Raw genomic sequence first — 243,793 nt, 5'->3', positions numbered from 1 at the left:
TCTCTGCTGTTGCTTGTGCCATTCTTTCTGTTTTTTTACCCCTTTCATCTATTTGGTGAACTCTTATGCATCCTTTAGGATAACATAGTTCAGGATAACATAGTCCTAGGCTTAAATTTTACTGGACATGCACAAGGGAGTCTTTTCTTTTCTTTTCTTTTCTTTTCTCTTCTCTTCTCTTTTCTTTTCTTTTCTTTTCTTCTCTCTCTTCCCTTTTTCTTTCTTTCTTTCTTTCTTTCTTTCTTTCTTTCTTTCTTTCTTTCTTTCTTTCAGAGTCTTTTCTTTTCTTTTCTTTTCTCTTCTCTTCTCTTTTCTTTTCTTTTCTTCTCTCTCTTCCTTCTTTCTTTCTTTCTTTCTTTCTTTCTTTCTTTCTTTCTTTCTTTCTTTCTTTCTTTCTTTCTTTCTATCTCTCTTCTCTATGTCTTTCTTTCTCCATTGCATTTGGACATCCTACCATAACATTATCTATTCTATTAATTACTTATATACACTAGATTGAGACTATTTTTTTCAGTTTTCTATCACCAGAAACCATGAAGTACTTTGGCTTCAGAAAATGTTTATACAAAATACATTAAGTAAGACAGAAGACTGAGCTTAAACTTTGTATCTTTTTTTTAAAAAATAAAGTCATCCTCACTCCTCCATTTCCAGCACCCATCCTATGTACGTGCAGTTTACAATCTCTGTGCCATTCTGGGTCATCTTTTCCACTACAGGAAGCATGTGGAGGGAGCTTTCATTTCTTGGCCTCCTTTGCAAGGATACCAAGAGATGATGCATCAGTGTTTCCTGATCCACACAGACAAATGACTTACCTGACAGCTTCCACAAGCCTACAAGAGCCTTTGCCTGCCTGATTAAACATGGGATTGAAGGGTTACAGGAATCAATTTTGACTTAGTTGAAGCACACATGCTCAAGTTTTGAGAACTTTATATGTAACATTTTAAAAGCTAAAAAAAGTCTTGGCTTAGGACCAGTTCTTCTGTGAAAATCAACGATTGCCCTTGTTTCAGACACTTTTTATAAATCTTACAAATCTTAAGAGAGATATAAATAGCCTACTTTGCTCTGGTTGCGTCTTAGTTAATATTACCGATTGTTTTAAAATGTAAAATACAGGGGCGCCTGGGTGGCTCAGTCAGCTAAGCGTCCGACTTCAGCTCAGGTCACGATCTTACAGTTCGTGGGTTCAAGCCCCGCGTCGGGCTCTGTGCTGACAGCTCAGAGCCTGGAGCCTATTTCAGATTCTGTGTCTCCCTCTCTCTCTGACCCTCCCCCGTTCATGCTCTATCTCTCTCTGTCTCAAAAATAAATAAACGTTAAAAAAAATAAATAAAATGTAAAATACAAAACAATGCAATAGTAAGAATGTAATATACTACTTTATTAACTCAAAAAAAAAAGAACAATCTACATTTATGCAGAAAGGTTTATTGTGATGTCATTTTTACTACATGTGGTTGCATACCCATCTTTTTTTCTAAGCTGAAAATGGCAATTCTTCAGGTTTCTTTGGGAATCCAAAATCTCTTTAGAGGCAAACTAGGCATCACATCTAACATCAGTAAAAGCCTTTGATCTCTGGCATTATTATAAAGTTATTGCTCTTTAGGGTGAGATTCCTAAGGTTATCCACTGTGGCTAGGTCATTCTATTCAGCTGCATAAGCAGTTCCTTTGATGGATGACTGGTTTTCTACAACACTAGCATTATCTCAGCAGGAGAAGGTAGTGTTTGATGTTTTGTAATTTGTATTACATGTCCATGGAACATCTCCGGACATTACCTCAGGAGGAGGGGTTAAGAGAAGGAGGAGCAGTGGCTGAAGATATTTAATGACAGAATGAATGGAAATTCAAAGATTGCTGTGCAGTCAGCCTTAAACACCAGACTGCACCCCCCATCTTTCTTTCGCATTAATTAAAAAAAATCTTCTAACAAAATTCTCATAAATATAGGTAATTTTATTTAATTTTAGTCACAAATCAACATCTTCAAAATGACGAGGATTTTGACAGCTTGCAAAGTGGTGAAGACCCTGAAGACAAGTTTTGGCTTTACCAATGCGCCTGCGCACCATCAATGGAAATTTTCAAGAGCTGGCATCAGACTCCTTTCTGTCAAGGTAACAGTCTCCTACTTCTTATTTCTGATAAAATCGTAGGGGGTATAGTTTAGCATGAGGCAAAGGTGTCACTTAGGAAGCAAATACAGATTTGTGTGCCATTCTGAAGTGCTAATTTATTAGTATTGGCTTTAGTGTTGAACCTACTGGTTTAGTAAATGTTCCTTTTCAACTGCTCTGAGTAAAATTACGGCAACTTGCACCCAGCGTAAAGAAAGGTCACAATCCCTGTGAATATGTAACATGTAAGCGTTCTGCTTAGAAAGCAATTATTTTTAAATGCTATCAGGGCTCTGCTGTGCCCAGACACTACCACACACAATTTGGTTCAAGAGTGAGGTTGCTTATATGTTCATGAACCACATCATAGTAGGTAATGTGGTAAGCTCTTCTTCATTGGCCCACTATAAAGTTTTCTCTTCTGAAATGTCATTTTTTAGGGAAAAAAATTGGAAGGATGATATCTACATAATTCTGATATTTGTTAATCACAATGTAGACATTGCCTTTTTTTCCTTTTCCTGCTTAGTCCTTCTTTTAGAAGTCCAAATTTATTGTTTTTATTTTGCAGATTAAGGCATTGAAACAATTAGCAGCTGATAATTTTCTCTCTATGAATGTATCTATAACTGAGGAGCAGGTCCAGGAAGAGAACCTTAAGTGTTCTTCCCCACCCCCACCATTGGATCATGAAATTCCAGCAGGAACTTCTGTTCCTTCCTATAATTTTATGAAGGCATTTATTACCAGAGAAGTCTGAAATTACTCTATGGGAACTTTGCCAATGAAAATCATTTTTAGTGAATATAAAGTTTAAGTGATCACAGTAGCCTTAAATAGATTGCTTTTTGAGTAGTAAGAGCTATAAAAAGTGAGGTAGAAAACAAAACAATACAAAACAACCTCTATCTGTTGAGGTAAAAATAGGCTCTAATAGTTTTGAGTGTTTTCTGCTACTACTTTGCACACTCACTGGGTTGCCTAAAAATCCTTCAAAAGCTTCCACAGCTTCTACTGCTTAGATTACTCCAGTCAGGTTTGAATAGGATTTTAGCCCTGAGTGACATCTGTAGGGCCAGGAGGTGCCTGTAGATACTTGTAGCCTCTGGTGACAGGGTGGGGAAAGAAAGGAGTAAAAGGAAAGGGAGAAGGAGACAGAGACAGAGGTGAGGAGTGAGGAGGGGGAGGGAGAGAGAAAGAAAGGAGAAAGTGAGAGGGAGGGAAGGAGAGAGAGAGACAGAGACAGAGAGAGAGACAGAGAGAACACAAGATCTCAGGAGAAAGTACCAGAAACTACCATTTTAAATTAAGAAACCCAGAAACAACCATTTTCTTAGACTTGGCTTAATTGCAACAAGAGAGCCAAAAAGGAGATATGTTCTAAACCATCATCAAAGATGCAGTCACTAGATAAAAACTCTGAGAGCAAATATTGGTTTTAGCTCAGTGTTAGTAATATCTCAAGGGTACTCATATATCACTGCAGAGAGAACAGATAGTAATGAAAATAATACCATTTACAGTTAGATGTGTCTTCTAAGACTACAAAGTTGTGTCGCTTAGAATATCTTTTTCTTCTTACAAAAACAGGTAGGCAAGGATAGGCGTATCTCCGTCAGACACAAGAAACAGAGAAATTGAACGACTACTTAAAATAGCATAGATATGATTGAGATTAGAAGCCAGTTCTGCGTGATCTTAATAAGTGCTCTATATGCCCACAACTACAGCCACAACAAAATGATTTAATTATGTGGATAGACTACAGTGAAAGTAGTTCTTCTAGCTCACGGTGGCAGATCTGTTTTAAAGGTCTGCCAAAGTTCACAACTAAGAATGACAAATTTGTGGCAGGAATAAGCCATCATTTCATGATGTGAAAGTCATTACTCACACTCAATCATTACTGGCCAGAGTTTTGGAGGAAAGCCAGGCATGAGAAATAGAAGTTCTTGAACTTCACGATAGTAAATTAAAATTCTGTACAGCAGTCCAAGGGGGCTTGTGTTTTATTCACTTATTTTGAAACACTCCTCTACCTATCTTTCTTCCTGCCTTCACTTTTAAAACTCTGCTCTCTTAAAAAGTTATATCCAGGGGTGCTTGGATGGCTTAGTCAGTTGAGCGTCCAACTGACTAAGGTTATTAGTTTCACAGTTCTAAGTTCGAGCCCCCCATCGGGCTCTGTGCTGACAGCATGGAGCCTGCTTAGAATCCTTGCTCTCCCTCTCTGTCTGCCCCTCCCCCTCTCATGCTCTTTCTGTCTCTTTCTCTCAAAAATAAATAAGTGTTAAAAAAACGTTGTATCCAACTTTACTCTTTTTTAGATGGACATCATATTTAAAATTTTCTTCGAACATTTATTCATTTTTGAAAGGCAGAGAGAGAGCGTGAATGGGGGAGGGGCAGACAGAGAGGGAGACACAGAAACAGAAGCAGGCTCCAGGCTCCAAGCTGTCAGCACAGAGCCCAACGGGGGGCTCAAACTCACGGACAGCAAGATCATGACCCGAGCTGAAGTGGGCCACTTAACCGACTGAGCCACCCAGGCGCCCCAAATGGACATCATATTTTAAAGATAGCAAAACTAGGGGCGCCTGGTTAAGCGGCGCTCTTTGCTCAGGTCATTATCTCACGGTTCGTGGGTTTGAGCCCCGCTTGGGGCTCTGTGCTGAAAGCTCAGAGCCTGAAGCCTGCTTCAGATTCTGTGTCTCCCTCTCTCTCTGCCCCTCCTCCATTCATGCTCTGTCTCTCTCTCTCTCTCTCTTTCAAAGGTGAATAAATGTTAAAAAAAAAAAAAGATAGCAAAATTTACTAAGATGTAGTTACATAAGGGTCAGTAAAGGGCAGTGAGAATAGTTACTAAAGGTTAGTGGCAATATAGCTAGTTATAGCTAGTAAATGGATTGTAGAGGACACCCTGTGGTCAGATCTATAAACATTGCCCTATAAATTGGTTGCCTTCTCAATGTCTGAGGAGGTCACTTTTCTTCTCCCGTTGGTGACAGAGTGGGTTTGACGACAGCAGTGACGCACTTGTACTTTTATGTGGTCCTTCCTTGCATATTTGTTTTGTGGCCAATATTTACAAAGTGTACCTTGCCAATAGACATAGCTGTATTTCACTTACAGGGAAGAGGAAAGAATTTCAAGGTGCTGTACATTCAAAGGAATTAGATATCAAGGATATACAATATAGAATTGAAAATGTTCAGTGCTCCTTATTTACATTCAGCCTGTTGTAGTTGTGTTATGGAAAACACACTGGATGGGGAATACAAAGGTCTGGATTCTAGCCCCTCTTGTCCATTTATCAATATTCTGAACTTGGTTAATTCACTTATCCTCTTTGAACCCAAATTTTGTTATCTGTAGTGTAGAAACACTTCTTGACTTACTCAAAAGATCATGGGACCATCACACATGATCAGTGATTAAAAATCTATAAAATACTGTAAAAGCAAACCGTGGATGCTTAAAAAAAATTCTGTCCTCTATATTTTAGTAGAAAGATTTAGACAGATTAGAGTTGCTTCATGTTTTTCATGGACTACAAATTATTGCAATGACAAGATGTCTGATGAAAATACTCAAATATTTATAATGATGATTTTTTCACCTTTGCCTTAATATTAAATATATCCCTATGAAGATATTGCTTATAGCAAATTAGACCAAGAACTATGAAGCAAATAATCTTTTTTCACTATTTTGAATCCAATTCCAAAAGTCAGGATGTACATTCTAATATCCTATTTAAAGCCTCTATCCTGGGAATATATATATGAAGAATAATAAGTGGAAATAAATGGATGGTAAGTGGATAGTCTCTGATTTCAAGAAACTTCTAAATTAAAGAATTCTGAATTCACAAGTCTTGGAATGTTACCAAGACTAAATAGTTTTATTTTTACTTGCAAATGAATTTGGAAATCAAATGTATTTAATTGAAAAGGTTAAGTTCCCTATGAATAGAAAAGTGTTTAATAGGTATCGCTTCTAACATTAATCCACTTGTTTTTAAAAATGGTGACCTGTGTTACAATTAAGCCAGGAACCTAACAGTCCAAGTGTCCTTCTCTCTGGTACTTCAGATACAATTGAGCCGTAGGAGTCATTATTCCCTTTCAATGGTTTTCATTTTGTAAGATTTTATATTCTGATTCCAACATAAAACTACCTATTTAGCTCAATCTTGAGGAGCTATTGTCATTTGATTAGAAATTGGCAACTACAAAAAGTCCCACAATTAGAATAATTTAGCTATATTGTAGTAGCTTTAAAGACATTCCCAGGAAGTCGGGTTCGTAATTATATTGGAACCTCTTTGTACATATTAGAGATGGGGGTAGGGATAGGGTTATCATACACTGTCAAGAATAACTATTGTATTAGACTTTTACTACATACAGATATGTGTTAGGGCTGGATTTCATCCCTGATGATGCAAATTTTTGAAATAATAGAGTTTCTTTTTGTAAATTTTTTTTACTTAAAAAATTCTTTTTTTAATGTTTGTTTTTGAGAGAGAGACAGACCGTGAATGGGAGAGGAGCAGAGAGAATGGGAGACACAGAATCTGAAGCAGGCTCCAGGCTCTGTGCTGAGGCTCTGAGCTGTCAGCACAGAGCCCGACGCAGGGCTCGAACCCACAAACCGTGAGATTAGGACCTGAGCCTACGTCGGATGCTTAACCTACTGAGCCACACAGGTTCCCCAAAATAATAGAGTATGTTTCAATCCCAGATGAATAGTTGAAGAATTAGTCTGGGTGATAAACAACTTTATATATTTTAAGTGGACAATATTTCTTTAATTAGGAGATAACTTCCCTTTTAAACATTTTTGTTTATGTACTCTATTTTTTATATCCCCCTCCCTTCTAAAGTATAGATTCATTTGTTGGTCATCAATAGTGCCTTGTCATTTTGAGCTTCTTGCCATAAAACTGTCGAAAAAGCTGTACCAAACCGGGCTTAGATGAGGATAAGGCAAGTGAGACACCAAAGGTGCCCCATGGAAGGAGGCCATCACTAGCAGGGCCATGGTGTGCCTCCTTCCATGCTACCCGATAGGCACCTCATTTCCTTTATCTGCATCCCAACCCTGGGTAGGAAGCTAAGAAATCTGGTGGGGGAAATGTCTGTAGAAATAGCACTAGTCTTGGCTTCCTGCTTCCTTTTCTGGCTGATGGAGACTTGAGTTTCCACCTGACCATGCTTAACAGAATTAGTTGTGGTGTAGAAGTGAATGTAGGTTCTGTTATTGTGGAAATAGAGAACATTCCTTTGCCCTCCCATCTTCATTAAACCTTCTTCACATTTCTGACTTGTACCAAAGGCTGGGGGTTTAGTAGGGAGTTTTCAATATCTCTTAAGCAATGGTCATGCCAGACCCCACTTCAAGGCTTCAGGAGTTTACTACGTAAGACTGAATGTCCTTGATGTGACTAGTATTTTCTAGGGTATTTATAGTGACCAAGAATTGGAAGAAAGCTACAAAAGCCAGCATCAAACTCGGTTTTGGACTCCTCAAAACTCCTGGTTTACACTTGATTTTTTTCATTTGGTCTAAATGAATTCAACTCATAAAAATATTTTTAAGGCCTCTCTGTTCTTTTTCTTTTTTTGTGAACTTACTAAATGCAACGTATCAATCTTTTATAGTTCACAGGGAGATTATTGGCTAACGTAAAGTTCTAACTTCAATCAATTGGGTGGATGTATCACTAAGACTTTTACTGAATAAGTTTTATCTATGATTTAGAACTAAATGTAAAAGCATATTAATGTATTACATAAAGTAAAAATTAGCTTACAATATTGGGAACCCCTTCTGGATTCAGAACAATTTTACCACATAAAAGATGCTCATTAAGGTGCTTGTTAATAAACCTACATTTTATGAACATATTTTGTAATGGAATTTTTCTAAATGCTATATTTTTATTTAAAATGAGAAACATAACTAGAATAAAAATTACTTTTGAATCTGACTCATTTGTTTACAAATGTCTAGAACAGAGAAGTGTTCAAGTAAATTAACCTTGTGATTCCCCCCCGCCACCAACATTAGCTTATGTTTAACCAAAGGCAGATAACCTAATATTAACTTAGGATGTTGTAATTGATTGATTACCACTGTTACAGTACTTTTAATTGTTGAAGTGGTAGGCATAACTGCAGAGAAGTCTCATTAACTATTCCACACATAGAAATTGTGCCTTCATTCTGAATTTTAAGTATCTACATTTTGATAGTACAATTCTAAGAATGAAAAATAAGATTTAAATTACCAATAAAGAACACTTTAAGATTTTGACTCTTACCATATTATCTATGCAATAATACATTGAAATAAATTCTAGTTTTAAACTTCTTCCTTTCCCAAGCTTGGTTCAGGTGTATTTTATTTCTTGAGAGGATGAGTATCGATGTAAAATAATCAGGTGAGCCAGAAATCAAATGTGTTATATGGCTCTAGGCTTTGGTAAAAATGGAAATAAACACATGGGGCTCCTACTTTTTTTGATACACAAATAATTTCATAGACAAATGATTTAAAGCAATACAGTCAGATTCCCAGAGTAAATCATTTTCATTTCTATTACTAGCTTAAGGGGATTATTGCAGCTATAATGTTATATATTCAAATTTTTTATGGGAGTTGTTGCTAAATTAGCTTGAGGCTTTGTGTCCAGAATATTTTACTGGTAAGTTCTCACACCCAGGAGAAGAAACAATGTAATTATTCCCATTTCAAGGATGTGTAAGTGCTGGAGTTAACACAAGGACACATGGATGCCTGTTTTGTACATCAAGTGAAATATACCTATAGCAAATCTGGTTAGAATTTTAATTAGGCCCAAACACCATATGGATTTTTTTTTAATTTGGCATTTTGTTTATTCTACTTATATACTTGAAGCCATAGTTAGTTGTTTAACCTGGCTTTGGAATACTCTAAATCATATCTCCTGCTGTAATGTTATGGCTTACTCAAGAGCCCATTTATATATGCACTTTGTCTTGACATAAAATGAAATATATATATTTTTCTCTCCTTTGTTCTCCTTTTTTTGGTTGCATTTTGAGAGCAGATTGTTTAAGTGAAGAATTAGTAAGGATTTTTGCTTTATATAGCCATTAATAATTCTACAAATATTTCTGCAAATAGGGCAATGCCATTTATAGTTGACATATTTCTTCCACTTCAACCAAAGTATTGTCATGTATTATAACAAAACATGCTATTTTTCAGTTTTCAATTTGTTTTTCTCATATAGTCTTGTAAGCTTCACGTATGCAGAAATCTAATGTGATAGGTGTTTACCATTAGCAATTTTAGACTTCAAGAAACGTCTCATTTTGACTGGTTTCCACTGTCTCAAACTAATAGATCCAAAGAAAAATGCCTCAAAGTAAAAGACCAATATCTTCAAAATTAGCCCAGAATGATGTTAGGATGTGGAATGATTAAGGAACAATGACTGGATGACTTTTAATAACATGATACTGAATACAAAGGAAAAGCCTACAACAGCGACGAACACTGGACTCTTTTAAAACTTTTATAGGTTAAATTATAAATTATGCCTGAATTTTGACTGTTACTTCCTATGCCTCAGCCCTCTAAATCAGTTGAGCATAGCACCAGGGACACATTTTCAAACCTTTTTGAAGGAGAATTTAGCTGTGTGACTCGAATTAACAGTTGTTGCATTGTTCTTATCTTGGAAAATGCTTTGAATCATCAACCCTTTTAAACCACATTTCAAACGAAGAGTATTAGGGTATAAAATTTTGGTCATCTTACCAGGAAATCAAAATAGACTCCTAAATGTAGATTTACAATGAATTTTGATTTTAAGGAAAAAATCAAAAGCCCTAAAGAGATGAAATGTTCAGAGGAACTGTCACATGTGCTTACAGAATCACAGTTTTGAGATCATTAAAAAAACAAAAACCAAACATCTTATGATATGATAAAGCAACAATATCAGCCTCCTTGGAAGAAAAACCAACAAACAGAGAATTTGTTGCAATTTCTACTTCTATGCAAGCTCCCTCACAAAAATGTATTTTCATCAGAAATTACCTACAATTTGTGAAAGAATCCTCAGGTTTTATAAATATTAGAAAGCATGACACCCAGAGTTTGTGCAGTTTATTAAAAGTTCCATTTAAAAAATAATATAAGAGTAAGTATCATGTAGAAATTTATGTAATTCAGGGGCACCTGCGTGGCTCAGTCAGTTAAGCGTCCAGCTTTTGATTTTGGCTTAGGTCATGATCTCACTGTTTCATGGAACTGAGCCCTGTGTAGGACTTTGTGCTGAGAGTGTGGAGCCTGCTTGGGATTCTCTCTCTCCCTCTTTCTCTGCCCCTCCCCTACTCTCACTGGCTTTCTCTCTTTCTCTCAAAATCAATAAATCAACTTAAAACAAGAGAGATTTATGTAATTTAGAGAAAAATACAATTGTAAAATAAAAGATTAAAAATGGGGTAATTACATATACACAGGAAAATTCCATTTTAGCATATTGAGATGTGTGGGAAAGTCTACACTCTTATGGATGTTCCTCCTATACATTTGCAGACAAAAGTAATATTTAGTATTAACTGGATTTGGGGACTACTAATTTCAGTCTTTATCCTTCAAAATCATATAAAGTCACAAAGACACATAATTTTGACCACTTATTTTATAATCTATCTGGCACCAGACCACAATATTTGTATGCTCCACACTAAAACAAATCAAACTATGAGTATGAACTAGTTGTAATGCATATTTCTTGCTATCCACATTGGCTACAAACCCTTTGGTGAGGTGGGGCTTATTTGTGTGTTTTGTAAACATAATTACATGGATAGGAGAAAAATATAACTTTGAAGAGGTGGAGATAATGTTATTAATTGCAGACACAATTGGTTCAAGGTTAATCAAGAGATCTTTAGAAGGTTGAGGGAAGTGTATGTGTACATGTATGTGTGTATGAATTTTATTTTAGGCAGCTGCATGTTGAACTTGCACTTAGTGGCACCCCAAAAGTGAATGTCCAGCCCTGGACATTGAGCAACTTAGGGGTACCATTAGCCTTGGCCTAAGAAACTTGACTGAACTTTAAGTGTCTTTCAAGTGTCAAATTCACTTGAAATCTAGGCTAATTCTTACATTTTAGGGATACATGCAGAAAGGAAACCATTCAGGTGTCTTGCAATGTTTCATATTTATCTAGTAGTTTCCGGGTTAGAACCCAGAAAAAGTAAATCTTTATTTCTTGAGACTCCCCAAAGCCTTTGAATTCTTATCTAGACTCATTTGGCTTAAGTGTCTGTAATGAGTTAGGTTCTCCAGAAGAAGACACTGAAATGTTATTTAGGGAGCCAGATATTTATTAGGAGAAAGAGTTGAGCAGAGAAGTAAACTGTGATACAGGTTTGACAGAGCCTAGGTCAACCTGACAGAAAGCGCTTGCCCATCAGAGTTTCCTGTGTTGGGCCTTGGCCTTCAAATCCCCGCCTGGCTCAGTGACCAGTGTGGGCACGGGGCTCTCCATGCAAGGCATGTTGCAAGGAAGCTCTCTGCAGTTCAGGGAGACCCTGAAGGATCTCACAGCTGATGATTGTCCACTGACCTCACTCCTTGCAGCAGGGCAGCATGTCCTTCGTGAAGGGGGACTAAGGGATGCATCTCCATGTTTACAGCATGTATAGTCCTAACAGTCTTGAGAACTTGAGGACTCAAGGGCCTGGAATTCAGTGTAAAACGTTCTCAAAGTATTCTGGTTCTCCTGCGATTACAGGATATAGCTGATGTCTTGACATTTCACTTTGACAGTTTACAGATTTACAGATTTTCAGACTTAATTCTTAGTTGACTTGGGTGTGTTGTGGTTCATCCAAGGCAGTTTTGAAACAAAGCTCTCAAAAATAAATTCAAGTGAGTTCATAATTGAATTGTGTCTTTTCCCCATTTAAAAAAATTGGAAAGAAGAAGTAGAAGTAAGCTTAGAAAAAGAAAAAGGGGTAATACATAACTCAGTTTAAGCTGAAATTTTCTACTTGGCTTTAAGCAGAGGGATATGATAAAATGGTAGAAGGCTGTGGATTATAAAACACACTGATTACGTTCAGAAACCGCTGCTTTTTCGGGGCGCCTGGGTGGCGCAGTCGGTTAAGCGTCCGACTTCAGCCAGGTCACGATCTCGCAGTCCGTGAGTTCGAGCCCCGCGTCAGGCTCTGGGCTGATGGCTCGGAGCCTGGAGCCTGTTTCCGATTCTGTGTCTCCCTCTCTCTCTGCCCCTCCCCCGTTCATGCTCTGTCTCTCTCTGTCCCAAAAATAAATAAAAAACGTTGAAAAAAAAAATTAAAAAAAAAAAAAAGAAACCGCTGCTTTTTCATTTACTAGTGGAATGATCTTGACCCCTCCAAGCCTCAGTTAGCTCTTCTATAAAATGGAGATCTTAACATTACCTACCTCATTGTTTTTTGTTTTTGTTTTTGTTTTTTTTTTTTGTGAGGATTAGATGAGAAAATACATTGATAACTTTAGAAACAGTGCCAAACACATCATGTTAACTATTATTAATGAGGCCTTCGGGAGGGGGTCAAGGTGGAGTTCTCAGTGATGTCAATGTGCTCCCAAATCCTATTTTTCCAACTTAGCTTCATAATTCTATTTGAAATAAGATGTCTTTCTCAGAACAGTAGACATTTATCATTCAAGTCTATATATGCAATTTTTTGGTGAAATTGCATATAGACTTTAATAAGCATAAATAACTATATATGCCATCAGTTTATGCCTTAACAGGGTTTCATTAAAGTAAGGCCAAAAGATAGAAACAGGATCATGACAGGTTGACCTACTTCTATACGGCATGCTTGAGGCATGTTAATGCTTTATTTTTTCAAATATAAGGATTATTCCAGAATTATAATAGAAAGAAAACAAAATGGGAGGTACTTTAACACATGGACTCAAAGTAGAGAAAAATTGAAGTATATGTGTCATCTTTAGTTATTATTCTCAAAATTAGTTAACATTGTTATTGAGCGCCAAGTATGTACTAGCACTAAATGTAACGTCTGCAACAATATCAATAAAAATATGGCAGCCTTAGTATTTTTCAGAGGTGGATAAAAACAGACTGATTATTAGTTGTAAACTATTTGGGGATTTGGTATAGGAATGCAATATTTTGAAACTGCATTAGTGAATTAAATGAATTTGCTAATGACATATAGTAAAATTTGACAAGAATTTTAAGTGACAAGTAAAGGGAAAAAGAATAATTGGACTGTGTATGCTGCATGTACTTTAGTCCTTGTCCCCAGTAGTGGAGGAGTAGATTTATTTCAACATAAGATTGATATTAATAATAGAAGCAACCCATTAGGAAGCCCAAAGAGTGAAGATTAGAAAGCATCTTCTAGAATCTTCTGAAGACATTAGCTGTATGACACACCTAGTTGGTATTGAAACCTAAGGATGCTTATGAGGCAAGTGTTGCTCTTGAGTCCCAACTCATTCTTTATTTTCATCTTCCACCCTTTAGCACGAACTATCCCTATGGGGACATCCGTCTTTATTCCAAGTAAAAAAAGAAAAAAAAAAGCAGACAAGACACAGTAGCCTGTGGGCCTCAAAGAATTGTTTTGAAAACTCATGATACCAGCATAAGAACAACATCCTAACATCACACAATGGCCATATTTCTGTGCATTCCCCAAGTATGTAGAGACTACCTTATTGTGTGAACAATGGTGAGCTATTTCTGTGAGGATACAAAATTGAATTAGGCATCGGGTTTTTCCATCCAAGAAGTCATGATCTGGCAGGGTGGAAGAGTAACTTAAGCAATTAAAGCAAAAGGTAACATCCAAACAGTACACATGCATGCAGTGAGAGCACAGGTAAATCAGTGGTTAATTCTGACTTGGATCTTTGAGGGCATATCATGAGCAAGACTAGGAGGATAAGCAGGGTGTAAGCAGACAGGGAGGAAGACATTTGTGCATAAAAGTCTAGAGAGTTGGGGAGTCTAAGGGATTACATATAGAGAACGGGCCAGGTGAGGGGACTCTGAATGTTTATTGCGGAGTTTGAAGATTAGTGCTATGTAATAGATGTTTACGAAAGATAGCCTTAAGGGCACTGCATGAGACAGGTAGAAGCAGGCAGAGTTTGGAAGCAGGGGGAACAATTGGGAGGTAATAGAAAATGATGACAAGGATTTTCTCTTGGGTGGTGACAAAATATGATGTAATGTGGAATTAACTATAGAGGCAAATAGATGGCTACCTCTGAGCTATTAATAGTCATTTTGAATTATCAGATACTATGTGATGTGGTGGAAGTATTTTATTTTATTTTATTATTTTTTGTAGTTAGAGTGCCAAATATGAGATCCATCCTCTTAACAGATTTTTTTTTAATGTTTATTTATTTATTTTGAGAGAGAGAGAGTGCTAACAGGGAAGGGGCAGACAAAGAGGGAGAGACAGAGAATCCTAAGGAGGCTCCTCACTGTCAGGGCAGAACCCGACGTGGGGCTAGATCTCACAACCCTGAGAACATGACCTGAGCCAAGATCAAGAGTTGGACACTTAACTGACTGAGCCACCCAGGTGCCCCTTAACAAATTTTTAACTGTACAATACAGTTTTAGGGATAATGTACAGCAGATCATTAGAACTTATTCATCTTAAACATTTAAGACTTTGTTCAACATTTGTCTGTTGAATAGTAACTCCCATTTCCCCCTTCCCCCAGCCCCTGAAAAGGGACTTTCTGATTCTTTGGGTTTGATTATTTCAAATATCTTGTATAGGTGGAATTATACAGTATTTGTCTTTCTGTGACTGGTTTATTTCACTTAACATACTCTCCTCCAGGTCTATCCATGTTGCCATCTATGACAGGATTTCCTTCCTTTTTTTAAAGATGAGTAATATTTCATTGTATGTATATGCTGCATTTTCTTTATCTACTCATCTGTTGATGTATACTTAGGTTTCTTCCATATCTTGGCTACTGTGGATAGTGCTGCAATGAACATGAGGTGCTAATATCTCTTTGAGATCCTGATTTCAATTCTTTGGGTAAATATTCTGAGGTAGGATTGCTGGATTTTATAGTAGCCCAGTTTGAACTTTTTGGAAAAATTTCCATACTATTTTCCATAGTGGCTGCATCATTCTGCATTCTAATTAATGGCAGAATTATTTTTCATTGCAGTAGTAATTATTTAAGTAAGTTTATTATCTAGCCTGTAAGACCAGATGTGATTTGAAAGTTGTTACTCCCAAGGGATGTTAGAAAAAGATGCCAAAGAGAGAGACACTGAAACGCCAGCATCTTACTATTAGACTTAATATCTTTGGATCTGAAAGACATGTAAAACGAACCATTACCAGAAAAATTTTGAATTAGAAATCTACATTTTATAAAGGAGATCAACAAAAATAAGACACATGAAATAACAATTCACAATGTGAATTAAAGCAAAAATATATCAAGTATAAAATGAAAAAAAAATAGATGTTTATTATTTTCAGTATTAAAGTTTATAATTTTCAGTATTAAAGGAAACAATAGGAAGATGGGTGTAGAAGGGAGTGTATGCTTACATTTTTTTCTGTTTTACTGAATTCATTATTTAATCATTTACTGGTTAACTGCTAAAGAGTTAGTAGATTATCTGACTAAAGTAATTTTACTGAAGTGTGAATAAAGCTTAATTATGATTTAATAGCTTTATAAAGAGGAATTGCTATACCCATTTACATCTCTAGTTGGTAGAATATGGAAGAGAAAAATACTATGAAGGCAGGTGTTCTTTATTCCCTTAACTAGTCTCCCAGGAAATAAATCACATGGAATTAAAGACAGCTGTACATTGCCCATTGCTTCTTACCTTTGTGAGCAGTGCCTAAGAGGAATAGTTAAAATATGACTGGAGCAAAGCAGGAGTGCGATTTGCAAGCCAATTATGTTACAGAGAAACAAAAATACAACTAGGTAGCATCTTTGCCAGGTGATAGCTTTTCATTCATTCATTAATTCATTCATTCATTCAACTGATCAGTATTTGCTAGGTATTTACTACTGGTAAGGTTTTAGGGGTGATAATGATATCTTCTCTCAACCTCTATATTTAGAATCAATACAGAAATAAGACACAGTATTCAAACAGGTAGCAATCTGAATATCAGCTTTATTACTGTTAAAGCTGTTTAGAAAACAGGGCCTAGGGGCGCCTGGGTGGCGCAGTCGGTTAAGCGTCCGACTTCAGCCAGGTCACGATCTCGCGGTCCGTGAGTTCGAGCCCCGCGTCAGGCTCTGGGCTGATGGCTCGGAGCCTGGAGCCTGTTTCCGATTCTGTGTCTCCCTCTCTCTCTGCCCCTCCCCCGTTCATGCTCTGTCTCTCTCTGTCCCAAAAATAAATAAAAAATGTTGGAAAAAAAAAATAAAATAAAATAAAAAAAATAAAAAAAAGAAAACAGGGCCTAGATCTGTAACCAGACTTCTCAGACCTCCTAGTCCCTGAGTCAAACATATTCACTTACAACTGCAGCTCTCCCACCTTGATGTACAACTGAGAACAGGCTTTTTTGAAAAGAAACTTAAGAAGGGCTGAGCAAGTCTTGCTCAATTCCATTTCGCAAAATCATCAATCATTCCTTCTAATTCTCCCTTGTAGACTCAGGGTTAAATGACCTTTCCAAAGTCTCTGAAAGTTAACTTCATGGGCCATGGTACGAATTCAGAGAGGTATAAAATGGTTTCTCCAATCATCCACTATGTGCCAGGCATTGTATTATATGCTGGTGATGCTATGTTGGACAGATAAAGCAGGCTCTCTATCCTTGATGTTGTCTGGTATTGCCTATAATCTTATTGGGGAAATTAGTCATATACTTGGATATGGGACAGTAAATTATAAGTGCCAATTTTTGTTTAGTCTTAATTTGGGAAGGCACAGGTTTTCCATTGCTTGTTTGGTTAATGCACAAAGATGATCAAGCTTGGGTTTCTAACAAGTGGTGGAATTTGGGTAAATAGGAAAAAGAGAGTGCACAGATAAGGGTGAGAAATTGGGCATACCTGAATCACGATGGCTCTTCAAGGCTTGGTTTTCTGACAGTCTCCAAAGGCATCTGTGGAACCGACCTTTAACACACAACAATTATTCACATTTACAAAACCCCAAACCCAAATTAAGTGAACAAAAAGCAAAAACAAAACAAACAAATAAATAAAAACAGTGAAATCCATATTTTACCAGGAAGGGTATAGGGAGGGAAAGAGAAAGCCAAATGGTGAAAGGTGGGAGAGATGGTCAAAATTTCTCTCTCCAACCCAACCTCATTTATATTTATATTACCTCTCCTTCCCTTACACTGAGCACAATTTTAAACAGTCCCTAATGGCTGTGCATGGACTGGAATGGATGGGGCCAGGGTAGAGGAAGTGATTGACCATAGTCTATGAATTTTTTTTCCCTAAAGTCTGTCCTCTCTATACTTAAAATAATTCCTCTCCTGGTTGAATGGAAAATTATACTCTACTCTTATCCTGAAATGCCTATATGTATTCATATATTTATAATGGATAGTTATTTTGTCTTTCAAAATCTGTGATCTAAGCATTTGCCAAACCCAATGTGACTGACCTTATTGAAATGAGAGTCCCAGATAGATGCTTCTTATTCTGCTGTCCCTTGTTCTAAGGTTTCTCTCCTTGTTACCTTTAGTAGGCTAAAGGACTATACCTTTAGTTGGGTTGATAAATGACATTGAGTGGAGAAAAAGGATTGATTTACATTCGATTAACCAAAGCAGTTTAAATATCTCTTAACTGTTAAGCTGAAGACTGGTACAGATAAAACCCAAAACTTTGTTATATTTCAGAAATTTATTGTGAATTTGGTTGAGTCAACATAAGTAAAAGTTTGTAACAACAACATTTAACTAGTCATTTGACTTTGAGGTACTTAAATCTAAAATTAGATAGTAAACTAAAAGTTAAGTTTTTTTGCTGGCTATGATCTTGAGATTTGAAGAATATTATTGTAATTTCATATGCATTTAATTAGTGATGAAGAATTACAGTATAATGAAAATGAGTACTCAATTAACATTAAGCCACCAAGTGGATCCTTTCACACATGGAATTTAATTTTCATGAAGGTTTTACTAGAAAAGTTATTGGAATATTAGTTAAAGACCAAGAGGGGAAAAAGGAAAATGAAGAACTGTAAAGTCATGCGAAAAGAATTGAGAATTGTTCACCCCAGGTCAACAACAACAACAAGAAAAAAGAAAAACATGGAAAAATCCAAAGTAGCCATCTGCAATTAATGCTCATATAAGTATTCACATTTGGAAGGATAATCGTTGTTTCCCATGTCTGGTGAGAGCAAACCAAACTAAAATCCTTCACAATTCCACCAAACAGGGTCAGATTCAACTCGCTTTAGAATTTATTGCTTGCTTGTATTGCTCTACAATGATTAACAAAGAGGCAAGAGCAAGTTAGACTTCAATTTCTAATTGAGCAAGGTGGATAATAATACATGTTTATTCAACTAATTTTGGTGATCAAGGAGTAAATAGTTTTCAGTGTTCAAAATAACTTTTGATCCCTTTGAGTTCACCTTAGACCTTTTGCTTGAATTTGCTTCAGCAAATTCATATTTTAATATCTGAGAATAATATGAGAAACATAAAATAATTTTTCTTCAAGATTCACTTGTACAAATTATCCTAAAGTTAAATAGAATAAAACAGTATTTTCTTCCCATACCACCAATATTGTAGAATATACTAGGTAAGGAGAGTTTTCTCATTCTGTGTCTATATTTACAAAGTGAAATAGGGAATGAAACAGTTTGTTAAGTAGTTCAAGCGCTTTCAGCCTCTTTCATGTGAAATGCCTAGTAAATTGATACAAATGATCTTTTGTTTTGAATTATCATGATATTTGTCTTAGCACAACATGGGTTTGTACACTTATATACCACATACTCAGCATGCTTATCCTGGCATAACTAGCCACTGACTTTTCCCTTCCTCACCCTCTTTTCCCTCAACGCCACTCACATCTCTTTCCCAACACCATATCTCCACATTATTTTTTTGTTGTTTCAAGTTTTTATTTAAATTCTATTTAGTTAGCATATAGAATATCTCCACATTATGAGACTATAGGTGTTATAGAAAAGCATTCTTAGTTAAGCATATTGAAAAGGCTACTCAAAACAAGTGCTTGCTTGTTTTTAAATTCATACCTTGAACAAACTAAAAACTGAATAATAATGATGATAATGGTAATGACTTCCAATATTTTATTATGTTATTTTCTTCAGATTTATGCTCAGTGAGTCTTTATTCATGCAACAAAAATTAAACAGTTGTCTACTCTGTGCCAGGCACTGATGTTGGCTTTAGATCAACTACTAAATGATGTTGGCTACTTCTTTCCAGTGAACGAAGCTGACCTAATACTCTGTCCACATGAAGTTTGTTTTCTAGTGGGATGAAGTAGATAATAAATAAGATGCTGGATAATATGTTAGGAGGTAATGACTGCTATAAAGGAAGGAAAGACTAAACAGAGCACTGGGGCTATACTGTAATTTTAAATAGAACGGTAAAGGTAGGTCTCGCCAAGAGCATGGATGACGTTTGAACAGACTTGAAGGAGTCCTTAAATTTTGGACTTTAAATTCAAACTTTGACATGAATTTCTTTCATAAAATTTTAACTTTTTTAATGCTTATTTATTTATTTTGAGAGAGAAAGTGAGCAAGAGACAGAGAGAGAGTGGAGGAAGGGTAGAGAGAGAAAGGGAAGAAAGAATCTCAAGCAGGCTCCATGCCATCAGTGCAGGACCCAAAGTAGGGCTGGATCTCATGAACTGAGCCGAAATGAACTGAGATCATGACCTGAGCCAAAATCAACTCAGATGCTTGGGGCACGTGGGTGGCTCAGTCGGTTAAGCGTCTGACTTTGGCTCAGGTTCGTGAGTTGGAGCCCTGCATCAGGCTCTGTGCTGACAGCTCAGAGCCTAGAGCCTGCTTTGGATTCTGTGTCTCCCTCTCTCTCTCTGCCCCTCACCTGCTTGTGCTCTGTTTCTCTGTCTCTCTCTCAAAAATAAATAAACATTCAAAATAAAAAAATAGTCGTATGCTTAACTGTCTGAACCACCCAGGCACCTCTGTAAAATTTTAATTTTTATTACTTAAAGCATAGATGGAAAAGGAAGGGTGAATTCTTGTATTAAAGAGACATTTTCTGAAGGAAAGGATATTTTATGTATCTTTGTATCTCTAGGTGCTTCAATGCTATTCTTTTTGAGGTTTCTTCTTTGTAGAAAGAAGTGCATTCATGCACATATCTAGTCCTTTTGTTAGAGGGGATGCCTGGGGACATTTGTCCATGTATTTCCAGAGACTAGGATAGGACTTGGCACATGGTAGGAGCTCGATGACGTTTTGAACGGAATGTCTAAATGGTATTATTGGCATATACATTTTTATTAAACACACAGAGACCATGTTGTGATAGAGGTCATTTGCTCAGTAGAATTCATATTTATTTATACTTGGTTACTATTACTGACATTCTATGAGTGTATAGGCTTCTCTTCAATAAGGTTTCCTTTGTACTTTTAGCATTCAAAGTATTAAAGTGCTCTGGCAGTAAGCACTTAAATTATCACTTAATGTTACCATCTGATTTCTAGGCTACGGACATCTTTCTACTAGGACTGAGGCTACTAAAATATCTTATAATGGTAACAAGGTGATTTCTTTTGGACTCATTGGAATGAAATAGCATTTGGGGAACTATTAGCTAGAAGAGGGGATTCCAAATAATAGCTCTTTGTTCAGAGTTCCTCTATCAATTCATAGATAAGTCAGTTGGCACTCATCATTTTAAACTCATCAGAGGCCCATGTAGTTAAGTGGAATATAAAGGGTACTATAGGCAATAACAGAAGCCTTGTAACAATGTAATGTGTAGTGACAAAGAGGATTGGAAGATCTATAAAAGCTGCCAAAAAGAACAAAAAATATAATTAAAGGATCAAAAAGACATATTGAACAGAATCTCAGGGACTATTTCGGGCAACAGTAAATGTCTCCTCAAATATATCTTTAAAAGACTGAAAGCAAAGTAGGAAACCAGTCCCATGGAGAGAGAAAGAAAAATACCAAATAGGTTTGTAGGAACAGGCTAGCAGGAGTTGGATTTGCTTATGTTAATTTTTACCTTTCTTTAAAATAATTAGATGGTGCCTAACCTAGAGATCAGAAAATTTAAAACTCTTAGATGAGAAGAGAAAAGAAAGAAAAATGAAAACAGAGATGATATTTTAGGCAGGTGGGGCTTAGAGTAGGATAGATAAACTGGTGTATAGAAAACAGTGGAAATTTGTAGTTGGCTCTCATTTTGCCAACTAAGTTTATTATAAGTTCTATCAAAGTTATATATCGTTTAGGAAAATGTTTGCTTCCCTCCTTCCATTTTGTGAAAGCACGTAGGTTACACGTGACTTCCTGAAGAACAAAAAACATTTTTAGTAGAAGACTTTTTTTTTTTGACAGTGATTTTTCATTACTTGGACCAAAGAGTTTCGCCTAGTGAAATATGTCAGAGATATGTGGGAAATTTTCCCATTAAAAATACCCCTACTGAGAACTATCACCATAGACATTTGATTAGCTTGTAATAATTTTAGCACTCTTACTTCCTAAAATCCTCCACCTGGGTCTTGAGTTGTAAACAAACAATAGTTGACAAATTGAAATGAAATGCGAGATAAGAGAATCATGCTGTTAGAAAAAGTGACATGCAAAGCTGACTTCCTGTGTATAGAAGCAGAATCCAGAACTTGTATGGAAGTCCTGTCATCACTCATATTACATTAATTACTCATTGTGGTTTCCTTTGTACTCAGTAATTCCAAAAGCTTTTTTAGTTTAGTTGCTGAGAAGATAAACGATAACTATTCAAAGGTAAAGTGTCAAGCTTGAGATCTCGAACACTGGTTCCAAGACTATACATAAAACAAAAACTTATCTCAAAGGTAATTTTTATGCCAAGTAAAGGACAAAATTCTTTTGGCTAACTTTGCCTATGGACACACACACACACACACACACATACACACACACACACACACACACACACACACACTCATAGTCAGAAACACATATAAGATATGCAGACAGCATTTTGTCCACATTTCTCAGAAATATGTGTTTTAAATCCATGCATAGTACCTCCAATTAAAAACAAGAACTTTCTGGTTGAGAGAAATACCTTAAATATGTCTATTTTATTTTATTTTATTTTATTGAGAGAGGAAAAGAGAGGGAGAGCAGGGGAGGAGTAGAGGAGAGAAAGAATCTTTTTTTTAAAGAAAATTCTTTTTTTAAAAATATTGTTAAAGTTAATATATTTATTTATTTATTTTGAAAGAGAGGGAGGGAGGGAGGGGGAAGAGAGAGAGAGAGAGAGAGAGAGAGAGAGAGAGAAAGAAAGAGAGAGAGAGAATCCCAAGCAGGCTCCATACTGTCAGCACAGAGCCCCATGCGGGACCTGATCCCAGGGTCTGTGAGATCATGACCCGAGCTGAAATTAAGATTTAGCTGCTTAACTGACTGAGCCACCAAGGTGCCCCAAACATATCAATTGTAATAGGAAATACTAAAATATTTTGCTTGCAGATATTTTGTGTGTATGCATACCCACACATAAATAATATTTAGGCACAGGGTATATTGGTTTAAAGATGATCAAACACTACTTTATACAAAGAGCATCATTCCAATGGCCAGAGATTTGTGGACTTTGTACCTAAAAGACACATTGTATTTCTACAGAGAAGATTTCTATAGAAAAATAATCAGGGTTTTCCATTTTAGCACTTGAATAACTGAGTGCCTGTTGCAAAGTTAGAGGAATGTAGTAACAGAGGTCTGGAAATCACTTACTGAGTTTCAGCTATATACCAGGTTGGTGTGTGTGTGTGTGGGGGGGGGGTGGGTGTGGATGGCAGGGTGCAAAAGGGTTAGACACTATGAGTCCAGTCCTAAAAATGTAAGAGAAATCAAGTAGAGAATTCATGTTTCTCTTTAATGGCCGCACTTAATCTTTGCAGAAGGACCTGCACACTGATCTCCCTTACTTCATCAATTTCAACTCATGGCTGAATTTGTTTCATATCTCTACCCATTTGCCCTAACCCCTGAATATTTTGAAGGAAATTATTTTATCCTTAAGTATTTCAGTGTATATCTTAAGAAAAACACTCTTAAATATAAGCATAATGCCATCTTCAATCTTAAAAATTTATGCTAAAAATTAATCAAATTTCCTCAATTCTTGCAGAGATGTTTTTCCTCATCTTATTTTTTAAAACCGTGTTTCACTTATTTTGTCCTGTAGTTTCTTACAGAGTCTATATTTTGAATTGCAAAGTACAGTTTAACACATTTCTCTCTTCCCTGAATTTTATGGAAATTGAGATTTGACCTAAATTGTTTCAACAATAGAATTTAGGGTATTTTTGAAGAGTGGCCAATGTCTGCTTCTTAGATAAGTTTCCTCATTGTCTGTCTTCTTAGCCAAGAATTTACAGATGCTAGTTCAAAGATTAGCATGGTGAAGTTATCAAATGCAGAATTCCTTGGACTCTAAAAAGAGAACCAGACATGGATATCATTAACTCTACTAAAAATATAATGTGATCTATTTTTAGATGTTTCATAGTGCTTGCTTCTGTGTCAGTATTAATAGAGTGATAAGGTTTCAGCTTCTTTATGACCATAAAGCTACTGTGGAGGGGCAGGCCTTGGGAGCATGAAATCAAATACAAGAGTTCTCTGGAACACAATTTGATGGATAATCTTCAAGATTCCTTCTAGCTCTAAACCTCAGAGTGATGATGAGCTGTCTGGTACAATACGCAATGTTTTTGCAAACTCATGAACTTCCCTTAAAGCTATACTTGAGCATAGCTATGAAATATTAAGGGGGCAAAAGATAGACACATAGCATTTCAGCTCAACTGAAATATTTTTGGATTGTCAGTAACTCTACAAGTAGATTCGGAATATACAATGTATCAACATGCTGCAGTTCCTCTTTCAAGCAAAACAAAATAAAACACCTTCCAGTGACAAGAGCCACAGGTTTGAAGAAAAGTGACAAGGAACAGGAGCGCAACTCCAAATATAGGCAGTACGGTTTCATCAAATGTACTGTACATTTATTTAATACATTTGCGTATTGTATCTTTGGCTATTTTTCAACTAGTTGTGCCTCGTGTTTTGTATTCTGCTAAGATTCGTGAATCTGTTCCTTTAGGCACAGACAGCACACATCGTCCTGGAAGATGGAACAAAGATGAAAGGCTACTCCTTTGGCCATCCATCCTCTGTTGCTGGTGAAGTGGTTTTTAATACTGGCCTAGCAGGGTGAGTAATGCTCGTGTGCCAAGGTTTTATTCTTCCTTTATGCAGAGGAATAACGAGATGATCTTACTCATGGTGGTAGGTTGAAATCATCACATTGTGCTAAGATTGCATATTGTCCTGACATCACACTGCGCCTGTATGTTGTCTAGTCTAGCCATCCCGGAAAGAAGGCAGAGACACAAACTCCTCCCTGCTGCTGTAAATGAAAGAGAACATGGACACTGATATTACCCTGGAAATAAGGAATACAAGTAATTCTAGAAAACTAGGGTCTGAGGAGACAGGTTCTGTTAGATTACTAAGTGGCTTCTGCAAGGAAAGGTATGGAGCAAGGAAAAGGATGGGTATCTCATTCTAGTGTCATTCCTTCAGTGAAGTTAAGAGTCAGATTTGCACATCTAATATGAACTACTGTAAGGAGCTGAGACAGTTCTTAGATATTCTATGTAAATTCACACTGTAATAAGAAAGGCGAAATAACAGGTACATTTATTTTCTTGAAGCAATCAAAAGGAGAGCAGGTTCATAGATCTGACATTTTCAAAATTATTAACTGAAACCCAACTTAGTATTTAAGATCTGCTAATAGATATACAGCAACAAAGATAAGAGCTGCTACAGAAATCACGTAGCTGTTCTTATCTAGCCAACAAATATTTGTTCCTCTGGGAACCAGGAGGCTGAAGTTCTGGTCTAAACTTCAATGACAACTGGTTATACAATATTGAGAAAATCCCTTAACCTTTCTGAATCATAGTTTCCACATACAAAAATGAGGGGGCTGGATTAGATAGTAATTTATAGTTGGGATTAAAAAAAACCATATGAGTTCTTTGAAAAATATGACCAGAGGGTTTCAAGAGGTTTCCATTAGAGACTCGGTGGACTAAACTTCTATAGCATAGAATATTTAATACATTCTTTGGGAAAGTTCAGTTAACCTTATAAAGACACGGACACATTGAGTTAATGGATATTGAGATTATCCACTGGCCAAACTTCCATTATACTATTAACATATATTCTTCTCTAAACTCTTGGCTCTCCGTTTGAAATAAAGAATATTAGATGGGTTTTAAAATAGTTCCACTGGTGAGAACATTAAATTACAGTGTATGAAAGCTGTTTGTAAAGTTTTGCTTCACCAGGCAATTATTTAAGCTTTTCGACAGCACTAATTACTAGCTGTGTTAATATACCTGCCAACAGACAACTGTTTAATATAGATCAGAATGATGGAGGGCGCTAGAGTTTTCTTCTCTGTGATAGATTATGGGTAATAAATCTTGTCACATCACAAAAGTCAAACAGGACCTGATGGATTAATTTGCTTCTAATGCTGCAGTTCTCTAGGACAAGCTGTATTTATTCATTTACTGGAGAGAGTATTGTAAGCATATGTTTAAAGGGAATGGCCAGTTCTTTTATGGAAAGAAAGAAGAAAGGGAAGTAAAATTAAATTAATTAAAGATGTTTCTGATGTAAGAAAAAGCATTCATTAGTAGATTAGTCCACGGACCCTATTTTCCATTGAGAACTGTTGTTTTCATTCATTGTGTGGCTCACTCAGTAAGGTGGTTGGTAATTAAAGGTGTTATTTTGTTTTTCATCTTCAAGAAATGCATTTTTATTGTGTGTAAGCCTTGGTTAAAAAATTGGCAGTTCCTGACAGGTGAAAGGCATCTGAGAAATTAGCTGATGGAGGTGTGGATAAGTATGAGAGCACCTAGTCACCTAAGGGTTTGCTGAGCTGAGAGACTAAGTGTTCTATTGACAAAAGTAGTTCTGGGAGGAGCTTGTCTGGATGGGGTTGAAGAATTTATGTTGACTACTTCCTGTGTTGAACTGTATTGGTTTCAAGGTTGTTGATTCTGTCCCCCTTAGCACTTACATTCATTTTCACTAATAATCTACAAGAAAGATTTGGTTTAACTCATTCTACAGAAAGTGAAAATGCGAGAAGGGGGCCACACTTGCAATAGATTCCAGTGCATGGAATAGTTATAGATAACACCTGGTATTTACTGGAATAATGTTCCTTACTACTAAGAATAAGAGTGATATATATGCATATATATATATGTATATATATATAATAAAAATGAGAGTATTGTGTTTTTATTTATTATTTTGAGAGAGAGACAGAGAGCAGGGGAGGGGCAGAGAGAGAGAGGGAGACACAGAGTCCAAAGCAGGCTCCAGGCTCTGAGCTGTCGGCACAGAGCCCGACGTGGGGCCCGAACCCACAAACCGTGAGATCACGGCCTGAGCTGAAGTCAGACGCTTAACCGACTGAGCCACCCAGGCGCCCCTAGAATTTATGTGTTTTTAATTTTAAAATAAAGACCTAATGCATTCCTCCCTAATTCCACATCAGTACTTTAAATTAGTTGTTTGGAGTCTTTTGATTTAGAAGTCAGAAGTGCTTGAGGTCAATTTTTGTGGGGTTGATTTTCTTTTCTAAGTTGATAGTAACTCCAAGTTGATATACCTTTTTCTATATCAACTAAGTTGATATACCTTTTTCTAAAGCTATGTTAAAAATCAATTTCATTGAGTAATTCTTTCATAGAATACATGTATCCTTATTTTTCCCTTTCTCCGGACTTTAAAATAAAAACCTACTACATTTATGTTATTAATTTTGGTATAGATATTAATTCATTCATTTTAAATGTTCAGTGAATTTTAATAAACATATATACCCATGCAGCCACCATTGATGTAATAAGGATTCTCTTCAGTTTCCTAAATGATATTTTTTTAAAAACTTAAAAATGTTTGACAGTTAATATTTTGGTGATATTGGCCCTAACAGTAAATATTAGTTTGGACTCAGGTCTGGTAGACAAGTGGAAACTTCAGGATATCTACAAACTTTAAATAGAACAATATTTAAAAAATGAAGACTCTATGGGGCGTCTGGGTGGCTCAGTCGATTAAACGTCTGACTCTTGGTTTCGACTCAAGTCATGATCTCACCATTTGTGAGTTCGAGCCCTACGTGGGGCTCTGCATTGACAGTGTGGAACCTGCTTGGGTTTCTCTCTCTCTCTCTGCCCCTTCTCTGCTTGTGTGCATGCAATCTCTCTCTCTCTCTCTCTCTCTCTCTCTCTCTCTCTCTCTCTCTCAAATAAATAAACTTAAAAAAAATATTTAAAAAAACAATGAAGACCCTGTGAAGGAAATTGTAAGGAATTAAAAATTTTAAGAAATTGAGGGAATGAAAATTACATGAGAATATGCCTTAGTACTTAAGAGTCCATTTGTTTTAAAAGCAGAATCAGACCCACAAGTACAGAGAACAAACTACGGTTGCCAGAAAGAGGGGTGGGGGAAGGGCAAAATGGGTAAAGGAGAGTGGAAAGTACAGTTGCAGTTATAGAATAAATAAGTCACAGGAATAAAGGGTACCACATAGGGAATATGGTCAGTGATACCGTAATAGCTTGTGTCATGACAGATGGTAGCTACACTTGTGAGCAGAGCATAACACATAGAGACGCTGAATTACTATGTTGTAGGCCTAAAATTAACGCAACACTGTGTGTCAACTATACTCAAATGGAAATTAAAAAAAAAAAAGAATCAGTTTGTCTTTTCATATCAGTCATATCATGGGATACATTTTCATCTTCTAGATTTTCTAAAATCTAGAAGCAGGTTTACAGGATTTTAATCTCATGTTCTGTCATTTTCAAGGGTTCAATAGTTAAGGGCATGTATGTATGTTGTAGTTTTGTAGTTACGTGCATTTTTTTGTTGGTAATTTTTTGACGTGTTTACTCAGGTACCCAGAAGCCCTTACTGACCCTGCCTACAAGGGACAGATTCTCACCATGGCCAATCCCATTATTGGGAATGGTGGAGCCCCTGACACTACTGCCCTGGATGAACTGGGACTCAGCAAATATTTGGAGTCTGATGGAATTAAGGTAGTGCCAGTGACAACTATTTAAAAAGTTTCAATCTGGGGTGTCTGCCTGGCTCGGTCGCTAGAGCATGCAACTCTTGATCTCAGGGTCGTGAGTTTGAGCCCCATGTTGGATGTGGAGTCTACTCTAAAAAAAACAAGAAGTCTTGGGGCGCCTGAGTGGCTCAATAGGTTGAGCATCTGACTTCAGCTCAGGTCATGATCTCACAGTTTGTGAGTTCAAGCCCCACGTCAGGCTCTGTGCTGACAGCTTGGAGTCGAGCCTGTTTCAGATTCCGTGTTTCCCTCTCTCTTTGTTCCTCCCCTGCTCACTCTCACTCTGTCTCTCTCAAAAATAAATAAACATAAGGGGCGCCTGGGTGGCTCAGTCTGTTAAGCGTCCGACTTCGGCTCAGGTCGTGATCTCATGGTCTGTGAGTTTGAGCCCCGCGTTGGGCTCTGTGCTGACATCTTAGAGCCTGGAGCCTGCTTCAGATTCTGTGTCTCCCTCTCTCTCTGTCCCTCCCCCACTCATGCTCTGTCTCTCTCTGTCTCAGAAATAAATAAACATTAAAAAAAATATGTAAAATAAGTAAATAAACATAAAAAAAGAAGAAGTTTCAACTGAAGGGGGGATAGTTGATTTATTTTTAAGAATCTAGGGTGGGCAAAGTTTCTCTCTAATACTGTAGTACAAACCATTAAATTCATGTTCTCAACCTTATTCCTATGTATATGAGAATAATTTTTAACATAACATTATTTTGAATTTCATTTTTCATGACACTTTGCATTTGTTCTTAATGCCTTGGATGAAACTTGGCTTAATTTGGAAAGATGTTGTTATGAGTCTAAATGACAACTATGCTGCAAGAAATGGTGATGAATTACCCTTTAAAAGATCCTTGGTAATCAACTCTGTATCAACTATTTGCCTTTTAATCTTATCTTATTTAGAGGATGAATAAAAGATAACTTGTATGCCATTCTAAAAGTAAACACATTAAGATTTCCTAATCAAAATAAATTTGGATAATATTAGGAATGTGGACCATATAAACAATTAAAAAATGTATACTCCAAATTAATCACTCTATGTTTTCATTCTTTTTTTTTTTTTTTGCCACTCTATTTTTGAATGACTTGGACTGATCATTTAGATTAATTCTATTTCTCACAATTTTCCCCATATTTCTCAGCCTCCTTTAAATGTAGCCAAAAATTATTTATTCTTCATGTACATTAAACAAATGATTATTAACTAGATTATTGATAAATTCCATGGAGAAAAGGTACCAGGGTGCTGAGAAGTCGGGGACAGGAGTTAGCAACTGGGCTAAGACTTTTCCTCAACATGGTGATTAAGGCAACAGTGATGTATTTTAAGAGAAAAATGTTGATCCTGTTCCTTTTCCCTCAAGTCCCAAGGATTTTAAGCCTTGTATCAATGGATATAATAAACCTTTTAAAAAAAATGCAAACTGTTATGACAAGTCACAAGAATTGTGTAATATTTCGTGGTCACGCCTTTCAAACAACTCTGTTTCTAGGTTGCAGGTTTGCTGGTTCTGAACTATAGCAATGACTACCACCACTGGCTGGCTAACAAGAGTCTTGGGCAGTGGCTACAAGAAGAAAAGGTGAGAAATACGCAGGCTGCACTGTCTGGACTAATTCTCTCTCTCTCTCTCTCTCTCTCTCTCTCTCTCTCTCTCTCTCTCTCTCTCTCGGACCAATTCTCTTCTAAACCCTGAGGGCCACATATTTTTAGTGTAATCCACTAGGTGGCACATGCTTGGTAGCACTTCTCTTTGAGGAAAGAGGCTAGAGAAAATTTTAGAATTTTCTATATTCTTGAGCCACTTAATTTTCCCATCCCCTTTTACCCAGGACCACGGTATGTATTTCTGTAATGGCTTTTAGTACCAGCCTTACCATCAACTAGCTGTGTGATTTTGTGCAGGTCGTGTAACCATACCACACTTTCTGAATCTTTAACTCTTATGAAAGCATAAACAGATTGCTGTTGTTTCTTTTAGCTTAAACGTTGTGACTCTATGATGCATAATTAGATATAATCTTATTTGAAGTAGTACGTGAAAAGGGTTAAAAACGTTATCTTATACTTTCCTTAGTTTAAGTACTATTTTGTAATAAAGTAACAGGATTCTCCTGGTTTGAATGTCAGATGTACTTAAAGTTAAGGGACCTGCTGTATTTGGCTTCATCTCCAGTGTTGCTGGATTTGCTTTTTGTTGGATTGGTGCGGGGCCCGTAACTGGCAGAATATGATTCCGAGAAAGCTCTGCCACGCCAATGAGCATCTGTGTATTGGGGTTAAATGTTGCTCCTTTCTGAGAAATCAAGAAATCTTAATTTTGGCTTCCTGGGTCTCATTCTTTCTAGATTTTGAAAGGGAGAAAAAGGCATTTATGTCATCCCCTGAATTACTACTATTTTATTCTCAACCATTATCTGAATTTACTTCCCTTACCCAGACAACTAATTTTTGTAATGGTCATTGAGGAGACCCTCGCTCTAGTGTTTCCTTTGTGTCATTAGGGAACTGATATGACAGCTGCTCTGCGTAAGAACTAACAGTTTGAGCAAGAACTTAATTCATGACTTGTTAGTTTGTTTTTAAAACGTGCTTGGAATAGGGGCGCCTGGGTGACTCAGCTGGTTAAGCCTCCGACCCTTAATTTTGGCTCAGGTCAAGATCTCACAGTTGGTGAGATCTTGCCCTTTGTGGGGCTATGTGCTGACAGCGTAGGGCATGCTTGGGATTCTCTCTTTCCCTTTCTCTCTGCCCCTCTTTCAAAGTAAATAAATATACATTAAAAATTAAAAAAAATGCACTTTGAATAGAGTAGAAGAGCATCTAAGAGAGTAATCAGTTCACCTCCTTCTATGTATGTACAGGTGAGGAAAAACATGTTGCTCAAACATCACTGAAATAAATGGTGGAAGAAAAGAAATTAGAACTTATTTTTCGGATTCCTAACTCATCGCCCTTTTATTTTACCATATCTGTCTCTATCCAAACTACTCAAAGAAAAGAAAACAAATGGTGGTATTGCCTGATTTCCTAATAGGATGGGCAAACTTATTACATCCTGATTACTTAGCAAGCACCTTCAGAAAAATGTGTTGAGTGTGTAGTAGGTAGTAGGAACATTTGGCTCAAAACATGGATTTGCATGTATTTACATATGATTGCTTCTGCAGTTCACAAATCCATTATTTATCTATATAAATACATGTAATAATATAAATATATAACATTGCCTCTTTAACATCTTGTGTTAAAAGAAACAAAACTATAGCAGAAGATAGATGTTCAGAATTTCTCATTTTTTATTCTGTGGAAGGTCCTGGGTATTCAGAGTCCTGTTCCCAACTGGAACAGCAATTTACCGTGTTCTGACAACACAGTCACCCTGGGTCAGAGTAAAGAAGGAGTAGGGAAATTATTTACTGCTCAAGAAGATAGATGATGCTAAGTTTGTAACTTGAAAACAATATGCTGGATCTTATTTCCTCCAATTTCACTGTCACTACAAATTTTCTTTCTTATAGGTCCCTGCAATTTATGGAGTGGATACAAGAATGCTGACTAAAATAATTCGGGATAAGGTATGATCATCATCTTTAGCCAACCCTATGTTTCTTTATATGTGTACATATAATTCTTTATATATGTGTATGTATATTTATATATACATATATAATTTATATATATAAATTAAAAATATATATACTATACTCTCTATATATAAACTTAAATATTATATTTTTTCTCAGTGCTCAGGGAATCCAACAGTATGAAAGAGCAAATCTGGCCAATTGCTGTCATTTGGTCCTCTGTCATCTTGTTTTACTATTTCTAATGTAATTTTTCAGACTTAATACTTGATTGGGATGTTTGTTGCTGAATGGATTTGAGATTAATTCACTTGGCAGCAGGATATTGAGTGCCTACTGGGTGTTCACTATCCCAGTGAGTCAAGGCCTTTATAAGTCAGCTCATGTGACAGTGAGACCAGTGGAGGAGGTAACCAGGTGCATAATTTTGCCTCAGGTGAATGCTGGCATGCTGAAAAATGTAAACTAGAAAGTGTGCAATACTTTTGCTGTTATTTGTTCGGTTTCCTTGGAGTGGTTATCTGTGAAATTAGTGAGTTCTATTTCATAAGTGGGTACAATGAGCCCTGCATACGTTACCTCAATTATATACTCTTTCTTAAGACTATTCAAAAGACCAAGGTGATAAAAGGTAAGTTTAACTTCTAGTTGGCACATCTCATAGCTGAAACATCTGACCCCTCCTTTGACAATATCTCATCACCATCTGCTTGCTTTTTCTTGTTGTGAGAGGAGGACACTATTTTTTTTTTCATACACAAAATCTTCACATCCCAAAACACAAAGACACTTTACCTCACTACTATGAATTAAATTCCCCAAATGCCACTGAAATTTTTTCATTAAATTATATTACATAAAAAAGAAAAAATAATAAATGATATATTTGCAAAGTGAAATGGATTCTTCAAGCAAATCCGTTGCAGACTCCCTGTTAGAAACTATATTGACATAGGATCTCTGTACACAGAAAGAACAGCTTTCTGAAAACAGCTCTTTGTAAATAAGGCACACCACATACCCATGACTAGAAGGAGGACAGTGAGAGTTTACAATATCCTGTCCCTCACCTCTGCTTTTACTTCCTCCTTCATAATTTTCCTGAGAATAGATGTTAATGAGATTGTACATCCCAAGTTGATTCTTGTGTTTTCTTAGCCCAGTGGTATTGTGGGAGCAGTAAACAGCGGTAAGGCTACTTGAATGGGAAGGGAATAAAATTGGGAAATTCAATTTGGGCTGCGGAATCAGCGGGTGAATAAAAATATAGTCAAGCCTAATGATTTGGAAAAATGCTTTACAAGACTGTATTGTACTCTTCATGTGATATGTTGGCTTAAGATGAACCCTCTTTTATCACAGGTGGTTACGTTCTCAAAATTCGGCTGAATAGTGGCACCTGGGTGGCTCAGTCAGTTAAGTGTCTGACTCTCGACTCTTGATTTTTGGCTCAGATCATGATCTCTTAGTTCCTGAGCAGGAGACCCATGGGATTCTCTGTCTCCCTCTCTCTGCCCCTCCTCCACGCACACACTCCTCTCTCAAAAATAAATAAACATTAAAAAAATAGGCTGAATGGATTAGCACAGGTAAAATAGTAGTATTGCCTCTTATATTTGACTATGTTGGTTATATTTGACTATGTTGGTTCATATTAAAAATGTATATTTTGTGACTTTCTGTTCTGTTAATCTTAGGTTGAAAGGTAAGATTGTATTTCATTCAGCATGCTTTAAAAAAAGAGGGAATGAGAACTGAAAACCACATTTCAAAATTAGGGATCCATAAACATGGTCAAGGAATTCTGTGATTTGGATGATAAGAGTAAATAGAGACCATCATGAAATGTAATAATCCAGCGTGGAAGTGAAAAGTGGTTTATAGTTCTTTTTCCCAGAGTGTGAGGTAGCACTCTGGTCTAATAATCACATCAAAATAACCATCATGTTTGAATGATGTGCTGGTACATTCTACCCTCACTCATTCCCAAGTGACTACTTCTTCCCTTAAGGAATATATTTCAAAAGGAAACAAAAGCTTCTTTCTCTTTCCTTCAATGCAGTAATTTCCTTGGAGAAAGGCAAATCAATTTTGCCTATTTTGACTCCCTCCCACCCCTAATAAAGTCTTGATTACTAAATGTAATATGCCATTTTTCTAAATAGAAAAAAACTAGACTTACTAATAAGTAAATCTCAAGACATTGCTAATAATAAGAAAACATTTGCCATCTTCAGCTAGCAAGGCTAATTTGTGAAAACTTCAGAGAGGTCTAAACATTCTTTAAAGTTCAGGTCCTTAAGGACACCTGGACATTTACATATCTAAAGCAGTGAATATTTTCAATGCTTCTTCTCAAAATTGATGACTTACTTGGCATTTCATCTTTCTTTTTAAAATTTTTTTAATGTTTATTTATTTTTGAGACAGAGGGAGACAGAGCGCAAGTGGGGGAGGGGCAGAGAGAGCAGGAGACACAGAATTGGAAGCAGGCTCCAGGCTCTGAGCTGTCAGCACAGAGCCCGATGCGGGCCGAACCCATGAACCATGAGATCATGACCTGAGCTGAAGTCGGACGCCCAACCGACTGAGCCACCCAGGCACCCCTCTTTCTTTCTTTCTTTCTTTCTTTCTTTCTTTCTTTCTTTCTTTCTTTCTTTCTTTCTTTCTTTCTTTCTTTCTTTCTTTCTTTCTTTCAAGTTATCTCTATGCCCAATGTGGGGCTCAAACTCATAACCCTGAGATCGAGTCACATGCTTTACTGACTGAACCAGCCAGGTGCCCGCATTTCACATCTTTTTGTAAATGAATTTTACTATCATAATGTAATTAATTCTCATTCTTTTCAATTTTCTACAATTTTTAGATTTCTTATTTTCTTCTCAATAGATTGTTTTGTCCATGTCTCCCATGAACGATCTTTAGGTCATATGCACTAAGGGAATAGGTAGCCTAAATAGTTTAATTGGCACCGTCTGGAGCTTGGAGGCCTGAATTCTGATGCCTTTTGATCTTGCTTACTCCAGGTCACAATCTCAGCCCTAAAAAAATGAATTGTACTTCCCATAGCATTTCTCAAAATGTACCATGCATCTTTCCAGGTTGAGAAGATGAGGATCTTCTTTCTGCTGATGGTTTTGAGTAGTTATAAAGACATTTAGATCTTGGAGCTGCTGTGTAGGTCCCTGTGAATGGATCCTGTTAGCACCTTAACTGTCTAATTTTTTGATTTGACAGGGTACCATGCTCGGGAAGATTGAATTTGAAGGTCAGTCTGTGGATTTCGTGGATCCAAATAAGCAGAATTTGATCGCTGAGGTTTCAACCAAGGTGAGAGATTTCCCTTCACATTTTGTAGTTTTATTTCTTGTAATATCAAAATCTTCACTGAGGCGGAGGTCATCTTCCTGAAGTACCAGAGTTGAGGGAAAAAAGGATCTCATAGCATCTGAAATATACAAATCATTCCGTTTAAAGTTAGTAACTTTTTGGGGCGCCTGGGTGGCTCAATTGGTTAAGCGTCCGACTTCAGCTCAGGTCACAATCTCACGGTCCGTGAGTTCGAGCCCCGTGTCGAGCTCTAGGCTGATGGCTCAGAGCCTGGAGCCTGCTTCCGATTCTGTGTCTCCCTCTCTCTCTGCCCCTCCCCCATTCATGCTCTGTCTCTCTCTGTCTCAAAAATAAATAAACGTTAAAACAAAAATTTAAAGTTAGTAACTTTTACTTGCATTGATCTAGCATCAATCAGAATGGCTATGGAGAATAACATTTCATGAAGAATTCCAGCTGTGAGAACTTTGGTCCACCAAGGTTCTTTTTTTCTTTTTTTTCTTTTTTTTAATGTTTATTTAGTTTTGAGAGAGAGAGAGAGAGAGAGAGAGAGAGAGAGAGAGAGAACGAGTGGGGGAGGTGTAGAGAGAGAGAAAGACACAAAATCCAAAGCAGGCTCCAGACTCTGAGCTGTCAGCACTGAGCCCGACTCACTGCTCAAACTCATGAACCATGAGATCATGACCTGAGCCAAAGCTGGACACTTAACCGACTGAGCCACCCAGGTGCCCCCACCAGGGCCTTTTCTTAAGAAAATGTTATTAAAGGACTGAAAATTGCCTGATTAATAGCATGTCAGCCTCAGAGAAAACACATGTTGATATTATCTGGTATTCCTGTTCCTATTTCTATTCACATGGAAATGGGAGACAAGGATTATAGGTCCTAGACAATCAGTACTGAGCCTTGATGTTGGGCTCAGGCATGCATTCACAGGATGCTGAAGCATAAGAAAGATGAGTTGTTAAAGACAGTGAATTTTAAATTATATGTAATTGTTTATATATTTGAAATTTGATCATGCCATATGCAGTAATCTCTTGTTTTTAATTCCAAAATTTGTCCATTCAAATGGCATGGAACTATTTTTCTGTATTTTTTTCTAGACATTTCCCTGTGAAGTGATTTGGTCTGAGACACAGCATGAAAAAGTGTTATTTTTCCTTTTAGAATTGAGAGCTACCTTGGGGATCTAGTGTAGGATTTTCTACATGTGAGAAATGTTGACCTAAAGAAATTCACCTTAAAAAAATTCTGTGGTAATGAGGTTAAAAACACTGCATAACATATTCCTCTCTTCAAGAGTCATAATACAAATTCATATATTCATGTGTCTGTGAATTCTTGCTTAAAACTGCTATCATTCTGTATGAAGAGCATATAATGTATTTATGTAGAGACTAGAAAAAAGGAGCCTACCTGTATTTTTATATACATCATATGAAGAGAGAGATTGCAATGGTGAAAACTGTCCCTGTTTCTTGATGCTTGGTGCAATTAAATAATTTCATTGTAACTGTGATAAAATGCATATTTGTATCAGACTATATTCTATGAGTTTTATTTGGATATGGTTGATAACTTAATTCATTGTCTTGTAATTGCAATTTGATGTAGCTACAACTAGATGGTAATATTGCTTTATTTTGTACCAGAAGCCTAAGGTTAAAAATAAGTATATACTTTTTCAAATTATGTGATGAGAGAGATTATCTGTAGCATTTATAGATCAGCTCAGCAATAATTTCTGCAGATCATGGAAAGAATGGGGTATTTTTTCTTTAGGATAGTTAGCTAAAGAAAAAAATGTGGCAAACTTTAGATATATTTTTTCAAGTACAATCTAAGGATTGTCATTTCCCATTCTATAGAGTGTGCGGAGAGTGGAGAGTAGAGAGTAGATATTTCAGTTAAAGTAAAATACTCTTTCAAATATCCAGGTTGCAACTTTTATCTAAAACTTTTTGGAAACATTGAAATCATCCTAAATTCAGAATATACTAGCTAATTCTCAAAGCTGAAATCCGTGTGGGCACCCAGTCCTCTAGGCTTTCTGTTTCTATTATTTCTCCTTTTATGACTTTGGGGAACTGATTCTTGGGTAAATGCCTGTGAAAATGGGTCTGACTCCAAGCAGTGCTTAAGATGTAGGTAATGATTATCATATGCTTGGGGATCCTTTTATGAAGCCTATCATTTCAATGCGGATAAATGCATAGTAACCTAAAGAGACCAGTGGTCTACACTAGCTTAGCAATCATCCGATTCTCATCCTGATTTTATCCATTAGCCCCACTGCATAAGCCTAATGCACAACAGCTCTACCCCATCCAGCCTTTATTACAAGTTGAAGATCAAGTGGTATTTAAAGCATGATGTATCTATTACCACATCTGCCTAGTGCTGAATCAGGCGGTAATACTTGAAAATTCCATTGCCACTGGTTGTTAATGAGGCAAATCATGGGAGAGATTATTGTTAACTATGGAAGCAACCAATTTCTCAGGGACCATTGTTATTACTGTAATCTACATTTTATGTAAAACAGCAAAGTACCCTTTGCTTCATAAGAAAAGGTACAGTCTGTGGCACTTGCTGTGCCTTTCTTCTACATTGATTGTTAACTGCCAGTCACTCCCTAGTAGTCAGCAATCACCCTGTTACCAATGTAAGTGCTAAGCATCTTCAGGTGTTATGATATGTTGTGTTTATGATATTGGTGTGCTGCTCACAGCTAGACCTTCCCTCTCACTCTCTGCTTTTTCGAATGGCAGGATGTCAAGGTGTATGGCAAAGGAAACCCCACAAAAGTGGTAGCTATAGACTGTGGCATCAAAAACAATGTAATTCGCCTTCTAGTAAAGGTAAGTAATTTGTTGCATCTCGAGGGTGAGGATTTGTAATATTGATCTTTTTAGTGTGAAACTGATTTCCCTTTTCTGTTTCAGAGAAAGCTAATGTGTTCTCTCAGAATGTCAGGGGATCCATTCTCTTTTTGCTCTCTTTGATCTACAAAATAAAATTTATTCCTGTTAAAATTAGAGATGTGGAGTGTGTTTTTAAAAAATCTTTAAAGGCCACAAACAGAAGAGTGATGACTTCTTATCACTCATTGACTGACATTCTGAGACATGCCATGCTTATTTTCTTTGAGTTTAGAGATGACCAAAAATTGAGAGTCAGTTGGAGAACTCCTCCATTGGAGTACAATTATTATGTGACAAATGTTTTCAGGGATCATGCCCTGATAGAGTACAAACTTTCACATTGCTTCATATAAACTCTTAGGCAACCAATTAAAATTAAATGTTAAAAATTCTGCAGGAGAATGTAACCATTATAATGTTTCCTTAAATAGTGTTTTGTTGGGATTTCTCCTTATCCCACTTCTCCATCTCTCTCCCTACCTATGTCTTTCTGTTTCTGTTCCTCTCTCTCTCTCTCATATGCGCACATACACAGATATTTCCATAATACCAAAATAGTTGTGAGTGCAGAGGAATTCTTCAATTCACCTTCTCTTCATTCAAGAGTATCAGCCAAATGATCTAAATCATGATTTTAAATTCTGGCCCATTTTATTAATAAAAACTTGCATGGACTCTTCAGTAGCAGATGCTGTCGATGGCCTATTTGTATCTCTTTCTCATTTCACCATTATAGGGCATTTAGCCCATCCTCCAGTTGCAGAGGCCTGCACTTCATTGCTTGAGGGCTCTCTTTAGTTGGTTGGAGCCTATTGACTGGCAGGAAATACTGTAGAATTAATGATCCCTGGAGCACCCCCTACCTAAAGTCAAGAGAAGTTCAGTGTGTAAATATCTCAACTCTTGCCCCATGACTGAACTATCTTGAGAGTGGATTGTCTACACACTCAGAGTTCCTCAGTGGGCTGAAGCTCTAGGTGTTTACAGAACTTGATAATGCATAATTTATTGGCGTGTGTCACAGTGTCACTTCTTAGAAACCCATCCAAATAAACTCCTTTTTCTCAAATTCTTGTCTCAGGAAATGTTTCTAGGGAAACCATCAAAGATGTCTTCCTACCCACTTCTATATACAAAAGTTCTAATTATTCAATGACAATACATATACTACAGATAATATGAGAAAACGCTAGGAAAGAAGGCTGCTAAAAAATTTGGTCAGGTAAAAAAAGCAAAATTGAAAAAGATGAGAGGTAGACTAGCATAATTTTGCAGAAAATGGATTTCTCTCTCTCTTTTTAAATAACTCTCTACCACAGCTTGTGAAAATAACCTATATTCCTGGGTGCCCAGTCAGGAATTTTTTAAGGCTCTGAAACCTCCTGAAATATGGGAAAGTACATCATTTTTTTCAGGATCAAACTTTAAACATGTTTTTTCTTCACTTTCTGTTGACCACTGGCTCCATCTATATTATACAAAATACAGTGAGCCACCAAAGAATTTTTCACTCAGCATTATTCGTTTGAATCATGTACTCTTTTTCCCCATTAGGGAGTGGTTAATCAAGAGAAGGTCTAGGCAAAATTCTACTTTGGCAAAGAAAAATGTTATTAAATTGATTATTTTTGCATTTCTTTTCTAGCGAGGAGCAGAAGTGCATTTAGTTCCCTGGAATCATGATTTCACCAACATGGAGTATGATGGGCTTTTAATTGCTGGAGGACCCGGGAACCCAGCTCTTGCACAACCACTAATTCAGAATGTCAAAAAGGTACAGGTGCTCCTGGGGGTAGTGTGTATCTGTGTGTGAGGTGGAGGGACTCTGCTATGTAACTGTCACAAAGGCTGTAATATATTTCAGGTATTCCCATATTCTTTTCCACTCCTGTCTATGGCCTCTGAGGCAGTGTCAGCAGACACGGTATGGGAGGAAACAAGGAGGAGAGAGTACCAGAGGCAAAAGGAACCTTTCTTTAGGCAAAGTAACTGGGACTGTGTCCTCGATTCAAGAGAGCAGGAGTCCAACCTCCCAATGTGTCTCTCTGTACAGTCGTAAAATGACAATTCACGTTTCTCACCATGACGTTGGTACCTACAACACCTTCAGGTTTCTAAAGAAACATTAAATTTTGTTTAGTTTATTAAGTACACTTTATTGAATTCTAATGCTACAAATTTGTCAGTCATGTTCTTTTTTTTTTAAATTTTTTTAACGTTTTATTTATTTTTGAGACAGAGAGAGACAGAGCATGAACGGGGGAGGGGCAGAGAGAGAGAGGGAGACACAGAATCGGAAGCAGGCTCCAGGCTCTGAGCCATCAGCCCAGAGCCCGACTCGGGGCTCGAACTCACGGACCGCGAGATTGTGACCTGAGCCGAAGTCGGACGCTTTACCGACTGAGCCACCCAGGCACCCCTCATGTTCTTATTTATAACTTTTTTTTAAGTTTATTTATTTATTTTGAGAGGGTACACACACATGAGAGGGAGATGGGCAGAGAGAGAGAGGGAGAGAGAATATCCCAAGCAGGTTCTGCACTGTCAGCACAGGGACTCCATCTCACTACCGTGAGCTCATGATCTGAGCCAAAATCAAGGGTCGGATGCCCGTCCGACTGAGCCACCTCGGTGCCCCTTTAGCCTTAACTGTTTATTCAATTACTATTTTCTTGTTAATTAAGAAAAAAAAGGATGCTTCATTTTTATTCCTTCAGAGGCAGCATTTGGGGGGGCGGTGTGGAGACTGTACTCTAGTTCGTAAACATTCTCCCTGTATTAGGTTTTGGAGAGTGATCGTAAGGAGCCATTGTTTGGAATCAGTACAGGAAATTTAATAACAGGATTGGCTGCTGGTGCTAAAACCTACAAGATGTCCATGGCCAACAGGTGAGATAGTTATGCTTCTGTTTACAGGTCAAACTGGATCTGCAATGCTGTCAATAACTAAACGCAAAAGACTACAGGCCATTTTCTTTAGAAAAAACAGCTAACTGTACTATTACATGGTTCACAGTTGTCTGACTACCCGATACCACTTTTATTACATTTTTGAAAGGCAGCCTTCTCTAACAATAACGTTGCTGTAGTTTAAAGTTATTTTCCTTCCCTTGGCATAAGTTGAGGTTGTAATATCAAATGACATTATCAAATGATAGACTATCAAATGATATTCTAAGGGAAACTGTTCTGGTTTCTAACATTGTAGGACTCTAGTGTGACTTAAGAACTGGGAAGTCTTCAGGTCCTCTTGGTTTTACTTCTGACCCCACATGATGCCAATTTATTTAATATGGAGCTTTCCCCCACGGCCCCCCCTCTGCATGAAGTGTAATTCAGAATAATTCAGGACAGAGTCATCTCTTTATTATTTCCCCCACACTCTCTGGCTTTAAAATTACCTAGCTCCCTTAAAATAAATCACTTATATTTGTCTGTTAAGCTAGTGAGCAATTCTTAACTTTTGTTATGAGTGCAGTTCTCCCTTTTCTAAAATTGTACAAGTTTAATAGACCTGCTATTTAACACACAGCAAAGCTTCCTGAATTGATTTTTGTTGCTAAAATTATTGGGATTAACAATCTGTGACTTTTCTCACAGAGTAATTTTCACTAAGCAATTGAAACTTTCACATTTTAATAGGCTTTACTTGTTCACTGTTTTACAACAAATGTATTTATATTCTTCTCTTCACTTTTCCTTTTCCTTATTCTTTCTCCCCTTTTCCCTCCAGAGGGCAGAATCAGCCTGTTTTGAATATCACAAACAGACAGGCTTTCATTACTGCTCAGAATCATGGCTATGCCCTGGACAACACCCTTCCTGCTGGCTGGAAACCACTTTTTGTGAATGTCAACGATCAAACCAATGAGGTAGGGCCCTCAATAAACCTGTTCAGTTGGCAATGAGTAATGCTGGGCTTTTAATACTCTGTTATACACATACCTTGTTTATGTGGGCTTTTTTTGATGTGTGTGTGTGTGTATAAGAACTCCTCTTATAGGTTATTTCCCATGGCCCTCTGCTTTTTAAAAAGTCATTTCTGTCTTATTCTCTCATCAGTTGACTCATTAAGATCCACTCTTTGAGTGGTTAATCAGTGACTGTCTTTCACATTGATTGCTAATGGGCATTTGGTAGAGATCTGTTTGGACCTAGTCCATATGGGTCTCTGGGACTCACTTAGCTCTGATGTAGCCTTTGAGAAGACCCTTGGAGAAGTAATTTAGGAGTTGGAAATAAGAAGATTTGAGTTTATTCTGAGACCCTGGGGAGGAGGGCCCAAAGGCTATAGACCAAATCAGTTGTTTTTATTGAGGGGACCACATTTGGTTGAGTCTTTGTTGGCCTGTTTTTTTTTTTTTTTTTTTTTTTAAATTTTTTTTTTCAACGTTTTTATTTATTTTTGGGACAGAGAGAGACAGAGCATGAACGGGGGAGGGGCAGAGAGAGAGGGAGACACAGAATCGGAAACAGGCTCCAGGCTCCGAGCCATCAGCCCAGAGCCCGACGCGGGGCTCGAACTCACGGACCGCGAGATCGTGACCTGGCTGAAGTCGGACGCTTAACCGACTGCGCCACCCAGGCGCCCCTATTGGCCTGTTTTTATTATGGCTGTTAGCTGCTAGAATGTCTTTAAGCCTTTAACTTAGTGTTTTTATTTGGACTTTATTGTCCGCTAAGTAGTACACAGTCCTGGTTAACATTCATTGTTACAGAAGGAATTTCTTCCTATTTCTTATTCCTTTAGGGGATTATGCATGAAAGCAAACCCTTCTTTGGTGTGCAATTCCACCCAGAGGTCAGCCCAGGCCCAACAGACACTGAGGTATGTCAGAAAATAAGACCTATTGTACACTTAGTCTTTTTTAAAATCAGAAATGTATTACTGTGAAAACTTGGGAAACAAAAATAGTCAGCCCAGATGATCTTGGGTAAGAATATTTTCAAGAAGAATACTTTGATAACACACACATTGTATTAAAATTTCCCCATGAATATCATGGAGGAAATCTATCTTCTTTAAAATTTAAAGTGGGAAAACCCTTACGAAACCTGATGTGATGCTATTTTTACTTAAATCGTTATCATTCTAATATATTTAGTTCTGAAATTTACAATGGTTGTACTATGCAAATGAATTCCCTCTTGCTCTCTTGTTCTCATAACTGAAATGAAATTTTAATCCCCCATCTGTGACTTCACAAAAATCCCTATGGCAACTGGTTGTATAGCCAGGAAGGGAGAATAAACAGCAGCGGGAGAAGGAAGAAGGGCAGGGGTATGAGGGAGGGGAGAGGGCGTGCATGCACATATATGTGAGTCAGATGGCTTAAGAAGAGAACCACAAGGAATGCTTAGAAGAATTTTGTTTTTAATTTAAATATTTTTATTTTTGTGTGTGACTTTTTGGTTCAGTGTTCAAAGTCATCTTTCCAAACACAAGCTTCTGGTGACACTCACAAAAGTCTGGAAAGTCTGGTGTGACTTCCTCCCCCACACTCTAAGGCCTCCACTAGTCGTGCTGACAGTTCTTCCCTGTTGGCAGATATTCTCAGAAAAGGCACCTAGGCAAAATGAGGAGAATCAGAATTTTCCCTCTGTAAAGTCTGCTTTCTCACCCGTGAATTGCCTTTTCAGATATTTATGCTTTTTATTTTTTAATATTATCAGGAAATAATGATTTAAGAACAATTAGTTTAATGTTTATTTATTTTTGAGAGAGAGAGAGAGTGCAAGCAGGGGAGGGTCAGAGAGAGAGGGAGACACAGAATCCGAAGCAGGCTCCAGGCTCTGGGCTGTCAGTACAGAGCCCGACACAGGGCTCGAACTCACAAACTGTGAGATCATGACCTGAGCTGAAGTTGGACGCTTAACCCACTGAACCACCCAGGCATCCCAGGAAATAATGATTCTTAATAGCCCAAATCAGTATACCATTACCTACCCATGATGAAAAGCATAAGGAAAATTTGGTGACATACACTATTGCCTAATGCATGGTGAATACTGTTTTCTTTTTATTTAAAATTTAAATATTTTGCCTATATTAGTACATCAGATTAGGAACATTGAAATTAAGGCATGCAACATCCAGTAGTACTTAATCCTTTTTCTTTGTGCTGCCGAAGCTACAAAGTGAATATTTTTGTTGAAATTTGTCATGTCTAGTGAAACAATGGAAGTAGACTCACTGGTAAAGCTAAGAATAAACTTTAGAGATATTTTTAGAGTGGATAGAAATTTTCAAAATCCAGTTATTTTGAACTTTAGGACGTATATGCAATATAGCTTTAATTTCTTTTGTATAACTAGGGTTTTATTTAGAAGAAAACATTTAGAAGAAAATAACCCCTAATTAAGGGGATGAAAACTTGACATTCTCAGAAGGCATTATCTGAAATGTTTACTGGCTGCTGAAAACTTTCTTCTGATAGGATTTGAAGTGAACAGTTAGAAATGTTTATTTGATCTAATTCTTATAATAGTAAATATTTAGTTTGCCAATTTTGGCAGAAAAACAAAAACCAAATAGTGCGTATGAATACTTACCCTTAAAAAAAAAAGTATGTTACTTATCTGAAGTTCAAATTTAACTGGCCATACTATGTTTTATCTAGTAACCTGATGAGTTTTGCAGCTTCTAACTTGTTGGTTCTATTTTTTTCTAGTACCTGTTTGATTCTTTTTTCTCACTGATAAAAAAAGGGAAAGGTACCACAATCACATCGGTTCTGCCAAAGCCAGCACTGGTTGCCTCTCGAGTGGAGGTCAGTATATGCGGGCTTCTTTTTGGTTTATGTATTTTTTATTTTCTCTATCATATGATAATTTTTTTAAGTGAATGATGTTAACCATTTTAATGTCTATAAGAGATGATTAGTGGTATGGTAATTACTCATTTTAGCATCTAATTATTTTGCCTGTTCTTGATGGAATTTTCCTGTTTTGATATAAAATCTTTTACAGTTTACTTCTAGAAAATTTGTAATACAATAATTTAATAAAGAATAGGCTTTTAGTTTCAAATTTGACACATTTTTTATTACTTAATAAACTATAGTCTTATGTACGCTTGAGATACAGTTCAGATTACAGAATCATTATTGATGATAGAACATTTTTTGTTTCAATGAGAAGAGTTATTATTCAATAGAATAATACTATTTTACCTCTAAAAAGCAAATGGATAAGGATTACTATAGCACAAGACTTGAATCCTTATTTATTTAAATACATATGTTAATATGTTAAGGTTTCTACCCGTTTCCTTCATAGTTAAACCACACATATACCCACATCATTATTATATAAAATTTAGAAGAATGTATATGTATTTTCAAGTATATATATATATATACGTATTGACTCTTTTTATAAATAAAAATAATTGAATTATATGTTTTCATAAAATGATAATTTGAGTTGGATGCTCTGTTTTAAGGATTTCCATGGCAGCCTCTTTGCCTGAGATAGAAAGATTGGAGGTAATTTACCCACTCAATGTGGAATAAAATGGTGGGTTCTTAGTAGCCAAAGAAAGCAATGTACTTACAGTATAGTGTTTTTCTCAGAATATCAACTCATGTTCTTCAGACGTGTATCTTTTTGTTAATGGTGAGGAAAAAGACACCAAAAAGTTTGGGATTCCACAGTATCTTCACATGTAGCAGGCATCCAATAAATATTTGTTGAGGGAAACCAATTTTCCCAAGTCCTTGTCTTTTGCAGTGAGCAGGAGTATCTTTCTTCTCTGAAGGGTTTGGCACTTGTGGCTCAAAACTAAGCAGTATCATTATTTCCTTGGAGTCACATAACAGTGTGTAGAAGTTCAGTATGTTGCCAAGATAGGAGCTTTATCTTATTGCATTATCTTTAAATATTTCTGGCACTGAACTGTAAAGGCAAAAATGTGAATATGCAGGTGTATCCATGTCCCCTTGCCTTCTATGTTTTCATTTGTCCATTAGGGAAAGCCCAGGTCTCCTTTGTCCAGAAGGAAACCAAGGAATATTGAATGGAATACATTTAAATTTTAGGGAGATTCTTATCATATATATATATATATATATATATATATATATATATGTGTGTGTGTGTGTATTTAAATATATACATATATATTTAAATATATATTTATGTAATTATTTTTAGGTATTTATATATCTTTGAATAAAATGTAGACCTCACAATTTTTCACTTAAATGAAAAAAGCTTCATGAACTTTGGAAATTGCTTTGAAATTAGAAATGTTTAAATTTTTAGTCTTTTTCCTCACATATTACATATTTTTCAAAATATTGTACTTTAAATCACCGTGTAAACTTAGACAATATAGTTTGAGTTCTCCACTCTTGAAAATGCCTATTTCCCCCATCTTGCTAATCAAAGCAATGTCATTTTCTTACTGCTTACAGGTCTCCAAAGTCCTTATCCTAGGATCAGGAGGTCTATCCATTGGTCAGGCAGGTGAATTTGACTACTCAGGATCACAAGCCGTAAAAGCCATGAAGGTGAGAGATCTTTGTAAGAATTAATATACTCCTTTAATGGGTCCAATTAGTATTTTATAATTTAGATTTATGACACTACCTCCTTTCAAAGTCACTATAATTGATATCCTTAACTATTCCTTACACATCTTACATTAAAGAAACTTTGATCACAGGCAAAAATTTTAACTTTCTTAAACTTTTTCATGCCTGCAAATCAAGAACTTCGGCATGATCTCCAAAATTATCTATGTTACCACCTACTTATACCGAAAACATAAAAAGCCACATTTACAGATGTTGCTCATTGTTTTTGAGGCAGTGAGCTTTTAAAATATACTTGTGGGGCGCCTGGGTGGCGCAGTCGGTTAAGCGTCCGACTTCAGCCAGGTCACGATCTCGCGGTCCGTGAGTTCGAGCCCCGCGTCAGGCTCTGGGCTGATGGCTCGGAGCCTGGAGCCTGCTTCCGGTTCTGTGTCTCCCTCTCTCTCTGCCCCTCCCCCATTCATGTTCTGTCTCTCTCTGTCCCAAAAATAAATAAAAAACGTTGAAAAAAAATTAAAAAAAAAAATAAAATAAATAAATAAATAAAATAAAATATACTTGTGTTTTGTGTGAAAGAGGGAATTTGGGCTCTAAGATATTTTGAATGCTCTACAGGATGCTTCAGGCATCTATGGTTGAAATGGCAAGATCCAGTTGAGAGAGCAAAGGCATCAGTGCCTTTTGTCCAAGCTATAGAAGTCGCTAGGGGACCCAATTTCCCCATCTGTGACTTGGGCTGGATGACTGACCAGAATGATTTGGCAGATGTTTACATGAAAAAGAGGATTTGATGCTCACGTTGGGAAGAAGACCCTTCCTGTTTCTTCAAAGTCTTTCAAGATCTCCCCAACTCTTTGTCATAGCAAAATAAACCTTTAGAAAAAATTCACTGTACATGTATTTCTATTAAGGAGCTAATCTGGTATCTCTTTGGTGTCCTCATTTCCTTGGATATCCCTATTTTGGTGCTAATCAGCCATCCAGTGGCCATGTGAGCTCTTCTGTGACTTTGCCTCTGGCTTTGCAGTATAAATCCGTTCACCAGAGACCTGGTTAGGAGAAAGCAACGCATTGAAGGTGGCAGGAAACTAGGGCAACAAACACAGAAAAATAATTGGCCAGAATTTTTCTTTTTGTTTTATTCAATATTCTGTAGATGAAGATTTTCACCTGACAGATGTCTGTTGAAAAAAACAGAATGCAGTCCCCAATTACCTTACTCTTCTTCCCATTTGTTTTTATTTTTTAATATTCTTCTCCATACATGCATAGGTGTATACACTCACATGCACATGTGTTTTTTGTGCACATTTTCAAGGACTACTTTATTGTAGTACGATTCAATTTCTCTTCGTATAATTAGAGGATGTCCAATGGTTTAGATTGGTTAGAAAACAATGTAAGTACATTCAGGGCTTGTAAATACATTTAATTAGCATACTTTTAAATCCTATTTGGTAGTTTTATAAAGGACTAGTATTTTCATAGCTTGTATTTTTTTACATGCTTTACATCCATTAGGTGAAGTTATACATTTCAACTGAAGAATAGGCATTATTAGATAAAGTATTGTGATTAATTAAGAAGTTAGTAGAAATGAATTCATGAACTAAATATTTTGAAATAATCAGATGGTGCATATATTATAACCAGAACTATATTAGAAAAAAGTTAGAAAATTTATTAAAATAGTTTGAAATTATGTCTAAGTTTTAAAAATGTATAAACACTCATCACAGTCATTTATGGAACTTTACCTATGTAATTTGATTTACAAAAGTAGCTATATTCCTTGTATAGGAAAAGAGCTATATTCCTTGTACAGGAAAATACTTAAGTCTGTCGGTGCTTTTCTTCAATAGTTAGACCTTCTGTAAGTTCTATTGATGACATGTTCTCAGTTTAGACTTAATTATTTAAGTTCCAACCCATATTTTAAATGCATTTGCTTATCTGTATGTATCTGTTCAAAAAAATTAATCATACTTTTTTAAAATCACTCTCTTCACCTCTTGAGAGATGACTCATATTGAGGAAAGGGCATAGAACTTGAATCATAAGGCTTGGATTAGAGCCCTAATTTTGCCATTTATCAGGTCTTTAGCAAGTCATTTAACCTTATTGAATGTCAATTTTTTCATCTGTGAGGTAGAAATTTCTCTTGTAGTCTGGGTATAAAAATCAAATAAATTAATAAAAAAGTAGATTATAAGTTTTAAGGCACCATTTGAATTTAAAGTAATATGAAATATATTTAATATTTTATTCAGATTCTCCCCCAAGGACATGTAGGGCTTTCAAGGATGATTTTTATACTTTCATCTGAATATTTTGTTGATGTTTTAGGAGTGTTCAAAATTGACATGGTAATAGGTAAAATAATAAGAGCCATATGGCCATATTTTATAATAATTATTTTGCTAAGTGTCACACTCATCCTGGTTTATAATGCTATTATCCTTCATAGCTTACATGAAGAATTATTTCTGAGGTATCTGCAGATGTGAGGCATAAGATAGGGCTATGAATACCTTTACACACACACACACACACACACACACACACACAGAAATTTTTATTGTATTTTATTTTTTGCCATTTGGTCATTTTCTATTAATATAACATGTATACACAGTGTATAATGCTTTTTGTTGAAGCACTAAGGCAGGCATTAAAATATAAAAAGATGGAATTCAGCAGAAGGTTCCCGATGCTTCCAGCAAGAGCACATCATCCTACATTTTAAAAGTACATTCCGTGTTGGTCTCTGACAAACATTGCAAAGGGAGGCTTCTTTGATGTTGCCTGTGGTTCTGTTTTATAGTTCACTAATTTCAAAGTTTTTAAGATATTTTCTTTAGTGTTTTAAGGTCAATTGAGCTATAAAGTTCAGCAGTATTTGTAGACCTCTAGTTAAATTCTATAGACGTTATCTTAAGTTTTGCCTAATGCCTCTAGTGGCAAGGAATTCAGGGTGAACCACATAGGCAGCCAGTTCTTTTTGGATAATTTTGTTTTCAAGCAATTTTTTCCTTCCTTTCACCAAACATTAGTCTTTCTTTTTCTTCCTAGTTCTATTACTGATCTCTGCAGCCCACAGAATGACCTATAAGTTTTGTCTCCCAATACAAACCGTTTGTTTGAGTATGGTCATTCTCTTCTTTAGACTATATGTTCAGATTCTGTGTCCTTTTGTTTTTTCAGGAAGAAAATGTCAAAACTGTCTTGATGAACCCAAACATTGCATCGGTGCAGACCAACGAGGTGGGCTTAAAGCAAGCAGATACTGTCTACTTTCTCCCCATCACCCCTCAGTTTGTCACAGAGGTCATCAAGGCGGAGCGGCCAGATGGGTTAATTCTAGGCATGGGTGGCCAGACAGCTCTGAACTGTGGTGAGTTCTTTTTGGCTTAACTGCAGAGTTTCAGCCCAGGTACTTCTGTGTAATATTTTTTGTTTGAATCCATCTAACAATTATGCTCTGTGTGTTCATAAAAGCCTTTATTTCTTTAATGTGTGAGGAAGCCATTAGCAAACAGCCACCTGAAAATGTCATGTGATAAATATTACTGGTTTATTTCACAGAACAGCTAAGGTACAAAAAGAAACCTTTTACTTGAATGCTCTGGGGCAGCGAAGTGAGGTCTCCCTCCTCCATTTCAGGAATTTGCTTTTCTGTGTTACCAGCGAAACATTGAGAACTACCATGAATAAAAAATGAGAATTAACATTGATTAAATGCTTTGTGCACTTATGTGTTGGCCCTGTAGCATTTGGCTTTCACATGTATTTTCATGATAACACAGTTTAGTCTCTCTGCAATCCCTTCATGCATCTGCTGAGTCCAATACTCTGTCCTTTTTACAGTGCTTCAAATCTTTGGAACTAGATAATGAATGAGAATCTCATTAGCTAGTTGGCGTAAGCAGTTGGTGATGTAATTTATAAGTCAAATATAAAAATCTTAGCTTAAGTTAAGTGGCACGCAAATGGAAACACTATTTTGATTATTTTTAGCCCATATAGAGATCCACACCACTGGGATTATTTAAATAAGAGAATCTCAATATAGGAATGGATCATAGAAAGAATGGAAATATACTAAAATCTAGAAGTTCACTGTATCCTATGATTTTGATTAATAAGAATAATAGAAATCATGTGGAGAAGGTGGTAATATAAGTAATAATACCACCAGCAAAATATTTTGCTAGAATGTCTTCAGAATTTTTCTTTCATTTTTTTTTTTTTTTTTTTTTTTTTTTTTACCTTAAGTACAATTTTATTGTAGACTCTGATGGCTTTGGAGTTCATTTTAAGGTTAAAAAAAAAAGTTGTATTCAGGTATCTGTTAAGAGAGACATAAGAGTTTGAGATTCTAAAAATTGATTATATTTGGTTCTTCCATAGGAGTGGAACTATTCAAGAGAGGTGTACTCAAGGAGTATGGCGTGAAAGTCCTGGGGACCTCGGTTGAATCCATTATGGCCACAGAAGACAGGCAGCTGTTCTCGGACAAACTAAATGAAATTAATGAAAAGATTGCTCCAAGCTTTGCGGTGGAATCGGTAAGGAATCTTTGCTCTGGAGAAACAGGGCCATTATTTGTCTTACATTTATAGGGAGAGTTATTTGTCATGCCTGAAAATAATAGCTAAATTATTATATATGCATATAATTTCTTCCAGAAATGTGTTAGTGTCTCAGAGACTTTGTGTATTAATTACAGCCTTCCATGCTACAGTATTTGGGAGAGGTATTCATATTTTATGAAAAGGGAAGCAAAAGCCCAGAGATGAAGTGGTTTATCAGTGGTTGAAGTGCCACTGAATATCAGATCTCCTGAATTAAATACAACAAAGAACCATGTAAACTTACAATGCCAAAGTGATTTTTACTTTCTTTTCTGGGACCAGTCACACATCTTGTAGATGGGAATGACCTGCAAATGGGAAATGATTGGATTGAAATTTTCTTGTTAGAATGGAATAAACATTTAAAAATGAAATTATCTAGAAAAAAGCCATTGGATCTAATCAATAAGATTCATGACTGAAAAACTTGTAGATTAGGTGTTTGGAGAGGATAGATTGTTTTGTGTTTTTGTTAATCACTTTCTATCATAGCCTGTGCCTATTGATAGGCTATTATGAGGCACCAACATAAATTTGGCTTGATATATATATCTGTTTTTTGTCCCTGACTTTATTCCTGATTTCAGGCATATACATTCAATAAAGTGGGGGTTCTGGAGGCAGTTTTTGATGCAACTTCCCTATTGCAAAAATAGGCAAATCTTGAGGGAAAAGGGCAACTATTGCCAGGACGATGAAAATGGGCTGTGTGGTTTTAAGAAAAGAATGCTCACAAGTACATACAATGTTTCAGAGCTGTCAGTCAGGAATAGTCCCGGGATAACTCTGCTGAACATTTGGAAAGCTCCTGCCATACATTTATTCTTTCATTGCCAGATTTAATTATGTCCTTGCTTCCTCAGGATGCGAAACAGGCATATGGGAAAGGTGTAATTACACTCCCATTGGTAGTGTAATAATATTCCATGACAGAAAAATATAGCCACCATATGTTGTATTCTGTAAGTTAAAAAAAAAAATCTACGCTTCTGGGACTATTCTCTGACTGAACTTGAAAAATGAAAACTCTTTCTATATAGTATTCCTAATGGCCTATTGCAGGAATACCAAGTTAGTTTCAGCAGTAGAAATCCTTGCATCATGAAGAGATGAAGGCTTTTAAACTGAATTTAAAAATTCAATATGGCTCCCATTCTCAAATTAACGATGATTTCAGCTTCAGCCATTGTTTTATTTTTTATATGGCAAAATAAAATTTACAACAGAAAGATGAAAGAAAAACTTTCAGTGAGTGTGAAAAAAAAAATCCTAGAATTTTACTTAAAATTTGTAAAACAACACTTGTTCTTCAGAATGAAATGAAGCAATAATACAACATTTCTATAATGATTCTTCCCAAATGAACTGATTTATCTCAATTGCTAGACTCTGTTGGTGTGGTCTTTTCTGCTAGTGTGGTCAGCTTTTCAAACTTTGAGTTTTTCTCATTGACAGATTGAGGATGCCCTGAAAGCAGCAGACACCATCGGCTATCCAGTGATGATCCGTTCTGCCTATGCTCTGGGTGGGTTAGGCTCAGGCATCTGTCCTAATAAGGAGACATTACTGGACCTCAGCACAAAGGTATGTGTTTTCACAGACCAAATTCTTATCAATCAAGAAAACTGATTTGATAAACCCTTTCAGTTAGAGAAAATTATGTAGATGAGAAATGACCTTTTCTCTATTAAAACCACCGTCATGTTTTCTGTAAGTGTTATCCAACAGACCGTACCTTTGTAAGGGAAATGAAGTGCAGTTATTGACATTGGAGCACAGCATTAGCCAAATTTCTTGGTGAGCTCTTGACGTTCTTGCTAGAACTGTTTTCTTTCCTGCTTATGTATGCTTCTTTTTATTAGATAAGGAGTTTTTTGTTGGTTGTGTGTACTCTCTTCTCACCGAATAGAACGATGCCTGGTGATATGGGGTCTCAATAATTTCTTGCTGAATGAATGAGTGCGGGTGCAGTCAAGAGACCCATGTAACTTACATGATGGTCATGGAAGTGAATCTGACAGAATTATAAGAGCTATTTCGGGGAATGCTGAGTAAATACCAAGCACAGCTTGTATCTATCATTACTTACTTTTTAGAGAGAAACAAAATGCGGCCGTGAGTTGTTGACATAGGATTTTGAGAACAGATAAATAAAATTAAATATATTTAGATAACTATAATGACAAACTTACATGTCAACAAGTTGGATTTAGTGTTTCTAAAGTTGCCAAAAGAAATAAAAGAGGACAATATATCAATATCGGTATTTCTTGTTTCCATTCTAGACTTATGAATCATATATTTAAAGAAAAGACAGGTTTATAGAAGTTTTTTTTTCTAGAATATTAGATGTTTCCAATATATTTAGTATTAGTAATCTCATTATTACTCCCAGTAGTGACAATGTGTACTTATTCTTTATTAAGAATATATATTTTACAGTATAAAAAAAATTCTGAACACTGAATTGTTTAAAAACATTTACAATGAAAGCAATTTGTGGATGGGATAAATTTTAATGATTTACAATTCCTCTAAAATAATCAGTAGGGCATTGAGTGTTTTTGTTGTTGTTGTTGTTGAAAAGCTAGCTTTTCCCTTGAACATAGTTACTTGTATCATTATTTCCTAAGCTACCCCTTATTCTCTTGATACTATGTTTACCACCTTCAGAAGCTGCAGTAACTCACCTAGGTCTTAGTCTTTTGCATAAAATCTGAGACTTCTCATTTGATCTCAGTTGTCCTTGTGTCCAAACATCTAGCCTAGTCTATTAGAATGCAAAAAGCTTTCCGAAATTCATACCCTTTGTTTCACAGATTTCCTCTTTTAGCATGCAATCCTAATGACAAATTAATCATTATTAAATTGTTAATGCTGGTTCCAGAGTTTCCTAACCACTTTGAAAACCTCATCATAGGCAGCTGTGGGGACAAATGTGTTACATTTTCCATTGCACATGGTGAATCCTATAGTGTTGACTGAGGTTAAACAAATAGTGTTGAGACGCATTAAAGAAAAACTAACTTTGAGTTATTATTTCATTATACTGCCTGCTAGTAATTTGAAAAAATTCACAGTACTTTCTCTGGTTACTTTCTCTTCCTTTCTCACTGCTATTACAAATCAAAAACATTATGAGACAAAGGGACATTTCTGTCTTGGATTTTCAGCCACCAAATGTCCTAAGGTCAAAGACTTCCTCTTTCATATTTTGGGTTCAGTATTCTACCCACCAGTGCATACTCAGTAAATATGAAATGATAATTATACTAATTCATATCTGTTTAATCAGGCATACATGATATATGACTCAGGGTATTTAAGCACTTAGGCGGTGATTAACCATAATAATAGTTGCATATGATTCTTCTAATTCCCAAGTTTCGTATGCCATCCTGACTAACTGTTTACAACCATCATTATCTCCTTTCTTCTCCTCATCAACGTCAACTGACTTTTATTGTGTATGTCACTGTACAAAGCACTCTCAGCTATTTTAGAGAAAACCAGTCTTTAGACTTATTTTTCCATATTTATTCGCACTTATCACATTTTCTGGTTTCACAGAAGCCTTGCTGCTGAAATAATTCCATTTCCCTCTGCCTGATTGCTCAATTATTTTCTCTTTTTCCTAAATTAGTTTGATTTAATGTCATATCAGCACTTTGAATGGCAAGCCTCAATAATGTAAATCAAGCGTATTCACTGCAGGATGCTATTCCTAGTACCTCACTGATTTTCTGACACATTGTGCCTTCTGGAGCACTGAGGAGGATGGAGACTAGGCTTCAGACCATGATGCTGACCGGGATTCAGGCCAGGGCACTGTGCCAAATATCCATGTTTAAACTAGAACCTTTCCTTACTCTTTGATACCTTGTGTCACCAACTTCCAGGCCTTTGCTATGACCAACCAGATTCTGGTGGAGAGGTCAGTGACAGGTTGGAAAGAAATAGAATATGAAGTGGTCCGAGACGCCGATGACAATTGTGTCACTGTCTGTAACATGGAAAATGTTGATGCCATGGGTGTTCATACAGGTAGGCAAAGAATCTTCAAGAATAATAGTAATGCCTGCGTTCACGCTTCTGATGACCCACAGCCACCTTTATTGAGTTCTTTTCATTAAACTACTATTCTTAGCTGACTGACTAGTGATAATATTCTACACAAAATAGTATTTCACAATGTTGAAAATAATCTCACGTTGATCTCATGTTTGATCTTCACAAAAACACTGTGAAATAAGTCAGGTATTATCCTGATTTCATTTGAGGAAGAAGTCAAATATAAACAATGTAGTGATGGTAAACTATGTAAGACTTGGTGTTGAGAAGTAAGAAATGAGGTTAAGACAGCTTAAATCAGATGAGGGTATTAGTTACCAAGTGAATGAGAAAATAGCCACAAGTAATAGGTGAAATAGTTGTTTTTTTTTTTTTAGGAAGAGAAACTAGTTAGACAAGAGGACAAAAATGATGACTTAGGTTTCAGAAATGTTAGCTATGAGGCATGGGTGGAATTCTCAAGAAGAGGGTTGATAATGTGGAGCTGGAAGTCAAGAAAGGGGAATAGAAATAAAAAAGCTGATATAAAATCATTGGCAGGAATTGATGTGAAGGAAATAATTGAAGCTGGAAGCATAGACTAAGTATTCAAGGACATAGGCATAGAAAGAAAGACAATAGGTTCAAGGACTGAACTTAGGAACTGTTTAGATTTACAGTGCAGGAGTAAGAGGAAGGGTTAGTGTTTAAGAAAAAGAAGGGAGTGATAGAAAGAAAACAAGTAAGTCAATACAAGAAAATATTTTATAAAAGAGCTTTGGTTTTGGTTATATCAAATGCTATGAAAGGTCAAGAATTAGGATTTTAATGTGGGGTTTTGAATATTCAAGAAAACAGTTTTAATGCAAAGTTGGTTATGGGACTCATATTGATAAGAATTATATGGCAATAAGAGAGACGATGACTTGGGAAACTTTAAAGAAGTTTAGTCATGTAAAAAATGAGAGAGATGTTCTTGTGATTAATAATATAGGGGGACAGGCTTCTTGAGCCAGTAGAAGCCTGAGAATGTTTGTGGGCAGAAGGATTGGAGACTAAAGATTAAGAGATCGAAGATGCAAGGGCTATGACTAGAGAGGAGTAAGACAATGGGAAGGGATGAGATGTGGAAAACATGAATGAGTCAGTCTGGATGAAGAGGAGATGATGTTTGTAGAAGGGAGAACTTGAGAGAGAGAGAGAGATTTTGAGATGAAGAGAAGAAATTGAAGAAGTTAATGTCAATCTGGTAAGTAGATGACTGAAGCCTTGATAGCTAGATGAACTTGGAAAGGTTAGAGGGGTTTCTGTAAATAATGTGTTGGAGCAATGCACTGCCTTGAGACAATTATTTTCCCCACAAACCCTTAGACTAAACTGTGTCTTGTATTACACAAATAGATTAAGTCACTAAAGTTAGTTATTTAGATATGCTACCAAATAACAAGTGTTGCTTGGATGTACAGGTGATTCGGTTGTCGTAGCCCCTGCCCAGACCCTCTCCAATGCAGAGTTTCAGATGTTGAGACGTACTTCAATCAATGTTGTTCGCCACCTGGGCATTGTGGGTGAATGCAACATTCAATTTGCCCTTCATCCTACCTCAATGGAATACTGCATCATTGAAGTGAATGCCAGACTGTCTCGAAGCTCTGCCCTAGCCTCAAAGGCCACTGGGTAAGATCAGAATGATTGACCATGTGTTTGCAGATCCTTCACAGATAGTTTTGGAAAACTGACAGCTAGTGGAAGACTGTGCTATGTTTATAAGCTATAGTCCCCATTTCTGTATGCTGGCTGCAAATCATTTAGGACCCTAAGGACATGGTTATTAATGAGCTTGCTGCCAGATTGAAGCAAATGATATTGCTTGCTGGCTTTGTTTGCTGGCTAATCATAAACTAATCAAAATCTGGGTGGTCAAAGCAGGCTGCGAAAAATCTGCTTCCTAATTGCACTTTGCAGATATTGTTAAAAAGTGAAAATTAATTCTTAAATTTAGTCCTCAACTGGTTTCCTTCAGGTGTATAGTAAATGTCAGGTACATAGTATAGTTTGCTTGATTCAAATATTCAAGAAATTATTTTGTTTTAGCAAAATCCACAGGATCAAACATTGCAAGGTTTTTCTATAGATAAAGGTTGCAACCAAATAAATGAATTTGCTACCCATTTAAAAACTTCTGGCAAGCATAACTGGAGGGAACATTAACTAATACCTTTTGTTCCTATTAATATATTTAGCACATGGCATTTAAATTACATGGCATTTAAGGGAACAAAATAATTATGTGTAAAGATTTTTTTTAATATGGCTACACACTGCTGCATGGAGTAGTGGTAAACTACTACCCTAAGCAAGAGTCAGGAGACCTGAGTTCTCCTCCCAATTCTTCTACTGACTATGTGACTTTGGACATGTCATTTATTGTCTCTAATCAATTTCCTCATGTCGGATGGGGGAGATGTATTACAAGACTCATATGTAATTCTATAGTTCTGTGAATTATTTTCTTAATTATAATCACCAAAACAATCCAGTGAAGTCCCTAGAGTATTAGTTTTTTTTCCTTTGTTTTCTTTCTTTGTTTTCTTTCTTTCTTTCTTCCTTTCTTTCTTCTTTCTTTTCTTTCGCGAAGGAGAGAGAGAGAGGACATGTGAGTGGCAGAGGCACAGAGAGAGAGAGGGAGAGGGAGAATCCCAAGCAGGCTCCGTGCTATCAGTGTGGAGCCCCACTTGGGGCTCAATCCCATGAACCCTGAGATCATGACCTGAGCCGAAGTCAAGAGTGGGTCACTTAACCAACTGAGCCACCCAAGTGCCCCTCTAGAGTGTCAGTTTTGTAAGGAAACCCAAGTTCAAAAATAATTTGGAGACTGATCAAGGACCCAAACTTTCAATTACTACATTTTCTGGCCGTTGCATACCCCATAGTACCAGCTAACTCAGCTGTCTTCCTAGGTGCAGACATGTGTATATCTTTTCAAGAGTATTTTTCAGATTCTTATCTTAGTGGAGCCTATACACAAGTGAGCACTTTATCAAGGAAGCCATTGATTTTGGATTAAAGAGGCGAAGGTTGGCAGTTGTAGCCCTGAATGTCAGGCATAGAGAGTGAATTCTTTTGTGATCTGTGCCTCTCTGCTTTATCATGGCTCACATTATTTTATAAGTGGATATTAAATCTTCATACAGAACAGAGAACCAGATGTGTTTTATACCCTGATGTGGAGTAATACCAGAATTTCTAAGAAAGAACAATTTATGTTTTGGGTTGTTTTTAACACTTATTGCTGAAAGAAAAAAATATCTCCTCCTTTATAGCTACCCGTTGGCATTCATTGCTGCAAAGATTGCCCTAGGAATCCCACTTCCAGAAATCAAGAATGTTGTATCGGGGAAGACATCAGCCTGCTTTGAACCTAGCTTGGATTACATGGTTACCAAGATTCCTCGCTGGGATCTTGATCGTTTTCATGGAACATCTAGCCGAATTGGTAGCTCTATGAAAAGTGTAGGAGAGGTGAGTCCTTGGTTTATTCTTCTATTTTATTCTTGTCCTCAGTTATTTTGTCAAATCCTTAACATTCTGAAAGTCTTAAGGTTGCCTAGATACTGGGTTCTTGACTGGAGGATAAAAAGGAATTTCATTTCTTCCCTAGTGTTTCAACATCTCTCTGACTGGTAACAGAAGGCATTTGTTACGTGGCCATTTAATAGATCTTAAATGCTTCTGTTTAAAAGGAAAGGCCATATAGGTGAATGTATAATGTATTTGAGTATATGAAAAAACATATTCATATATACACACAAACACACATATATAAAACTGAGTTATAATGCATTTATAAACAAATCTAGAAAATAACATGGTATAAAATGGTGCACCAAAAAGATCACTGAACTGAGGTTAAGAATTAAATTTTAATCTATTCACATAAATTGTGGCTTTATCCTCCTTGGACTTCACTTTATGTCTAAAAGAAAGGGCCTGGACTAGACAGTCTGTCATGTCCCATCTAGCTCTAAAATTCAAAATCGAGAAACGCTTCTTTCATTATATTGAAATGGTCTAAGTGTTTAGGACCTTTAGATTTTTCATAATGTCCTTTTAATACTATTTGATATTAAAATTAGCTTTTGATTATCCCATCTTCAAAGATGCAGTGCTCCTCTGTGCAGGAGGAAATAAAAAAATTCAGATCCCTGCCTCTGACAGTCACCCCTTTCCTTCCCCACCAAGGGGTTTATTTCTTCTTAGATCCAGTTGGCTTGGCATAAGTGGAGGTAGCATGAGCCAAACTAAATGGGCTTCTGTTTTATTTTGGTGTTGCCACTTACTAGCTAGAGACATTCACACAAGACCCTGGTCTTCAGGTTTTCCATCAGAAAATTGGAGATGATAATACCTACCTTGTGGGGTTCTTGTAAGGTTTATGATTAATAGATGTAAATATTTAGTAATGTCTTTTAAGGTAGATACATAGTGCATCCCCAATAAATGTATTCTTTTTTAAACATTTTATTATTTTTATTATATTTTAAATTTTATTTAAATCCAAGTTATTAACATCTAGTGTAATAATGGTTTCAAGAGTAGAATTTAGTGATTCATAAAGTACATATAACACCCAGTGCTCATCTCATCAAGTGCCTTCCTTAATGCCCATTGCCCATTTAGCCCATCCCCCTACCCCACACCCCTCCAGCAACCCTCAGTTTGTTCTCTTATTTAAGAGTCTCTTATGGTTTGCTTCCCTCTCTGTTTTTGTCTTATTTTTCCTTCCCTTCCCCTATGTTCATCTGTTCTGTTTCTTCAATTCCTCATATGAGTGAAATCATATGATGTTTATCTTTGACTGACTTATTTTGCATAACATGATTCACTCTAGTTCCATCCACATTGTTAAAAAAGGCAAGATTTCATTCTTTTTGATTACTGAGTAATATTACATTGTGTATATATACCACACCTTCTTTGTCCGTTTTTGTCAGTCAATGGACATTTGGGCTCTTTCCACAATTTGGCTATTGTTGATAGCACTGCTAGAAACATTGGGGTGCATATGCCACCCCAGTAAATGTATTCCATCAGTATTATTGTCACTATTTATGGGTAGAATGTTTGATTATAAGCAGTATGCATGAATCTCAATCTCTATCGATTGACTGATCTATCCTCTATTTTATTTTATCTTGTCTGTGTCTCTATATGGCCTAGATATGTAAGCTGGTTAGATTACAGAGCAAAGAACTATTTATGACATGTTGATCTATATTGGCCTTCATTTGTCCTACATTACAGATTATAGCTTATCCTCAGACTAGCCATTGCAGAAATAATGGCCACTAATCACAGGAAGTGCAGCTTAACTCCATCAGTAATGCAGGAGAAAAGAAAAAAAAGACATTTTACTGATCAATCATAGTCATTCATGAAAGGCAGAATTATTACTATTTTGGTTTCCTTAGTTTCCAAGATGTTAATGTAAGATTTTAAAGTAATGATAGATAAGGAAAACTTGACCTTTTTAATTAAAATGTCCTTCTAGTAGTTGTAAAAAACCAGGTAGTCCTTGATAGCTGTTTTAAATATTATTTTTTCTATTATGTTTCAAGGTGCACAAGAGAATTAGAACTCAAATGCCATGTAAAGTTTTGTTGGTAGTGTTTCTGCCCAAATAAACAACTGCTAGTTAGCTTATTCCATGGAAAGTGTCCCTTTTCACATTGCTCACAATACAATTTATAAGCCAAAGAATATGAGATATTTTTTTGTAATGTTTTCATCTAGGGATTATTATCTAAAGGATTTTGTTGTCAGTGAATTTTTTACATCATTCAGTTAGTTCACCTCAAGTTAGGAAATGTTTCTTGAGTTCTTCCTACATGAAAGATGCTGGTAGAATAAAATAGTGGATAAGATGTAGATACTTTGTTACATATTATCTGCAGTTGGTAAGTTCAGAATACATAACTAGAACCAAATATAGTATGAATGCAACTGTGGTAAAAGTTAAAATACAGTATTCACCTACAGGTGCTTTGAGAATGTAGTAGAACAGGGTCAGGGAATCGGGTTAGGGCCAGGTCAGTTATTCCACGGAGAAATGGTGAAATTTTCACTTAATGAAGGGGAATTTTAATAATACAAAGTATTAAAAAGCACAGATTTTGAGCAAACACAGTTATGAACTCTTTTATTAGTATATAAGTATGTTTGTTTTTCTTTTATCGAACATATTCTCTACACCATTATGTACAGTGTACTTAAAATTAATAAAAATTTATGATGAATTTCTTATAGAACCAGTTACTTTATGGCCAACTGTTAAATATGTAATACCTAAAAACTGTATTAAATATTCCAGAAATGTTTTCCCTAATTTGATAGTACCATAAAATGTCTTATTTCTGGCAGTCCCTCTCATGCTTAGGCTAGCAAGTCTATGAACCTACTGTGTAACCCTTCAAATACCACGACGCCTCGCAAGTTGCGTATCTGAATTGGACTAGCATTTTATTTATCTCTGCTTTTGAGAATCTTCCAACTTCTAATTAAATTTGGGGCAGCGCGAAAGGTTATCTGTTTGGCTTTTGTGATCTTTGAATATGTATCTTGTCACACAATTGACATGAAGATTTACCAAACTGACATTAATGGGAATTCGGGTCTATTTGAGGAATCACGGAGGTACACTGAAGGCAGCATTATCACTGTTATTATTTTAAATTGGAGACCAAAAATGCATAGCAATCTATTATTCCATGGAAAGGCTCAAAGACAGTGTTTATCCACTGAAAATAACTGGGTGGACTTGACGGCAATTTAAGTTTAGCTCTGACTTGTAACGCGTCCAAACTGAATCACCACATGGTTTTCCTAATTGATTAGTGTACAATCAGTTGTAAAGATTGTGGAAAGACACACTGAATTTGTCATGGGGAATTTAGTCTCTGCCTATATTCAAAATCTGAATCTGTCAGTATTCATTATGATTCTGAAGGTTTTATTAATATTAATGCTTAGTTATAAAGAAAGCCAACCTGTCTTGGATAGTGACTGATAACCCATTTAGAAAGAGTTCTGTTTTTGTGTCAGTATATGTCTGGTTTCTCTTCATTTAGTTTTGTATTCTAAAGAACATCTTGAATAAAAGCAAGGTTTTATTAAGGAAGGATCTATATGCTCTGGCCATGTATTCCTTATTTTAATATTATAGTTCAGGACAGGTGCAGGCAATTTCCTCATCAGTCTAAGCAAATAAAGCTAAATTTCGTATGTGGTAAAAGACTGACCTAATATTGTTAAAGAATCATTACATCAAAACCATGGAGAAAAGGAGAGTGGAAGAAAAATAACACCTAATTTTGAGTACTGTTCTTCCTTACGTGTTTTGTTCCCAAGTCTTTCCTGAAAAAATATTCCATTTCTGGGTTCTGTTTCAAATTCAAAATATAGAAGCTCTTTAAATCCAAGTGCGTAAATGTGCATTACAGGTCATGGCTATTGGTCGCACCTTTGAGGAGAGTTTCCAGAAGGCCTTACGAATGTGCCACCCGTCAATAGATGGGTTCACTTCCCGTCTCCCAATGAACAAAGAATGGCCATCCAACATAGATCTCAGAAGAGAGCTGGCTGACCCATCCAGCATCCGCATCTATGCCATTGCCAAGGTAATATGTGCTAAGGGGTCCAGAGCTACTGTTTTCTTCAGAATAGAGTCAGCCTGGACTTTAAAGTAAAACTGAATCACAGAGTGTTTGTGAATTCAGGGATTTGGGGGCAAAACTTTAATTCTTTTCAGTAATATTATACTGGAGACTTCTGTGCTTTCTTCTGGTTATTCTATAATTAATCAAATATTATCACCTTTTTAGAATTTGATTTAAGCCTGGACTTAAGGACATCTATTACAGCTTTAAAGGATGATCACAGACATAAAATGTTCCTCCTTTTTGGTATATGTCTTATCAATACTCGCAAGTAGGTTTGATCATTTTGAGTTACTGTTTCCTACCACTCTCATTACTTGTTCCTTGAAAATGTATAAAATTGTATTTTAGAAAGGAAGATGCATAAAATAGTATCCTTAGTATATGCTGCCTCAGACTTGAAAATAATCTTTATTCGCTCCTTTTTCTATGTTTAAACAACAACAACCATAAAGATCTTCCATGATTATAGGCTTTTTTGTGTAATTATTTTATTGGTCTTACTTTTAGAACAAAAAAGCCCCACATTTCTCACTTCTACCCATGAGTTCCCTTTTATGCAAATTAAGTGCCATATTAATCTCCTTTCATGTTTACTATGCATAGGGTTTTGAAGTTTCAGCTCATCTGATTTTATAAAAGGTGACTTGGGCAGCTGGGATCTGACCGGTCAGAAATCCCTGAATGGCTTTTTGACATTTAAGGAAGCTTAAACATTAATCCTCCAACAGTATCAAACCACACTGAAGCTACAAAGCCCCACTGACCATTTTATATGTCGTGTGCGCATGTGGGATGAGTTGATGAAAATATGAATTTTGCCTTTAAAGAGGGAATCAATCCGTCTTTGTAATTTGCCTTTGTGTGACAACGGAAAAATGCTGTGAGTGATTTTGAACTCACTGCAACTTTAATGTCCATATATTGAGTCCTGCTGAGAGGGGAGAAGGGAAGGGAATGTTTCCTTCTTTGCATATAATGTTATACTCTCCTCACCTTTATGGTTTCTAAATGCAGAGTATTAAGTTCCATTGAAATTCTGGCAGATGCTAGTATCTTTTGACGGACATTTCCTAATATTGAGTCTCAAGGTAATAGAGAATTAACATTTTTCAGTGGGGGTGATGGTGGTAATGAGCGGTTATTCCAGGGAGCCATTTCACTTTCTTTATTGTTCTTATTCAAGTCTTTTGTTTAAAAAAGCATTCTACCATATCATACATACACACACACACACACACACACACACACACGTGTATATGTGTATTATATATATGTGTATATATATGTGTGTGTGTGTATATATATATATATATATATATATATATATATATATGATTTTTTTCCAGACAAAGGGGAATAATTGGATTGTTTTCTGTAAGCCTGGTAATCATCCTCTGCCATTTTGAGGCAGATGAAAAAGGGAAGTATTTCCAAGTTCCCAGTGAGGCTGTAAAACTCAAACAAATCTCTCATTCTTTTCTGACGGACTTATAAAGGATAAGAATTCTGGAAAAACGTGTGGAGATTCTTTCTCGCAGAGTACTCTACGTACGAGCAAGAAGTGCAGGGGCTGAGGTGTAAATTATTGGCTGCCAGAGTGCCGGCAGAAGGAACTGATTTCTGTGTGTTAGAGGTCATCATTACTGTTCATTTCCACAGCAACCGGGAACTTGGTGGTTTTGACAAAGAGAGTAAGGACTGTGGAGGGCTGAAGGGGAAAAAGAATGAAGGGAGTGAGTAAATCTTCGCTCGCTTTCATGATTCTTAGAAAAGGGCAAGTTGCTCGGAGGCCTGATTTTTGCTGCAGTCTTATTTCAGGATGACTGGATCATCACCTCTTTTGATTTGGGGAGAATACAGGGCATTATTTTTGATTTGGGAAACATTAGAGTAACCTCAAACTTGTTTGGGGTCATTATGAACTTTATTATAGCCGTGTGACATGGCAGTGCTGTAGTGCTTGAAGATGAAGTCCTAAGACGGCAGGATCTGGCTTTCTGTCAGAAACTGTGGGTGTGACTGTAGCTGTCCGTCCTCACTGGGAAATGACTCCAGGATTCTAGGTCCTCTGCCAATTGCAGGGTGATTACTGTGTGTGATTGTGTGAAAACTTCCTCTGGTCTGTCAAAAGTGTCGCTAACTTCAGATCCTATCCCCCTTTCGGTGTTGATGGCCAACAGCTAATTGTGTCTTTAATCACTTGGAAAATGAGACAGAATATTAAGTCCTTGGGAACATGGCTATATAGAGGGAGAATAAAACAAAGAAAAAAAAAACACCACAGACTTATAGTAAAATGATCTTGCCTTTGAGTATTCCCAATAAATATCATGTTATGCTAGTCAACAGAATTATGAACTGTGCTGTCTCTCAATACTTATTATCATTATCTCTCTGATGCTAGACAGAAGTGAACGTTTGGAGAAAATTAAGCTCCTGCAGTTGAAATAGAAGAGTAGAATTACTAGTTACATATATTTCTTAATGGGATTTAAAAATATGGTGTGTCATTTCTAGAACGTGTTATTTTGGAGCATTATCTGATTATTATTTTTCATAGAGTATAAATATATATCTAAAAATAGCAAAGAATAAGAGTGGATATCTTTTGAATATCAAGGTTTGGGTTTTGAGAGTTTATTTCTTCTCTCAGTTGTCTTTTCTCCTCAGCTTAATGACCCATAGTTGTAATTTTACTTCTGAGAAATTGCTAAAGTAAGCTTGAGGAAAAAGCTGAGCTTCCTATCAGAACAGAAGTTATTACTACATTGTTTTGGAATATATTAGGATTCTGTAAAATGCCTGTCTTAGCACAAAAGTCATAGTAACTGATTCAAAATAATTTTTTTGTTTGAAGTCCTCTCTGAGGAAATGTTCTAAAGAAATAGCACTAAGTCAGATTTGAGCCATAAATTCTCACTGACTGGTTTGTGTGAATGTGGAATGAGGTGATAACAATATGGTATTTGCCAAAGGGTAATTATCCAAAAATTCAAGTTAAATGATCGTTGTATTGATTCTAGATTTTCCTACCAATGTGTCTTAACTGTAGTTTCAAGAGATTCTCTTTAATTCCAAAGAGATGTATCAAATTTAGGATATGATTGTTAACATGGTTATATAAAAAGCAGGAAACAGAGCCTGTTAGGGAGATCTTTCTAAGCACACACAGCTCTGATTAACTCAAGGCGCCTCCTTGGTATGCCATTTGGGATACAGTTGGTAGCATCAGTAGGTTTCTTGGGAGGAACATCAATGATATGCTATTGGTTCCATTCTCAGTCTATAGCCTTGGGCTCTCTGAGTGAGGGGGAGGAGTGGCTGCTATAGGTTTTCAACCAAATAAGCGACTTATAAAATGGGTGCCAAAGAAAGTGTGTCTTCTTTTGGCAGGCCTTGGAAGACAACATGTCCCTTGATGAGATCATGAAGCTCACATCCATTGACAAGTGGTTTTTGTATAAGATGCGTGACATTTTAAACATGGAAAAGACACTGAAAGGGCTCAACAGGTAAGGCAGTGTCCTCTGATTTGCTCCAGATACTTTCTGTGCAACTTTCGTCCTCTCTTACCCTCAAGCATTTGGCCAAAATTCTGCTTCAATGGAGTAAATAGTGCCAAGATTGGAAAGCAGGAGCCACAGCCACAAGAAATGGCAGTTTTAGATGTTGAATTTACCTTTTGAAAGGTATCTCCTAATATTCTTAGCTACCTTGAACCCCTACCACTGCCATCAAACATAGTGATATTTTCTTAAGTATTTTGAAGTTATAAAAATTGGGATACATTTATGAACTCATGTGCTATTTGACTTTCCAAAAATACCTAGATTAAAATTTTATCAGTCAATAATTAAATGAATAATATTCCTATCTTCAATAACATTTCTAAGTTCTGAATTCTATTTTTCTCTTTTAATATCAATCTACATATTGCTGTATATTGATGGGCAAATGTATTCCTCTTGCATTTTACTGATATTTTTTAACATCGGGACTTCCAGTTCAGCATACAAATAAGCCACATTCAAGTTTCTGTTAATAGATTCTTTACCTCTCACTAATTTACATTTTTATCTCCTTCATGGCCAATTATTTTTAAAATTTCATTTCATGTTCAGAATATTCTGATAATGTCAGTGCTTTAAAATCTACTTTTTTATTTTCATGAGAAGACCGTTTGTTGGGGCACCTCAGGCTTATGAAATCACAGATAGGTTTTAAACATGGATCTTTGATAAGAGGAACATTTATTATGAGTCTAAGGAAGACAGTATAATCTTCTTTAGCTTCTCCCTTTAAGAGGGTTCTGAAATATACTGTTATTAGAAAGAAGTCTCACCTACAAGCCTAGGTATACGTTTAGAGAGAGGGAAACTTTTTGTTTGCATAAATGATTCCCAAATGATTTGAGAAAATGTAAAAATATTAATCATTTCAAATTTTGTTGAAGACAGTGGAGGTTCTCAAAATCTACCTCTGTAGACCTCTGTTACCTCTGTTACTGTGTTTACCTAATCAAGATGCACACAAACAAGGCAATAATACCTCTTGCTTTTCTTTAGGAGCAATATGAGGTACTTTTTCATCTATTGAACAGTTGCCCACAACAAATGCTTGGTTTTGAAAATTGGGGATTCCAATCTGCCAAAAATGAAACTAGCTGTGGTTGCCTATAAGTCATCCTTTCTAGTGGTCACATAAAATGAACAGTAGATAGCAAATACGTTAAGAATTGAGCCCATACATTCATCTTAGAATTTTGCTGACTTGAGGTTTCTTTTCTTGGTTTGTGAGGCCAGCAGAACTTCCATGTTGAATTATAGTCTGTTTCACTGTTTTCAGTTTCAGACAACCGATTGCAAATGCCTGTGAAACCACTCCAATTAAAACCACATGAGGGTGCTAGAAACTTAGAGTATGCCAATCACAGCAGGGAGGAGACCTGGGGTGAAAAATAGCAGATGTTATTGTGATTTAAATTTTCACTTCATATACATTCTGATTTGGGGACAAATTCTATGTTTCAATTGAATAGTTTTTGTTGCAACCAGAAAGCAGGTTGAAATTCTAACTAAGCAGAAATAAGTGGATGGGTGATAGTGAAAAAGGTCCTCGGAGGATTAGACCCATACTGTTAGAGATCACTTATAATATCTTTTGACTTCCACATTCTGTTGCATTTATTTGCTAATAATTTAACATTTTTAGTTTCTGTTTCCTAACATAGGCATATTTGTACATAGATATATTTTCTATTGTTCACAATGATCAACATTAAATTTTTTTATATAAATCTTTCAATAATTCAAAAGATTCCAAAAAATTATACGTAAAATTATCTTTTGTCTCAAGAATTCAACAGGTATTAGTAAACCTAAATCCTGAATTCATTATTTTCTGAATGATACTTTACTGTTTATTATTATTATTATTTTTTTGAAGTGGTATAGATGCACACACAGCAATTTGATAATGATTATTATTTAGAAGTGTTAGATAGAGGGGCGCCTGGTTAGCTCAGTCGGTTGGGCTTCTGACTTTGGCTCAGGTCATGGTCTCGCAGTGCGTGGGTTCAAGCCCCACATCAGGCTCTGTGCTGACAACTCGGAGCCTGGAGCCTGCTTCAGATTCTGTGTCTCCGTCTCTCTCTGCCCCTCTCCTGCTCACACTCTGTCTGTCTGTCTGCCTGTCTGTCTGTCTCTCTAAAAAATACATAAATATTTAGAAAAAAAAAAGAAAGAGGTGTTAGATAGATTAAAAAAAGACTAGATGGGCCCTGAAGCTACCTGTCTCAGTCATTCTGTGGTACATAGAAGTCTAAATAGAGGTCTAAAGTTGGATAGATGTCACGGCTGATGGAGTGTAAGTATGTAGGGCTTGAGTTTTATTGTCCTATTTTGGTTATCTTCACCGTTACCCTGGATTATGATATCTCCTGCTTTTTCGCAGACCTCTAAATATCCAAACAGGCTTAGTCATCAAGGCAGATTCTGCTCCAACAGTAATAATAACTATTATCAGTTGGCATTATATAGTTGAATTGTGTCTTACCTATTTGCAGAAAGTTTACAAAGATTAGTTCTTTTCCCTTTGCATTCATCTGTGGTTCACTTCGTTTCAAAATCTCAACTGTTCCAGCACTGGAAAGGCTCACTTTAGATGTGGGCCCAGGAGGTAGCTATTTATTTGGTGTGATTTGAGATGGCCCCTAAATTCTCTTACCTCAATATATCTCTGGTGCCAATGTGCCCAGGTCCCTTTGCATTCTTTTTAGGTACCTGGGGAAATAGGCAGTGGGGATCTCAGCTGGGAGAAGAGCAGAAGCTTAAACATAGGGCAAAGTATAGAATGATACATGTGGGTTAGGTTTCACTCAGTTCCTTTCTCATGTGTTGGAAGAGTATAGGCTAAGGAGCTAGTCAGATAATAGGTGTGAAGTCTTCCCCGCTGTGGACTCATGGGCATGTGACCTCCCTCACTTCTCTGGCCTCACATTCTTTCTGCTAATGTCTGCCTTATACTTTTGTTGTGAGGCTTAAACAAATATAAATATAAAGGACACCTGGAACATGATGAGTGCTCAACAAGGTTTTCCCTCTGAAAATGAAAATGCTACTTATGATGATGAAGGGTATTTTGCGATTTTAGATATATGCGTTTAAAGACAATTTTTAGAGTCACAATTTACATTTGCTTACATATTTCACAGTGTATCATTTCTTAATTTTCTTTATGATGCATTGTCACCTTATTTTAAAACCAGATCTTTTTAAAAAAAGAAGCAATGATAGCAAGTCATACAGATGCTATTCTTATCAAAAGATCAATAACACTCCATTATGCTAATGAACAAAAATTCCCACTCTACCGTTGTTAATCATGCTAAGATTCTTCTAAAATCCAATAAACATGTTTACTAGCAGAGCATGAGAATATCATTCGAATTGATGGCCAATCTATGACTTGTATTTACATATAGTCATCTGAAATGAAGTTCAGAATTTGACTCCTAAATGGAATATACCCACATATTTGGTATATATGTGAATGCCCACAGACTGGAGTGGGGAAAACAATGGTTGTAACGACGTTGGCATTATGGAAATAACTGACGAGTTTTCCATGTCTGTGAGAAAGCGGAAATTATATAAGTTCCTTTCCTTGAAGGGTGGAGATGAGCATGTATCGTGCTGAGGATGATGTATGAAACCCCAGCCTTTTTTAGGGCTGAGATGTTGGACCACTCTTAGAATAATCGACCTGGCGTCCCTGCTGCAAATGCCTGCTCCCATCAGAACTCAGTTTGCCATCTCCAATACATGAGTATAGCAATGGGAGCCCTCAGGAGACTTCCAGAGCAATAGCCATTCTTACCAATTTAGGTGATAACCATTATTCAGACAGCTTCAGCAAAAAATTTCTCTTCCCCACTTGAGTTCACTGACTTTCTCCTTTTCCTCTTAAATTGTTTATTGCTGCCCAAGGGCATGCTAGGAAAGTTGACTGTTCTAGGCAGTTCCCCAAATTTATAAGCTGGTGTAGTGGCATTAATCGACCTAGAGTGATAACATATTTTACAGTGAATTCCTTTAGGTTTTCAAAAGTTTCTCTTTATTCAAAGTGATATGAGTTGTATCATGTAGGATTCCAATGCCTGTTATTCATATGCATTGGGATTTAGATGTTTAATCTATTAACTTCCCATTAGTGGATCACTTTCCAAGAAGTTTAAGAAAACTTAAGGCTGTCGAATTTTTAGTGGAACAGCAACATTTACATAGACTCTATCCGCTGGCCTTCACAACTGAACTATTCACATTTTAATATGGCTATTTTCCCCACACTCGCTCATCTTACCAACAGCGACTCTTTCACACCTAATGCTCCTCCCCTATAGCATTTTCATAAATGCTCATGACAAGAAAAAATATACTTATTTTGATCTATTAAAAATTAGAAAAATCTCACCTGTAATCCTTTCCTCCATTAGCATATAGATAGATTCAATTTTGGTCATGCAAATAAATCTGACCTGGAGGGCAGAAGTACAAGTACCATAAATCAAATGTCAAATGTCTTCATCAGCTAGGTTCTCCTGATATAGCTGATTCCCTTAGGTAATAAAAGAATGGATTTAGAATTATATCTTTTAGTACAGAAACTTGAGCTTTGATTCAATCAAGCAATTCTGAATGCCTTCCGAGTATAAGATAATAATCGCAAAATTTGTAGACTACGTATCAGTCGCTACTCTAGCTACATTATTTCATTTAATTTTTACCACAACCTAAGGAAGTCAGTAGTTATCCTGATTTTATAGATAGTAAGCTGAGGTACAGAGATATTTAGCAATTTCCTTGCGATCACATACTAATAAATGACAGATTCGAGATCAAACCTGAGCAGGACTCCAGGGCCTAGGATGTTTGATATTCCACCCCTGTGCTATATGTAAGTGTGTGTATATGTATATACACACATATATATGTATGTGTCCATTCACACATATAATTGTATATATTATGGTTAGAGGTGTGGAAAGGTGAATTATATATATTATATACACATCTGGGGGAAATAAGGTTACATGTCATAGAAAGTTTAAAAAAAGGTTTATTCATTTTATTTCAAGAGAGAGAGCTTGAGCAGGGAAGCGGCAGAGAGCTGGAGAGAGGAAGAATCCCGAGCAGGCTCTGGGTTGTCAGCGCAGAGCTCAGTGTGGGGCTCAATCCCAAGAACTGTGAGATCATGACCTAAACCTAAATCAAGAGTCAGACGTTTAATCAACCGAGCCACCTGGGTGCCCTTACACTTTCAATGTAGTAACAGTAGTCCATAAAGGGATAGTTGTCCCATCACTGTAGAACTAGCACATATGATAAGTTTCCCCTATGTTAGGAAGTAATAGACAAGCACAGGTACACAGATCTCTCAGTTGAACCCCTTTTGCTGTAAGGAAGGAAGGAAGTCAACTATAAGAAAGCTTTTTTTGTAAGCAGGGACTATTTCAGGATACAATACTCCAAACATTTGTATTTATAATATCACATTGGATTAGCAATTTTAGATTGAAAGACAGTAATGACGCCTAAAAAAAAGCAACATGAACAGGCAAGAAAAAAAATGTGAGGGTGCTGATTACCAGCTTCGAGCAACTGCTTATCTTCTGCCTGTAACTATTTTTAATTTCTTTATTTTCTTATTTTGATTTTTGGGTGCTTTAACTATTTCTGATTGACCTATCAAAAGGAAACTGTTTTCGTCCAATTTAGATGTTTAAAAATAGGGTCTATGACCATTGACATACAGTTTATATCATGTAAATATAGGAGGCTAAGATTTGGATCTATTTCTCCATTAATTGTCGACACAAATTTAATTTACTATGGATTAAAGTATGAATTGTTCAGAAATTGCTTTTGTCTAATATCCTATAGGCTTCTTTTTTAATGTTTTAATTCTGATAACATTAATATTCTCTTCCCCCTTCACTGCCACTTACTGCTACATTCAATGTAGGAAAAAAGAGGAAAGTGCTTTTGAAGGGTCCAATTTTCATCTGAACATCACTGTGTTCAGTGTGATAAACTGTGTCCATTGGCGAGTGCTGAAAAATCATAGGTGTGCCTATTGCTTAGGAAAACAATCTAGGGCAAACCTGGTGAGTTCCACTTGGGCATTCAAGTGCTAAATTGAGCTCAGTAAAGTTGGCCATTTCCCTGCAGCCACAAACTTCTGGCAGATGTAATAATGCAGGTGTCACCTTAGCTGGAACACTCCCTTTGAATGTCCTCTCCTACACATGTTAGTTTCTATTGACTTTTTATTTAACTTGCTCATGAGGCATGGAAAAACCAGACAGGAACATTTTGTGCTTATATTTGATTAAAGTTTTTCGGGAGGGAAAGTGTCACCAAAAAGTTGTTAAAACTTATATGTAAGACAGAGAAATGTCAGTACTTCACTCTCTAAAGGTAATTTACATTTTCTGATAGAAAAAAATGAATAATGAACAACTTTCATCTTAAAGGATACTAGATACAGAAATAACTTAGGGAAAGAAATATATATATTTCCTTACATATGACATATAATTAATTGCATGTTATAATTTTGATGATACTTCACTATGACATATGCTTGTGATACCAATGACCATTTTCCCTACTCCAGTCTGTGGACATCCATATATATATTAAGTATGTGGGTATTTAATATTTTTAATGTATAATGAGATGGTGATGGTTGGACACTTTAGTGGAAACCGTTGATTTGATTTGCAATCAATGGGTTTGTCCTGTGACCTCACTGCCAACTCACACTATCTTTCTGAGTCTCAGTTTCACTGTAGTAAAAAAAAAATACTCCCCTCTTAATTTGCTGGGAGGCTGTGCAACTAAGATGAATATATGCTATATTATGTATGAAGTGATTAACCCTAAAGGAAAACAACTTTATTATTTATTACGTATTACCATTCTACAGTTTTAGTCATCATACCCTAAACAACTTATCTAATAAACTTATTCAAGAATACTAAAAACTCTTACATAAAAGAGGTTTTTTTTTTCTATGTAAAAGAGGAGTATTACTGTGGGAATTTCCATGCCTCTGTGAACTAATGCCAAGAATACATTTTATTTTTAATTCATTTTATGTTCCATGTGATATTTTAGGTGATGTCATAGATTTCATAGGCCTTCACTAATTTTTTAACTAATCATTTATTGAATCAGATATAAAGTAAAAGCTTACATCCAATATCTAATGTTCTGAGAATCTTAATTGAATTCACTATTTAAATAGTGTTTACATATGTGTATTTTGAACACTACAGGGAGAGAGAACTTGATTCTATCACGGGCAAGATAAATGTTTTACCCAAAGTGTTTCAGAGTGATATTTAGATAATTCACAAGATGAATATTATATATTTTGTGTGTATTGATTCTTAAACGTTTGATAGTTCAAAAATCTTAAGTTGACTTAAAATAACATATAGTCATAATTAGCATGTATGTGCCTCTTAATAATCAAGAATTAATAGATTCTATCCCTATGTCAATATTTCTGATTTCAGCATGACGAGTTATATATTTTCTTGATGGCAGTTCTCTTTATTAGGAGCTCTTATTGGACCGTATGGTATTTGTTCAGCTACTCAGTCATTATATTTATTGGGGACCTGCTATATGTAAGGCATGGTACTAGGCCCAGTGACATTTGTGAATGGATAATTGTTAGTCATTAACCTGCCTTCAATGGGTTTGTAATTTATTTTCAAAGATTAAATATATATACATGGTTATACATAAGGCAGATACTTTTAACAGATCAACTAGAGTCAGGAACACAAAGCTGGAAAAGTTAAGTAGAGGTTAAAATAAAAGTTCTAAGACCTTTGCAGAAGTTTTCTCATGTAAGGATCAATTTAAGGTTTCCTAGAAGGTGTGCATCCTCCCTCATATTTTATAAATGAAACAATGCCTCAGATGTTTAAGTAAATTTTCAAGATTTCAGAGGTAGTGCATGTTGGAGTCAGGATTTAAGTTCAGGACTTTCAGAATCCAAGGACAACATATATCCCTTCTATACATCACAAAATATATACTTCAATATATTCCAGTGCCATAGAAGCCAAGGAAAGAGAGGTTTTAACACAAAACAAATAAAAATAGGAAGACACTTTCACCAATATTGCAGGGTTTAGGGAGAACAGAGAGGGAGAGAATTGAGTAAGTCTACCAAATTTGATGATCCGGAGGAAGGACAGGAACTAGTGTATAAGGACCAAATATGCAAGAAGAAAGAGGTGACGGGAAAATGGATAAATTTTACTTAGGAAGTAACAAATTGTGTTTGCTCTTCTATTGTTATATTTCTATTATGTTTCATAAAAATGAGAATCTTACTATAAATAAATCAACTCTATGAACAGAAATTAAAGTGGATATTATCAGCTATGGTTCAATATAAGTAGCAGCTGGAACAACAGTTTCATTTCATTGTTTTGTAATTATTTGTTGCATGCTAGTAACATCCTCCAATTAAACTGTAAGTTCCATCACAGCAAATTCCAAATATCATAAGGTCTTAGTAGACTTTTATTATAAATTTTTCTTACAAGGCTTTGTTGATTTGTGTGAACAAAGAATAAAGTTCACTATGCTGAGGTATAGCATCAGCTCTGAAACAGATATGAATGGCTTCCAATTCTTTATTGATCATATATTTTCTTTGGCATTGGCATATGATGTCTTCCATCAAGTAAACACTCAAAAGCACCGGGACACCTGGGTGGCTCTGTCAGTTAAGTGTCCAACTTCGGCTCGGGTCATGATCTCAGGGTTCATGAGTTCGAGCACCGCGTGGGGCTCAGTGCTGATAGCTCGGAGCCTGGAGCTTGCTTCAGATTCTGTGTCTCCCTCTCTCTCTGCCCCTCCCTCGGTCATGCTCTGTCTCTCTCTGTCTCTGTCTCAAAAATAAATATTAAACAAAAAAATTAAAAAAATATATTACAAAAATATTTGTGTGATAAGATGCCCATGAAATAAATGAATAAATATTCTTGGGAGAAAGTGAAAATCATAATTTCTTAGTCATGGCAAAGAAGGGAAGTTGGAGTACGGGAAAACATGTTTATAGTTCCTAGTTGCTCCCAGAGACTCACAAAATGATGGCCTGAAAAACATATAGTCTAAGATATACACTCACTGTGTTGGAAGACATTGTAAATCAGCATCTCTACACTTTCATTCTTTTAAGTGACTGTATATCTACTGTTTAGGTAGGAATACTTTGAATAAACTGTTTTCTAATAACAGGGGGTTTATCTCATTGTTTTATATTATCAAATAGAGATTGTATATACTGGAAGCATTATAATTCCTGTCTGGGCATGAAAAAAATCTCGATGGTCCCTTGAGAACAGGCCAAAATTATATTTTTTATTAAAAACAAAGAACTATCTAGAACTTTCAATATTGCAGATGTTTTTAAAAATTTTTGTGAAAAATGTTCACAAGTATTTACAATGGTAATGAAGTTTCTAATTTAATTAACCAGCAAGAAGGTTAAGGCAAAAAATACAGACTAACAATATTTATAATACAGAGATCCGTATTTCTCTGGTGACCTTAAATGCATTTCTGTTACAATACAGGTAGAAAATACCACTATTCTATTTTTGTGGATGGTGAAACTGAGTCACATCGAGGCGTGTGTCATAGTACATGTCACACCAGTCAGGGGAAAGCAAGGAATCTAGCCCAGGGCTTCTGCCTGCGGTTCTAATCACTAACCCTTTTCAAAAGCTTCTTTTTAGAGATATGACTTTTAAATCAGACAGCTGGAGATCAGTTCCTCCTTAGCTGTCAACTTGTGAGCTGTGTGTTTTCCTCTCTGAATCCTTGACCTCACTTAGAGCAGAAGCTTTGTAAGAGATGTGCCCTTCTCTAGAACTCTTGTGGGGAAAACACAGGGGCCTGGCAGGGAGAAAGCCCTGGTGAGTCACCTTTAAAAAAACATAAGCAGAATTTTCAAGGATATGGAGACCCGGGATAAGGGTTTTCCTTTTACATTTTGCCATATTTCAAATAAAAGGCTGTATACATATGCACACATACACATCCATTTAATCTTTCTTTAAATAAGAGGTAAACACCTCATCCTCTATGTTAACGCAGGTCAGTGAAAAGCACCTGATGTATACAATGGAAATGACCTTTACACAAAATAATCTACCTCCGTGGTAGTTATAGAAGCTAGATAATCAATCACTCAACGACCCCCCCGAAATTTTTCATCTGTTATTCATACCTGAAATGTCTTTATGGAGGCATCAAGCCTCTGAGGCAGCCCTTGAAGGTGAAGTACATGATTGCTGGCCTGAGGAGCATAGGGTGGTGGCCGTGCTTCCTGAAAGCGTAGAAAATGTTTGGGTGCACATGCTCTCCAGAAGATCAGTTGTTATTTGCAGGGAGTACACAGTGTGGTGGCCCTCATGGCCTCAAGGCATAGATACATAAGAATGTTGCAGAGGAGGGAAAAGTCTGTGAAACGCTGAGGTGCTGGGGCCTAAGGTAGGTGACTTAGCGGTTGTGTTCTGATTAACTGCTCTTCCTGCTTTCCCCCGTCCTTCTCTTCCTCTCTCTCCTTTCTTGGACCAGCTCTTCCCCTTCTTCCTTATCCCCTGGCATTTGCACTTACGAAGCACTTATTACCTGCTTGGCCCGGTGCTAGCAGTTCACGTGTTAATCATTTCATCTGGTTGATGTGATTGTTTTTGTCAGCAGAGTTGGAGCCTGACTCTAGATTTGGCCAGTGATACATACCTAAGGTTGAAACAGGCAGTTTCCCTGTTCAACACAATGATAATAATGTAATCATGTCATGTAATGTCATGTCATGTAGTCACATCAGTATTAGTGTGGCCATGGTGACATTACAGATACCACCTCAAACCCTACCCTACCACACCTGCTCTTTAGCTATTGGACCCACTTAATGGACCATCTTTGCTCTAGGCATCTTGAAAGGAGAGCAACTCAATTTGCTCTTGAGTATATTCATTAGCATGAACTAAATGAGACTTTTTGCTGTCATGGGTGGTAATGATTATGTTTATGTCTTCTTCTGGAAAATACTCGGTGATAAAGATTTTTGATTTCCATGTAGGTAGTGATCCTCAAATTAACATAGATCTGATGTGACATGTCATCAGGAATTTACTTCTAGAATTTTTCCACATCTTCCTAGAAATGACTTTCCATTAGGAAAAGGCTTTCTAGAAAAGGCTTTTTTGCTCATTAAGAACTAGAAAAATTTGATCAAAAATTATTTCTATGTATGTTACGTTTAGCAAGAAAACAAAATCTATGCAGTGTTTATTGGTAGCTAGGCTTTGGTTAAGTGATTTATTTTAATTAGATTCTAAGTAATAGTTTCTAGAAGTCAAAGAAAGTTATATATTGAAAGTTGTACATTTGTTGTGTGGAACAACACACATGATAGTTGGAAAGCTATTCTATGGAAACATGACTTGCTTTAAACAAAGGTAATTGAGAGGTTTTAAAATATAGGGCTTTCAAATAAATTTATTTGTGAAATAACAGATTTTCAAACCTCAAAGAATGCTTGTTTAATCTCAGCTTTCTACTGAGGCCTTGTACAGCATTTATTTTTGTTTGTTGGATTTAAATTCTGGACCCATAAGAAACCTATATTTATGGGAAAATCCAGGATTTTGCTTACTGTATACATCTTAATTTGGGGGAAAGAGTATATTGAATGGATTTCAAATTATAAGTAAATGTATTAATCAGAAATAACAGAAGCAATATTCCATAGTATGTACTTCTCCCTTTAGTTCAGTCTGATCAGGTGAAGGCTGTTTGATTAATAAAAGCATGCTGGGGCGCCTGGGTGGCGCAGTCGGTTAAGCGTCCGACTTCAGCCAGGTCACGATCTCGCGGTCCGTGAGTTCGAGCCCCGCGTCAGGCTCTGGGCTGATGGCTCGGAGCCTGGAGCCTGTTTCTGATTCTGTGTCTCCCTCTCTCTCTGCCCCTCCCCCGTTCATGCTCTGTCTCTCTCTGTCCCAAAAATAAATAAAAAATGTTGAAAAAAAAAATTAAAAAAAAAAAAAAAAAAAAGCATGCTGTTTTGAACATAACAGAACACTCTCTTTTAAAAAAAAAATTTTAACATTTATTTATTTTTGAAAGATAGAGACAGAGCACGAGTGAGGGAGGGGCAGCTAGGAAGACACAGAATTGGAAGCAGGCTCCAGGCTCTGAGCTGTCAGCACAGAGCCCGACATAGGGCTCAACTCCATGAATGGTGAGATCATGACCTGAGCTGAAGCCAGAAGCTTAACTGAGCCACCCAGGTGCCCCAGAATACTTTTTTTAATGTTTATTTTTGAAAGAGAGAGAGACAGAGAGTAGAGTGAATGAGGGGCAGAGAGAGAGGGAGACACAGAATCTGAAGCAAGCTCCAGGTTCTGAGCTGTTAGCACACAGTCTGACGTGGGACTTGAACTCACGAACCCTGAGATCATGACCTGAGCTGAAGTCAGATGTTTAACTGACTGAGCCACCCAGGTGCCCCAGAACACTTTCTTTTACACTAATAGACGTGACTTACTACCGTGACAGGGTGGTTTCCACCTATTTTTCATCATTACCAAATCTATGGCAGAGAATAAGAGTCACAGCATTGTCAACTAGGAATCAGTGAGATATAAAATGTGATTTATTGTGGCTCAAGAATTACAAGAAACCTATGTTAGGTAATTTTCCCCATTATTATTACTTGGTATTCATAGAAAATAATCATGATATTATAGTCAGTAGTATATAAGTGGTCTTACCAGATTGAAAGTAATACCACAATATTTCTGGATTATTGAGGTCACTAGAGATGAGTAAAAAAATGAACATAAGATTCATAAATTAAAAATTGCCTACTTAAAAATATCTACGGTATCAATTGCTTTATAAGCTTTTCCTCTGGAGGATTCTGTTGTTTTTAGCAGCCTTTAAGGTGAAATGCAGTTTTAAGTGCATCATCCCTTGAAAATGAACACCTGGGATAGTGTAGCATTATTGCAGTGGTGCTAAGTGGACCCAGATCCTAACAGATAGTTTTCCTGATGGCGTGCTTTCAACATGAACATTGGACCCAGGTATTGCTTGTCCTGTAGATGAGAGGTAAAGATCAAGGTTTTCTTTAATTTCTCCAAATACCTCACTGCTATACAGAAACAAAACACAGTGCTTTCAAAAATTCGGAGAAAATTGTAGTATTCACCCAATTGCCTAGGTTTCATCCTTTTGCTTTTCTAAATACTACCGCTGCTTTTGAAAAAAAATGTCTTTTGCATTTCTCTTTTTTTTAATGTTTGTTTATGTTTGAGACAGAGCATGAGTGGGGGAGGGGCAGAGAGAGAGAGAGAGAGAGAGAGAGAGAGAGAGAATCCGAGTGAGTCTCCAGGCTCTGAGCTGTCAGCACAGAGCCTGATGTGGGCCTGAACTTACAGACTGTGAGATCATGACCTGAGCTGAAGTCGGGTGCTTAACCAATTGAGCCACCCAGGTGCCCCTCTTTTGCATTTCTCTTAAGGAAAGAGGTAACAGCCTGTCTTTTTGAAAGAAAAGATGAGAGGACAAATAACTTCACCCCCGATTTCATGATTGTGATTGTGGCATGGTCTCAAACCTGTGAAGTGCCAAAAATAATCCGCAAAGCCATGCAAAACTGAGGGAGACGCTGACGTGAGGGTGTTGGGGTAGAGAACATGTGCCTTAACTCAGTTTTCTGTCCTTAAAGCAGGTGTAGTTACAGAGCATCAGGCCCTAGTGCTTCTCTCAGCTTCTGCCTTTTAGCGGATTTTTAAAAAGAAGATAATAATAAAATCGCAAGCCCATCCCATAATTGTAGGCCAAGTGGAGTGCTCATTTTCACATTAGAGCTTGTGCAATCTGGAGGGAAATTTGTTTAGTATTACTTGTGAGTTGGTGGATCAGATAAAAGCCAGTCAAGTGGAAGAGAGGACTGTGTGAAGTGTGCTGGGTCCCCTGGTAATTGCGATGCTGCAGGCGTTTCACCAGTCAGTTAATAGATTTCCCCAGTTCCTTTATGCCAGGTGAAAATTTCCTCATTAAGGGGAATTTATTCCATTTCCTTTTATCATTTATTATTGAAGACTAAGTGTGAGTGGAGGAAGTTTCGGAGATGACAGGGTAGAATTTTAAACAACAACCAACAACAACAACAAAATCTACATTGGAAGTCGGGGGGAAGAAGAGAGAGAGAGAGAGAGAGAGAGAGAGAGAGAGAGAGAGAGAGAGAGAGAGAGAGAGAGAGGAGAGAGAGAGGAGAGAGAGAGGAGAAAGGCTCCTATTGTTTATACAACCAGAGAACGCAACAGAGACTTGCCTCGGTAGAGGCTGAGCCATGCTGTCTCACCACTAAAAGATTATGGCAGGGAATGTAAAAGTCTGATTGTTTTGAAGATGTTCCTCCCCCTCCAAAATTTCAGAACTGTCATTTTGTGCTGCTAAGTGGAGAGGAACTAGAGATTTTGAAAAGGCCAGCATCACAGCTATTTGGTGTTTCTTTGTTTTATTGTTTAGATGCTATTATGCAATGATGAAAGTGTAACTTTTGAAGAGTTTGCCCTTGAACGCTGAAGGCAAGGAAAGCTGGAAGGGGAAAGACGAGTTATATCTGTAGCAAGCTTTAGAGGACACAGTGAAGATAAACACAAACATACTAGTACACACAAATGTGTACCTGATAATAGGATAATTTATTGCGCATATTTTAAAAACGTGCGCTTTTGTGCAATGTGCCCCATTCAGCTGATCACATTTCTTCCTTGGGATAATGCTCCCTTGATTTACAATATAATATAAATGGAGCATTCCCTTTTGAGGCTTCAAAAGGCAGTCTTGAATTACAAATTCAGCATTTATATTTCTTTTAGTAATTATTCTATTTTGAGTTTGTTCCAAATTAAGGTTTTTATTTTCCTTTTGAAAAATAGAAATATTATAGCCCTGTCTCACTAAAATAAGCTTTCATCTAACTTGATTTTTCAAAAAAATCTCGCTCTGATGGAAGTTCTTTTTAGCAGGCAAAATGGAAGACAGCCCAATATGGGCAGATAAAGACAAGGAACATGTGTCTGAATCTCCACATTGTTAAATGAGCTTTATGTTCACTTAAGATTATTCATCTTGCATTTGACTCTGAAGAGGTTTAACCTTATCTAAATCACTGGCCCAAAGCTAATGAATCGTGTCTTCAAACTGTCTCTTCTTTTATTTTATTATAATGGGACTCAAAATAAAATTTTGTATCGGAACAAGTAGGGAATAAAGTCAATTTTCTTCCGTATGTAATCACATGCCAGCCAGCTTTGTGTTATGCAAAAGCAGCAGAGAAAGTGAATGAGGGAAATGTAGAGAGGGAGGCAAGCCACTTCCTGTCTTGGTATTCTGCATATCCAGGAGTGTTAGGGTAGCATGGAATGTGGGAAGGGACCTACGTTATCCATGTCTTTGTGATTGCCAGGGTGGGTCAGAATCAACATGTATTTTCTCAATGAGGATTGGGAAGTGTTTCGCACTATTTTACGAACATGTCTGAAGAGCAGAAATTAATAACCAGAGAGATTATAAATAAAATACTATAGAAGATACATCACTTTGAATTTCATATGAACATACCTACCCAATATTTGCATTCAAATGAAGATAGATGAACATGATTATATTCATATACTATTCCAATTCAATACACCCTAATTTTCAAGACATTTAAAAACGTCATAGCATGCTATTGGTCTAGCTGTTTGAATATTGAGCAAAAGTTAAAGCTGTTTTGGGCTCACCAAGGAAATATTCTGCGAATCAGCTTGTGAGCTTGAAACATGCACTCTGCAAGTTTAGCTTGATAAAGCTGTTTTGGAAATCTCACCGGGTGAATTGAGGGGACGCCTATGGAGAGGTAGTTTTCAACCCCATTCCAAAATTCTATCATTTGTGATTCATTATTCCATGTTGCCGTTGCTCTTCTTGGGCGTCCCCTTTACATAATGAAAACTCTCTGGGGTGGGGATTCTATGTCGAGTAGTAATGATTGAGTTAGTCTTGTGACAGATAGCTGTTTTGTTGTTTTTTTTTTTCCACCAGAACTGAGCACAGAATTAATTTACTGTCCTTTTTTATGCACAAGGCCAATTCTATCAATCAGTCTTCCTTTTTTCTTTTTTTTCTTTCTTTTTATTTGCTTGTTGGTAAGAGTCCAATTTTATTTGGTGAGTCGGGGAGGAAGACTTTGCATGTTTGCTGGAGATGTCTTTATATGCTCTCTTGGACTCTTTTCGTGGAAAAGAATAAGACGAATTATGCATATTTCAACAATAGAAAAGACTGCATTGCTGAATGTGGACAAAACAAATGCAAATTTATTTCATCCCTAATAGAAATGTGAGGAATCTAAATGGTTTCTTTTTTTGTTTGTTTAATACCATTATTTATAGTTTTCATTTGAAGCAATATAGCAACCTTTGAAGAATTGACTGATATTCTGTATAAGAAGAAATAAAAATAAATCATTCAAGACAAGGGAAAAAATAGAAAAACATGACCAAAGGAGCTAAAGACAAATATATTACTTCTGGTTATCTTTGGACTTGGAGGACTTGCATTTTTGCTAGTCCATAGTCATAATTACAGGTGTGATGGCTCTTTTAAGGCATGTTTCTTTAAGTGTGTCTGGACTGCTGCTATTCAGGGTTAGGATTTAGTCATTTAAGTTAGTGTGGTTGTTGATGTAGTACCATAATATGGGTTTTGCTTCAAATAGTTATTGCAATAATAAAGAAATGTCTTACTGAAGATCTGTTTATTCTTAATTTTTCTTTTACTGCTATCTCACAATTATAGGAAAATGCCCTAGCAAGTATCTAGAAAAATCTAAGGGTAAAAATTGGCTTAATGTGATGTGTACAGCATTTCTCCATGTAACTCAAGCTTCATACTTACATTTTAAGCAAAATTGCAGGTCACAGAGCAGATGGGTAGACTTTCACCATGCAGGTAAACATTAATATGATTTATCTTTTGCAAAACTCACAATTAAATATATTTATTTCAAAAGAACATCATGCATAGTTCTAACTTATAAAGTAGCTTATTTATCAAGCACTTCCACTTTGAGGCTGAATGCACACTTGCACGTAAACAAATGAGCAATTGGTTTAGGAACATAATCTTGGCAAGAAAAGTGAAAATATCTGTTTCCAAAGCAAATAGCAACAAACAAATTATTCTTTGCTTTTGTCTCAAAATGTTTTCCTTTTTGCAATAACTAAAGATAAACACCAGAAAGTTGGGTGTTTTCAAAAGCCCTAGGAGCTCAGCCGTCATCTCTTGGGGAAGGCCTTTGCAGACTTCTCCAGTACTGTGGGACCATTTCCCCCGAGCCACAGCCTTCTCGTCTCTACATTCCTCGATGGCACCTCTCACCGTGCAGACACATCTATGGCTATTTGTTTGCCTTCTAATATACTCTGACCTCTCTGAATGTAGAGATTCGATACTTTATCACTCCATCATTAAAGTAGGTAGCACAGAGCCCTAGACACAGCACATGTTCACTGTGTTAAAGCACACGTGTAAGGATGACAATGAATGACATTGCCCTACCTTCACCATTCATGATTTCCTCCTAACTACAAATCCTCCATATGTTTTCTATACCTGCCATGCCGATCACTGTCTCAAATCATTGCAGATGCAGTTGCCCTTGCCTATAGTACATCTGTCAACTCTTTCATCCATATGAAGCTGAACTTTCTTTATGGCTCTGTTCTCATCCCTCTACTGCCGTAGTATTTCTCAACCAGATTCGCTCACACTGTTATCTCTTTTCTCTGACCTCACATTGCACCACATAGCTTATCTCTCCATAAAATGTCTCGAATCACTCTCTATCATTCCATTATCTCAAATATTGTTTTGTATCTTCATGAGCAGCACTGTCTAGTAGAAATTTCTGTGATGATGAAATACTCTGTAATCTGCACCATCCAATGCAGTCACCACTAGCCATGTATAGCTATTGAACACTTGAAATTTGGCTAGTGCAATTGTGAATCTAAATGTTAATTAAAAAAATTTTAATTAATTACATTGAAATTAAACATTCACATGTGGCTAGTTGCCACCATATTGGACAGCATAGTTATAGAACATGAAGCACAATGCGTGGCACACATAGCAAGTGACTGCTAATAATCAGATTATAATCAAGAATTTGCCAGGAAAATGTGATGCTCTGGGAGAATGTTTATCAAATACTTGGGAAGATTAAAAAATCAAAATGAGAATAGAAAAAGGAGACATTAAATTTATTGGGAGAAATAATTAATTAATTTGAGATACAGAAGGAAATTTAAGGGCCAAAGAAAAAGCAAATTGAGTAGAACAAAACATAGCTGCAAAAATCCAAACTAATACTGATATCCAACAGCCAGAGAAATAGCTATTAAATATATGAGCTTGATTCTCTCTTCTCTAATCTAAACTCAGAATATAATTAATTAAAGAAGATTGAAGAATAGAATGAACAAAATTCAGTAGATTTAATTCAACTGCATGCTATTAGCAGAATTTCAGTGAAAATGTTTTATTTATTATTACATCTTCTGAGAACACACCGTTATATTTTAATTTCATTGTATTAACTATAAAAGTGTTATAATTGAATTTTATTGTATTGACTATTGCTTGAAATAGCTGGTCCATAGCTACTTAGTTATACTTTTATAGAACTATTTTATTCTTCTGTGTCTTGGTTCTTTACAAGTTATTTTTTTGTACACTTTGAATTATAGTTATAAGGTGATTTCAATAACTCTGTCTCTTTTATAAAAGCTATAGAAGTCCAGTTTCCCTTTTCCATTTAATAAATATTTGTTGAATGCTGTCTGGGGGCCAGTCTACAGATCAGTGGGAATGATCTGGTAAATGAGCCAAACGTATTCTTTGTCATTGTGGAATGTGAATCTAGCATAAAAAAAAATTTGGATGGTGAATAAAAGCTAACAAACATAAAAAATATTGGTGACATTGATATGCTAAACAGTATGGTTCCAACTATGCTCCTGGCTCCGAGCAAATCAATCAGTGAAGAGTCCAGAAAGATCAGTGGGTGAGGGCAAACTGAGAAGTCTTCATGGATGAAACTTGGCTTTAGTTTATCTATAAAGACTGGCTGGGAGTTGGAGAGCAGTTGGGTAGGTAAAAGGAATGTCAAAGGCATTCGAGGTGAGAGAAACAATACAAATACAGTCTATACTATGGAAATGAGCATCAGGAAAGTGAGGAGACAAATCTAACTTGGATGGGAAATAATCATAAAACCAGAGAACTATCTTGTCAACATAGACAGATATATGATATTAGTAAAGAGAGGCAGTTTATGGAAAGGATACCCAGTCTGATGCAATGTTGGATGCCCAGGTATACATGGGTTCTCAAAGATCCTATACATGGAGACCTGGAGCATCAGTCAGACATTAGAGAAGGAGATACTGATTTGGGAATTATTAACTACTTATGTTGCTTGAGCCAGTGGCAGTGGTTAAGTTTAGAGGGAGAGACAAGGTAGCCAGGCCTTTGGTCTTAAATCAGGTAACAAAAGATAGGAACTTGAGCAGGGGGTACCAAAAAACCAGAAAAACAGTAAGTCATTTTTGTGAGTAATATGAGTAATAAAGTTGGGTGAGAAGCAACTTACCCGAGCCAGAGGAAGACATCTTTAAAGAATGGAACATTAAGCAGGTCATATGCTGACAGGTTAAGGAGATGAAACTTGAGAAAAGCCTCTTGGACTTAGTAAGAGGAAGGTCCATGATTATTTTGAAAGAGGAAAGTCATTAAGACAGAAAATGCAGAAGCGATTTCCAGGAAGTAAGAAGAGAAGAGGGTGCATGGGTGTGAAAGTAGGAAACCACATGTCTGAAAAGGTGAAAATATCATTGAAAATACTAGATTTCATAGAGGCTGGAAGATTTAGTGGGTTATTTATTTGTGTATGTTTAAAAGATCTCAACACTTTGAAGATGGAAAATAAGGAGCCTTTGGTGTTTTTGAAATTGAACAGTTCACTAGTCCTTACTGTGTTTGTTCTAAACTTGAATCTCTCTTTTTCATTAACTCCTAGTGAGTCCATTACAGAAGAAACCCTGAAAAAGGCAAAGGAGATTGGGTTCTCAGACAAGCAGATTTCAAAATGCCTCGGGCTGACTGAGGCCCAGACAAGGGAGCTGAGGCTAAAGAAAAACATCCACCCCTGGGTTAAACAGGTAAAGGAATTTCCCTTTCCTCACAGGGTGAAATGTAGGCACCCACTCATAGAGCCATTGCCGGTATAAAGAGGGGTGGAATTCAGAAGTGATTCTACTTGTCCAGTCAATGCCCATGATCCCACCAGTTTTATTCAGCACAGGTTTGATATAAGCTTAAAAGGGAAAGGTTGAAGGGGCACTGGGACGCAAAGGTAGGACTGAGTACATGGTTTTCTCTGCCTAAATGAAAAAAAAATCAAAGTGACCTCTCCTTTACTTTTTGACCTCTGTGCAGATGTATCTGCAATAAGATAAATCCTTAGTGTAATAGAAGGATTTGAAATCCCCTAGCATGGTGGCTGACCTCTTGAAAAGAATAGTTATCTCTTTTGGCACTAACTTTTTACAGGGTAATACTTTATTTTAAGTGCCCCATCATTATGGTTCATTTAGTATTCATTGTGATAGGGTTGGGCATAATGAGCTCATCTAGTATTCATGACAATCATACAAGAACTTTCATAGGTGTACCGTTGTGATTTTTTTTTTTTTTTTTGGACTACAGTAGAAGGATGCCTTGGCTTAAAGTACCACCAGCTGATTTTTGTCCTTTAAAATCATTGACTTTTCTCCATGTGCTCGGGGGCGGGGGGCGGAGGGGCACATGCCTTTGGTCCCAGGCTTGATGCAGAATATTTTCTATTCAGCAATTATCTTTCCTCCTTCTCACCTGCCTTACACTAGCTTGCCCTGTTGGCCCTGAATTCTTGCTCACTAAGCTAAGCTCCTGGCCTTTGAGAACTGAATTGATTTACTTTTTCAAAATATGTTCAATGAGACCTTGTCCCCTTCCCCTCTTCCCCATGCTTTACGGTATTTATGTCATTCCATTGCTCAGTGCCATTGGTAACTTAAATTCTATGCATTCATTTGCAGACCCAAAACATTCTTACATATAGGTCATTTTGCTCTGATTTGAGCTGCTTTAGATAGTTGTCTGGGTAAGTCTTCCTGGTAACTAGTTGACTATATAACGATTGTGTTGTGTATGTGAGAAATACTACTGTAATGAATCACTGATGCTCTGGGTGTGTATTATCATTTATTGCTCAAGTGATAACTAGATTACATCATTGTTCCTCCACCCCACCTCATTTTCAGAATTAGAAAGTAATTGAATTGTACTTACCTTTTTATTGTTTTTATATTTGACAATAAGAGGCCTTAAAGGAATACGAATGCAGCGCGAATTGTTTTACTCTTGAAAAAATATAACAAAGGGACTAAAATCCCTATTTATTTATGTAATTATTTATTTATTTATATTTTCTTGCAGATTGATACACTGGCTGCAGAATACCCATCAGTAACAAACTACCTCTATGTTACCTACAATGGTCAGGTAGGAACTGCCAAATTGCTGTATGTAGAAAGCTCCAGATTTAGTAAATGGTCACCATGGGGAATATACATTTTCGTGGTTTTGGTTATCTAGTAATCTAGGTAACAAAAATGACATTATGTAGGTCAGATGTGATAATGTACTTCTATACTGACTTTTCAGAACTGCCTTAAAATGGTGAAATCAAACAAATACAACTAGAATAAGGATAATGGTTACATGAACATACAATTGTGATGTGTTCTCATGGCTATTTAATTAAAATATATTGAACTTATATTTTGTGAATAAGTAGAGTTTATACTTTATGCTTATGGATTCCCAGAGACTAATACAGTGCAGACATCAATAAGAGAAAGGATGAGAAAGATACATTCAGTGACAGGGCAAAGAGTTTAATTAGATTGAAGAATAACACATAATAATTTCTATGTCTTTTTTTTTTTCTCCTCAGGAGCATGATATCAATTTCGACGACCATGGAATGATGGTGTTAGGCTGTGGTCCATATCACATTGGTAAAGTGATAACTTATATTTACATAGGACTTTACAGTTTATGTTGTACTTTTCACACATGTTAATTCTATTATTCCAAGAACTATGTATAATAGATGATGTTATAATAAGTATTTTGCAATTTCAGAAACTGAGGTTCAGACAGGTAAAGCCCAAGTTTATTTAGCTATTAAGTGATAGAAGTCGTACTCAATTGCAGATCTCAACTATAATTCCTTCTTCCTTTTCATCATGTCACCCTTTTATGTTTTTATCCTCATAAACGAAATTGAGCCTCTCACTGGGGTTGGGGAATGAATTGCACTTTGACGTTTCCTCATCTGGCATAGTTTTACACAAAGATCTATATTTGCTCAAGAACTTTATACATCAACCAGAAATTACATTTGTAGATGAGATCTGTGAATATATGACGTCTGTTGATATCAAATGCCAAGAGCTTTTCTCATTGGTTCATAGGCAGAGCATTATAGAATTTAATTAAAACATTCCCAACTGGAAATTCTTACATCTCACCCAACACTTAAAATTAGACATTTAATAATGAGATAATAATAATAATTTACAGTTACAAGGTGTATATTTAAATAGACATGATATTTCTCAAGCGTATTTAACATTTAGTCTCTGCAGATTATTCGAGTATGGAAATGATAAAATGTATAATTTAAAATGTATGTAGTCTTGGGGCGCCTGGGTGGCACAGTCGGTTAAGCGTCCGACTTCAGCCAGGTCACGATCTCGCTGTCCGTGAGTTCGAGCCCCGCGTCAGGCTCTGGGCTGACGGCTCGGAGCCTGGAGCCTGTTTCCGATTCTGTGTCTCCCTCTCTCTCTGCCCTTCCCCCGTTCATGCTCTGTCTCTCTCTGTCCCAAAAATAAATAAAAAACGTTGAAAAAAAAATTAAAAAAAAAAAAAAATAAATAAATAAATAAATAAATAAATAAGTAAATAAATAAAATGTATGTAGTCTTATTCTGTTACTTTAAGCATAGTTTGCTTTAGTTTTGATAAGTAATTAAGTGCTTCTGGATATACTACTTTAGCAATTTTTGGCCAAATCTTGAAGTAGTTCAAAAGTGTTTATTACTTTACTACCTTAGTTTCCTATGGCTAAATGGCCTGAACACTTCCATCAGGATCTACCCTTCTCTTTTCTAGACCTTTCTTTCTTCCTATTCAAATTTTACCTTATTTATGTGACAATTCTGCATTACCTCAGGACCCAGGGCAGACTAGCTGAGCTGATAATCAAGTGTATACTTAATTGATAGTGAAAATTAGCATGCTACTATATTTGGATAAGTTACTGTTCTGACAAGAGTTTTTAGGAGACAAAATCCTAATGCAAAGGATTAATACAAATCCCAGAACTTTCAGTTCTATGCATCCCAGTAGAGGTGATATTTTGAGGTATTTAGGCCATTATTGTACTTTGAATTACTTTTTAGAAGGTCACTCACTCTGCATGGGGTGGCCTTGCCAAGCTTAAAAGGATATGCTTGGAAAGGACAGGATTTTCCAATCAATCAAGATATGTCAGAGCTACAAGGCACTTCAGGGATCATTTGGTTTAGCCCTCAGATAGCAGAGCAAGTGGAATAACTGAAACAAGAACTCAAGTATTCCAATCACTAGCTTAAATATTTTTGTGTACTGAGGTCAGTTTGTTCACTTTGAGTTTATTTTTTAAGTTCCTTTTTTTTTCTTTTGAGAGAGAGAGAGTGAGCACATAAGCGGGGCGGGCGGTGGGGGGGGAGGTGGGTAGGTGGAGAGGGAGAGAGAGAATCCCAAGCAGGCTCTGGATCAGAAACCCACGGACCATGAGATCATGATCTGAGCTCAAACCCAGGGTTGGATGCTCAACCAACTGAGTCACCCAGGTGCCTCAAAAGGGTTTTTGTTTTTTTATCATTAGAATTATCTCCCACTAACTTTGACGTTCTGAATGTTTCAAATACAGAGATTACCTAATGGAGAACTTAGCATATAAAACAAGCCAACATGTCATTGTTGTTTAATTAGTCCCTGTTTTTCCTACTATTAATGTAGTGTGCATAATGGATCTGAAATTTACATTTTGAAATTTTAAAAAATTGCATCGAAAGGGCATTCACTTCCTAGACTTGGACTGACTGGCAATATGTTTCTCTGCTCTTTGTGTTGTAACTTCATGTTTCTCTTACCCCTTTTCCCAATCTCACCGTCTCTGCAGGCAGCAGTGTGGAATTTGATTGGTGTGCTGTCTCCAGCATCCGCACACTGCGTCAACTTGGCAAGAAGACAGTAGTGGTGAATTGCAACCCTGAGACCGTGAGCACAGACTTTGATGAGTGTGACAAACTGTACTTTGAAGAGTTATCTTTGGAGAGAATCCTAGATATCTACCATCAGGAGGTAAAAAGAGGGGGAAAAAAAAGAAAGAAAGAAAGACAGAGAGAGAAAGGAAAAAAAAAAGAAAGAAAAATATATGCAGTGCATACTTTATAGATGTATATATACATATATACATATGTATATACGTATACATATATATATATATATATATATATATATATATATATATATATGTAGATTTAAGTTATAATTCCCCTTAGGAGAAAGAGCTGCCTGTGTCTTCCACTGACTAATTTTGTAGCGAAACTCTAAAAAAATTATCCCAGCCTTAGAGTCTTGAGGCCCTGGCGCAGAGTGATTATTTTTTTCTTTCTAAGCATTCCAACTAGATTGAAAACTCTTTTGGTAACATGTGTGAAACACATATTAACTACTACAAAACAACCCTCCAAAATATTTTGCAGAATGATTTCACTGGTCATCTAGACACACAATAAGCAGCCTCCCTCTAGTTCATGTGTTGTTGTGGTTCAGTAATGAGTGGTCCCCAGAGGAGAAAAGTCAGCTGTTCACAAAGGACCGGTTAATTCTTTGTGCCATGAGATGAAGCCATCAGTCTTCGGTTTAAGATCCATGAGTTCATTCTGAATGATTTCGGTACTTTTATAGCTTTCTCTGATAGTTGCTCTTCCTCTCTCCCTCTGATATTACTGAGAATATCTTCACTGTGAATTTCTATGATCGCAGGTTACTATAAGTCTCTAGAAAAAGTTAATTAAATTATTTTACAGTTAAGAAATAACTATTGGAAGATTTGAGTGATGTCCAGTGATTGTTCCTTTTGATGTTATTACAGTTAAATTCCCTGCTATCTAGAAGCATTCCCGTGTATATTCATACGGTTACTGAGAAAAAAAAATACTGAGGGCCATAGTACTTAAATTCAAGTTTTGACTTGACAATTCATTGACTTGTGGAAATTTCTTCAATTCTGTGTTTCATCTTTTTGTGGTGTTGTTAATGAACCACATGAGTGTTAAGTATGTGCTACATGCAGGTTCTGTGAAGATAACAAGATTTGTGGTTGGAGTCACATTGTAAAGTATAGAGTTCAGTGCCAGAACATATGACGGTTTTATTACATTAAACAAAAATAGACAAACTAAGGATAGATATATCACCATAGTTGTCTATTTGGAGCTAAGTATACTAATCTTTTCATATGATGAAATTGAACCATTAGGTAGAGTATGCACAATTTCGTTTTTCTCTCTGACATGTTTTTTTTTTTTTCTAACAATTTCTTAAGATTCATTTCAGGTGGGGATCAAAACAAGTACATTCTACAAATATATCTTGAGTATCTTTTAGTGTACTAGGTTGAGTACTTGAATACTAGGTTCAGAAGGGCAGAGAGCTATAAAACCAAATCCCTACCTTCAAGACATTAGAATAAAACTAGGACCCATAACATAAATATGTGAAAAATTACATAATTGTTTGAAAATATTAACAAGGATTATAGGAATCACAGCAGGCATTTTACACATAATTAATTATTTCACCATGAAATGTTTTAAGGAAAGATTAAAAAATTCTACAACTGCCTTTGGATACAGTTATACATGGATATTAATGAGATCCTTTTATAATAACTGAATTCAGTATGATGGTAAAAGATAAATTAGCCATTCTTTGAAGCTAATTGGCATTTATAGTGGTACTCTATATTTTTAAATTTTGTATTGGAGAATATAAGAACAACATTCCATTGATGTATTTGTTAGAGTGTCCCACAGGAAATGTTTTATTATTGTATACACATATCATACATACATATACATATATGTCTCCTTCGATGAGGTTGTCGTGTATATCCTCACAATCTCTAGGAGACAGACTGCTGTAATCCAAACTTGGATGCCCCTAGTGATGCTGAAGGTACTGAGACATTCAGTAGTAAATCTGCAGAAAATTGGAAGCACATCTAAACTTATTCAAAGCACACATTTGAGTCACTTTAGAAGGACGATAGGCTTTCCAAGGATACATAGTTGTATAGGATAATAGAAAGTATGATGGGTCTCCTGGTTCAGGTCTCTTGGTCTAGTTCAGGACCAAGACTATTTCCATGGCAACAAGGAAGCACTTCTAAAGAAAACATAAAGGGGAGTCAGAAAAGTGACATGCCCTGTGAGTAAAGCAGGCTGGTTCAGTCTATAGGGCAGGCACTCTTGATCTCAGGGTCATGAGTTCAAACCCCATGTTGTGTATGGAGCCTACTTAAAAAAACAAAAACAAAAACAAACACAAAAAGGAAAGAAGTCTTGATGAGAGGTGGAGTGAGAGGAGATTTTAGATGTGCTAAAATCTCCTTCCTACTTGTTCTTATTTTTTTAATAGAAAATGTTACAGTGATGTATTCTTTTGGCTGCATACATTTTTTATACTTTATAAAAAGCAGCCCTTTAAACTTAAGTCGTTTATTCCTTGTGATTGTGTCCATGGGTTCTGTTCCCTGAGAAGGAATCTGCATTTTGATTTTTTTTTAAATTTCGGTGTTGAGTGTGGGGAAGGGTCCAGAAAGTGAGAAGTTGGAGTCTGCTATCTACAAGGGTTGGATTTGATAGATGGTATTTTGCCTAGTTCACAGTTTTGGTTAGGACATTCCTTATAAGGGAAAGGATGTTCTCAAGTTTTTTTGAGGTATATGAGTTGAAAATTATTACATTGTTTATAGAAGTTGCAACACTGTGCTTCTCTTTTATTAGATCTATTATTAAATCTTTTTCTCAGGGATGAACTATGTAATAATCTTCACAGGCTACAGCAATGAATAAGAATCACATAGATCCTGTCTAAACTTCACATTCCCTTTTTTCCTTTGAAAACTCATTGTTTGAAAAGTTATATAAATGAACATTAATTTTATTCTACATCCCAGCCCCATGTAAGACCCATTTCTCATTTTTCTATTTGTTCATTAAAAACCAGATTGAGTCTAAAATTTCCAGGCAATATTCCTGACACCTTACGATATTGCTATCTAGTTTTGAGTCCTGCTTAAGTAATTTTTCTTGCTTTTACAATGAATAACTTATTTGATCATACCCCATAAAAATGTACTCTGATTAATGAGAAAATTGTTCTGTTTTTAACACCTAATACTATATGAATATATATACAATGGTACCTCTGTAACACAACTTGAGTTAAATGAATGAATGACAGACATTAATTAATTATAGACAAAATCCATTAGGCAATGAATGACTCTAAATAGAACTGTGTTTCATTCCTAGCATTTGATTTAACTGTTATTAAATATAATCTTAAGGGTCTGCCTAAAGTGTTGAAAGTTTTTTACTAAAATGTGAATTCCAAAATAAGAAAGCATGATCAATCTCATAGACAGATGTGCAAAGAGTAGAGATTTATAAATTACAGATAATACATGAAATTACAAAAATCAGGACCATCTTTTAATGAGTTAAAAGATGAATGAATGGAATGAATTAACATGAATGCTATTTCTGTTAGATAAATTTTCTCTCCTGCATTCTGTCTATAATAAAGCATTTAATTGGCCCATAAAAATAAGGACCAACAAAAGTACTAAAAATATATTTGTGGGGTTGCTGCAGCTTGAATATTGTTTCAGAAATATTCTTGTGTGGGGTTGCCCTAGCTTAGTGATAATCAAGTTTAAATAAAACAGAAAACTAAACTGAGTAAAAAGATACAAACAAATCTAGGTAGGATCAATGGAACTTTGGGACCCTACTAGAATTATTTTTGGGCTGGAGTATTTAGAAATCTGTGAAATATCTGAACTTTAAAATATTTTATTTCAGTGAGTTATTTAAAACTAATTTGGCTTAAACAGTTATGATAATAATGCTAATTTGCCCATGTGGGATACCAAGTTCTTCTCCCTGAGCCCCTGCTAGTTCTGTGCTTAGAGTTGGGGCCAATTTAAGATGGAATTCTTCCACAGAACTGTCTTTTATTAACTTCATCCTACAAACATGTTCTCTTATACTGAATTCCTTTTGTTGTGTGGGCAAAATGTGCACTTAACCATCAGCTGCTACTCTAACACATTCTGTGGATATATTTGCCTTTCCAGTGATGATCTTTATGCAGACAAAGTTTTTCTACCACTTTCAAAAAGAATGTTTTAGAAATAGCTCTCCTTGTATCCTCTAACTAACCATCTTTGAAACTAGGTAGAAAAATAGAGCTAGCTTAAGATTCGAAGATTTGGTTTATTAGTTAGGCATACTTACTTTAAAGTACGTAAAGAATTGAGTTCTAGTGCTGGCTTTGTATTTGGTAGATGTAAAATATGGGCAAGTCATTTAACCTTTGCTGAGCCTTAGTTTCTTGAGCTATAAAATGGGGAGAGCAGTATCTACCTCAGAGGGATAGAGTGGAGGTCGAAACAGATGGTCGAGGGCATATAGTAATATCCTTAATGAATAGTAGCAGTTTATTTTATTACTGTTTTGAATGTTCCTAATTTATTAAAAAATAAAAATCAATTTCATAGAACATTTTGAAAAATATTGGTTTATTTATTAATTAAAGACTTTCACTCTAACTTTGAGCTCCCATTTAGTGCAATGGACTCCAATTTTTGCTTATAGGTTGGTACTTCTTTTTTTTTTTAATTTTAGAAATTATTTTGAAGTCTTTCAAGTAAAAAACTTTTTGTATGCATTTAATCAAGGAATTAGTTTTTAAGCCTCTAAAATATTAACTCTGCTAATAAACTAAGAATAATAAGCAAATAAAAATATTATTATAGTACAAAGAATAAATCTTCCTAAAGGTTCTGCAAAGATGTATATTGAACATAAAAATGATAAAAGAAGCTTAAGTGTACTTATAAATATGCAGAACTGTGGATTATTGTTTTCCATACTGTTTACAATGCATTTAAGCACTCAATTGCAGGGTATTTGCTTAGGCAGTAATATAATTTCTCTCATCAAAGAGAAATTAGCTTTATCCCTTTTAAGAGTATTTCAGACTGATTTCAAATAATGATAAAATACATTTGGTGCACATCTATTATTTCAGCAGTTCTAATATTCATTAGGTTATTAAAACAAATACAAATTATGTCTAGATAAATGGCCATTCAGATATAATAATATTTTCTAATATTAATAACAATGTAGTATTTATGCACTTATAATGTGTGAGGCCTTTAATGTTTATTATCTTATTTAACTTTTCTAGTGACCTTGTGAAGCTAACAGCTATTATTATTCTAATTTTACAGACATGAAGCCTGGACAGAGTTTCACAGAGGGAACTAAGATGGGAAGGGACTTTGAACTTTAAAAAAAAAATCTTGATGTTTTGACTGCTCATAAGAGATTAAGGTTAAAGATTCAGAGACTGCTTGTCAGGCAAATAGTAAGGAAACAGGAACTCAAATCAGTTTATTGGGTACTGTAGACAGGTGCCAAGGTGACAGTAAAAGAGAGAGGGTGTACAAATGGGAGGTAAGATTTAGACTGGACTTTAGTGGAGAGATTATGTAGAGTTTAGATAAGGGAGAAGACAAAAGGAGAAAAGAAGCAAAGGCAGTGAAGGGTAAGTGGGGCAGAATGCTTGTGAGAAGGAGTGCACATAGTTGGGACATTGAGTAGGAGGTCTTCTTGGAGGGGAGGAAAATGATAACAGATAAAGCTGGAGAGTCTTATTTTTTAATGTTTTATATTTTATTTTATTTTATTTTATTTTATTTTATTTTATTTTATTTTATTTTATCTTATTATTGTCAAGTTAACTAACATACAGCGTAGTCTTGGCTTCAGGAGTAGAATCCCATGATTTCATCACTTACATACAACACCCAGTGCTCATGTCAACAAATGCCCTCCTCAATGCCCATCACCCATTTTCCCCACCCTCCTGCCCCCCAGCCCCATCAACCCTCAGTTTGTTCTCTGTATTTAAGAGTCTCTTATGGTTTGTCTCCCTCTCTGTATCTTATTTTTCCCTCCCTTCCCCTGTGGTCAAGCTAGAGAGTCTTAATTGTCCCGTTGATGGGAATGAGTTTACACTTTGTTCTTTAGGCAAAGGGAAACTTTGGAGAAAGCAAGTATAGGAGACTTGGTGAAGCAGTTTTGTAGGATAATTAATCTGAATGTGAAAGGCTGGGGTGGAGGGGAACAGGAGAAGTGAGTGTGAAAAGGAGAGATCTGTGTCTATTTAGGAAATTACAACAGTAGTCCAAGGAACACTTGATTACAGTGTAAAGTACATGGTGAAAATATTAATTGGATAGATTTCCTTTCTCTAATTGTCATGCATGTAAATGTCACACATTCATGTGTAGTTGTGTGGAAGTCTGATATGGTAATCATGTGTAATTGTATGGAACTCTTCCATAGATTTAAGCATGTAAGTGCTTGGAAAGTAAGAACCAAGTTTGTTTATCTCTGTAGCATAACTTAATATTATCCACTGATGGGAGAAATGCAAGTATCAAAGCATGGTAAGCATTTTCACTAAGGAAATGAAGGCAGTTGTTCAGTTACCGTGAAGTTGCCCCAGTGGCTGATATTGTGGGTGTCTTTTACAGGCATGCGGTGGCTGCATCATATCAGTTGGGGGTCAGATTCCAAACAACCTGGCAGTCCCTCTATACAAGAATGGTGTCAAGATCATGGGCACGAGCCCTCTGCAGATTGACAGGGCCGAGGATCGCTCTATCTTCTCAGCTGTCTTGGATGAGCTGAAGGTGGCTCAGGCACCCTGGAAAGCTGTGAACACTTTGGTAGGGAGAGAAACACATGTCTGTTTTAATGTTCGCTTTTGAAGAGTCGTAGCATGAATGTTAACTACTGCAGACATTAACTCCAGGGCAGAGAGAAGACACTGGGCTTAGTGACTTTACTTTAAAGCTGGTATATTTCCATGATTGCGGTTAAATGTTGGTTACAAATTGGTAGGAGTATTCTCATTAAGATTCAGACAATGAAAAACATTCAAACTATTTTTGAACTGGATTTGATATATAGAATTAGAAACTAGGAATTTTATATATTTCGAATGCCCAATTTACATTTTAATGGTGTCTTTTGAGAGAAAGAATAAAAAGAGTTGTGTTACCACTTGTTCTAAAGATATCTTTCTGCAGAGCTATTGAATCTTTTAAACTATTTGTGCATTTTGTTGTTGTCGTTTCTATCAATCAGAACGAGGCACTGGAATTTGCGAAGTCTGTGGGCTACCCCTGCTTGTTGAGACCTTCCTATGTTTTGAGGTAATATATCTTTCCCCCAAAGTAATGATTTAAAAATCAGGAGATACAGAACTGCATGCTGTATGCTAATTGGACTTGACTTTGATATGTGCAATCTGCAAATCCATCCACAATCCCCAAGCCAACATGGCTGGATGGAGGACCTATGCACAGACCTTCAGTTTACTGCGTTTGTCTCGGAGTGACAGTGAGAGTCTATATCCTCCGTCTTAGAAGCCTGGCTTACGGCATCTCCTTGCCACATTGAGGGAGGATAGTTTCAATTAACGAAGAGAACAATTAAAAAAAAAAACCCTAAAACTAAAAAGGAAAACCAGCCAGAACAAACCCGGGATATCTGTCTCCAATATCTGTTTCCCAGTACACAGAAATGGCAGCTTGTCTCAGACTGTCGTCAGCACCTCCTGATGGTGCCTCTGGTCTGAACTTTTGAGTTTTTGAGAGCACATTTTTAAGAGATAAATTGTAATGGTGAGGGACATGGAAAGTGAGGATCTTTTATATTAAACTTTGAAACGAAGTTCTATCATCAAAGGAGAAGTTTTGAATTATCACTTCATCTCTTCAGATGTTACCACATGTAAGCACCTACTTCACTGAACAGGGGATAATAAGAGAAACATAATTTGCTGTGCACCATTTGAAAGTGTAAATGGAATTTGAGATGGGGTCCTTTAAAACAATGAAAAATTTAAAATGAGGTGGAAAACTGTCCTTTTTATTTAAATGACATTTTGTGTAAATCACAGTCAAATAATACTTCTTCATTGAGGTATTAATGCAAATTAATTTAAACAACACACAGACATTTAAGGGAGGGTTGCAGAAAGCAGCTTTGACTACTGTGCTGCCTTTCTGATCTCTGCAATCTGTCTCTTTGTTCCAGTTTCCTACACTGTGAATTAGCAATGTTATTGCCTTAGCCTTCCTGTCTTAGACATTGAAAGCTCTTTATGCAAAATTTTGTAATAGAGTAGAAAAGGTAAAGAAAATGCTACTTTTTAAAAAGAAGTGGAAAGTAGTGTGTTTCTTCCTTATTCTTTCCCTTCTCTTACTCCTCCTTCTTTCCTGCCTTCCCATCTCACTTTGAAAATATCAAAATTCAGTGTAAATTAATGTCAGCGTTCTTTCTCAAGCAGTTAGTGAGAAGGACACAGTTGAATACCTTTCAGTCAGTTCCTGTACATTATATTTGCAAATGTTACTAAAAATTTTATTCTTTTGTAACCTGGTTGGTAGTAGAATGACCTGCTTTGACAGCAGACCTGTGGGTAAGATCAGCCATTGGCAATGACCTCTGAAGAAACGGGGAAAGAATAGCTAGATCCTGGGATGAATGTTGTCAAGATTTAAGAATCTCCTGGAACCAGCAGAGTGAAAACACGGAATCAGAAAGGACAAACTTTGAGTTACTGCCATCTCTAGAGATATGTGGTTCTCTTTGGACATTATCACAGTTCTCACCCTCAACTTGGGTGACTCTTTTGTTGATTGTTCTGATGATTAAATGGAGTAAAGTCTTAATTTAGAAAAAAAGCAAGTTCTTACTCAGTCCAGACTGGAACTAGAGGTTGCCTGGAACTGTTCTGAGAAGCAATCAAGACCAGAATGCTTTATTTCCAAAGTGATGAAAGAAACTGACTTGTCCTCCTCTCATTTCCAGTGGGTCAGCCATGAACGTGGTATTCTCTGAGGATGAGATGAAAAAATTCCTAGAGGAGGCCACTAGAGTCTCACAGGTAGTGTCTGATTTCTTCCTGGTGACTTTTACTTCTGATAGTTGCTATCTTATTTCATAGGTTTTTCTTTTCACACTATGTTAGAGTGGTTTTCCCTTTTATTTGCTACCCACTAGTCTCCTATATATGGAAATAAGAAAACTCAAATGCATTTAACTGTATTTAGATCCTTAGAGTTAGTGGAAGAAGACCAGTGCATGTTTCGTCGCAACATTTATATGGTTTTAGACTCCAGGAGTGAGCCTGGATAAACATTCTTGACTGTTCATAAGTTAGATGCTAGTCAAGTTATCCCTGGGGTTCCCAGCCTCAAGGACTGCCCGATCAAGCTCATTATCTATCAGTGAAGGCTTTCCTGATTTTTAATTCTCACACTTGGAGAAATTTTGCCTTAGTCAACCCTGCAATTTTATTATTTTTTTTAATTTTTAAAATGTTTATTTATTTTGAGAGAGTGAGTAGCGAGGGCAGAGAGAGAGGGAGAGAGACAATTCCAAGCAGGATTCCAGCATGGAGCCTATCACGGGGCTCTATCCCACAAACTGTGAGATCATGACCTGAGCTGATATCAAGAGTCAGACCCTCAACCGACTGAGATACCCAGGTGCCCCAACCCTGCATTTTTAATAGTAAAACCCTTTGCTCACTTATTGATTTTTTTTTCATTTTGGTACCTTCCACTTGCCAGTTAATAAAAATATTTATAATTTTGTAGTGATTTAACTACTTTCCTCCACTGCCCTCAGCTTTTATTTTATCCCTTGGTATTACCTCGGTGTGATCCATTTAAGATTTACCCAGTAGGGTTATTGATCTGCAGACCTTGTACTGTGAAGGATGAAAGTAATATTTGCCTTTTAAAAGCTTTCAAAAGCTTGTTGGGTTTTAAGAAAGAGAGAGAGAGAGAGCACAACTCATAGAGAAGAGTTTGATGTTTGGCAAGTAGAATTTGGAGGGAGCTGAAGAGTAAAGTCTGAAGCATTTCAAAGAGGAATAAAATAACATGGTCTGTGCCTCCTCATGAAGCCAGACCTCATTTCTGTGTGGTCGTTGCCCCCCCAAGGACATTGGAGCAGTAAAGAAAATAGCTAAGGATAAAGGGTGAGAAAGACAAAGAGTGTAAAAGAAGAAAACCAAATAGATTTTGATTCGGTTTGAAAGTCGATGGCTGAGGAGGGAATCTCTCCAGTGGGCCAGTTTTCATTAATGTGCCTGGGAGCAAGACACAGTCTTCTTCTCTATTTCACTTCCTGCAAGGGTCCAGGCAAACTCCCCTTCTGAGAAACCAGTTACACCCAGCTGGTCTCATGTGAATGATAAGACAGGTGTCCTCTCTTTTCTGCCTGGAACACTGGATCTTGCAGGACCTCTATTCATAGAATATTTTAAATATATATATTTTACTGCTAGCATATGGATGGAACCCACACTGGGCCAAAGTTTTATAATGGAGATGTCCTGACTGAGTACATTCTGGTTCAAGGATTCCCATCAAACTCCAGCAGAATCTGGAATACTCAGTTCAGTGACTCTGGAGTAAAGATAGATCCTATCAATCATTCATCTATTTATGTATTCATTCATGTTTACCACCTGCTATATAATGGCATTGTTCTCAGTATCAGAGGCTACATTCATACAAAGAGAGATACGGTCTGCTCTCACAGAGGACTCTCTTTACTAGGGACATGAAGCTTCAAATAATTAGAATTAAATATAATAAGTATTGATATAATAAAATACAAGATACTGAGAAAGAGTGTAAATGAGATACATCCCTAAACAAGGGCTTTTTAAATTAATTTAAAATGGTTTTTAGAATTAACTGGATGAAAGGTTTATATTGTGGGTGTAAATAGAAGAAAGTAGAGTAAAGGTTCAAAACTGAGAAAGAGCATGGGGTTTCTAGAAACTGTTAAAGGATTCAGTATATGGCTAGGACACCAAACATGGTAGAGGAGAAGATAGATTCGGTAGGGAGCAGACAAAGAGAACCTTGTCAGTTATACTGAGTTTGGATTTTAGTCATAATTTCTGATTTTAGTCATACTAGAGTATGGAGAGTGAATTCTGGGGCAAGACTGAATTCACGGAAGGTTAGGGGCTGTTGCTATAGTTCAGATTAGAGATGACAGTGCCTTGGATCAGAGTAATAATAGTAAAGATAAAGGGACATACATACATTCTAGAAATATTGAGATGGTCATTGGAGGCAATTAGTGAATAGAAGGAAGTAGACGGTGAAAGAGTATCTGATAAAGGATGATTCCTGAGCTTCTGCCTTGGACAACTGGATGGATGGTGGTACCATTTATTAAAATAAGAGAACATGGGAGAAGGAGAAATTTTAGAGAAGGAGATTATATATTTATTTTTTTGACCTTTTGTATAAGGTGCCTATGAGAAATCTAAGTAGAGATGCTTCAAAAGCAGTGGGTTATACAGTTTTCAAATCTAGAATCAACGTCATGGCTAGTGATAGAAATGTACATATAGTTTTGGAAATAAATATATCATTTTAGTCAGAGTCTCAAGAATGGAAGCAATCACCAAGGAGACAGTATAGAGGAAGAAGAATAGCTAAAGCAGAGACAAGAGGGATACCTGCATTTAAGGACTGACCAGAGAAAAAAGAACACGAAGGAGCCTGACAGAGAAACAGGAAAAGGTAGTTTATGGAAATAAATGGAAGAAACTATTTTAAGAAGGCCAACAATGTATAGTGCTGCAGAAAAATAGAAATTGATTAAATTGTCTTTCCTGGGGTGCCTGGGTGGCTCAGTCAGTTAAGCATCTGACTCTTGTTTTTTTGGCTCAGGTCATGATCTCATGGTTCATGAGTTTGAGCCCCAAGTCAGACTACACTGACAGTGAGGAGCCTGCTTGGGGTTGTCTATCTCCCTCTCTCCCTGCCCCTCCCCCACTCATGCTGTCTCTGTCTCTCTCAAATAAATAAACTTAAAAAAAAAAGAAATTTTCTTCCTCAACATGGTGAGGACTATTTCATAGATTTGTTCAAATGTCCAGGATGGTGGATGCTATTATACCCCCACTCAGATCCCTTTACCTGTGGAAGCACCTATCCCTAACAGTAGTGATAGCTGATAACACTTACCAGCTACACTTCTCTGAGTAACTATCCTCAGTCAGATGAGAGCTTCATCAACAAGGAGGCAAGATCCCTCACATCACCACCACCCTGAAAACACTAAACAATGAGTGACCTTTGCCTCAAGATGGGACTTACTCTGTGTTGCAGTTTGTGTTCCAGAGCTCCCTAGGGGGTAAAGCCAAATTCAGTCTCCACTGAGACCATAAATTTACTAGCTTCTTCTTGCTGCCCCATCCAGCTTCCCTTTCTCTCTCTCTTTCTTTCTCTTCCTTTCTCTCTTTCTTTCTCACTTTCCCTTTCTTTCCTTCTTTCTTTTTCTTTCTTTCTTTCTTTCTTTCTTTCTTTCTTTCTTTCTTTCTTTCTTTCTTTCCAAATGTTTATTTATTTTGAGAGAGAGAGAGAGAGAGAGAGAGAAGGATGGGCAGAGAGAGAGGGAGAGAAAGAATCCTAAGCAAGGTCCATGCTATCAAAACAGAGCCTGAGGCAGGGCTCAATCTCACGAACTGCAAGATCATGACCTGAGCCAAAATCAAGAACTGGATGCTTAATCGACTGAGCCACCTAGGTACCCCCCCCCCACCAATCCTGCTTTTCTAACTCCCTACATAAATCACCTGAACAAGGATCCCTGTCTCAGGATTGGCTAGAGAAGCTGAGATAGCTGGTAAACTTTTCTTTCTTTCGATTATGCTATTATAGTCATAATACAGAAGAAATCCCATATAGTTCTTAACACAGCTCCAGCAAGCCTGCTGAGGGAAACTTTGGGTATTTAAAGAAGAAGGAACAGAGATGGAAAGAAATCTTTTTTGTTTTCTTGGCTAATAAACAGCTACATATCTAGTCAGCTTTTGAAGAAAATGAAGTATGGAAATTGGCCTCTTTAATAGAAGAGAGAATTTTATTTATGGCATAAAACATTGGTGGTTTCCAATTTTCCACAAAATTCCTTTTCATTTCAAGTGTTCTACTAAAGGAGATAAAGTATATGAAATGTAATACATATGCATGAGATGAACTCTATGATAGTGGCCCAAAGGAGCTTGTGTTCAGAGGAAAAGAAGATGTTTGGAGAAGGCTGAGGGGAGGAGGTAGCATCTGAGTCAGGCCTTGAAGGAAGAGTTGAGGTTTGAAAGATGAAGCTGAGGAGAGAAGGTGGGGTGCACATGGAGAAGAGAGGCATGGAGACGGGTAACAGCAGGGTCTGGTAAGCAAACAAGTGGTGCAACTTGTGGGCGCTTGGGGCAAAGAGGAGAGGAGATACCTGAACCCTGGAGCTCCTCAGTCAACCTCTTCATTTCATCTGGAGAAAGCAAGCAGTTGTCCAGGTGTGGAGGGCATCACTGCACTGTCATGAAAGAGCTGGGAATGGGGCATGAGAAGGGTCTAAAACAGTGGAGAAAGGAAGGACCTTTTAAGATTAATAAAGTGAAATGTTGCAAATCCCGCATGTTAGAAATGGTTTAGAGCATGTCCGTTCCAAGTAACAGAGGCCACCTTTGACCTAACAAAACCTCAACAAAATAATGAGATTCTCCTAAGTTCTCTTGCAGTCTCCTGGAGAGAACTGGTGTAGGACCTTACAGTGCTTGGAAAAGATGAGTGTAGAAGAGAGAAAGAACTTGAACCAATATATATATATACTATATATATATTATATATATATGCATATATATAATATATATATATGTATAATATATAATATATAATATAAATATAGTATATATTATATATAATATAAATATAATATAAATGTATATAAATAATATATATATATAATTATAAATAAAATAGAGAGATATTCATAACTCTGGGAACAGAGATGGGACCCCCAGTGGACCCTCTCCTCAGCCCCCTCTTTTCTCTCACTCACTTAAAAGTCTATATTTGAAATTTCAGCCCTCATGTTCAATTCACTGAGTACTCAAAACTGAAGAAAGACCGTCTGCCTCACTGAAAGCAGAGAATGACCTTGTTCTTAGTGAACAAACTGGCTAAAGAGTTTGTGTAATGTGTTTGGCATTAAGATTTTTGCAAGTATTACCCTGGGATTTGCTTAAGGTATACAATTTTTACCTGACACTGTACACATACTGTCAGCTAAAGATTCTGCCCTTCTGTTTTCCTTGATGACAGGAACACCCAGTGGTGCTGACAAAGTTTATCGAGGGGGCCCGGGAAGTAGAAATGGACGCTGTTGGCAAAGATGGAAGAGTAAGTGTTTTATCCCTATATCCTAGACCCGTGCCTTCTCATCAGGTTTTGTTTTGTTTTCTTTTCTTTTTTTCCTTAGCGGTTTTGAAACAACACAGATTAGAGGTCATTGTTTCTACAAAACATGTCTCTAATAATAGTGGACAAGCTGCTCAGTCCAAAAAAAAATTTCAGTTTCACTGACAATTTAGTTGATGTGTCATGGGAGTCATATATCCTGTGTTTTATGCTATTAGAATTCCTCTTTGATGATATTCAAAATTAATTATCATCCTGTATTCATCATTCTTTTTGATAGATTTTTCTCTCATTTTTTTTTGTCTGTGGGTTTCCTTTTATGTTTCAATGAGTATTATAAAAACATCCAATACTTTGCTTTCTGAAGTTCCTGATTGAATCCCTAGTTTTTCTCCTCTCTTGATTTCCCAGCCTCCACTCTTGTATTGCATTAATAAAGACAAAACTCAACAGAGTGGGGTGGATAAGGATAATAACATAAAATTTGTTTACCAAATCACATCTTGTATTGCTAACACAATGAATGCCTCCAACTTCAGGGAAAAATGAAGATGTGAGAAATGCTTTCCTTTAGTTTGCCTGGTGCACTAATAAGGCGCTTATGATTTATCTTGAAATATAGGAAGTTATGTTTTAGGGACTCCATGTCATTTTATTTGCTTTAATGAAAACTAAAAAAAGTTGTTCTTCATTTTCTACTTTGTAAATACTTGAAAACACTACTGAAAATGTTAAATCTTCTTTTTGGCTTTTTTGTCTTCCAGATTAACAGTTCAAAGTAGGGTTATTTGCATGTTGCATGAACATACATATATAAAACATATGCTGTGATATATATACATACACACACACACACACATATATACATATATATGCAGTAATGATGACTTCATACCACAGAATCATACAATCCTGAGTTTAAGCACCCTTGAAATCATTTATTTTAACCCCACACCCCCAAGGATGAGAATTCTCTTCACAGCATCACCAGAAAGTGCTCACCTGTTTTCTGTTTAATAACTTTGGTTACACAGAACACAGAAATTTGTCAGGTTAAAAGATATCTCATATATATATATATATATATAGACATCTCATTTATTTCTTCTTTTGAAGTAAAGTCTGCTTCCCTAGAATTTTTTTGTTTCTGACCTCTGGCCTCCAGAATTGTAGAGCATATGGTTAATCTTCCCCCCTTTCAACATTTTAAGTATTTTAATACTCAGGTATAACATAAGAGGGATGTAATCATACCAGTGTCAAAGTGGAGAATGTAAGACTGGCCTAGAGGAATTTGTGCTTTTTCAAATATTGTGCTGGTAAAGTAATGCTGGTCTGTTGGCCTGGTTTGGTTCCAATTTGCTAGGATATGCTCTTAACCTAAGCTTCTCTCAGACATCAACCACTGCTTATCAGCCTGGACTCCTTCTTTTGGAAATGATCCAGGTTATTCACATAATTTTTAAACAGTCACACTCAGAAATGGACATAGTACTTCAGCTACATTATGATTTTTTTCAGAGCTCAGTGGCAATATTGCCTCCCCATCTCTAGACACTATAAAAAAAATCTGAGTGCTTACTATGCACTAAATATCATGTCAAACACCAAATACGTGTTCGTTCTTATCCTTATAAACATTCTGTGAGACAGATACCATTGTTAGCACTGTCTTATCAGAAACCAAGCCTGCAAGATAAAGTACCTTGCCCAGGTCACAGAGCTCATAAGTGACAGCAGGAAACTCAAATGTTACTCTGCTTTAAGTCATTTATAAATCTGATAAACAAATCATGTCTGTAATTTATTTGTTTTTTTTACAGTTGCCCAGTTATTCTCCCCCACAGTCAGCTTTATCATTTCCCAAAGACACACATAGAATTAACATTCAGGTTATGGTGACTGAGACCATAAACTTTGGAATGTGACAGATAAGGCTTGAAAATCCTGAGTTGGCCATACAGGAGTCACATGCACTTGGATTATTTCTTCTTATATTGCTTTAGTCTCCTCACCTCTAAGATAAGACAAGAATAATTGCCTCTTGCTTCCCTTCTTTATCAAATTTCAATTTTTTTTTAATGTTTATTTTTAAGAAAGAGAGAGACAGAGCACAAGCAGGGGAGGGGCAGAGAGAGGGAGACACAGAATTCAAAGCAGGCTTCAGGCTCTGATCTGTCAGCACAGAGCCTGATGTGGGGCTTGAAATCACGGACCCGTGAGATCATAACCTGAGGCAAAAGCAGATGCTTAACCGATTGAGCCACCCAGGTGCCCTCTCAAATTTCAATCTAAAAATCTCTTAATCTTTAGATCTGAGGCCTTCTTTCTGGTCCACCTAAGTTGTAACATACACCCAGGTATTCACCTCTCCCATCTTTTCTTTTCTAGTGTCTAAAACCTAATCTGGAAGGAAAAGATAAAGATCCCTCCTGTGCCTCCCAAATGCTTGTTTCCTATTCTTCAAAGTCAACATGAGTCACTTTAGTTGTCCTCTTTTCCTATTATTTGTACCCATTCCAGTCAATGGAGGAGGGAGGTCAGCTCAGCCACTGTCAGCTGCCCTGGGACAGTCTGTCACTGCACAGGGAGGTGGCAAAGTCTACATGTGCAGCCCTTCATATTCCTCTCATCAAGGACTGAGCGAAGGAACTAGTCAATGCTCTAGGCATCTGTTAGAATGGCGGGGTTTTGGGGGGGAGTGAGTGGCGAGGCAGTAGCTTCACTGAAATAGGTGCCTGACAACTCTTTCTGAAATCTTCTTTTGGCCAGGTTATCTCCCATGCCATTTCTGAACATGTGGAAGATGCAGGTGTACACTCAGGAGATGCTACTCTGATGCTGCCCACACAAACCATCAGCCAAGGAGCCATTGAAAAGGTCATCATCTATAAATAAAAGTGCAAGGGGAAAGGCAAAAATTAAAAAAAAAATGTTTTTAACTAAGGAATAATGTAGGACATGCCCCAGGTGAAGTGTATTATAAGGGGAATTTTCTTGCTCTGAGTCTGCTGGATATTTTAGAGATAACAATTTCCTTCTTGCCCTTTAAAAAAAAAATAAGTTTATTTATTTATTTATTGAGAGAGAGAGAGAGAGAGAGAGCATAAGTAGAGGAGGGGCAGAGAGAGAGAGAGAGAGAGAGGGAGAGGGAGAGAGAGAATCCCAAGCATGCTCTGTGCTATCAGTGCAGAGCCCAACGTGGGGCTCGAACTCATGAACCATGAGATCATGACCTGAGCCAAGATCAAGATTCAGATGTTTAACCAACTGAGCCTCCTTCCTGCCCTTTTGAGCCCACTTGGTTGTATGCTAGTGTAGTGATTCTTGAACTTCACTGGTGCCATAACAGCCTGGCGAACTTGCTAAAATATAGATTGCTGGACCCTATCCCCAGTTTCTGACTAAGTACTTCTAAGCAGGGCCCCAAGATTTTCATTTTTAACAAGTCCCCAAGTGATGCTGTTTCTGTTGCTATTGGTTTGGGGATCCCATTTGGAGAACACTACTGCAGATGATTCCAATATTTGAGAGCCACTTAGGTGAGTGGCATGTAAAGCTGTTTTTCAGTTAGAAGCAGGGATGCAGCAGTCTTGTAGGAACCTTCTGGAACCTATGTTTTCACTTCTACCCTAACACTCATCTCAAACCAGCACTTTCTGATATGTCTCTTTGAACCTTTCTTTTGGAAACATTGCTTTAAAGATCTTCCCAAGAATGATGCCTCAGTACTAAATAGGCACTGCTAGGTGTTCTCAGAGACCATCATCTTAAATAATTCACGTGGACATTCCTTAGTCTTTAGGTATGTTAGGTCAGTCTAGGCTTTTTCAGTGAAACTTTCCAATAATCCTGCCATTAAAATCTAGGCAGGCCTATCTGGCTAGGTGTATGTTGGGCAGGATTCTGAAGATCTTACCTTGTTCTAGAAAGTGAAGGTAGCAGGTTATGTTGTAACACCAGTTTCATAAGAGAACATTGTCCTCAGATTTCAAGTGTACTTCAGTTTCTCATATTGGTATAATTGACCTCAAGAACTCAGATTTTTCCAAATCCCTCAGAGTTCAATGTACCACGGACTCTACTTCCTCTAATGACCAGTGTAGTTGCTGAATCCCTTTTGTGAAAGTAATGAATGAGGTGCTCTCGTTTCTTGCTGCCAGTGCCCCCACATTGCATGGGTACCATCTGGCTCTGGTTGGATAGAGGGGTTTGTATATGTGACATGCAGAACCTCCCTGCAAGGAAACATCATTTTTTTCTGACCATAATATCTACCCTTGTAGAGTCCAGAGCAAGAGAAAAAGTACATCAAGGAAATCTCTCTGGTCTCTTTGCTTTGAGTGCTTTGTCATTTCAGGGCCTGCTCTTCTCAGCAGGTAGGTCAGGAGATTAATAGACAGTTTGGACTGCAGTTTCTGGTGCTGAAGCACCCAGACTGAAAGAATTATTTAGCCCTCAAAGTAAAACCAGAGTATATAATGGTGGCTAGATAGAGACCTTTGGCAGAAAGATAATTTTGTAAAATTATGTGTTCTCTTCCTTGCTAGCCTGTCATGAATATTTAGTGCACATTATTATTTTGTTAACAGACGCCTACTAGTGGCTTCTCTTATTATTATTGCCATTATTATTGTTACGGTTATTAGTGGAGATGTAGCTCTCCTTAAAGAGAAATTAAAGAAACCTAACTTTAAGGTGCTGTAGCTTTTTCATTGTGTTTTCCAACTAAGGTATGCTCTTTAGCACTACTATCATTGTCCTTTGGATCTAGGTGAAGGATGCTACCCGAAAGATTGCAAAAGCCTTTGCCATCTCTGGTCCATTCAATGTCCAGTTTCTTGTCAAAGGAAACGACGTCTTGGTAAGAAATGCCAAGGTGCTTGAGAGAACACCACGGCTGTGTCAGCTTATGTCGGTCTGTGTCCCTCTGGTAATCTTCTCCATGAGCACAATCACAGAGCAACTGAGACTCCTGCTGCTATTTGTGTCTGAGTGTGGGTTGTTGCACAGCATATAATGCCTGCCTTGTTTGAAGACACAGGCCCTTGGTGGCACTGATCTGTCAGTTACAGTTACATAAAGCACTCTGATCTGCTGAGAAAGAAGATCACTGTCTGCCCTCTACAGTGTAGTATAGATGGACACAGTGACTGTCGTAAAATAATCTGAATATGTAGAATGGTCACAAATTACTTGCACTGAGGTTTTAGATCCTGTTTACCAAAAGTAGTTAAATCAACTAGACTAGTCTTTTTTTTTTAATGCTTTTATTTATTTTTGAAACAGAGAGAGACAGAGCATGAGCAGGGGAAGGGCAGAGAGAGAGGGAGACACAGAATCTGAAGCAGGCTCCAGGCTATGAGCTGTCAGCACAGAGCCCGACGCGGGGCTTGAACTCACGGACCGTGAGATCATGACCTGAGCTGAAGTCGGACGCTTAACTGACTGAGCCACACAGATGCCCCTACACTAGTCTTAATTAATTTAATGTAACCAATCAGTAACCGCTATTGGTTCAGCATCTACTACGTGAAGGCATAAGGTGGTAATAACAATGTGTAAACAACAGTCTCTGCTTTCAAAGATATTCAATGTGGTGAGGACTGGGAAGAAGAGGACTTTGCAGATAACTGTAACACAAGTTAGAGTATAACTTGTGGGAGGAATGTGCACATCGATGGTATTGGAGTCCCAGAACAGAGAGAGCATGTCTGCTAGCTTGTGTGTGTGTGTGTGTGTGTGTGTGTGTGTGTGTGTGTGTGTATGCACATGTATGTGCCCACACATGTATCTGGGTGCCATATACCTGGTTTGAGGTGGATTTCAAAGAAGATTTTATATTTTAAACTGGATCTTAAAGAATAGCTGGAATATTGACAAGTAAAGGAAGGTAGAGAGGACATTACACATAGAACATCTAAGAGAAAATTTGGCATATTTTAGGAGATAGTGACTAGTTAGCGAAATTATTTTTCTAGGGAAATAGTGGAAGGTAAACTTAGAAAGTAAAAATGGGGTCAGGGAAATGGTATAAGATAATGTAGAGAGGTATATATTGAAGCAAGGGAATAGAAGGCCTTCAAGGACTAGGGTTTAATTTGATGGCCAGTGGAATCCCAGTGAAGGCTTTTTGGTAGGGATGTGGCGTTATCTGAGCTCTGCATTGAAATCTATCAGCAGTGTGTGGGGATGAAATTGTGGAAAGTAGATGAAAAAAAGTCAGAATTCAAAGATAGTGACTAAAAAGAAAATGGTTAGCAAAAGTACAAGCAGTGGGAAGAGAAGTCAGAGGCTGGCAAAACAAGAGCTGGGTCCCAGTGAAAAACAACTGGAACCCAAGTGGCAGGGAGAATATTTATATTGCCATTGGCTCTCAACATCCTCTTATTGTTTTCTAATTTTGTCATGTCTCCAGGTGATCGAGTGTAACCTGAGAGCTTCTCGATCCTTCCCCTTTGTTTCCAAAACACTGGGGGTAGACTTCATTGATGTGGCCACCAAAGTGATGATTGAAGAGAACATTGATGAGAAACCTCTTCCAACATTGGACCATCCCATAATTCCTGCTGACTATGTTGCAATTAAGGTAACATTAAACAAAATCTATTAGGCATTTTTTTTAAGTTTCAAGGAAATTAAAGGAAAAATTTTTCATCAAAAATAATTTCAAGGGGCGCCTGGTTGGTTTAGACAGTAAGAGCATGCAACTCTTGATCTGGTGGTCGTGAGTTCAAGTCCCACGCTAGATGTGGAGCTTACTTAAAACATTTTTTTTAATAAAGTAAAAAAAAAGATCTTGACACTTCATGAACCTTCTAACTAAAGTGCTGGACTAGGGATTTACGATGTTTCCTTTGAATAACACGATGCAGTTGCACCACAGACAACTTTATATGAACTTTTATCCATTTCAAAAATTAAAAAAAAATCATTTAGAATTGCATAACTTGAAAACCAACTAGCTGAGTGAATTATAAACGATATTAATGTGGCCCATAGTGATGGTGTCAGTTTAGTTGGTAAACAGCAATTCTGGACATATTTTGTTAGGACAAGGCTTGAATTGTGCCCCTTTTGGGCTATGCCAAGGCTTCAGGAATGCAGGGATCTTGGAAATTGTTACTCCGTGGTGTTGGTTAAATTCTAACTACCTTGGCCACCTTGACTAGTCCCTACTTTCTTCAGCGGCACAATGTTTCCACTTGAAAAGTTGAAATAGCAGTTGCTATTCATGGTGGTGCCATGTAGGTCATGAAATTGATGGCACCTTTATGAAGATTGACCAGAAAAATTTAAGATTTGTTCACTAATTTCCAATATATATGTATATTCCTAAAAATACATTAATAACAAAGCCATTGTGCTCCTTTAGATGTATCAGTATGCTCATGCACAGAGTATTTATTTATTTTTTTTTATTTTTAATTTTCTTCGAGAGAGTACATGTGCACACATGCACAAGCCAGGGAGAGGCAAAAGGAGAGGGAGAGAGAGAGAGACAGAGACAGAGAGCGAGAGAGAGACAAAGAGAGACAGACAGACAGAGAGAGAGAGAGAGAGAATTCCAGTCAGGCTCCATGCTCAGCACAGAGCCCATCACAGGGCTTGATTCTATGACCCTGGGATCATGACCGAGCCAAATGAAGAGTCAAATACTTAACCAACTGAGCCACTCAGGCGCCACCCCAATGCACAGAATATTTATAATTATGACCTTTACTTCATGGGGCAAGTATGAAGATTAGTGAGATATTATATAAATATATTTAAATATTTTAGAAAAAGCATACGATGGGGCTCCTGGGTGGCTCAGTCGGTTAAGTGTCCGACTTCGGCTCAGATCATGATCTCATGGCTCGTGAGTTTGAGCCCCGCGTTGGGCTCTGTGCCGACAGCTCAGAGCCTGGAGCCTGTTTCAGATTCTGTGTCTCCCTCTCTCTCTCTGACACTCCCCCGTTCATCCTCTGTCTCTCTCTGTCTCAAAAGTAAATAAACGTTTAAAAAAAAAAAAAAAAGAAAAAGCATACGATGAAATTAACTTATATTGTGTGATGTATTTTTGTGATATTTACATTCTTTGGATGCCTTCAAAAGATTGCCACTCCTATATGTACTAGTGACCTCAACCATAATTGTGTTATAGCTGAGACTCCAACTTCTGACATTTACAGTGGAAGCTTTAAGTTGAAACTATAAATCAAAAAATATTTATTGATCTTACTTAACTCAATAATTTAGGATGCCTTGGGTTTTATAGTGCATTATTATATTGGGGACGGGTAGCACTTTATTCCTGGAGACTAATGACATGGCATAAATTGTTAAAGCTTTCAGTAGGAATTATACATAAGTAAAAATACATAGGACTATACATAGGTACAAATACATAGGATTTTTTTTGTTTGAGACCAATAAGTAGAAGGCCCTGAAAAATATTTTTCCACTGGTAATTTATATATGAATTTCAATTTCATGTTTCTTTATTCATAGACAAGATATATACATACAATCACACACATCTGTGTATGAAACAATTGCCAGCTAAAAATGGTATTGAGAGATAGGTATGCATTTTTGAAAATGCACTGTATCTTTCAGTTTACAGCTTTCCTAATTACATTTATACGAGTCTTGACTTCTTTTTAAATTTTTATTAGTGTTTATTTATTTTTGAGAGAGAGTGAGACAGAGCACAAGTGGAGGAGGGGCAGAGAGAGAGAGGGAGACATAGAGTCTTGAAGCAGGCTCCAGGCTCTGAGCTGTCAGCTCAGAGCCCAACACGGGGCTCGAACTTGCGAACCATGAGATCATGACCTGAGCCGAAGTTGGATGCTTAATCGACTCAGCCACCCAGGCACCCCATATGAATCTTGACTTCTTAAAAAAGAATTACTTGTCTGTGCTGACAGCTCAGAGCCTGGAGCCTGCTTCAGATGCTGTATCTCCCTGTCTCTCTGCTCCTCCCCCGCTCATGCTCTGTCTCTCTCTCTCTCTCTCTCTCTCCCTCTCTCTCTCTCTCCTTCAAAAATAAATAAAAACATTAAGAAAAATTAAAAAAGAAAGAACTACTTATTTATAGTCACTCTTAACATAGGGCTAGTGAGGTGGGTGGATGTCAACAGATGAGGGTACAGAGAAGCTGGAGTGCAGAAATGTATAATAACTTGACTAAGAATGACCTAGTGAAAGGACCCTGAACTAGAACTCCCAGGAGAATTTAGAAGGGTGCCAGAGTCAAAGGAAAAATAGTCCAGACTAGACAAATGGGTATATCAAGGAACAAGAATTAGGTTCTTAGTGAATTGCACTGATAAAATAATTGAAAAGGAAACACTCCTATCTATGTTCTAGTTCATATGAGAGTTCTGGGCCAAAGTGGTTCCGAAGCAGAATGTTTTCAAAGCTTTTTAAGAGGTGTCAACAACAGTTTCATGCTTTAGAAGTCATCTTACAGACAGACATTTCTGGCATGGTTGCTTGTTGCAAGTTCAAATGATCAGAAAAAGAAGAGGAATGTTTCAAAAGCCTACCAAGAAAAAAAATGTGTTTGAACTCTGTGTTTGGGGAAACCAATGCCCAGTAGACTTTGTTTGAATTCACTCCAATAAGAATATGTGTAGGCCAGATTAGAAACACTGGCCTAGACTGGTCACAGGGGCCCTATTTACAGAAATAATTTGTGATTATTTAACCCAAGTTTTTGGCCAAGAGCTCAAGAAATTCTTGGAACAGAGTTTTAAAGCTATTTTTCAAGTCAGATGCTTGGACCAAAGAAAGTTTTTACATGTCTACCATAGCCTAAATGAATCCTATGAGAGACGGTTCGTTCACTAAATATATTTATCCTCTCTTATTCCTTTTATACCTTTCTCTCACATATTTTTCCTCCCCATTGTTTCTGACAGGCTCCAATGTTTTCTTGGCCCCGGTTGAGGGATGCTGACCCCATTCTGCGATGTGAAATGGCTTCCACTGGAGAGGTAACTAGTTAATGATCCTTGAACACTTTCATTAAAAGATTTCATACTTTGAAATCCATGGTTTTATGATCTGAATATAATGCAGTAAGTAAGCTATTAAGAAGTAAGGGGAATGCAAACTTCTGTTATCAGAGTAAGTCTGAAAGGGCCTAAGATTTTTCAGCTAAAGAAAAATCTTGTACTTTTATGGACCAGAGTTTAAATTTTCACCTATATTTGACTTGTGAATACAATATACGTGTTCCTAACTCATTTCCACATTACACATTGCAGCACAGCTTCCAAATATTTCTTTAGATGTCTAAGTAGATATCTCCTGGGTATTTCTGCTTTATTTTAAGGTCTCTGTGTAATAGTACTTCCCACCCTCACCCCTCATCCACTTGCTACTATGAAATTAGATCGTTGGATTTTTACTAGCAATATGTAGAATGATTGTACAGCATTAAAAAGATCATGGGCGTAAACACTGTGGAATCTGTAGATAAATGCAAAAATCCCAGAACAACTTTCAAAGCAACTTTAACCTCCTGGGGATTATCTAAAACCTATAATGGGATTGGCCACTGGATGTCCCTCTTCACTTGTGTTGGGACTCTTGTCGGCTGAAGGTTTCTTTAAGAATGTGAACTGTGTTTCTTGTAAAGAGCTGTCAGATTCTAGAGAGTTCCCTACATGTCAGTGTCAGGACATTTTATGAATCACCTAGCCCATGACAGACTTACTAGCTACAACCTTCAGATTCTCATCAGTGCACATCAGAGTGGCAACATCAGACTGTGAGGCATCCTTGTTTTTTTGCTATTAAGGAACACCTGAAAGGAGAAAAATATTTAATTGCAATACATACGTGATGTTTTATATGGTTGCCTGGTTACGAGCAGCATCTGTGCCAAGAAGGCAAGTGAGACAGGATGGCAGGCAGTGAGGAATAAATGGCTATCTTGTTTGTATTTGGATTAGAGATTACCTTCTTTTAGCTCCTTTGCTGCTGCGTTTAATTTAATAGTTGAGAAAACCTAACTTTAAAGTGATGGGCCTGCATTACATTTCTCAACTGTTTAAGGAAATACCCTTCAGGTTCATCTCGATCCCATGGTTATTCAGTAGCAGGGCTGTTTTCGGCGGATCCAAGGTTCAGATCAGAAAGAGATCTGTTTTTCTTTGTGCTGTTTTCTCTAGTGCGGTAAACTTGTTTTCAATCCTATGTCCATTCTGCCTCCAGACATACATTATTGGAGTTGTGGAAATAAGAAAATATGAAAGAATTAGAAACTCAGCTCACCTTTGTCGTATCTGTTTCAGAAGTATAGAGATCATTCTTCTTCCATGATTAGAGTCACACCTCCAAGTGTCACTGAGTGTGATGTTACAAGGTCTATTTCATACCCGAAATGAGAATAATAATTCTAGCTGAGTGAAATCTCAGGCTTCAAAGAGACATCTTCAGTGTTCAAGTGGCTTGTTGTGGGGTTGAATGAACCTTTAGCTCTTGATCTAGCTATGGGTGTTTTATTTTCTCAGTGGCAAGGTGCGGGTGGTAGTCCCAAGCTTGACTTGAATATCTGACCACGTTCTATGATTTTTTTGTAGAAGATTGATGAAACCTCTTCTTTGTTGTTGTATCTGCTTTTATGATGTGATTGCCTGGTCCTATCACTAGAATTTGGGTTTCATTAACTTAGGTTGACATTACTTAAGCTAGTTGGCCATTAATTGACCAAAGAAAATGTTCACTGTTGAGTGAAAAGCAGCAGGTACTGGTGGTTGGCTGAAGGTCATAGTCATGAGAACATCCTTTTCACAGTAAGGGAGTCATTTGCTTCAAGAATGAATTTGGCCATCATCAATGTTATTTACTATAATGGTGGTTCTGTACCTGTGCCAAATGATGATATGCATGGCAGAATCTACTTCCATCATGCTCAAATATACCGCTTGCTCTATAGTTATGGTGGCCATTTGACTTGTAGCTATATTGTAGCATAATTACCCTACATGAAACCTCTGCATATCCTAATATTATATGTTAGCTTGGAATTGTTTTTTGTTTGTTTGTTTGTTTGTTTGTTTGTTTTGTTTTGTTCTACCTATGGATGTGGTATTCAGAACTAGTAGCAGAGTATTTGGGTTCATTTTATGAAAATGATTTTTAAAAAAGGTCCTTTGAGATTTTCATGCATTTATTGAATTTCTCAGAAAACTTTCTCATAAGCTGTACAAAATGACTACTCACCAATTGATCAGTAGTTATGCATTTGTGCTACTGACCCATGAATTCATGCACTGTGGCATAGCATACATAACATATACTGTTATTTAAACATTAAGTCCATATTAACATTTGGTAACTCACCACAGTATGGATCAGAAGCTGTGATTTGTGTCCAAATAACTCACAGTAGAATCCAGTTATGTTGCTCCATGGAGTGTTGTTGGATAGAGAAAGAATTGCTTATTCATTCATTATGCTTAATTAAAAACATAAGATACATCTGCCCCAGCCAGGCTTTTAATCCCGGGATTCAGACTGCATGGTCTTTGGGCAACTCAATAAAATCTAGCAAAGGAGTTTATGAATAAAGTGCTTTCTATTTGCATTTCTTTTTTTGGTAAGGGTTGTTGACTGGTATTGGCTTCTTTTTATTTTATTTTTTAATTTATTCTAAACAGGTGGCTTGCTTTGGTGAAGGCATTCATACAGCTTTCCTAAAGGCAATGCTTTCCACAGGCTTTAAGATACCCCAGAAAGGCATCCTGATTGGAATCCAGGTGAGTGGTTTGTGGTTGTGTGCACGCCCCTGGGCACAGGCTAGGAGTGGCTGTGTCAAGGACCTTAACTGTAGTATAAAAGAGGGGAGATTTGTTCTAAGTTTCACTAAAGAAAACAGCAACTAATAGGAAAACTGGACCCTTGTTCTCTATATGTTCCCTGAGTTTTTCCCTTTCCCACTGCGGCAGGCAATACAAATAAGTGCATAAATAAAAAGAACAGAAAGATAAAGTCTCTAGTGAAAAGGGTATTTGTTCTGAAAAGGATCTAGGATGCCTTAAAAAGGAGTCTCTTCTACTCCTTGGTTATATCTGTTATAGATGTTCTGCTCCTTGTTCTTCCTCCTTAGCCCTGAACAAATGCTTTCCATAAAGTTGGGTCTCACCTCATCTTTTTCTCTCTGTCTCTAGCTCTTGGCTTTCCCCTTTGCCAACTCATGTCTGTGGTATCCACTGTTCTATCCATAGCTGTCAACTTTAAATCCTTATCCTCAGTCATCCCATATTTCCAACAATCTCCTGGATTGTTGGACCTCTATCTGGATGTCTAAAACCCAAATGCTTCCAAGCTGAAGCTATATTATCCCTTCCCAACCTTTGTTCCTTTCTTCCTTACATTGATTCGTTCACATTTCAATTTCTACTATAGATCTACAACTTACGGCGGGGTTATATCTCAATAAACTCATCACAAGTTGAAAATACCATGCATTTACTATACCTGCCCTACTGAGCATCACAGCTTAGTGTAGCCTACATTGAAGTGTGCTCAGAACACTTCATGTCAGCCTACAGTGGGGCAGAATCATCTAACACAAAGGCTATTTGTAATAAAGTGTTAAATATCTCATGTAATTTACTGAATACTTTACTGGAAGTGAAAAGTAGAATGGTTATAAATGTATTGGCTATTTGCCCTCATGGTTGTATGACTGACTGGGATCTGTTGCTGCCCTACATCCCAAAAGATTGACCTGCTGCACATTGCTAGCGTGGAAAAGATCAAAATTAAAAATTTGAAGTATGGTTTCTACTGAACGTGTATGGCTTTCACATGATTTTAAAGCTGAACTTTTTGAAGTTGAGGACTGCCTGTAAATGTCAAAGATCCAAAGCTGGAGAAGATGTGGGCATTATTTGAAGAATTTTCTCAGTCTGAAACTCCATGACTAATTGAAAGTTCTTGAAGATGAGTAACTTAATGGGCTTAAGAAAGTCAGCAGAGCCCACAATACACTCTGGAGGTTCTTGAAATATTATTATTTGGTAAAGTCTTCTAAGTCAAAGCAAGGTGAAATAATTATAAGAGAGCATCTTTATGCAATTAAAAGGGCATTATTGTTTTACTATGGCAAATCAAGTGGAAATCTTAGGGCAAAATGGTAGCTGGGAAACTTCTATTACTCCTTGGAATAATTATTGTAAGAATGTACAGACTGTTCTGTTTATAAATTTCCTGAAAAAATACTAAATGCTTCCCACCTCGTCATTCACTTACATTTGAGATTCGTAATTCTTGGATCATATAAAAACAATAGATGGTCTTATATATCACCCCTACTGTACTTGTAATAAGCTCAAACCCTGCATGGTTACATGAAAATTAATAACAAATATAATTCGAGCAGTACCAGGTATTCTCAAGTCAGTGGGTGATTATTATAGATACCGTCTCATTAGGGTGTCTTAATATCAGTAAATTAGACTCTCGAGGCTGGATGGGTAGTGGCTTTGGAGAAGTTTCTGCAAAGAGCAACTTGGAATTTTGCTTCATAAAGATGCCAGAAGGGAGATGGTGAACAGTTAGAGCAGAGGCTAACGAAATGACTTGTAATTGTGAAGCTTAAGGGCAGTTTAGAGACACATCACACCATATGAGAGACTCATCAAGTTATAAATGGGTACTCAGTCTTATTAAGTCACAAGTATGAGAGTATTTTCCCAACTTCCAGTTATGGCTTAAAGTTTAATGTGAGGCCTGGGGGCATTCAGAGGAGACCATGCCCTTAGTCCCCATCTTCACAACTAATCATAATAGTGCTAACATTTTAAAATACCAGTTTAAGAAGGCAGTGATGTATAAAATTGTGCCTTGTTTGGTTCCAGGGCTTCCAGGAAATATTAAGCAAAAATTAACTTGATCCCTCTGAAGTATTTGCGTGATTTTGGCATCAGTGAACTGAATTTTTTGCTTTGTAGGGGGGAAAAGAGGGTTGCATAGGGTAAAAAGAGTTTTCTTAATGGAATGAGGTTCTGCCCATTGAATTTTTATCTTTCAGTACATTCTGTTTTAAAGAAATCAGTGTTCCAGCAGCTACACGCGTTCTTGCAAAGAACTTTTTTCCTGCGTATAAGTGCACATGCTTGGGCTTTAGATATGTATCTCTTTTAATTACAAAGTTTAAAAAGCATATTTAAAGAAATGTTTGGTGTAAAATTGTATTTAATAAAATATTTGTAGCTGTGGTAAAATCGATCGTCAGGAGGTGGACAAGAATCACTTTCTGACCTACTTAAATGGGAGGCACGGAAGAGCCGCCATTACCAGCAGTTATTGGCTGGCCCATCGTTACTATCTGGGAGATTTTCTTTGAGAGTGATTTTTAAAAACACATAGGCATAAATTTAAGTGAACAGTATGACAGAATATACTAACTAGAGATTTCATAGCTATAAAACCCACTGGATATCTTCTTTGATAGAATGGAATGAACTCTAACGTCAGCCTTTTACCCAAACTTCATAGCAACTGTGGATGAAGTAATTAAGGTTCCATATTTTAGTATACATTGTACTTAAAAAAATAATTTTCTTTACTATGATTCAGCTTGGTCCAAATAATTTGTATAAACTCATTTGAATATATATTTCAGAACTGACAAGGACCTAAAAAAGTACTGCTAATATATAAATGGGCATTAGGACCAGTAAATACAAAGGGATGCATTTAGTTGAGGCACTTAATAAAGTTCTAAGAAAGGAATCCACAACTGTATTTTGATTTCTTAAGATTCTCATTTGTTCAGCCTAATGCTGTGCAGACTTTTCTCACAGAAGAATGCTGGTAGCCAGCACCACTTCAGTTAATTTGCTTTATTCCTTCATGTATAAATGAGGAGGGTGGTCGATACCTGTCCCATTTATTTGAAGTAAAGGTCTTCTTTTCTCTTTATCTCCCCACCCTGCCCGAGCTTCCTGCTATGAATAGGAAGATTTAATTGAAGATACCTTAACTTATTAATATTCACAATAGGTTGCAAGAGAAAGCTGGGGGAAAAGAGAACTATGGAGGAGAGATAAAAGTAACTCTGAGCCAGGCAACATTGTTTCTTAATTTTGGTAGTTTAACACATATTCTAAATAGTAAATCATTACTAGCAAGTATCAGCCACTTCTCAACATTTAGTAGAGTGTGTGTGTGTGTGTGTGTGTGTGTGTGTGTGTGTGTGTTGGAGGGGGAGGGCACACACATGCTAATTTGTTATATTGCAATCTTCCTAACTTCTTATTTCTCTTCTCTTTCCCACCCTACTCCTTTACACACATGGATCCTCTGTTTCTGCTCCTCCCAAAGTTAAATCCTATGGGTCGAATTACCTGGGGAATTTGAAATATTCATAACATCAATTGCATATAACTAGAACTTACGAGGAAAAGGAATCAAGATTTAGATTTTGTCAAAGGATTCTTGTCAGCTTAACTGTTACATGCACTGGGTCTCTAACAAGAGGCTTTCCATAGGCCTAGCTCCTAACATAAGAAAGGCATAATGCAGGTTTATATGACAACAAAATCATCTTTGATTTTCCTGCAGTATTTCCAGCCTCCTTTCATCCCATCAGGATTTATTTTTAGTTGCTATGAGTAGGCAATCTGTCTTGTTTTGAAGTTTTCTGGAACACCCTTTAACAATAAATGATTTACTCTAGAGTAGATCAAGAGCGCTCACTGTTTTTCCCCCTCTGATTGGGCTATTCAGTGATGTTTGTGGAGTGGCGAGCACCATCCTGACATCTGCACTTCAGCATTGCTCAGAAACACAAAGCAAGCATTTTATTTGAAAAAGACAACTCCAAGTGACATGAATAACCTTTTATCTTCAATACAGAATCATTAGGAACAACCATAGCGTTGTCGATGCAGACGTCCCTGTAGAGTCCGCAGGCACCACACAATATTAACTTGGCTTTCTGTTCTGCAGCCAGAAGTTGGAGTAATGTGAAAATGATAATTGGAGGAAATATATATATTTTTTTCACTTTTAAAGGACTTTCCTTCTTATAAACATTTTCCAGGAAATAAATCAGTTTGTACTTTTCACCTTTAGTAACAAATGGTTTCTTACCCAGGTATTTTCAATCAGCTATTAAATCTGGGGCTACTCAGATGCAAGCTGACAGACGTAATTTCTTTTTGTAGAGAGGCTGTTTTATGTGTCACAAGTGTTCAATACATGTTTGATAGAAGTTTATAATATGGCTATGAAAGCCAACACCCTAGACCGGAAGGCAGAGTGGTTCCCCGGCTGGGAACTGCCAATACTGTCATGTTGGATATTTATCTTTTCCACTTGGGGGACAGCATTGAAACAGCTCCATAATGAGGTTCTGACTGGTGTCTGCAGGTCTTAGAGGACTTGCTGACTTATTTTACTTTAAAATAGAAAAGAAAAAAAAATTACATTCTGGTACTCCTTCCTCAACATTTTTCACTGTGACTTTGGCCAAGGTTAATGCATCTTCACCTCAAATTACAAAATGAGTGAAGGATGGTTCTCCTATTCCCTCTTCCCTCCTATTCCCTCCCTATTCCTACTCCTATTCCTAAACTCCAAGTGCATCAAAATCACCTGGAGGGTTTGATAAAATGCAGATTACTGGGATTCACTCTGAGAGTTCCTGCTTCCATAGATCTGAGGCAGGGCTCAAACTTTTATATTTTAAACAAATTCCTAGGTGATGCTGATTTCCCAGGGAACTGCATTTTGAGAACCGCTGTGCTTATGAAATGATATTTTAGAAAATGGTTTCAATGTTATCACATGACCATATATTATTAGTGAGATTTTTCTTGGGGGAAAACTTAAGAAATTGAGAATGGTTCATATTATTAATGTATTCATATATTATGAATGTATTAGTTAATAAGTTGGACAAATTTATGTTGAAACTTAAAAAATTTTTTTTAAATGTTTACTTATTTTTGACACAGAGAGAAACAGAGCATGAGCAGGGGAGGGACAGATAGAGAGAGAGAGAGAGAAAGAGGGAGGCACAGAATCTGAAACAGGCTCTAGGCTCTGAGCTGTCAGCACAGAACGTGATGCAGGGCTCGAACTCATGAACCACGAGATCATGACCTAAGCTGAAGTTGGACGCTTAACCAACTGAGCCACCCAGGCACCCCCTGTTGAATCTTCTAATGTGTTTTGGTGCTGACTTAAGTGTGTCTTGTGTTTAGCAGAAGATCACACTTCCAAATTAGAGAGATTTGACAAAATTCAGAAGTTCATTTAGAATATTGCATGCATATTTACTGTGTTTCAAGGAACCTTAAAACTTGAAGAAAACCTAAAATGCCATCTAATTCAGTCCCTTGCTTTCCAAGCAGAATCAAACTTGAAAAATGATTGTCCTATTCTTCTGTCTAACCTGTTCTTAAAGAGACTGCCACATACCTCATTAAATTGCTCTAAAGCCATTGAGTTACTCTCTGATTTTATACTTATTTAGTTTCTTTTATTTATGTCTAGCCATAAGCTTCTTGCATCTAAGGCCTATTTCTTCCTGTCTGGTCTCAAGCAGGAGTGGAGAGCTACTATTCTGGGCATGGTTACAATTCGTGTTCTAGAAGACTGTCATGAATAACCCCTGAGCCTGCCTTAGCCGAGATTCATCCAGTTGCATTTATCTTTTCTATTTGCCAATAGTTTCCTCTCATAAAACTGCAGTTCTGGGATCGAGAGGGCCAAAATCTTAAAGAATTTTATATTTGAACACAGTCTTTGGAGTCTTTTCCTAGGATTTAGATCTGTTCTCAGAAAGCCTCTGAAAGTAAATATTAGAAGGTTTTATGGGCTGAACATTATCAAAATTGTACAAGGATCTTGATATGTTTTGTTATTGCAATTCTTAGTTTCTCTGCGACTCTGAAATAAGATAATCTCCATGATATTTTTTAGCCATGACTAATATGGTTTCTAAATAGATTATAAAATATTTATTGAAGTAACCAAATTATTTCAACTGTTTACCAACTTTTTACAAGGGAAGACAGCCAAAGTGTTTTCATTTAAGGCAGAATAGATATGTTTTTAACTGTGTATGATTTTCATATTCCAGTTAGCTCACTTAGGCATTCAAGTTAATGAAGTCAAGGTAAGGGGTTGACTTTTGGGTAGGCCACTTAGCTTTTTTTTTCCTTTCACCCTGACCACTGTCTTGCAAATACTGGCTAGTGGTCACAGGAAGGAGGTAAGCCTAGGCAGGACCTGGAAACTAGATGGGTCCAGCTGAGACTCTAGGAAGTTCACAGCAATGGACTCTAAGAAAATATCTGAACAGTGAGAGAGAGAACATCAGGGAAGCCTGTCTGGAGGTAAAATATATGTGAGGAGGAAGTTGGCTTGTATTTGAAGTGTGACAACCAGTAGAGGAAGCCAGGCTTGGAAACTAAGGTGCAGGGACAGGAATCTAGTCTCTGACAGGTTGAAAAAATAAATATTTTAATAATAATAATTAATACTTAATGAGAACTATTAATGGACAGGTAACTGTGTTAAGCTACTGCACTAACATTTAAGTAATGTTTACTTATAACAACATCAAATTAACTCATCAAATACAATGACCCTGTGACACAGATAATTGTTACTATTCCCATTTAACAGATGAGGAAAGTATATCAGAGAAGTTAAGTAAGTTGCTCAAGGTCACACAGTTTGTTGTAGAGCCCCAAGAAATAGATACACTACTACCTCACTGCTGTTTTAAAAATGAAGAAATCGAGATTCAAGACATTAACTTTTCTAAGAACGCACTAAAAATGAATGGGAAAGCCAGGATCTGAAATGCAGCCTAGTGTCTCCAGAGCCCATTTGTTTACTCTTTACCTTAGAATTAATGCAAAACTGAGTTCCAAATGGTTGACCTATTGCAGGGAGGTATGCGCAAGCTGCTAGGACACAGCCTAGTTACCTAAGAGCAGGACTGAGTTCGAATTCAGTAATTAGAACAGGCTGAGCAGGCAGAAGAGTCAGCAATGCTGACCTAGTATTGATCGCCTAACCCAGCTGTCCTTAAATTCTCCCTGACCAGAGGAAGCATCTATGTAGGGCTGGGGCGGATCTTAATATGCAGACAGAGACTAAGTGGACTAAGTAGAGAGTGGAAGAATTTGAGGGCAAAGTGAAAAGTAAGACTGTAGAGAGCAAGACAACGTGGGTGTAATCTCATTTATATGGGGAAATGAGAACTCATACTCACTATAGGAGAGCTAAAGGATCAAACTTGTCACTTTTGAATATCAAGCACCTGACAACATAGGGACTTGCCTTTTACAGTGTCCCGCCCGAGAGAATACCATACATATGACTCAATAAAGAGCAGTATATCCAGAAAGTGAATTTTGTTAATTTCTTTTCATTGCAGCAATCATTCCGTCCCAAATTCCTTGGTGTGGCTGAACAATTGCACAACGAAGGCTTCAAGGTATGTGATATTAAGTTTTTCAAGTTGTTTTCTGTAAGCATTGAAATCTATTCACAAAAGCGAATTATTAATGAATCATAGGGAGTGAAATAGCTCAAAACATATTCTTTCAACTTGAGAGGTATAACTAACTTGACAGTTTCAAAACTTCAATAGAATAAAATAATTAGAAAGACTAGTTTTAAGTTCTCACAAAATTACCATAAATTCTGTAGAAGTTGCCAGCTAAAAGCTTAGAACGTTTAGTTTGCACAGAATTGGGACAAAGTTTCAGTGCATTTCCAATGTATTGTTCCTTTTTCCATTTCTTGTTTCCATATGAAGTCGTATGGAAATGACTGCAGCAGTTAAAGCCAAAACTCCTCTGCCACAAATGCCTCACACAAAGCCTGGTTCAGTAAAATAAAACAATTCCCAAGGCTCATAGTGGGCCTATGGTCATGGAGCTTTGTTGATCTGATAACAATGAATCCTCAGCCATGAATAATTCTTCATTTTTCTCCTCTACAAAAGCAGTTACAATTGAGGTTATTAAATTTTTCCTTAGTGCAAATATTTTTAAAATATTTAAAGTGCCCATGACTCTGGACAGTGAGTCCAAATCTCTATTCATGGGATCATTGCTTCTCATATACACCATTTTCTTCTACCTTATGTTTTAAATGACATGTGTGTCCCAGTAGGCTTCTTTGCTCCATGAAAGCCTCCCCTGTGATACACTAGCTGACTTTTCCATTTTAAATGCAGCTATTTGCCACGGAAGCGACGTCGGACTGGCTCAATGCCAACAATGTCCCTGCCACCCCAGTGGCATGGCCGTCTCAGGAAGGACAGAATCCCAGCCTCTCTTCCATCAGAAAGTAAGAACTGGGCAGAGATTTCTGAGATTACAAAATGGATAGAGGATTAACTTTGGGAACTAGTATGATGTGAATATTTCACCCTATCCTATTGCAAGTCTTCTAAAAGTCCTCTTAGCCAATTTCAGATGAATAAATCTGTGGACTATAGGAAAGTTTCATTCTCATGAACTTGGCTGTTACTGTAACACATGATGCCATATGTGTGCATGGTGATACACAGCATCTTTCAAAATATTTTCTAGTAAAGATGCTTTCCTTGATGGACACCAGGAATTCAGTAATGAGAATCACAGACATGAAGAATGTAATGAAGCACCTTATGTCTTACATTGAATTGTATCGTAGATAGATGTGAATATCAAGTGTAAGATTGACCAGCTGCATTTCACTGAGTTTGTGCATCAATAAATTAGTCAATTTATTGAGCACTTGCTGTATGCAGGAGACTACGGTGAGTGCTAGAAAAACACCATCCTTTGAATTACCTAACTTACCATTTTTTGATCAGGTTGGTTATTATGCCTTAGGCTATGTCATCATTAGGTGTTGTAAGACTTACTCTTTTAGTGCACTATGTGAGCCTTCAGGAACACCATTACATCAACACTTATAGACGTATATAGCATGGGAACCTAAGAGATAATTCTCAGTTGTTCCAGGATATTACAGTCTTTTGAATGGCTACCATTTATTGGGGCTCTTAAGAAGGCATACCATTTGCTAGGGCTCTTAAGAAGGCAACCTACAAATTATTATCAAATTAGTAAAAGAAGGGCAAATTGTTCAGACCTTAGTAGACTTCCAATGATGCTATAAACACTTGGTTAGGACTTTGTAAAACAATTAGCACTTCTTCATGCTTTTGACATTTAAATGTCTCCTGGTATGTGTAGCAACCCAGCAACAGAATGTCAAATGGGTTAATTCAAACTCAGGTGACCTGTGTTCTCATACCATTAGCTGAGAGACACTGGGAAGCAGGCAGTGAAGTGGTGGTCTGGGGGGTGGAACAGACTTCAGTGCTGGAGAAATCATCTCCTTGTAAAATAAGTAAATATCTATCAAATTACTAACTCTTCTGGGGTACCTGGGTGACTCAGTCAGTTAAGCTTCCGACTTCGGCTCAGGTCATGATCTCTTGGTTCATGAGTTCGAGCCCAGCATCGGGCTCAGTATCTCCCTCTCTCTCTGCCCCTCCCCTGCTCGCATTCTCTCTCTCTCTCTCCAAAATGAATAAACATTACAATCTTTTTTTAATTACCAATTCTTCTACGGATAGATAGCATTTTAAAAAGAAAAGGCTTTCCATTTAATTAGTTAGATTTTCACTAGAATTCTTTCAAGAACACAATAAAATATTGTAACCCCAAAATGAGTGTAATTTGAGCATCCATTAGTGATGGAGAAGGGCAGGTCGCCATCAACTCAGTACGGCATTGACTTGAATGGCATCAGAGAACGATGACGTTAGTATTTTCAAAACTAATTATAAAATGTACATGGTCACCTGCAAACTTTTGTTTTTTGGATTATTCTTCCAGACTGATTAGAGATGGCAGCATTGACCTGGTGATTAACCTCCCCAATAATAACACTAAGTTTGTCCATGATAATTATGTGATTCGGAGGACAGCTGTTGACAGTGGTATTGCTCTCCTCACTAATTTCCAGGTATGTTCTTTTTTTTCTCAAATAGAGCTATATGCAGGTTTTTATATCTGTGCCTTCCTGAAGCCGCTCATCAGTATCTGCACATCCCCCTTCTCCCTTTCTCGTAGCATTTAGAATGGAGTAGAATTTTTAAATAGAATCAAAAATAACGGTGCTACGATGGTGGGTCATGGCCTAACTGAGACAGTTGGTGATAAAGCAATTGAGATAATCAAAAGCCACAGATAGGCATGCTCTCCCATTAGCCATATGATTATTTTTAAAATAGAAAGTATGGTGTGGCATGGAATAAAGATACAAACTTTTATTGAATTGTTTCTAAATGAAAGCCACCACATAAGAGCAAGATGTTAATGATAATTGAGGATCCACATATAGTGCAAACACTAGTCCAATTCACTGAAAATGATCACACGAGGTATATTTAGTTCCACTTGGATATGTCCCACCAAATGTGTCACCTACTGCAAGACTCATTAACTTTCTACCCATCATATTTTTCCCCCCTGAGTCAGTTTAACCCCCCGGGGAGTTGAGTGGTGGGGTAGGTATATTCAGGGTAAGGTCTGAGATACAGGAGAAAGTCCCAAATAGATAAAAATTTTTGTGTCCTTCATCATATGTCCCTTTGGAAATTAGGAGCAGAAACTGACCTTTCACTCGTGCTTCATTAAATGTTCATTTTCGTGTCATGTGGGTCTCTAAGCTTCCTACCCTTGTTTTCAGGTGACCAAACTTTTTGCTGAAGCTGTGCAGAAATCTCGCAACGTGGACTCCAAGAGTCTTTTCCACTACAGGCAGTACAGTGCTGGGAAAATGGCGTAGAGAAATAGACACCCAGCTCCCTCTGAAATCAACCCAAGCCACACTGTATCTAAAGGAACTGATTCCCAACTGTCTTCCACAGAGACAATACTGATACTAAACTATTTGAGTTCACTTGGTTATGCCTTAATGTTCTTTTCTTTCACGATTAAATTGTTGTCAGTCACTTTTTACAAACCTTACTTAAACTCCTTCCTAAAGAACTTGTTCTTCATGAGAGTTCATCTATTTTCTAATGCCTTACTTTTGGTGGGCTACACTTAACCTACGTGCTTATTTGCAGCTAACATTTTATGGTGCTGATTAACAATGATCAAGGTAGAAAAAGTTGCTGCTCTATCTTCTGAACTATTACTATACGCACTTTCAAGACTCTATTGTCATTGCTTCTAAATAGCATCTGCCACCCTCAGGACATTTTTAACAAGGCAGAATACTATAACAATTTGTGAACATGAAATATGGATTTAATGTACGAATCCCTTCATCCTGATGTTTGTGTAATGTACCTTTTTGAAAATTGTTCTCAATTATCTGGCTCATCCAGGAACATCATTATCCCTTTTTACAGTACTGAATTTGAGAAGTGACAGAGGTCTTTAACATATGGATTTCCTTAAAGGACACTGGTTTGCAGTTTTGTGTTTTGGAGTATGTCAGCAGATGGAGTATCTCAGCAGATACCGCTGAGGTGGTTTTTGTTCTTGTTTTCTTTTGGATTTTAACCTGAGCCAAGTGAAATCTTCAGACTGATGTCATGTCTCCCCACCTCCTCTCCCCTGCCAACTTTGGAATAACTTGGAAGTTAGGTCAGTTCCATTCAGATTATGGATTTCTGTTGATCTACTGAACCCTAGACTGCGCTATGAATTCCACACATTTCAAGCATAAGATCCCCATTCCTTCTGCATACAAGAAAAATCCTGCCTGCAGGGCAACCTATGTCACTTTTAAACTTTTTGTGTTATTACAAGTGCTCTAATTGTAAACTTTTAAATAAAATGCTATTAAGAGGCAATACAGTTGTATTCTTGCATTTATTTTATTTTATTTTTTTAACATTGATATACAAAGTCAGTTCACTTCTCTGATGAAACAGGGTTTGGGGCCAGGATCACGTCACTTTCTTTTTTTCTATACAAAGCCATGTAAGATATGAATGAGCAAATTAAAATAAAAAATAATGACACCCAAACTGTTTCATTTTTTTGTTCCCCACCTTATTTATAAGTATCATTAAAATTTTTATTATGTTGTTATGTGGTTATATGTTATCTTTGATCTGGATCCTTTCAAATATCTACAAACACACACACACACACACACTATATATACACTATATATATAGTATATATACTATATACTATATATATAGTGTATATATAGTGTGTGTGTATATATACTATATACTATATATATAGTGTGTGTGTATATATATATATATATATATATATATATATATATGTAATAAACATTTAAACAAATGCCTTGCAAAACACAGAGAGAAATAGTTGAACCCCAACAGAGAGGCTGCTCCATATTGCCTGCCGGAGATAGTGCTAAGGGCCACAGTGAAGCCATACCTCAGAAATACCGCCTAAAATGAGGCTTTGTGAAGGTCCTAAGATAATGATGACATAATAGCTTCTATCCCTTCGGTCTCACCCTACAGTCAAAGAATCACCACTTGATATAGATCTACATGAGGGCTTTTCAAATTCATTTTCTCTTCTTTCCTCCTTGTTACCACTGTGGTTGAGACTTTCCTTACTTCTTCCTTCTAATATTGAAATAATGTACTCCCTGAGCATCCCTTCATTCATTTGCCTGAAAATACTTAGTGAGTGTCTCCAAGGGTTGGTGTTGGATATACCATTATCCCTCCTCCTGTCATTCTAGTACTTCTCTGATACTATACCACTTATCACACCACCATAATAACTAACATCATGGGGTATATGCTATTCCTCAGGCAGTTCTAAGCACTTAACATGATTTAACCCATTTAATCTTCAAAATATCCTTATGAGTGGGTGCCGTCATCTCCACATTACAAATAAATGGAGGCAAACAAAAGTTAAGTAACATTCCCAAGGTCACACAAAATGCAGTCTCGCTTGTATTTCTTATAATGGAGACAAACATGTAAAAATAATACATTTCTCACACTGAAGACAGACTTAACTTGCCTGCAGAGATCAGGGAAAGGCTTTTCTGGGGAGATGGCCTCCTGTTGTCTTGAACAGCGTGTCATAGTTCCCCAGGGAGACTGAAGGATGAGGGCAACCACTGGAGGAAATTACAAGTAATTTGGTATGACTGGAGCTCAGGGTATGTGTGGAGAAAGAGAGCAAGGGGCAAAAGCTGAGGTTGGACTCTTGGTTATGCATGTTTAAGCCACATGTAAGTTTAAAAAAAAATTAATGTTTATTTTTGAGAGAGAGAGAGAGACCGAGTGCAAGTGGGGGAGGGGCAGAAAGAGAGGGAGACACAGATTCCAAAGCAAGCTCCAGGCTCTGAGCTGTCAGCACAGAGTGTGACACAGGGCTTGAGCTCATGAACTGCGAGATCATGACCTGAGCCAAAGTGGGATGCTTAACTGAATGAGCCATCCAGGCACCCCCACATGTAAAGTTTAAAAATATTGTTTGTAAGTAATTTTGGACCTAAAAAATTGTAAAAATAGGGGCACCTGGGTGGTTTGTTTAGTTGGTTGAGTCTGACTCGATTTCAGCTCGGGTCATGAATCCAGGGTGATGGGATTGAGACCCTCACCTGGTTCTGCCCTGAAGATGGAGACTGCTTAAGATTCCCTCTCTCAATCTCTCTCTCTCTCTCTCTCTCTCTCTCTCTCTCTCTCTCTCCCTCTGCCCCTCTCCTCTTGTGAGTGCTTGCTCTCTCTAAAAAAAAATTGCAAAAATAATTGTACACTCTACCCAGATATACCTATTGGTAATATTTTACCTCATTTACTTTTCTTCTGTTTTGTTTTTTTTTTTTAAGTAAGCTCTATACCTAACATGGGTCCTGAACTCATGACCCTGAGGTTGTTACAAGCTATATTAACTGAGCCAGACAGGCACCCCTATTATTACTTTACCATCTGTCTATTATCTATCTATCTATCTATCTATCAGCTATCTATCAGCTATCTACATATCAATCATCATCAGTCTCTAACACGCACACAGAGGAAAAGTACACTTCAACCAAAAGTAATCAGGTTGCTAGAGACCAGTTTAGAAATGTAACTCATATTTTGTTGAAATTACTAAACATTTGAAGTAATAGTTAAAATTTGTACTGTGGGACTTTAATAAATGTTCTTACTTTTTATATTAATTTGAACAGGCTATTTGTAAAATACAGTAAGATGAGAAGAGTAATAATAATGAATCAAATGGCATTGTTCCTAAATAAAGCCCATATTTTTGTTGGTGAAATAAAGGGTCTTTGGAAAACAGAAGACAAGATATGTATTCTCTCCCTTGTGCTGATATGAAATTACATTAGTTTTTGTGTTTGTTAACTTTATGTTTTCTAATGTTTCGCACTTAAGATTTAAGTACACGTGAACCATGCAAAATTGAGAGCTTTAGTCGGAAGAGGGAAATGCAAGAAAACGGAAGCAGATTTGTGTTCAGATTTGGCAAGGTTTTGTCCTTTTGGAACATTTTTATTCTTTCATATGAACAAGTTAACACAATTTTTAAAAGTCTGAATCTGTTATACATCACAAGTGCAGACAACATAGGAGCTCTGTCTGTGGAGCTGAAAAGAAAATCGAAGTCGCCTTTCCCATACGGAGAATTTAATAGCGGGCAAGGGGGACCAGCTGAACTGGGTGGGGAGAAAGGAGCTCAGCCAGCTTGTGGAATGAAGAAGAGGAATAAAGAATGATTCGTTTATAGATTTAGGATTTTATGGCTTTGGAAAGGTAAGTAGAATATTTTAACTGTACTTCTGTCCAACTTTCCTCTTAAACAGCATTCCTCCTGGAAACTTTTAAAAACAGCTACACCATTCATTTATCTCAACAGCTGGAGGTACTTGAACTTCAGCTTCTACAGTGTCCACAGCCTCTTGAACAATGAAAGTGGAAATTATCAGAGAAACAAACCATGGCTGAATGCAGTGAAGTGCTCTGTAATTACACACCAGTATTACTACATGACTGCTGGTGCCCGCCTCCCCTCCCCCCCCCCCCACAGGCACAGGTGCCATAAATGCTCACAGACACACAATCAAATCTACAAAGACCTTTCATTACGTATCATTTGAGACACTCTTAGCTTGAAAAAGACTAGCTCAACTTTCCCTTCTTTCTCTTACTGCTTCTTTTCCCTTTGTTCTTATACATAAAAATTCCATTTTCCTAATGAATATTACTGTGTTATTTTATGAGAAGTTGGTGCAGTTGGTGAGAGTGGAGGTAATGTGGCAGGGGGGAAGAATGTCTATCCTCCTCCCAAGTGGCTCCCAGGGCTCTGTGAAAAATTGGTAATAATCGTCCCCACTTCTCTTGTGCATAATGTAGGGTACAAGGGTTCCAGAAAGAGTTTAAGTACCTACAGCTGTTGTGATCAATGCAGTAATGAGGAAAAAAAAACCTCAGCAAGTCAAAATTAGCACCATTTGTGCATGCTTCTTGTGGCTTAAAGATCATTTTTTCAGTCTTTACAACTTTCATTTTATAAAGGACTTGTAGCCACAAAGAAAACTATTGATTGTTGGCCAAAACAAAACAAAAAAAATAGGCTTTTCTAGTAGTATTAAAGGTCCACTTTCTCTCTCCTGAAACTACCAGCCTAGCTAATTGCTTCTCTAAGGTGTTCCCTAGAAGAATCACACGAACCACAGAGAAGTGCTTTTGTTCATCAAAGGAAGCAACATCAGGAGTCTCACAAAAAAGTCAAAGATGCTGTGTCTCCAAATGACAATTTCCCACACAAGTGTGATGCTGTTGGCAGCCATAATGAAGTCAGACATGATATCAACATGCAGAAAGGGTAGAGAATCCAACATGCTCAAAACATATTAAAGAAGAGAAATCACTTGAAAAATGTATGTATTTTATTAATAAAAAGATTCATTCTAATGGCCAGTGTCTAGATAACTATATTTTCCTTTCTGAAATTTAAGGGCATTTGGTAATCTCTTTCATAGTCTCTTTTCTACCTCCCTTTGCAAGATCCTAAAGAGTGAAATATGGCAGCACTTTGAGGTCTTTAGCATAACAGAAATATTCTGGTAAGTGTTTTCCATAACTCTTTACAAATTTCTACATAGAAAAACTGCAAATGCAATTTATATGAAATGATTTAAATTGTAACATTTATTTTAATCTCTCCATTCAAGACGATTTATATATGGATCCTTTTTTAAAAAATGTTTTCTAATTACACTGAGGACATAATGTCATATTATTTGCCAGGTTTGATATACTTTCTTTCTGACTCAGGGAGCTTCAGGGGGAAAATGGTGGTATTGTAGTTAAAATATGAAGGAGTGGGAGTTTTTAGAGATTTTTGAAACCATGAGGCATAAGTATTTGATGTAAATTAGGCTCATACTTTATTTATTGTATCAGAATAAAACAAAGCAATACTGAATTGACCCTCTCCAACACTGGAGGCCTCCAGTACAAAAAAATCACCTAAATGCATCATTAGCTGCCTTGGTGTACTGTGTGAGGTCCTGTTTGCTTCCGAAGTAACGTGCTAATTCTGGTGCCTGGTTCTATGGAAATTTGTGGATCTGAATTTCCCAAGGACTTTTGAATGCCAACAGATGGTACTTTGTAGACTGAGCCATCAGGGAATGGTCTCTGGCTTACTCTCTTTGAGGTTTGCCATGCTAATCTCCTCGGAAGGCTGGTTTTAAACAGATATTCTCAAAGGACATAAGCCACACAAGTTTTTTGGTTACATACAGTAACTAAAGGTCCATATGTACTAATATCCGTATGAAGGGGTTGGCTTTAATCAGTGATGGTTTTCTTTGATCCACTGAAGTTACTCTACTATAAGTAATTCCAGATCATCTCAGCATCCATTTTCTTTAACCTCAACATAGAGCTGAGGGTGAATCATGTGTCTCTGGTTCTACGGAAGGTAGAGTCTACAGAAAGTAGAGACATTGTCTTACTGACTTAAATTTCTATAATCTGAATGATAGTAGATGTTCAAAATTATTGAATCCACAATATTTTGATCCTACAAAATAATTATGGTAAGATTTTTGATCAAAATGGTTGTGGTCCTGGCTTCTCTTAATTTAGTTAGGGGTTTCTACTTCCTTTCCTGGCTGCAGGGACCTTGTCCAGTATCCGTTGGCCTCTAGTCTTAACTATGCTTTTCATGGATTCAGGAGTCTGGAACAGTTTGTAAACGAAACACTGATCAATTTCCCAAATCTTCAATTTACTTTCTCTTCAAAACTATCACAGATCAATATAATTATCTTCAATCTTACTTATTATGTCAGTAATCTTATGAAAGTTTGTATCTACATGCCCATGATAATAAATAAACATTTATTTATTGAGTTCCAGAAGTTCTATTTTATCTGTGCCTTCATTTATTCTTTCTCCATGGTATTTTGTTCATGGTCACTTACCATTCCTTTTACTTCTTTTTAATTTCCTATTATAGAATATTTCATACAGAATATTCATGCAAATCTATTTTTTTTTTTGGTAGAAAACAGATGATTTAATTTAGGACTATATATTTGCTTGTACATAATATATTTGTATCACAAATATTTTTTAGTAGCTATGTTAAATAAAATAAGAAAGTTTTGGACTTGTGAAGTTTATGGTTTAGTGATAAATGCAGAGAGTTTTGAAAAACCTATTGTAAGAGAGCCTGATTAATGCTGTAGTAAGAGAAATTTAGGGGCCATATGAACACATGCCTGGGGAAGGGAAGGCTTCTGCAAGGAAGTAACATTTAATCTGAAACCAGAGGGATAAGTAAGAATTTTCTAGGTGAAGAAGTGCGGTGCATTCTACAGTGCATACGCTCAGTGGAAACAATGTGCATGAAGACCCTGAGGCAAGGAAAACATACTGTGTTTGGAGAATTGAAGGAAGCTGTGTCTGACTTGAGCTGTGAGTCTAGGGTTGATGGTGAGTCTAGGGAAATAGCACAGACTAAACCATAGGAACCCTGTAAACCATGTTAAGGAATTTGAACACTTAACTGAGGATAATAGGAAACTGTGGGAGTGTTTTAAGTTAGAAGGTGACATACTTACTTTTGCATTATTGGAAAACTCATGTCGACTGCACAATAAAGAATGGATTTAATGGACCAGGATTGGAGGCAGGCTATTGTGGTGATCTGAGAGAGGTGGCAGATGGCAAGGTAGGAAGAGAAGGAGGGAGAGAGAGGGAAGGAAGGAGAGAGGGAGGGAGAGAGAGAAAGAGAGGAAATATCACTTGGACTAGAGTAAGAAAGAGAAGCCAATATGAGGAATAATGTGTTTGGAAGGAAGAACTGTCACGATGTGCTTAGATGAGTGAGAAGGGTACTCACATTCAGAGCTCCGTGTTCTTGCCAAGGCAAAGAGGTGAGAGGTCATGTGATGTTTTTGGTGCTAGCAAGCCCACGAGTTAGAGCACATTTACAGTTGAAAATATTAACTTCTGTTTTAGGCATTTGAGTTTCAACTGTCTGTGAGAAACAGAATTGAAATGGTATACAGTTAGTGGCTAAAAGCCAGACTCTGGAGTGAGTCTTTTTGGGTTTGAATCCAGGCTCTGACACTGAATAGCTATGTGATTTTGAGCCAGTTATTTAAATTTTCCATACCTCAGTTTCCTCAGTAAAATGGGAAAAATGATATTTACCCATAGGGTTATTGTGGGGTAGATTTGAGAAAATATAAATTAGGTACTTCAAAAGTGCTGGGTACAGAGTAAGTGCGATGGTAAGTGTTAGCCATTATTATTGTTGTTATTGTTATGGAACGTCCAAATGGACATGTCTACTAGGGAGTTGTATATTCAGTTTTAAAGATTGGTAAAGGGGGGAGGTTCCTGGGTGGCTCAGTCAGTTGAGTGTCGCACTATATATATATATATATATATATATATAATAAAAAATAAAGATTGGAAAGAGATCAGTCATGAGTAAGTTCATATCTTATTAAATATCTATTATATATCTGGGGGAAAAGAAAAGTTCCCTAAAAAGAGACATTCTAATAGTTATTACTGACCTCTTTGCAATGTAAGAGTGAAATTCACGTAACGTTAAAATGTTTAGGAATCCCTGAATAAAAATGTATTCTAGGAAGATAAAATTGCCAATTGTTATATTTCTTGGTTGTTATATAAGAAAACATATTTCAGGGGCGCCTGGGTGGCGCAGTCGGTTAAGCGTCCGACTTCAGCCAGGTCACGATCTCGCGGTCCGTGAGTTCGAGCCCCGCGTCAGGCTCTGGGCTGATGGCTCGGAGCCTGGAGCCTGTTTCCGATTCTGTGTCTCCCTCTCTCTCTGCCCCTCCCCCGTTCATGCTCTGTCTCTCTCTGTCCCAAAAAAATAAATAAAAAACGTTGAAAAAAAAAAATTTAAAAGAAAACATATTTCAGTACCATATTGTCCTACATGGACTAACATAAAAAGTTTTAATATTCTGCAAGATCAGATTAACCCAATTTAAAATAACTTTGATTTATCCATCAGAAATAATATAATTTTATTGAATAAAATCTTACAATTATAAAGAGTAATTTAACTGCACACATTTGGATTTTGAATGGCATCAGTGATAGTTTGGCAGACAATTTCTCCGTAAGATGGGGTTGGACATTATGCCTCTTCACACTATGACAATGCTATGACTTTCTGTGGTTACTTTGACTTGAAAATTTTGATTATGGTAGAGATAGTCCTGAATGATCCCAGATGAACGTAGACTTTCATGGGAAGGAGCGATGGCATGTTGTAGTTGGTAATTAAATGTTTATTGGCATGAGTTGACTGGCAGGGCCACTACTGTTTTAGGCTGGAGGATAATAGTAATATACACTAATGGTGAATGCATTTTGAGCACTTACCCCTTATCCTGTGCTATGCTAGCACTTAAATAATGTTATCTTATTAAAATGCTCATGGCATTCCTAATTTACAGTTGTGAAGAGAGGTAAAGTGACTGCTCAAGGTCACATACAAGTGAAGGGAAGAAGTATAGAGGAGCAGTAGGTCTGAGTAGGAGACGGAGCTGCAGGGGAGAGAATAAATAAGCGGAGGGGAGATCAAAGGAGTTAAGACAGGAGGGCAGGAGGGATGAAAAACCAGGTGGAAGAATTGGATGTTGTCTGAATACCTATTTGGTCACATGAAATGATTTTTGAGCCCTTGTGAACATGTTCATACCACGAGATAAAGTCAACTCTGTGGGAGCTGGTGCCCTTCAGTAGATCCAGAGGATAAGGAAGTCTGACAGGAGAGCAGCCAACTTGCATGGACTCATTCCTGAATGTATTGGGAGTGTACTCTGAGGAGCCAGTTACAGGGGAGAGTCAGAGGTCGTTGCTTAGTTTAGCTGGATACCAATATGGAAGTGAAATCTGCTTATAAATGTGAAATGGATTCTTTAGGCTGGGGGTTTTAGGATTATGCAATGATAGCATCAGACTGTCAGGCTTGATTCCTTTGTGGCAGAGCCATATATCATACTCTTGTGGTTATCCATTGCTGAATAACAAACCACCTTAAACACAGTGGCTTTAAATGCTATTTTATTGTATCTCATAATTATCCAGGTTAGAAATTTGGACCAAACTTGGCTGTATTATTCTTTTGCTTTTGTGGCATTGATGAGGTCATTTTGCATACTTAGCTAGTAGTTGGGTGGGTTTCGAAGGTCCAAGATGGCTTCACTCACGTGTATAGTGCCTTGAGAAGGATGACTGGAAGCATAGACCTAGCAGAGACTGCTGATCAGAGTGCCTACATTTGATGTCTCCAGTGTGGTGATTTCAGGGCAGGTGAACTTGTTACATGGCAGATGGCTTCCCCCAGAGTAAGGGTTTTGAAAGACCTATGTAGAAGCTGCAACTCTTTGTATGACCTATCTTTGGAATTCCCTGAATGTCACTTCCACTGCATTGAAATTGGTCAAATACATTGCTAAGACCAGCTCAGATTCCAGGATGTGGAACTAAATTCCATTCTCCACCAAAGGAGTAGCAAAGAATTTACAGCCATATTTAATTAAGCATGTACCCCTAATTCAAATTAGATAATTTGCAAATATTTTCAATTGATCTAAGAGCCTGAAGATTTATGTGCATAGTTACCATCACAGTTGTAAACACCATTCACAGTGCAAGTCTCATCAGCAGTGTACGAACAACACTTTCTTATTCGAAGACATACGCAGGTCTCTCACAGTGCAAAATAATATTTTGCTCTTGAAGGCTAGGTGGTACTTTAAAGTCACCTGGGGTCAAGGTCTGTAATAATAGTAATTTTGACTGACTCAAAAGGAAAACAGAGAATCTTTGCCAGAAAGATCTATTTGGATGAGGCTTAGAAAAGACAGGCAGGAAGTTCTGAAACAGCTGCGTGGCTAGAACTAGGAGCAGACAACCTCTGTTTGGCAAGAACTATTACTATGGATGTGATCTGCCAAAGAGGCACCTACATGTACTATACACACATATATAGGATTTATGGTATTGATCACAGTGCTTTGCAACAATAAGCACAAGATTGGCTTTAAAGAAAGGAGAGCATACATGGGTACACAGCCTTCTGTCCTCTAGTCAGGTGAGAGTACTCGTGTGCATAATGATTAAAATCTAGATTTTTGGGATTCGAAGTCTGTCTCCACCACTGACTTGCTGCATGACTTTGGGCAAGCCATCTAACTCCTTGTGCTTCGGTTTTCTCATTGATAAAGGGGAGGAAGTAATAGTGTATAGTTTATAGAGTTGTAGTGCAGTAAATGCGACAATCCATGCAGACTGCTGTAGAAAGGTAAGCAAAAATTCAATAAATATTTGTTCTTATAATTACTTTTTAAGAATAGACCGCTGTGTTCTAGGGATAGCTTAACTCTTTGGACAGAAGGGTCATTAAATCCATGATGTCCTTTAATGCAATTTCAAGGGAAGCCAGTCTCACTAGCAAGCAACAGTTGACCTACGATAGGATCTGACAAAATAAGAATGAATTTTGAAATGTTTTGCCATGTTTGTGCTCTAAGGCACAGAGGTACCTAAAAATCAATGTAAAGACAGATATCCAGCTGTTCAGAGATGAGAGGGAAATACTTTTCTCAACAGATAATAAAGATAGAAGGTCTCTAAGGTGCAGAGAATGTCAATTATACAGAGACACATTCAGGAATTTAGTTCTTAACTAATTGTTTTCCAAACTATAGGAATTACATTGAGATCGATGGATGTATTTCATATACTACTGTAAAGCAATGTTATACCAAAGCTACTTAACTAAAAATAAAATACTTTTAAAAAGTTAACTGTCGGAAAAATAGCCCCAATAAATTTAACTCACTAGCTACAATCAAGAAAAAGCCTATTAACAATAATTGGTGGGTTCTCGGTTTTTAAGAATCCATAATTAAATTTTATTGTTTTATAAGTGATTTGGATTAATTACGTCCATAATAGACTGATGCTCATTCCCTACGTTGAGAGAAGAGATGGCAGTTTCATAGAATCCAGTCATTTACTGCAATCCTCGAGCATTTTATTTCCTGCCAAGGCAAATCGGCTACAAAGCCCCAGTTCCTCTTAGGATTTACTGAAAAGTGACAGGTGTTGATTTGCTGGTATCTTTCTCAACAGATTCGAATGAGCTAAACAAAATGACTTCTCTACCCATTTAGTCAGAAAAATAAATGGGGACACCAGCTAATGAGGGAATGTAGAGTTAGCTGGACTCAAAGCATTCCAAGCTGTTGGCAGCTGGAATCAAAAGAGGAATCATGCAGACAGTTGCTTGTGTTTATTGCTGAATGTGAAATTAGAAAGATACTTCATCTTCCCCACAGGTGCAAGAACATATAGTTATTAATTACAGCAAAACACATTTATTGACAACCCCAAGCCTACAAAATCCCACACTCAGCAAATGGCTTTCAAAGTTCATCCAAAAAGCACTTTAGAATCAATACAAAGCACTGCATAGTTGACGAATCTGTATCTAGTAAAATTTTGTATCCTGAAAGCATGGCATAGGCTCTCTCTTAATATTTATGTAGTTGAACATCATCAATGCTTTCTTTCTTCTGGTAGGAAACCTATTAGAAACAAAATTTTCTAATTTTTTTGTTGCTTTGATAAGTATGGTTTCAGAATATTAAGATGATTAAGTTAATTTTGTTCATTTTTTGAGGTTTTAAAAACAATTTTATCCCCTCATTTAGCCATATGACATATTAAGCCATTGTTCATTTATTAATTTAGTGAAGATCTATTACATACCCCTTTTGTGGCAGGCACTATTCCAGGTGCTGTGGAAAACACATATAAATTCATGAAGACTTAAAATCTTATGGGGGCTATATTATGTACCAACTAGAAAAAATATGTAACCAATGGACTTTAAGAACCACCTCAGTTGAAGGAAGTAGGCACTTGAAGAATTTGCAGGTGAAGGATCCTGAGCTAGGCTGCCTACAGGCATTGAATGGATATACATATTTTATATATGTGTATATACATATATATATGTACATATATATATATATACATATATATATATATGTACATATATATATATATATATATATATAGTTTCAACTTGTCTCATTCCAAACAACATTTGAGACAACTTACAGAAGTATATATAGTACCACCTAATAATAAAATAAAATAAAAGGATAACATTGATATTATGCACTGACTCTAAGGGTGAGTTCAGGACTCCAAATGTGCACCATTAATTTCTCATCTGGCTTTTACAGATGGGTCTCAGATTTAATCCTGTGTTTCCTTGCAGCAGGGATAGAAACAAGATAGGGTAAAAGAGATATGTGATCCCAGATCAAAGCAAACAAGTTGCTGGCTCCTTTTGTGTATAAATATGTGAGATAAATATATGAGATACGGTGGAGTGAATCCTTAAAATTGTTTGTATGATATAAAAGGTAGATTTTATGACTGCTTGTCCCTCAATGTAGGTCACTACTCTGGTAATCTAGTTTTATTTCTTTATTCATGAAATACTTAAAGTATTTATTGAGCACTTGCAATGTGGACACTGTTCTAGACACTGGAGATAGACTGGTGAGCGAGGCAGATAAAAGTCTCAGTTGACATACTGTTTGGAAAATGGGACATTAATGAACAAATCACTAAACTCATTTCAAATAGTGATCAACAGAATTACTTAATGGAGAGTAGGAAGACGTGGAGGGCCTCTCTGAAAGATGATAATTGAGGCATATTTAAATAACAACAAGGAACTAGTCTTGACAAGATTAGGAGGAAAGATACTACAGGCAAAGAGACCACTGATTGCAAGGTCCCAGGAAAAGAAATAATCTTGGTGAGTTGGAGAAATAACAAGGAAGCTGGTGCAACTGAACCACAGTGAATGAAGAGGCACAGGAGTTGAGATGAAATGAGAAGTAGGCATACGAACTTATGGTAAAACATGTGGATTTATTCTAAAGGCAATGGGGTAAAGGTTGTATGATTTAGAGTATCTAGAAAAATGGGTAATTGAAATCTTTGAGCTCTCTTTTCAAACAATTTTAAGAAATTGAACACATAATTTGAAAATATCTTCCCTGGAAAACCCTGGAAATCAGAAATTCAGTTAAGGTCAGAGCTATCCCTCACTTCTAATTGCTGTCTGAATTTGGGTAGCATATGTTATAAGCCATATGATTCCAAAGCATTTTTACTGTCAGGTCTATTCCAACAAATGAATAAATGGTCACTCAAGTTTCCAAATTTCTATTGAGAACTAGAGAAAATGGTCATAATAATATTATTCTTAAAAAAAAAAATAAGTCATAGCAGGTACTCCCAATTGTTCATGGTAGCCATAACCTATCAGTAAGATAACAATAGAATGCCTAATATTAATCAAAGACACTTTGTGGCAAATCTCCAAGATAAACTAGTTATAAAAATATACCTGTAAGAACTAAGTGAATTGATCTACAATACAAAGTTTTAACTATAAGCCAAGAAAGCTTTGGAGGTCGGTCAAGTGATTATTAAAGCTTTCGAGTAGATGTTATTAAGCTATACTTTCTGACAGTGATTAGGGGACAGGATCAATTATCCACTGAGGCCACTCTTAGTTGATGACAATAAAATGATCAGCATATACAGACATTCTCTCCCTGCCACACTTTTGGTCTTTTCCTTAAGGTTGTGAGAAGACTGATTTTTCTCACCAGTCAAGTCAGGCAGTAGATAGGTCTGCTTTCTATAACCTGGGTCCATGGGTCTTCCTGATACAGAAGGCTGCCTTAGAAGGAAGAGTTAGATAACTCTTCTGGTCTAGCAAAGGTTTTCAGTAAATAAGAGGATTGTTGTCAGCCTCATCAAACCAGTGGAGAGGAAGATCAAACCAGACAACAAAGAATTTTAGATTCTACCTCATGAACAATGGGAAGATGTTATTTTAAACACAATATCATGATTTTTTTTTTAATTTTAAAAATTACTTTCAGGATAAGTAATTAATCATATGGTGCAGAATTCTAATGTAAACAGAGCGTAGGATAAAAAAGCGTGTCCTCCTCCCACAACTGTCCCCAGAATAGTCACTTCTCTTCTCCAGAGAACTTACTTTTATGAAGCTATTCAAAGGTACACACATACACAACAGTACACTCTTTCAAAACACCAGTTAAGGCATACTGTCCTACTTTTTGCATTTTTCATTTAAGAACCTATTTCAAACATTATTCCATATCTGTACACTGAGAGATGCCCCACTATTTTCACTAATTTCATAAAATACCATTGTATCAGGGTGCCTGAATGGCTCAACTGGTTAAGCATTCAACTCTTGGTGGCAACTCAGGTCATGATCCCACAGTTTGTGAGTTCAATCCCTGCATTGGGCTCCATGCTGTCAGTGTGGAGTCTGCTTGGGATTCGCTCTCTCCCTCTCTTTCGGGCCCTCCTCTTTGTACTCTCTCTCTCTCTCAAAATAAATAAATAAATTAAACAATACCATGATATTAACAAGCATATTATGTTTAACTATTCCTCTATTGATAAACTTACAGTTTATTTTCAATATTTTACTATTGCAAACACTGTTAATGGTATCCTTGTACATGCATGGGTGCAGCCCACACTTGTGTGAGTATGTCTAATACAAGAAGTTCCCATGAATGGTATTGTTGGATTAACGTGAATGTGCATTTTAATTCTTCATAGACATTGACAAGTTTCTCTCTTTGACAGTTTCTGTTTGTATCAGTTAACATTTGCTGTGTAATAAGCTATCCTCCAAATCAATAGATAAAACAAGTCATTTATTAGCTCAAGATACTGTAGGTTGATGGTTGAAATAGGCTCAGCTGGGCAGTTTTGCTGGTTTTGCCTGGGTTTCTCCATGAGATCACAGTCAGCTGGTGGCTATTTGGTCCTAAATGACCTCGCTCACATATTAGAATTTGGTGGGTCCATGGATGGGAAGGAGTCATGATTCTCTAGTAGCTTTCAGGCTAGTGTATCTTTCACATAGTGACTGGATTCTAACAGCATCAAAAAAGAAAACTCTCCAGGGGGACCTGGATGGCTCAGTCAGTTAAGCAGCCAGCTCTTGATTATGGCTCAGGTCATGATCTCATGCTTTGTGAGACTGAGCCCCATGTCAGGTTCTGTGCTGTCAGCAGGGAGCCTGCTTGGGATTCTCTCTCTCTCTTTCTTTCTGCCCCTCCCCCATTCTCTCTCTCTCTCTCTCTTTCAAAATAAATAAACTTAATAAAAAAGGGTGGGGGGAAGAGAAAGTTTCAGTGTGTAAGCATGGTCTAAGCCTCTGCATGCATCATGTTTGCTAGAATCTCATCAGTCAAACCAGTGCATGGTCAGAACCAGGTTAAGGGGTAGAGAAAGAGACTTTACCTGTTCATTAAAGTATCTATATGAATATTTTCCTTTTTGATGGTCAATTTTGTGTCATTTGGTCATTTAAAAAAATTAACTTGCAGAAGCTTTACTTGTCAAATTAGAAGAAATTAGGCCTTTGTCTGTTGTTTACATATCAGTTATTTTTCCTGTTTTGATTTTTGTTGTTTCACTTTTGAGTGAAACACAGTTTTATTTATTTGGCACAGTTTTATTTATTTCTCTGTTAAGAAGGAGTATTTTATTTATAAGTTTTCAAATTCATAGATGATAAGGGTTTTTTGTACACTGAAAATACTTTGTGTATCTGAGATTACTACTCATGAAAACCCATGTTCTATTATATTATTTAATGGTTTCATGTTTTTCAATACTTGCATCTTTTATCCATTTGGATATTTAGGAGAGAGGGAGGTATCTAGCACTTCTAGAAGTGTATCTAGATACCCCAATACCACGTATTAAATAATTACTATTTCCCAACTAATATGCTTGCTACATGTATCATATACTAAATTTCTATAAGCTTCTGGACTTCTTTATTTATTCTAATAATCTATTTATTCATGAGAGCTATATTTCTATTCATATCAATAGTGTGTATCAGTTTGGGCTCCTATAGGAAATAGATGATACACTCAAAAGGTTATATGAAGATATTACAAAGGGTCTGTTTACCGAGGGGTGGACAAATTTAAGGGAAACCACAAGGGATGGAAAAGCCCTCAACAAGTAGAAACATTGAGAAGCCTTTTATGCCCATAAACCTAAAGAGAAAAGAGAGGGAACACTGTTTCCATAATCCAGAGAGGCCTTCCTCCATGGAAATAAATGGCTGGACCAAAAGGAGCTATGGTCAAAGAATACAACTGCTTCCAAAATTACAGACCCCCTGCACTGAAGGAGTTGAGCCAAGGGAATAATTGGCTTCTTGCTCCTCTGTTCTTCAAGTCTCCCACTAATGCCAACCGTCATTGAACCCAACCGGAAGCCTGTCTGATGATAAATCTACAGAGTATCAATCACCTAGGGGCACAGAGTGAGATAGAAAAAAGCAGAAAATGGATCCAGAAGGAAAAACAGACATGACCAGTTTATACTATCATGCTTTTAATTATTATAACTTTGAAAGATGATTTAATAAATGCTTGGTCCCTTCTCATTATTCTTCAACTTTCATAATCTCCCACCTAATTCTTTTTTTAATTGAGATATAATTGACTTATTATATTAGTTTCAGGTATACAGCATGATGATTCAATATTTGTATGTATTGTGGAACTTAAAAAAAAATCAGCTAGTTCTTGATGTTAGTTTTTCTATACAAAGTTTACTTTATCTTGTTCCAAAAGTTTGCTTTAGTGAACTTTGCTTTTGAAGTATAAAATATATACAGAAAAGTGCACATATCATAAATATACAGTCTGACAAATTGTCACAAAGTAAACATATCCATGTAATCATCATCCAGACCAAGAGAAAGAACATAACCAGCTCCTTAGAAGTCTCTTCCAGTCTCTACCTCCTCATAAGGGGAACTATGATCGTGCTCCTAACACCATAGATTAGTTGTGACTGCTTTTGACTTACTATAAATAATATCATAGACATGTACTCTTTTATGACTTGCTTCTTTGCTTCAAAAATATGTTTCTAATATTCATCTATGTTGCTATGGGTGGTTGGAGATTATTCCCATTGTTGAATCACAGTCCATTGTGCAAATATGCCATTCCTTTTTTATCCATTTTTTATCCATTCTACTATTGTTGGGCATTTGCATTGTTGCTGGTTCTTGGCTTTTCTGAATAATGCTGCTATGAATACCCTGGTCCGTGTCTGTTGGTGAATATACATGTTTACTGATGTTGAGCATTTATCTGCAAGGGGAACTGCTGAGTTAGAGAGTGTGCATATATGCTTAGCTTTGGTACATACCGCCAGTTTTTTGAAGTTGTTTTACCAATGCACACTACTGCCAGCAATAAATGAGTTTCATTTGCTCCATGCCCTCATTGGCTTTTGTTTTTTCTATTTTGACTCTTCTAGTAGATATGTGGTGATATTTCAGTATGATTAAAATTTTCATTTCTATGATAACTATTCAAGCTGAACTGCTTTTCGTGTTTCTTGGTCGTCTGGACATCCTTTACTACAAGGAAGGATCCTTGTACTTCATCCTACTACTTCAAGTCTTTTATCCACTTTTTATTTGTTATTGGGTCATCTTCCTTTATTTTCTTAACTGGTTTATAGGAGTGGTTTATATATTCTGGATTTGAGACCTTTGGTGAATATAGGTGAATGTGTGTCTATGTGCTATAAATTTCTCTTGTTCTGCGGTTGGCTTTTTTTCAGAATTTTAATGGCATCTTGTGATAAACCTTTAGTTTAACAACCTTTTACTTTACTTATTTATTCATTATTTATTTATTATTTGTTAGTACTCTTTATTATTGGTTTCATTTGCTTTCTCTTTGCCTTCTGTTTTAATCGAGCATTTTATGTGATTCCATTTTATCTCCTTTCTTAGCATCTTAATTACACTTCCATTATACATTTTCGGTTTTACCTCTTGCCTTAGAGTTTGCAAAATACAGTTGCAGTTAATCTGAATCCTCCTCCAAGTAACACAATGCTATTCATTAGTTCGGGTAACTTGCATTACAATAGGGTATTCCCAAATCCTTCTCCCATCCTTTACGACATTGCTGTCATTCATAAGCACCAATACATTCTTGCCATTATTCCTTTAAACAGTTATCTTTTAAGTCAAGTGAAAGTATGGAAAACAGAATATTTTATTTTATGTGTATTTGTCTCTTTGAAACTCCTCTCTTTTTGTAATTTGTAGTACTGAGTTCATGATGTAATGATATGTATCATTTCATTTCTCAGAGCAGTAACAAAATTAGATTTCCTTCTTTTTATCCCCTACTCGGTATGAAATGATTTCCATGGGTTATGTTATATATATTTAACCTCTTTTAAATAAACTTATCCTCTTCATTTGATTCACTGTTTAAATAATATATTTTACATTCTGTATTTTACATAGCACTGAGGGAATCAGTGTTATGTGCTTCCTTCTCTTTCTTTCCCAATTATCATTCCTATCATTTCCAATTCATTTTAATTATTTCCCCAAACTTCTCCTTCGTATCATATACTGTGTTTTAACAGTGTTGTCTCCTTTTTGTTGCTTTTCTGATGGATTTCATTTTTTGTGATTCTTATTTCTTTTATGAGCTCTGAAAGATTATGTTTCATCTTGCTCTGTTGTCTCACTGCATTTTTCTTTTCTGAGTTCTTGTAATTTTTCTTTGAACTCTTTGATTAATTCACTTGGTTATTTTGAATTCATGGCAATAGGCCTGGCCAAGATTTTTATCTGCTTGGTGGCAATATTTTTTCCAGTTACTGTGTTTTTGGCCTGCCATTTGCTTTTTTCTGTTCTTTTTTTCTAAAAATATTTTTAAATGATTCTGTCTGTATCCTTTGAAAAATTATTATAATACAGTCTTGATTGAGGTGACAAATCACATTTGAGTCAGCTATTTGCACCAAGCCTATGTGGGGTGGTTCCTGGGCAATATTAGAATTGGCAGTGATTAATTTGTATGTAAGTTGTTTAGCCTTTATTTGCCCTCCCATTCTTACATATTCTATTGGCTTTTCAGCTTCCAAAAATGACTAGAAATCAGACTCTCTTTAGACTCACCCACAGATTTCTTTCTATAAAGATGGCATGTCTGTGTGTTCACATTCCGTGGTACCAAATTTATTCTGGAGAAAGTCCAGCCCTCAGTTCCATTTACTCTTTTCATATTGTTCTAAACAATATACATCAGTCACTATCCCAATTAAGAATAAAGTGGCCCATTTAAACGCAATTATTCAGGAGAATTCAATAAAGAGTTTATTTACAAGGATATTGTCATAATTAAGAGAAACCACTAAGAGATGATAAAGTACTACATGGCTAACAGTAACAGGGAGCCAGGATTTCCAAAGGCAGGAGGGTATATGAAATGAAGCCAATGTGGAAAGACACACACACACACACACACACACACACACACAGAAATAGAGATGGATGGATGGATGGATGGATGATAGATAGATAGATGATAGACAGATAGATAGATAGATAGATAGAAACTGTAGGTGTAAAAGCTGGCTTCCCAACAAGAACTATGTGTTTTGGAAAAGGAAGAAAGCACTACAAAATTGTGGCTCAGTATGGAGAGAACAAGCAGAATAAATACCCCATCTATAATTTCTTGCCACCCTAACATATCCTGAAATGTTTCCCATTGGCCATACCCAATGGGGAAACTGAAGGCAAAGGCACCTGGTTAATTCAGTCCATCAAAGTCTGACTGAAGGAGAGAGCAGATTGGAAAAGGTGTAGAGTATATTTGTAAGAGCAAACAGGCAATATCAGCTTCCAAGCAAATTTGGTTTTGAATTTAAGGGTTTGTCATCTATTTTAGACTAGTGAGATATTTTAGACAATACCCAATGAAATTTGTCCAGGGTAAGTAGCCACACGTTTCATTTCATGGTGGATTCTTACACCTTTGTTTTACCTTTATTGCATCTGACAGCTCTCCTGTTTTGTTTTACAGATGTCAGTGAATTTCATTAAAGGTAAAGGTAAATTTGGGGGTACTATTTCCTATTGTAAGGAGTGATTTCCAAGAGGATGAGGGGAAAGAGATGATTTAACTTATTATTCTTGTTGCGGTATGGCAACATTTTGCAGGAACAGGGGACAGAACATGAAGAAGCCTTTGGGGAAGCTATTGAAGTATTGCAGGTGATCGATGATAATAGCTCGTACCTCAGTGGTAATTGTGGAGATGGTGAGAAGTTTAATTCCAAAAAAATATAGCAGATTTAACAGGACTGGATTAATTAGTTAGATATGGTGAGTGAAGTAGAAAGAGATATGGATGTTTTCCATATTTCTGGCATAAGCAACTAAATAAATGTTGATTCCATTTGCTAAGAGGATGGCTTCATAACAATGGATTTTGAGGGTGATGGACATTGAGGAGGGCACTTGTTGGGATGAGCACTGGGTGTTGTATGGAAGCCAATTTGACAATAATTATATTTAAAAAATAAATAAAGCTATTTGAAAAGGAATGACAAAAGGTATGACCCATGTATCTCCGTCCAGCACAAAGCATTCCTGTGATGTCTCTCTCTAATGTACTAAATACCAGACCACAGGGAAGCTAGTTTCATCTCTGTAGAGAAAATTCCCCTTGTGGCTTAACTGAGGAAACTCTTGTGGTAGATATGATATCTAAAGTGACTTTACTCTCTTACATAAAATCTACCCCTGGACCAACGATTATAAAGGCCAACAGGTAGATTTTGAAGTAAGGAATTAAAATCTGCCTTTTGTTGATTATGCAATCATTTACTGTAATTATCTACTTAAAATTCAATTTAAAGTGCTTTTTAAACACTATCATGTGCCTGGCTGTGTGGGAGACACAATAGATAAAGAAATATAGAACACAGACTTACCTTCAAAGAATTCATGATGTTCTAAGCTTAATTTTCAGAGGCTTTTTTCTTAATATTCACATCAAAACTTGTAAAATGTGTTAACTCTTCAAATGTTAAATTTACATATATAAATCTGTGTTTAGACCAGAAACAAATCATTTCTAAGGAAATATATTTTATAATACCCTATTTCTATAACAAATTAGATTTAGAAATTTCTGGTTTTGCTGATATTCTGGTAATAATACTCCATGGAAAAGAGCAACAAACTACCTTTGTAGGACATAGCTAAGGGATTTATATATGGAAACTTCTTTTTTTTTTTTTTAGATTAGAGACCAAGTTCCAATTTTCCAAAATTCTCTTTTTTCTTATCTGTAAAAGTATTTGAACTACCTATCTTTCCTTATCTCTGAAACAATACTGAGGAATGTCACAAAGGTTAAAAAACATTTAAAATAATCTTTTCTTGAGGCGGTGAACTGTAAGCCATACTTCAGTATGTTGAAGCATGAATAGGAAGTGGAGGAAGGAAAGTTAGTGGACAATGTTTTCGGGGAGGCAAGTTAACCGTTTTATTGAGTCTTAAGTATTGGTATGCATGAAATTTTTTTCTGTGTATCAAACCCACAATACAGAGAATGAAATAAAGCCAGTAGGTTTCAGCTGCTCTAGGTGGCCTGTTCAGAATAGCTAAGAAGGAAGAATACTGTAAATCTTTTTGCGTAAGAATTGTTTTTGTAAAAGGCATGTGTGGGTAGCTTTCATTTAAAACCAAAATATTTTGACAAATCAAAACTTCAACTAGAACCACTGTGACTACATTTAAATCCATACATTGAGATATAAAATGGTGCTAATCACATATTTCAGCTGTCAAAATCCCTGGCAAGAGTAGATTAGTGAAAAAAAAGAAGTCATAAAAGAACAAGGAAAAAAATCTGACAGGCAAAAAAAAGATGGTTATAAATGCAGCAAATTTTCTCTGTAAATTCAAATGTTTTCACTAAACAAGTCAAGAAAGGATAATTTAAAATCTCTGTAAGAGGATTTGGCAAGTCAAAATAGACGTGAAAAAGACAGAGGGTGCAAGTGACAGTTAAAAGTCTGGGGAGAAATCCCTAATAATTTTTATCTAAATTCTTTTAATCTCATTGAATTTGAATTCCATTCTAACTTGGAGACATTAGGAAATCTAAGATCAGATTTGTTTTTCCTATTGATATTCAGCTGGGAGGGTAAGTCATACATTATTTAAATAAAGAATAATAAATCCATTTGAAAGGGCTAGATCAAACTCACAGAGGTATGTATTATTCTCCCAGAACTTCACAGACTCCAAAGGCGAGTAGAAGACCCCAGAGGTCATACAGTTCATTTTCCTGTACTTACAGCACTCCAGAGAGACAGCTTTGTTTCTTATTCACTTTGCAGACAGGCAGTTGCTATACTACTGGTCCAATTTCCTCCATCAAATCTTGGTTCAATGATTCCTTCTCTATCAACTTCAACATCCCATTTATGCAACAATTGGCAAACATCTAGTATATGTCAGATACTACACTAACCACTGAAGGAACCAAGGTAACTAAGAGGTCCTCTGTCTTTGGGAAAATACAAAGTGCTAACTGAAATGAATTGGATGCCCTGGGAGTTTGGGGAAGGTCCTCTAAACCATACGAAGGGAGGTAAGAAGGCACATTTGAACTTAATCTTAAAAGTACCATATAAATTAGCTAGGAGAAAGAGTGAAAGCAGAACATTTCAGGAAGAGGAAAGATCACATGCAAAGATGAGAGTGTGTTAAGAGTGTGATGCGTTCCAGAAGTTCCATATGCATGGGGCGCCTGGGTGGCGCAGTCTGTTAAGCGTCCGACTTCAGCCAGGTCACGATCTCGCGGTCCGTGAGTTCGAGCCCCGCGTCAGGCTCTGGGCTGATGGCTCGGAGCCTGGAGCCTGTTTCCGATTCTGTGTCTCCCTCTCTCTCTGCCCCTCCCCCGTTCATGCTCTGTCTCTCTCTGTCCCAAAAATAAATAAAAAACGTTGAAAAAAAAAATTAAAAAAAAAAAAAAGTTCCATATGCATTGGGTAAAGGCTACTACAGGTAGGGGATAGTAGGAGGTGAGGCTAGAATGCTTTCCAAAATATCTTTAGAGGAACATTAGTTCTGCTAGCAGAATTACAAAAAAAAAAAAAAAAAAAAAAAAGTTTTTAGATTCAGTTGATTTGGAGAAACAATATAAGTTATATTCTTCTTCCAGAGATTCATTAAAGATATGATTGTATTATAATTTTAGAAATCCCATAGTTGGAACTTGATTTAACACTGAACTTACCGTACCAAAGAAATTCTTGTTTTAATACAACACTTTCAGTGCACAGAAACAGTGCTCCAGAGGGCATACGTTGTGAAACATGGAAGTTTGGCTTGTAAACCAAACTAAGAATTTCAGTCTTCATCCTGAACATGTTGGGGGACAGTTGAATGATTTGTTTGGACATTAACCCAAAACATTTACTGACACAGGGCTTGATCTCACGACCTTGGCTTCATGACCTGAGCGAAAACCAAGAGTTCAACACTCAACTGACTGAGCTACCCAGGTGCCCCTGAATTAATTTTTTTTTTTTTTAAGTTAGGCTCTGTGCTCAACATAGGGCCCAAACTCATGACCTAAAGATTAAGAGTCAAATGCTCTACTGACTGAGCTAGCCAGGTGCCCCAAATATGTGCCATTTAAACAACACACTCTTGAATGCTCATTGGATCAAAGAAGAAATCAAAGGGGAAATTAGAAAATATCTCAAAGTGAATGATTTTAAAGCAAGGGACAGACATGATCAGATCAGATGTTCATTTTAGAAGTTTCCCTGAAAGTTTCAGACTCTGTCAGCTTTGCCAGCTTCGGTAGCTATGTTAGCAAGGGGTGAAAGGGGAAGAGAGACTAAAGACTGCCGTGATATTTAAGAATAGTAATGCCAATGTAAGCTAAACATCAACAAGAAAATGGAGAGAAGATAAACAAGAGAAATGCTGATGAAGTAGATAGAATCTGATGGGAGTTCCCAATAAAACCAATGGGATCTGGAGGCTATAGGAAGGCTCAGTTGGCAGGGCAGGCATGGGAGGAAGCCCTGGAGGCAGAAAGCTTGGAGCAGTATTGGGATGAAAGTGCAGGCAAGGAAGGAAAATGGAGGCATTTATTGGAAGCAGTGGCTCAAGAATGTGAGGCTGAAGTTAATGTCTGGAGCTTTAGTTTCTTCATTACTAGATGGAGGGACTAGGGTGGTGTTATTATCCAAGACTATATGATGCTTCAAGTCTGTGGTCCAGTTAGGTTTTGTCCACAGATCCTTTCTAGCAAAATGTTTTATGTTTTGGTTCCTCCCCAAGTAGTATGGTTACCTACACACTTGCTTGGCTTCTTTTTTTCACGTCTTTTCACCCTTGAATGTTTACCTATAGGTCACAGGCTATGGAAGTTTTCCTCAAGAACAGGTCAGAGCTTCAAGGATCCCTGTTTGGCTCTACCTGTCAGCTGTTTACTCACCTGATGCCCCAGCACCCCCTGTTTGTAGCCAGTTCTTGATCTTCTCACCAAGTAATTCTCATGCTCACTTCAACAGGATGAGGGCTGATGATTCTGCTCTCCCTTTTGCTACTCTCTGAAACCACAGTTTCATTCAATGGCCATATCCTCACTGACATCTCGATATGGTCTGTTAGATTGAATGCTCTGGAATGTTCTGGCTTACCTGCGGCTTAGGAGTTTCTGGGATGCAGGACTTTCTTTGCTAAAACCTGAACAAACTAGAACAGTCAGTGCCTGTAAGTCTTTCTGCCTTATTCACCAGCACAGCACCTGCCAAGTGGTAGACCTTCACTATTTTAAGCAAGTAGTAGCTTAATTAATCAGACACCTATGATTTACGAGATGATGATATGCAATATATCATTTTATCTTGATGGTAGATAATACTCTATTTATTTTACATATGAGGAAGTTGAAACTCAAGAGACTGTCATCTACCCAGGGCCACATAGATAGTAAGTAGCAGAGTCATGATTGGAACTCAGATATGTCTGATTGCAAGCTTGTATCATTTCCAGAATGCAACAATGTTTGTATCACCCACCTCCCACCATCCACCTGCTTAAGTCTTTGTGTTAGTGCTGAGTTTTGGGAACTGTCAGAGACAGGCTCCCAGAGAACAGGAAATGTTAATAGACTACAGCACTTTGTACATTGCCAGTAAGGCTACTCCCCTTTTCTTCCCAGGGCCCCTTTTCCCCAGGGCATCTTGTTATCTCCAAGAAACATGAATTCCTGAGAAAGAGCAAATTCCTGACTAGCAGCATGAGTTAGAAGTCAGGCATTTGTAGTTACTCTTATCTTTGTGCACATATCATAAAAAATATTGCTTTACTAACCCTAAGCCCTCACGTACTCTTTACACGACAGCTTTCATAACAGAAATTAAAATGCTATAGGATAAAAAGAAAGATTTCTTTTCTGTGTTTACCTCCAGGTATCTTTACAATGGAATTGATGCCTTATTTATTTCCGATGACCACCTTATGACAATAGGTGACATACTACATCTTCTATTTTGGAACAAAAATAACTCTCCAATCACTTTGAACTGTCTTTGTAGTTTAGGTTTATAATGCAACGTTGAATTCTTTTAATAGAATATTATTATCAGATTAGTTACTCATATGGCATCTATTATTTTAGTATAATAAACAAATGTAGCCCATAATTGTAAATTGTATTGTGATTAATGAGTGTCACTCTTGCACGGCAGTAACATATTTGCTCTCTGTTTAATCAAATTTAAAAGGAGATGGAAGAAGGGATTATGATATGACACCTACTGGAGATGAAACTGATAAAGGAACTCCAGGTCAGTGCTTCCTTTTCCTGCATAGGAGCAGTTTCCTTGACATAAATTATTTATGTAGCCAGCGATCACAGTGGACTAAAATGTACACAAGGTCACACATCCATCATTAATTATATAATCTGGTATGAAAAGTTTCCTGTTTTTAAAAGAGCAACGAAAATGAAAATAACTGAGCTGTGCAAATACGGTAAATGTTTTGCCTAATATTTATTTTTAACTTCCAAATTGTCGCTGTTTTACTTCCCAGGTATGTGAAATATTGGCCGCTCTACAATATATAGATTAGTTGGTTTAGCAGATTGAATTTTTAAAAAAAAAATGTGTCTGTAGCATAGTTGTTAGAATATTCACTAATAAAAACGACAGCCAAATGCAGAAACTAATGATTTGATTATCAAATGGCTTTAAGAAATATTTACAGGGATAATTTAAAGGCCAATATTTTACAGTGGCAAGTCAAAACAAAACTACCTTTGTCATTTGAAATTAGGCTGTTTTGTAATTTTCATCTTTGAGGAAAATAAGAATATTCCTATTTCCACCACCAAGTATAATGAAGGCATTGGGCAGTCAATGTGAGCACTATGAGTAATAAACCCAGTGTGTGACAATCTGACCACCAATATAATGGTGGTCATTTTTTTTTTTCATTACTCTTATTTTTATTTTTTTATTTATTTTAAATGTATTTATTTATTTTGAGAGAGAGAGAGAACACAAGTTGGGGAAGGGACAGAGAGGGAGAGAGAATCCCAAGCATGCTCCGCACCACTAGTGCAGACCCCCATGCGGACTTTGAACTCATAAACTGTGAGATCATGACTTGAGCCAAAGTCAGATGCTTAGCTACCTGAGCCACCCAGGAACTTGAAATAATGGTCATTGTTTTAAGGAGATTCAAACCACTCATTTAGCTTACTTACTACGTTTTATTCTCTCTCTTTCTCTCTTTTGATTAAAAAAAAATCTTTTATGTATTTAGTTCCCGATTATCTAAGAATTCATCCATCCTTAGAGCCTCCATAAAGTCTAGCATAGGAACTCACACCCTTTGGCACCTGTAAATATGTATTGATTGCTTGATCTACAATTTTGGAATAACTGTGTTAAGAACATGGCAAGATTGCTATTGAGACAAGCAAAATAAATTGATGTGACATATCTCAAAGTTAAGGGATTAATCAATTACACTTCAAATTTGATAGACGGAATAATATCCCACTAATTACCAAAATTTAATGATCCATTCTTTCCATCAATTTACTGCTGCTGCCAGGAGCTAGGAGAAGGCCTGATTCCTGAATTGGATGTGGTTGGCTAAATGCAGGCTTCTTACTAATGTCTGAGTTAAAAATATAACTTGACAAGCACTATTTCTATGTAAAAGTCTTGTTTAAGTTCTCACAATATTATGGTCATTTAGAGAATATCAGTGCTTTAGAATAATTTTTATAATCAAAAAAATCTTTTAATGTTTATTTATTTTGAGGAGAGAGATAGAGAGAGAGAGAGAGAGAGAGACAGAGTGTAAGTGGGGGAGGGACAGAGAGAGGGAGACACAGAATCTGAAGCAGGCTCCCCGGCTCCGAGCTGTTAGCACCGAGCCTCTTGTGGGGCTGGAACCCTTGAACCATGAGATCATGGCCTGAGCCTAAGCTGGATGCTTCTCTGACTGAGACACCCAGGTATCTCTACAATGTTTCTTTCTTTTTTTTTTTTTTTTTTAATGGGAGCTACCTTAAGTTATTTTCAAAATTTAAATATTTAGATACATGTCAATTAAGTTATATCTGTCTCCAGTTTAGAAGTCAAATAACTGCTGAGGGAGAAGTTAAAAAGAGTAAGAGAAAATACAGTCCTGTTCCCTGTGAAAGGATGCTGTCGGGGTGACCATAACCATGTGGGAGATGTAAGAAAAGTTCTAGAGGATTCTCTCTTCTGCTCTGTACAGGGAAGGATGTAAGAGTTCTAAACACAAGTAGGTTACAAATGCAGACCATTTTTTCCTAATTAATGTGGACACTCTGATTAATGGTCTGTGGCTTTGATAGAGAAATTAACAGACTCGTGGACACTCAAATGCTGACGATGGTGGAGAATAAACTTCTGGAGAGATTTTTCACCAAACCCTCTTATGTGTATGTGTGTTAAAAGGTAAATGTCTGAGGTTTTCGTTGTTTTCTTCTTTTTCTTTTTTTTTCTTTTTCCTTTAAAGTCATTATTAGGAAATATATTCTAGGTCTTTATTTCTGAAAGAAATCTTTCTCTAAAATAATTATGTTTTATTGAGTAATAGTACTTATATTTAGTTGCTTTAATAAAGAGTTATGTTTCAGTACCAAAAGATACATTCCCATCTCTTAAGTGTCAATGACTACACTCTGCCTCTTTAAAAGCATAGATGTGGTGTGGTGAGTTAAAGTTGCAGGTATGGTGTTTTTGAGTGGTGAATAAGCCTAATTTTAAAGGTTGGCTCTCGTGAACTAAAACCACTGTATCGAAGCACGTTGTATGCCTGAATAGAATCACTAATAAAAATGAATTAAACCATTGATTTGGGAACAGAAGGGACAATATGTATTCTATTTACTAAGCTTCAGAATCTTTGGAGACAAACCCCATATTACTGAGCGATATTAAACCTCTCAGTTCCTGGCGGTGTGTTCATTTATAGCAAAATAGACTTTATTATTGGAAAAAAAATCTGCAGACATCAACTAATTAAAAATTCTCCTTTCCCTCCACCACACAACTAAAGGAAGGTCCTAAAAATTCTTGTGTAAACACAAAACTTTGGATAAAATCTGTCGTGTAAACACAGTATTAGTTCAGTGAGGAAGGTAAATGCCAGTTTTCAAAAAATAGTTATATTGATATTGAGGTATAATTTACCTACTATACCATTCACCCATTTAAAACGCACAACTCAGGGTGCCTGGGTGACTCGGTTGAGTGTCCGACTCTTGATTTTGGCTCAGGTCATGTTCTTACGGTTTGTGAGATCTAGTTCCGAGTTGGGCCCTGTGCTGACAGTGTGGGACCTGCTTGGGATTCTCTGTCCGTCCTCTGCATGTGCGTGTACGTGTGCTCTCTAAGTAAATAAACAGTTAAAAAATAAATAAAGGGGCACCTGGATGGCTCAGTAGGTTGAGCATCCGACTTTGGCTCAGATAATGATCTCACCGTTTGTGAGTTTGAGTCCCCCATCGGGCCCTGTGCACATAGCCTGGAGCCTGGAACCTGCTTCAGATTCTGTGTCTCCCTCTCTCTCTCCCCCTCCCCTGCTTGCACTCTGTATGTCTTTCTCTCAAGGATAGATAAACACTAAAAATTTTTTTTAATTAAATAAAAAAATAAAGTGTACAACTCTATTGTCTTTAGTGTGTTCAAGAGTAATACAACCATTACCACAATCAATTTTTGAACATTTTAATGACCTCAAAAAAAGCCCCCACAACTATTAGCCTTCATGTCCCATTTCTTCCCAATATCCCCAGCTTTAGGCAACCGCTGCTTTTTGTTTTTGGGGGCAAAAGGTGGTCTTTTGTGACTATCTTATTTCACTAGCATGTTTTCAAAGCTCATTCGTGTTCTAGTCTATATCAGTTTTTCATTCCTTTCTCGTTGACAAGTAATATTCCATCATATGAATATACCACATTTTATTTATCCACTTATCATTGATGGATATTTTTTTGCCAGGGGAACTGGGGAGACCCTGGGCCCTCAAACCAGACCATCCCAAAGGGCTTGCTGAAGGTTCTCAGTCTCATCTTCAGAAGGAATTCAAGGACTGGCACACAACACAGCAGCTGAGTGACACAAGGTGGGGAGGTTCATTAAAGAACAAGTAAACTCTCGGGGCGCCTGGGTGGCTCAGTCGGTTAAGCGTCCGACTTCAGCTCAGGTCACGATCTCGCGGTCCGCGAGTTCGAGCCCCGTGTCGGGCTCTGGGCTGATGGCTCAGAGCCTGGAGCCTGCTTCCTATTCTGTGTCTCCCTCTCTCTCTGCCCCTCCCCCGTTCATGCTGTGTCTCTCTTTGTCTCAAAAATAAATAAACATTAAAAAAAAATTGTTAAAGGACAAGTAAACTCTTGAGATGTGAGAGTGGGGGAGCTCAAGAGAGAGAGAAAGCTGAGTCCCTGGGGTTCCAGTTTCTATCTTTTTCTCAGCAGTTGTTATCTAGGAGGGTGGACTATTCATTACTTGGGCCCAGGAAGCAGAGTTTCTGTGTTTTTTCTTCCTTATTTGGTCAGGGGTTCCTGATCATGGCACCCACCATCTCGGGCCTATCTGATCTGATCTGGCTTCCTATGGAGTGTTACCAAGGTAGGCAACTACTCTAACAATTTGGGTTATTTCCACTCTTTTAGTTTTTATGAATAATGCTATGAACATTTGTTTATACATTTTTGTGTGGAGACGTGTATTTTGGGGGGCGGAAGAGGAATATATACATGTATATATATACATTTTTCAAAGTGGCTACACCATTTTGCATTGCCACCAGCTTTCTCTGTGGGTTCTAACTGTGGATACTGATGTGCCCCCTCCAGGGCTCACTGTGGTTGCTGGTGTTTGTTTATATTTTTAGTTGCTTGGCTGGATTATCTCAGTGAAATCTGTGTCCCTCACAGCATCCTGCCTCAGAGAACACTGCCTTTGGCATTGCACATAGTCACCCTGGGATGACAGTGGCTTTAGAAGGGCTCTCTTTGTCTTTTACTCTGATCTCCCTTAAACTGTTTGCTTCTGAGGCCAGCTTCCTCTAATTGCTGGCTGATTGTTCTATTGTTTTCAACAATGTCCTGGGGCATAAATTGCTCCAGTCTAATCCAATTAAACTCCAGTCTCTGCAGGGGTAGTCTTTGAAGCCAGCCTTTGAGGTTTGTCCTGACCCCAAAAGGAATCTTCTTGTCTCCCTGGTTCTTTCTTGTTAAACTTCTACCTGGTCTTTTAGCTCATTGAAGTTGTCAGCCTTCTTTTAAATGCTTGGCACCAAAACCTCTGTACCACTGCTGTAGACTTTGGGGTAGAGAAAATGACTCACTTCTCTAGAAGGGACATCCCTTTATAAGTGGGACATTAACTTTTGATCCTGGCTTGCCTCTTCAGGCATGGAAACTCTATCCCACCTGTAGGTGAGCAGAGTCAAGGCATTCGGGAACCCCTGGACTAGGGGCTCCATGACTTGAGTGAGCAGTGGTTGGAGAAGACACCCCCCCCACGCACACCCCCGACTGCTAAGCCACTCTTGCATGGAATAGAGCTTTTTCAACACTGAGCTGTAGGATGTAGTTATTGCCCAGAATTCGTGATCCCCAAAGACCGCCAGGGAGCCGAGTCCGATGTAAAAGCAAAAGAGCCTTTATTTGAGCTAGCTCGAGCTCAATCCCCTACCTGCACCGATGCAGGGGTGAGATACCAGGGAGAGAGAGCGAAAGGACAAAGGTTTTATTGGGGCCTAGGGGCAGTTGGTGAGGTAATGGCTATGGCCTCAGCCGATTGGCTGGGGAAGGGTCCGAGTCCTGTTAGGCAGGTGTGGGGGGGGTACTCAAGGGGAGGAGGTGTGGTCAAGGTGAAGGACACAGAACAAGATGGAGTCTGCCGGGGTAGGCCCGCCTTTTCAAGTACTGGTGGTTTCCCCTGCCAGGAGAGATAGTGTGGCCCTTGATGGGGATCTGGGGAAAAAAATCCCTGTGTGCTTGGCTGCCCCTGCCTAGAGTAGAGTTATGATCACAGTGAGATGGGCCGAAAGGGCAAATAAAGTCTCAAAATGCCACAGACTCGCCTCTCTTATGAAGACCGCATATATTTTCTCACACATGTCTCCATTTGCTGTATGCCTATAGGACAATATCCAGAGACTAAGTTTTTCTGTAACTTTCACCAGTTATGGTTGTTTCACTAATGATAGGGTCGACGGAGCGCCTCATGTTCCTATTTCAGATGTATCTCTATCCATACCCTCTTGAGAAGAATGTGTAACTTGTACATATGTCAGTTTGGTGAAGTCAAAAAGAAAATTCTAGCAACTACAAAAAGAGTAAGAGCAAATCACCTACAAAGGGCCCCAAGTCAGTTTTATGCTACACTTTTTTGGTAACAGAAACATGGTTGCAGAAGATAATGTAATGGTACTAAAGTATTGAAGGAAAAGGAAAACAAAAAAATTAACCAGCTATTTATTATCTCACAGTTTCTGTAGGGCAGGAGTACAGACACATATTAGCTGGGGTTTCTTCCCAGGGTCTCAAACCACCTGCAATCAAGGTATTAGCCAGACTATATTTTCATCAGGGTCTTGACTAAGGAAAGTTCTGCTTCTAAGATCCCTCCAGTCGTTTAGAGTTCACCTCCTTATAGCTGAGGAACTGAGGGCGCCTTTTTATTGCTCACTGTTGCCTGGGGTCTCCACTCAGCTAACGGTCTCCATCAGTTCCTTCTATGGGCACCTACCCTCTCACAATGTGTCTGCTGACTTCATGGCATGAAGTATGGGAATTTCTCTCTCCAGTCTTCTAAGTCAAAATCTTATATAATGTAACATATTCATGGGAGTGACATTGCATCACCTTTACTATGTAAAGTAACTTAATCAAAGGCATTACACCTTATCACTTTTGCCATCATCTATTGTGTAGAAGCCCTAGCAGTTTCCACCCACCTGTAAGAGGAGGAAGTTATACAAGGGCATGACTCATCAGGGTCACTTTAGGGTGTGTCCACCAAATCTCTCCATACCAGGAGAGATATTATTTCCAAAGAATGCCAGTACACAAAGTTTTCACTTAATTTTAGAGTAGTCTGTGGTAGGTTACTAGTTGAACAATCAGTTCACGAAGAAGAGCCTGCTGAACATCTTCCTTCCAGACCTCCCTGGCATGGAATCTCTTCTCTCAGGGCAGTGTCCTAACCTTTATGTATTTGTAGGCTCTGATGGGAATCAAAACATCAAATTACAATATACATTATTTATTTTCCATTTCTACTTTATATTCTGTGGCTTCAGCCTTCAAAGAGTAGGGTACATCCTTGGAAACTTTTGGTTCTAAACTAAATCTTTAAAAAGTAGAGGAAGAATTTAGGGATAGGGAAGGTGTGCAGAAGCAGGGCGGGGTTAGCCCAGGGGAAGATTTAGGGGACAGATGCATACATGAGATAAAGAACAGGAACAGCAAGGGAACAAAAGGGCAGACTTTGTAATCTTGTTTATATTCCGTAGCAAATCAAAAAGGGAAATAAAATCAGCTCAGCTGTTTATTCACACACTTATTTTTAATCTCCAGTGGATCAGTTAATGAAGTGTTAAGAAAGTTTGGAAGGTGTGAGGAACATTCAAGACTACCGCATTACTGCATTACTCAAGATTAACATGATGAGTGGCGTTCTATAGTCAGCAGTGACTCCAACTAAAATCTATTAAGGCAGCCAGTGACTTATCAACATGACACAGAAAGGCTATTTCTCTGTCTTTCCTTGTGGTTCTGGTACTCGCTGGACTGAAAGTGGATGACAGCATCGGGGCTGTGGTTGGCTTTGATTTCCAGAAGCTGATTAATGACGGTCTTCCTAAGTAAGCAGAAGTTAACGATAAAATGGACTCTAAATGGGTGCTTGGGGTGTTGTTGTTACGCAGCTGCAGACAATAACCCAAGAGGAACAGCTGATGTACATCTTGAGATCAAGATAAGAGGTGATGCCTGGAGCTATAGTTTAGTAGAAATTGCAGAGTGTTTATAGTACTTATTGTATTTGTGGTGCATTAGTTGAATTGGCGAGAGTACAGCTTGCAGAGAGCTACAGATCTACTGTTCAAAAGCATGTTGAGTAGAGGCTGCAAACTGCTAACTGCACCTAGTCTTTTTGTATGTCTGTGCCAGTCATTGATGTGGAGAGCCTTTCAAGTCAGAAAATCTGCTCCTTTCTTTCATCTGCTTAATTTCTTCCATTTATTTGTTTGTTTTTAGCTTTTAGGATAAATTCCCCAAACCTTACATGACCTCTAAGCCTTCCCATTATTTCTTCTTTGGCCCTCACTTGAGGTGCTCCAGCCTTCCCGGGTATCATTTTCTTTCAAAGTATCTGACTCATCCTTGCTTCAAATTTTTCGTGCCTGCTGCCCCCTTCACTACAAGTAGTCTCCCTTTCCTTATGGATCCTACTCATTGTTCTTCTCAGATTAAATGCCCCTTTCTTGAGGAGGCCTTTCCTCATCCTCAGAGTAAAATCTCCCTGTTACATGCTTTCAGAACTTCTTATAGGTCCCATGGGCCATCACACTTATATTGCTGATCAGGATGTATTTATTTTTTACCTTCTCCTATTCCTTATTCTTTTTTTTTTTTTTAATTTATTTTTGAGAGAGAGAGAGAGAGAGTAAGAACAGGGGAGGGGCAGAGAGAGAGGGAGACACAGAATCCGGAGCAGGATCCAGGCTCTGAGCTGTCAGCCTAGGGACTGATGCAGGGTTAGAACTCATGAACCATGAGATCATGATCTGAGTTGCAGTCGGATGCTTAACCAACTGAGCCATCCAGGTGCCCTAATTTTTTTTACCTTCTCTACTAGACCGAAAGCTCCATGAGGGCAATATGTCCTCAGCTGCTAGTTCAGTACTGGGCACTCAGAAGGCTCTTTTGTAGCTATTACTCAGTGATAAAGAGCAGGACTCTGGAGCCAGAAACAGCCAGCCACCTTTTGAATGCAGAGTGTCACCATGGGTAAGTTACTTAATCTTGCTAACCTTATTTTCTTTCCATGTGAAAAGGAATGATATCTTCTTTGCACAGTTTTCTGAGAATTAAATTAAATGAGATCATGCATGTCAATCTGTAGGAATAGCATAAAAACTATGGTTGATGAAGCACAGATAGTTTGGATGTGGCCTTTGCATGATATGAAACTCATTATCTTCCTATATTATTATTTCTTAATGAAAAATTTACTCTACATGTCCTAGAGTGATGAGAACCATATTTCACGATATACATAACTAATTTAATCAATTTTTGACAGTTGTGGCTAGTGTCTGAGAGTTGTTTGTTTGTTTGTTTTTCCCTCTAGGTCATCAGCCATTATCTTGGGTCATTGAAGGTCATAAGTTTATAACTAATTCTGCCTACAGTCATTGTGGACATTGCTGCCACATGGGAGGACTTCATAAAGTTTAGGTTTCTTGTTTCATCCTTGTGCAACAGAAAATTTCCTTGTCTGAATATTTAGTCTCTTTCTTGCAAGAGATTGACAGTGTTAAAAGACAAAAAAAAGTTTGAAAAACTTTAAAAATTAGCCTTTAATGAAGAATATTCAGCATGTAATTGCAAAAAATGCAGTAGTATAACAGGGTCACCACCTGGATTCCATTGAGACTCCACTTTTTCTAATGACTATCTTTATGTAGGTAAAGCTACTGCTAATAACAGTTGGAGCCCAGATTTACTTAGCTAGGTAGCATACTAAACACTTTCCATGTATTAATCTTTGCAACAATATTTTGGGACAGGTACTCTTGAACATATCTTCATTTTAGTAACAAGGCACACAAAAAGGTAACATGCCTTGCTTAAGATGAGTCCCATCATCATTTGGCATGATGGAGCTGGAATTCAAACTCTTAACTACAATGCCACCCAACACGACACCAGAAACGAATTTCTCATGTTTTAGAGTTATTAAGAGCCATCCAGGAAACTTTTTTTTTTTTTAATAATACATTTTCCCTGGACCTACTACCAGAGATTCTGATTTAGTAGCTGGGGTTAGGGCTTAAAAACCTGTATTTTTAACCCATGGTTCTATTGAATTAAATGCAGATGTTCCACAGTTCACTTTGAGAAGCATGGGATCTTTATATATCCTTAAAGAAAAGTCAATTAATTCTTTGAGTTCTATTATAAGGTAAAATGTAGGACTGAACTTCTCAAGTCATTTCCTAGAAGCAAAAGTAATTTCTATGTGCAAAACCATTTTAAAAAAAATTTTTTTTAACGTTTATTTATTTTTGAGACAGAGAGAGACAGAGCATGAACAGGGGAGGGGCAGAGAGAGAGGGAGACACAGAATCAGAAGCAGCCTCCAGGCTCTGAGCCATCAGCCCAGAGCCCGACGCGGGGCTCGAACTCACGGACCTTGAGATCGTGACCTGAGCTGAAGTCGGACGCTTAACCGACTGAGCCACCCAGGCACCCCTAAAACCATTTTTATCTTGATGTAATCAAGACTGATATTAGCCAGATTAACTATTACTACATTCAAATAAAGGGTTTCAGAATAAATGATTATCTTATATAAGCTGGTGGAATAAAACTGCCCTCAGATCCTAGGAATCAACACTCTTCTCCATGGTACATTGTGGTCTGGGTTCCTCAAACAAACTGGGCCCTCATCCATGTGCTCAATTCATTGCACACAGATAGCTCTCTTCAATTTCTCTTCTGGGTCGCACGAAAGAACTTGCAAAGAAAACCTGATAAAATACATTTGGTTAATTCAGGTAAAGGAAAGCCAGGGCCTCCTATAAAATAAGCCTGTTGTCTTATTATTATAATAATTCCCTCTGCTCCACTCTGAGAAAATAGAATCGGTCTGGAACAACTTGTTTGTGGCTGATTGTGCCATACCCCAATATACTGTTTCCTTTTTTAACCTCTTTTTCGTATTTCTCACTAAAAATTACATCTCCAGTCAGACAAAAATATAGCACCTGTCTTGACTTCAGGCTTTCCTTTGCCAAGTTGCGCTTAGTGAATCCAAGATCAGATTCTCCTGAGGCCAAGCAGGGTAATCAGCCTGCCCAGACTGACCCAATTAAGTTTAATTAGTTGTTTCTTTATCTTTAAATTTCCTAGCCAGCTGGATTTTATGGTTTTTATTAAACAACGGAGAAGAGCTGAATCTTTGGAATTAGTTGGCCTCTCAGGTGTTTTCTGTTGGTAATAAAACTCCAGGAAATCTTCAAGTCTCCATAAGGAAGTCAAACGATACTAAAAAACAATTTGGCTCCTTTTTTCTCTGGCTCTGTCTTTGAAACGGAAAGTGTTCCTGTCTCAGTTTGAACAAATATCGATCTCCTCTATCATTCTTTGCCCAGATTGTGTCTCACTGCTGAACCTTACACCTTGGCAGTCAAGTCTCACTGCTCCTCACTGGGCCTTTTCAACTTTTTCTAGTAGCTGGAAGTCAGCTGGATGAGTTAGTATAGAGGCAGTAAAGGAGGGTTCAAGGAAGTCATGAAACATCTAGAATGAAAGCAGAGTTAAAGTAAGCCAAGAGGTGAATTAGATGGGGAACAGGACTCTTAGGAAGTAATTGCCTTGGAGAAATACGTGGGAATAGTTATTAATGATGAAGAAAAATGAAGATTATGAACGTGGCTGTGTTGAGCAAATTTCATACCGCATTGTTTTGTGGCCAGTCATTTTATAGAGACGTTACCAATACTAGGTGCCACGACACCTGGAAAAGTGTTTTACTTTGATTTTCTCAGTTCTTACCGCAGTCCAATGAGGTAATTATTATGTACTTCTAACTGGTAGACATCTAATCGCTTATTACCATCTTAGGATACCTATGACTTTCTTTAGTGTTCCCCCTTTCTTGCCATTTTTCTGGCTTCTTCTCCTGCCTCTCCCTCACTTTCCTTCTCTCTGTTGTTCCCTCCTCCCCTTCTCTTCCTTCTCTCCTTCCTCTCTCCCTCTCACTCCTTTCTTCTAGATCTCCTCTTCTGGGTCCCTTGCCCTCCCCCTTTCCTGTCTGTAACTCAGTGCTTCTCAGACTTCTCTGTACCTTGCAATCAACTGGGGAGCTTGTTAAAAACAGCAGTTGCTGGCCTTTACCCAGAGTGTATGGTTCAGTAGATCTGGGTTGGGGCCTGAAAATTTGCATTTCTAGCAGTTTCCCAGGTGACACTCGCTGCTGCTTCTGGTCCAGGGACCAAAAACCACTTGTTTAACTGACATGATGACCGGCGTCCAAAGTTAAACCAACACAACTTTAGATCAATGTTGGAATTTATTCGTAAAATTGCCAGTATTGTCCTAGGCAGTCTCTATTGTCATTCCACGTAATGAAAATTGGAGATACAAATACTTAAAAATGAATATTTGATAGCTTTTCTGATGCAATATTATAATATTAATACTATCAATCAGAATTACTTTCAAAAAGGGAAGAACTGAAGCTTGTAAATTGGAGTAGTCCCTGAGCTACGTGAAATGCTGCTGCTGTGAGTTGTAGTGGCAAGAAAATTAGAAAAGCATAAACGATTGCAAAATTTTTCACCCGATTTAAACAACTTATAATTTTATGTCCAAGGTAATTGCTTTTCAAGAATGTTTTTCTTTGCTTCTGCTATCTCTTGCAGTATTAAACTATTGCCCCCTGATACATATTAAAGGTGATTTAGTTACCCTATCTTTAGGAAGAGTTGCTAAAGCTGAAAAGGGCTACTTTCTTAGTTGCCAGGAGGGACCAGTTTTTGTCTGAGGGCAGGGCTCCACTGGAGACAAGTAATGCTTAAGGCCAGAGGGACAAAGGGTAACGATAGAATGGAATTTCTGAAAACGTTTTTCAACCCTAAATTTGAAAATCAAGTGTTCAGCAGCATTTGATTACTCCCTCTTCCTACAAACATAGTCTCACATATTTCTTTCTGATACTCCTTGCATCTCATTGGCAGCTCTTTCTTTTCAATTTCCTTTGCCAGATCCTCCTTTCCAACCTCTGAAAGTTGAAGCACTTTCATGTCCTGAGAACTCTTTTCTATTTATACTCATTCCATGCATGATCTCACATAGCTAAATACCTTGAAATGATGTATGTATGCTAATGCATTCCAAATTTATATCTTCAATTCTGACCACTCCTCTTAATCCAGACTTCTGTGTCCAACTGCCTATGTAATTATCTCTCTGCGAATGTCTAATTTTTATCTTTATCATACTGTGCTCATAGTGATGTCTTTGTTTTCTTTCAGAAACTGTTTCTCTCCCTGTCTTTTCCAGCCCAATAAGTTTCATCTCCATTTCCCCCACTGCTCAGGCCAAAAATGTTGGTGTCATTCTACTTTCTTCTCCTTTACATCTCTAATCCATTAACCCAACTTGTTAGCTCTTTCTTCAAAATGTGTCTCACTGTATTCAATGCTATGCAAGCAACATTGTTTCTCCAGTGGATTCCAGAAAAGTCCTCCTAATTGATTTCTCTGCTTTAGCCCTCACCCCTCTATAGCCTTTCTTCACAGAGCAACCAGAGTGATCCTGTAAAACATAAATTTTATCATGTCATGTTTTTATTCAAATTCTCCAATAACGCCCCTTCACATGCTAGGCCTTCAGTTATACTCATTACAATGACCATATAGGGTCTCATTTCTTGGTCCTCTGATTCAACTTTACTCTGTCACTCATTTGGGACTATGGTTCACGGTATACACTATGCTACCACTTGCCTCTATGTCCTCTAGACTGGGTTTCTGTGTTGGGAATATTCTTTCTCCTATTTGCTTACCTCCTACATTTAACATGTCTCTCTTCTATCAGGAATTTCCTTCCTTCCTTACTTCTTTCTTCCCTTGCATGCTTGCTTAGAGAACTAACTGTCTTTGTTTCCCAAATGAATTTTGCATGTCTTTATCACCTCATTTAACACAAATAATCAATTGCCTGTTTCTATGTGTGCATTCTTTACTAGGCTGTGAATTTCTTGAGAGTAGGGACTGGTCTTAATTCTCCTATCTCTAGAGTCAAACTCACTGTCTGGTGCATAGTAAAAATGCACAATGCATGTTTATTGAAGAAATGAATGCAAGAAGTTGAACATTAGTTTGGGAAAGGAGGTTGGCAGGTTTCCCCTTAAGGTTGTACCAAAGAGGAGAAGAATCATAATGGATAGAATAGGTTTGAACACATGATAGTATTAGGACAGTTCAAAAAGTTGAAGAAGGTTTCACACGAAACTTTTTTTTTTTTTATTTTCCTGTTATAACTTAATAAGAACATCTATAAAAAACAGGAAGGCTGGAAGTAGATAGGATGCCTAAAATTAGTGTTTGGGAATAGCTGTTTTATAAAGTGGTTTGTTAGCCAGATTTCTTATGGGATTAAGTGGCACAAATTCAGTTCAATGTACTTTAATCCTCACACCCCCTCCACTGACTACCAAATGGGAATTATAAAGAGCTGGTAAGTCTATGGTCAAATCAATGTCAGAAACTCATGTGATATAAGATATTTTTCAGTTTCTTCTAGTCTCCTCTACTTTGTATCTTTATTTTCTTCCGTGTTCTGTCCTCCTTACTGTAGAAAGTCTTTCCATGTGGTAGGAGAAGTTAGGAGGTTGAGACTGTTCTATACTTGCATCATTTAGAATAACAGCCCCAAAGGCTTAATATATATGCATGTATATATACATATGAATATATATTATATATTTATATGTATATATTTATATTTATATGTATATATCAAGTCTCTGTGAAGGACTCTAGTTGATCCAACTTGAATTTTGTGTTCATCGCTAGGCCAACCACCATTTTGGGGATAGGGACTGATTCAGACTCTAGTGGTTACAGTGGATGTTTGTTATTTTCTATTTATTTATTTGAGAAGGAGAGAGAGAGTGAGCAGGCAAGGGGCTGGAAGAGAGGAAGAGAGCGCATCCCAAGCAGGCTCTGCACTGTCAGCGCAGAGCCCCATGAAGGGTTCAAACTCATGAACCATGAGATCATGACCTGGGCCAAAACCAAGAGTTGGAGGCTTGACCAACTGAGCCACCCGGGTGTCCCATATTTATTTATTTTTTAAGAGAGAGAGAGAGAGAGAGAGAGAGAGAATGCACATGCACAAATGAGCACATGAGTGGGGGAGGGGTAGAGAGAGATGAGAGAATCCTAAACAGGCTCTGAACTGACAGCACAGAGCTCAATGTGGGTCTCAGTCTCAAGAACTGTGAGATCATGACGTAAGCCGAAATCAAGAGTTGGATTCTCAACCACCTGAACTCCCCAGGAGACCCGATGTTTATCATTTTAAAATGACCTGACATTCATTGTTTTAGTAATAGGATTCCAAATTTTGAAGGTGGAAGGGGGGATTATTTGTCTTCTCACTGTATACAGCTTGGCATAATTTTTACTCAAGTGTCTCAGCCCTTCTAACCATGGGACTAAGCTAGGTTCATGAGACTTTTCTCCCCAGAATTTGAATGTCAATTTGAGTGACATAAAGACAGAACATATTGGAGTTCATTCTTTTGTGAAGAGTCCATGGTCAACTGTCTGCTTCATGGGCTGCTTAACACCCCTGGTTCCTGCCCATTTCTATGCCTGATATTTTCTTAGCTTCTTATTTGATTTTTGGAGCCTTCTGATATACTTTTGTTTCCACATTTTTCTTAATGTAGCCAGAGTTGTGTTTTGTTGCTTGCACTGAGACAATGTACACACACACATACACATACACACACACACACACACACACACACACACACAGAGTGATGGCAACTACTGGACTAGGTAGCTATGTTTGACCTCATCACCAGACTCTGGTGAAGAACTTCTGTGATGAGTTTATAAATCTGATCTGAGGGGGAAAGAAAAGACGTATCTTATTCTCTTCTATAGCTTTTTTCCCACTGCTAAGTATAAAATTCTCTAGATGCTAAAGAGGGGAAGTTTCAATTCTATCTCAGTTCTTTTTTATTATTTTTTTTCTGTTACAATCGTGATATAGAGAGAATAGAATCTGTTAGCTATTACTGAAGTGTGATGAGAAATGCTTAATGAGTTACCATTTCCTCAAGCTCAAATAATTCAGTAAATGAAGCAAGATGATCAGTCTACTCTGTCTAACCTAATTAAATTTAATTAGTGCTTTTGTTTTTAATTTTTCTCATTCAGATGGATTTTGCAGTTATAAGTCCTGCCTTCCTATTGGATGAATATCAACCATAGCCCACAAATTATTGAAAAGTAGGGGAAAAAAAAAGTAAAATAAGTCATCAGGTGGCCTTTATGATATAAGAAATGTTCAATTTTGGATTTTCTGAACTAAAATACATTCATCAACAAGTAATTTTTGTGTGAGAAATGTGGGACCTCAGCACTGCAGGCAGGTTGGGAGAGGATGTTTAAAAGAAATGTAAAATTGTGGTCTTTCTCCTTAGGAAAACTTGCAGTCTCATTAAAGAGTAAGAATTAAATGTTGCTAGGCATTGACCACACCCTCACCTCACCTGAAATAAAAGATGGTTTCATCAGCAAGGCACTTTGGCTTGGATTTTTCCTTTTCCTCCCCTTCCCCTTTCTTTCTGACCTTCTGTATATTTTTGTTGTTTCTTTTTTTTTTTTAATTTGGTTTTAACCTTTGATTGACACATTGACTTGAAAGTATTCATTTTACCCCCTCTCTATACCACAGACAGTAGGCACACCTATCTTGGCAACTTTAGAAGGATCGACTGACTTTAGGGGGCATATTGGCATCCAGAGAGTATGCGGTAGCATCTCAAAACATTACTTGGAGTAGTAAACTTGCACAGATTTACTTAGACCAAATCTTTCTATACATCATGTAAGGTCATTAATAATAATCTCTTCATGCTTTAATTCTCCGATCATCATGACAGAACTCATTCCAGTATAAGCAGTGAGGTCCCTGGCATAGATGATAGGAGAAATCCAAAGAACAAGTTGGTAAATGGAAACTTTATCTTTATTTCAGAGTTACTTCTTATGGGGAGGAGGGGGGTGGTCTTTTCCAGGTGTCTTATCCTTCCTCAGGAGTCTTTCAAATTCTAGGTCACAACAGCCAACCATGACTTGACAGTCCTATGTCGATTTAAGTATCCCGACAAGATGCTGCTCAAAGGCATACTGTCCTTCTTCAGCAATTGATAAGATAGATGTAAAAATTATTAATTACTATGAACTATCTTACTAGTAACAGAAATCCCAACTCGAACTGACCTAAGGGATAAGGCAATGAATTGACTCATGCTTCCAGAAATTTCTTAAGTGTCAGCTTTGGGGAGCAGCCCCAACACCTGTGACCTGTAACCTGTTGCCACAGATTACAATGTTATATTAAATCACCCCAACTCAATCTATATACTCATAGGCAGATTGTAAAGCCTATAAAAATACTAAAATAAAATGGAAGTTTTCATGAGATATCTTTTTAGGTTTATTTATTTTTGAGAGAGAGAGAAAGAGAGAGAGTACAAGTGGGGGAGGGGCAGAGAGAGAGAGGGAGAGAGAATCCCAAGCAGGTTCCATGCTGTCAGCATAGAGCCCAACATGGGACTTGAACCCATGAACTGTGAGATCATGACCTGAGCTGAAATTAAGAGTCAGAGATGCTTAACTGAATGAGCCACCCAGGCATGCCTCACCGGATATCTTTTAAACAAAAGTGGTGGAGATGTAAAATATGAGTAAGGTGAATTAATCAATATGGAAAACATTATACATGGGAGTAAAAGTTTGATTATTGGCTGTGGTAAAGATAACTAATGATCCCCAGTATTAATTCTCTTTTTCTTTCTTTCTGTAATCGAATTCTGTTAAGTTTTAGCTGGTACATGGCCACATGGCTAAAGACTAACTGCCTAGCCTTCTTTGGCAGTTAGGCATGGGCTTATAACAGGTAGAATGAATGATTTGGGAGGGAGTAGAGGTGAGGTAGGGAATTAATGGAAATGATATGTGCAATTTCTTTTCTTCCTCTTCCCCTTCTTCTCTTCTCCTCCTCCTTCTCCTTCACTTCTTCCTCCTCCTCCTTCTCCTTCTTCTCCTCCTAGCTGTTTCTGACTTCTACCTTCTTGCCCTCTATTATCTTTTACCCTTCCTCACCAGCTAGGAAATAGTGGCATCAAAATAAACTGACTTGGGTCTAGGGTTGAAAGCCAAGTGTTGAGAGTTGCAGGGCCCCCCACCAGATTTGGAGTACTCACATTTGAGTTGTTACGTGTGAAAAAAATAAACCTCCATTTTGCTGAGTTGGTGGATTTGTTTTTACTTTTATTATTATAGCACTTAACCTGAACCTTAAGCGATATACCCACTAAAAATGGTAAAGCAGAATTAAAATGTTTATTGCTTTCTTTTATCCTTCCATCTGGGTGTTGGTATCGCTCAGCCCAGTTCTGTTTGTTGAGCCTCCTTTCAAGCCTCCTTAAAGAATGGACTCTTGGATAACTGAAGCATACATTCCTTAGTTCTGTGATCTGTTTAAAGAATGCCACATGAAGGCATGTCATTAAACTACTACTCTCTGAGTTATCACCACTTAAGTCCAGGTTGGCTATCTGATCTATGCAAACCGGTCAAATTTCCTCTTGTGGGAACTGGGAATTCTGACAAGAGAAAGGCCGAGGCTGGTGGCTGAATTATGTTACTGGCAGTAAGCCAGATGAAGTCAGAAACTCCTGTACTGATGTCCATCGACCTCTGCTTCTTCATACTTTCATTTAGGTCTGATTACTCAAATGTCTCCCTTGCTTTTAGTAATAGATTCCTGTTTCCTTACAATAATGTGTTTAATTTTTAAGTAAAACAGTTCGTTTGGAATAGTTTTGCATTCACAGAAAATTACAAAGTACAGAGAGTTATTGCATACCTCGTACCCATTTTTCCCAATGATTAATAGTGATATATTTATTACAAATAATGAAGCCACATAGATAAAGTCAATAGTTTATTCAGATTTCCTTAGTTTTCGCCTAAGGTGCTTTTTCTGTTCCAGAATATCCTCTAGGATATTACATTACATTTAATTGTCCTGTCTTCTTAGGGTCCTCCTGGCTTTTTATCAGACTATCTTTGTTTTTGATTACCTTCACTGTTTTGGGGAGTACTAATCAAGTATTTCTTAGAATGCCTTAAAATTCTGATGTTCTGATGTTTTCATCATTATTAAGCTGAATTTATGCATTTTTTAAAGCAAGACTAGAGAGGCAAAGTGCCATTTTATCACCTCATATGAAAGGTATATACTATCAATAAAGTGCCATTCTATTACATTGTATCAAGGGTACCGATTACTAATATTGACCTCAATCATCTGACTCTGATGTTTGTCAGCTTTTTCAACTATAAGGTTACTCCTTCCCCCTTCCTTTATATAGTACAGTTTTTTAAAAATTTTTTTAACATTTATTTATTTTTGAGAGAGAGACAGAGAGAGCAAACAGGTGAGAGACAGAGAGAGAGGGAGAGAGAGAATCCCAAGCAACCTCTGCACCACCAGTATGGAGCCTGATGTGGGGTTTGAACTCATGAACTGTGAGACCATGACCTGAGCTGAAACCAAGAGTTGGATGCTCAACCGACTGAGCCACCCAGGTGCCCCTATATATTATAGTCTGTAGCAAGAAGTCACTATGCATAGCCCACACTTGATGGAATAAAACATTCTACCTCTTTTAGGACTGAGTATGGACAGGCGCACCTGGGTGGCTCAGTCGGTTGGGTGTCCAACTTCAGCTCAGGTCATGATCTCGCTGTCCGTAAGTTCGAGCCCCACATCAGGCTCTGTACTGACAGCTCAGAGCCTGGAGTCTGCTTTGGATTCTGTGTCTCTTTCTCTCTGCCCCTCCCCCACTCATGCTCTGTCTCTTTCACTCTCAAAAGTGAATAAATGTTAAAAAATTTTTTTAAAAAAGGACTGAGTATGTACACAAATGATTTGGAATTCTGCATGGGATATTTTTCTGTTCTCTTTCATTTATCTATTTATCAATTATTCATATAATGTGGCCCCATGGGTATTTATTTTATACTTAGTTTGTAACACAATATAACTTACTTATTTTGGCTCCAGATATGGCCAATAGGAACTCTTTCATTTGGCTTCTGTGTCCTTTTGACAAAACCCTATCCTCATAGTATTTTTGTTTCTTATGTCATACCATTTCTGTGCTTTCTGGTACTACAAAATGTTTTAGGTTCATGTTGCACATTTTCCTCCCCAGTCCTAGAATCCACCATTTCTCTAAGGAACACTAGTTTCTTTTTATTGGGGAATAGTATTGGAAACCAAGATCTGGGTACTAGGTGAACACGTTATTGATGGGATATCATTGCTTCCAGGCCCTCTTAGCTGTTAGAGCAAGGAAATATATGTGTATAAAACTTGCTTGTGTATATGTACATTTCTATAAATATTTCTGTATGAAACCATCTGTATCTATATTAAGCAGAACATGAATTTATACTGATGTGTCCACCTCTAAATCCATGACCACATGGATCATTCTATCTTCTTTCCTTTGATTACCAATAATGTCCTATTCCAATAGTGAAAAATCTGGCTCTCCCATCTGCCATCCATTTACTTAATTGTTCAGTTGCATTACACATGCATTTTAATATCAGAATTGTTAACCTGTATCCCCAATTGGAAATAATTTTATAAACTGGAGTACAGTGCTTATGTGCAATTTATTTTGCCTTTAGTCTTACAGAGTGCTCATTTCCAAACTTATTTGGGTCAGCACCTTTCCCCCAGTCACTTCAGTGAGATGATTCATGTATTTGTAGTAGAGTTAGATTGTTTTGTTGTATTCTGCATTCCTCCTGAGATTTCTTGACATTATTAGTTATGTATTCTTTTTTAATATTGCTAAAGCCAGTTTAAATTCATTTCCGGTTAATTATAGCCAATACAACTTTAACACACTTTACAATAAAATCTCTGGGGAATAGGGTTTGCAGTAGTAGGGAAGTCCACATCAAGCCCTCTTGATGACTGTGTGAAATGAAAGAGAATCCCCTACCCCATGACATTTTACTCTCTTCTGCCAGAAATTTGTCAAAAGAGAGGGCAACCATGGTATGAGTGTTGCACCTCGCACGACTTGACCAACGTTACCAAGTGACCCTAATCTGTGTTCCAGGTATTAGAATAACTAAGTGGGTAGACAATTGTTCGGTACCAATATGCAAGTGGGCCAGCCCAGAAGTGAGAGAAATGTCTGTCTGTGGGCCATAGAACAGGCCCCATGATGGAGAACAGCCCCAGAAATTTAGGTTCACAAGGAGACTGTCTACATCAGGGTCACTGCCCAGGGAACACACAGTGGTTATTAGTGAGTAACCTCACTTTCTTTTCTGTATACTCATAACTCACTTGTGTAATAACTTCTTCCAAACTTTGGCCAGGAAATAAGGCCAGTGTAAACAGTGGGTATGTACAGAACATCTTTTTTCTGGAAGTCAAGATTTTTGATAGAATTCAGGATTGTAATACCTCTTTTGAATGTTTTTGTAAGTTTAAGATTCAAAAATGATTAACTAACCTCGTCTAAAAGGTCTATTTGTCTCCTGGATTTTATTTTTCCAAAAGGAAATTAATTATCTTCTCATCCATATCATATTTGATTTTAGTTATCTCCCATTAATGTTTATTCCTACTCTTTCCATGTTGAAATTCGTTTTTCATTTTTTAATAGATAAAAAACAAGATAGAATTTTAATAATTCTTCTTTCTCTCTCATATGAGTATTATACTATTTTTTGTAAACTGTTTTAAATCCCAGGAAGTTTTTCAATACAAGGTTGTCATCCACTTACCATGCAGAAAAATCTCACATGAACATTGCATGAGAAAAATTTTGATTTTGGGAAATTTAGCTTATGGGACATCACATAAATGAAAAAGGAACAAATTATGTACTCCTTAGCAATTGTTTAATTTATGTAAAGCACTGACATTTGAAGGACATTTGCTCAAGTCTGTGTCACCACAGTTTGGTCTTTCAATTTCTCTTCTGATGCCTCGCCTGTATCTGCTAATAGACTTGAAAGCAGTTTTCTCTCTTTCCTTCAGATTTCTACTTAAAGACATTTGATCAGTCATCAATACCCTACCTAACATGTTCTCCCCATTCTCTTTGACATTCTTCCTTTCACTTGCTAAAATTCTTTACTCTGATATAAAACTGACAAGAATTGTATGATTATTAATACTAACAATATAATACAAGGATGTTTTTGACTCTGCCTCAATTTTTCCTTCCTTCAACGCACACACACACACACACACACACACACACACACCTGAGTTCCATTAAATAAACCCTTTTCTTGGGTTAGTTAAATGGATGGTCACTGCTTTTTCTTCCTTGTAGTATGTTCTACCTCCTGCTGGCCTCATGGGGAGGGTATTACATTGGTGGTTATTAACCCTTTTTGGATCATTTGAGAATTTGAAAGAAGCTATAAGATTCTCAGAACAATGCACACAGATTAACAAAGTATACTATGTGTAATGGCAGGGAGTGGGGCTGGATTTTTGACCTTCCTGAATAGTGTTTGTGGACCCTACATTAAACACTCTTGCATTAAGGTGCCAATCCAAGTTTCTTTTGGAGGCATTTCTCACTCTCCTGAGATTGAAGAACATATAGGTTGCATGCTAGGGTAAGTGTTTGCAGTCTTTTTGCTCTGTCTCTGTAAAACAACACTGTTTACTGGTAATGATGGTTAGCAGAACTGACAATGGTGGTTCATAGTGACTGGTATGAATACAGTCTTCGTTCTTTTCATCAAAAGGGTTTCACCTAAATGTGTAAAATAAAGATTTTTGCCTATTGGGGCCTAAGGAGTCCCTCTTTATGTTCAATAGAGGATATGATCCAAAGACTTTCTCATTAACATTTCTCTAAAACTTTGAATCTTTGATAAACAGAGATGCAGATGTTCTTCTCACGTTCTCCCCTTCACTTTAAGATGGTTTATTTCAGTTCATTCTGTTTCAGCTTCTAGAATTCCTCCTGGTCCCTCGCCCTTCAACTTTCCCTGAATATATTCTTCGTGCAGCCTAAAATCTGTTCGTCTGCTTTAATCAACTAGAGTAGAGAGAGACCTTCTCCAGACACTTCCTCACTTCCTCTAACAAGATCAGCAATCACCTAAGGATGCTGCTTTTACCTGTGTCCAGCGGGAACACAGGTCCTCTCTGTAGGTGAGGGGAAGAGTTTTCATACCTCTTGTATTTGCAGTCACAGTACTTTGTAACCTTCCCGGGGAAGATCCTCCATAAACATCACAACAAATGGCCTATTTGCTTGGCCTTTTGACATCTGGACTACTTGATTTTGTGTTGATTTACTCCCTTTCCTGTTGGTTTCTGCCGATTCATTAATCACTTGCAATTGGCACTCACAAGAACTAAATGTTGCTTCCTTTCCTTCAGCAAACCCAAAGAGGCCCTTGACTTCTGTTGTAAAATCTTTTGTAGTTAATGTCAAACTGGACATTGAATGATTTATTTTGGTTTGGGAAAAGATAAGCTTTGTTTCTCAGCCTTCAGTACGATAAAGAAGTGTTTCCCGGCCTGGTCAGTTAGAGTAGTGGTACCAGCATGATGTTCTCTTATTGTGTTTGAAACTTTGCTCTGGAGTAACCTGTTTAAAAGATTGGAACAGGGTTCCTAGAAATCATTCTCCTCAGATGTAGTGGGTAAAGCATAAGGTTTTGAAAACAAAGCAGCTTTATTGTTGTTTTTAAAGCACTTGAATCCATTTGATGGAGCTTTGAGATATCGATTAGACAGAGAATAATCAAAGTGAAAATTTACTGGTCTGCCTTGGCTCTGAATTACCCTGGAAAGTGATAGTAAAATTCCCATATAGATGGATGACAGGAGTACTATGTGGCATTTGAAACTGGAAAACTCTTAACATTTTCTCCAAGATTTATCTTTCTTTATTGATTATCTTTCTTAAAGTGATTTTGGCCAAATTAGAATATGGGATTTTAGGTAGTGATGAGATATTTTCATTTATGAATAGAAACAATTCTTACTTTTTAAAATGCCTATTGGGGCACCTGGATGGCTCAGTTGGTTAAGTGTCCAATTTGATTTCGGCTCAGGTCATGAGCTCCTGGTTCCTGAGTTCGAGCCCTGCATTGGGCTCTGTGCTGGCAGTGCAGAGCCTGCTTGGGATTCTTTCTCTCTCCTTCTCTGCCCCTCTCCCAATCTCTCTCGCAAAATAAATAAAAACTTAAAAAAATAATAAAATGCCCATTGTACTATATCATTTTAATTTTGGGCTTCTGGGATTCAAGTGTCCATAGCTTTTGATGTGTGTATGCTAAATATAAAAAGTAAATCTGCTGACAAAGAAATTACAATTGATTATAAATAATATTTTTGCAGGATCAGTATGTGGTTTTTCTTATTGATTTTAATATATGCAAAATTAAGTTCTAGTGAATTATTGTAATTATTAATAATAATGGTCAGCATAATTATGATCCAGACAATCAAAGCATTCTACTCATTTTTCCTATTAATTAAATATATGGAGAATTAAGTAATTAGGAAAAATTCAGAAAAACAGAGCAACAAATAAAAGTATGTTTATTTATTGATCTTTTGTTTAAAACAAACATTTTCTGATGACTCTTCATACCAGACACCTCTAAAAAATTATTTGACTATGTATTTCTTGCAAAAGATAAAGTGTAAACAGTCTGATGATTATATTAATAGCCTTAAAAAGAGTTGTAGATAACAGTTAAGACAAAGCTTTTATAAAATACTCATTATTATGGGAGTAAATTCTGAATTGCAAATGGCCTAGTAAATCAGGGTAGAGGACACCTTTTCTGTTTTATCTCCTCCTCCTCTCTCCCCTCCTCTTTCTTTTTAATGAAAGCTTCTTTACTTCTCTGTCCCTTTGTATTTTGAGAATCTGGGAAGAACCGAAGCAAAACTACTGAACATCCTAAGAAGAATCCAATCCAGACATAGAAACTATTACAGAACTCCTAATGAGGCAACCTGCTGAGTAACCAGTATCCCCATTTCATCATCTTACCAGATCTTTTTTGTCTAGAAAAGCTCATGAGTTCATAGTTGACTCACTGAACTTAATGCGGGTGATGTGCAAATTTGACTCTTTGAAGAGACAAGAATTTTTGATGAAAATGTTCTCCTATCAGGCAATCATCCAGTTAACAGGCGCATCAAGGATTCTCTGTGTGCCCAGCTCTGTTAGTAGGCATGCAAATACAGATCCATGGTTCCCTATTTACAATTCTGAAATTCTAAATCTCAGAAAACTGAAAGCTTTCTTTCAAGACATTTGGCTGCAAACTCTGACCTCAACTGAGCTGAGGTGATTTATAATCTTTTTAAAGCTATACTCAATTTGAATATTCATACATTTCACTACAGAATATTAATATGTTTAATTACGGGGTGCTGCCTCAGACCTCACTGGAGGTATGAAATATGCAGACTTTCCTGTACATTATCTTCCTAAGATCAGAATAATTTCCAATCTGACATGTGGCCCGAGAAGTTTCGTTAAAGGACTGTGGACCTGTGTACCATCATTGCAAATCATTTGGCGAAATGCTTTATAATCAATTCTTCAGTATTTATTTTTTTAATAGCATATTGATTTCATACTATGATCAATTACTTGTTTGGCATACCAACTTTCTTTTTAAATTTTTTTATTAAAAATTTTTTATGTTTATTTTTGAGAGAGAGAGAGAGAAAGCGCTAGTGGGGGAAGGGGCAGAGAGAGAGGGAGACACAGAATCCAAGGTAGGCTCCAGGCTCCAAGCTGTCAGCACAGAGCCTGACGTGGGGCTCGAACCCACGAACCACGAGATCATGACCTGAGCCGAAGTAGGACACTTAACTGACTGAGCTGCCCAGGCACTCCTGGCATGCCAACTTTCTAAGAGTAAAATAAATGTATTTTTGGGGATAGCTTTCTACTGAATATTTACTATGTCCTTATTTCCCACTAATTGTGTTTTATGTATGTGTATTATACAGTTTTTAGAAGACTCAGATTAAGTAATGTGCCAAGGATCACATCTATAGGAAATATCAGAGCCAGATTTTAAAGCCAGGTATCTATAACTCTAGAGCCTAAACTCTCAACAAATATATTATTTCTTCTATATTATTGTTATTCCCCCTTCTTACTCTGTTGTATTGCTTTTGTGGTTCAAAAAAAAAAAAGAAAAAGAAAACCTAAAAAAAGCAAAAACGAATCATATGTGTTTAATTCCTGTAATAAACAATAACCCTATGAGGCACTGATAATCCCATTATGCAGATAAAGAAACTGAACCTCAGTGAGGTCAGGGAACTAGCCAAGTGCCACATGACAACTAAATGATTGAGTTAGATTTTGAAATGGCAGTCTGATTTCATGTTTTTAATCACTCTCAAATGTAAACCCTCTAGAATTGCTTCTTTGTTGTCCTTGTGAGTGCTTAAGACTTTGTTCATAGTCTCCATTTCCTGGAAGTTTCTACTGTAAGTTACATGCTTAGCTTTATCTTGGCCTTAGTAGCAAATCATGGGACTGTTATCTATCGACATTGAAGGGGAGCAGAATATGCCTCCCCCCAAATATGCCACTTTGCATATCGATTATTTTGAATTAACATTACTTGAGAGCTAGCTGGTGCAAGATGGACATTCTGATCCACCTTTGTCCCCTCGAAAGCAGGAGATAAATCTTCCCTATGAAATATACCCTCCTTGTACCAGGAGGGCAGAAAGCATCATTGTAACTACAGATGGAGAATTTAGGGGAGAGAAGTCTATATAAACAAAACTTGTTACTTCTTTACCAGTGTACTACTTCAAACTCAAACTCCTTTTTCTTGTCAAGTCTTCATGAATTTATTGCTTCTTTGTCTAAAAGGCATAAAAACTTCTTGCTCTGGTCATTTCCTTGAATCTCATATATTTTTTTAAATGTTTATTTATTTTTGAGAGAGAGAGAAAGAGAGAGAGCATGAGTGGGAGAGGGCAGAGAGAGAGGGAGAGCGAGAATCCCGAGCAGGTTCCACACTGTCAGCAGAGCCCAATGCAGGCTCAAACCCATAAACCATGAGATCATGACCTGAGCTGAAATAAAGATTCGGAGGTTCATCTGACTGAGCCACCCAGGTGCCCCATGAATGTCACATTTTAACAGGGCTCCTATACATACAAAATTAAATTTGTTCTTCTCCTGTTAGTCTTATGTCAGTTTAATTATTAGGCTGGCCAAAGAACCTGGAAGGGAAGAGGGAGATTTTTCTGCCTCTACAGCATGAATCCTGACAGTAAAAATGTGTTGAGGCAAGTCCTGGTAGACTACAGAGAGATCTCAGTCATGATCAGTATTGTGAGTCTTAAATACTGATACAAATATTTTTATTTTATTTTATTTAAAAAATGTTTATTTATTTTTGAGAGAGGGAGAGAGAGAGAGAGAGAGAGAGAGAGAGAGAGAGAGAGAGAGAAAGTAGGGGAGGGGCAGAGAGAGGGGGACAGAGGATCTGAAGTGGGCTCTGTACTGACAGCAGAAAGCCCAATGCAGGGTTTGAACTCCCAAACTGTGAGACCATGACTTGAGCCAAAGTTGGACACTTAACTGATTGAGCCACCCAGGAACCCCACAAATATTTTTAAAGTGAGAATTAAAGGGGCATCTAGGTGGCTCAGTCGGTTAAGCGGCTGACTTCGGCTCAGGTCATGATCTCACGGTCCGTGAGTTCGAGCCCCGCGTCGGGCTCTGTGCTGACAGCTCAGAGCCTGGAGCCTATTTCAGATTCTGTGTCTCCCTCTCTCTGACCCTCCCCTGTTGATGCTCTGTCTCTCCCTGTCTCAAAAATAAATAAAACATTAAAAAAATTAAAAATAAAGTGAGAATTAAAACCTATACTGGGCTATATAGGATGAATTTTCTATTTTTAAGTTTTATTCTTTCAGAATCATTTTTTTAATGTATATAAACATATATGTATATCCCCTGCCACCAGAAACTTTCTTTTTAAAGTTCTTTTTAAGTCAAAATGTTATCATACTATCTTTATCTTCCTTACCTTCCTTTTTTTACATTGATATATCTTGTAGATAGTTTCATATCAGCATCATGAAGTTCACCTCATTTAAAATATAATACTTTTATTTCAAATATAAATAAAGGTTGATAAAATAGGAAAGACATTATAAAGCACTCCCATGGATTACCATACAGTATTCCAACAATAACTTAGAGCCAGCCTTTCATCTGTACCTTCACCTACTTACTTTCTCTCCTACACTGTTTTGATGCAAACTCCAGCTCCATATTGCTGGAAAATTATTGACAAAATGGCCATTTTGTGAAGATGCAGGATCTGTTTGAAATGTATCATGTGCATCTCATTTTTTTGAAAGTTCTGTTAGCATCCAGCTGCTCTAAAGACTGTATGTAGCAAGAGAACCAATAAATGCAAATAATACTGTGGGCTGGTTATCTATTGCAATATTTTTTCTTAATGTATCATTATTTTTGAAGTTAACTTTCTTTTTTTAAAAGTGTTTATTTATTTTTGAGAGAGAGACAGAGAGTGAGCGGGTAAGGAGCAGAAAGAGAGGGAGACACAGAATCGGAAGTAGGCTCCAGGCTCTGAGCTGTCAGCACAGAGCCTGATGCAGGGCTCGAACTCACAGACCGCGAGATCATGACCTGAGCCGAAGTTGGCCGCTTAACCGTCTGAGCCACCCAGGCGCCCCAAATGTTTAATTTTTATTTAAATGTTTATTTATTTTTGAGAGAGAGAGACACAGTGTGAGTGGGGGAGGAGCAGAAAGAGAGGGAGACACAGAATCCGAAGCAGGCTCCAGGCTCTGATCTGTCAGCACAGAGCCCAACACAGGGCTTGAACCCATGAACTGTGAGATCATGACCTGAGCTAGAGTTGGATGTTTAACCGACTGAGCCACCTAGGCGCCACTGAAGCTGACTTTCTTATCTTACCATTGATAATTATCAGTAGGTCAGAGAGGGTGATTTCTGCAATACTGGTTCTGAAAGCCTCTATGACAATATTCATACTTGCATTTACAACTGCCCGTGAAAGTGACCAATGTGGGCACAGAACCTATGCCTGATGAAGTTAAATGGTTTTGATCAATTAAATCAATGGTGAAAACATGATGAGCTAAGTAATCCTATGGAAAACATAATTTTTCATGGATACAAGGCTAGGTTAGCTGAATCCCTGTCTTCCAACAAAACAATTTTTTTTGGCTTTGTTTAGAAATTAAGTTATTGCAGGGAATGAGTGTTAATGATTTTAGAAATTCAGACTGGGATAGCCACAAAATCTAAAGAGAAGCTACAAAAGAAAGAAAGATCCACTGAAGAATTTCGACAACAGTTAGCTGAAATTATTAATGGAAATGCTCTTGCTTACAACAGGTATTTAATTGTCTACAAAGTAAGAAGTTATTGAAGAAGAAATCTTCCCCTCTCCCAGAATTCATCATCCAAATAATCTTAGAGACATTCATGAAAATCAGGTCAGCAATGACATTTTTGAGACAGATGATGGTAATTTTAAACACAGTTTAAAGATCCTTAGACTATTATCACATGTAACTGATCAGAAAGACATGTATTAATTCTCTTTATTAAACTGGTACTTTAATATGCTATAGCATATTGTCAGTTTTATGACAATTGGCTTAGTTTAAGGCAGTTAATGTTTCTAAAAACATGTACCTGTTATATATTTTAATGTTTGATATTTTAGTATGATTTAAATAGGTTTATATCAGGAATCCAACATATACTACCGAAATAACAATATAAATTGTTCACTTGTACCTCAAATTGAGATGCTATCTAGGAATCAACTGTCTTATGTAAAGAGTTCTCTGATTAGAGATTTCATGATGCTGCATTTTACCATATCGATGAGGGTTCTTTTATACCGAGGTAGAAGGAAGTACTATTTCCACTCATTATGGTAACTCAAACCTCAAGAGAATCTCATAAGATAATACTGAAACATGGCTTCAGAAGAGACAAATAAGGGCGAGAGAAGAGGTAAGGTACTGCCTTGAAATGCTCAGAACATTGTGTTTCAGTGAGTCATGAACAACAGTAGGCAGTAGAAAAGGGTCAATTCTGTATATTTTTTCCTTATTCCCATCAAGGAAATGGGTTTGTCAGAATGGGTTGTTCTTACAACCTACTGCATATCCATTATTGTCCAACCTGACATTGTACCATTTATTACTACATATTTAGTATGTTTTTTAAAATTTTTTGTAACTTTTCATTTTGAAGTAATTTTAAGCTTACAGAACAATTGTAAGAATTCAAAGAATTCTCACTTACTTATTACCCAGACCCCTTGATTGCTACCATTTACCACATTTGCTTCATCATTTTCTGAATACACAGATACACAAACATACATACACACACAATTATTTTTCCCGAGCCCTTTGATAGTATGTTACAGATACGCTACTCCATTACCCTAAAATACTTCAATATATATTACCTAATGGCAAGAATAATAACCAAACTCAAGAATGTTATTTTTGTATAATATTATCTAATCTATAGACTTCATAAAAACTGTACCAGTTGCCTTAAATGTAACACATAGCTGAATATATGTCTATGGATATATGTGCATACTTCTTGTCTGATCTAGGATCTCGTCCAATATCACATGTTAGGTTTGGTTATCATCTCTCCCTAACCTGGAACAATTTTCAATATTTGTCTTTCATGACATTTTTTCTTAAGAGTAGCAACTAGATATTTTGTAGAATTGAGCTGAATGGGTTTGTCTGATGTTTCCACATGAAAATGTTCAGGATGTGAAGAATGTAAGGATCTTTAGAGCACTGAGGGATACATGTTTATTTAAGGCGTGTATCTGGCAAGGAAGACAGCATATTAATTCCATCTTTATTAAACTTGTGCTTTAATATGCTTCAGTTACTTTATGTCAACTGTTTGATTTTAGGCAGTTCATATTTCTAAAAACAGATATCTATTAACTTTTTAATGTTTGATAGTTTCATCTGCTTTAAATAGGTATGGGACAGGTATGATACGTCCTCAGTGCACCATATCAGGAGGCATAAGATGTTGGTGTGTCCCATTATTAGTATGTTAACTTTGATCACTTGGTTAAAATGGGGTTTGCCTTGTTTCTCCATTAGACAGTGTTTTTTCCCCCCACTGCGTAATTGCTAAGTACTTTCTTAGAAGATACGTTAGGACTGTGCAAATAGTTTGCTTTCCATCAAACTTTCAACCACTAGTTTTATTATCCAGTGATAATTCTTGCGTAATTGACTCATTATAATAGATGCCTATGTCCATTTTGTAACTTCACCATTGTTGCTACATTTTTAGTTGGATTCACCTCTCTTTGTTATATTTGTATCAGCATAGATACACGGATTCTTTTGTTAAATCAAATTGAGGTATAATTTACATATATAAATGCATTCATTTTTAGAGTGCAATTCAATGTGTTCTGACACATATAAATACCCATGCAACCACCATACCATCAAATTAGAGAACAGTTCCATTACTCCAAAAAATTTCCCCATGTCCTCTGTGGTAGGGTCCTCCTGCTTCACCCTCAAACCCAGGCAAACAGTGATCTGCTATCTACATGTGTAGACTGGAGTTCCCTTTAATTTTGTGTCTGCCTTTTTTCAGGCAATCTAATGTTTTTGACATTCATCCATATTGTTGCATATATCAGTAGTTTGCTCCTTTTTATTGCTTTTTATTACTTTTCATATGGATAGATACGTGGAAATTCTATTGAACAGTACTACTTTCACTCATTAATTTTTGCTTTTATTATTTCCATCCTGTGGTTTTCTTTGGTTTATTTTATTGTTGTTTTCTTGACTTTAATTGGAGAATTTCATTCATTTAGTTCATTTTTCTATTTTTTTTTTTTTTTTTTTGTGTTTTTTAAAAATTTTATTTATTTATTTATTTATTTTTTTTTTTTTTTTTTTTTTGCTCAATTTTAAAATTTTATTTTTTTTTTTTATTTTATTTTTTTTGTTTTTCTTTTTTTTTTTTTTTTTTTTTAATTTTATTTTTTAATATATGAAATTTACTGTCAAATTGGTTTCCATACAACACCCAGTGCTCATCCCAAAAGGTGCCCTCCTCAATACCCATCACCCACCCTGCCCTCCCTCCCACCCCCCATCAACCCTCAGTTTGTTCTCAGTTTTTAACAGTCTCTTATGCTTTGGCTCTCTCCCACTCTAACCTCTTTTTTTTTTTTTTTTCCCCTTCCCCTCCCCCATGGGTTTCTGTTACGTTTCTCAGGATCCACATAAGAGTGAAACCATATGGTATCTGTCTTTCTCTGTATGGCTTATTTCACTTAGCATCACACTCTCCAGTTCCATCCACGTTGCTACAAAAGGCCATATTTCATTCTTTCTCATTGCCACGTAGTACTCCATTGTGTATATAAACCACAATTTCTTTATCCATTCATCAGTTGATGGACATTTAGGCTCTTTCCATAATTTGGCGATTGTTGAGAGTGCTGCTATAAACATTGGGGTACAAGTGCCCCTATGCATCAGTACTCCTGTATCCCTTGGATAAATTCCTAGCAGTGCTATTGCTGGGTCATAGGGTAGGTCTATTTTTAATTTTTTGAGGAACCTCCACACTGCTTTCCAGAGCGGCTGCACCAATTTGCATTCCCACCAACAGTGCAAGAGGGTTCCCGACTCTCCACATCCTCTCCAGCATCTATAGTCTCCTGATTTCTTCATTTTGGCCACTCTGACTGGCGTGAGGTGGTATCTGAGTGTGGTTTTGATTTGTATTTCCCTGATGAGGAGCGACGTTGAACATCTTTTCATGTGCCTGTTGGCCATCCGGATGTCTTCTTTAGAGAAGTGTCTATTCATGTTTTCTGCCCATTTCTTCACTGGGTTATTTGTTTTTCGGGTGTGGAGTTTGATGAGCTCTTTATAGATTTTGGATACTAGCCCTTTGTCCGATGTGTCATTTGCAAATATCTTTTCCCATTCCGTTGGTTGCCTTTTAGTTTTGTTGGTAGTTTCCTTTGCTGTGCAGAAGCTTTTTATCTTCATAAGGTCCCAGTAATTCACTTTTGCTTTTAATTCCCTTGCCTTTGGGGATGTGCCGAGTAAGAGATTGCTACGGCTGAGGTCAGAAAGGTCTTTTCCTGCTTTCTCCTCTAAGGTTTTGATGGTTTCCTGTCTCACATTCAGGTCCTTTATCCATTTTGAGTTTATTTTTGTGAATGGTGTGAGAAAGTGGTCTAGTTTCAACCTTCTGCATGTTGCTGTCCAGTTCTCCCAGCACCATTTGTTAAAGAGACTGTCTTTTTTCCATTGGATGTTCTTTCCTGCTTTGTCAAAAATGAGTTGGCCATACGTTTGTGGGTCTAGTTCTGGGGTTTCTATTCTATTCCATTGGTCTATGTGTCTGTTTTTATGCCAATACCATGCTGTCTTGATGATGACAGCTTTGTAGTAGAGGCTAAAGTCTGGGATTGTGATGCCTCCTGCTTTGGTCTTCTTCTTCAAAATTACTTTGGCTATTCGGGGCCTTTTGTGGTTCCATATGAATTTTAGGATTGCTTGTTCTAGTTTCGAGAAGAATGCTGGTGCAATTTTGATTGGGATTGCATTGAATGTGTAGATAGCTTTGGGTAGTATTGACATTTTGACAATATTTATTCTTCCAATCCATGAGCAGGGAATGTCTTTCCATTTCTTTATATCTTCTTCAATTACCTGCATAAGCTTTCTATAGTTTTCAGCATACAGATCTTTTACATCTTTGGTTAGGTTTATTCCTAGGTATTTTATGCTTCTTGGTGCAATTGTGAATGGGATCAGTTTCTTTATTTGTCTTTCTGTTGCTTCATTGTTAGTGTATAAGAATGCAACTGATTTCTGTACATTGATTTTGTATCCGGCAACTTTGCTGAATTCATGTATCAGTTCTAGCAGACTTTTGGTGGAATCTATCGGATTTTCCATGTATAATATCATGTCATCTGCAAAAAGCGAAAGCTTGACTTCATCTTTGCCAATTTGGATGCCTTTGATTTCCTTTTGTTGTCTGATTGCTGATGCTAGAACTTCCAGTACTATATTAAACAGCAGCGGTGAGAGTGGGCATCCCTGTCGTGTTCCTGATCTCAGGGAAAAAGCTCTCAGTTTTTCCCCATTGAGGATGATGTTAGCTGTGGGCTTTTCATAAATGGCTTTTATGATCTTTAAGTATGTTCCTTCTATCCCGACTTTCTCAAGGGTTTTTATTAAGAAAGGGTGCTGGATTTTGTCAAAGGCCTTTTCTGCATCGATTGACAGGATCATATGGTTCTTTTCTTTTTTTTTGTTAATGTGATGTATCACGTTGATCGATTTGCGAATGTTGAACCAGCCCTGCATCCCAGGAATGAATCCCACTTGATCATGGTGAATAATTCTTTTTATATGCTGTTGAATTCGATTTGCTAGTATCTTATTGAGAATTTTTGCATCCATATTCATCAGGGATATTGGCCTGTAGTTCTCTTTTTTTACTGGGTCTCTGTCTGGTTTAGGAATCAAAGTAATACTGGCTTCATAGAATGAGTCTGGAAGTTTTCCTTCCCTCTCTATTTCTTGGAATAGCTTGAGAAGGATAGGTATTATCTCTGCTTTAAACGTCTGGTAGAACTCCCCTGGGAAGCCATCTGGTCCTGGACTCTTATTTGTTGGGAGATTTTTGATAACCGATTCAATTTCTTCGCTGGTTATGGGTCTGTTCAAGCTTTCTATTTCCTCCTGATTGAGTTTTGGAAGAGTGTGGGTGTTTAGGAATTTGTCCATTTCTTCCAGGTTGTCCAATTTGTTGGCATATAATTTTTCATAGTATTCCCTGATAATTGTTTGTATCTCTGAGGGATTGGTTGTAATAATTCCATTTTCATTCATGATTTTATCTATTTGGGTCATCTCCCTTTTCTTTTTGAGAAGCCTGGCTAGAGGTTTGTCAATTTTGTTTATTTTTTCAAAAAACCAACTCTTGGTTTCGTTGATCTGCTCTACAGTTTTTTTAGATTCTATATTGTTTATTTCTGCTCTGATCTTTATGATTTCTCTTCTTCTGCTGGGTTTAGGCTGCCTTTGCTGTTCTGCCTCTATTTCCTTTAGGTGTGCTGTTAGATTTTGTATTTGGGATTTTTCTTGTTTCTTGAGATAGGCCTGGATTGCAATGTATTTTCCTCTCAGGACTGCCTTCGCTGCGTCCCAAAGCGTTTGGATTGTTGTATTTTCATTTTCGTTTGTTTCCATATATTTTTTAATTTCTTCTCTAATTGCCTGGTTGACCCACTCATTCGTTAGTAGGGTGTTCTTTAACCTCCATGCTTTTGGAGGTTTTCCAGACTTTTTCCTGTGGTTGATTTCAAGCTTCATAGCATTGTGGTCTGAAAGTATGCATGGTATAATTTCAATTCTTGTAAACTTATGAAGGGCTGTTTTGTGACCCAGTATATGATCTATCTTGGAGAATGTTCCATGTGCACTCGAAGAAAGTATATTCTGTTGCTTTGGGATGCAGAGTTCTAAATATATCTGTCAAGTCCATCTGATCCAATGTATCATTCAGGGCCCTTGTTTCTTTATTGACTGTGTGTCTAGATGATCTATCCATTTCTGTAAGTGGTGTGTTAAAGTCCCCTGCAATGACCACATTCTTATCAATAAGGTTGCTTATGTTTATGAGTAACTGTTTTATATATCTGGGGGCTCCGGTATTTGGCGCATAGACATTTATAATTGTTAGCTCTTCCTGATGGATAGACCCTGTAATTATTATATAATGCCCTTCTTCATCTCTTGTTACAGCCTTTAATTTAAAGTCTAGTTTGTCTGATATAAGTATGGCTACTCCAGCTTTCTTTTGGCTTCCAGTAGCATGATAAATAGTTCTCCATCCCCTCACTCTCAATCTAAAGGTGTCCTCAGACCTAAAATGAGTCTCTTGTAGACAGCAAATAGATGGGTCTTGTTTTTTTATCCATTCTGATACCCTATGTCTTTTGGTTGGCGCATTTAGTCCATTTACATTCAGTGTTATTATAGAAAGATACAGGTTTAGAGTCATTGTGATGTCTGTATGTTTTATGCTTGTAGTGATGTCTCTGGTACTTTGTCTCACAGGATCCCCCTTAGGATCTCTTGTAGGGCTGGTTTCGTGGTGACAAATTCCTTCAGTTTTTGTTTGTTTGGGAAGACCTTTATCTCTCCTTCTATTCTAAATGACAGACTTGCTGGATAAAGGATTCTCGGCTGCATATTTTTTCTGTTTAGCACACTGAAGATATCGTGCCAAGCCTTTCTGGCCTGCCAAGTTTCAAAGGAGAGATCAGTCACGAGTCTTATAGGTCTCCCTTTATATGTGAGGGCATGTTTATCCCTTGCTGCTTTCAGAATTTTCTCTTTATCCTTGTATTTTGCCAGTTTCACTATGATATGTCGTGCAGAAGATCGATTCAAGTTACGTCTGAAGGGAGTTCTCTGTGCCTCTTGGATTTCAATGCCTTTTTCCTTCCCCAGTTCAGGGAAGTTCTCAGCTATAATTTCTTCAAGTACCCCTTCAGCACCTTTCCCTCTCTCTTCCTCCTCTGGAATACCAATTATGCGTATATTATTTCTTTTTAGTGTATCACTTAGTTCTCTAATTTTCCCCTCATACTCCTGGATTTTTTTATCTCTCTTTCTTTCAGCTTCCTCTTTCTCCATAACTTTATCTTCTAGTTCACCTATTCTCTCCTCTGCCTCTTCAATCCGAGCCGTCGTGGTTTCCATTTTGTTTTGCATTTCATTTAAAGCGTTTTTCAGCTCCTCGTGACTGTTCCTTAGTCCCTTGATCTCTGTGGCAAGAGATTCTCTGCTGTCCTGTATACTGTTTTCAAGCCCAGCGATTAATTTTATGACTATTATTCTAAATTCACTTTCTGTTATATTATTTAAATCCTTTTTGATCAGTTCATTAGCTGTTGTTATTTCCTGGAGATTCTTCTGAGGGGAATTCTTCCGTTTGGTCATTTTGGATAGTCCCTGGAGTGGTGAGGACCCGCAGGGCACTTCCCCCGTGCTGTGGTGTATAACTGGAGTTGGTGGGCGGGGCCGCAGTCCGACCTGATGTCTGCCCCCAGCCCACCGCTGGGGCCACAGTCAGACTGGTGTGTGCCTTCTCTTCCCCTCTCCTAGGTGCGGGATTCACTGTGGGGTGGTGTGGCCCGTCTGGTCTACTTGCACACTGCCAGGCTTGTGGTGCTGGGGAGCTGGCGTATTAGCTGGGGTGGGTAGGCAAGGTGCACGGGGGCGGGAGGGGCAGGCTTAGCTCGCTTCTCCTTAGGTGATCCACTTCAGGAGGGGCCCCTCTTCCGTGGGCCTCTCGTCTGTGCTTGGCTCCGGAGACTCCGTTCTGCTAATCCTCTGGCGGTTTTCTGGGTTCTTTAGGCAGGTGTAGGTGGAATCTAAGTGATCAGCAGGACGCGCGGTGAGCCCAGCATCCTCCTACGCCGCCATCTTCCCTATTTCTTTCTATTTTAATTGACATGAGTTTCAGTTTATGAATTTTCATCTGATTACTGTTTTCAGTGTAGCCCAGAAGTTATGATACATAGAATTGTGCAAAAGTAATAATAATGAACATTTTATCATTTTGGTTTGTTTTTTGCCTTCCATGCAAGAGTCGTTTGATACATTGTTGTTGTTTTTAATTTCTCTATAGAAAGCACTGTAAAACTTTTGTTATTAATTTCTAGTTTTATTTTGTTTAGAGACAGAGTATTGTTTGTAATATTTCTAGTTTATGGAATTCTTTGATGCTTTCTTTATAGCAGCATGTATAATAAAATTTTGTAAATATTTCCTGTGTTAAGAAGGATTTTTCTATCCTGTGAAGGTGTAAAGTTTAGATACACACAATTTATGTTACTGATTACATTGTTAAATTTTCTTTAGTCTTGCTTACTTTTTGTGCCCTTAACTTGTTCTTATATTGAAAGTAGTATATTAAAATCTTCCATTAGTAAATCTTACATTACTGTATGTCTCTTAGCATCTTCTGTAGATTTTACTTCTTAACTGTGGTCACTGTGTTGTTTGATGTATAGTCACAACTGTTTTGACTTCATTGTTATTTTTAGCATTTTAATTGTTCTTTTACTATATTCACTATTTGTCTTGAATTGTACTTTGATATCAATATTGTTTTAAATTTTTTAAATATGTATTTATTTTTGAGACAGAGAGAGAGGGAGAGGAGAGAGAGAGAGAGAGAGAGAGAGAGAGAGAGAGAGCAGGGGTTGGGGGGAGGGGCAGAGAGAGAGGGAGACACAGAAACAGAGGCAGTCTCCAGGCTCTGAGCTGAGAGCCCAAGACAGGGCTTGAACTCACAAGCCATGAGATCATGACCTGAGCCTAAATTGGACACTTAACAGACTGGGCTACCCAATCACTCCTGATTTCAATATTTTTAATCTCTCCTTTGTAAAGCATACTTTCATATTTAAGAAGGTTATACCATTTTTCTAGTGGTTACCCTAATAGTGATATATTTTTATGCCCTATTTCCCTGCTTTTTAAATTTAACCTTTTAATGTATTTTTGTCAGCTTTTGATAATATATTTTGGCTGCTTCTTATTGCCTATATAACAATTAATTGTCTTATTATATTTCCATTTTATATCTGCTCGCTTCACTGGTTTTTAGTTGCATTATTTCTACTCTTCAGAACATAAAACTTTTCTATGTTTTTCTTCCGCTCTCACCACCACATTATAAAAAACAGACTTTATTTTTAGGACAGTTTTAGGTTCACAACAGAATGGAGCAGAAAGCACAGCGATCCCACTTACTTTTGATCCTATATCATAGGCGCTCCTACTATCAAAGTATCACATATGAGAGTAGTGCATTTGTTATGATCACGAACCAAGTTGACACATTATTATCACCCACAGTCCATAGTTTACATAAGGTTCACTCCTGATGTTGTACATTCTGTAGACTTTGACAAGTATATAATAGCGTGTGTCCACCATTATGGTATCATTCACAGTAATTTCACTGCCCTAAAAACCCTCTGTGCTCTATTCATCCCTCATTTTCCCCTAACTCTTGGCAACTACTGATCATTTTACTGTTTCCATGGGTTTTTTTTTTCCAGAATGTCATATAGTTGAAATCACACAGTTGAAACCTTTTCAGATTGTCCTCTTCTGCTTAGTAATCTACATTTAAGGTTATTCCATGTTTTTTGAAGACTTGATTATTCATTTCTTTAGTGCTGAATAATATTTCATTATCTGGATATACCACAGTTTGTTTATCCACTCACCTTCTGAGGAACATCTTTGTTGCTCCTAACTTGTGGCAATTATAAATAAAGCTGCCATAAACCTCTGTGTGCAAGTTTTGTGTGGACCTGTAGTTTTCCAACCATATGGGTTAATACAAATGATTGCTACATCATAGGGTGAGTGTAAGTAAGAAATTGCCAAACTGTCTTCCAAAACGGCTATACCATTTCCATCCCTAGTAGTGAATGAGAATACCCATTGCTCCACATCCTTGTCAACATTTAGTGTTGTCAGTGTTTCAGATTTTGACCATTGTGAGCATGTAATGGTATTTCATTGTTGTTTTAATTTGCAATTTTCTAATGACATCTAATGTGGAGCATCTCTTCATATACTTCCATGCCACCTCTGTATCTTCTTCAGTAAAATGTCTGTTTAGGTTTTTCAGCTGTGTTTTTAATTGGATTGTTCCTTTTCTTATTGTTGACTTTTCAGAGTTCTTTACATATTTTAGTTAATAGTTCTTTGTCAGATAATGTGTTTTATAATATTTTCTGCCAGTCTTACTTGTCTTCTTCTTTTGACATTATCTTTCACAGAGTAGAAGTTGTGAATTTTAACAGCATAGTTTATCAATCATTTCTTTCAGGAATTGTATTTTTGGTGTTACATATAAATACTCCTCTCCATAACTAAGGTCGTTAGGTTTTCTCCTATGCTCTCTTCTAGGAGTTTTATCATTTTGCATTTTACATTTAAATCTTTGATCCATTTTGAGTTAATTTTTGGGAAGTGTGTAAAATCTGTGTCTAGATTCTTTTTTTCTTTTTCTTTTCTTTTTTTTCTTTTTCTGCAAGTGAATGTCCAGTTGTTCAGCACTATTTGCTGAAAAAACTATCTTTGTTCCATTGTATTGTCTTTGGTCCTTTGTAAAAGATCAATTGACTCTGTTTATATGGTCTATTTTTGGACTTTTTAAAAAAGTTTCATTGATGTATTTATTTATTCCCTTACCAATACCACAGTCAATTACTTTAGGTTTATAGTAAGTTTTGGAATCTTGATGATCTTCCAATTTTGTTCTTTTTCTTCAAGATTATGTTGACTATTCTGGGAATGTTGTCTTTCCATATAAACTTTAGACTAATTTTGTCAATATCTACAAGATAATTTGCTTTTTTAAAATTGTGATTATGTTAATCTGTAGATCAAGTTGAAAAGAACTAACATCTTGACAATACTGAGTTGTTCCATCTGTGAACAGGGAATATCTCTCCATTTATTTAGTTCTTTGATTTCATTCATCAGGGTTTTGTAGTTTTCCTCCTATAGATCTTATATGTATTTTGTTAGATTTATACCTAAATTTTTCTTTTTTTTTGGTGCTAATGTAAATCATATTATGTTTAATTTCAAATTCTACTTGTTTATTGCTGGAAAGTGATCAACTTTTACATATTAACTTTGAATCTTTCAACTTTGCAATAATTGCTTATTAATTTCAGGAATGTTTTATTAATTCTTTTCATTTTCTACAGACATGAACATATCCTTTGTGAACAAAGACAATTTTATTTTTCCTCCCCATTCTGCTTCCTCAAAGATAGTTTCTATTAGTTTCTTCTGTGAATTGGCTATGCTTTTTGTTTGTTTGCATATTTCCTACTTTTTTGGTTGAAGACTTGATATTTGAATATAATCGTGTGGTACCTGTAGAAATCAGATTCTTCTCTTCCACAAGGTTTATGTTGCTTGTTGTGTGTGGGCTATACATACTTCCTTGCTTAGTGACTTTTGTAACCTACTTTGGTAAAGTCTGTATTTTTTGTCATGTGTGGACTCTGAATTCTGTTTTTCTGTTCTTTTAGCATATATTCAGCTAGATTTGACAGGGATTTTCTTGAAGACCAAAAGATGAGAGAAAGAAAGAAAGAAAATAAAGGAATAAAGAAAAGAAAGAAAGAAGGAAGGAAAGAAGGAAGGAAAGAAAGAAGGAAGGAAGGAAAGAAGGACGGTAAAAAGGAAGGAAGGAAAGAAGGACGGTAAAAAGGAAGGAAGGAAAGAAGGATGGTAAAAAGGAAGGAAGGAAGGAAAAAAGGAAGCAAAGAAAGAAGGAAGGAAAGAAGGAAGGAAGGAAGGAAAAAAGGAAGCAAAGAAAGAAGGAAGGAAAGAAAGAAGGAAGGAAAGAAAGAAGGAAAGAAAGAAGGAAGGAAGGAAGGAAGGAAAGAAGGAAGGAAGGAAAGAAGGAAGGAAAGAAAGAAGGAAGGAAAGAAAGAAGGAAGGAAGGAAGGAAGGAAAAAAGAAGGAAGGAAGGAAAAAAAGAAGGAAGGAAGGAAAGAAAGAAGGAAGGAAAGAAAGAAATAAAGAAGGAGAGAAAGAAATAAAGAAGGAGAGAAAGAAAGAAAGGAGAGAAAGAAATAAAGAAGGCGAGAAAGAAAGAAAGAAGGAGAGAAAGAAATAAAGAAGGAAAGAAAGAAAGAAGGAAAGGAAGAAAGAAGAAAAGAAAGAAAGAAGGAAAGAAAGAAGGAAGGAAGGAAAGAAGGAAGGAAGGAAGGAAAGAAAGAAAGAAAGAAAGAAAGAAAGAAAGAAGGAGAGAAAGAAATAAAGAAGGAAAGAAAGAAAGAAGGAAAGAAAGAAAGAAGGAAAGAAAGAAAGAAGGAAAGAAAGAAAGAAGGAAAGAAAGAAAGAAGGAGAGAAAGAAAAGAGAGAAAAAAATAAAGAAGGAGAGAAAGAAAGAAAGAAAGAGAGAAAGAAAGAAAGAAGGAGAGAAAGAAATAAAGAAGGAAAGAAAGAAGGAAAGAAAGAAAGAAAGAAGGAAAGAAAGAAAGAAGGAAAGAAAGAAAGAAGGAAAGAAAGAAAGAAAGAAGGAAAGAAAGAAGGAAGGAAAGAAAGAAGGAAGGAAGGAAAGAAAGAAAGAAGGAAGGAAAGAAAGAAAGAAGGAAGGAAAGAAAAGAAAGGAAAGAAAGAAAGAAGGAAGGAAAGAAAAGAAAGGAAAGAAAGAAAGAAGGAAGGAAAGGAAGGAAGGAAAGAAAGAAGGAAGGAAAGGAAGGAAGGAAGGAAAGAAAGGAAGGAAGGAAAAAAGGAAAGAAAGGAAGGAAGGAAAAAAGGAAAGAAGGAAGGAAGGAAAGGAAGGAAGGAAGGAAGGAAGGAAGGAAGGAAAGAAAGAAGGAAGGAAAGAAAGAAAGAAGGAAGGAAGGAAAGAAGAAAAAAAAAAAAAAGAAAACTATAAAACTCTCCCAGTCTTTGCAGATTGGATCTTTGGATTTCCTTCAATGCTTGGTTAGGTCTTTTACCATCCTGCCTCGGCCCTTAACTTAGTGTTCACCTTGAACCTTAAGGATAGCTAGAGGTGAAAGCTTAGGGTCTTCTCAAATCTGTTTTGAGCATGCATTTTTGTCCTGCACATGAACAGAGCTTTAAAAAATTTCCAGTATACACACGTGTGCTTTTATTATTTGTTTTAAATTTTAATTAGGCCCCACCGCCAACGTGGGGCTTGAACTCATGACCCTGAGATTAAGAGTCACACACTCTACTGACTGAACCAGCCAAGTGCCCCACATGTGATTTGAATGTCCTAATTTCCCAAAGGAACCCTCTCTCTAGAACTTCCTCCCCAGTTTCTTCCCCAGTGCTTTCTACATGTCTACTATTGGTCTCACTTGCTCATTTCCTTACCATGTTTTCTGGGAAGCCCACTGCATTGCTGCTTTTCTTCCCTGAGCACATTCTGAGTTAGGCAAAACAAAAGCAAATACCTTAGTCAGCTATTCAGGTAGGTTAGTATAGACAAAAACAATTCTTTGAGAATAAGATCTAGTCTGTTCTCTCCAGAACCCAGGACCAAGGTCTCCCACCGTGAATGTGGACTGTGTCTCAAGTCCACCATTGAGCTGTGAAGATGGGTGGGGCAAGAGCAACTAAAAATGCTGCAAAGTTTTCTTACCATTTTTAAGTTGTATTTTTGTTGATTAAGGGTTCACTAGGTTTTGAAACCCTTTGACTTTTTTTTTTTAACGTTTATTTATTTTTGAGACAGAGAGAGACAGAGCACGAATGGGGGAGGGTCAGAGAGAGAGGGAGACACAGAATCCGAAACAGGCTCCAGGCTCTGCGTGGTCAGCACAGAGCCCGACGCGGGGCTCGAACTCACGGACAGCGAGATCATGACCTGAACCGAAGTCGGCTGCCCAACTGACTGAGCCACCCAGGCGCCCCCTTTGACTTTTTTTTTTTTTTAGAATTCTTACCAAGTTGATTCTTAACAGTTATACTTCATTTTTCAATCATTCTGTGGAGGAATGGGCCCTTGGAGCCACCTACTTCACCATTTCTGTTGACATCACTCTCTATGTTAATTTTTAAGTCATTGCTCTGATGTAGGATGAGTCTTTCTATGTTTTTTTTTTTTTTTTGATATATTTTGTTTATTCTCTGTAGGAGTATATTTTATCTCAATCCCCTCTTCTCTCTTTTGGATTATCTTTCCCAGTCTCACTAACTCTCTACAAAAGATTGTGACAGGGGCTCAAGAAATAGTTTTGATGAAAATTTGTATTTATTTTTTGACTTTTAGTTTATCTGAAGTTTGTAATGTTCTCTGTCTTCCACTTTTGTAAAAAACATAGAATTTGTTCTTTTTGTTGATCTGTATAATTTTTGGAAGATGTGCAGAGAGCCTTGGGGTTAGACAGCAACCATTATCTTGGCTATCTGGAAATTTCCTTACTATATGTTTTATTGGGTACTATTGTGAGAGTAGTGATGCTATTGGGTTATCACTGATTGTTATTATATTAACAGATAGTCAGTAGTTATCAAGCATATCTTAAGTGTCAAATTCTGTGTTGTGTGGAATTTTGCAAGTGTGAAGAAACTGATATGATCAGTATCCTAAGGGATTTGTATTCTAGTGTGGTAATTGCTCTTGTATTATCGCTTTCCATACTCCATTTAAAGGATAAATATATGTATATGTCTCATCCTTATATCCTTAAGAGATATCTTCTTCTGGCAAATGGGAAACTCAAAAGCTCATCTGTATAATTCAGCAGCAATACGATATATATATATATATATATATATATATATACACACACACATATGTGTATATATATATATATATATATATTATAAAATTATTGGTTGGCAGCTGCTGCCAGTTGTTGGTAACAATCAAAAGCAAAAAGTACCAGGGAAAGGATGGTGTACTTTCATATCTCTAAATCTCCAAGTTCTTGTATTTCAATTAATTTGTAAATATCTGTTGAGTATCTACTACTCTGTGCAAGGTCTGATGATGTGTTGGTCTCCTATGGATAAACAATAAAAAATAAATAAGACCAAATTACTGTTTTCCATGTTCCTGATACTAATCAGTGAAGAAAAATGTATATGCAACTTATTTAAAAACCAAGCAAGACTTGAAATAAGTGCTATAATAATGCTGTATTTGAGGCATGGGGAAAAGGTATAGTAAAAAAGCTATGTAAGGAGGTTAGGTGTTAAATCACTGTGTTGTACACCCAAAACTAATGTAACTTTGTGTATCAATTATACTTCCATTAAAAAAAAAAACCTAACTAAAAAAATACCAGTTCCAACACTACAAAAAAAAAGGGGGCTTTTTTGGGGGGTGCTCATCTGGAGCTTTAGAAGCAGGGAGGTATTTTCAGAAGACTTGGGAAATGTTGCACTTGGGGAAAATGTGCCTTCCTTTGCATCTTTAAACTTTGCTTTAAATATAGTTAGCTGTCATGCCAGCCTCCTTGTAAGAGTAGACTTTTCATTTCCAGAGTGAAACAATGAATATCAGGGATAGCTACAGACAGGATGCAGGAATGAACAATAAAGTGGACTTTACTAGTCAAGCCTCTGAGTATTTCCAAGCTAGGGAGTTGACAGGACTTTTGACTGGATTGCATCCTGTAATTGTTGTACTTGTGAAGAAACTAAATGGTGTTTTCTTTTCCTTTCTAAAAGGGAGGCAGGTGCATACAGCCTAGAAGCTATAACTTATGTGTATGTCAACTCAAGATTTATTCCTAGATAAAAAATAGCTGGTTTGGCAGCAAGAATTTTAACTGTTGAATCTGTTATGATTCTAGTTTTAATTAGTTGTTTATTGCTTATTTAAAACAGATTGATGATGTTGATTTGAAACAGTTTGTGATCATAACAAAATTGCTTATATAGGATTTTTTCCTGAAATTTTTCTTAGAAATTGTTCTGCCTGTCAGAGCACTGTGTGTTTGCCTAATTGAAATAAGCCCACCCCAATCCTATTGCACATGTAAGGTAATATTGCTCAATTAGTTTGCATAATTTTACAACAGGAATTGGATTTATTTTCTGTATTAGTTTTCATAAACTGAATCATAGCTCACAATTTTATGTTTGAGCATCTGAGAAGAATATCACTCTTTTCCCATTAATTAAGGAAGGTTGTATGGTATGAAATTAATTTTTTTTCTCATTTTTGGGGGGTAGGGGGAGAAGAGGAAGAAGGAGAGAGAGAATATCAAGCAAGCTCCACTCTGTATCCAGTATGGAGCTCGATGCAGAGCTCAATCTCACAACTGTAAGATCTTGCCCTGAGCAGAAATCAAGATTTGGGTGTTCAATTGACTGAGCCACCCAGGTGCCCCAATATGAAATTAATTTTAAGTCGTTTGACCAAGAAATTGCAAGCAAGTGGCCAGAGGTCTGAAGATGGGGCATTTCGGGTTCTCATCACCTTGCCATCTGGCCACCCTTCACAGTTTTACATTTTAAAAAGTACATTATTGATACTTCAAAATAATATGAAATTTGGATCTGGCTTGCTTGAAAATTCACAGTGTCTGGCAATATTTGTCCTCAGTTCCCAAATGGCAAATCTGAACTAGAATGCAGAGATTTTGTCCTTCTCCACATGAACCACATTCTCCATGTTAATAGTCTGTACCTTCGTATTTCTTTATCCCCCCGCTCACTTCACTGCCAAGTCATTGTAGGCATGTGAGCTTAAATGAAAGCACATTTAACCTACTTTTCAAATGTCCAAGTTGCCAAACTTAAAACTTTATTTTTATTGAACATATATACAATTATAGCGATAACATAAAATATGTCCTATACAAGTCAGGTGCAACTTTAAGGACTTAGTTGGGTGTTTTAGCAAGACACTAGGAGTCCTGACCTTGTGTGTTTATATCTGGAAAATACTAGAAAGCAATGAAGAAATGAGACCCCAAAAAGCATGCATCCAACCCTATTCACTGTTCTGAAAAGGGCTCTTTACTGCATGAGATTCTTGATTTTGTTACATAAATATTTTGTGGCATATATTTAGTAAACAGTAGATAAATAATAAAATTTTAGAATGAAAAGAAAGCAGTCACATTAATTTCTTTCTGTTTATCTTGGATTTAGTTCTACATTGTCTACATATTCTGGTACATTGGGTTTTACCTCTGTATCTTATAAAGTGACAATTATATGTTTGCCAATATATAAATTACTTTTGTAGTCAGGAAAATACCAATTACATATCTATTTGATCTTTGTTTGGTAGAGATAAAGATCTTACCAGTAATTTAACATGGCCCAATAATTTTTTATTATTGTTGTTACAGCAAACTTTAACATTGTAATATTTTGAGGGAATACTGGTCAGAAAAAGTCCTGCCTACATCTTAGTTTCACAGAGATGCAGACAGAGTCAAGAATCTATGATGGGTTTTTCCCTACAGATTTATAATCGGAGCAAGGAAAGAAGATTTATGATCTTAAACTTTCAAGTGAGAACATTTTCTTTTCTATTCTTCTTCAAAGCTTACTATGTAGATCAAAGGTGAGAACAGTAGGTTGGGAGAAAAACTATACCACAAGAAGTTGGTCTTTCTAAAATTGTGATTTTCTTGTTCTATTTTCCTTTATTATATGTAGCAAGAGCAAAAGGTAAGGTAAGCCAAGCCTTGATCTTCCATACTACAGTATAGAACATTAACCTTAAAATTCTTTGTGGTTATCATATGATATCCCTCTCCCTCCTCCTGCCTCCAACCAATCTGCCAAATTAGGTTTATACTAATAAACCTTAAAGACTATTTTTTATTAATTTATATTTATCAGGACATTACTAGTAATATTATTTTATAATGTTATATTAATGCAAACCTAATTTTTTGGACGTTTATTTTTGGATTCTTGGACATTTTTAAACAACTACATATTAAACACCTAGTAAGCCATTCTGCTTGTAATTAGAGTTAAGTGATTATGAATCTAAATTTGTTTCCAGATCGTCTTTAAAATCCCAGGGCTACGGAATTATTTAATATATGAGCTAGAATAAGTACTTAAAATTTCTGAGTCTCAGTGTCCTTCTGTATATAATAAGGATAGTAAAACTGTCTCAAAGTGGAAAAACTTCTAGTAGTCAGGATTCCCTAGAGGGTTGACTGAGGGATTGTGACTCTGTGTTTTTATTATTCAAGTTAGACTTTTGTTCACCTGACCTAGAACTCTTCCCCTTACACAGATGAAGTGGGAATTTAGTTGATTGCCCATCTGTTTCACTCCTAGGAATACCAAGAACAGCTAGCCAAGCCATTGGTCTCTGTGAGTCAAATTATTCTGATTGCTGTTTGACTCTACTGTCATTGGTAGACTATGCCCACCTTGCCTTTGGCAGTTAAGTGCTGCCCCCTTGACCCCTAACACAACAGGCTCCAATGATTCCTATTGCATTTAGATTTCTGATTCATTGAGGTAGTATTGTAATTCCTAACCAAAAAAAAAAAAAAAAAAAAAAAGGCTAAAGAAAGAAAAGGAAAGAAAGCAACCACAGAGCTCTTCAAAGATGCCAGAACTTCTTTCACAAACATATTTCTTACAATCATGGAGAAAACTATGTCCTCTGTACTCTTCCAGGATGAATGAGCAGGTCTTAAATGATAAGTCCACTCTAACATTCAAATCTCACGAAGTATTTGTATTCCTTTCTCCACAGTATACTATGGCAGTTTTGACATGTCATTTTATGTATGGTAGGCCACCTTTGGGGCCATGTTTCAGCCAACCAACCAACCAGACTGTTAGAATTATTTCTCACCCACCAAACTGTAATGTTAATTTCAGAATATCCACTTAGTAAGCTCATACTAATAAATTTAGCCTGATAAAACTCTGTGTTGCATTACCATTGCACACCATTAATATCCATTCTCACACATATTCCCCAGATTTCTGTCTGTATAAATTGGAAACTTTATATGGTTTTTTTTAGAGTATAGCTCACTTCATTATGGGTCATGATTTACATATAACCTTATTGGGCCTGCTGGGACATGATTTTAGTTTAGGTTTAGAAGGGAAGAGGAATTGTGGGTGTGAGCCCTGATGTAAACTTAGAGTATCTTGCAAGGCAATTCCTTAGGGAAGTCCGTTTTAGTTTCCTCAGGAAAATCCAGGTTAATTGCTTCAATTGGGGGTTGAATGGCTGCTTCCACTTAAAAGAAACTTAAACAGAATTTAGGGGTTCAATTTCTTTAGCTTCATCAGGATTTTCCCATATATCCCTATGCTAATTTTCAGGATCCCATTCCTTTCCCAATCCATGCCCTCATTTTTTTCTTTTTTTTTTTTAATGTTTATTTGTTTATTTTGAGAGAGAGAGAGAGAGAGAGAGAGAGAGAGAGAGAGAGAACGTGTGTGAGCACAAGTGCACAAGCTGGGGAGGGACAGAGGAAGGGAGAAAATTCCAAGCAGGCTCCATGCTGTCAGCACAGAGCCCAAGGTGGGACTTGAACTCATGAACCGTAAGATCATGACCTAAGCCAAAATCAAGAGTCATATGCTTAACCAACTGAGCCACCCAGGTGTCCCTATGCCTTATTTTAACAGCAGACACCCTCTGAGATTAGGAATTCAATTTGTGTTGTAATTCAGCCATTCATAGGATAAGATTCTGGGTTTAGTTTTCAGCAACGTCAGTCCTGCAGCTATAGGAGATTAAGGTTTCTTCCAAGGTAGACACAGAAACTTTCAGGTCATTTATACAGTGCTCTAGCTGGGAATTCAAATCTTTGAACTCATCCTTTTCTCTTCCCAAATTAGTTTGACAAAAATGTTTGGCAAAAATGTTCTAGGTGATCAAATACATGATTACTTAGAACCTGTCTCTTGTAAGTATCTGACTAGGAATATCCAATGGTGATATTTTCCATATCTCTGTTGCCACCTCACACTATGAGCTATCAGGGCTATCTTTACTACTGGAAATAGAGCCATTCGTGTCTTCAAATCTAATAGGAATAGGAATTCCAGAAACTCCAGAACCAATTTAGAAAACTCATTCTTAAGATTCTGTTTCTCTAGAACTGTTCTCAGTGCCAAAATCTGTATTAGTTAGGGTTCTCCAGAAAACAGAAGGAGCAACCATGTGGCCAGCCTTATAACAGATGATGCTTCCTCTTGGACGATGGTTGGATTCAGGATCTAAGCTGAGAATATCAGATTCTCTTTCTTTAAAAAAAAACTGGCATATCGTTAAGAGAAACAGAAGCTGAATCTGGTCTTAAGCTTAGAGACTTAGAAGCTTAGGGAATTAAGAATTCATCATCAACATCATGGTAATCCAAAGCCAATCATAACCCAATGTTTGGAGGGGCAAAAATTATCAGCCTGTTAGAGATAGTTGGCAGATGGAAGAATAGTTTAGATACATTGCAGAGTAGAAGAGAAAGAGAGGGAGAACAAGAAAAAAACTCATTTCCTATGACAGCTGGGTGTACTTTGACACTTGGGGCCCATGCAAGGCCCATTCTCCTGTTTCCTTGTATTACAGTGCCTTTTACTTAGTATGATTCTGTTTCTGATAATTCCTCAGATCACTTCCCTGCCTTTTCCCTGAATTTCCTTATGTAAGTTTTATTTATCTTTTAGAGAAGAATGTAAGTTTTAGAAGAGTTAGATATTGCCTTAGGTTCTTTGTGAGAATTACAGTACTCTGCACTTAGAAGACCCTAAAAAAGTTTTCAGATTAAATACTAAAATATTTGCTGAAAGTCTACATATTTTCTCTATAGTGAGTATACCATAGTTCTTAAATTTGTTGGGTAAAAATTCTCTTTGAAACTCTGGTGAAATCTATGCTCATTCCAGAAAAAATCATATTATACACACACATACACACACATACATACGCACAGAATTTTGCATGTAATTTCAGCGATTTTACAGACTTCAGGAAACTTAGTAATGAACTCCAGTAACTCAGGATAGAAATCTCAATCTTTAAAGTATAACTACATTTCTATAAACATGTTGACATCCATATATTAATAATTCACAATGGGAGCTTTCGATTTAATGGAATCCTATGGTGATTTGTAGATTAAAGAAACCTTCCTGGAACACAAAGATATTTAATTTTTTTTTCTTCTGTAATTCTGAATTTTAAGGTACTTAACATTTAATGCCAATATTATGGAATTCTAAACATGTGTCAGATTTAAATTGCTTCTATTTCCTTGGTTATAAAACTACCTCACCATATGTCTAGTCCAGAGAATGTAGCTACATTCATCTTTCATATGGGAAAAAATTCCACTTATAAGGGAAGGTTTTTAAATTTAATATTAAATAATTAAAATCCATCTTCACATAGACATCTCAAATTAAGATTGTTTACATGCTCTTTAATTAGATGCAATTAAGAAGCTCTCTCAAAGCATTTAGGCCCAGAGGGAGCCTTGGTTGCACAGATAGAATGACTCTTAACACACTGGAAGTTGCCTTGGTATTTGTGGAGGAGTTTCTCTTTGGAAGACACGACAGGTACACTTGTTTTTGCCACATGAGGAAACAGATGCTGAGAGTTCTCATTAGGAAAGGACAGATGAAAAGTTCTGCCCCCCAGTCCTGGACAGTAAGAAGGCTCCTCTGTTCTGCTCTTGTCCTGCCAAATCTTTTCTTATCCCAGCAGCCATCATGACACCTAAGGCAAATGATGTTGTTCCTTTGCTCAAAAGCCCTCAATGGCACCCCACCTCACTGAGGGTGTCTACTATGGCTGGCCAGGCCCTGGGGCTGTGCACTATTGTGCTCCTCCTTCCCGATCTGTCTGCATCTTTGCTGCCCTTTCCTCATCTCCATCTAATCTTGCTCTGACTCACTTGGCTCCAGACATACACCTACCCTCTCTTCCTGGAATAGTCCCTGGATATTCACATAGTTTGTTCTTTCATCTCTGTTCAGTATTTGCTCACGACCCCCTTTCCAGTGGGTCCTTCCCTTGTGGCCTTCCTCATCCCTTCTTTCCCCTTTTCCTCCTTAACCCTGCATCCTGTACTCCACTTCCCTGCTTTATTTTCACCATGGCACTGATTACCAGCTGATATATGACACATTTTACTTATTTAGTCAGTTTATTCTGTCGTTTTCTGCTAAGATATAAATTCTAAAAAGGCAAAGGTTGTGACTTTTTTTTCTCTGTCTTTAGCACCTGTAAAGTGATAAAGTAGGTGCTCAGTAAACATTTGTTGGGTAAATGAATTCTTGAATAAATGAATGAAAAAAGAGCTTAACGTGGTTCTTCTGATTAAGTTGATTATAATTATGGTTTGTTGAATTTTCTTTTTTTAGTTTATTTTTGAGAGAGAGAGAGAGAGAGAGAGAGAGAGAGAGAGAATGAGTGGGGAGTGACACACACACACACACACACACACACACAGAATCCAAAGCAGGCTCCAGGCTCTGAGCTGTCAGCACAGAGCCCAATGCAGGGCTTGAACCCATGAGCCACGAGATTATGATCTGAACTGAAGTTGGATGCTCAACCAACTGAGCCACACAAGTGCCCCAAATTTTTCTTTTTTAAGTGGTATTTTTAACTTCCTGGGTGCTTGGTCTTGTCTATGCCTGTTATCAGCAAGCTAAACCACTTTTCACATGTATACTGGCTAATTTAACATTCCTTTATTCAGTTATGGTAGCAACTCCTTGAGCTAAAGTAAGACCTTCATGAAATTTGGTGATAGCTGCTGTAAACTGACAAGATTGTTTCATATGACCCTCTGTTCACAACAGGGTGAATAAAACTCATGGAGAAGCCTATCCATTTGAAAAAGTAATTAGGCATCATAAGACAGAATGTAGAGTTTGAGAATGACCTTGGAAAAGAAAATAGGTTTTGGGTTAGTCTTATCACTTTTTCATCTGTTCAGTAATCATTAAAAGCTCAAACTAGGGGCGCCTGGGTGGCTCAGTCGGTTAAGTGGCCAACTTCAGCTCAGGTCATGATCTTGCGGTCCGTGAGTTCGAGCCCCGCGTCGGGCTCTGTGCTGACAGCTCAGAGCCTGGAGGCTGTTTTAGATTCTGTGTCTCCCTCTCTCTCTCTGCGCCTCCCCCATTCATGCTCTGTCTCTCTCTGTCTCAAAAATAAATAAACGTTAAAAAAAACTTTAAAACAAAAAGCTCAAACTAAAAGTGGATGAGCTAGAAAGCAAAAGTAACAGAAAATTTCATGTTTAGCAAAATTCTCAAGAGACTTAAATAAGGAAGACTGCAATATGTTGTGACTTCTGAGTGATGGGTTTTTCAATAGAAGAGAAACTCTAGCTTTGTTGCTAGGAATTGTTTTGTGTTGGAACAGTGTAAGAGGCAAAAGATGAACAAGTTTCACACACAGACCTTTTTGCTGTAAAAATTACTCTTGGCTAATCCTTTTCTTTAACTACAGCATGGAGTGGAAACCCTAAAGGGATCAGAGCTCTAACTTTGAACCGTAGCATGGTGTATAGAAAACACATTCATCTTTTTTCTTGGAGTCCAAAATACCAGGCACCTAGAATTGGACTGTATTCATAGGGATTCTTTGGGCAATAAGGATTCTGTTTTTATAACCAGAAATGTAGAACATGAGGTCTAGCAGGAATATTGGAAGTTACAGTTGTGTGCTGTTACCAGATATGAAACATAAACCACTCTTCCATGGGCTGGTTTATGTGTCCATGGGCTGTCTTTCTTCCAATGGTGGATTTGTAAGATTGGGTCATTTGGCAGTTTTGTTAAGGGACTATGTTAAGTCAAAGTCAAATGGATGTCTCAAGACTGGCCCTTTCAGCAGCTAACTTTGCTAAAAGAAGGCAAGGAATTCAGTGGTTACTACTTGGGAATTCGGGCGACCTTCAGGGTGAGTCAAATGACCTTGTGCGATTTAATGTAAAATGCAGTGAGAAGAACAATTTGCTTAGTTTGAATGGGGTTATTTTGATTTATTTAATTTCTCTGTTCAGTTTTACACCCCATGGATTTGTGAAGCTACATCATATTCATAATCTGTTGGTGATTATTCATATAAATGAGTTTATAGATCCTGCAAGGACAAGCTTTATATTTGTTTTCTATGAGCAAATATTATCAAAATTACTGGCACAGAAAGGAATCTGGATCCATGGTTAAACTGGTGAGATGTTAAATTCTCTTTCCGTTCCGTAAAATACAAATGACAGATTATTAGGTCATTTAAATAAAGTGAATGTGCTGATTTGTCAATGCATTTCACCAGTCAGAATACTTAACAATAATTACAGAATGTTCCAAATTTTAAATGAATATGAAAGAGAAATAATTCTTTTACCAATGAAAGGGCTTTGTTTTGGGTTGTTTTTTTTTTTTTTTTTTTAATATTCAGACCGTTGGAGTCTATTTTCCAAAGTAGTAGTAGGTTTCATCTGAATATTTAGTTTTTGTGTTTATATATTTCTCAAACTTACACTACACTAACTGTCCTTTTGGCATTACATGTAATCATTACCTGCCATCAAATAAATCAATCCCTACTGCTATTCATTTCAGAATTTACAGTTGCCCACATAAGAAGTAGCTTAGATAGAAAAATTAGCACCTGCAATTGAAAACATCCATCCTTGAAACTATAGTTTGGAGGCTTATATCTGGAGCCACTTCTTTCTTTTTTTTGCATTTTAATATATATGGCGTAGCTCTTCTGATTGGAAGTTTACATGACCCTGTCCCAGTTTCACCTTTTCTGAAGGTACTGACTTTATTTTTGAGAAGCCTCGTCCCACAGGTCTCAAAGAGAATTTTGAGAATACTTTGTTGCCTATATTTTCCCCCATATACTCCAGACCTGTGCAAATATGTTTGGGCATTTTTTGCATAATATAATAATAGCCCAACAGCAATTTAGTTTTCTATAAAGCTTAGTAAGTAAGAAGAAAATTACCATGAGCAAAGAATCCTGAAGAAATGTGCACAAATTTGCTTATAGGAGATGCAAAATGACATAATGCACACAAGCTTAGATGTCATTTTGTTATTGTGAAAATGTGTTGTTTCATGTAAGCAGATGATAAAGATTTCATATTTACCATTCTCCTCAAATGTTGTTACTTTACTTGGAGTTTACCATATATCTGAACCTTATGTTATTGCACATATAAGTTTGAAACTCTGAAAATTACAGGTTAATAAAATTATTTGTTACCAAGAAAACACTGTTTTAAAACTCTGTTAATGAAACAATAGATTCTCAACATTTCTAGGGGTCCCAGATAAAGTTTAGAGCATGAGGACCACCTGCATGCCATGATATGAAGAATATTTTGAAGAGCAAAAGTTCGTTGTGCTTATTTTGCAGGGATGAAGGATAAGTGCCAGACTTCAGCAATGATTCTTTTCTAAAGGAATCATCAGGTAGTGCTTTTGTAAGATGGTTGGTGTTCTAAGTAAATAGTTTATAGATTACCTTACATTATTCCAAGGAAAGACCTAAGAGCCAAACTATAGTAATTGAATACCATGTCACAAACACAACTTATTTGGGAACTGACTTTGTTGGCATTTTTCCTAGCATCACCTTTGTAAAATGAAACCAGGACTCCGAAAACAAGCTGTTAAAGACATTTTCTCAAATGCTGAGTACAAACTTTGCCCAGGAATCACAGTAGCCTCAGCCCCAGCTGACTGACACCATGGCATGTGCAACCAGAACAAAGGCTGGAAACATTGCTCAGTCATGGTGAGAATCTCCAAATAGTCATTAAGAGTTTCTTTATCAAACGCAGTGTGCCCTAACACTGCAGTCGTTCGACCCATTGCTCAATGAACAAGAGTCCCTCATATGCCAATAATAACCCCCACCCCCAAATTCCCTGGAATTTATATTTTCTTCAACACCCTTAAAACAAATATTTATTACTATGTGTTAGATTGCGATAGGAACTGAAGGGCTACAGAAGAATCCAGGATATGCCATCCCCAAATATATCACTTTGGCATACCAATGACTGTGAGCTGGAGGCACTTGAAAAATAGCAAATGCAGGGAGAAGCTTTCTCTGAACTCCCTTATCTGCTTAAAGACACATCTTCCAAAAAGAACTCAATTGTCTCCCCCACAGGAGTTTCATCAACAGGGGAAGATTGACTCTCGTCACAGGAGAGACAAATAGAAGTCAACACCACACCCAGACACACTGTCACAAACTGTCATACCTCTTATCTGGTTTTCAAAAGACCCATTCATTTTTCCTAAAACTCATGTACCCTGAAGAGACCTACATTTCCCTTTCATAAGGCCTCTTACTTTTTCTTAGCATGGTACTTAAGCCTGAAGTCTAAAGTTACCTCATTGGGTTGCTCATTTTTCCTTGGGCATCTCCCATGTATACACAAGGTACACATGTTAATAAGCTCCTGTTTTTGTTAATCTGTTCTTTATTACCAGGGTCCCAGCCAAGAACTGAGAAGGGGAGAGGGAAAATTATTTTTCTTCCTCTATGGAACAGACATCAAAAACACAGGAAAGCATACAAATAAGAGACAATATGGTATATTGTGTATATCCAGAGTTATAATAAAAGGAACTTATGAGAGGCATCTGGTCCTCTGAGTGCCCCAGTGTTTGTTAGGGAAGGATGGGAACAGAGAAGTCTTCTTAAGAAAGGTGGTTCTGAAAGTATTTTGGGAGGATGGGATTCATTTGCCAGGTGATTCAAACAGGAGGAGATTAATGGCATGAGTGTGTATTAGGGAAACTGAAAATCATCTTGATGTGATTTATGTGAATGGGAAAATGTAATCAAAATTTAAAAGAAATAATCCCCCCAAAAGGACAAATCTGATTATAAGAAACATGAACACTTTGAACACAAATTCAATGGAAATTTTTTGTTGCTATGCAATAGTGTAGGAAAATGAAATTCATTGGGATCTTTATATTATTAAAGTGGAAAGTGAAATGAGTTATTACTAGAATAAGTGTGGTTCATCTCCTGAAAGTAAGGGGCAGAGGAAGCAGTGATTTGAAAGGAGTATCCTAAAGTAGAAGAGACAGAGCAAGGGCAAAAGATCATCCATCTCTAATTGGAGAGTGGTTTGTCTTGTCTTAGTGCCCAAGAAGAGAAGAAAAATGTATCCTATGTTAAGTGACATCGACCTGAGACATCCACAGAAATTGAGCTGCTTTATTCTTTTTTAAGTTTATTTATTTATTTTTGAGAGAGAGAGAGAGAGAGAGAGAGAGAGCAAGCAGGGGAGGGACAGAAAGAGAAGGAGACAGAGAATCCCGAGCAGGATCTGCACTATCAGAACAGAGCCTGATTGATGTAGGGCTCATTCTCACAAACCGTGAGATTATAACCTGAGCCAAAATCAAGAGATGGGTGCTTAACCAACTGAGCTGCCCAGGTGCCCAAACTGCTTTTTTAAAAATGGATAAGTGGTCTTTGTTTTTTACCAACCAATTGGTATTAGTAACACCAGGGTTTATTAATACTTCTCAGCTTATATTTTAGAAATACTAAAATATTTTTGAAATTTGCATTTTAAGCATATTTAAAAGGCATCACATCTGTCATTGTTTCTTGCTGCAATGAAAAAAGCTGGCAGCTGGCTCCTTCGAGCTGAGATTCAGCTGCCTTTTCTTCTCAGTAACTGTTGAACCAAAGATAGGGATTACTTTTATAAATATGTAATTATAAATTTTTTTCAGATTCTGATTAATAATTCATCTGTAACTCCTGTAACATTATGTTATGAATGTTAAACAACTGGGTGAGTCAAAATTTGATATTTAAGGAGATTAAGGGGAATATTGTGCATGTATTTTAGTTTCCATAGCTGCCTTGTAGAATATTAGTAGAGTATAATTTAAAAGAAATTTGTTTCTCTTACTGAAGCTACATATCCATATGTTTTACTCAAGAAAGGTCAGTGGCTTTTAATACTCATCTGGACTACCTGATATGGCTCTGATCCAGAATGTGATGCTGATTTACGCCAGAAAGCAGAACTAGGTAGAACGTATTCTTTCTTCTCCACCTACTTTTTTTTTTAACACAGAATCTGAAGTCTATTAAAAAAAAAAGTCTATCATATAACATAGCAGTTAAAAGTTAGAATCTTTTAATTCAAATCGTAGACCAGTCTCTTACAAGTTGGGCAAATTTGGGCTAAAATATGACTTAATCTTTCCTTATCTTACTTGTAAATAAGAATAATAAAAGTCTTTCCACATGAGGTTGTTATAAAAATTAAGTAAGATAATGTACATAAAGTGCTAAGTATAGTATCTAGTGCATCATAGGAATAAACCTATTGAATCTTAGGTATTTTTGTTATTGCTTAAGGAGGGGTACAATGGAGTAGAAGTTGTGTGTGTGTGTGTGTGCAAGTGTGCATAATGTCGCCTCTGTAGGAGCAGGATCGGCTACATAATTTATGGGGCCTGGGGCAAAGGACACTACGGATTGTCTCATTCAAATATTACTAAGAATTGCAAATAGCAACAAAAGAGCATTAAACCAAGCACAGGACCCTGCACAGGACCCTGCTCAGCCTGCAGCCAGTGTGACACCACAGGCTGCTCATCCATGATGCTGGCCCAAGGTAGGAACCATAGAAAGCATGAGGGCCTACTTTAAATAAAGAGCCAGAGCAATATACAATTACTTGAGTGATGCTATAAACACAAAGAATATCTGAAAGTTGCCTTTGTTGGGTTTCTGAATCAATTATTGCTTAAATGGTTATCAGGGAAAAACAAAAGTAAATGCAGGCGGACCCATAGTGCATAAAGAAATCACACAGTGAAAGCTATGGTAATGTGAATACAGCCTTTTATGTGTCCTTTTTATGTGAATACAGCCTTTTAGAGTGCACTTGTCTATTATATATCAGGGCCCAGTTTTTAGTTAGCGAACTGTTTTTGAGACTTGAATTTTTTGGATAGTCACTGAGAAAATTTAGTAAAATGCTTATGTCACTTGTTTTTTTTTTGTTTTTTTTGTTTTTTTGGTTTTTTTTGTCTTTTAAACCTTCCTATGGCTTTCTCTTGTTGCATGAAGAATAGAATCCAGACGTCTTACCAGGACTTACAAGGGTATTCCAGTTAGGATAGTGCCAGCTGCGATAACATAATAAACCCTCTAGTGGTTAACACAGAGTTTTCAGGTGACCATAAGCTTTTTAGAGGGAATGCCACTAGGGGTGCCTGGGTGGCTCAGTTGGTTAAGCAATGGACTCTGGCGTAGGTTACGATCTAGCCCCTCATCGGGCTCTGCGCTGACAGTGCAGAGCCTGCTTTGCATTCTCCCTCTCCTTCTCTCTACCTGTCCCTCACTCATGTGCTCGCTCTCTCTCTCAAAATAAATAAATAAATTTTAAGACACTAAAAAAATTGTCATTTATCTGTTTCTTACTAAATTTACCAATCACAGTTTGAGAAACAAAAGGGTCTCTTTTGAAAATTTACCGGTGTGTCTCAGCAATCAAAGCTTTGGTTATTTACTTATTTTAGTAATTCTGGCCTCTCCTTTGCCCAGACCATTTCTCAGCTTAATGGGTCAGTAGAATAGAGAAAGAGATTTGTTTGCTCCTATAATTTCAAATATGCTTTGATCTAGAAGTATATAGCATTATAGCAGAACTGGCCATATCAGGTCCAGATGGCAAATCTTCACATCACATTGGCCAGTGAAAGAGTCAAGAGCTTCTTTGGTAGTTTTCTCAGATGATCAAGAAAGATGCTTTCTCCACATACATCTCCTTACATTTATTGAGCCATACAGATCATGTTCCCATTTCTGAACCAATTACTCTGGTCATGGATGTGCAGTTTGGCTCAGAGAATCAGGAAGTTCCCCTGTCTCCACCCCAGGAAGCACCCTCTGAAACATGTGGGCTCCTTGGAGGTGAGGTAGATACCCCAAGCTGATAGGACAGTAGGAGTGAAAAAAAAAAGTCAAAGATAACTTCTAGTATTTGCAGGAGCAACTGGGAGATGTAGCAGAACAGGTCAGTGAAGAGTAAATCCAGGAAGAAGTCAAGGGATGAAAAGACAAGCATACTGGAAGCTTCTTTATGTAACAAAGTAGAAATGGAAGTACCAGTTATGACCCAAGTATATTTGTGAGAGTGTCAGTGAACCAGCATGTTACGTTTCACATAATAAAAAGGAGTGACACCCATCCCCCCACTTTTAGGAGTCTGTGGATTACTGTGATAAGGAATACAGAGACACTTACACACTTCACTGTGTGATATGTCAGATGGAATGGATTTTTAAGAGGATTGGAGTAACAGGAACACCTACCACACCTCCAAAGACAGTAATGTGAAGATGTGGAAGGGAAAACCACCACCACTTAGAGGCAGTGTCCTTAAGGCAGGGCCAGCTTTCTCTTAACCAAATAAGGGGAGGTCTAGAGAAAAATCTGAGCAGAGAGATTTGCATATGAGTAAGCAGGAATTTCAGAGACCTCTTGAGGATGCCAACCTTGTCTTTACTCAGGGTCGACTCCAGTCTATTAATTCTCTATCTATGAGTCCAATGCATGTCTGTGCTCCACATGCGCGTGCGTGCACGTGCACGCACACACACGCGCGCACACACACACACACACACACACATCCTTCATCCATTTGCACATACTCATCTACAATGTGCCTGGCTCAGGGAGACTGCACTCAGGCACCTGCTGAGCTACAGCTACGTTATGGAGAGAGTATCACACCGTGTTGGATTCAGTACCGTGTTTCCCTAAGATGTAGTTTCCTCTGGTTTGTGTGCAGAGCAGTGGGCCCTCATTTGGATTCTTCCAACCCTGCCTATGTTATATATCTACCCCTTAGTGTTTTATCCTCTACCAGCTCCCCCCTCTATACTATGAGTTGAAGGAAGTGAAAACAGTTCTATCTCATCCTGTAATCTGGCCATTCTTTTCCTCTCCAGGATCTATCACTCTTTCTTTTAACATAGCCACTCTCACCAAAGTAAGTTCCCCCCACTAGTTTTTCTTCCTTTGAGGTGGATGACTATACCACCTCTTTCTTCTTTCCTCTTTTAGGCAATAAGTCTCTTGGCCTACTCCGAATGATACAAAGCTTAAGGAAAAGGGAAAATCTGTATCAAAAAGAGTTAATATGTACCTGAAACTTTTTCAAAATAGCATCCCCACCACAAAGCTTTCTAGAAGGCACATTCACATATAATATAATGCTTGTTTTCATTCAAGCTGATCTGGAAGTAGCTATATAAGACAATGCTGTTAGCTGTATTTCTGAACATAAAGTATATAAAAACAGTTTTCACCCAAATGGGACGGTTCTCCTTGCTCATCTTCCCTGTATTCTGAATTAGTCAGATTTTATACTGCCTATGTGTTAGTTCCCTTTCTTTCTTTAATTGTCTCTTTACTGTCTATGAATAAATATTTTACTACTATAGTGGTTCCCTGACATTTTATCTTCATAAATAAGTCAAATAACTTCTATCTAAAAATAGGGAAAGAAAACAAACAGGCTTGGGAATCCAGTGACATTCTAATTCTTTGATACTAACTTTCTGGTTAATTTTGTGCCAGTCCCCTCACTTGCTAGTCGAAACACTGAGCGGTGACTCAGTGTTTCCCCTACAGCGCACCAGCTCTCGAAGCCACTTACCTCCTGAAGCTCTTGTTTGGTAAATGGAAAAGGTTAATCAAGATAATCTCTAGGGTCCATTTCAGCTTTGTAGTCTATGAGCTGGAAAATGTTTACCTTACTTTTTTTCCTCTAAATATTTATAAACCATGAGTTCCTAAAAATTAACTTGTTGCTGATATAAAGACCGTAGGCTTCATTAACTAGAAATATGCAAACCAGTATGTTTTTGCTTTTATTTTTTTCTCCCTTTCCCCTCCTTAATTTTGTGGGAAGAATTCCTTTACCACTCCCCCTTTCCTTCCTCTACGGAAAACTTAGCCACAGCAAGCATTCAATGAATATTTGTTAATTATACCCCATTGATCTGCTTCTCTGTGCTTCTCTGAGATGAGGAAAAAAGGTGAAACTGTAAGTTTTTCCTGTTGGTTGCCTGTTGAAACATGTGCTGAGGGAAGCTAAAGGCGGTTGCCCTTTCTGAGCCAGGCTGGAAGCCTTCAAATGCTGCTCTCTGAGCTCCACACTGGGGATTGTCTACCTCCAGTTCTTACAAGATTCATTTACCTGCAAGACTGGAAAATGCCAATATTCTAAAGGTTAATAGGCTGCCGTGACTTATGGAAGCCATCCTGGCACCTCACAAAGTCAGTGATGAAGAAGGAACACTGAACAGAACGTACTGTACTATGGGGGAGGGGTCCCTAAACTGGGCTCTTCAGACCTAGTGGTACCGAGAGAACAGACTGACAAGGTGACAAGGCTGGGATTTGCCACAGGACATTCATGACTCATTTCTGGCGATTCAGTAGCATCTAGTGGCTTGCCGTGGGGTTTTCTTTAATGATATGTAAATGACAGTAATACTCGGATTCCCTCCAGGGTCCTGGAAGTCGTCCACATTAAGGACTCCATTCTGGTGGCAGTTAGATACTGGGGATGGCTTCCTTCCCCTGAGGGACGTCCCAGAAGACTTTCTTCCAGTCACGACTGATCATTAGGGAAAACCCGGAGTCAGAATTCTCAGAGAGTGGCTGGGATTCCTGAGAGTACTAGAGCAGCTTTTGGGGCTCCGGGCTGAATTTTGCAGGCTGCTTGTGACAGAAGCTGAGCCACCTTGATGGTGATTACCTGACGACAATTTCACAGGCTGTCAGTGCCCGTTATGCCTGAGTGGCCCTGCTGAAGGGTAATAGGGTTTAATTGCTCTTTGGGGGGAGGATGTGGGGATGCTTGGGGGTGAAGCATGGGAGGGTATTTTATGAAGAGGTGTTAGATAGACATGGAGGAATCAAAATCTATATTCATCTGCACAGTGGGGTGGTACTGCTTCAAATAGCACTCTGAAGGTCCCAAAAGCATTTTAAAGCTAAATTTGAGAGTTGTAATGGGTTTTCTTCCTTCTTTCCTTCCTTCCTCTCTCTTTTTCCTTTCTTTTCTCTTCTCTTTTCTTTTCTTTTCTTTTTTTTCTTTTCTTCTTTTCTTTTCCTTTCTTTTCTTTTCTTTTCTTTTCTTTTTTTTCTTCTTTTCTTTACATTTGGGTGGTGTTTGTTGAAGATTTCTCCCTAGTAAGAGCTGAGAAGGATGCCTGCTTTGGCCATGCCCCATGATTCAGCCAAGAAAGGAGGCTGAGTGATCCTGCAACTATTTCTTTGTGCAACCTTTGGCATTCTGATCCATTTTAGCACACAAATGGAATGAGTGTGGCAGTCTTATTTGTGTCCCTAGTGAATTTCTGTCTATTAGGGAAACAAATCATGCCCACCAAAGCACAAAATGAATGTAGCATGTGACATTGTCAGCAATCTCTATGTGGTCCTGCTCTAGAGGAGAACAGAGTGAGCCGAGGGATGCTTAGAGGCAGTCCTTTACTGTCAGATTCCTTGCATGAGTGTGTGTCTCCCCTCGCTACCAGAACTACAACACTAGTCTTCATGGTGGTTACATGGAGGCAAAGATTTTTCCTAGACCATGTGCATTGCCCTGGAATGAGACTGGGCCACATCAACTTTTTCTCTTTGTTCTCTTTCTGTGCTGCTGTGACTGGTGGTGCAGGCTCTGGCAAGTCCAATTTGTTTATTCATTTTTCATTCTTAACTGAGTATTTGAAACTTAACTAGTGTTATGGGAAATGAGCCATACTTTCTGAGCACAAGTCCCTTTAGGACTAAGCTCTAGTCTGAGCTACTGAGGGCTGTGACATCCAGATGGATGCTGCTCTTTTCCAATGTCTAAGATAGTGCCTATGGATATAACATTCGAAATTGCTTAAGTGGCCACCAAAATCACTACTTGATTAAAAAAATCAGAAAGAGCAATTTAATAAATGTAAGAAATGCATCCATTACTTGTTTCATGTCTGTGAACAAGTGTGCATGTTCATTAGAAAGCTAAATTCATGGGGCGCCTGGGTGGCGCAGTCGGTTGAGCGTCCGACTTCAGCCAGGTCACGATCTCGCGGTCCGTGAGTTCGAGCCCCGCGTCAGGCTCTGGGCTGATGGCTTGGAGCCTGGAGCCTGTTTCCGATTCTGTGTCTCCCTTTCTCTCTGCCCCTCCCCTGTTCATGCTCTGTCTCTCTCTGTCCCAAAAATAAATTAAAAACGTTGAAAAAAAAAAAAAAAGAAAGCTAAATTCACATCTACTCATCTATTTTACATACATTCTCCGATTCGTCATTTAAACTCCAACAAATACTGTTAAGTTTTTTGCACTATAATAATTTTGTCATTTGTCAAAAGCCTTCATAACTTAAACTTTAGAAAACAGTCTTTCAGGGAAGCAATGATAATGCTGTGAATAATTGAGCTGCTGCTTTAAGACATAAAATGCTACACGTAGCAACTGTGAGGCATTCCCCCATGACTTCATGACTTTACACCAGCCAGACGACACGGAGATTAAGTTAGGATGTGCTGTTCTGGGATATACCAAGAATATTGTCTAGGGGTTGCATTCAGAATACATAAACATTTATTCAAATTTAGAGTTCAGTTTTATGAGAAGGAGAAATCATATCTGAGATATAATTTAGGCCTCTCTGAAAACAGTTGCTCATGCTCCACCCCATGAAATTGTAGTTGTCTTCATCGTCTTCATAACTTTGAGGGTAGTAAGATAGAGAGTCAATGCGTTTGGAGTTAGTTTCCCACTATAAATCCATTTTCAAAGGAGTTGCTACAAGATGAGTGACATCAACACCATGTATGTCGCATATTTTGTTGTAAGTCCATTTTAAAACTTCTCAGTTGGCAAAGATTCCAATTTTTAAAATCTGAATACCAAGAACCTTTGACTGATTTGATTCTAGCTGTTCGTTAAACTAATTGGGTTCCTTTAGGAAACATGTATGTGTATGTGTGTATATGTATGTGTACATGTACAACTGTACACATTTTAGTTTTTATTATCCATTTTTTTGAAAGAGAGAAAGAGAGAGTGGGGGAAGGGCAGAGGGAGGGAGAGAGAGAGAATCTTAAACAGGCTCCATGCGCAGAGTCAGCCTCATGTGGGGCTTGATTCTGTGATCCTGGGATCAGGACCTGAGCTGAGATCAAAAGTTAGTTGCCCAACCAGATAAGCCAGTCAGGCGCCCCTACACCTTACACTTTTAATGAATACCATCTATCCTATAATTCCATAAAAAGCTTGTATATAAAGCTTCTTTTTATTTTGCAACTTTTATAACTTGAATATATGCTACAGGTATATCATTTATGAAGAACAATAAAGCAAACATCTATGATCTCATTCTAAGAATTACAATTTCTTCCTACTCTCTCATAATCCAACCATTCTTCAGTTTTCAGGTCAAATGGCATTTTCCCAGCAAGGCATTTCCTCACCTACCAATGTAAATCAGTTCCTTTGCTATTTTTTGTAAAAACACATTCCTTCCAGCCCCCCATACCACTTGCCACATTTTGTAATTTTGGATGTTTAATATGCGGTATTTTTCTTCTTCTCTGAAATGTATTCTCCCTGATAATAGAACTTGTGTCTGTTTTGTGCATTACTCTTTTGTTCATCTACTATTGTGGCTGACACATAGTAGATTTTCCATAAATATTTGGAAATTTATTGATAATAATTATTATTTTTTAATGTTTATTCATTATTGAGAGAGAGAGAGACAGAGCATGAGCATGGGAGGGGCAGAGAGGGGGAGACACAGAATCCGAAGCAGGCTCCAGGCTCTGAGTTGTCAGCACAAAGCCCGATGCAGGGCTCGAACCCACAAACTGCGAGATCACGACCTCAGCCGAAGTCAAGACGCTTTACTGACTGAGCCACCCAGGTGCCCCTATTGCTAATTATTTAATTGAGAATACACAAAGCTCTGAAAGTTAATAATTGTACAAAATCAGTTATTAGCAAGTGCTTGGATACAGTGAATTAAATTACAGATGCTTAAGATCACTCCATTTTTTGATGTGGAATGCCGGGTGTAATGGTAATTTTTAATCACAAAACGTGAACATTAGTGAGAAGCAGTATGAAAATTTACTCAATGCAAGAAAAACATATTGAGCTTCCTCTATGTGTTCAATGAGAATGTGTGTGTGTGTGTGTGTATGTATGTATTTATATATGTGTTTGTATATATATGTATATATGTATGTGTGAGATATATGTGTTGGGGGTAGAGAAAAAAACATGAAGAGAGAAACAGTATATTCAACACACAATTTTTTTGTGAAGAAGAAAAAAAAAAGGAATTATTAAAAGCTAATAAAAGGACAAAAAAGAAAGAACCATCAGAGAGGTGGCAGGAAAAACAGAAATATGTACCAGAAGCCATGGGAGGAGAGTTTCATAGACAAAATGTTATTGGGGTTTTCTTCTAAATCTAGGTATTGAATGAATTAACAAATAAAACAAAGAGCAAAGAAAGAAAGGAAAATAACAGCCTTATTAATACTGAGACAAATGGGGTTCAAATGGATCTGCTAACAGGATCCTAGAAGTAAGCCCATTTACTGATGTGTCACACTCAATTCTATATCTGCATTGGCTGATGTGGCTATGTGAATGTATAAGACTTAGTGAAGGAGAAGCAGAGAACACACGCTCTCTGCAGGCAGATTCATTGCCAGGAAGAAGCAGGTGGGATGAGCTCAAGGTGCCTAGTTTTCTCTTCCAAATTTATGAGTCAGATAAGTCACATCACTTCCCCAATATCAGATCAAAGCGCAGAGTTATATTAACTGAGCCCCCTTCATAGGGCTCTTCATAGGAAGGAGATCTCAGGAATTGAAACAAAGTGTTTTCCACCTAACAAATTGTATTAGATATAAGAGAAGCATCATCTTTATAAGGAAAAAGACAAGGTTATCAGATTTAGAGGGTATAATTGATAAATATTGAGAATGTTTTAGTACAATGGCAATGGCTAGGACAAAGGCCAGATTAAACACATTAAGAAGCAAAACATTGGTGAAAAACTAAAAGCAAGTATTATCAACTGCTAATTCCAATCAAATAAAAGGACAAAATATATGTCTATTATGGTAGAATAATGTACAGATAGCAATGGATTTTTTCCCCAAGACAAGGAGAAGCTTTTCATCTCTGAAGCTGTCAGGGAACTTGATATTGGAGAATGAAAGATTAAGGATGCTGGAGATGTGGAAGAGCTGAAGGAGAAAAGGCTCAAAGAAATAAGGAGGCAATGAGGTCATGGGTACTTTGTCATCAATTCCTCATATGTAAATCAAATTCAAGATTTCACAAAAGCAAAGCTTTTCACTGGCCCATTGGCTTTTGATAGATCCTACTTGTTCTCTCCTATTTGATTTGAATATCCTGCCAGGGGAAAAGCCTTTAAAAACAACACATTGACCTTTTACTAATTTCCATTTTTTTTCCATGGATATATCTTCCTTAAGAAAACCGTTAAGGACGAGGGGCCAAGATGGAGGAGCAGCATGGAAGTTCTCTGCTTCTCTCATTCCTGAAATGCGACTAGATCAGCAACAAACCATTTTGCACATGTAGAATATTGATCTGAAGATTAAACAACAATCTACATAATTTGAGTAATAGAATTTGGCAGGTATACAGTGTGGACAGGTGAACTGGGGGAGAGAGAAGCCATGGAGGGTAGGGAGCTGTTTTGTTTGTGGAAAGGGGAGAGAGACAGAGGGTAGAGTACAGGGAAATTACTCCCCCTGAAAGCTGCTGGGGAGAAAGAGAAATACCCCACAAGGGTATGAGCAAGAAAGGGAGAAAGGAAGAAAGGAGAAAGGAGAGGGTTTCAATACCATTAGGACTCTATAAACAGAGGAGCTCAGGGTTGGAAATTCTTCAGCTTGATACCTGGTGGTGCTCTGGTGGGAAGGACAAATCCCCAGGAATAGACAGTGAAGTCTGAGGGGTCCTTGGTCCACATGGAGAGAGGCGGTTCCCCTGCTGGGAGGACATTTGGTAAAGATCGGGCAGCCTCCCCATGGGAAAAGGTCCCAGGAGACCCCAGACAACAGCCACATTTGCTGGTGTTGGAAAAGGATGCTAGGGTGCAGTGAAGCCTGGTGAAAGTCTCATGTTGCAATTTGCCGTAGTCCATGAACTGCTGCTGCTACATGTTCCTGTGAACTTTTCCTGGGGCAGGCTGGCACTCAGATGCAGTCTCTGGGCCTCTGCAACAGTGTGGTTGTTTCAAGCATTCCCAGTGGAGAGCTGGCACCTGGCCATTGTTTGATGAGACCCTTCCGCAGAGGGTCAGAGTGGGCCCAAGCTACAGGGGCCTCAGATGTGAGCGGTTTTGGAAACAAAGCCCCAACTGAGATAAAATTTGGGACAGAGGTGCCACCTGGCAGGCTGACAGCTTGGTTGTGGACAGTGTAGAGGTGGAGAGTGAATGGAAGCCAGAGTCAAAGGACGGGTAGCTGATGGCTGGTGAGAGCACAGAGTTCTGATGCTAAATTCTGGACCTGGGTGACTCCATTTTCACCTCTCCCACACCTCGGCATACATGCACACAGGTAGCCACAAGGATCTACCCCAGTAAGCTAAGTGGAGAATGGAGTCATTACACCAAGCCCCATCCAACTGTCCCAACCAAGCCCTGGAGGACAACCACAAGTCTCTCCACCTGCTTAGTGTACACACTGTAAAGTGTTTCATAGTTTGACTTATAGGGGAAACTGGATGTACTTTCATTCATATTTCATTCTGTTTGCAGATATCTATTAATTTCCTTTTCTTTTTCTTTCCTTTTCTTATTTGTGGACACAGAAAGAGAAAAAAATTATTTTCCGTTTTTATAAAAAAAAGTATTTTTTAATTTTTTTTACTATATTTTTTAGTTTTTTGTAAATGCTTTAATTCTATTTTACTTTCTTCATTTCATTTTATTCTATTTTATTATGTATAATTTTTTCAATTTTTAAACGTTTTCTTACTTTTTTCTTTTTTCTTTCTTTTCTTTTCTTTCCCTTTTTTCTCTATTCTATCAAGCTTCTTTCAACAATCAGATCGAAACACACCTAGGATCTAGCTTCCTTTAGTTGATTTTTTGTGTTGTTTTTAATTTTTAATTTTAACTTTTTATTTTATTAACTCTTTTTCTTCCTCCAAAATGATGAAAAGCAGGAATTCACCCCCAAAAAAAGAACAGGAAGAGATGACATTCAGGGACTTAACCAGCACATATATAAACAAGATGACTGAACTAGAATTTAGAATCATGATAATAAGAATACTAGCTGGGGTTGAAAAAAACATAGAATCCCTTTCTACAGAGATAAAAGATGTAAAATCTAATCAGGAGTAAATTAAAAATGCTATAACCAAGATGCATCTTTAATGGATGCTGTGACAAAAAAGCATGGATGAAGCAGAGCAGTGGATCAATGATATAGAAGACAAAATTATGGAAAATAATGAAGCAGAAAAAAAAGAGGGCAACTGCAGTAAAAGAACACAATATAAGAATTAGATAACTCAGTGACTCGTTAAAAAGGAATAACATCTTAATCATAGGAGTCCCAGAAGATGAAGAGAGAGAAAAAGGGGTAGAAGATTTATGTGAGCAATTCATAGCAGAAAACTTTCCTAACCTGGGGAAAGACAGACATCAAAATCCAGGAAGCACAGAGAACTCCCATTAAATTCAACAAAAACCAACCATCAACAAAACATATCATAGTCACATCACAAAATACACAGACAGGGAAGGAATTCTGAAAGCAGCAAGGAAAAAAAGTCCTTAACCTACAAAGGAAGACAGATCAGGTTTGCAGCAACCTATCCACAAAAACTTGACAGGCCAGAAAGGAGTGGCAGGAAATATTCAATGTGCTGATCAGAAAAACATGCAGCCAAGAATTCTTTATCCAGCAGGGCTGTCATTCAAAATAGAAACTCCAACTCTACAGATAACACAATGGCAATAAATTCATATCATTCAGTACTCACTTTAAACGTTAATGGACTAAAAGCTCCAATCAAAAGACACAGGATAACAGAATGGATAAAAAATAAGATCCATCTATATTTTTACAAGAGACCCATTTTAGACCTAAAGACACCTTCAGATTGAAAGTAAGGGGATGGAGAGCTATCTATCATGCTAATGGTCACCAAAAGAAAGTTGGAGTAACCATACTTGTGTCAGATAATCTAGATTTTAAAATAAAGACTGTAACAAGAGATGAAGAAGACCATCATTAAGTGGTCTATCCACAAGAAGATCTAACAATTGTAAACATTTATGCACCAACGTGGCAGATTGCAAATATATAAATTAATCATAAACACAGAGAAAATAATTGATAATAATACCATAAAAACATAAAGAAACTCATTGACAATAATACCATAATAGTAGGGGACCACAACACCCCACTTACAGCAATAGACAGAGCATCTAAGCAGAAAATCAACAAGGAAACAATGGCTTTGAATGATACACTGGACTGGATGGACTTAACAGATATATTCAGAACATTTCATCCTAATGCAATGGAGTACATATTCTTCTCAAGTGCACATGGAACACTCTCCAGAATTGATCACATCCTGGGACACATATCAACAAGTACAAAAAGATTGAAATCATACTGTGAATATTTTCAGACCACAAAGCTATGATTAGAAATCAATCACAAGAGGGGCGCCTGGGTGGCGCAGTCGGTTAAGCGGCCGACTTCAGCCAGGTCACGATCTCGCGGTCCGTGAGTTCGAGCCCCGCGTCAGGCTCTGGGCTGATGGCTCGGAGCCTGGAGCCTGTTTCCGGTTCTGTGTCTCCCTCTCTCTCTGCCCCTCCCCCGTTCATGCTCTGTCTCTCTCTCTCTGTCCCAAAAATAAATTTAAAAAAAAAAAAAAAAAAAGTTGAAAAAAAAAAAAAAAAAAAAAAAAAAAAAAGAAATCAATCACAAGAAAAAATTTGTAAAGTTAACAAATACTTGGAGGTTAAAGAACATCCTACTAAAGAATGAATGGGTTAACCAAGACGTTAAAGAGGAAATTAAAAAGTACACGGAAGCCAATGAAAATGATAACACCACCACCTAAACCTCTGAGACGTAGCAAAGGCAGTCATAAGGGGGAAGTATATGGCAATCCAGGCCTTCCTAAAAAAGGAAGAAAGGTCTTAGATACACAACCTAACCTTACACCTTAAAGAACTGGAAAAAAACCCAAAACCAACACAAGACATGAAATAATAAAGATTAGAGCAGAAATCAATGCTATTGAAACCAAAAACCAAAACAAACAAAACAAAACAAAAACAGTAGAACAGATCAATGAAACCAGGAACTGGTTCTTTGAAAGAATCAACAAAATTGATAAACCTCTAGAAAGTTTGATCAAAAAGAAAAAGGAAAGGACCTAAATAAATAAAATCAAGAATGAAAGAGGAGAGATCACAACCAATAGCAGAAATAAAAACAATAATAAGAGAATATTATGAGCAATTATATGCCAATAAAATGGGCAATCTGGAAGAAATGGACAAATTCCTAGAAACATATACCCTACCAAAACTGAAACAGGAAGAAATAGAAAACTTGAACAGACCCATAACCAGTAAGGAAATCGAATTAGTAATAAAAAATCTGCCAAAAAACAAGAGTCCAAGACCAGATGGCTTTCCATGGGAATTCTACCAAACATTTAAGGAAGAGTTAACACCTATTCTCTTGAAGGTGTTCCAAAAAATAGAAATGGAAGGAAAACTTCCAAACTCTTGATGAAGCCAGCATGACCTTGATTCCAAAACCAGACAGAGGCCCCACTAAAAAGGAGAACTATAGACCAATTTCCCTGATGAACATGGATGTAAAATCCTCAACAAGGTATTAGCCAACCAGATCCAACAATACATTAAAAAAATTATTCACCACGACCAAGTGGAATTTATACCTGGGATGCAGGGCTGGTTCAATATCTGCAAAACAATTAACGTGATTCATCACATCAATAAAAGAAAGGACAAGAACCATATGATCCTCTCAATAGACGCAAAGAAAACATTTGACAAAATACATCATCCTTTCTTGTTAAAAACCCTCAAGAATGCAGGGATAGAAGGAGCGTACCTCAAGAGCATAAAAGCCATATATGAATGACCCAACGCTAATGTCATCCTCAATGGGGAAAAACTGAGAGCTTTCCCCCTAAGGTCAGGAACATGACAGGGATGTCCACTCTTGCCACTGTTATTCAACATAGTATTGGAAGTCTTAGCCTCTGCAATCAGACAACACAAAGAAATAAAAGGCATCCAAATTGGCCAGGAGGAGGTCAAACTTTCACTCTTCGCAGATGACATGATACTCTATATGGAAAACCCAAAAGATTCCACTAAAAAACTGCTAGAATTGACTCATGAGTTCAACAAAGTTGCAGGATATAAAATCAACGCACAGAAATCAGTTGCATTCCTATACACCAACAATGAAGCAACAAAGAGAAATCAAGGAATCGATCCCATTTACAGTTGCACAAAAAACCATAAAATACCTAGGAATAAACCTAACCAAAGAGGTGAAAAATGTGTACACTGAAAACTATAGAAAGCTTATGAAAGCCATTGAAGAAGCCATTGAAGCTTATGAAAGCCATACACACACACACGTGCACACACACACACACACAAACCAAAAATTATTCTATGCTCATGGATTGGAAGAACAAATATTGTTAATGTGTTGGTACTACCCAAAGCAATCTACATATTCAATTCAATACCTATCAAAATAACACCAGCATTCTTCATAGAGCTAGAACAAACAATCCTAAAATTTGTATGGAACCGAATAGCCAAAACAATCTTGAAAAAGTAAACCAAAGCAGGTGGCATCACAATCCCAGACTTCAAGCTGTATTACAAAGCTGTAATCATCAAGGCAGTATGGTACTGGCACAAGAACAGACAGCTCACTGGAACAGAATAAAGAACCCAGAAATGGACCCACAAAGTTATGGCGAACTAATCTTTGACAAGGCAGGAAAGAATATCCAACGGAAAAAAGACAGTCTCTTCAGCAAATGGTGTTGGGAAAAACAGTGACATGTAGAAAAATGAACCTGGACCGCGTTCTTACACGATACACAAAAATAAACTCAAAATGGATGAAAGACCTAAACATAAGACAGGAAGCCATCAAAATCCTAGAGGAGAAAGCAGGCAAAAACCTCTTTGACCTTGGCCTTAGCAAGTTCTTACTCAACAGGTGTCTGGAGGCAAGGAAAACAAAAGCAAAAATTAACTATTGGGACCTTATCAAAATAAAATGCTTTTGTACAGCGAAGGAAACAATCAGCAAAACTAAAAGGCAACCAACAGAATGGGAAAAGATATTTGCCAATGACATATCAGATAAAGGGTTAATTCCCAAAATCTATAAAGAACTTATCAAACCCAACACCCACAAAACAAATAATCCAGTGATGAAATGGGCAAAAGACCTGAATAGAAAGTTTTCCAAAGAAGACATCCAGATGGCTAACAAACACATGAAAAAAAAGTGCTCAACGTCACTCAACATCAGGGAACTACAAATCAAAACCACAATGAGATACCACCTAACACCTTTCAGAATGGCTCACATTAACAACTCAGGCAATGACAGATGTTGGTGAGGATGCGGAGAAAGAGGATCTCTTTTGCATTGTTGGTGGGAATGCAAACTGGTGCAGCCACTTTGAAAAACAGTATGGAGGTTCGTCAAAAATTTAAAAATTGTACTACCCTGTGGCCTAACAATTGCACTACTAGGTATTTATCCAAAGGATATGGGTGTGCTGTTTCGAAGGGGCACATGCACTCCAATGTTTACAGCAGCACTATCGACAATAGCCAAAGTATGGAAAGAGCCCAAATGTCCATCGACAGATGAATGGATAAAGAAGATGTGGTATATATATACATGCAGTATTACTCAGCAATCAAAAAGAATGAAATCTTGCCTTTTGCAACAAAATGGATGGAACTAGAGTGTATTATGCTAAGCAAAATTAGTCAGAGAAAGAAAAATATCATATGACTTCACTTATATGAGGACTTTAAAGTACAAAACAGACGAACATAAGGGAAGGGAAGCAAAAATAATATAAAATCAGGGAGGGGGACAAAACACAAGAGACTCTTAAATATAGAGAACGAACTGAGGGTGGATGCAGGGGTTGTGAGTGGGAGGATGTGCTAAATGGGCAAGGGGCATTAAGGAGGACACTTTTTGGGATGAGCACTGGGTGTTATATGTAGGGGACAAGTCACTGGATTCTATTCCTGAAATCATTATTGCTAACTAACTTGGATTTACATTTAAAAAAAAACTAAAAAAAAATAAGAAAGAATACTGCTAATTAAAAAAAAACTTATGTAAAATATACCATGTGTATATTTTTATATTAAGTAAGAATTTCTTGGGGCATCTGAGTGGCTCAGTCAGGTGAGCATCAGACCCTTGATATGGGCTCAGGTCATGGTCTAACAGTTGTGAGATGGAGCCCTCCTGCCCTCACTGTTGGGCTCTGAACTGAGCAAGGAACCTGCTTGGAATACTCTCTCTCCCTCTTTCTCTCTGCTCCTCCCCCATCAAAATAAATAAATAAACATTAAATAAAATAATTCCTTTAAAAATATTATTAGTGTGAATGATCTATGTTCCTTTGTCTCTATACACCATACTATCAATCTGTAAACAACAGGGAAATTTTTATAACTTGATCTTTTAGTGGTGGAATTGTATAAATTGTCTGTGCTTCCACTTTTCATTCTAATGTAATGACTTTAGCCTGATATGGTGGTGCCAGCACCTAATAAATCTAGTTGGCACACAGAGGAAGTCATTTAGCATTTCTGGCCTCATTCACATCATGTAAGTACTTTGAGTCAAAGTTTCAACTTGATAAGTTGCTGTAGTTGCTTCTTGTTAAAAAAGAAAAAAAATGTTTGCTTCATCCTTCATTGGTGAGGCCTGAGCCGTAGCCTCTGAAATCTACATTTCCTATGATGAGATTGACTATTCAGTCTCTTCTTAAGCACACATGTGAACTGAAAAGAAATGCTGTGAACGGACATGGATTTGTAGGCAGAACCATGTACAGTCTCTTCCAAACAGAGAGCCCTTTAAATAAATAGGCTCCTGGGTTTCCTCTGATTGCTAGGGGAAACACATGTAGGTAGGGTTGCCTCTATTGTTGCTACATTCTATTCTTGCTAACAAAAGCCATGTCTATTAGTTTCTTGAATAAGCTCTGGTATTTCACAAAAAAATGCATCCTTTGGTTTAGGTCATAAAAGACTTTCTTGGTGTATAGTGAAAGATACATTTACCAAGGTGTTTTATTACTCCACGGTTGGAATTAATCTCTCCCTGCTTTATGCTTCTTAGCACATTGTAAGGGTTTCTATTACAGCACTTATCACCATCTGCCTCCATTCAGAGTTGTTAATGTGTATTTTTAGATTATGAGCTCCTGAAGGGCAAGGACCATACCTTTCTCATTTTATCTCTCCATTAAGGCTATATGCAGTGACTTGTATTTAGTTGGTACTAAATAAATGCTTATTAAATTGACTGAGTAGGTGACCATATTCATAGAAATAGACTGCTGTTATTCAAAAGGAATGTTTTATTTTAAAATCTTGGTTGCCAGGGCGCTTGGGTGGCTCAGTCGGTTATGTGTCTGACGTTGGCTTAGGTCATGATCTGGTGGTTCATGAGTTTGAATCTTGAGTCGGGCTCTGTGCAGACAGCATAGAGCCTGGAGCCTGATTCAGATTCTGTGTCTCCCTCTATCTCTGCCCCTCTCCTTCTCTCTCTCTCTCTCTCTCTCAAAAATAAATAAACATTAAAAATTAAAAAAAAATAAAATAAAATCTTGGTGGCCAGGAAAATTTGGAAAAAACAACAGGCTTAAATATTACGGGGACTTTGATAGAGAAAACCATTCTCTTGGTCAGTTTTTCCTGGTGTCACATTTTAATATGCATTAGTGTATGTTATTTATATGCTCTGTTAGTCAGGGTTCTCCAGAGAAACAGAACCAATAGGAGATGATAGATAGATAGACAGATAGATAGAAAAATAGGAATTTGTTGTGAGGGATGGGCTCATGTGATTATGGAGGCTAGGACATCCCACAATCTGTCATCTGCAAGTTGAAGGCCCAGAAAAATGGGTGGTGCAGTTCTAGTCCAAATCTGACTGTCTGAGAGCCTGGAGAGCCATTGGTGGAAGTTTTAGTCTGAGTCCAAAGACCTGAGAACCAGGAGTGCTAATGTCCAAAGGCAGGATGAAATGTAAGTCCAGCTCAAGTAAGACAACAAATCTGTTCTTCCTCCACATTTTCATTCTATTTAGGCCCTCAAGGGATTAGGTGATATGCACCCACATTAGTGAGGTCAATCTTTTTCACTCAATCTACTGATTCAAATGCTAATCTTTTCTAGCGATACCCTCACAGACACACAGAGATATAATGTTTTAACAGCTGTCAGGGCATCCCTTAGCCCAGTAAGGTTGGCACATAAAGTTAATCATCACACATGTAGTATGGCATAAAGGCTTTGGAGTCAGACAACCCTGAAATAATATCCCTTTCATTCTCTTACTAGATAGGCAATCCCATATGATTTACCTAACTTCTGGAAGCCACAGTTTCCTAACTATAAAATGGAAACAATAATATCACTGTCATAGAATTATTGTGAAACTCAAATAGGCTATGTATGGAAATCAGGTTGCATATTCTGGGAGCTAAATAAACAGAAGTACCTTCCATTTCCTTTGTTCCTTCTCTTCTTTAATCTAAATTTTTTCTATTGAAAAATGAATAAAGTTTTTGGTGAATTATGATCTTATATGTGGGAGGGTTTTATTCAATAATGATGTCTTGAACACTGACTATGTTAATGGCTGGGCTAAGCACTGTAAGCACATCTTGCAACACTCACAGTCATAAGTGCAATAGTCACTTAGGAAGATAAAGTCAATGAAATGCTATCTTACAAAAGAGTTGTATTTTGGGCACCACAAGAGTGGAGAGGATGAAAACCCACTCTAGCCTGTGGTCTCAGAAAAGGCTTCTGGAGATAGTGATGTTTGAGACTCCCTTAGACACATGAATAAAGTTAGGTTAGATGAGGAGAAGTGGGAGGGACAGACATTTTAGGCAAAAGGAAATAGCATGAACCAGGGCAGAATCAGTATAAACCATGCTCTATGTTGCAACCTACTACAATGTAAAGGTGGAGAGATGGCAAGAGAAGAATCTACAGAGTTAGGGATGGTTCATGGAGATCTTGATTTTGAGGAGCTTTGCCATTATTCTGTATGCCAGTGATTTTTAACTTACTTTAAACAAAGAACACCTTTCTTTTTTCCCTCAGTGGAAGCCTAAGGGAATCTCATGTAATAAGAGTAGAGAGTAAGGTAACTCACGTTATTCCGTGTGGGATTTACCAATCCCTCCTCCCCCACAGGGACCATTGAAACAATTCTAAGGAAACCTGAGAATTAGGAACCTAGTTTGAAAACCATTGCTGCAGAGGATGAAGTATGGCTGGAGAGTTTTAAGCAGGTTGTAGAATGAAATGGAAGTAGGAATACCAGTCTTTAGGGCACTGAACTTGAGTTTTGAACTCTGCAAATGATCTCTACTTGATATCAAAGGTCTCACTTCAGTTGTTACAGGTTCTTTTGAGGTGGAACCTTTTGAGGTCTTTGTGAATGGAGAGATTCATTCCATATATCAGGCACTGTGGTTGGTTGGAGTGGTTTCCTATCTGGCTACTATTTTAGGTCTCATTGATAAGTTCCATGCCAGGTTTTGAAGGCACTATACACACATAGTATCTACTTTCAGAGAGCTCACAGTCTAGGGAAGGTAACAGGATATAAGTTAGACAATTTAGTAATTAGAAAAATTAGATCAATTAGTAATTATATGTCATAGTGATTAATACAATAATGTCAGTTTATTATTTGCATACGGTGGAAGTCTCTCTGACAAGAAGTGGTAATGGATTGGAACCTGAGACTGAGAGAAAATAGGGAGACATGGGAGGAGACTCGTATGGGCAGTAAATAGTGACCAAGGGAAGAGCATCAGCACTTACAAGCAGGGCGTGTTTGGAGGACCTCAGCTACAGCAGTCTTGCACGTGGATATTGTGTGTCAGATGTGTCAGTCAGGGCCCAGGCAGGAATTAGAAATAAAGAAATTACGAAATATGCGATAAGGAATTTATCATAAGAATTAGACACTACACAAATATAGGAAGTGGAGAAGTAAAACAGTTCAAAAAGTAGAGTTGAAGAACCAGAAAAATGTCCCCTGACCACACCTAGTATGGAGCTGGCAAAAAAAAAAAAAATGTGAGAGAGGAAAAGCTTCTGAAGTAGAACTGCAAAGGAAGGCTTGCATAAAAGTCTATGGAAATGTGTTAATCTTGGTGACCACCACCTCTGTGAGTTTGCAATATAGAGTCTGCTCATTGGCTTGAGGCCTCTGTCACTTAGCATGGTTGGCAATCGGGAAGAAAAGCTGGAAGTGGAATGGAAAGAGACCAAACTGGAACTTTCCAGCACATATGGGTTGTCTTATCATCTCTAAACAATGACCTTCCCAATGTAATGGTGACTCCTTCACTTCTGCCTCCCAAATCTCTTACAATCTCACTTTTGGTTAATTCTAACCTGGGACTCTGTAAGAAAGGGGGTTCTAGGAAATAGTTCCTAGTGTAACCAATTTGACAAAAAAAATCTAGCCCATCAGAATTTATGATATACAACTCTTGAAAAATTAACATTTAATTGCCATGTATAGCCTTTAATCAAGACAATGATATCATATTTGCATTTAGACTATGAAAGAGGAATTGTCAGGGCCCGGGGTTCAAGGTGGAGAGGTCATATCTTAAAGCAATGAGGGTGATATGAAGCTGTCGAACTTGTCTGAATGAGAGAAGACAAGGACCCAATCTGAAGCACTAATAATGGTCAGGAAGACAGAGGAAATTGGGATGATACTCATGTTTTTGGTTTGGGACATTATGCAGATGATGATAGATGCAGATATTACATTGGGAATGTAAGAGGAACTGGTTCATAAAGAAGAGAGTTAAGGCCATTCATCTTGGTTATAGTGAGTTTGACAACACCTATGACTTGGTAAGTAGTAAGAAGTTAGAAATACAACTACAGAACTTGGAGAGGTGACTTAGATTAAAGGTATAGATTCATTAGCTGTCAGCATAGAGGTGGTGGTTGAAGTAATCAGTGGGATCAGCTATGGAAGGTGCATAGCACAAGAACACCCAAGGCCAACACCAACATTTAAGGACAATATGGAGGAAGGAGGGCCAGCAGGTAGGAAAGGAATGGGTGGAGTCCTGGGAATAGAAGCAAGAATCTGATAGCTTGGAAGCCAAGGTAGAAGAATATTTCCAAATGGAGGGAAGATTCACTGTGTTCAACTAGACACAGAGATAATATTAAGAAAAAAAGCATTGAGAAATACTTGTTTTTCAGTGAAGTCATGAAAGTAGAGCTTGGTTTATGGATGAGGGATGATGAGAAAATGGAAATAGTCAACGTAGGTTGAATTTTGGGTATGAATTAGAGAGAGGTAAATAATGCTAAGGAAAAGTGTAGTAAGTACATTTGAAGTTTTATGTTAGTAACTTAAAACTGTATCTTGTCACTATCGCATGTATTCCTTAGTTGTGTATTATTTATTCTATGTGTATGATTTGCATTAACTGAACCAGGCTTCAAGGAATAGGGCAATGATGCTAACTGATTGATTGGATTGAAATTGGATACTGATGAACATTTTCTTCCATACATAGAAAGGGTAAAATGAAAAAGCTACTTTTAGGAAGTAAAATGTGATATCTGAAGTTAGCCTAACTCTTTCTGGTACAGGAGGATAGTGCCAAAGTGTTTTGAAAATATTTATTTACTAGAGAGCTTGAGGCTACATTATCATCAAATTTTCAACCTCCTATGGTTGGACACGCTTTTTTATTTGACTCTTTATTATGGATGGTGATTGAAGATAATTTTATGTGAATATTACAAACATGGAAATGAGCAAGAAACCAAATGTTTTCCCACTTAGGTCTTACAGGGCATGAGCTATTTACTATTTTATAGCTACAGATTGAAGTCTCCTGTCCATGTTGACAATGTTCAGCCTATTGGCAAGCCTACATTTTCTAAAGTCTCAAATTTGAACAGAAGTGTGTAGTGCTTATGGCCCCATAAGCACATATGCAGAAACGTTTTTCTCTGATAAAACATGACTTTTATTCCCACTAAGCCTGACAGGCTCCACGCTGCCAGATGCAGAGCCCGATGTGGAGCTTGAACCCACAAACTGTGAGATGATGATCTCGATATTGTTATGTACAGCTCCCATGTAAAGAATTACTTATAGCTATCGTGAAGCCAAATTCTTCCCTCATACATATCATCTCATGGAAGAGCAATTCAAATCCTATCACAGCCAATTCCAAGGAGATGCTTATTTTGTCTTGTTGAAAATAGATTCACATTTTTCCTTGAATTAGATGAACTCTTGGCTGAAGTTGATACGGAGATTTCAGATGGGATAGAGTTTGGCCAGATTTTGGCTCTTGTAATTATATTGAAAGTTAATCCAGAAACCTCAACATGGAGAAAAATCTCAAAGAATATGTTTTTAAGAGCCACTTTTAATAAAATAGCTCTTTCTCAATGAACCTAAATAGGATTTCTTAACCTTTTTTCAGACTGTTTAGTAAACAAGCTTGTTCTGTAGGAATGTGCTTTTCTTTACCTGAATTCCAAATATGTTTATGTTTGGCCAGATGTTAGTTAATTGAAACTAATTACATTTCCAGAGTAATCCTAGCATCTGGAGTCAGTCAGGCTGTAAAGTAAAGCTGAACTGAAGCATGGTGTTGTCCCTGCCTTTCTCCAGCTGCTGCTGGAAAGGAAAGATTGGTGATATAAGCACTTCTAAGTCAAATAATCCAATTCAGTGCATTTATTTTATTTTAATGCTTTTGTAAGTAGCAAGTAACATCCTGCATGGTTATTGCTAAGCAGGGTTACCATGTTTAGGCTAAAGAAAAAAGTCCTGAAAACATAGGAATGAAAAGCAGCGTAGAAATTGTGAATTGCTTTTTACTATGCTGAATATTTTGTTGGTGCTCTGCTTGCATACACATTAGTGCCTAAGACGTTTTCTCCTGTGGTTGTAGTTCTAAGCCATTACCACCACACTTTGCATTCCAGAAAGGAGGTTTAGGATTTTAAGTCATGAATTTTGCTTAACAATGTCTTAATGAAGAGACAGGAAAGATTTTAAATTGCCCAGTTTTTAAATTGCTTGTTGTTTTCATTAACTTTCAAAAGGCTGAAGGGAGTTTTTAGTGGCTCTTAATTATTGATGATTCTCTTGTGAGTTCATTATTTTGTGAAAGAGCCTTGCCAGAGACACGCTGTGGTTTTTGCCACCTTGGGCAGCAGACTGACAAGTGATAGAAAATAGCTGTCCCCATGACGGGACTCTGTTCTTTCTGAGATCAGGTGATAAGGTATTGGACTTTAAACCACCTTGAATACCTAAGTCCCAGTGCAAACACTCATCCAACAGTGAGTAAATGAATGAATGAATGAAGTAGTTACTATGCCATCTTATGATATACCTGAATATAACAATGCTGAGAAGCTTGTGAAACTTCTAGAGATACAATGACTTTTGCTAAGTCTTTTCTGTCCATCCATACCCATCATTGCAACTGCTAGTGAATTGTAGGGGGAAGCAGAACTCCCCAGTAAGAAGGAAAGCATGAGCTCACAGGAGAGGCTGAATCTGAAAAAAAAAATGTTTTTGAGGTTTGTTCACAAAGAGGCAAAATTTATATACAGGAGAAGACTAAGATGAAATATTATCTGGGATATAGATTTATTTATAGTGCTAGTAGAAAGTTTAAGATGACCATATTATTAAGAGAAGGTATTGGTAGATGTTGGTATGGACAGGTGATTTGGGAAATAAAAATTCAATTACGAGTTGTACTAGTAAGCATTTTAACCATTAGAAGGCCATTTAAATTGATGACTGTATAGAGAGACAACATGGCACGTCTCCATCATTTTGAGAAAAATATGGGGTAACTACTATTAGTAATACAATAAATTGCTGACATGTCTGCACTCCAATATGCGAAACACCTTCTGTGGAATAATAATACAATATCTACATTGATTTGGCCATTTATTTTATAAAGCCATAACATTTTTTGGCAGCGAGCATATCCAGCATGGCCTAGCTCCTTGTGGTTATTAGAAGCTGGAAAGAATTCATGGCATATGAATCTACTTCTGTTTCTATTCTTAGTAAAATTTCAAATTATTGATTTTTAAAAGATGCCCAATTGCATTCCTTCAGGCCAAATACAAAGGGTTTCAGAGGGGAAATCTTGAGTTCCTTTCATTTGCTTCTTTACCTATAATTTCTCTGAAACAGCAAACTTCCCAATTCACCTTTATATTCAGTGGGTCATTTACTTAAAATAAAACAAATAAAAACCCCCAAAAGACTCTACTTTCCTTCCAGAGGCATGTGAGGGTTGTGAAATATAGTTTTAAGTTCGTCCATCTATATGTCAAACATGAGTTGAATTCCTTCCATATGGGAGACACTCTGCTAGGGACCCCTTTCCACCCATGGGAGACCTATGGACAGGGGGAGAGTCCAAGCCAATGGCCTCGAAGCATGAGCTTGTTCTGCTGTTTGCTCAATGCTCCTAGTCCTCAGCTCTATCAGACCCAACTCCTTTTTCATAGTGAACATTTTATAACACCTCGTTATTCTCCTGATATAAAAGTCATAGATAATGTAACCCATCTATTTACCTACCTCTTAAAAATTTAATAATATCCCCAGAGCAATATAAAAGAAAAAAATAATTTAAAATAAAATATTGTATATGTCAATATTTCAAAACTCTAGCGAAGGATATGGGGCAGACCTAACCATGTCATGTCTGTCATCACAGACAACCAGTCATGAATGCTAACATTGAAAACTCCCAAGGCTTTCTAGAGAATTCGTAATCACTGAAATTTTTTTTTTCATATTATAGTTGTCCTGTTCAAAGTACAAATGCTTCCATGTTAGTTTCCAGCCAATAGACTTAGCCAAAGTTTGTAAACACAAGATTCACTGTTTTCACGCTATAGCCTGTGTCCTCTTATAAATTCCTTTTTTTCCCCTTTATTACTTTATTTAACCTACAAACTTACTCTCTCATATTTGAGGAAACAATTTTTAGTGGGCAAAACAACTATGTAAACCTCTCTGAATTATTCTTTGATCCCACTATGAGCATATTCAGGAACCACCACAATAGAATAAATGATGAAATAAGAGTTTGCACATACTTATAGTGAATAGGTTTTTAAGATCTATTTAAAAAGCTGTGTCTTATCTGTGACTTTTTTGTTAACTTTACCTATTTATTTTGAGAGAGGGAGAAAATGAGCACATGAGCAGTGGAGGGGCAGAGAGAGAGAGGGAGAGAGAGAATTCCAGGTAGGATCTGTACTGACCTGAGCCGAAGTCAAGAGCTTGATGCTTAACCGACTGAGCTACCCAGGCACCCCTACATGTGACATTTTGAAGTCATTGAAATGTAAGTATATTTCTGAGTATGGGTATAATTTTTGTAAAGGTAACAGCTGCAAATACAAAATGACTTAGGTATGGTATATTGGTGATGGAAGTGACACATTCTTCTTTGCCAAGAGGGCCATGATATTTGAAAGAGATGAACAAACCTTGGGGAGTTAAAGACAACTTCCCATTGTTCACATGGTGTCAAATCCAGTTTATATCAGAACCATACAAAAGTACATTGTATTGATACAAAGAGACTCAAATAATTACAATTAGGATTATCACCCATTCTGCATCAATATCCACAAGAACATTTTAAACTAGTGCAGAACATAAAATATAGTGGTCCTTTATTAGGCTTGACTGTTCTGCACATTGAAGGCTATCTAGGATCCCTGGCAGTAAATCATCAGTGCTTCACAAGCATTGCCACAACCAAAAAATATTTCTATACATTTCTAAAATACCTTGTATGTGGTTCACACCAAGAATTGCTTCTCTATGCATTGAATCTCATCCTGTGCTTAGCATCCTATGGATCAATAGCTTTTTCAATAGAATGTTTCTTGGCCCCTTTGTCACCACTAACCAGCCAATGTGGGCTTCGGATAATCTTGGTTTCAGCAGGCCTTGGTAACTCCCTGAAATTATCTTCTGGGACTTTCCCCCAATTTTTCTAGAGAACTAATAGAACCATCTCTTTACTAAACTATCCAACATCAGCACCACTGAAATGCAAATCTGTTGAGAACAACTTTACTAAGAATTCTCTCTGTATTGTTTGTGATTGTTTAAAGAGACAAATCCATGCAACATCACAGAGTGCCATGTTCTTGACTCCCCAGGGCTTCCTTTATGTCCCTTTTGCCCCATTAATATTCCTTTGCTCCAAGTGAGTATTTTCTCTGTATACTGCCAGGGAGAGCCCTTGTGTGATTCTAACAGCATCTAAATTCAGACCCTTAGACACATCATTAATCTGTAATTTCTTTTAAAGCCCTCCTCCAACAAAACCAAACTTAGATTTTGTTGAGCCTGAAGTATATTCAATTTGGGGTTCTTCTTTAAGAAAAAGAATATAGGGGTGCCTGGGTGGCTCAGTTGGTTAAGTGTCCAACTCTTGATTTCAGCTCAGGTCATGATCTCACAGTTGATGGGATCAAGTCCATTGGGCTCTGTGCTGACAGTGTGGAGCTTGCTTGGGATTCTCTCTTTCCTTCTTTCTCTGCTGATATCTCTCTCAAAATAAATAAAATTTAAAAAAATAAAAAATAGAAATAAAAAGAATATAAAATTACCAAAACAAAATAAATATTTTATATAGAATGAAAAAAAGAAATCAACAATGTATAAATTTTGAAAAAGCAACAAGTACTATAACAATCATCAAATCCCAAAAAATATTATGCTTTTATTTTTTTAGTCAATTAAATGCCTGGCTCACCTGTGTAGGAGCTTTTGGCCTACATTTTAGCTGTATAGTCTCTGACAAAAATTTTGAAGTGCCATTTTCTACAGAGAAAAGAGAAGCATGATTAAGTCTTTACCAGCATTAAAAAAAAATTATATCTAATTTTGACAACGTGGTAAAGTTTTTTTTTTAAGTTTATTTATTTTGAGAGAGACAGAGAGGGAGCATGATCAGGGGAGGGGTAGAGAGAGAGGGAGAGAGAGAATCCCAAGCCGGCTGTGTAGTGACAGTACATAGCTCACAAACTATGAGATCATGACCTGAGCTAAAATCCAGAGTTGGATACTCAACCGACTGAGCCACCCAGGTGCCCCCATTGACAACATGGTAAAGTTATTCTCATCTTTTCAACTCTATTGGTTTGGCCATGTGAATTCTTGGAATTGTTAGATTTAGGAAAAAAGTTTCTTACCTGAATTGTAAGATAGTATGGCATTACACAATTCTATGTACCATGAGTATTCTTAAATAAATTATTATTAAGAATTTGATAACTCTCAGTTAACTCTCAAGTTAATTTGATAACTCTCATTAAGCAATTGCCATTGGTATCCTCATAGTAGTGGCACATTATGATTTGTATTATTTGCCAATGTCAGTGGTTAGGTTAAGTCAATCAGAACTTAATAATAATCTGTAGAAATATTATTAGGTCTGGCTATTTCAGGCCAAGGAAAAAGCATGTGCAAGAAGGCCTATATGAATAGAATATAGGGAGTTGTAGCATACTTATTGTGTACAACAAAGGAGCAATCAGGGATAAGGCTAGATAAGTGTGTCAGGGTCAGGTGAAGAAATGTGATCTGCTGTCAAAGATTGGCAAGTAGCTGAAGCTCTCTACCCCTGCCTTTAGGTTAAGGAATCAAATGTCTACGGATGGATCACTAAGCATATGAAGGGCCATATAGTGTAGTACTAAGTTCATTCGCATCAGAGTCAGACAAAGGTCAGTTTAAGTTCCATCTCTTACACTTACTAGCTGAACGAACTTATTAGCAGTAACTTAACTGTACAGGGAAATGACCTTAAACTACACATATATATTTGGAAACCCAAATGAATGTATCTCCTTTAGCCAGTTCCAAAAAGTGCCAGTAGCTACTCTAATGCCACCAGACATAAGGGAAAATATAATAGAAGAGTAGATAGAACAGAAAAATATAGCAAACATAGAAAAAATTATGCAAAATATATGACTACATATAGATATTACTAGGACTTTTCCCCAGGGTCCTGGAGGGGGCCCATGCACATGAGAAGTCCTGCAGCATAAGCTTCTTTAACTTCACACTGAATCTGCCTCCCTCAAAGGACACAGGAACACATCTCCAAGTGGGATCCCAGGGCGAGTGCAGGTATCTCAGAGCTCCCCAAACAATGCAAAGTAACTCTAATTACAACCTTAGGCTACCTATAAATACTGACACTCTCCTCACACAGTGCCAGGCTGACCTAGAAAGCCACAAATAGACTGTCTCTGATGGGTGTGCCAACTAGATGTCAAGGATGATTAGTGAGAAAGGAAAGAAGCCCTCCTTCCCCCACTGACTTCAGGGGCATGCAGAGCAGAGTGTGACAGAGGTCTGGAAAGCAGCTGCCACATGGTCTGGAGGGTGTGTGTCCCTGCAGAATTACAATTATCTCTTTCACTTTGAAAGGTTGTCCACCTGTGCCTTTACAGACTTCTCTGTCTTCTGTACAGTTTTCCAATTTTTACTGTACATAGATTTGTTCCACTGAATGGCTTGTTTCTAGGAGATTAAGGCTTGTTCTTTAGTCTTTCATTTTACTCATCAGTTTCAGTATTACCACTATTACACAGCAATCCAGTGTGGCAAGTATGAGACACATTCTCTGTTTAGTATTTGCTGGTTTGTTTTCAATGTCCTAAATATATAAGAACTCTGTAGAATGCATGTGGACCTAAAGTGCTGAAGAGAAAGCAAATTTTCAAGGAAAATGGGTCAGGAGTTGGTCAAAAAAAATTTTTTTTAAGTTTATTTATTCACTTTGAGAGAGACAGAGATAGCATGACTGGGGGAGGGGTAGAGAGAGAGAGGAAGAGAGAGAGAGAATCCCAAGCAGGCTCCGGGCTGACAGCAGAGTCAAAGCAGGTCTTGAATCCACAAACCTGCAAGATCATGACCTGAGCCAAAGCCAAGAGTCAGACGTTCAACCAACTGAGCCACCCAGGTACCCCAGGACTTGGTCAAAGTTTCATTAGACTATGTGTACCTTGGCAAGTCAGCCTCTCTCAGCCTCAGTTTCTTTTCCTAAATATTGAGAAGATAAGATCTTTCTGACTCTACAAAACAGTTATGAAGATTAAATAAGGTAGTGTATGTCGTAGTGCTTTCTGAAGTGTAGCTGCTGATGTGGGTAAGGATGACTGTTTAACTTTCGTGCTTTGATACCTTCCTGTTCTGTCCCTCAGTGGTAGCCTTACAGTGTTTCACTATTGGGCACCCAAAGAAACACTATCTAAGTAGTAGTCCAATTAATAATTAAATATCTCCACTATATCGATTATAGTGGTATTTTTGTTGTTGTTTGTTTATTTGTTTATTTTTTGTAAATGGGTTTTGAGTTAGGAGAACATAATATGGAAATAAGGTGTCAGGGAGCAAGGAATGAATGTAGGCAGAGAATCTCACTGTGGCATGAAGCATCAAAGGCTATGGGGTGATTGAGTTAGACAGAACATGAAAAAATTCAACAAATGAATATTTAGTGTCAGTTGTATGCTGAACATTGTTTGGGTACTACGCATGCATTATTAAACAAACTGAGCAAAGACGCTGTCCTTGTGGAGCTTATAGTTTAATGATTCAGAGTAATTGAGAAAGGTAATGCTACTGCAGACTTATATAGAAGTTTGGAAGTTTTAACAAAATATTTGGGAAA

The 243,793-nt window shown here is 37.2% G+C and overlaps 1 protein-coding gene and 1 non-coding gene across 2 annotated transcripts; both read left to right on the top strand.

The window, feature by feature from the left end:
- Nucleotides 1–1,863: 1,863 nt before the first annotated feature.
- CPS1 (carbamoyl-phosphate synthase 1) lies at nucleotides 1,864–130,710 on the top strand. The gene is made up of 38 exons (XM_058706225.1): nucleotides 1,864–2,131; nucleotides 24,520–24,629; nucleotides 28,420–28,564; nucleotides 30,093–30,182; nucleotides 32,122–32,178; nucleotides 35,425–35,517; nucleotides 38,292–38,381; nucleotides 40,090–40,218; nucleotides 41,227–41,333; nucleotides 42,178–42,316; nucleotides 43,195–43,272; nucleotides 45,116–45,214; nucleotides 46,862–46,957; nucleotides 50,186–50,375; nucleotides 51,392–51,549; nucleotides 53,071–53,199; nucleotides 55,515–55,659; nucleotides 57,132–57,342; nucleotides 58,989–59,187; nucleotides 63,165–63,341; nucleotides 66,777–66,895; nucleotides 87,123–87,264; nucleotides 88,583–88,648; nucleotides 89,103–89,166; nucleotides 91,380–91,561; nucleotides 98,103–98,297; nucleotides 98,719–98,786; nucleotides 100,450–100,525; nucleotides 105,774–105,851; nucleotides 108,642–108,749; nucleotides 110,644–110,733; nucleotides 112,288–112,458; nucleotides 115,778–115,852; nucleotides 118,526–118,624; nucleotides 126,274–126,333; nucleotides 127,081–127,193; nucleotides 128,738–128,867; nucleotides 129,594–130,710. Exons 1-38 carry the CDS (start codon nucleotides 2,006–2,008, stop codon nucleotides 129,690–129,692), a joined length of 4,503 nt encoding a protein of 1,500 aa, XP_058562208.1. The 5' UTR covers nucleotides 1,864–2,005; the 3' UTR covers nucleotides 129,693–130,710.
- Nucleotides 68,893–68,977, top strand: TRNAQ-UUG (transfer RNA glutamine (anticodon UUG)). Its single transcript has one exon. It is a non-coding gene; the product is annotated as a tRNA-Gln (tRNA).
- Nucleotides 130,711–243,793: the final 113,083 nt, after the last annotated feature.

This window comes from Neofelis nebulosa, chromosome 2, assembly GCF_028018385.1.
Source record: "Neofelis nebulosa isolate mNeoNeb1 chromosome 2, mNeoNeb1.pri, whole genome shotgun sequence".
In the NCBI taxonomy this organism is placed as follows: domain Eukaryota; kingdom Metazoa; phylum Chordata; class Mammalia; order Carnivora; family Felidae; genus Neofelis; species Neofelis nebulosa.
This window is presented reverse-complemented; position numbering and strand designations above follow the sequence as displayed.

Excerpts from the sequence above, each read along its gene's own strand:
- CPS1 (XM_058706225.1), top strand. The coding sequence starts at position 2,006 with ATGACGAGGATTTTGACAGCTTGCAAAGTGGTGAAGACCCTGAAGACA. Across the intron at positions 30,183-32,121 it reads AGTGGCTACAAGAAGAAAAG|GTCCCTGCAATTTATGGAGT; the intron begins GTGAGAAATACG and ends TCTTTCTTATAG. Across the intron at positions 126,334-127,080 it reads TGCACAACGAAGGCTTCAAG|CTATTTGCCACGGAAGCGAC; the intron begins GTATGTGATATT and ends TTTTAAATGCAG.